We start from the raw sequence: 288,358 nt of genomic DNA, 5'->3' as shown, positions 1-288,358 counted from the left end.
TGGGTATCAAACCTAAGCCATCACTACTCAACATATACCTACTTTAGTAAAGTATGGCTACTGTTGCATTAATCTGGTAGTTTAATGGTTTTGAAACCCAAGGTCACACAGGCTGAGAGTTACAGAGCTGGGGCTGGGACCACAGTCTTTCCCATCCCTTTGTTCATCACACTCATGTACCTTGTGCCCAGTAGTCAACAGAACATGATGAGGATCTGTGGGTCTCTCAAAATGGACTCCACCGCCACCGCCATCGCCACCACCAAGAGCACTTTAAACCAATTTTCACTCTATAGACTTGACCTCAACTGAAACTACTCTGTAAAAGTATAGGTTAAGGATACTAACTGAAGCATGGCATGGGATGGCACAAGACCAAAAGCAACAACAGTGCCCATCCATTCAGAACTCTGTAATAAGGTCAAGGGCACCCACACAGTGGTGTCTATGCAACACTTAAACAAATGAGAAAGAGCATATGTGTTGAGATGCTTCTCCCAAGTCCTACAGCTAGAGGAAGAAGAAAGTGCAGGAACCATAGCTCTGCACAGATCTGGAACCCGGCAGCAGCATTGCCCCCGGTGTCATGGAACTAAGGAAGGAACTAAGTTTGCTATATTTATCTGTTTTGATTGTTTGAATCTCTAACCTAGATGATTTCCAACTTAAAAAAAATAGAAAAAGGTTGCTTTATGCAGCCCTAAAATAATACATGTTTGAGTACAATTTTCATTAAATAAATGTTATTTTTTTTAATATTTTAGGAAGTCATCAAACTAGCAAATATTCACAGACTAGTGGAGAGTGATTAAACTCATTCTAAAAGGTCCTCCCTAGAAAGCGGAACAGGCAACAACAAAGCAATTCTGAAGTCTGATGGAATCGGAGAGCCAGTCCAGGTCCATCACTAATCACCATTGTGGGCTTCCAGTCTGTGTCTTCATCCATGCAACAGAGTAAGAGTATCTATTTTGCAGGTTGGAGTATTTATCAAATGAGATCTAAAAACAATAAACAACACATAGTAAGCATTCAGTGATAGGGCTTTTGGAGTTGTTAGTGTCAAAGCCAGGGCCCTGGGAACCAAACAGTTAAAGAGTTAAGTGATAGAAGAAAACCAAGGAAGGAAGGGGATAGATTCACTGTGGACACATTGGGAAGAGTAAGTATGCAGGTCCAGGGAGCCTCCCAAGTTTGTCTTTGGCGTACTGGACCCAGGCTTTGGTATACATGAGGGTAAGATCAAGCTAAGCAGTCCTGGCCAAGGTGTGGTCCAGCCTGTCACTGTCTAGACTCCAGTCTTGCCTCAAGGTGGCCTGACAAGCTGTCAGGATGATATGAAACCTTTCAAGGAGACAAGTTTCTCCTATGGCTGGCACAGGGCTTCTTCAATCTTTTCCTTCTCCCAGCACCGGATTCCTGAGGACAGTTGTTTCAATTGTCTGGTAGCCAAAGGGAGGGGCACAAATTGTCTCCTTAGAGGATCTCCCCTCCTGCCAGGAGGGTGACAGGTGAGTACAGAGCTAAGGTGAGTGAGAGCTAAGTAGATAGAGAAATAAGATGCCACTGAAAGGTTAAGTCTGTCACTCTCCATTTTTCCCTCCTCTCTTCCCTTTATCAAGGGAATAGACTAGATCTGTTGACAACACACCCTAGCAACAACAGGGCCACCAAGCTTTGCACTCACTTGGGTCGAGGATTTCCTAAGCTGGCGACCTAAGGAAAGTTTAAACAGTCTAGGTCTTTAAAAAATGATTGTAGGTTCAGGAAACATCACAGAAGTAGGAACAAAAAGACTGTATGAGCCAGAGAACCAGGAGAACCGCCATGAGATCCTGTCTCTGGAAATGGCAGGGATGCCCAACAATGTGGCTGCCCAAATAAGACCTGAACAAGTGCTACAAGCAGTCATGATGCTAATGTGGAAGGTGGAATCTTATGGGGCTCCATCCCTAGTCAAAGAGCTACAGGCAACTCAGAAATGCAGAGAGCAGGAGAAGTAATGCTCCTCAGAGATCAGCTACTGAATCGATTATCCAATGCCAACTGGTCAACCGTGAAACTATATACATACAAGTAACACAAAATGAATGAAGCAGGTAGTACTTATATATTTAGGCATATATATATAAATATATATATATATATATGAATTTAAGAGAGATTGAGGGGGTATGTAGGAGGGGTTGATGGGAGAAAATAAAAAACTGATGTAATGATGTGATTATATTTGTAATGAAAAAACCAGCTGTGACATCATAATAGCGAGCATGGATTATGGGAGATGATAACAAAACAACAACAGTCTCTGCCCTCAGTAAGCAAAGGAATGAACCTTTGTGCTCCTTGTCCAGAGTTCCTATGCCATGGAATGATGCGGTTGGCATTGCCTTTACTCTGCCTAACTCTCCTCCTCATTCTCGCATCTCACTCCCTCTTGCTTTCTCTTAATAGTTATCTGATTCAAGCTATCACCCCTAGCAAGATCATTCAACCTAAACTTCAACTCTGTTTCCACGGGTCAGGCCAGGGCTGGTAGGTAACACACGTGGAGTGGTTAGCACAGCCGTTGCTACCAAGGTATTTCTCTAATTCCTTACCCTGATTTGAATCTACCACATGTAAAGAAAGCAAAGATCTAGAGAGTCAGGCAAAGTTTAAGCTTTTTTATTATTATTATTAAAAAAGTTGTTGTGGCGTTCAAATTAACACAGTCCTCTGAGAGCTTCCCTCTGCATGTGGAGACACGACCCTTTGTAAAGCTGCATTAAAAAATAGAACTGGCAATGGTGTTGACTCCTGTTTGAGCTTGCCAGAAAGGTTGGAAATGAGCATGCTTCTTCCTGCCTCTCTTGGCTACGTTCCCTGTTAGAAGCTGGTAGAGACAGAATCCTTCTCTTCCTCAACTTTCCCTTGAGCTGTAAGTATGTGGAGTAAGGGGTGGGGTGTCAGAAAAGCACACTCCCACCTCCCAACCCCCCACTCCCCCACCTTTCACAATCAAGGAGGTGATGATGTAGAAATATCATGTGCTGGCAGTAAACTCTGGGAGCTCCTGATCAGGTTCCCATGGTGTTGTTTAATCCTTAATCATCCCCCTTGGCATACGTCCCATTGCTACTGCTTGCATAAAGTTGGAAGTGGCTAATTGCTTCAATCTGTATTTGCTGTATGGCCGTGCTTAATGCAAACCTCACTGGGACTCCCTATAGGACCATGTTGACCTAATATTCTATTTTATCTGCTTCCAAGAAGTCTCTTCTATATTTCCTCATAATTCTAAAATCTTCCTAGTCCCAAATGGACAGTCAACAACAAGGGATACATTTAAATATGTCTGCAGAGAAACTCCACGTTAGTTACCATATCTCTTAATGGGCTTATCAGTGGGGTTATTGTCATGAGCAGGATTCTGTGGAATTCTATGGGTTCTATGGAGACTGCTTTAACCATTGGTTCTCCCTGAACACTATTCTAACAACAGAGTGCAATGATTATTCTTTGAAGCTTTCATACCAAGAAATAAAGTGCCAGATCATTTTAGCTAATTTAAATTAAAACGTGAGGGCTCTTGGGATTGAAAACATATCACTCAGCTGTGGGCTTTCACAGAAGAAAAGTGCACTGTACTCTTCAAGAATTAAAGGACAAACACCATTTCCTCAAAAGCAAAAACACTGGAAACACCAGATACAAACACAAAGAAGTACCCTGAGATACCCTCAAGAAGCCTTGCTTGCCCTAACATTTTTGACTCTAGTGTTGATGGTGAGACCATTCATGAAAACAGTTCCCAAAACGCCAGTGTCCTCAGGAAGAAAAAATGAAATCAGTATTGCTTGGCCCCTACAGTCCAGTGATAAAAATCATAGCCAAAATCAACTTGGGGAGGAAAAGGTTTATTACATAAACAGGTTACAGCCCATCATCAAGAGAGTTCAAGCAGGAACCCAGAGACAGGAACTGAAGCAGAAACCAGGGAGGAGTAGGGCTTACTGGCTCTTCTCCACAACTTGCTCAGCCTGCTTTCTTATATATTTTGCCCAAATAGTACCATACTATAACCTTGTACAACTTGATTTTTTAAACATCAGTTTATGGTATTTGAGACTGATTCTGTCTAGCCCCTTTGGTAAGCATTGCTCTGACTGTTGTAGCAGTTCATCTACCAATTCTGCCATAAATGAAAACTTGGCATTAATCACAGTTCCTTGCTATTAAAACAATGCTGGAACCTGGGGAGATGCCACTGTTTGTAAAATGCTTGGCATTTGACTATAAGAACCTGAGTTCAGATCCTCATAACCCACATAAAAGCTAGGCTTAATGGCATGCTCTGTAAATCCAGAGATTTGGAGGTTGAGGAAGAGAGCTGAATTCATGAGCCTCACTAGCCAGCTAATTGAGCCAAATTAATGAGCCCTTGGTTCAGTGAGAAATACTATTTTAAGACCTATGATGGAGAGAGACAGAGGAAGACCCCTGGTAGCTGTCTCTGGCCTACACACACACACACACACACACACACACACACACACACAGACGTGTGTGTGTGTGTCTGACGTACACACGCATGCACACACATGCAGACATACATGAATGCAAAAATATACCACACACGTATGTTTTAGGATGCTGAGGTGAATCAGTGCAGTACCCACTTCTGCACACCTAAAAGAATTTCTCTGAAGCAAAAGCTCAGGGGTAAGACTTGCTGAGTCAAATGTCCTATGCTTTCTAATTTTACAAACCATTGCCAAATGGCTCTTCAAAATGGCTTGTCAATTATCCACCCACCACACTGCATTAGTGTTCCAGCCCTCCAGATCCCCATCAATCTTTGGCACTGTCAGACTTTTCAGTTTTGCCAGTCACCTCAGTGTGAAATGGCACGTTGTCACTTTAATTTGTGTGCCCTTAATGACTTGTGAGACTGATGGAACACTGTCAGATGATTTTAGCTGTTTTTTTTTTCCTATTAATTCCCTGTTGATATTTTCTGCTATTTCTGGTGTATTTATTGCTTTTTCTCATCATTCATATCTATCTGTGTAATACATTTCCCCCCAAACAGATTAAGCATTGCTAATGAAGAATGATAGTCTGCTCATTCATTAAATTAATACTCATCTTTCATTCATTAAATTAGCATCCATTGACGTCCTTATATTCGCCAGACATTGTAGAAGCAGTGGCCATATAAGGCAAGGGCTCCAGTGATGTCATTATATAAGTCTTTAGTTTTTCCACCACTTAAGTTAATAATTTCTAATGATAAATTTTAATAATGTTAGCACCTAAGGAGATTTGGTGAACAAATAAACTGCAAGCACAATTCTGAGAGACCAAGAGTTGTCTCAGACCGCCTCTGTGGGAAAGTCCTATAGCTGAGACTGTCTATATTCAAGAACAACAAGAGGGAGAGTGAATATAAGCAGCTAGCACACATGAGGAACCCATGCTCTAACATTACAAAGGCTTCCTCAATAGGAGACATGTTCTAAGACAGAAAGGTGGATGCTGATCCCCAAGTGATCAAAAAATATAGCCATATTGACACCTGGCAGCCTGTTGTACAGAATTACGTCAATAATTGCCCTAGTTTCAACCTCTCCCACCACCACCCCCCCCCCGCTTCTCAAATATTAAAAATGAAAGGTGTCTTTCTACATACACTTTCTAAAAATCCCTCATAATTATGTGTAAGATATGTGTGAAAATATTTGTGAGAACTTCCCATCTCTGCATCCGATGCTTTTTACATTAAATATATCTATACTTGTTCATCAAATGTCATGCCTAAGTCCTCTTTCCCATGCCTGCAGTTAGCCTCTCATTTCCTTCATAGCATTTACCTTACATAACCCTTCACACAGTGACAGAATGGGCTCCGGCTGATGACTGAATAGGTTGCACCATAACGCTCAGGGGTGAAAATGAAGAAATCTTTGTTTCCTGTCCCAATTCCTCTGTACAGAACAAAAGTACTGCTCTGAAGACACTCTTACCACTGTACATCTGATTTGGAAGCCTGATGGTTCTCCAATGGTAAGAGTCAGGCCATTGAAAGCAGAAAGAGACCTTCAGGTCCTCCCCACTCATCTACATCAGAATGTTGATGTTAGGCAGTATGAGTCACAGACAGCCGTCTTTTGCTCTCTGAGTATCTGCCTGATAGGTACATCCCAGGGGGGTAAACACTGTGACACTGTGACACTGTGCTAAAGCTAGAGCCTTAGCACGCTGTGTGAAGGTCTCGACTTGCCAGGACCAAGTGATTATTATTAGAAAGAGGAGCCTTGTGCACACAGAGATCTAAGACAGTGTGACACATATGTGTAGGAGCCAGAATCTGTAACAGAGAGGCCCAGGATAGTGCTCTGAGCTCTGGCTTTTATGCCTCAGTGGATGGCAATGACCGAAAGATCCAGGGGATGAGACAAAGGATCATAGAATGGGACAGAAGCCTTTAGAGGAAAGAGCTAAGATGGTGATACAAACGTGTGAGTCACTTGAAAATGGGCTAGAAATGAGGAGAGAGTGCCTGGGGCATCTTTGCAGAAAAGCTAACGTTTCGTGTGGAAAGGATGCCCTAACAAGAATGTGGGAAAGAGCAGGTTGAGGAAGAAGAGACCAGAGCAGAGAGGAGGTAAAGGGGCCGAACTGACCGCCAAGAGGACACACCAGCAGCAGCCAAAGAGGGGAGGCTCTTGGCTCTCCTACAAGATAACTGGGAAGCTTTAGAGAGAAGGGACTTAGGCTGTTCCCAGAGGAATGGGTGGAGGGGGCTACTCCAACACGGAGAGGAGGGGACAGGCAGCTGGAAACAGGGGATCAGCACTATCCAAAAACTAAAATTAAACAATGTCTCGGGGGTCAGGGAACGACATATGTCAAAACTGAGATTTTCTACACAGTAACCTGCTGAAAGGGGACATGGGAGAGGAAGCTCCGGCCAGAAGGGCCCTGAATGTTTGGCAAAGAACCTGGCTTTTCCTCTCCAACAGAAGAGTCATCTGTGGTTTCTGAGCCTAAGACTGGCTGTATAAAGCCAAGAGAGAGGTTTAGTAGCTATGGGAGAGGCCATCGTTCCCAGTAACTAGGTGGGGATGCTTCAGAAAAGCACTCAAGCTGCTATTCAGCAGCGAGGGACAAAAACACACAGAGCAGGCAGCTGTGTTACACCATCCGTGGAACTCCTGGGTGGGAAATCCTCTGAGGCGGGCGCCGCGCAGAGCTGTGAGCATCACAGTGAAAGCATCCGAGAGGAAGGGCTGGAAAACAGAAAGCAGAGCTCCCCAAGCAAAAAGCAGGCGAGCACACTTGACTCCTGCAGTTTCTTCTTGGTCTATTGCTCAGGCTGAGCCTTACCAGTCAAGAGGGGAGAAGCCAAACCATGTTTACTCTGCCCGCAAGGCCCGGGTTCATCACCTTGGGGGCATGAAGCCTGCTCAGACACCAGGAGACATTGCCTTCTCTAGGCATCTGCCCCAGGGATTCACAGCTGTAGCTTTTAGAAAGCTGTGACCCTGACTCCTCTTTCTCGCCACCTTCTGACTCTGGCAGAGAAGTAGAAGCAAGACAAAGAAGTGTGGGAGACCTTTTCAGAGATTTCGCTTAACAGGGATGTCAGTGGGGACTGGAGACATTCTGAGCACTCATAGCAGACAAAAAGATGAGAAGAGACATCATGGAGCTGACTCTTCTCTGTATACTTCTTTCCTCTCCCAAGTGACAATAATGGCAACAGTCCCTCTGTCATTTATTAGCCAACACAGTACTCACCCAATGGATAGCCCAGACCTGTCCCTATTTCTGCAATGCAAGCCTTCCGTCTAGTGGCAAAGATAAGACCTAAGTGAACAACCACTTAGGCTTTGTAATTGCATTGAGTTTTCAGTATGAAGCACAGCAGCAGGGATAAACACAGGCTCGTCCATATAGACAATCAGAGGACATCGATCCCTAAAGAATTATAAAGCTGTAGGGTGGCTTAAAAAGTCATCCAGGAAGGGCAGGGGTCACCAGGGATGTTCTTGGGGAGCAAACCACCCACGATAGCCATAGAAAAAGACTTGGGTCTTTGTTCTAAAATCAGTGGGCAGCCACAGAGCACTTCAAAGCAAGGAGTAGCTGGTGAGACCAGATGCTCTTTGAACAGCTAAACAAGCAGTATTGCTGTGAGTGTTGTCTACCAGTGAGAAGCACTTCCTCATCCTCCCATCCCTGGGGTTTGTCCATGACCTTGGCTCAGTAGTTTTCCTCGGGTCAATGGATCACTCGGCTGCTGCCAAAGGAGGAGAAAGAAGCAACCGGCAGATGTTCCCTGGAACGGTGGCCAACAGAACGCTGCTCTCAGGCGGCTGGCATGCATTTAGAAACATGGGAGTCAGATAAGGGCATCTTGGAACCGTTTGGAGGTTATTCCAGCCTACTTAAGAAAGATATGCATATCGGGGAGTGCCCAACATACTCTGTGCAGTGGAAAAAGCCAGGGAGGAAAAGCAAGAGAAATGGGGTCCAGTGCCCTGGGATCTCAGTGTGTTTACATCTCGAAGGTATGTATGCATGCACACATTTGCATGGAAGAGAAGCCCGAAAGCCAATGCAATGAAACTACTAACATCTTCTTTTTAGTTTTCTTCTTGCCTTAGTGAGTTTTCAAAAGGTTTCCCATGGCAGTTGGTGAGTTGAAAGGAAGATGGCCTCTGTTGTGGTCCTAAATGGCTGGCCCCAGATGAGTCTGTTCCTCTGAGTCTTTACATTATCAAACACCCTTGTTCAGCATAGGCACAGCCTGGTGAGATCTGAGCAGGAAGATTCAACTCTTGTGACTGTTTTCTCTTGAATAACAGTTGTGTTTCTTAGGGTCCCAAACTCTAGCAGAAGAGGGACCTGAGAAAGGGCCCCTTCAATCTCATCAATGCATTGCCAATTATTGAGTGGCTCCCTCTGACTGGCCTGGGCCTCACAATCAGAGAGCCAGGTTCCCAGAAGCAGAATGAACTTTTGAGGTCCTTTAAACCTAAGGCTTATATATTTTGTAATCTAATGAGAAAGCTAATCTTCTATGCATAGCTAATCTTCTAATGAGTTTCTGTTGCCATAGTCCATTGGATCTGAAGGTCAGGGTGGAGCTTGAAGGCTAATCAAAGCAGTCATCTATGATCTATAACTCCTGGCCTGTGCAGCTGCCTTGGCACTTAGGATTTCCTCTACCTGTGGCATAGGAAAATTCAGAAGCATTTCTCGATATATTGGTGAGAACTCTTCCACAAAGATATAGATGGTAAAACTGGTATAAGCCCAGAAGGTATTCAAGTAACAGAAAAATCTAAGGCAGAACTTGGCCTCACCATCCTGGCCTGAGTCACATGCCCACCCCTGAATAGTGACTACCCTGGAGAGGATAGGAGGCATAAATTAGCAAGGTCTCAGGCAGTTACAAGCCCTTGAAGTCTGTCTGCGGAAGGAAGTAACCTCCCCCAAAAGCTCAGATTAAAGGAAGATTAGGAATGGCTCCCCAAGAGGCACTGAGATGTTATTACCATGGATAAAGAGTGGGCGCCCACCTGGCACAGACAGCAGACACCCATGAAGCCAAGGGCTTACTTAGGGTCACTAATTCATCTGCTTCTAGCCGTGTCCTAGAGGCATCCTGGGATATGAAACTGTGGGCCTCTGGGAGCAATTGGAAGAGACTACTGTCCTCCTGGGGTCTGTTTTCCACGGAGCTCCCAAAGCAAAGTGCTCTAGCTAAAATGCAAATCTAGCCACAGCTCAGATTAGGAAGTCATCATCACAGCCAGATGCATTTCCCACAGCCTGCCACTCCCATAGCCTGAAGGATCAAATGCAAGGCCCTGAGTGGAGTGCAAGGCCCTGTGCCTGCTTTTGCAACTCTCTCACTGGCAGCACATTCTTCCTAGCAACTCAAGAGTTCCCAAGCAAGATGGAGCTCCCACTCAGGCACACACCAGGGTGCCTGCACTCTTTCCTCAGGCTTTTCCCTAGTACAGCCCTAGCTTTTGCTCATGCATATTTTATTTGTCTGTCTGTCTGTCTGTCTGTCTTTAGACAAGGTCTCACTATGTAGCTCTGGCTTTCCTGGAACTCACTGTGTAGACCAGACTGGCCTATATTCACAGAAATCCACCCGTGTCTGGGATTAAGGGCTTGTGCCACCACTCTGGGCTTCATGCAGAATTTATGCTGATATTTTCTTTACAACTTGGTCTGACATCATCTCCAAGAAACTCCCTCCTGAGCCAGGACCTTCTCTGGGCACCATAATGCCCTAAACACTTATCTGTATTTACACTTAAATATCCCAATTGCTGTTGTGTGAGTACAGTTCCACAGAACAATCACAGTAAGAATTGCTTCTTAATTACATGCGCTGTCCCAGGTGCCAGCACGTCTTCTTACTGAAGGATTATTGAACTAAACATTTTTGGACTCAGTGTTCATATATATAGAACGAGGCCACTGAACTACTGTAGCTAAGACACTCCTAGTTCTCAAAGGCCATAGAAAGAACCGTCTTCTCATTAGACAGCAACGTCAGAAGAGAATGAAACATAAAGAAAGTCAATTTTAAGTTGGAGGGCAGAGCCTAAATTCAAACTAAGTCCCCAAGGAAGGGATGATACGGTGGCCAAAGGAACAGACCATAAATGGCATGTCTAGAATGGAGTGGGTTAGTAACGTGTCAAAACAAACAAGGTGACGAAAATAGGTCTATTTTATCTCTCGGGGTAAAATAACCACAAGGGGCACCTGAGCTATTGCAGACTCCATGCCCAGCATGCACTGGCCAAAAAGATTGAGAGCTCTATGGTGACGTCATGTCCCTCCAGGCCATGAACACCATGAATATCAGTCAGGGGATCTCACTCAGATAAACCTTATCGTGGGCTTCCTTGGATTCTTGTGCTGTTCTTCTCACCTCTGGAAGGGAGGAGATGTCTATGGCCAATTGAAAACAGGCTCCTAAGGTAGCCCTTCCCCCTTCCCAGGCAACCTGGCTTCTCCATTTGGGGGAAAAAAGTACATGTCAGGCACTTAAGGAGGAAAGAATGTAAATTAATTTTTTTATGAAAAATCACTTATTTTAGGACAAAGTCTAATTAAGAGCTTTCAAAATCCATTTGTATCAAATAAAATTAATTCTCTGTGCACTATCTAGTTGACTTCCTGAGGCTTCAGGGAGAGCTTGTTTTCAAAGGCATTAAGTCGTCCTTTGTGTTCCTGGGTCTTGTTTTTGTTTTTCTGTTTTTTAAACTCCACAGAGTTTGTGCCAAAAGACGTATTTTGCCTCCTGAGTGGAGTTTGCTAATACAGATGTCCTTTGCTTCATTTAATACACTCATTTAACCTCAGCCCAGATGATGGCTGCCTGTCGTCCTCTAACTCAGGCATCCTGACAATTTCATGTTGAAAATTAAAGTAATAGTCTTTCTGAGCCTGAATTGATTCTGCCCAGGTCTTGTTTCAGAAATCATAACAAAGAGAAACCATGGCCTGGGAGGCCTTGGGTTTCACAGATCCCTGCATTACTGGCTGGGAGCCATGGTGTGAAATTGGAGCATTTTCCCCCCTTCTTCGTCTCTCACATGGAGGAGCAGTCACTTGAACTCTGTCACTGGCTCCTGCGACTTTGTTGTTGCTGTTGAAAAGAAAGCAGTTCAGGGACTGGTAATTAAATCACCTGCTTATTACCCACCGAGGCCCCACCGAGGCCCATAGAGTTCACTCCGAACCAGAAACCTTCTTACCCATGGCTCTGAGAGGCAGAGTCGAGGAAACCAAGGGTCTGCTCTTAAGGTTGACATGAACTCTCATAGAAGGCAAATCAAGCAAAATAGAGGAGCAAAGAGCCCATCTGCTGTAACTCAGCCCCTGTCTTCACAAGTCAGTTCTATTTGGTCCCATGTAGCCATGTGTGAGCCCAGATGCTCCAAATAGCTTCTCAATCCTCCTCTGTGTCTCTCTTTTCTTCTCCATGATGTAGCACAAAGTAATTGGCCCAGTGAGCTGGACAGGATAGGCAAGCATATGGGAGGAACAAAGTCCATATCCTTAGCCCCTCCAACAAACCGTGTCAGCAAGTTCATTGCTTATTGGCTAGATGACATTAGAAAGAGGGTGTCCCAGGAGCTAATGCACAGGCCTCTATTCTAATTAGAGAGATTCAGCCCTAAAGTTAGGCATCTGGTTTTACAATGCTATGTCGTTCTTGATATTTTCTAGCCTTGTAATACTGGACCAAAGCATCGGATCCAGGATTAAGATTTGGGAGGACCATGTTTTGTGAACCAAGACTTCCACTATGCAGTTCCATGGTTGATAAGGGCCATGTGGGTTTCAGTCTTCAAGCATATATATTTTTCTTCAAAGTCTCTTCCAATTCCAACTTTCCAGACTCTTTGATCTCCCTTGAATGTCTTCTCATATCCCAGGACTCTGTGATTAATTCTTTTAAATACTTCTCAAAAGAAAGCTAAAACTGCATTAGATGGACTTTTTTTTCCTCTTTGATAACATATGTTTCCACTACAGCATCCATAGGACATACATGATGGTATTACCAGACTCTGACAACTACAATGTTCCCACTTGGGAGAACACAGGGTTGCCCACCCCAATGGTTTGCTCTGGAAGCACCAGACTGAACATGACCTTTCTCTAGTCTTACTCTGACTTGTATGTTCCTCTTCCTGGGCAAATTTATACTAGGAGAGGAGGGCAGGGCTTCGCCACCCAAAGAAAAAATAATATCTCCAACCTCATCCCTCTAGCTACCCTAGAGACCTTAATTAAGGTAAACCCTAGGCCCAAGCTGTCCACTAAAATAGCTACTAACCCATGTAGCTCTCTCACAGTGGGTTTGTGGGTAATGCATACTAAAGTACAGCTTTCAAAGGCAGCAGGAAAAGAAATCATGGACTCCATATTCAAAGGATAATGTAGTGGATATATCTGGTTATATAAAACACATCATTGAAACTAGTTTCCTTGTCCCGTTTTAGCCTACCAGCAACTATAAAATGACATATAGTACATACTGAGACCAAAGACACAGAGGTCTCTCCCACTACCAGTTGGTGGCAGCCACTAGGAAGCATTCTATCACCATAGCTGCACTCGCCATGAGAACCAGGATCAATAAGAACATTTTACCAGGCCTGAGGAGTGAGGCCTTCTCTGGATTGACTTTAAATGGTGACATTTCCTTGCACTAGGCAGGGAAGGGAGGCCCAACACCCAAAAAGGATAAAAGTGTTTCTCAAAGCCAAGTTACATAATTTCTTTCTTCTCCTTCTCCTTCTTCTTCTTTTTTTTTTTTTTAAAGTTTGACAAATTCACACTGATTTCAGCACCAGGAACTCTGCCAGTTTGGCAGTTCTATTCTGAGTTTTCTCTCTGATCTGAGGTACAAAGTTCCTGGACTGTGTGAGTTTTCCTTCCTGCTACAGGACTTCTGACCTGCTTGGAAAGGTTACAGTCAAGAACTTAAAAACCAATGCAGTGATATTGCAGGATAACGTAGGAGAAAGTTTTTGCAAGAGAAAACCAAACAGACCCAAAACAGTCCAGCCAGCATTTACACGAACTGACAATAAATAAATAAATAAATAAATAAATAAATAAATAAATAAATAAATAAATAAATGCAAGCTTCCTTTTGAAAACTTCCTCCTAGGAGACAAGGTTCCACTCAGACACAAATTCCAAGGCCCTCTCTGCTCTATCTTATCAGGTGACCCAGCTTCCACCTCTGCAGCCTCCTGCTGCCTCTCCTCCTACTGTTCACCCTTGTACACTATGTAAATCTCCCTGGCTCAGCAGAAACCTGTTTCTCTCCCTGAGACCTACTTAAATGCCAGGCCCTTGAACAGGCTTCTGACGCATATGTGAATGGCTGGCTATGCTTCAGGGTTACCTGCAACTGTCTGTGCTCCTTTGGGTGGAGCTACAGAATCCCTGACCCATCTCAGGTAGGGGATGAGTGTGTGAATCAGCCAGGGGGTGAGCAAAGGAGTGTTTTGTCACTACTATGTCTGAATACACTGCAACTATTTTAACAACCAAATCAAACCACTTTTCATTCCCTAAAGATAAAAAATTAGTCTTTACTTTTGAACTTTGAACATGTACAAAGGACTTAAGCCCTCTGAAGACAGAGATATGTTTATCTGTGTTTACTTAGCTTATTTTCTAGCAAGTGCTCAGGAGACAAGGTATGGAGTAATCTGATGGTGTCAGAGACCGATAAACCATCTTGCATTTGCGATCAATTAGTTCCTTAAACACATTACTTTTATATTCTGTTATGTAGACTCTTGCTACAAATAGCATACAGTTTTAGTTTTGAAGGTTGATAAATGTATTTATGTAACTGTCGTGGTTTGAATATGCTTGGCCCATGGGAAGTGATACTATTAGGAGGTGTGGCCCTGTTGAAGTAGGTGTGGCCTTTTTGGAGGAAGTGTGTCACTTTGGGGGTGGGCATTGAGACCCTTCTTCTAGCTGCCTGGAAGCCAGTCTTCTCCTGTTTGCCTTCAGAACAAGATATAGAATCCTCAGCTCCTCCAGAGCCATGCCTGCCTGGATGCTGCCATCCTTTCCGCCATGATGATAATGGACTGGACGGTAGAACAACTAAATGTTGTCCTTGATGAGTTGCCTTGATCATGGTGTCTCTTCTCAGCAGCTGAAACCCTAACTAAGACAATATGGAATAAAAGAGTGGAATCAACTACCCAGATGGCGTTGGGGAGCATGACGGAGAATTTCTGTGTAACCCAGAACAACCTTCTCAGGTAGCTTCTGACCATAGTGGGCTGGTCCCTCCCACACTAATACATAGTCAAGAAAGTGCACTACAGACTCTGCCCACAGGCCAATCTGATGGAGGCAATCCCTTAGTTAATGTCCCCTCTTCTTACGATCCTTGCTTGTGTCAAGTTGACAAAAAACTAACCAGTACAAGAAGTATGACCTAAACAACATTTGGTGACAAGGAATAACACTTTTATATGAAATAGAAAATGGCACATTATCAAAATAGTCCCCTAATCAGGCAGTGGAGAGGACAGTTCACTGTTGGTAAGTGTATTGTCTTTCGTAAAGAAGGATTGATGGAATATGTCATGACAACACTGATTTCTACCCACACCATTCTTGAATATAAAATTCAGAGATGTTTTATGTAAAAACCCGGAATGAATGATGGAAATAGCTTTCACTCCAGAACCAAGCACAATCAAAAACCAAGCATAGAAGTGCATGTTTTTGCAAGGAGACCACACTGGCAGATTCTCCAAAACATCTATTCCTTAAGAACATACACAGGCAGGAAGGGGAGAAGCAGTGCTTGAGACCCTGAGGTGCGACTAATTTCCTGACTCTTCAGTGGGTCCACAGGGTAACAAAAGGTACTGCCATGTTTATGGGTTTCTGAGCTATTTGGGTCCTTCTAGCATACTTTCAGTCCAAAATTTTGAAAGAAAAACTGTCTCACAGAATGGAAATTTGTGCCCTTAAAGGGACTTGGAGCCAGCGTTGTGACTACTTAAAATACTTGTTTTGCAAAAAACAGCATATTTCCCCCAAATTAACAAAATCCTTGCTAGTGTTGCTCTAAAGTAAGAAAAAGGGGGAGACAAATCCATTCTTACTAAGGAGGCATCACTAAACCTGAAGACATCTTCAATTCAATCATAGAGAATGAAAAATTGAAAAGAACTTTTATTTTTTGCATTTCCCCTTTTCCATAGAAAACATTTCTTTTCCTATCACTATCACCACCGTCAATGCATATTTAGCAAAAGTTGCGGATGCTTCAGAGAAAATAGTAAAAGTATGTTTGTTTACCTTAGCATCCAGCCAGACTTTACTCGTTAACAGCTTGACTGTGGGCAGGTTAGTTAACCTCTCTGAGAACGGGCACAACAGTGCTATCTCCCAGCTTCATATAGAGTTCATGTGAAGCTCAGATAGGACAGTGGCTTAGTTAGCTTTCTATTGCTGTGATACATGCATGACCATAACTAACTTGGGGAGAAAAGGACAGGGCAGGAACTCAAAGCAGGAACCTACAGACAGGAACTAAAGCAAAGATCATTATGGAATGCTGCTTACTGTCTTGCTTGTCATGGCTTACTCATTCTGCTTTCTTATAAAACCCAGAACCACCTGCCCAAGAGTGGTGCCACCCATGAAAGGATGGCCCTGACCACATACATCTATTGTTATTCAAGAATATACCCCACAGACTTGACTTCTGAGAGGTTTTCTCAAGTGAAGTTCCCTCTTCCCAGATGATCCTGGCTTCTATTAAACTGACAAAGAAACAATACAGAACAGACAATGTGTGCAAAGTAAGTGCAAAGCTAGTATTTGACTTTTTATTGTCATTGTCACTGTCAGCATCGTCATCACAAAAATAAATACTTTATATGGTTAGTCATTTGAAGTGGAACCAACATGTTTGTTTACTTTTCTTTTGAAGGGAAAACTCCATCCTGTTTAGCAAAATAAAGAACTAAATAAGCTAGCAGAGGGGTTGAAGAGGAAGAGGTGGAGGAGAATGAGTTGAAGGAGGAGGAGGGGGGAGGAGAAGGGGGAGGAGGAGGAGGAGGGAGGAGGAGGGGGGAGGCAGAGGGGGGAGGAGGAGGGGGGAGGAGAAGGGGGGAGGAGAAGGAGGAGGGGGGAGGAGGGGGGAGGAGAAGAGGGGGAGGAGGGGGGAGGAGGAGGGAGGAGGAGGGGGGAGGAGGAGGAGGAGGAAGGAGGAGGGGGAGGAGGGGGGAGGAGGAGGAGGAGGAGGAGGAGGAGGAGGGAGGAGGAGGGGGGAGGAGAAGGAGGAGGGGGAAGTCATCAGAAACAACCAGATGCAATGGATTCACACTGGTAGTGAGTTTGCTCTTCTCTAAGCCTTAACCTTGAAAGAGCCTATCTTACTAACATTTCCTTTTCTTTTCAAATTTTACTTGTATCAATCTACTCAAATTCCTTCAATTACAATGCATTTAATGTGTTCTAAGAGTTAGGTTTAATGCTATCTAACCAGTGAGCTTAGTTAAATAAATGAGTTTTCTGAGTTTAGGAAGTAGGAGAAAGATGGAAGGACAGAGGAACACCATGATGCAAGAGAGAGAGGGAGGGAGGGAGGGAGGGAGGGAGGGAGGGAGGGAGAGAGGGAAGGAGGGAGGGAGGGAGGGAGGGAGGGAGGGAGGGAGGGAGGGAGGAAAGAGAGGAAAAGGAAAGAAGAAAGAGGAGAGTAGGGAGGGAAAGAGGGAGAGGTGGATGGAGGGAGGCACGGAGGGAGGAAAGGGGCAAGGGGAATTTCTTCCACAGATGTACTTCTAAAGAGATTGTTACTAGAAAACAGGTTTCCTGTGGAACAACCTTTGCCAGCAGAAGATGAACCAGGCCTCCCTGCTAAGCCCATCTGGAACAGGTGCAATGACTGACAGCCCAGGCCCTGTTAACTTAGTCCTTTGTTCTCTAGGATTTCTCAGAACCTCAACACAGTATGAGGGAGCTTCAAATAACCCTGAGCACAGAGCCCAGACAGAAAGCCTAGTTATCCAACTCTACAATGTCACTTTTAAGCTTGGTTTGGCCCAGTTTACCCTTGGAAAGGGGTTTGGGGTTATAAAAGAGGTCCTTCTGCACTGCTCTCTCCCCACAGTTAAGTTTATGTATGTTTGTCTTAAGTGCACATGAAGGAATGAGTCTTAAGTTCTAGTAGGATTTTTTTAATAGTTCAGCCATTCCATGTTAGATTGCCAAGACTCTATTGTATAGAAATAATCAATATGCAATTGCAAAATGCTACTCCAGTGATACTGACACGGAAGAGGATGTTAAATACAGAGCTTCAGCCCTATCCCAGATGCCCGAGCTCAGAATTCTGGAGTGGAGGTTGTGAGAAGAGTCCCACATACTAAGACGCCAGTTGACAGTAAAGTGAAGCCATATTTTGACTCTTGCCTAGATGACTTTGATGAGACTCTGTCTCTGTCTCCAAGAACTCTAAATGGGAAGGGGCATGGTAGACAGAGGAAGAGGCAAGGGGTGCTATAGGCACCTCCCATGATTTCCTTACTCTTCACATCCCCAAGGTTGACGCCGGCACATGTGCAAATGGGCCAGCAAACATTTGTTGAATACCTGGCCAATGTGCTCAGTGACCAGAACAAGGCAGAAGAGTCATGTGCTAACACACTCAACATGCTTTGCTGTAATGTGTGTTTTATGGTACCATTAAGGGAGTACAGTAGGGGCACGAGGGGGTGAAAGGAAGGCTCTGACTCTTCTGGGAGAGAGTGGGGCAGCACAGAGGACTGCACATAAGAAGGAACCCAGAACTACTTCTTGATACAGAAAGTTGAGGAAGGACTGTTCAAAGGTAGTGAAATTCTTGGAAATTTTTGATGTCTTTTCAAAATGACTAAAAGCTCCTGGAATCTTGACATTTTCAAGTATAAAATGGGAATAATCGGTTTCCAGCTGAGAGGATATGGCTTCATATTCTGGAAGCAGAAACCACAGTAGTGCATAAATCTTGGTTTCTCTTTTTTAATAGTTATTTCATTTTGATGTATATGTATGTATATGTATGTCCACCACATATGTGCAGGAATCTGTGGGGGCCAGAAAAGGGCAGTGGATCCCCTGGAACTGAACTTACAGGTGGTTGTTAAGTCACCTTGTGGGCACTACAAATCACATCCCGGAGAGCAAGAAGCTTCCTTAACCATTGAGCCACCTCCCAAGCTCCTAGATCTTAGCTTCTAAAGATAATTCTCAAATGAAAAAGACCGGGGCTCCTAGGAGAAACAGGTGTTCCTAGGACTGAGGTAATGAATACTCAAGATGAGTCTGTCAAAGGCATACCAAAGTCAGTGTTAATAGCTTCCTGTGGCCAAAATTCTAATAGTTTCAATTAAGTAGTATAAAATTATATTCCAAGCTATGAAATAGCTTCCATAAGTCCATACATCTCTAAATAATGAGATAATCAAGAGCAAGGAAGACAATGCTCCCATGCAGAATTGTAAATAATTATTGTGAATATATATATTTTCCACATTCCTTAAGTATGGGCTATACCTAGGGACTTTCAAAGACAAATAGGTCATGGTAGCTACAGGTAAGTCAACCAATGATCTTCACTAGAATCATCAGTGAGGATCCATGTTGGTAGTACTGATGGCAGCTGAGTGGTGAGAAAGAAACCTCTCTGTGGTCTTCATGAAATATATGACCTCAGTATGAGCATGAGGAAAACAGTAGAAAAATTCTGAGATGGTCTACAAAAGGCCTTGCCAATTCTCAAAATCGTGAAAGAAGCAGAGGTCTGAGAACTATCATGGTAAAGCGATATCCCCGTAGACAGGACAGCTAAATAGAATAAGAGTTTCAAGATAAACTGGAACAGAAAAGGAAAAAAGGAAAATAAACAAGAAAATCTAGATAATAATGTATGAGCTTCAACTGATGTTAGGTATTCACATTGGACCATTAATATATCAAATGTACCAAATTAATGTAAATATTGATATCATATCAATATTGTTTATACTTATTAATATTATTGATATATGATGATATTGTAACAGGAGACTAGGTATAGAATGCTTGAAATTCTTACTGTCTTTCAGCTCTAATGTATTAGAATGCTTAATGTAAACATTCTAAACTAGATGTTTATGTTTTAAATGATCATACCTGCTTCACTGCCTTTTGTGGCTGCCATTAGTGATGTGTGTAAATGTACTTTCTAAACTATGATGTGTACCTCAAACATGTAGGAGTTTAAGGGCTGTCTTAATTTAGGGAAAGGAGACTGTGCTTGGTAGATACGTGCTTGCTTGCTTGCTTGCTTAGCATGCACAGAGTACTTCCTAGCACTGGTGAAACTGAGTACCAAGGAGACCACCTGTAATGCTTTGGAGGCAACATCAGGTGAAGCGGAAGTTAAGATCATGCTCAGCTATCTAGACAGTTTGAGGCCAGCCTGGGATAAATGAGACTGAATCAAAAAAACCAAAAATAATTATTTTTATATACTTGCTAAAGTTTTGTTTATTTTTAATTATGTATATATGGGTGTGTGTGGGTGTGTGCGTGTGTGTGTGTGCGTGTGCACAGGTGCTCAAGCGTGTGTGCATATGTCCACAGAGTACCAAAGAGGGTGTCATATCCCCTGTTTATGAGCCATTCAAGGTGTATGTTGTGACCTGAACCTGTGACCTCTGCGAGAACAGTAGCTTAGCTAAGGTGAGAACACCTTAGCTGATGAGACAGCTCTCTGGACCTAAACATTTTTATTTAAGTAATTTTTCATCTCTAATTTTTTAATTTTCTACATTGTATTTAAATATTTGAATCGTCCTTCGTATGACGATGAGTATGTATCAGCTGTAACCTGACAGTGGTGTGACCTCACAACTTTACTAGGATTTTGGATTCGATTCTGAAGATACTGAGCATTAAAGTTGCTCAGCAGAAGATCAGTGTGATTAGAGCTGAGATCTAGGCTGGAGGCTGGGATCATAGCAGCCAAGGGAATTGATGCTAAGACAGGGCAGAGGAGAGAAGAAAAATCAAAGGACAAACCTTGAGTCCCTCCTCACAAGGATGAATTCTCTCCTTGTTATCCAAATCAGGAGCTTGCAACTTAGACTCTCTAACGATAATGTCAGCTTGATATCATTTTAATATTTTATATGTATGTATTTATTTGGCATAAGGATAGGAACATACAGGTGCATGTGCCACAGGGCATATATGGTCAATAGTTGGGTCCTGGGCATCAAACGGAAGTCATTGGGCTTGGCAGCAATCACTTTTACCTGCTGAGGTGTCTCCCTGGTCTCCATCTTAATGCTTTCAAGAGCAAGTCATTGATTGAATAAGCATGCATAAAGCTTTCAAGCTTATTAAATATCTCACAAATGCATAAACCACATAGAGCCCCTTGGTTATTCCATGTATCTATTTGATTTTGAGGTTTTATCCATGTCATAGCAACATAACACAAGTTAGTGAGTGTTAATTGCCTCAGTTTCCCTTTCTATATCATGGGCATCTAGTGGGTCTCTTTGACATTCCTCAAGAAAATTATCAAATAGTGAAATACATACATTTATCCTGATATTCATCCTTATATTTATATATCTACCCCCATGAGAAGCACTAGATTATTACTAACCTGTCCATTTGGGTGTCTTTCTCCAGCAACCTCCCTCTTGAAGCTCATACATAAAGGCACATTCTCTGGTCTCTGCCTACTTTACCCCAATACACAGTACATATGCAGCAAGCATTAGGCATTCTTAACATCATTGCTGTGTCAGCTTTTCCAAATTGGCAGCCCAAATGGATTGGGGCTACTCAATGTCAGCTGCCCTGCAAGACCACCATTTGGAAAGCTCTCCAACAGTCTGCCAACGTTAATTATAGTGCACTCCAGAGAACCCACTTTTTATATCACATTATCTCAAATAAACCCTCAAATTTCTTTCATAAAGTCTATCTAGCTGGCTCCTACATGGCATTGACAGACAAACTGACAGTAATTTGATGCTGGGAATATGACTTGGAGTTTTACTGTGCCTTGTTACTTTCTTCAAGGCAGCCTTAGTTACTTTTCCACTACTGTGATAAAATGCCATGGCCACATAGAAGAAAGCATCTGTGTAGGGCTCATGATTCCAGGTAAGCGTCCCTCACCATCTTGGTGGGAAAGTGTGGCAGCGAGCATCAGTCATGGCGGCAGCAGGAACAGTGGAGAGCTCACACCTTGAACCATAAGCAGGAAACAGAGAAAGAGAGACAGACAGACACACAGAGAGAGACAGAGAGACAAAGATATAGAGACAGAGATTAAGAGACAGAGAGGCTGAGAGAACTAGAATTGGTATGAGTCGTTTAAAACCTCAAAGTCCACTCCGAGTGACTCACTTTCTCCAGAAAGGACATACCTCCTAATCCTCCCCAAACAGCCACCAACTTGGGACCAACAATTTAAAGGTCCCGACTATGGGAGACATTTCACTGAAACAATCACAGAAGCTGTAGTCAGTTGAAGGCAAACCCCTGTCCTAGACCTCCTCATGGGGATTGGGCTCCAGCTAGACTTCACTAGAAGCTGGTCGCAACAATTACTTCATGAGACCTCCGAAAGCATTATCTCTCCCATGAGGTTCTCCACTTCCCCATGGAGCTCATCTGGGTAGCCCTGACTACATCAGCCACTTCTAACAGCCGTGTGTGTTTTTACAACAGCTGAAGCTATTTTCTTCCCTACTCCACCATGCCAGGAATCTATCTGTAGACTTTTGAAGACAAGAACCATCCAATAATGAGTGATTTCACTGTTCTATTTTTGGCACCTAGAAGATTTTTTTTTTAGGTCACTGCCACAGGGAAGTTCTCAAAACTGTCCAAGTTGGGAAGTGCCAGCCGTAGACAATCATACATTATTTTTTCCTTCTAGAGCAAAGGGATTCACCAGTAGGAACCAGGCTCTCTTTCCTACAAAATGGGATGTAGGGTGTGTGCCCCAGATTTCTCAAGAAGAACTTAAGAAGACAAATGTGAAAACTGCCATGTGATGGTCCATCTCCACATGCCGCCGCCCCCCGCACCCCAGCCCACATACCCCCTACCCTTTCTTCAACTAGACTATCCCCGTGTTAGTCCCTGAAATCAGGCTTCTCCCTCAGATCTGCCTTCTTTTTCTTCATGCTCAGTCTGAAATGACACAAGCTTCCTAGAAATCCTTCCGGACTTTCATCCACCATGGGCTGGCATTCCTACCCTCTGCTGCTGCACGACCTCCCTGTCTAGAACCGGCTCCTACTACGCATGTGCAGTGACTCAAACTTTCTGGGTTCTTTGTTCACACTATTCCCTGTTTGGCTATTGCTTCTCCTGATCTGCACCAAGATGCCTACCAGTCTCTGCCTAGAATTGAGAACCTTGAGTATACATTTTATGCTGTGCTGAATCGTCCTGTATCTCTCCTAGGACACGTGAAGTCTTCTCTGTCTTTAGTCCTACAGCCATCCAACATTGTTTTCTGTTTCCTAGAAGCTGTACCTAACTATGCTTTTAGCCAGGTACTGTCGTCAATCCATGATTAATCAGGTGCAGTGTAACAGAGGCTAAGAGCACAGATCCCAGAAACAGGTTGCCCAGGGTTGTACGTCTAATGGGGAACTTCCTCTATTTGAAGTAGAGCAAGTTCCTCGTGTCTTCATCTGTGTATCTATGAATTGCCAATAACGAAACCTGAGATTTTCAAAACTTAAATGTCTGTCACTAAATGAAAGAAGATTACATACTATAAGATTTCAGCCATATGCCATGGTGAGGAAAGATGAACTATGGAGAGAGTCAAAACACCATCACTTTCTAGAGACTAGGACAGGGCAATAAAGATATTCTGCCCGACACTGTAGAGGTATACAAGTCATTATTCACGCTTTCAAGAACATACAATGTGTCAAGAGTGTATCCTAGAGTAAATTGCAGACTTTGGGTACTTATGACATTTCAATGTATGCAATTTACCACTCTGGCAACAGAAGTTGATAATGGAAGACACTAGACCCAAGAATACATAAAATATAGCTATGCTTTCCTGCCAAATGTGCTGTGAAATTCAAACTACTTTTTAAAAAAATGAATTGTAATAAATGAAACACCCAGTGTGATGATTTTAAATTTTGCATATAAGATCTTTGATAGCCTTTCATTCAAAAATCTACATGCTAACTCTCCTCCCTTAGAGCAGGAGATGTACTCGGTCTTCCTTCTGACCGCCTTCTGGTCTACAGAATGTCACAGACGTGACACTATCAATTCCTGCCTCCCTTTTCTTTTGAGTCACTCACTCACTCATCATTGGCTGTGCTTGAGAGAACAAACAGCACCATGCAGAGGCCCCTGGAGAAGAAAGTGAGCTATTCAGAAGCTAAAGAATGCAGATTAAATGAGATATTTGTATGCAGTTCTAAGATAGGTGAGCAATAATGAAGTCATAGCTATTGTTGTTTTGAAATATTTTAAACATTCAGAAAAGCTGAGATTATAGTATAGCAAATACCCATAACCTTGACATTTATCTCTACCAATAATACATTAACATATATACCCCATATTGTCAAGTTTACAGTATTTATTTAGTGGGTGTTCACATGAGTGCCTGTGCATACACATGTGTGTAAGTGTGGGCACATGCCAGCTTGCAAGAGTCAGTTCTTTCCTTCTACTATGTTGGTCCCCAGGATCAAACTCAGGTTTTAAGGCTTGGCAGCAAGCACATTTACCTTTACCATCTCACCAACTCTCTACTTTTTAGAGATTTTAGAAACAAGATGTTACAGAGAGTTAAAGCCCTATGTACCCTTCCCACATCCCACACTATGTCTTCATAGCAGCAGATAAAGTCCTAGATTTTGATCTACATTTTTAAATTGTTAGTTTACATTCTAAAATTTTATTTAAGTGGTATAATTCAGTCAATAATTCTTTTTGAGTTGCATTTTTTTCCATCACCGGCATCTATCTGTAGATATCTATTGATATCTATCGAGGTTGGAATGGATAATTTGAGCTAGCTCATATCCACTATTATGTCAAATTCACATTATAGAAATATTTGTTAATTTTTCATCCCACTTCTGGGAGGCGTTCATATGGAATTCAAGGTCAGAGACACAAGATAACTCAAAGGTCTGTGCACAGAAGAAAGTAAATAGCAGAACGGACAAGATTAGGCTAAAGTCCCACTGAAGATACAAGGTGCCAAGACTTTAAAAGAGATTGCAGTCGCCCAAGTGCCCAGTTAGTGTAAGCTGCTGTGTTCTTTCCATTTGCTTTCTTCAGACTCCTTTGTGCAAAGACATCTAATGCATGGGATGCTTCTAGGGTGCCTCACTGCCCAGAAAGACACCCTCTGACTAAGCTTTTATCAATCTCGTTACACTTCTTGATATATCATGATTAGCTTAGGGAAGAACATGAGATCAAAGCTCAGCCAATCAGAATCTAGTCATTTTCCCCACATGGAAAGTAATGTAAGTTGAGAGTCTGCAGAAAAATATCCCTCCTGTCCTGTAAGGAGGGTCTGGCTCCAACTGAGAGAGTGAGGCCAGCACAGGAGGAGCTGCAGTGACAAGTGGATAAGAAAGAAGCAAAAGAAAGGTGGAGAGAGTGCATCATTTGATCTCTCACTTAAACCACTGCTTCCAATGAGTTTTCATCTTGAACCAGTTTGGCTTGCTTTTCTGTAACTTGCAACAGTCTTACGTTAAGCTCATCCTCTTTCACAGTTGGCTACGACTGCACCCCAGAATCCCAAGTGAGTGTGTAATTGAAAATGATCACTTAACTCAGCAAAACCTTAAAAAATGCCTCTAACCTTAAACTTAATGCCTTTAGGGACCAAGGTTTGCTGTGCTCGAATCTCTAATATGCCACTTCCTTGCTTGAGGACACCATACCCTAACCTGTCACCCATGCTTCCAATAAATAGCATGGTTTTATATGTCAGGTTGATGCTATATTGCAACAAGAGTATTGAAGACATGGTGGGAATAGGAGTTTTCTAGGTATTTAGTATGGGGTAGTATATCAATTCCCAATAGTCAGCCATTAATAATAAAATAGTATACATTCTAGTTCCCAGAGAAAAAACTGAAAAATGAATAGGGAAAGTAAATGAATAATTTAAAAATATTTGATTAGGCCAACAGGAAATAGGAAAGAATAGAGGAAGACAGAGAGACGCGGGAAAATGAATGACAAGGTAATAATAGATTTACTCTCAGTCTTCTCAATAATTATGCTAAAACCAAATAGGTGGGGCACTGAAAAGGCAATGACTTTTCAAAGCAGCTATAAATGAAGCTGTCTGTGGTCTGCAACATGTGTGCTTTACTCATAAAATAGTGTTAAAGGCACAATAGTTAGAAAAAACCTACCGTCTAAGTCATGTACATAAGGAAGCCAGCATGGCTGCACTCACATCAGACATGATCCCACAGAGCGCACTATCAGGGAGGAGGTTGAGCCTTTCTCCCTTTCTCCCAGAGCACACAGGAAGTTTAGGTATGTGTCAACTTAAAAGGAGTTCAAAACCAAGGAAGAAAAGCTTCTAGAAGTAAAGGAAGAATTGGGCAAATTTATAATTAGGGTTGGAAATCTTAAGCTCCCTCTCAGGAATTGATAGAGCACGTAGGCAAACAGACAGCAATGGTTAGAACAAATCATTATATAGAATATTCAAACACTATTAATCACCTTGACTTACACAATATTTACAGACCCTGTGAACCACTGCAGAGATAACATTCTTTTCAAGTGTGTGTGGCGGGGGCGTAACACCAAGATACCCTCAGCTTCAAAATAAGTCCCAGTGCATTTCAAACGATTGAAACCATTCATCGCGGATTCCCCGGCTACAGTGAAATCGAATTAGAGCTCACTAGCCAACAATAACTGGAAGATCCCAGAGTATTTAGAACTAAGCAATGCATTTTTAAATAACACACGGAGTGAGAAAGACATTATAAAGGAAATTAGGAAACATTCCAAAGATGGTGAAAATGTAACTAAAGCAGTGGAGAATAGAATTCATGAGTTTAAATGTTTACATTAGCATTAAAAAGCTTAAAAATGAACAATCTGTTTCTACCTTAAGAGCCATAATGAGGGTCTGGGGAGGTGGATCAGGGTTAATCCTGAGATTCCCAAGAGAAAAATCAGTTTCCCGATTTTGAGCCAAATCTGAAGCAAGCTTCAATTAAGTACTTACCAGAAATATGGGCTCTGGTCAGGTCCAACCCTGAGTTTCCAGCAAGTGGTAATGCATGTTGTAGGGACTTTTAAAGGACAGAACTGTAAGGGCTGGAGAGATGGCTCAGTGGTTAAGAGCACTGACTGCTCTTCCAGAGGTCCTGAGTTCAAATCCCAGCACCCACATGGTGGCTCACAACCATCTGATATGAGATCTGATGCCCTCTTCTGGTGTGTCTGAAGACAGCTATGGTGTATTCATATATAATAAATAAATAAATCTTTAAAAAAAAAAAGCACAGAACCATAAAGCCACCATATTTCCTCTGTGACATTGTTATTTTCCAAGAACTACAACTCCCAGCATTCCAGGAAGTTACCTGGTTTGGGGGCAAGTGGGGCTTACTGATTCACTTTGACTCTAACATCCATCAGTGGTGAGAAGTATGAAGAAACATGAGGAAGACTCAGAGACATGAAAACCTGAATTCTATGCCCAGAGCCCACATAAAATTTAGGAGTGGTGGAGTGATTGTAATTCTCGTTTAGGGCAGGAGGGAATAGATGAATCAACGGAAATCACTGGCCAGCCAAAATAGCTTAGTTGACAAGCTTTGAGCCAATGAGAACCGTGTCTCAATAAATGAGGTGGGCAGCCTCTGATGATAGCTCTGGCCTCCACGAGCACACATGTTCTTGCACATGCGCACCGTATACTTCCAAGTACCATGAGGTATGATGTCATAAGCTTGTAATCCTAGCAGGAAGAGCTCAAGGCCAGAGGGAGCTACATAGCAAGACTTTGTCTCCAAAGGCAGAGCAAAATAGAATCAACAAAACCTTTTAAAAAATCAGCAAACCAGAAGGTAAATAAATAGATTTAAAAAATGTTATGCTAATATTCTGAGTCCTCAGGAAACAGAGACAAGATCAGGAGTTCAAATCCAGTCTTGGCTTTAATAAAGGAACACAAAGCTAGCCTGGGCTGCCCAAAATCCTATCTCAAAGTCAAACAGCAAGCAAGTTATTAAAGGAAGCCAAAATGAGATGAGTAAGATTCAATGATATGCGTGACAGCATGCTAGTGCCTGTAAGGAAATCAGAGTACAACTTAAGGGAGTTAGTTCTCTACCTGTGGGGTTAGAAGTCAGGTCATCTGGCTTGGTGGCAAATGCCTTTATCTTCTGAGCCATCCTCCACCCTCTTGAGGTTATCTTCTAGACAGATGACATACAGCCATGCAATCATCATTGCCAACTACAACACAGAATAATTCCTCTCAGAACTCCTGCAGAGTTCTCTTGTAGCTCGCAAAAGGAAATAGCATCTTGGTTAATGTGGCCCTGATCTGGTGCTTTCAGGATTCATTAAAAAAACAAAAAAAACAAACAAAAAAAAAACAGGATTCTGTTATATGGTGTGCTAGTGTTTTGTTGTTTGTTGACGTTTTTCTTTTGGTCAACTTGACACAAACTAGAGTCACCTGACAAGAAAAAGTGTTGATTGAGGAATTGCTTCTCTCTGCGTGGCCTATGAACACAGCCAAGGGATATTTTCTTAATTAATGATTGAAATGAGTAGGCCCAGCCTGTTGTGGGTAGTGTCACCCTATGCAGGTAGTTCTGGGCTACCTAAGAAAGCAATCTAATCAAATGATGGGGAGCAAGAGGATAAAGTGATATTCCTCCATGACTGCTGCTTCTGCCCCTGCCTTTGAGTTCCTGCCTTTGGCTTCCCTCTATGACAGACTGGAATCTGTAAGTGAAATGAACCCTTACCTCCAACTAGTTGAACTAGGTCAGTGTTTTATCACACTAGTAGAGAAGCAAACTGGGGCGATAGATGTCCAACATTTATTCATCCGGTCACTAGCTGGCAAACACTAGTCTTATGACCTTATGAGAAATATGCTATGAACATTTTCATACAGGCTTTCATTTCAGTACCTCATTCATTTCTATTGCCTTGTCTTGTCTAAAATGTCTTTAAAACCTTGAACAAAGTAACTCTATTATTTCTCAATATAATGGTCTGTCAAAAATGTTGTCTTACATGGATAAATATTTTATTATGTTAATGACAAATAAGTTATATTTTTAAGTTAGACATGGTTACATAAGGCCATTTTTACACAAATGCACAAATATACCTTGAATATATTCTCCCACAGTACTCTGGAAAAAGACATATGTATATATATGTCTCTGTTTCCTGAGGAGAAAACAAATATTTATTGAAGTGACTTATAGACTCTGGTCTGGTTAATCCAACAGTGGCTGTCTCTTAATGGAAAGGCCCAAATCTAGTAATCATTCAGTCCACAAGGCTGGTGTCTCCGCTGGTCTTCAGTCTACATTGAAGTCCTGAAGAAGTAGGTCCAAATACCAGAAAAGCATGTCTCAGCTACAGGATAGATGAACTTGACAGTAAGAGTGAGGACTATCAGGCAAAAAAGCAAAAGTTTTCCTTTTCCATGTCCTTTTATGTGGGCTGCCACCAGATAGTGTGGCCCAGATTTAGGGTGAATCTCCCACCTCAAATGATCCATTCAAGAAATTCCTCACAAGCATGCCCAGCCGTTTGGGTTTTAGTTGATTCCAGATGCAGTCAAGTTGACAACCAAGGTTGGCATCACACAGGCATTCACATCCTGGACCTGTTCTGATTTTCTTTTGGCTTAAGTACCCAGGAATGGTATTGTTAGATTGCACAGTAAGTCTATATTAAGCTTTATAAGAGGTGGACACTCTTCCAAAACGGGGGAGACAATTTGCATCCCCATCAGTGATATCCCCCAGTCCCAGCTGAGATTAGTCCTTGCTACTATTTGAAATTGTCAGTTCATAAAACTGTCATGGTAGTATGTAATTGCATCTTATGGGGTTTTTGTATTTCCTAATGAATACTGATGTTGAGTTTTTCAAATTGTCATATTTATCAAAACAAAGGGCTTATTTTTTGAAAATCTTAACAAAACTGATAAAAGATTAGAAAGACCATCAAATAAGAAAGGGTATATAAATCACCAATATCAAGGATGAAAGATAATATAGCATTATATTAAAATGAAAATGAGAAAATACACAACTCTGTGCCAATGATAACTGATGTCTTGTATTAACTGGACAAATTCTTCTAAAATGTAGCTTATACAAACTGACATGGGGAAATAGAAAGTGAGGAAGTAATCTAGGTAGGGTAACTCAAGCCTGTGGGCCAGCATTTGAGAGGTAGAGGCAAGAGGATCAGGAGTCCAAGGTCATCCTTGACTACATAGGGAGTTTGGGTCTGACCTGTGCTGTCTGAGATGTAACTTCCTGAAGGAAATGTGATTACAAGTCTAGAAAAGCAAGTCATCTGGGAAGGAAAAATTCTTACAGGTAGATTTCTGGGATAAAGAGGTATGTACTGGCGATCAGAACAGTCGAGTTGGAGGTTACCCATTTTTATATCCCCAAGCAGGTAAATGGGAGTGTCTGTTTCCCAACAGCCTAACCATGGAATTGGTTATGGGGCACTTTTGTTTTTCCCAGGACAATATGAAAAAAAAAGACAACTCAGTGTAGCTCTTCCTCAGTGAAGCTGAGACTCATGTTTCCATGTGGTTGACTGCCCTCTCATGCCCACTTCTGTTGAGCTTTCGATCCTTTTCTTATCAGCATCAGTCATCCTCACACACCAGAGAAGTAAACACGTTCTAATAGGAATCAATGACTAGGATGCTTTCTGGAGTGTTGTTTATACTTATCTCTTTGCTGTGCTAAGTTGCTGGAAGTTTTAGATTTTATTATTCTTTCATGCACTCTAGATTTTGAGGCATTTCTGTTTTGTTGTTTTTATTGCTTGTTTTTGTTTTGAGTTGGATACAAAACTGTACGCTAGATCACATTTCAAAGAGATGGACCATTTCCACTCAAAATCTGAACTCTTAGGAGTACTGAGAGACAGGTTGTCGATCTGAATTGAGCCCGATTTAACTGACACATTTTGAATGCTTGGGAAAGCTCTGGACCCCATCTCAAAAGATAATTAGCCAGTCTCTCCTGAGAGCTACTCCCTGTACCATGGACACTGGGGACCTGAACTCAGGTCTGCTGGGTTGTGTGGCAAGCTATACTGAATGAGTCATTTCCCTGCTCTGTCCCTTTTATTTTCTAGTCAAAATAATATTTATAATCTGATAGTTGCCCAGAGTATTTCTTAGCTTTCTGTTATAATGCCACCACCCACCCCGCGGATTGTTCAAGAAGTTCAAATGAGACTATGCCTTATTTTAAGAAGCACAGACAGACAGATCCACCCACAGCCCTGCTCAGTGAAGATAGTAGGTAGACGGTATGGGGGACGGAGAGTATGACTCTTTTTAGCACTCAAAATAATTGACATGGATTGAGACGCGAAGAGACAGACTTTTGTCCTTTTGGTGTAACTGGGGTATATATATATATATATACCAGTCGGAAAGCCCAGTGTGACATCATCATGTGATCCCAAGTTCCACCTTTTTCTATATGTAAGAAGGACAATAATGTGGCAATAGCCAGAAAACCCTCCAGAGAATTCAAGAATTGGGCACATTGTCTGGGGCTCCCATCCTGGCTCCCGTCCAGAAGAAATTTGATACTAACAACAGAAAAAGAAATAATGTAAAAGTCATACAAGCCTGGAGTGAAAGTTGGCTGATGCAATCTTCCCTCTCTTGTAAGTGAAAAGGAGAAAAGAAGGCCGGCAGTAGCAGGAGTCAAAAGGGTTCTGAGGTCTTAAAGTATGTTTAGATGAAAGCATCAGGATGGTCTGTGCTGCCCCGAGCACACTCTCCCTGGTCCGCTCACTGGTCCTGCCCATTTGGTGCACACGCTCCACACTGAATGAACCCTCCAACCTGCCTTACCCTCTCCCACTCTTCAGCATCCCCATCTCACTGACACAGGACCTTGTCACAGTCCCCCAGACTGTGCTCCCCACGATCCCATCCTACACATGCCTTCCAACAGGCATCTGTGGGATTGTGAGCTGTGTCCCGTCCCTTCTCCTGTGCAGGGCTCTAAGCTCCACAAGGCAGAGAGTGTCTCTCTTATTCCTTACTGCGCATGTTCCTACCTGCTGAAGCTTAGGGAGTGATTCTGGGATGACTTCATTGGAAGAGGCCTCGTCTCTACTGAGGGCACATGCTTGAGGAAAAGATTAAAGCACGGGCCTGAATGAAGAAAGAGTAGATTGTCATTGCTGAGTCCTAAGAGACACTGTAAGTCTTCGAGTAAAACTGATGCTCAACTAAGTCCAAAACTCAAAGCAGGAACACTTATCTTCTTCCCAATGGGTATCTTGGGATGCTTGGGGACAAAAATGGTAAATTCTTCGTTATCCATATGTATTCCCACAACCAAGAGCAAAGAGAAGTCTGGATGACGTGGCATATAAGTAGAATTGTCTTAAAGCAGATAGAGCTCAAAGTCTTGGAAGGGAACCTCTAAAGTAAAGGTTTGCATTAACCTCATTTAGTATTTCTTACAGTTTATAAGAATTTGTTTACATCTTGTCCATACCCATCTATTTGACCCTAACTTCACAGCCTGCAAAACATAACTGTCTCGTTTCAGTTCGATCTAAAAACAGAAGAACCCTGGGCAATATTTTATTGTGATACTACAATTATTTTTAAATGCTCATTTTTTTCATTTATGATGCTATATATTCTTTTCTCACTGGAAGTGGGAGAAGTGCTTTTGAAAGAACACCATATTCAAATAATGAAGTAAGGCCTGTCTCTTGCTTCAGTGACTCTACAACTTGTATATGTGATTTAGACATCTTGCCTGTTCAAAGGCCTAGTTCTTATACTTTTGTAGTATAAATAAATTATACACACACATGCACACACACACACACACACACACACACACACACACACGAAGAAGAGTTTCTATATTGTAATGACAGAGTATAGCATTTCATGGGCCAAGTAATTCTTTCTTGAGGACAGTCCTGTCCATGGGAGGGTGTGAGCAGCATCCTCCATTCCTCCCACCCCACCCTGTCTCTACTCACCACAGTCAATAGCAGCCACCCAACCCATTTATAACCACACAGAAAATGAGACCAGGCATTATCAAATATCTCTGATGCCCATGGATTTAGAAGAAGGTGAAAGGCAATAGCCAATCGCTTTCCCTCACAGCTTCAGGAAAGGCACCCCTCAGCAAAGTAAAGCTTGTCATCTTCTTGGTCACTTCTTGGTCCACTTACCTGTGTGGTATCAGTACACCCTTGTGGATGGATAGAGAGAAACCATGAGGTACTGGTGATAACATGGGACAGAAACTGTCTTTCTGAAGTTCCCACAGGATCCCTTCCCACACAGAGGAGTGTACAATGAGCCAGAAGTCTGATCATCAGGCTGTCCCTCTTACCACTGTGACCCATCATGGCTCTAAAGTTTCTCAACCACATAGTAGGGATATAATACTTGACTTTTAGGTTAATGATTAATTGGAAAAAATAAATCAAAACTTTGTTTCTCATACATGACACAATCAAGCCACTTTTTGATGTGTTGCTTTTTTCCTGATGAAATGGATTTGTCCTTAAAGAAGGGAAGAAAAGCATAATGGAGCACATTTGAAGGGTTTGTCTTTAAATTCTAACCAGCCAGAGCTTAAAGCAATTTTCTCCACTTACCAGCCATGAAGTGGATGTGACAAAGGAGCACATAACCCCTGTGTTCTGGTTTCTTCATCAATAAAATAAGAGAAATAGGGAATTGTGAGAATTCAATTACAGAATATATGCAAGGCACTTGTACAGAGCACAGCCTGGGCTTAGTATCTATAATCATCTGTTGCTGCTGTTACCATTGTTACTCAATAGAGAAAACTCCATGTACTGTGAGGCAACTGAAAGAGACGTCAGAGCCTTTAATGTCTCTAACCCTATCTTTAATAGAATTGCTACTTCTATTGCTTTGTTCAGAGACAACAGAAGCATGGACAAGTGTTTTAAAATATTGCCCTTTTATCCAAACCTCGGTGGCAAGGGTTCTGCTGCATTCATACCCATAGTCAAAGCACCCAGCACAAGGCATTGCTAACCGGGATGGTCAATCCCGTGCTTGATGGGCAGAATGACTGAGAATCACAATGGAGCAGCTCTAGACTCTGCAGGAAGGAGCAGAGGGAACCTGAATCAGGCACAGTGACAGAGCTCAGAGAGCCCACAAAACCGCTGCAAAGATCCAAGAAAGACTCATGAGAAACAGGCCCAGAAAACTCTACCCATCTTTTTGGTCCTTCATAATTTTTCCATATTTATAGAGCAATTAATTAACTCTCAGCTTTAAGAAAACCAACATTGTAAGAATGATAGTAAAATGGCAGCTGACACAGTTTAGTTTGGGAGAGGTGGAAGGAGCCAACAGGAAATGTGGAAAATAGAATGCCACCATCAATGCCACATCAATCCAGGGTGACTACAGTGAGACACATTCTGCAAAGTGCTGTGAGACTCCCAACTCAGTTGGAGGAGAAATGGCTTCCTTTCTTTGTTTTGATTTTATGGCAAGTCTTGTTATGAATCCAGGGCTGGCCTCAAAATCACTATCATCATGCCTCAGCCTCCCCAGTGATGAGACTGAAGCACATGCCTCCTTCATTGGTTTGAGAACTTATTTCTGCCTGTGAGATACTCAGAAGCAATGGAGGATGGCAGATTGTCACAAAGAGGATGAACTGGGTAAAGAACAGTCCCAGGAGCCTCAGATATCAGATTCCCTAGGTCTCTGAGGACCTGTCTATTTAGGTATATGACAGTGTAGATGGCATCATCATACAACTAGGCAATGATCACCATAACTACTCGACAAAGAAGGTATAATGGGTTGAGGGGTGGAACAGCCAGAGAAGTTCCTGCTTTGCAAGCACAAGTACCTGATTTCTATCCCCAGAACTCACATAAAAGGTGACGCATGTGAGGGGGTTTGTTACCCCGTCTCTGGAGAAGATGAGAAATGTAGATCCCACTAGCCTACTTGGCAAACTCTAGGCAGTGAGGTATGCTCGCTTTCTCTCTCTCTCTCTCTCTCTCTCTCTCTCTCTCTCTCTCTCTCTCTCGCTCTCTCTCTCTTTCTCTCTCTCTTTTTCTCTCTCTCTCCATCCATCCACCCCCCACCCATCCATCATCCATCCATCCATCCATCTATCCTATCTATCTATCTATCTATCTGTGTGTGTATGTGTGAATTGTCTGTCTTTTTCTCTCTCACACACACACAAACATAATGTCTCTCTCTCATACACACACACACACACACACACACACACACACACTATCTCTCTCTGTATGTGTCTTTGTTTCTCTCATACAAATACACTCTTTCTCGATGTCTCTTCATGTGTTTCTCTCTCTCTCTCTCTCTCTCTCACACACACACACACAAACATACACACACACAGAGAGAGAGAGAGAGACAGAGAGAGAGACAGACAGAGAGAGAGACTTTTTTCAAAATCTCAACTGAAGTCTTCAGATTGAGAAAACCTAGCTTTCATGTTCCTTCAGCACCAGAAGATAGATTGCCCCTCCCAGGTTATTCCAAGTGTTTTGTTACTGCAAGAAGAAGCAAAGGGACTGACATCATTCTGCATCAGTCAAGGCCTAACCCTTCAGAGAGCATCTCTAAAGGACTTGTTAACTATCTGGAAGTGCTTCTAGCCTCTAGGTATCTATCGTCTTGTCTGGCCTTTGGAACCATTGTGTGTGATCCAAGAGTGGTCCAAATTACAGTACATTCAACTTTTCTTCCTTTAATTTACTGTTAGAGAGAGACTGAAGAATCTGGAAAATTCAGAGAAAGAGATGGAATAAATGTAAGACTGAAGGGAAAAGCCAAAGGAGCTAAAGGAAGATTGAAAAAGGAAATCTTTAAAAATTTGGAGAACGTTAGCGTCATTAACAATAAATGTAAAACAAAATTCCTAAGTGTGTGTTATTTACTTCTCCAGTGGACAATAGCTGAGGAATTTTTAATAAAAGGCCTGGAACATTTTACACACATGGATATGCATGGTTTTGTGGCTTTTATCATATGGATTTCGGAGTTTTCTATTTCCCTCTTGGCATACTTATAAAAACAAGTATAAATTGTACTCTCTTTTAATAATCTTCATGGTACAGTATTACATAATAGATTCAATTCTTTGTTTCCCACCCTATACTTATTTACCACAGAATACCATTGCCTTTATATTAGTCTTCCCTCCGGAGGGAAAGCAGGTCTAAAATACAAAGCTAGCCCTTTCTGCAGACATCCTGTAATTAGCTGGGCTTTTCATCCCTTCATGGTGCGATCCCTCTGCAGAAACATTAAAGTTTTCTTTTTTCCACAGTATTTTTGCCAAATGTTTCCACCAAAAAACTGTGAAGTTTTTCATGCACTTCTGGCACAGATGACTTCATCCGTAATGACGGTTAAACACCCCTCCCCCTTAATTAAGCTGGTTAATTCCCCGCCAGCTTCTTCATGAGGAGCACCTATTGTCTTTATGTCCACTCAGTCATATGTGGCCTCAGGAAGATTCATGTTTTGTTTCTCTTCACACTCACTACATATCTTCTACCTAATAAACTCGAAATAAATGCAGTAAATGCCTCAGCAGAGAAAACTCAGTCACAGCCAGAGTCACATGGAGCATTCTTGCTATGTCTCCATTTTATTTGTTTTACACTTATGTATGATTCAGGGATTATTCTATGGCTCAATGTTGACCACGTAATGATCAATTTTGATAAGCACAAGCAGCCAAGCATTTGCCTTTATATTTTGGAATCCCAGTGTTTGAGATTTGCTGCAAAGTATTTTCATGGTTTATTTAAAAAAAAAAGATTTTCTTTTAAAATCTCACATAACTTTCTGTCCGCCCAGATTTTGTATGCCTAAGAATTAAAACAAAAGAAAAACTGAGAGGAAAGAATTTGCCTTAACCTTATCTATGGCCAAACAGCTGAGAACAACACCCCCCCCATACACACACATACACACAAACACAAACACAAACAACACATATCAATTCTGGCTCCTTCATCTATTGGTTACAGATGATCCTCCATTCTTGTGAAAACTCAAGACAACACCAGAACTTGAGTCAAGGTAGATAGCTCAGTGGGTAAAGCATTTTCTGCACAATCATAAGAACCTAGTTCATATCCCTAGAACTCATTAAAAAAGCAGATTTAGCAATGCACATTTCTATTTCTCTAGTGCTATGGGAAGGGGTTAAGACTGACAGATCCCTGGGGATTGGTGGCCATGCAGTATATCCAAAACAGGAAGCTTCAGATAGAATGAGTTTCTGTCTCAAAAAATAGGTGGAAGGGCTGGGAAGACAGTCACGTATGTGTGGTAGTTTGAATGAGAACAGCCCTCCATAGGCTCATATGTTTGAATATTTGAGTCCAACTTGGTGGAACTGTTTGGGAAGGATTAAGAGGTGTGGTCTTGTTGGAGGAGGTGTGTCAGTGGGATGGACTTTGAGGTTTCAAAAGACTCATGTCATTCCCAGTGTACTTTCTGCCTTCTACTTGTGAATCAAGATATGAACTCTTAGCTGTTCCAGCAGATATCCTTTGTTCTGCCATCATTGACCCTAACTCTCTGAAACTGTAAACCAAATAAACACTAAGTTGCCTTAGTCATGGTGTTTTGCCAGAGCAATAGAAAACACCTAGTTTGGTAGGCAAGAATTCAAGGGCAATGGCATGACTTCAAATTCCCTACATAAGAAAGTTGGGTGTGGCCATGCTCACCTGTAACCCTACTGCTGTAAAGAGTGGAGATGTAAAGAATGATAGAGCATGACACCCTATTTCTTCTTCTGATCACCACATTCTCAAGGCATGTGTATGCACATGAACACTAAACTAACTAGTCTTATGTCAACTTGACACAAGCTAAAGTTATCAGAGAGGAGGGAACTTTAATTGAGAAAAGGCCTCTATAAGATTGGGCTGTAGGCAAGCCTATAGGGCATTTTCTTAATTAACTATTAATGGGGGGAGGGTCCAAGTCATTGTGAGTGACCACCTAGGTTGGTGGTCCTAGGTTCTATAAGAAAGCAGGATGAACAAGCCATGATAAGAAAGCCAGTAAAAAGCATCCCTCCATGGCCTCTGCATCAGCTCCTGCCTCAGGGTTCCTACTCTCCTTGAGTTCCTGACTTCCTGTGATGGTGAACTGTAATGTGAAAATATAAGCTAAATAAACCCTTTCCTCCCCAGCTTGCTTTGGTCATAGTATTTCATCACATTAGCAATCGTAACTATGCCATACATATACACAACAACTCTAATAACGAGAGTATTCCATGTAAATCTGCAATTAATAATTTGAAGTAATTGAGGAAGATGTTCCAACATCAACCTCATCTCTAATGCATGCACATGGGCAAACATGTATACTTACTTATACATATACATATGCATCATATACATATACATCATACACACACACATATATATACACACATACACATGCACATACACACACACACACAACAGTAACAATAACAATCACATTTTATTGGTAACAGGCTAGAAGTCACTGACAGTGACAATGAGGCCTCTGTATGCTTCCACCAAGTTGCCAGATAATGCTCTTTCTCCAACTAGTTCATTGGGTTGGACTGGCTTAATAAATGTGGAGTATAAAGTGGGTGTGAATTCCCACCATAAGCATGGCATTATTACCAGACATGAGTTTAAATCTTAACTTTACCTCTTATATCTTAACTTTACCTGTTATAAACTATGATCCTGGGCAAGTTACTAGATTTCTCTAAACCTTAATTTGCTCAATTTAAAAACAGGACCATCTCATTAGTTATGAGAATGAGGAGCTAGGACCAGGAGTGTGTATAGCGTTTGACTTGACCAATAGCAGCTGTATCACTCACTTCTCCTATTGCTGTGACAAAACACCTCACAGAAGCAATTTAAGAAGGGAAGGGTTTATGTTGACTGACAGTTCAAAAGGAAAAAGATCCATCATGGCTGGGAAGGCACAGTGGCAGGAGTGTGAATCTACCGTTCACAGGAAGTCCTGAGGAAGGAGTGAGCAGCAAATGCTCATGCCCAGCTTACTTTCCCCTCTTCTTGCAGTCCAGATGGCAGCCCGCTGAATGGTGCCTCTGCATTTAGAGTGGCTCTGTACTACAATTAACTTGATCTACAGACATGCCCAGAGCTTGTTTCTGTGTTGGTTCTAGCTCCTGTCAAGTTGACAAGCTAGCACCACAGCAGCCTTACATAGGACAAAATGTGTTACGTCTGGTGAAAACCACCAGACTTAGTGACCACCTGACTTGGGGGATCAGGGGCACATGGAAGTGACATGTCACAGATGAGGCTTCAAACTTAAGTTACTAGACACATCTACTGCTCTCCAATATCCTTCTGACCTCCTCTTCCTAAACACCAGAGATACTACATTTCCTACCCAACATCAGAGAGATTGACACAAAGGTGAAACTCAGGAGACCCTAGGCAGAAGTACAAGAAGCCATTTGTCCTTAAAAAAATCACCCAGTAGTTAGAGGTTCTGTTGAGTACTAGAGTGCTTATCTAGTACACAAGTCCTGGGCTCAAACCCCACTATCAGGGGGCAAAGACATATCACCCCAGGGACAACCCTACAACTCTAGGACACACAGGGTGAAAGCCCCATAGCATTTGATATTCTGAGAATAAACTTATTTTGGCTCACCCTGATCTCAACCTCAAGTGAGGCCATGTGACAAGGTCTGTCTGGTGAGCTCCAGCTATCAGGAAACAGCAGAGCCAGGACTTTATCTCTGTGCTCGAGATCTCTGCTACAGAAATCAAGGCACCTGGATGGGAGGGATCGGTGCACTGTGAGACTGGGATCTCTTCAAATCTTCCTGGATATATCATATGATTAAGGCAGAGAAATATGTTGTATAGACACTGACTGCCTCTATACAATCACCTAACCTGCTCCCTCTCATCGCTGTTGCTATTGCTGTTCTAGTATTATACACATCAAAATCAATCACTACCTCTCTGTTGACCCAGCAGGGCTGATGTAAAAGCTGAGCGGCAACCTGATTGGTTCTGAGTGGGAGCTTGCTCCCTGAAGCTTTGTGCAGATAGAGATTATCTTCCTGTCCCTAGAGCCTAGTCCACTGTCTGGATATATACTATGGGTATTTAATGGATTTTGTGGATTAAGCACAAGTGTCTGGTCTACAAGTTATAAGAATTTTTCTGCAAAGTAAGAACTATAAGGCAACATAGAGCCAAGAAAAAATAGCTTCTCTTTTCTCCTGTGTCTGTCTGAATCTCTCAGTCTTTCAGTGCCTACATCAGCTGGGTTGTCATGGTTACCTCTCATCATCTTTGGAATATTATTAGATGCTGACCCACATTGTATCAAAACTGTACATAGACCTTGATGTGTGTTTGTCTCCCCTACCATTCCAACTGTTGTTCTCTTTTCTGGCCTGCCACCTTCATCATTCTACTGTATTTAAATTTATAAAAGACTTAACAGCATCACTATTCACCAGAGTGAACTCATTCTGCATTGTACTAACTCAGTGGGACTTCAAAGGAACTGAACTCAAACTGAGAATAAGTTAGAAAGTTCTTTTCTCAATGCACATGAGATTATAATTTTTTTAAAGACCAATATCTCGCCATATAGACTAAACTGATTTCAAATTCACAGAGATCAACCTGCCCGTACCTCCTGAGCCCTGGGTTTAAAGATGTGCACCACCACGCCTGGCTACACTTTAACTATGTGGGTATGGGTAGTGTGCAGGCTTGGCCTCTGCATTCTGAAAACTTCCTCCACTCTGCTCAGCTTTCATTATGATCTTCATTAGTCTGGAGAGTGATTGCTCTCACCCTGTTAGATTTTCTGCTAGAAGCTCAGCAGAACCCTATGAAAGAGGTCTTGTGATCAGATCTCTTTTACAGATAAGAGCAGAGAGATGCAGTTCAGAGGGATGCAGAAGTTATGCAAGGACACTCAGGTTAAAAACCTAAGCTAAGACGCAGCCCAGCTTCAGCTTGACTGTAAATCCTGTGTGCTTCCTTTCCTGTGGTGTCATGAGGGAGAGGTGGGGGTAATCTCAAAGGCAGCCCAATCTCTTCCAGTTGCAAAGAAGACGCTCAAATAAAGGCAGTGTTGTGTTACCAGTGGTCTGAGCAGTTCAGGACGTGGGAGAAAAAGAGGAAAGTTGGTAAGACAGTCTGACGAAATCTGGATTGCATAAAGCCTTTACTCTGAAAAAATACCTCCCAAGACAGACAGGAAGAATGAGCCCAAGTGTTCTACAGCACGAGATTGTGACTATAGGTTAAAGAAGTCTGCTAATACACTAATCATCCCGATCACATTGAAGGATTAAACAATCATGTCAAACGTCATAGAGATGTGCAATCATCATCTCTCAGTTTCCAAGGGAGAGAGTTTTAAAACAATCCCCAGTTTCTTTACAGCCTAGAAATTTCAGATAACTGAAATACATTTTAGTATTACAGAATACACTACTTGGCAAGATGGCTTACTGAGAAAAATGTGATTTGTTTTTTTGTTGTTGTTGTTTTGTTTTGTTTTGTTTTTTTTTTTTGGAGCTGGGGACCGAACCCAGGACCTTGTGCTTGCTAGGCAAGCGCTCTACCACTGAGCCAAATCCCCAACCCCGAGAAAAATGTTTTAAAAGTCATTTTTAAATGTGCATGATAAGACTAGAAGTTAAAGAAAAGGACATGTAATTTTTCAGGCTAGTTTGAAGCATCATACTTTGCTATAAATAATAAATTTTCATTCAAAAATTCCCTTTTGAGTCCTTTTTATCCCAGCACTTGGCACATCTCAAGTTCAAAGCCATCCTGGGCTACATTATAAGACCCTGTTTCCTACAGGGATGGGAGGAGAGAGAGAGAAGGAAGGAGGAAGTGGAAAGGCAGAAGATTGTTGAGCTTAAGAACCTTTGTTGGCCATGTCCCCCCTCTGTTATGAATTACCTAAGCACACTTTTGTAGATCTCCTAGCAAAGTATGTTATGTATATGTGTGTATACATACATACATACATACATACATACATACATACATACATACAGCATTTGAAATGGTATTCTGCAAGTTATGCAATGTTGAATTTTTAAAAATTTCATTGGTTATCAATATTTCCCAATTTAGAGAGATAGTTTCGATATTCTAATAATTGGAAGGAATTCGGACGTCATAACTTGTTTCACAAATTCATTTCATGCAGTGAGAAGGCAAGGAACTCATGAGGCAATCTGCAGAAAACTTGCTCTTTGATTCTGGCCGTCATTAAGTAATAGCCATGTGCTGATTTGGCTGCTTTCCATGCAAGGCCTAAAAGCACCGTATCAGTGCTCACATCAGGTTGCAATGCCCGACTGGTCAGAATGGTGTTAATGCCAGCCCATAAAACTACTCCCTGTTGAAATGTCAAGTGACTTACTGCTGAATGGAAGAACAGGAGAAGAAAGAAAGCTGGAAAGGACATAGGAGAAGGGAGGAAGCAATAGGGGTAGGGGAGGGATTTGTAAGGATGGGCTGGAAGAGGGCAACCATGATCAGCATGTAAAGGGAACAACAAAAATAAATTATTGGAAGAAAACTTATGATGAGAAAAGAAAAGGAAAGAATAAAATTTTAAAAAGGGAAAAAGCCAAAAAGAAAAAGAAAGATGTGGGTAAATGCATGGTTAAAATAAAAGAAGAAGAAAAAAACCAACAACTAGGTATCATAAAAGATAATTTCTAAATAAATGAAGACCATTAACAGATGAACAGGTCACACACACTCAGCGGAGTGTTACTTAGCCATTACAAGAACGAAACTGTGGCATTACAGGAAAATGGTTAGAACCAGAGATGTTGTCACATGAAAAAGGCTATATTCAAAGGGTCAAACCCTTCATGTCTTCTTTCTTTTTTTTTTTTTTTTTTTTTTGGTTCTTTTTTTCGGAGCTGGGGACCGAACCCAGGGCCTTGCGCTTCCTAGGTAAGCGCTCTACCACTGAGCTAAATCCCCAGCCCTCATGTCTTCTTTCATATGCAGAATCTATATGTAAACACAAATATTCATAAGGACATGAATGTATAAGGAGAATTATATGTGCTAGCAGTGGCTTCCTATGGAAATAAAGCAAGCGATCGATAGTAATTTATAACAGGAAACACATCCCAAAGGAAGTTAGGGTAACTTCAGCACAGGCCAACATCCTCAGCAGTTCTGATGGCATTTCCATGATACTGTTTACCTGGCCTGCCTGGGCCACAGAGGCAAAGGAGATGGCAGGTCTTCACAGACGACCGTTCCCATCACTGAGTGGTGTAAGGATGTGTTTGAGAAAGAAAGCCAGTGTGAGTTATCTAAAGGCAAAAGGGAGATTCTCCAAACCTGGAAACCATGATGCTTCTGCCAATGAACACCCTGAGCACAGCAAAGTCCATTTTGCCTGGTTTAATGTGCTCCTTCAGCCAGGAGGGAGGACTAAGCCTGGGCTCAGATTTCCTCTCAGCACCTTGATTCCACAATATCCTATAACAAGTAAAAAGCTTCTTGGCCCTAATTTACTGGTTATTTCTTATTTTCTATTTTTCTTTGGCAGTGGGGGCCTGGCTTCATTCTGTTCCTTTGTCCTGGATGACAGGACATCAGCATTATCAGCTCAGAGGTTTCGAATTAGTGCCAATGAGGCCAGAGCAAGTGGGCTCATCCATTCCTTCAATTCTACTCATTGAGCTACCCACAAGTCTGAACTGTTTTGGGTGTCGTATATACAATGACATGGATAAAAAGACCCTGCCCTTGAGGGTTTGGGCTCTAGCAGGAGTGGAGGGCAGAGAGAAAGGAGGTAAAATAACGTTGATAAAGCATTAACCTTTCAGGTATCGGTAAGTTCTGTGAAGAGAAGGAGGAGTAAGGGAGCACGAGTGCACAGGGCTAGAGGAGGAACCTTGCAGTGGGGTGGACAGGAATGTTATGTAGGACAGTGTCTGTGATGACACTGGGCTTGAGCAAAGATGTGGAGGTGATTGTAAGAGATAAAGTGATGGCTGAGAGAGTGTGAGGGCAAAGGGCCTGGGGACAGACTAGGCACAGACACAGAGTAAAGGGAGGAGGAGGGGGAAAGGGGAGAGGAAGGGGAGAGGAAAGGAAGAGGAGGGGGAAGGAAGGGGAGGGGAGGGGAGGAAAGGGGAGGGGAGGGGAGGAGGGAAGATGGGGAGAGGAAAGGGGTCCAGACCTTGTAGGGCCAGGTGAGCAGACATGAGGACTTTGGCTCTAAGTGAGAAGTACAAAGCCTTCTTTTACCCCAGGGTGAGTTTCAGGTCATCTCACTGACCACAGAGTGGAGCAGAGCACTTTCAAGGGTGTGGGTGGGAGCATGGCTGACACTGAAGAGTGTGTCAGTGGCCTAGGAAAGAGGCGATGATGATTGGCTGAGGTAATAGTAACAAAGGGGATGTGTCATAGTTCTGGATGTCATCCTGAAGTGGGAGATGACAGGATTCACTAATGTGTGAGATAAGAGCAACAGAGAAGAATCGGGGCAATCCTAAGTCTTATGGTCAAACAGTTGGAAGGATGCAGGGAGGATCCAGCATCTGACTTCCTGAAGTGAACTGGAGAAAGGCAGCATGAGAAACACAGCTGCATGTGTGTTAGAAGTGGAGATGAGCAAGTGGGGTAGCCTGAGTTGCCTGCTGGGATCTAGGAAGTGAAGAGTGTACAGTTGGGTACATGACTTTAAAGTTCAGAAGTGACAGTCAGGTTACTGATACGTATGTCAGATTTTGGTGTAGATATTGTATCTAAAAGCTATAGTTGGGGTGTTTACGGAAAAATGAAGTATCCCAAGGGTTAAGGGGCTCCCACACAGACACATGGGAGAGATAAGGGCCTAGAAAAGGAAACCTATAAGCCATAGCTACTTCTGGGATTCTAAACGTGACAGTCCTGGACCACCATAGCAGCATCTCTCCAGGAGACCGAAAAATGTAACTTATCTGACCTTGTTCCAGCCACACTGATGTGGAGGTCCAGGATGAGCCCTGTAGTGTTCTTTTGAACAAACTTGTTTTGTGATGCTGAAACAAGACGAAGTCTGAGACCCACTGGGCTTATGAGGCAGGAGACAGGCAAAGCATAAGAGAAGCCAGGGAAGCAGTGTTCTTAGGGGACTCAATCCACACTCTTCCTGTGGTGAGCAGGCTGGGGTGAGGCACATGAGCTTCCCCTTGGCTGAATATCCCATGGTGTTAACCAACCCAATGGAGGTTCTGCTAAAACCAGCTTGGATTGAAGATAAAGAGTGATGACTGGGTGACTTGTTTGTTTGTTTGTTTGTTTGTTTGTTTGTTTGTTTGTTTTGAGGCAAGGTCTTACTATTTAGTCTTGGATGGCCTGGAAGTCTCTATATAGACCAGGTTGACCTTGAACTCACAGGAATCTACCTGTCTCTTCTTCTTCAGTGCTAGGATTAAAGATGTGCACCACCACGTCTGGCCACTAAGGCCAGTTTTTAAGAGATTCAAAAACTAATGTAAGTAGAGCAATCTGAAACTATAAATATAATAAATATAATTGGTCTTGTCACAGACTTTATTCTAAAGTAAGTCTGATCATCTTCATTCTGTCCTACATGTAAATAAACCACCAATGTTCATTACCAACTTCTCTACCTTTAGCTACCCCAGGCCAGCTGTATTTACAGGCCAATGTGTCAGTCTAACTTCTCTGCAGGAGTGTGGGCAGCCCAGACTGAGTTTAGGGCTGCAGTCACAGGTAAATTTTTGTTGCAATTATTTCCTCGTCCTTTGCAATAGTTCTCAGGACTTCACATAGCTTCTGACAGGGCATATGGAAACCCTGTTGTTACCTTTAAACCTGTAGAGAACCATAGATCTCTACAGGAAAGGAATGAGGGGACTGACAGATGAATATGAGAAAGATAAAGATGAGTGGAGTCTAGAGTTGGGGGAAGGGCAAGCAAGTGAGAGGAAGAATGAAAAAAGATATGAAATGGCCAAACAATAAATAATTATGTTGGGTTAGACAGTGAAAAATAAATGTAAGGACACAGTTACTGGACAGGGTAGAAGAACATGATGGATCTGAGGAGATTAATCAGGCCTCCTGGAACTGTCAAGGAAAGAGATTCATTGAGATGGAGACTGTGGTGTTCACCCCCTGGTGATGACTAATAGAAGCTAAGGTCGTAGTTCACACTAATTCTTTTTAAGGAAAAGAATGTCAACAGGAAAACACATAACACAAAAGGCTACGAAGAAAACTCAAGTTCAGTAGGCACAGATTCAGGGAAGAGTTAAGCTACTTTGGAGCATGAAGAGGGAGGACGGCTGTCTAAACGGACTGTTCTGCTGAGTGAGGAGAGACACGCACAGGACAATGACTTTCGATGTTTATCACTTTAAGACCAGTAGTGCTTATATAACTTCATTCCATCTCCCCCTGCTGTAGCTCTTAAGAACACATCTAATAGAAAGTGGAAAATGAGGCAATTGAAAAGAGCCAAAAGCAAAGAGGAAATAGAGCAAGAGAATAAAGCCAGAGGCAGAATTAATATATACCTTCCATATACTGCCCTGATTAGGGGGAAAAATTCAAGGTCAAGTAGACAGTCTGTAATCACTAGAAAGAACCTGTTAATTGGCCTCTCATCTTTCCATCCAGCTGGCACAAAAAAAACAAAAGTGACCACTGCTAAAAGCCTAGTTTCTAGAAACTAACCCAGAATATTTTTTTGGATGTTTACATTAAAGTCTAAAGAAACTCGGTTCAGCAGAGCCTCCTGATATGGGCAAGAACTTGGCCAATATTCTGTCAGCAAACTTAATGAGTGTTTTCTTACTCAGAATCTTCTGTTCTTATGAACTTGCAAACAGCCTCCGTTTCTCAAGCAACAATCCCCACTTGATCCAGATAACTTTTTATTTCATAGCAAACTCTTGAAAACAATTGCACATGTAGCAGAAAATGATCCTAGCCATCATAGAAACAATTTGACACAGCAGTTACTCTGTTTCCACCAGTTACTGCAGCAACCAGTTTCTGTGGACTTCCCATAGAGGTTTTATGTAAAGTATTTTTAACAGCTCTGCCATTTTATCAGGCTAGAGAATGATCTAGAAACCAGTCTATTTGAGGGACTGTACTGAATTTAGAATTTAGTGTAACTGGATAGACTGGGTGAGACCCTTCTGATGGGGCCTTAAGGTCAAGAGCACTGGCTCAGCTCTGAGTGCCCAAGCCATTGCACACTGCTGTGTTGTCATGGCTTTTCTGCAAAGCCACTGTTACTCTGACCATTTTGGCCAGGTAATGCATCACTCACTGTTTAACTATTACAGATGTGCTTAAGATGACACACCTGTTCACAGTCTAAATGGCGGCAGGGGCCCTGAAATAACTTGGGCCTTACATCAGAGGCAACAAAAGGCACACTAATATTTTCTTCATTTTCAAATTAACAAGTTAAATTGTCCACCCTTGTATAGATTCTCTTCAGGCAAATGAGGAAGTACCAGTTAAAGGTAGTGTGTAAAATCAAAACTAAAATTTTATGGGCACCTGCTTGATGACCGAGAATTATAATCAATGATAAAACTGTCTAAAGTCATTTTCATTTCCTTCCACCAAGTGGGCAGAGCTGTGCAGTTTGCTCTAACCAACCCCCTCCCTCTCCCTCTCCCTCTCCCTTCCCCTCTCCCTCTCCCTCTCCCGCCCTGTGTGTGTGTGTGTGTGTGTGTGTGTGTGTGTGTGTGTGTGTGTTTCCCACCCCCTCTCTCTCCTTTTTGGTTCCTTCTTGCTCTTTTTAGGGCCTGCACAGACCCATGGGTAGCCGCTGATCACTTTCACTTCTGCTGAGGAAATTACAGCATGCTTCTCTAAACGGTAGAGCGAAAGAGAAAACAGATGCCCTGATACCAAATGGTCAGACTTTGGAAGGTTAACAGTATTCTCAGGACCAGTAGGACCTAAAATATCCCTGATTCTGAAGAGCACTGAGGTGTCAGTGGAGGGTGAAACAGAAGACTAAGACAAGAAGAAGGGAGGTGGGTGAAGGTCTGTGCGTTATCTACTGATCCCTCTTGAGCATGATGCAGCACCTGACTCCAGCCCTCTCGTGATGGTTTCTATTTGGGTCTGACTCGGGGACTATCTGCTGAATCAGTATCTCTGAGCAAAACCAAGAAATTCACCCCCAAAGAGGAGTCACTGTATTAGTCAGGGTCTCGGAATAAAGTTAGACCCAAGAAACAGAGTCCTCTGGTCAGAAGTGGTCTCTCGTGTGAAATTCTCTGCTTTGTACTCAAAGGAAAGAAGGCGCCAGTGGGAGCTTGCTCGTCAAACGTAGTATGAATCTAGCTTCTTCTAGAAAAAGCGGCCTGCGTCACATCGAAGCCTGATTTGGTTCTTTGCCCTGAGAGCGGTTAGGCCAGTGGAGGGGCTGGCTTCCGTGACAACTGGTGCAGGGACAGGTGCAGTGTGGGTCCCACAGATATGAACTCTGATAAACAGTGCATGAGCGCCTACTCTGTGCAAGAAAGGAGAAGAGAGCTGCCCAGCTCCCACCCTCCTGGGGTTCCCATCGCAGCCTGATCATCTGCGGCCTTCTTGGCCAGGAAGAAGTTTCAGATCCCACTTCGTGGAAGTGTCTGGGATGAAGGTAAGCAGAACTTTGAGTCCCATTCTACAGCCGGGCGATGTGGGTCCCAGTGAAGTTAACTGAAGGTCACACAGAGGTCAGAACATCTGAAAAAAAAATCACAAGAGTTTTGATGTGCGCTGAACAGTTTGAACTGAAAGGCGGAGAAGACTCTGTGTGTGTGTGTGTGTGTGTGTGTGTGTGTGTGTGTGTGTGTGTGTGTTCGCTTATCTAAAAAGAAATGTGCTACTCTGAGTATCTCAGTTTCATATATTCAGCAAGTATGTGGTGAGTGTTACTGTAGGCAATGAAACAGCAAACAAAATAAGGAGTGGTGGTGGTGATGGTAGTGGTGGTGATGATGATGATGATGGTGGTGGTAGTGGTGGTGGTGGTGATGATGATGGTGGTGGTGGTGGTGGTGATGATGATGATGGTGGTGGTGGTGGTGGTGGTGATGATGATGGTGGTGGTGGTGGTGGTGGTGGTGGTGATGATGATGATGGTGGTGGTGGTGGTGGTGGTGGTGATGATGATGGTGGTGGTGGTGGTGGTGGTGGTGATGATGATGGTGGTGGTGGTGGTGGTGGTGGTGGTGATGATGATGATGGTGGTGGTGGTGGTGGTGGTGGTGATGATGATGGTGGTGGTGGTGGTGGTGGTGATGATGATGGTGGTGGTGGTGGTGGTGGTGGTGGTGATGATGATGATGGTGGTGGTGGTGGTGGTGGTGATGATGGTGGTGGTGGTGGTGGTGGTGGTGGTGGTGATGATGATGATGGTGGTGGTGGTGGTGGTGGTGATGATGATGATGATGATGATGGTGGTGGTGGTGGTGGTGGTGATGATGGTGGTGGTGGTGGTGGTGGTGGTGGTGATGATGATGATGGTGGTGGTGGTGGTGGTGGTGATGATGATGGTGGTGGTGGTGGTGGTGGTGGTGGTGGTGGTGGTGGTGTGTGTGTGTGTGTGTGTGTGTGTGTGTGGTGTGACGTGCTAGGTGGAAAGTACCCTGAACAAAACCAAAACATAGCAAAGGACTAGAAAGGAATAGGGGTACATTGTGTAGGGAGGCAACTGTTAAGCAGAGCCTTGAATAAAGATGCAAACTACATGTTTGTCTAGGGACCCCCAAAGAACATCAAGGGCCAGGCTGTGAGGTAGGCAGGGGCGAGGAAAGTTTGAAGAACAGCATCTCAGGTACTGAAGCAGAGAAGCAGGGCAGAGATGAGACACAGGGACCAAGAGACAGCTGGGAGAGGGACGGCCCTAGCTGTGGCACCAGGAGAGGGGGGGCATCACTGATGGTTTTATGTTCAGTGCCACTGGGGTCTCATGGGATCTCTCTGGCCGGAGGCAAGGCTAAGTGTACCCAGATAAGCACGCAAGCAAAAGAGCTGTCTAGCTGAGGTTGGCATCTGAAGGATTGATGGTGGGAGGCTGTTTTATTTTGTTTCAACTTGTTCTAAAGTTTGTTTCTGTTATCCCTTTCTCCCTTCATGGCATTGGAAAATGGTGAAAAAAATTAGTAGTCATACATGGCGAAATGTAATCTCAAAGTAGTAGACCACTTTTTTTCATGTCAGTTCAAACCACCTTCCTGCTATCTGAGAAGAAACTTCCTAGTCATGAGCTGTTTAACATGAGGCTGAAAAGCAGTACGCAGTCAAATACATGCACGCTCTAAAATGTGTTTGTGTAGTTGAATTAGCTCATAGAAATTATAGTTGACTGGATTGTATTGATCCCCCCTTTCTAGAACTAGGGATGAAGAGAGGCAAACAGAGTTTTCGATCAGATCATTTAGCTGATCTTTAAGTCCACAATTGCATATTTATTATCCCAGGACACTAGTCCTGTTATAGGCAAAGGCCCTGTCTTCCTCAGGCTTGGCTTTATATAGCCTATGCAAGATAAAATAATGTTTATATTTCCTCCTTGTTCACCAGCCACTGCCTAAGAGACAGGCACATGAGGATTTCCCATCTTCCATGTGTCTGCTATGTCAGCGGTGATGGGTCTCCTCTGCCTCCCTCCAAAAGATGTGTTGAATGAGACTATGAGCTGGAGGCCAAATGACTTGAGGCTTATTAATGGCGTGAGTCATTTGTGCTGCCTTTGACATATATTTATAACAGATTCCAGGAAGCTCCCTTGTCTCCCCTCAGTGGCCTTTCACAATTAGCCTTCCTACTAAAGCATAGTGAACCCAAGTCCTCCTCCTCCGACAGAAACTGAATCCAGCTACTGTCAGTTGTTGGTCATCTGTAGTGAATTTGGTATCACATGTCTGCAACCCTAGCTCACATGGGAGAAAGGAAAGACTCACTATGCACAAGAGGCCATAGCCAAGTGATGGTCCGTGAAGAGGATCCCCAGAGCAGGTGCCTCCATACATGGCGGTGTTTCTTGACTCTAAGAAAAAGGAAGTCCTTTCAGGACAGCCCCTCAGAATTGTTATAGACAGTACTCACAGAGGTGAAATGACTTAAAGAAAAGCATTGAGCCCATGGAGCATCATATGCTTTTAAGAAACTTTGGCCAGAGTTGTTTAAATAATCTCTTCCAAAACACCTCACAGTTCACCAGTTACGTGTGTTCCTGCTTCACCTCAGCCTTTAACAAATTCTTTTCCCTTAAGTATTTCTGGAAATGCCCAGGGGTGCTCAACATGTGGCTGGAAATAATTCCTACGAGTCCTCAACAAAGCAGGAATCCATGGGTCCAGGCTCATGTGCTTCCTCTAAGACAGCACTCAGGACTAGAAGGCTGTCCCGTTATTGTTGTCACCACAGTTGCTGCTGCCAGGAAGTCCTGCAGGACCCAAGCTGATGAATTCAGAATGCCTGCTGAATGTCTGCGTTAGAGTTCTCATCACCTCCCTGATAAGCAGAGTGAGACAGAGCATGGTGCTGCCCTTGGGAGGCAGGCGAGCTCAATCTCAGGTGCCCTGGCGGCTCACAGCAGACCTCCCTCAAACAGTCTCCTTGCTATTCATGGACTGTGGCCAGACTCCAGTGTCCTTCTCTGCTCTGCTTGTGTTTGCTGCTTCCATTCCCACCTCAGGGACAACTAATCTAACTATGACTCAAAGCTAAGTGTCATTCCTGGAAGCCACTCTGAGCACCCCACTGAAAAGCTATGTGAACCCCAGTGCCACTATCTCATATGACCTATCAGTCTTCCAGATCATACACACCCTTTCTCAAGGCTGCAGACTCAACCCTTTCTCAGGTGCTCCCAGCATAGCTGGGTCCAGAGAAGCTCTAGTCTCAGCCTGGAGGTCGTCACCCTGCTGTTGGCTGATGTCAGCCTTGCTTTCTTACTGGAATTGCACTGCCGATTTGTATCCATGGTGTGCTCCTTTCCATCAGTCCTCCATTTAGGAGCACCCAAGTTTTTCCTACAGTGATTTACAATGTGTCAGCGAAGAGGATGTCAGTCTTTCTCCGGAGAGTCCTAAGCCCTATTGGGCCTGTCTTTCTTTCTCTGTGTCTCTGTGTCTCTGCCTCGCTCTCTCTCTGTCTCTCTCTGTCTCTCTGTCTCTCTCTCTCTCCCCCACACACAAATAAATGATAATATATTAATAAATAAATAAAATAAAATTTTAAATTATGTCAAAAGCAGGGACATCTTATTAGTAGTTGGATATAAAGGCTCAGCACCCAACCAAAGTAGGCCCTTGCTGAAGATGTCGACTCCAAAGTACAGTATACAATACCTTGTCCTAAGAGCATGTGCTGTGCTGGCGGCCATTATCCCACAGACCAGGCCCTTGAATACCATATGTGTGAGTGACAAAGTAAGACCTTCTCAAACAGAGAGGGGGGGAAGGGAGGGGAAGAAGGAAGGAGGTAGAGAAGAAGAAGGAGGGAGCTAAAGTGATATTGGAGAAGATGAAAAAGTAAGGACAAATGTAGGTGAAAATAACAATCCACCATCATCCTCCCACCTAGAGTTGAAATTTTGTGTTTTCTGTAAATTTATTTACTATAACTTAACACAGAATAGAAAACAGAACATAATATAAAAGTATAAAAATCACAGACATACCTAAAAGAAAATTGGCTCCATTTTGTGTGTGTGTGTGTATGTGTACATACACACTAATATGCAAACTTATAATTTTTGTGAGCATTTGTAAGATCATGATTTGTGACGGTAATGATCCACTTAAGGATAAGAGAGACTTAACTGCCCTTTAGTGGGACAATAGTGAGTTTGTCTCCAATGTTTTTTATTATTATTATTATTAGTAGTAGTAGTAGTAGTAGTAGTAGTAGTAGTAGTAGTAGTAATAGTAGTAGTAGTAGTAGTAGTAGTAGTAGTAGTAGTAGTAGTAGTATACTTCTTCCCTTAAGACATATTCTTGATAGAATGTCTTTCTTAGAGAATGGCTGTATGTGATTGACAGATATGATACATGTGCAGTCTAGGTCATCCACTATATTGTGTGCTCTGATATAACACTCAGGAGGTTCAAGAATCATGGATGCTCCATTACAAAGAAGTTGTATAAGGTTCCATTCCACCTCTGTTTGCACTAGGAAGAGTGGAGAGACACAACCTCTGATAGTCTTCTACCTCACAAATGCTTCCATAACACTGGAAAATTGCTTAACTTTTCCTGCCTCAATTTACTCATCTGGAAAACAAGGATTCTCTCACCTATTTAGTAAACTGTAAACTTATACCCAAGGATGAGGCATTAGCTTAACCCTATGGTGGAGATACATTACTAAGGCAAATTAGTCGGTGCTATGTTGTCAGAGCTGCTGCTTAACCCTAGAACCATCCTCATTATTCATGACTACACATCTTGAACAAATTAGCTCACGTCTCTTTTCCTTAGTTTTCTCATCTGTAATGTAGATGACAAGGGCTTCCCTCCTCAACAAGCATTAGATAGGACAGCGTGAGTAGCGTGTGCCAGCTGCAATTATTACCATTCCTTGTGATTAAGAAGCAGATTGGATACAACATCAAATGGTTGACAGTCATGGGTTTTCCATTGCATGTTCTCTAAGAACTGTGGTAGGAGAATGTCTGCAGCATGTAGGTGGAGGGGTAATCAAAAATACAAAAGTCGCCTTAGCCAAAATGCTAAATCAAAGTAGTGAAGTCGGTGTTTTGCAAAATGTGTGCCCCAAGGTCACAAGCCCTGCAGGAGTGTGTTCCAAGCATCTTTGGTGGTCATGGGAGTACGATAGTCAGGATGGTTAGGGAATTGAGGGTTTCAGTGCAACACACACACACGCACGCACGCACGCACGCACGCACACACACACACACACACACACACACCACCACCACCACCACCACCACCACCACCACCACCACCACCACCTTTTATTTTACAGCAAAAATTCTTAGCTAATGAACAAAGCCATTCCTTCTTCTTAGACCCTCCACCAGACCTCATTTCCTGGGTTTCATTAAATGTTACCATGTGCTCACACTGTGAGGCATATGGTTTCTGTCTGTATGGCCTAGCTCTACCACTCCAGTGTGAAAGCAGTCACCTGAGATCCATAAACCAATGAGTGTGCTATGTCCCAATAAAACTTGAAAAACCTTGGCTATGGTTTGCCAACTCCTGGGTGAGAGCACAGTAAGCCAAGGGTTGCACAGTGATGCTGAAAGACAGACAGGAGCCAATCAGGAGGCATCATGGCATCAGAGCACCACTTCAGTTTTACCCCCAGAGCTGGAAGAAGTCTGGAAAGCATTTTATTTAGAAAGGGGGATGACTCAATGTCGAAAACTCAGCTCTGGAGATCTGACCTGCAACTTTCACTCACCACGTGGCCACTTATTGTCCCTTCCTGTGTGGAATCCCCTCCTAAAGTTCATGAGATACCAGCCTGAAAGGCCTTGACAAGGTGACATTTGTCACTTTGATGAACTAGCCATGGCTGAGGCTATCATCCACAGTGGACTAGGAACCCCAATCTGTGGACATATTCTCCTTGTTCTCCGCCAAATTCAAGTGGCTATACCCTAGGTTAAAAGCCCAACTTACTAATTCTCTCTTTAATTTATTTTATAATTAGTTGGTGGGGCTTTATTATGATACTTAATAAATAGATAGATATAAATGTATATCACTGTACTTTGCTCAAATAATTTTCTATGACAAACACAGATGCCAAATGGGAGTTATCTATTTTCTCATCTACAGCATAAAATCCTTAGAGAAACACTAAAAGCAACCATGGTGGCTAATGTTTATTATTATTTATAGCACCCAGCACAGTATAAATCTATGTCATTTCTTTGTTTAAACCTTTAAACAAGCCTATTAAGTCAAAACTATAGCTAATTCCTGTTCATAATTAAAGAAAGAGACTATATAACATCAGAACACAAAGCTACTGAGTGGTTGAAATAAGAGCTGAATGCATATGGTATAAATCAGAGTCTAGCATTTATCCAGTATAGCATAGCATCTTATAAGAAAAAGTTCAAGCACATGGGACATAAGGAGAAGGCAGGTGGATCCCTTTCTGATGTCTTGAGGACATAGCCTGATACATCCATTTCTATGAATGGTATGCCTGCAAATCATTGGCTCATAGCATCCTTTAGTTATAATGCTAACCAGTGCCATATTGACTACAACTATCACTAGTACAAGCATTCTCCGACAGCTGGGTGTGTAGCTCTGTGCTAGAGGAGATGCTCAGCCAGTGTGCACAAGGCACTGCATAGGAGCAAAAAGGGGAAGCCCCCAATTCTACAATCTCCCATCTGGTGCTGAAAAGGCCACTAGAATCATGCAGTATGTGGTCATTTATGTTTGGTTTTATCCACTTAGAACAGTGGTTCTCAACCTTCCTAGTGCTGTGACCCTTTAATACATACAGTTCCTCCTGTGTGGTGACCCCCCGAACCATAAAATTATTTTTATAGATACTTTGTAACTGTAATTTGGCTATGGTTATGAATTCTATGGTAAATATGTGATATGCAGGACATCTGATATGTGACAGGTAGAAGGATAGTTCGACCCCTAAAGTGGTTGTGACCCACAGGTTGACCGCTAACTTAGAACAATGCATTAAAGACTTGTCTCTGTGTTCCCTGGTCAGCACATCATTCCTTTTTGTGCATCTAGAACATCTTGCTACATGGACCACATTGGTTTTCTCATTCATCACCTGACAGACATTTAAGCTGTAACCACTTGACTAATAGGAATAATGTCATTGGGAACATTCAAATATAATTTTTTTTTAGAAATGTCTAACTTTACTCAAGAGATTTCCTTTTTATATTTTTCTTCGATTTTTTTGAAAATTGGATACGTGAGTACTGTAGGTACATCATTTCCACCCTTCCCTCTCTCCCTACCTACTCTTTCTGACATTTCCCACTCTCACTCAAGTTCATGACTTCTTTAATTATTATCACATATGTGCATAATCATGCACGCATACACCCTATGCTTGCTAGTCTTATGTCAGCTTGACACAAGCTAGAATTATCTGAAAGCAGGGAACCTCAATTAAGAAAATGCCTCCCTAAGATCCAGCTATGAGGCATTTAAATTAGTGATTGATGAGAGAGGGACCAGCCCATTGTGGGTCGTGCCATCACTGGAAAAGCAGGCTGGGCAAGCCATGGAGAGCAAGCTAGCAAGCAGCAACCCTCCATGGCCTCTGCATCAGTCCCTGCCTCCAGGTTCCTGCCCTGCTTGAGTTCCTGTCCTGACTTCCTTTAATGATGAACAGTGATGTGGAAGCCAAATAAACCCTTTCTTCCCCAATTTACTTTTGGCCATGGCATTCTATCCCAGCAATAGAAGCAATAAGGCACATACATACAATTTTTTGTTGAGTTCATTTAGTGTTGTTTGTATGTTTGTGTGTTTAAGGCTGATCACTTATGATTAGATAACCCATCAGTGGTCTTGTTCCTGGAGAAGATTAATTATCCCTCTCAAAACAACCAATGATTACATGTAGCTCTTCATCTAGAGGTGGGAGCATGAGAGAGTTCTGCCATCCATCCTGGCAGGTCAGTTAGTATTTGTCATTGTGAAGATCTTGTTTGAGCAACCATATTGTTGAGATTTTAAGGATGTAGCTTTCCTGTCCTGTATGAAAGATGGTACCTCACAGAAGGTGTCCTGATCCCCTTGGATTTTATAACCTTTTAACCTCCCTCTTCTATGGTATTCCCTGAGGCTTCAGTGTAGGGGCTTTGTTATAGATGTAGCAATGGGTTATGTTATAGATGTAGCAATGGGTTATGTTATAGATGCACCAAGTGGTATGTTGTAGATGTACCAAGTGGGTATGTTACAGATGTACCAATGGGGTATGTTATAGATGTAACAACTGGGTATTTTATAGATGCACCAATTGGGATAGGCGCCCCATGATCAGTTGTTCTTTGTAATTTGACCAGGTTTAGATTTCTGTAATGCAAAAGGAGGTTTTCTGATGAGTGGTGAAAGCTACACTTACTTGTGTATATAAAAGTACATATTCGGAATGCAGTTAAAGATTACAACAGCTTAAGAAAGAGGCAGTGGTAGATCATCCTCTAGGGTCTAGGACCCCACCAGCTATGGGTAAGTAGTTGGCAGGTTTATAATACCAGACATGAATTCCCTCCCACTAAGCAGGCATTGAGTCCAATTTATATGTTGGTTACTCCAACATATAAATGCCACTATCGTTCCCTTGGGGACATCTGGCCATTGCTTTGGTTGGTTGGCTTTACATCTAGGTAGAACTATTCATTTTTTCTCCTCTTGGAAGCTTGCATGGCACCTTCTGATTCCATGAGAGGGAGCCTTCAAGGAAGAGACTTCCGGGCCAGATGTAGACCCACTCCTCCAAGTCCTGTTTATGAACTATATGTGTTTTAGTAGTAAGGCTTTACCTTCTAATTCTGGAAGGCCACAAAGGGCAATGGCACTAACCCATATTGTTTGGAAGTTTCGCAAAATCCTCTTGAGATCATATAGTAACTCTATGTTTAAGTTTTTGAGGGAGATGTTACATGGGTTCCATAAGACTGAGCCACTTTGGAGCTCTCTTATCACTGTGGGAGAGTTATATTTCTCCATATCCTCACCAACATATTATATTCCTTTTCTAAAATTATGCCTAGTGGATATACAGTAATTTCTCTTGTATTCACCGATAATGAGGTTATACATCATTTAACATTTATATGTTTATTAGTCATTCGTTTCCCTTAGGGAACTCTATGCTGGGCACTCGGTGTCCTTTTACTATTGAGTAACAACAGTCAGATCTAAGCTATAGCAGATACATGGTTTGCAATAGTTCCCTCATTCTGATAGCCAACATTTTATTTTTCTTCCTGATAGCTTTTGAAGTAGAAAAGATCTTTAATTTTGATGAAATTTAGTTTGGCTATTTCCTCGTTTGCCTGTGCTTTGGTATCAGCTCTAATCATTATATGATCCGTGATCAAGAGATTTGCCCATATACGTTTTCTCCTACAGATTTTATAACTTCACCTGATCACTTAAGTCTGCAATCCACTTGGAGTTTACTTTTGAATATTCTATTTTCCGCATGTTTGTTCAATTATCCTAGCACTGTTTGTTGAAAAAGATTGTATGTTTTAGCCTTTTTGTCAAAAATCAGTTGAGGCAAGACATATGTTTCTGGACTCTTAATTCTGTTCTATCATCTAAATGCCTTTCTTAGGCTACACTATTTTGATCTGTGTAGCTTTGTAGTAATTTTTAAAGTGGGTAAGGGTGAGTTCTCCCAATTTTTCTCTTCAAATATTATTTTATTGTTTTGGTTTAATAAAATATGAAGCCAATAAGTCAAAAATGAAGCTGTGACTTGATTAAAGAAGGCAATGTTAGGAAGACACGGGGACCTCTGCTCGGTGTGTAGTGATTTATTTTGTGGAATGGGATGTCTTCCTCTCGTTCTCGCTCTGAAAGCCAAAGTAGCTTTTCTTTCAGAGTCATCTTACATGTGAGGATGGGAACAAGAGACAGTTTTAATACTTGGTCACACACCTAGTGAATCGCTTGTGCAGCCTGATCTCTCCTGCATGTTCTTAGTAAATCACACTCCCTCAGGTAAAGATTCCCGGACTCTGCCCTTAGGCAGGAAGTTTGAGGTGGAGCTTGGATAGCTGCACTTTAAACCAACTCTCAGGTGAGTTGAATGAAAGTCAGTGTTTAAGGGATGGCTATGAAAAGTAATATAAAAGTTAGAGCAAAGCAGGGAAGAGGGAAGGCCTTGGGATAGTGACATGCTTGGAGAGAAATGACAGAGACATGAAGAGAAGACTGTACTGGTAAAGGGGAGAGGGAAGAAAAGCACAAGGTATTGGCAGATAACAAGAGACAGGACTGACTGGCCATCAGTGACCACTTCAGCTCCCTACCATGTCTTCTCTGGTGACACTAGCAACCATGTCACCTGCCCTGCAGAAACATGAACTTGTTCCTAGCTCATATCCCTCCTACAGTTTAGGAAAGGTTGGGAATCCTATGAGCATGTCCGTGACCCCTCAAAGCAAACAACCAAGAGTCAAGACTGACCATTGACAGTGTTCTGTGTCAGGACTCATACTAATCCCATCTTCATACAACTCCAGGTATATAAAAGATATGTGCAGGCCAAACATGCGTGGACATGAAATCATAAAGAAAATTTCAATTTTCTGTATATACACAGTTTTGGAATTTATCAAAGTAAGCATATTAGCACTCTAATGAGATGAGTGAGCTTGTTTCTACATAAATAATTCAACCTTAGCTGAATATTTGATACTATCGGCTATAGAGCATCTTCAATTTTCAGAGCTGATCAATATTCAAATTTATAATATAATCATCAGTGCTGGTTGAACCACTGTGCATAAACATATAACACAAAGATTGTTTAGCACCACTTCAGAAATTGTTGGAAATCCTGTCCCAACCCCAAGCTGAAACTCCCTAGATACTATCTGTGAAATTCGAGCAATTAGTGCAAACAGCAAGCTTTAAAACCAAATATACAGAATACGACCCAAAATTAGACCAACTGAATCTTTACATGCTGAAATATCATGTTAGGGAAATATTAAAAGTCTCTGCTCTAATTGGATGATTATGTTCATATAAGAAGATAAAACTTGGATAATAAAGACAACCCAATGTATAATGCACCATAGTCTCAAATCTTTAGCCAGGATGTTTGAGGTAGCATTGTTGGACTTATGTGTGGTGTGTTTAGAAGCAAGGCTTTGGTGACGTCATGAGACACAGTGTAGGCAGGTGCCAGCATGTTGCATGTTGCATGGATGATGCAAACTTGATTTTGAGGTTTTGGTCTCCAGAAATCTTTCACTGTTGCTGAATTTTCATGGCCTCCCATTCAGTCACCGGACTGAGATACACACTTTGGAAAGCTCAGTTGTAAGCACTCGACAGTGGGGAACTGACTGGATCCCGACTGCACACATCTGAGACAGGCACTCTGTTTTCCCCTTCTGACCAGTAAAGAGACTGGAGGCACTCAAACCATTGAGAAAGTTGTAAAGGTCACAGAGCAACAAGTTAACAGAAGCAGACTCAAACTGGGGTAGTCTCATCCCAGCACCAGCTGCTTAACCACTATGCTGTTTCTAGAAGAAAGAAAAGAAGCAAAAATGGAGATGAGACTTATTAATTCTACAACTTAGCTAATTCTCATTAAGAGAGACAAACACAGGCATGGTGAGTTGCACTGACAGAGCTCTGGCAGAAGAGTTAGGAAAACTTTAGGAGCTCAAAGTAAGCTGGCTCCTACCTACCCAAAGCTGGCCATTTACATCTCTGTGGTGAAGGAAAGTAGCCACTGTCAAAGTTTCTCTCCTTCCAAAGGAAAACTCAGCTCAAACAATGGGCAAGTGAATGTCTCTGGGGGTGAATATTGTTAAAATCATCATATATGGGGGAGAGTAGTTCATTGATAGAGCACTGACTTAGCATGCACAAGGTGCTGAGTTCAATTCCAGCACTATACATACATTTTATTCTGTTATCCATATGTTAAAAATAATAATGATTTTTCTTAGGGTGGAGAGATGGCTCAGTGGATAAAAGTCCATGCCTTTGGACCATGAGAACCTAAATTTGAGCAGGAAATGGCCACATGCCCCTGTAATCCAGCACTGTGTGCAACAGAGGCAAGAGAATCATTGAGGCTTCCTAAACAGTGTCTTAGCTCCAGGTTCAGAGAGATTCTGTCTCAAAGGAGTGAAGTCGATAGTGGCAAAGTAGGAAATGTGGCCTCTGCAGGCATTTGCACAGGTGCACACACACACATACACACACACATACACACACATATACACATACACACACATATATACATACACACACATATACACATACATACACACATACACACACATACACACACACATAAACACACATACACACACACATACACACACATACATACACACATACACACACATACACACACATACACACACATACACACACACATACACACACACATACACACATACACACACACATACACACACACACACACACACACACACACACACACTTCCACTCTTTTGACAAGACCATTTGAATAACTGTACCAAAAACTAGAAAACCTTCTTTTCCAAAGGAGATGGTAAAGTGGATAAAACGCCCAAAGGAAATGCTTTTGCAGGTAAATGAGGACATTCTTAATGGTTCTTGTTTCTTGATGATTGTTGGAAAATAAGAGCTGAATGGGTTATTTCCGGGGTAGGACTCGACCTCAGTACTGGCTGGCATTTGGATAATTCTTTGCTGTAATGGACTACCCTGTCCACTATGGGACACTCAGCAGCATCCCTGCTGTATTAGCCACTTTTTTTTTTTGTCTATTTGATGAAATTTCATGACAGACTACAAGCAACTTGGAAAAGAAAGTGATTATGTTAGGCCACACTTAGTAACTGAGGGAAGTCAGGGCAGGAACTCAAGGCAGGACCTTGGAGGCAGGAAGCAAAGCAGAGGCCACGAAGGAGTGCTGCATACTAACTTGGTCCTCCTGTTTTCCTGTTTTCCTCTGCTTGCTCATACAACCCAAGGTCCCCTCCCTGGGATTGGCACTATTCACAGTGTCCCCCCACCCCCCACCCCCACACATACCAGTCACTAGCTAAGAAAATGTTCCACAGGTTTGCCAGTAGGTTAATCTTGTTAAGGTATTTTCTCAATTGTGGTTCCCTCTTCTCCAATAACTCTAGCTCTGTCAAACTGGGACAGGGGAACATACAAGTGGCAAGCACATTTCTGCTGAGTCACCTTTCACTTTTCTGCTGAGTCACCTTTCACTTTTCTGCTGAGTCATCCATGCTTCTCTGCTGAATCATCTTGCTGGCCATCTTTTTTCTTTCTATTTTCTTTTTAACTCATACTGCTTCAAGTCCTTTGGGGTCATTAAAAATGTTTTTAGGGACTCATGAAATAGTTCTGTCATTAAGAGTTCTTGCAGAAGATTCAGACTCAGTTACTGGAATCCACGTGGCCACTCTGAACTGCCAGTAACTTCAGTTCCAGGGAATCTAACACTATTTTTTCTGTGAGTACTTGCACAAACACAGTGCACAGAGATACAAGCAAGTACACACACACACACACACACACACACACACACACACACACACACACACTCTCTTTAAATACAACAAAGTATGTTACCAAGATATAAGCAAACTGGTTATACTACTATTGTTACTTTAACAAGTTATTGCTGAGTGTCCTGTTAACATCAACGTACATAATCTCATTGATGGGTCACGACAGCCTAAAAGAGAGTCGGAACCTATGCATATTATAACTGATGAGGAAGCTGAGGTAACTAGGTCAAGGTCATACCCAGAGAAATATGGGGAACCTGGTTCCCTCTAGGTTTACTCTCATCCGAGCCAGCTCTGTGGGAAATATTCTACCTCTCTACATGAACTTTCCTATCTTTAGCTTCAGACTGTAGGTTTCCCCTCTCCATCCATCGAGGAATGGTCATCAGTATTATCCTCTGTCTTCCCCCTCCCACCGGAGGTTACTATCACAGCTGTCTCCTTGTGACTCTGACCATTGTGTTCTGAGATGGTCTCAAGGATAGAGATGTGCTTTACTTACCTTTATCTTCAGTGCCTTCATGGAGGCAAATGGTAGGAAGTCATGGGATATTGACCAAAGCTCGGCAGCCAGAGGTAGGAAAAGAAATCATTACTGTTGGTTCTCTGTATCACTGAGTTCTGAATCAGTGGACTCAACTAAACATGCACCAAGGAAAATAATGGTGTCTAGAAGCTTGGGGGATTGTTCAGTTGTAAAGTGCTTGCTTCCTTGTGCTCAGGAAGCACTGGTTTAATCCTTTATAACCCATGTCAAAGAGCTGGGCATGGAGCACGAGAGAGGAAACCAGCCCCGATGAATCAGCCAGTTTCATGTTCAATGGAAAACCCTTTCTTAAAAAAATAAGGAAGACACTCAATGTTGACTTTTAGACTCCACACACATGTGCACATGTACACATACACACAAACACACACACATACACACATGTATACCCACATACCTGTACATACTTGTAAACTCATATACACATATACAAGAAAAAAAAAGTACCAAACACCCATATTGTTTTGTTGTTATTCCCTAAGCAGTATTTTATAACAATCACACAGTATTCCTATTGAGTTTCATAGTAGTATGTTACAGAAAGGACTTGAACATTTGGGGATCCACAGAAAGCCCATCTCCTATGGAGGCAGGAGGGCAACCGTACATCTAGATGGGTTAAGGGCAATGAGGAGGGAAAGTCCAGAGACCTAAGTGGAAGAGAAAGGCCAACCATCATAGGGAGGAAGTATGACTTAGGATCATGCAGTTGAAAGGAGAGGCAGAAGCAGCACAGGGCCCTGTCTGCATATCCAGTGCAGTGTCCACATCACTGTACAAACTTGGACCTTGCAGTTAAAACTTTTGAGGGCACTGATAAACATGAACAAGTGAATTTGTGTAGATTAACATGTCACCAATAACTTCATACTAGGTAAACATTGATGTCTGAATATATATCACTATGTATTATGTGTAAACCATTTGATGAGGAATTAGAAAGGATTTCTTGTTGTTGTTCATTTTGGGCCACTAGCAAGTCAGTGAACTATAGACACATTATATCATTCTCTGTGCTTTTATTTCTTTTAGTTGTAGCATTTTAACCAACTTGTAATTTTTTAATTATCTGTTGTTATTTGATCATGCTCAGGTGGACGGTGAAATCTATAGTCCTTGTAGGTTTCCTAATGATCAAACAGCACAGAGATGCAACGTGTGTAGCTTATAGATGCACAAGACTCTATGGTTGTGATAGGCCTGGGAAATCCTATAGGGAAAATTAAACTTCCTAGTCAGTGTCTGGCTTTCTTCTACAGAATTCTCAGCAGCAGGTAGTCAGTAGCTTCACTTCACAGCCCATGATATGCAAAGGGCAGGCTTAGTGTGAAGGAAGCTGATGTCATGTACATGGTGCTGGTCATCCTACATTTTGTAGGATTAACAGTGGCTTTACTGTACATTGCTCAGTGCCAACAACTACTAGAGGCTTTGTAAGGAATATCTTATTTATTCTGTTACAAGTATCTTTTAAGGCAAATACTCTTGCTACACATATTTCTCAGATAAGGAAACAAAAGACTCGAAGAAGTTAAATGATTTGTCAAGGATACATATCTATTGGGATGCGTAGTCTGGAGTCTTCAGATTGAATTGGAGCTGTTCATAAGCGAATGAATGATTATAACTACCTTATCACCCATTCCATATGCTTCTGTTAGAGATATAAGGAAATGTAAAGTTTATGTAAATAAAATATGACTGGTGTTTGCATAGCGATTGCAGATAGAATTAAACTGTGATATTGATTTTCATATCAGTGGAGATTTCAGGCTCTGGTTTGAAGTAAACAAATGCCACTATTTTATTATGTAAGTCCAGTAGATTAAATCTACAGATAAAGTGTAAGTTAATGTATCATCAAGTCTTCTGTAAACGAAGCAATAAAACATAGTCCTGGAATGGCACATACAGAAGAATAATACTTAAGGCTTTTACACTGAAGTTAAAGAACCTTTTGGCATGGATTATAACGGTTTTGTTTCTCCTTTTTTATTTGAAACATGCCCCTAATAGAGGAATGTTTCCTATATGATTTCTTTGAGTTTCACTTTGAGGCAAATGTAGCCAGAATCAGAAACTTAACTTCAGAATGAAAGCTCCCCATTTGTACATGTTCTAAATAAAGGAGTTTACCCATCTCACCCAATTAATCATTAAGAAGAAACTCTATATAGCCTGAGGTCATCTTAGATGCCCAGTAACCTTGGCCTGCCTCTCTGCTCCAGTGGGAGTGGAATGCTTGTGTTCTACCCCATTGGGTTCTGCAAACAGCACTTGTTTAGAGGTAAAAATTTAGACCTATCCCCAAATGACTGGGAAAAAACAAAAGTTTCATAAAGGAAGAAAACAAGAAGAAAAAAGATGAAGGTAAAGGGGAGAGAGAAAAGGAGGAAACTTATGATTCTTACTTATTGAAGTATGTGACACTCACTCATGTCAAAGATATCTGGACTCGGATATAGATATTCAAACTAGATAATGAGGTTCATGTCTGTCTTCCAGATTTCATTTCATTTTCTTCTCACTCTTTTTCTGTTTATTTCAAGGGTGACTCTAAGTGGTAGACTCCAGATGTTCCAAGCTTGCATCCTATCTTTTGTTTTAATTTTGTTTCAGTTCTTTTTAAAGATAAATTTCTAAGCAGTCCCAGAAGGCCTAAAATAAAGGTTGATTTGCCTCCTACTCTGTACCCATCTCTACACTAATGTCCTGAGAAGCTGAGTCTGTCCTACGCACATGTGAAAGATGGTTCTAGTACCTCAAACACATGAACTGAAGTTACAATGCTTTACAATGAAGATTTTGGATCAGATGCCCTACGTGGAAAGTTGATACTTAGCAGGAAAGCAGCACCATCCTATCCTGTGGCAATGGTGGCCTCCAGGTTAAGGTTTGCTCAGCAGAGCCATTATGCTCTTCTTCTTCTTCTTCTTTTTTTTTTTTTTTGGTTCTTTTTTTCGAAGCTGGGGACCGAACCCAGGGCCTTGCGCTTCCTAGGCAAGCGCTCTACCACTGAGCTAAATCCCCAACCCCCATTATGCTCTTCTTAAATGAACCCTTGTGGGTTTTTTTTTTTAAACAAATTCAGTAATCTAATTTTCTGGAACTTATTTTTAATCTAAGGATGGATTTAGCAAAGTCTTGACTAAAGCAGACACAGGTAGAGCTTGTGTCCATAGCTCTATTAATTAGATTTTTTCAGAACTATCCAAAGGACAATTTGAGTAACAACAACAACAACAACAACAACAACTACAACTACAACAACAACTCCAACTACAAAGCTGGACTGGACAAGCTTTGCCATAAGTGTGGCACATTGGGTACTTAGTCAGGACCTGAGCCACATACTAGGTATTTACTACAAAAGTACTTGCATAATGATGTAGAAGTATAAATACAAGGACATTCATCTCAGTGTGGATTGCAACAGTGAAACTTGAAAATAATTTACATATGCAGTAATAATGCATTGTAATATACTATGCCACAGTTGCCTAAAAATGTTGACATAAAACCCCAAGACATTTAATAAAGTTAAAAAAATGTATGCAATAAAACCTCACTTTTCTTTAAAGGAAAAACAGATTAATCAGGTAAACATTCTTGCTAGGCAAAACTGGTGAACTGAGTTCAATACCCCTAGTATACCCATATAAATATGGGAGAGAACCACTTCACAGAGTTGTATACACACAGAGAGACACACACACACACATGCACACACAGACACACAGACACACACACACACGCCTATCATGGCACATATGCCTACACTTACACACATTATACATACATATATACACAATAATATTTTTTAGTTACTACAAAACTATGGCAGTGCATATGTATGAACTCATGACCAGACAAAAGGCTTACGGAAGTATTAACTACACACTAATTACATCTGTAAATTGGGACTAGAGAAGGAACAAATTCAGGGATTCTCTTCTACATATCTGGGCTCTTATAATATGTCTGTTTCACTTACCAGCATCTATTGCTTTATTTTTTTTAATACAGAAATGGCATCTAAAGTGACAGCTCATCCTTCTAAGGTAACACGAAGGTAATCACTTTGTTTAGGGCGCCCATCATCTGCATTCTAGAAATCTTTTGACAGTTGTTACGTTCATAACTCACACCATCATCCCCACTCTCCAGTTCCTCCACAGAGCAAGTCTAGCAAGAGCTGACAAGAGAAAAGATGTTGCACATCATTTGTAATAAAAAATACCAACTTATAAAGCAGATATGGATCTACTAATATAGCAGCCAGAAAGGAAGAGCTATTCAGTCACCTAGCTTATCTCCTCACACATATAATATGTTCTCCTACCATTTCCAGAGAGTATTTGAGCCTTTTCATAATAAAGATAATTTATGTACGTAAATGAGTGACAGATAGATAGATAGATAGATAGATAGATAGATAGATAGATAGACAGACACACTGACAGATAGATAGATAGATAGATAGATAGATAGATAGATAGATAGATAGATAGACAGACACACTGATAGATAGATAGATAGATAGATAGATAGATAGATAGATAGATAGATAGATAGATAGATAGATAGATGGATGATGGATGGACAAACTGACAGACAGACAGATAGACAGATAGATAATCTACAGATACATGTTATATAAATAATCTTGTAGGAGGAATATAACTGAGTCCCTACCCACTGATCACAGGAGGCTCTTGGTCTGATGAACAGAAATACGTGTGATGAATTCACACTGAGAGGTAAAATAGAAAAGGAAAATTAGGGCCAAAGAAAGAAGAATAAAAATATGCTGGACATCATTCAATAACTATTTGCTGATGATAATTATAGGGATGGAGAACCCATCAAGCCTATGGAGCTAAAATTAATCAGCAAGTATTCACCGACTGCCTCCTGCTTCTATTACTGGTTCTGGCTTCCTGCCTGTCTAGTGCCAAGGCTGGAGACATTTGCATGACATTCAACTTATCAAGACAGAAGGAGCAGAACGGGCCAGCTGAGGCTCACAGTAGCCGTCTGCAACCCTCATGTTTGTTGAATTTGTCAATCAAGACAAATTCTTTTCGTAGAAGACTATAAAGCTAGTTTAAAACACCACTATATGACTTGGGAAAAGACCAGTTAAATGGAAGTACTATTCTCTAAAAGCAATAGTTCATTTGTTGACTATCTGAAATTTCAAAATACAAATGAACATCTGAGTTCTATTAAAGTCAGGATGAAACTAATAGCACTTGTAACCACCTTACTTAATTTTTAGGGTTTTATTTCCATTTTGGCAAACATTTCAGGTAAAATGTTGAGTGTGGCATTTATGTCACTGTTTCATGTTGATAAATAACTGTGGCTGCAAAGATGAATACCTGTTGCTTCCTGCATGCCGAGCGTCCGTCCTTTTATCCCTATTTTTTTAAAGTCCCAATAATTATGAGACATCTGTTTCCCTGACTGTCTCCATCTCGCTCTTTCCTGTCTTCTTTCTTCCTCCCTCCCACTAACCCCTCAGGCACTGCTACCTGACAGGTTTGCCATGCAGACTATACATGCTGTCTATCCCTTGGTCATGGTCATTGGTCCAACAAAACAATCAAGTGTCTTTTCAGGAAGAGGACAAGGGAGATCCTTGCCAGAGAGGAGAACGCTTTGCTGCTATAGGACATGCTAGTATAGGTGTCATTGTCTACCAGGTAGAGGAAACCCTTCCTAAGAATAAAACTACAATAGGAAAATAAAGCTAAGTGATAGAATTCAGTCCTTTTCACATGATGTAAGCTCTTGGCTCACATCTAACCATGCTTGAAAATGAACTTTATATAAACCATACATATAACTCTTGCTTAAATAGTTACATGCCATATATATATATATATATATATATATATATATATATATATATGAAAATGTCCTTATTGAATACTATACTGCCAATCTTCTATCATGAGTGTCTCTTTTTGAGAAACAGCCAAGCCATTTGAATGAAATCCATCACTCAAATCAGTGATGTCTGTAGGCAACCCTACTTGACCTCCATTTCTGTGTTCACACCAACTCTCCTCCCTCTGACACTCAGGTGACTTCTTGCATATCATAGTGCCAGTGCCAGTGTATCTACTGGCATGTTCCTATAAATCCATACTGCAGGATAACAACTTGTCAATCTCTCCTGCTCCATTACCTCTAAAATATTGATTATATTATAATCTTTTAAATCAATGAGTATTTACATATTTTGGTTTTGTAGACATAATAATTGAACCCATAACCATTTTTGTGTCCCTGCAGCCTTAACATTTAATATTTGTTACTTTGTTGAAGGAATGAATACAAGCATGACTGGAAGAGAAAATTAGCTGAGAAAACCCCTTTTTTCTATTAGATTAGTTGGAAAAAATTTAATTATGCATTGTTGAAGACTAAGCCTTGATCTTATATGTGATAGAAAAGTGCTCTATCACTACATTACTCCCATGGTCTGGTCTCCTTCTACTAATATTCTGTGATTCATTGAAGCCTCCTTTAAAGTGTCCGATTATCAGAAAACTGAAGTAAACAAATTAACATATCCAAAGGGAATCTTCAAAGTGCCAGCCCTTGCTGATAAATGACTGAAACTCTTTCTGAGGTCCTTATAGTCTTAAGGTAGTTGAGTGAGAAGTCAGCTCTTTTGTGAAACATTTATATGTCTTAAAATACCACACAGTTAATAAATTTTCTCATGTATGCTAAAATGAAAACAAACAACTTATAATACAGAATATAGTTTAGTTATAATGAACAAACTAGGGAGCATCATGGCAGCCCACCAGAAGTTTGCTGAGAACTGTAAGGTACACTAACCATGTGGCTTATGCTGGGGTCAGTCTATTTGCTTGCCTTGTATCATAGCTAAGACAAACTGGGAATAACTACAAGCCATTTAAAGATGCAGCACTCTCCCTGTATTCCATGGAGATTTTACAGTTAAAATAGGCCATGCTAGACCACAGATATGAAACAGGATGAAGGCATGGGGTGAATTAATAACTCCTCAATATATGCAGAAATCCATGGATTTCCAGAGGAAAAAGAAAATCTCTAAGTACATGAATCCCAGTTTTGACACACTGAGCTTCCCCTTCCTACCCATATGTTGAGACAATTTGACAACTAAGAAACAAATCTTTTGCTTTGTGCTTCCAATGTTTCTACCCTGTTTCATGCCTCCCTTGGACTTCTTTTCTATGCCCTCTATTCTATGCCCTCCTTGGACTTTGACAGACAACACCCATCACATCCCCCAGCACAAACTGTTCCTCTGGTGTCTTTTCTTTTTCTTTTATTAAAACAACTAGATTTTTATACAACATATTGTGATTACAGTTTCCCCTCCCCCCAACTCCTCTGAGTCCCTCCCCACCTTCATTCCCATCATTCCCATCCAGATGTTTCTTTTATAGTGACTAGTTCGCCCTCTGCTCATCTTCCAAAGGCATTCCTATCTTAGCCACTCCAGTCTGTTTTTCATTGCCATTTAGGTGAGAGAGGGGAATATGTTTTTATAAACTCATTGATATAAAGGACACGTGTCACACAATTTATAGCGCATAAGGTACAAAATTTTCTTTAGTAGGAACTTCTGTGTGGCTGATTGTCAAAGAATGATTTCAATAATCTTTCCCTTGCTTGTGTTGATGGCCAGCCTCTGGTTTAATACAACATCTTCAGTAGAGTCAGTCTACAAATGAACATTTCATTAATATTCAGTGCAGCAAAAATAAACAGATACTGTTAAACTTCTTTTTTTTCTCTTCTTTTTTTTGATATTTTTTCTCCATCTTTATTAGCTTGGGTATTTCTTATTTACATTTCAATTGTTATTTCTTTTCCTGGTTTCCAGGCCAACATCCCCCTAACCTCTCCCCCTCCCCCTCTATATGGGTGTTCCCCTCCTCATCCTCCCCTCACTACCGCCCTCCCCACAACAATCATGTTCACTGGGGGTTCAGTCTTGGCAGGACCAAGGTCTTCCCCTTCCACTGGTGCTTTTACTAGGATATTCATTGTTTTCGTGCTAGTGAATGTGCAACAGTGAAGCAACAAAAACGTGTATTAAGGTTAAAACCCTCCATGATATGGAGCAGAGAGTGGTTTTTAAGTACTGGAAAATAATTATTCATAAAATTACATATTTTGTAATTTCGTCTTTATTATCAAAATACCCTCTAGCACTGACATCAATAAAACGAAGATCTGGTTTTTAGTTTTCCCAATTTTTATGGTACAAAAAACTTCACCATTGTTGATTTCAAACTACCAAAACAACACTTTTGAATGCAGAGGCTGCGAGTTCCTATGCTAAAACACACCAGAAGATGCCCATCATACTACAAACATATTAAATAATAGTGAAATAATCAGAAAGTAATCCTCTCCTGAGCATTTAACATTGCTCATGTTTAGCTGTAAGTTTATAAATTATTTTTAATAATGAGGATGATTAGTAACTAACAAAATCTTTGAAAAGTTAACAAGCAGCCTTTATGAGTTTGTATAACTAGCCCTAACACAAGTTGATACCACTTTGCCTAAAACTCTATTGCCCTGTGCACTGGATATCACATGACACAAATAAAGAGGGGTAAAGATAATTGGTTCTTTTGTTGCGACTTACTGATGATGCAAAATTTATATATGCCTCTCTTGTTTTCTGAATAATTCTTGAAGTTTGAAGTCTCCTTTTCAACCCTACTTCCTGTGAGATGCATGGGTAGATATTACCTCCTGCTACAAACTGAAAGGTTAAAGGACTGACGGAAGCCCATTCAGCTGTGTACACTGTGTTCGGTTTCAAATGCAGAACTTAGGCTGAAAATTAAGCAGGAGGATGGAAAAAAATCTAATATTGATACTATTTTATAAATGTAGCAAATAGCCTTTGTACCACTTTCGAATGTGATATGAAGAACTTACAGATTCTGCTGCCACTTAGAAGCTCTCCTCTGCCTGTGCATGTGTTAAAGTGCCCTCTTACATGTGTCTTTTTTAACACCCATGCATAAATATAGTTTAAAACGCTTTAATAAACCTCAGCTTTGCTTTTAAAAAGTGAAGAGGGTATAAACCTGTCCTCCAATTTAGCCTTAAATAAAACAAATACACGTATTAACTAAAGAGGAGGTGTAAGATCTAAAGTGGAAGCAACCCCTTTCAAAACTGAGCTGAGCAGTGCCACCCACAAACAGGGCAGAATGACACACTGTCTACTAAAGGAGCAGGGGACAGAGGAGATTAAATCAGAAAAGGAAGAAAGCTAATGACATAATGGCCAGCCACAAATGCCACAAATGGCAAACAATGTACGTAATAATCGTTGCAGTTATTCTGTGTGCTCGCTCTGATGTCTCCAAACACTGAAAACATTAGGCCTCTGCTTATGGCAACATGTATCTAATTTGTCAGCTGATGTCTTACCACCTCTTTAATTCCTTATTGTTTCAACTAAGTTCTGCTAACATGGAGGACATGGATTTAACCAGGACAACCACAAACACTTAATATACAGGAACAGAAACTTGTATTTTAAGTTCTTTATGATGAAAGCAAAAAAAAAAATTTTTTTTTTAGAAAAAGGAAAGATACAGCTTTTTCATGCATTATTTTCAAATTTCCATGTTAATTCTAACTAGGAAAAGAAGCATATACCAGTGCAGAACCAATTCAGACTAACAGTTTGATTATTTGTGTGAATTTTTTTATAACAAACCTGTCTCTTGTAAATGGAAATATTAAAGGACACAGAAATGGAACCTTCTAGTTTATCTGGTTTTCCCTGGGACGGCTTATCTGGAAAACCTAAGGAAAGTGTTTCCCAAAGTCACAATGTTACAGAGTCATTTATTAGCTATGATGAACTCAGGAAGTTCTGACATCCAACAAGAAAAGCTGTATCGAATTACCATATAGTTAATCTTTTCAAAACTATTCATTAACAAGTAAATTTATTTGGCTCCAATCTGCATTTACCATAGAGTTAAGGGAATGGGTACAACAACAACAATAACAACAACAATAACAACAAAAACAATGCAAGCTGAGACATGAAAAGGTATCATAACTATACGAAAATAAATTTCAAAGAAGTGTTGCCGTGTAAGAGAATTTATATGGCAGCCAAGAGCACAGGTGGGCCTGGAATTGCTATGTGGAGTCTTTCCTTAAATGAGATCTTTTCCCACAAAAGTCACATAAATTCATCCCAATAAATTCAAGTTATTTAGTCTTCATGCAACACTTAGCACTGGTATCCAGACCGTGGTGCACATAGAGCCAAGGTTACTCCATACATTTCTCCTGCTACCAGCTTAGCTATCTAGTCTCTTGTGCTTTCCCCTGAAATGTGTTTTCACGTTCAGGATGGAACATGAGTATGAAAAGAAGTCACTCTTCTACACAGTCTGAATGGAAGGATGCCATAAGCAATTTCAGTCAAGTAGTGTGCATGGGAGTTACTTCGAAAGACGAAGGAATCCCAAGCAAATAGAAATATAGTTCACTCTATAAGTGCCTTTTATATCTTTCTCTACTTTTTTAAGAACCAGAGAAAATTGAAATTAAAACAACTAATAGTCTTTAATGATAATTGAGTGCATAATATGCCTCATGAATTAATACATTTCATATATAGGAACTTGCTTAATCTTTGTAATTTAAGTTGCTATTATTTTATGCCCATTTTACAAGTGGTCATAACTAAGGTATAGTGAGTTAGAGAGCTTGCTCAAGATTACAGACCCTATATAGAGACTAGCATTAGTCCCAATACACTGTGCGAATACCCCACACAGGAAAAATGAAATGGTACTCATAAAAATGTTAGACCTTCACCCTAAGGTGAAGCAACTAAAGGTTTAATGATGGATTTTAGGTTTCAGAAGATAAATAGTTTGCACATTGCCCATTTTGATGATTCTCTTGTTTTCAATATTCAGTAGATAACCTCATTAACGTTAAACACGAGGCTAATTACAACTTCTAGAAGGTTTTGTCTTCTGTAAAGGACAGACAGAAGATGATGGACTTAACAGCAAAACTGGACTTGTCTCATTGTAATAGGGAGCCACTGTACATGCTGGGTCAGGATCTTTCTATGATTTGATTGATGTTTTTGAGGGGATCACTTGACACTGTTGTTTGTATTATTTCACTGAGAATGGAGATAATGGAACAGATGAGCAAAAATTAAAATCTCAACACATCAAGTGCTTTATAAAGGCTTTCTTTGTTTCCCCCTCCTATCTTTCTTCCTTTATTGCTTCTGCTTCTGTTTCTTCCTCTTCCTTTTCTATTTCCTCCACTCTCTCCCTCCCCATGTGTGTGTGTGTGTGTGTGTGTGTGTGTGTGTGTGTGTGTGTGTGTGTGTGTGTGTGTGTATCAGGTGCATATATTTGTAGGATCACATGGAGGCCAGAGGAAGACTTAGGGTGTCCTGCTCTATCATTATCTTATACCATTAACAGGGTCTTTCATTCTATCTTGAGTTTAGCAAGAGACCAGCAAGCCCCAGTGATGTTTCCTGTCTCTGTGCAAGGGGGTGGAGTGGGGGTGAATACAAGCACCTGATGCCATAACATGATGTTTATGTGGGTTCTGTTTGAGCAGAGAGCGTTTTTACTTTCTGAGCAATCTCTGCAGTCCAAATGCTATACAGATGTAAATGGTGATTTGGTTGCAACTCAGGTTTATTAATATTTTGTTTGTCTTAGGGCCTAATAGTTGATACATATTCATCAGTTCACTCAATTAACACCCACAGAACATCAATTATGCATTGGATAAAAATTGCTGAATAGGAAGGCCGAGTCTCTGTCTTTCAGGCTTATGTTCTTGTAAGGAGGGAGAATATAACAAATGTGCACACAACAAATGAACTACCACTGTAACATGTTACCAAATTGTGCGGGACATTGTAAAAATACAATGTGTTCTAGCTGCTATGGGTAAAGTCTGCTTGGAAATTAAAATCCACGAGCATAAGCATAAAGATCTTGAGCAATGTTCATAAACTTTTTATTAAGTCACTTAGCCAAGTCAACCCCAACTAATACCATGCCCAATATATGTTGATTAACTAACTCAGCATTATTATCATAATTCTGTAAAATATTACTTTACACCTGCTATCTATGAGCCTCTGTTCCAGCAGCATAACATAATGAAAAAGGTAGATCATACTTTTGTTGGATAAAGTTTGAATATATCAGTTTTATTCCTACCTCCTCTTATGAGATAATAAAATACATTTTCTCTGAAGTAGGGATTTATCCTGTCTTACACCATGTAGTAATACTACCTTCCTAGGGCTGTTGATGAGTAAGCCCCTTGTTAATGAGTTAAGGGTAATGTATGAAAATACTGAATAGTGTCTGGTAGACATACATGCTTAATCGTTATCAACTGTAACAAGAATTGTGTCATCAGAATTTTAAATTTCACCTGTGTACAATGAACATTTCTTTTTAAAAAAAAACTATTTAATTTCTTCAAAGTTCATCACTTAAATTCCATGAGTGCTCAAGTCTTTCAAGAATTGGTAATGCTCCTTCATGTAAACTATATGATCAATGAAGAAAATCTCTTTTAATGTAAACGAATTCCATCCTTAATACTGAGCAGCTATGTGACATTGAATCAAGCTCTGTAAGCTTCAGTTTCTCATATTGACAGATCAAGTAGGGCTAACATGTTGGACAGTTTTACGTCAACTTGACACAAGTTAAGATAGTTTAAGAGGAGGAAACCTCAGTTAAGGAAAATGCCTCCATATAATTGGGCTATAGGCAAGCCTATCAGACATTTTCTTAATTACTGATTGATAGGGAGGGCCAAGTCCATTGTGGATGGTGCTATCCCTAAGCTGGTAAGCTTGGGGTCTACAAGAAAGAAGGAAGAGCAAGCCAGTAAGCAACATTTCTTAATGGCTTCTATATTAGCTCCTGCCTTCAGGTTCCTGCCTTTTGAAATTCTGTCCTTATTACATTTGATAGTGAACTGTTCATATGGAATTGTGAATGAAATAAACCCTTTCTTCCCCATGTTGCTTTTGGTTATGGTGTTTCATCACAGCAATAGTAACTGTAACTAAGACAACTAGTAACATAGCTCATTGGCCTGTGAGCACTTTCCTAGCAGGTGGGATCCCCAGCCCTTCCCTAGAAGTATAATAAAATATCTTTTTTTTCAACATTTCCAGCAAACTGGGAAGAAGATTCAATGGATGTTAAGCAAATTATTTTCGTAATGAATTTTCTTGCTGTGTAGATATGATTATTGAAAGTTTAAGTGTATTTTTTTAATAAATATGATGAATTAAAGCATTAGATGTTTTTCTATTGAACTAAAGGACTAAGGCATAGTTAGGTCACTAAAGAGAAACAACAGGAAAAAAATTTTTTGTTTAAAATATTTGGAATGGAAATTTAAAACTTAAAATGAAGTATTCTTCTACATTAAGAATTATTGGGCATGCAAAAAAAGGGAAAGGAAAAACATTAAGTGGGAATTCTTGTATAGAATTATATATTATAATAATAATAAAATTATTATTTTATTTTTATTAAAAAATAAAAGAACACCTACTATTTACAATTCAAACAAGCAAGAAAAAATGAAATAGATTCTTTCCATGAGTAACTCAGCTATTTATGTCTATGGTATGAAAGTATACAAAAGAATGATATATATGCACAATTCTTAGTTCTTTTTAAGAAGTGATCATCAAGGATAAGTATGAGTTTTATTGTAGGATTGAGTACCCCACACACAAACAGAAGAATCTGTTAGATGTCGGGGGATCAACTTCACAAGATCTTTCTTTCATCCCAGTTCTTGAGCCACAGAAGGTGGGAAAATTAGTCAACAAGGAAAGCAGAGTCATAGGTCTAAGTTCGCAGTGTCCACTATGAGTCCGGTTGACTCTCTTCTCCACTAAAAAGGTTTATTTTTTGTTTGTTTGTTTTCTTTTCTTTTTTTCAACACCAAGTGGCTCAAGGGCTCTTCATGATCCCTCTCTTGAGGAGGAGGTCTACACTAGTATAGGTTTTCCTTCTTGAGGTATCAAGCTTCTATTCCTTTGCCAAGATGGCTGCCCTGGATCCCATGGAGGTAGCGACCGTGCGGCATCTCTGCCCAAGGAGCCCGCTTACAGTCACGTTCTCCCCGTGCAAAGCGGACGATACATTGGGCAGCCTTTAAGCTTTTCATCCAAGAAAGAACGACTCGGGTTTGACGCCAAAGAGCACCTTTGCCAAGATGGTGACCGTGCGGCGTCACTGCTCTTTACCAAGATGGCGGCGAGGGACTTCCGGCACGCGCTTCCCCAATCAGGGATCTCCAAGAGGTCAGGCAGAGGAGACCGCCCTTGGAGTCGAAGTGCGGCGCGAGCCGCTTCTGCCGCCCGCCGCGGGAGGGCATGAGGTGGAGTCATGGCCACCTCCGCTCTAATCAGAAGTGCCAAGCGCTGGCACCTGTGGGGGAGCAAAAGTTACTTCCTTGCACCCCAAAGCAACACCGTAACACCTTTCCCGGAGTCCCCCAAATCCTAGCCTATGGCATGAGGTAGAGGGGCACGGTCCCGGCGTCGCCCCAGCCTGCCTAACACAGAGGACACCCGAGGGGCAGGTACTGCGCGGCCGCACAGTCACCCTACGCCCCTTTCCTGTCCTAGGGGGACCGGCCATGTGTTTCTCTTGGAGACCCGGGGACTCGTATTGGGCACAGCTGGACGGAGCTAAAAGCTGACGTTTTAAAGATGCATGTTTTTGTTTTATTTGGAGGGACAGAGGGGTCCCTGGAACCCAGAAAGCTGAGCAAGGCACCGAGCCTGGAGCAGCAAATGTCAAGATTCGGGGGAGGGGCCTCCGCGGGGAGCTTGGATGCTGGCCCCGAAGGGGGTGGAAGGAGAGGTCAGGAGTTTGGGTAAGAGGAGGGCGGACTTCAGCAGCAACTTACTATTCGGTCTGCAACTTGCTTCTAGGCCTGCACACACCCCCTCCCGCCCCGCAAGGCTTCCTTAATCACAATTTTTTTTTTAAGTGCAAAGAAACCCAGCTCTCTGAGAGGGTTTTGCATTCGGCATGCAACTTCCTCCGAGTGTGAGCGCGCTGGCAGGCGGGGAGGGAGCGGTGGGGGTTGAACTTGGCAGGCGGCGCCTCCTGCTGCCGCCGCCGCCGCCGCCTCTCAGACTCGGGGAAGAGGGTGGGGGACGATCGGGGCGCGGGGGAGGGTGGGTTCTGCTTTGCAACTTCTCCCGGTTGCGAGCGAGCGCGCGCGCGGCGGCGGCGGCGGCGGCTGCAGACGGGGCCGCCCAGACGCTGCGGGGGTGGGGGACCTGGCGGCACGCGAGTCCCCCCCCGGGCTCACAGTATGTATGCGCTGACCCTCTCCTCTGCGCTCCCCTCCCCAGGCCTCCCCAGAGGGCGTGTCTGCAGTCCTGCCCCGAGAGCAAGCGGCCAGGGCTCTGCGGCACCGTTTCCGTGCCATCCTGTAGCCCCTCTGCTAGTGTGACACACTTCGCGCAACTCCGCAGTTGGCGGGCGCGGACCACCCCTGCGGCTCTGCCGGCTGGCTGTCACCCTCGGGGGCTCTGGCTGCCGACCCACGGGGCGGGCTCCCGAGCGGTTCCAAGCCTCGGAGCTGGGCGGGGGCGGGAGGGAGCCTGGGAGAAGAGAAACTAAAGAAACTCGGTTTCCCTCCCAGGCCAGGTCGGCACCCGCTGCCGCACTTTTTCTCGTTCCTTGGGTGGGGAAAGGCGAAGCCGCGCGCGCCCCAGCGAGGCGATGCCCTGAGCCGCGGGCTTGCAGGCGCCGTCGGGGCCGGGCTGGCGGGTACCGCGCGCTGGGAGAAAAGAGGGCGAGGGCCACGGGCGCCCTTGCAGTTGCCGACAGTCGCCAACAGGTTGCACCGTTCCCCGCGGCCGCCGCGCGGCCCCTCGGGCGGGGAGCGGCCGGGGGTGGAGTGGGAGCGCGTGTGTGCGAGTGTGTGCGCGCCGTGGCGCCGCCTCCGCCCGCCCCTCGCTCGGTCCCGCTCGCCTGCCGCGGCCGGGCGGCCCTTTCGCGTGTCCGCGCTCCCCCCCCTCCCCTCCGCCTCCTCCATTTTGCGAGCTCGAGTCAGTGCCTGGAGCCCGAGTCGCCGCCCGCCCGTCGGGGACGGATTCTAAGTGGGTGGAACAAGACGCCGCAGCCGGGCGGCGCGGCGCCGGGACGGGGGACGCGCGCGGGAGACGGGAGCGGCGCGGGGGCCCGGCTTGTCAGCCGGGAACGGGTGACTTTCAGCGCTAGGGGCTCTCCCCTCCCCCATGGAGAAGAGGGGGCGACTGTTGACTTCCTTCTCCGTGACACGCGCGCCTCCCGCGTCCGCACGCCGACTTGTTTATCTGGCTGCGGTGGGAGCCGCGAGCGGGCGAGCGCGCGGGTGCTGAGGTGAGCGGGGGCTGGGCGAGCGGGCGAGCGGGCGCCCGCGCTGAGGTGAGCCGGACTGGGCGCGCTCCCCTAGGGGCTCGGCAGCCGGGGCGGCCGGACTTGGCAAACTTTTGCCAGCCCGGGGTTGGGGGTGGAGGCTGGCGAGGGCAGGGTGACGGTGACGAAAGGGCCTTGGCGGTGACAGCGCTGGCGCTTCCTCTCCCCGCACCGCCATCCCTGGCCCAGCGCGCTGCCCCGCCGTGGAGCCTCGGGCGCCCGGGCGGGAGTCTGGCGTCCTTTTTGGTTTTGCTTTTGCCGCAAGCCCTCGGGTCTTCGCTGTCCTCGGAGCCGCCGAGACACCCGCTTTTCCCGGGGGGCAAGGTAGAGCGCCGTCTGGGACCGGCGGGCTCAGGGCGCGCGGCTCCGGGCTGCGGGCTTGTAGGGTGGATTGGGGCTCACAGCCTGCAGCCCAGACTTCGCCCGCCCGGCCTTATCTGCTAGAAGTGGGCGTGCCGCAGAGAACTCAACAGGTCTGGACACATTTCTCCCTTCACCTCCCACCTTTCTCCCTCCTTCTCCCCCAACCCCACCCCCGACAACTTGGGCGCTAGCTTTGGGGCATGATTTCGCGCCTGACTTTTCTGAGTGGTCCCCTTTTAGAAAGAGACCCTCCCTAGCCGCAGTTTTTGATGCAGCGATTTTTTTTTTTTTTTTTTGACAAGTGCTACTTTGACATTTGAGGTTGCAGCCTCGGTAATTGCAGCCTTACCACTTAAGACCCTGGGCAAGGTTCGTGTGACTAATGTCACAGGGTTATTTACAGTTTTAACTGGGGGATAAATGTCGCTTAAGGGAGCATCTTGTTTTATGAAGTGTTACGGTTTCGGGCTGGAAGGGGCAGTTGTCAAAAAAGCAGGTCTGAAAATTCTTTAAGGTCTATTAGATATCTTACATTTAGAGATCCTTATCAAAGGCATAGGACCGACCGGGGTTCTGAGAGAGAAGCCCTTTACAGGGAAGAATCCTAGGGTAGGTTCCACCCCTCTCCACCTTCCCTGAATTTCCCTTTCAGAGAAGGTGGTCATACTTAATGTCTTGGTACAGGAAAAGTTTACCATTGTATTGGGGATCCCAAATATATTTGTCATAGTCTTTGCCAGCCCCTCAAAACATTTTGATTATTACTAACATACTAGCAATCTGGAGGAATACAGTAAAGGTTTAAAACTACAGAGAGTATTTTTTCTGAGCGTTTTCTTGAATGGGGTTTATTTGAGTTTATATGTGATTTGACTGTCCAGTTTTTCTGTTTTCCCGGTATTTACATCTTTGGAAAGAAAAATCTTAAACTTATAGATAAAATATTTTATACTGAGTATATCAAACAATTTTTAAAAAAGAATACAATTCCATAAATCTTGGTGTTAGGAATTTTAATAAGCTTTGCTCTATTACACTATTTAAATAGGTTAAAATTATAGTGAAGAAGCCAGTACAAATTCTACTCTGTTTTTAAAGATATACATTTTAGGCTGTATATAATATCTATAATTTCTTATCTCCAAAATTTGAAGGTAGGTGATACTAGACAGGCATATTTATTTGAAAATAGAGTTTCAAAGTAAGAGCCTTTCCCTAGCTCTACAAGATAAGCAGCTCAGCACTGCTTTTTTTTTCAAAAATAAAAATGTGCATAATTCTTGGAGGAACCTTGAAAGGTTTAGAAGTGCTGGGATCGGCACAGGTGAAATTGTCAATCATAAAATGTGTAAACATTTATATTGTAGCATTTATCAAACGGTTTATGTATTGGTTTCCAGAAAGGCAATCACTCAATCGAAAGGGGCTGGAAATGTAAGGATCATGCCTTTAAAAAAAAAAAGTTAAATACTTTGACATCAACTTGAACCTTTACAATAATTGCGTATGACAAATTACAATCCCCATGGTTACCAAATGTGTATGTTTAGCGAGTGACAGGATAAACAGTCAAATTCAGTTGGTTCAATGTAACTTTGTTGTCTCTGTGCAAATGAGCTGCCTTGCAGATGGGAAACGGGGGTGGGGGTATAGCTTTATTTTAAAAGATAGGAACTATTTTTCTGATAATGGAGACTTTGATTTGGGAGTTACCTAAAGGGTTTATTTAATGGGCAGTCTTACTAATCGGATCAGAAATAATGTTTTTATAGCTTATTATGTCTTTTTTTTTTCTTTTGTAGTTAATATTTGCCAATGGACTCCAAAGAATCCTTAGCTCCCCCTGGTAGAGACGAAGTCCCTGGCAGTTTGCTTGGCCAGGGGAGGGGGAGCGTAATGGACTTTTATAAAAGCCTGAGGGGAGGAGCTACAGTCAAGGTTTCTGCATCTTCGCCCTCAGTGGCTGCTGCTTCTCAGGCAGATTCCAAGCAGCAGAGGATTCTCCTTGATTTCTCGAAAGGCTCCACAAGCAATGTGCAGCAGCGACAGCAGCAGCAGCAGCAGCAGCAGCAGCAGCAGCAGCAGCAGCAGCAGCAGCAGCCAGACTTATCCAAAGCCGTTTCACTGTCCATGGGGCTGTATATGGGAGAGACAGAAACAAAAGTGATGGGGAATGACTTGGGCTACCCACAGCAGGGCCAACTTGGCCTTTCCTCTGGGGAAACAGACTTTCGGCTTCTGGAAGAAAGCATTGCAAACCTCAATAGGTCGACCAGCGTTCCAGAGAACCCCAAGAGTTCAACGTCTGCAACTGGGTGTGCTACCCCGACAGAGAAGGAGTTTCCCAAAACTCACTCGGATGCATCTTCAGAACAGCAAAATCGAAAAAGCCAGACCGGCACCAACGGAGGCAGTGTGAAATTGTATCCCACAGACCAAAGCACCTTTGACCTCTTGAAGGATTTGGAGTTTTCCGCTGGGTCCCCAGGTAAAGACACAAACGAGAGTCCCTGGAGATCAGACCTGTTGATAGATGAAAACTTGCTTTCTCCTTTGGCGGGAGAAGATGATCCATTCCTTCTCGAAGGGGACACGAATGAGGATTGTAAGCCTCTTATTTTACCGGACACTAAACCTAAAATTAAGGATACTGGAGATACAATCTTATCAAGTCCCAGCAGTGTGGCACTGCCCCAAGTGAAAACAGAAAAAGATGATTTCATTGAACTTTGCACCCCCGGGGTAATTAAGCAAGAGAAACTGGGCCCAGTTTATTGTCAGGCAAGCTTTTCTGGGACAAATATAATTGGTAATAAAATGTCTGCCATTTCTGTTCATGGTGTGAGTACCTCTGGAGGACAGATGTACCACTATGACATGAATACAGCATCCCTTTCTCAGCAGCAGGATCAGAAGCCTGTTTTTAATGTCATTCCACCAATTCCTGTTGGTTCTGAAAACTGGAATAGGTGCCAAGGCTCCGGAGAGGACAGCCTGACTTCCTTGGGGGCTCTGAACTTCCCAGGCCGGTCAGTGTTTTCTAATGGGTACTCAAGGTAAGTCAGCGCTTTTCTGTTTCATAAGGATGGTGAATTTAAGGTAGTTTGGTAAACTTTAGAATTCTTTTATCAGTGTACGTTTTCTAGAGATTGTATCCTTTTGCAAATAACTCAGTACAAATGGTCTTTTGAATGCGTACTCGTTAGAACATCAAAAGGACTCATCACAGCATAAGCACTTTAGGTGTTTGGTTAAATAGTAACCGTCTCTCATTGGTCATATTAAAGGTTTTACTGAAAACTAGGTCAGAATTGCTCACTAACAAGTATCTGTAAAAGTCACATTCATCTACACGTATCTTAAGTAAAACTAATATGAAATCAAGAAAACAAGACATCTAGTCATGTAATACGTTTATTGTGCATATTAATTTAGCTGTATTAGATTATATTATTACAAGAAAATGCTTGAAGTGTCACCTTTCAATTAGAGGGTTAGGAGCTGGAAGTAGTAATTCGTGAGTATTTGATCTGAACTTTCTGTGTTTGGAAACTATTACAGCAACGCAGGGCATAGGGACCTAGACCACAGCATTGGAGTAGCCTAAAGCAGACAGTTGTGTCTGCTCCTAAGCTTCTGTAAGGAGGGAGCTGGTGCACAAAGCTTAGGTCCTTCCCTGTACTCTCATGTTCAAGTCATATAAATGCTGATTTGTATATGTATTTTAGGTGTGAAAAAAAAGAAAACGAGGATTGTAGTGATAGGAGACAGATTAATCACTAGGGTTTTTGTTTTGTTTTTGTAGAAAACAGAGTCCTTTCCTTGCACGTAATCCCGTCAACTTTTTCCTATTACTGGTGCTCATTGTCCCTATTAACTAGTCATTTGAGAAGATTTTACTTAAAATTCGTAAGAAATGTTTTCAGTGCAATTTCTCACTGCATCCTTATAACTCTTTAAAATTCTTTTTTCTGAAGGTTATCCAGACACTGGCATACTGAAAGTTATCTCTTTCCTCTAAATGTAAAGAAACTTATTGGGAAAATTAGATTTAGGCTATTTTCTATTTTTTGAAATAGCTTTATCTTATCAAGAGGAAGGAAAAGTCACCTTTTCTCTTATGTACTCTAAGAGATGGAAAGTTAATGTTTATACTACCTATTAGTAGTGATTACGAATCTATTACTCAATAATTAGTTGTCCCTTTTTGGGGGGGTAAGCTCTTGCAGCATTTTAACTTTCTGAATTAGGGGTTTAAAATACTCCCAGTAAGGAAATTTAAATAGTTTCTTATTGCATACACGGTGTTTTCCAAATGTTAATATGCAGTCTGTGTTTTAAAATTTCAATCTTAAACTTTTGACAGTAGATTTCATGTGGTTGACTTTCATAAAAGAATAATTATAATTGACTTGATTATCTGCAGAGAGCTGTTAAATTGATTTATAAACATGTGATTACAAAAGGAAAAAATAATACATTTAGAAAATTTCTTACCCTGAAAACTGTTGTAAAACTTCACTTCTAATTATAAGAAAAAAATAGTGGAAACCAAACATAATTTGCATGCACCGTGAATTTTCATTAAGACATAAAATCTGGGCTATGAACAATGAGTCTTACCCTGAGATCATTAAATAATTTTAATGCTTTAACTTTTACACTTAATGACATATAAAATGTTCATGTTCTTGGGCCTCTCTGCCCTTATCAGAGATAGGCAAGGCTGTGACGATGTGCCACTTCAGAGATTCTTTCATGTCCAGGAAGTGATTAATTTATACTGACATATGATTTGGATTTTAATCACTAGTGTGTCTTCGCCAGGCAGAATACCTTAACGGGGACGATGGGCGGTGCTTGGAAGTTTTACACTTAGCACTGAGAACCGCCATTACCCAGAACAAAGCTTCACCCAAATAAATTGAGACAATGTTTCCTTTCTGACCATTATTGAATTCTTCTATTGTTTCCAAGCTGCAGCCCTGGCAGAACTAAAATTGGTTGCTCTCTATATAAGATGCACAGTAGTTGCCAAACATTAGCTATGATCAGTGACCCTGAGTCATCAGCCACTAAGTCAACATGCTGAGGCCACAGCTTGATTGAATACTCTCTGACTTCAGACAGAGAACTAGGAACATCCCTTGGAATTTTTAAAGAAGGCATCTGTTTTCATTTGGATTCTTAAATAACTAATATTTTCTCTCTAGAATTTTAATAAAAACCACTTCATATTATATTTGAGAGAGAAGACAATTTCTACAGATATGCCAGTATACCATGACATTAGGTTAACATATTAAGTTGTAAAGTTAAGAATATCGTGATTAAGAATTTTGTTTTGTTTTTAAGGTTTAGATTCATTGGTGGTAAAACAAGGTAATGGTTATTGATTCTCAGATCCAGTCTTAGTAAAATGAACTTCCAAGTCTATCGGTACAAATTAAAATTCAATGAGTTAACATAAACCTAATTGAAGCAGACACACGTCTATGTAATTTGATTTTCTTCCACTGTATTTCACCTCTGCATTAATAGTGTACATTGCAGAAAATAAGCAGGAAGAACTGAAGGGTTTTCGGTGGAATTTGAGCTTTTAGGGATACTGTTGAAATTTTGTTTGAAAGGTGAGGCGATTAGAGAAAAGGACTAATGCAAGATGGATTTGTAAACTCCGTCTCCGTGGTGGGCAGGGCTTTGGTGATTGGTGTTTAGTGAAGATATTAATGGAGTCACTTTGGACATCTCTCATTACTGGTCAGATCTGTGTCAAGTTTTATACAAGTAATGAGATTGAAAAATTATAGGAAGTTGGGCTGAGTGAAACACATTTTGCCCCTCTCTCAATTTGCTTATTAACCACAGGCTAGATGTTTTCTGAGTGTAAAGGGAAGAGTGAAACTAACCTTTTACTTTGAGAGGTACTTGTTTAATGTCTTACCTTGTTCCTTGCCTTCTAAAGATTCTGACAGTGGGTGGTCCAGTGGTGTTTTGAGCTTACTGTTTCTTGATATCCACTTATATAAAATGATTTCTGAATGTGATTTGCTTGTGAGCATACACTTATTTTCCTATATATTGTTACCTTTATGGTAGAATCACTTCCTCTTTTTAAAGATCAGTACGACTGATTTTAAGAGAAATGTAAGCTATTGTGTACTCAGGTGTGTCACATTAGTGTTGGAATGACTAATACAATGTAATAAGCCTTCAGTCAGCTCTTAATGGAATTCTTGTAGTGCTTCTTTGGCTAATCCTTGTGTATTTTTAATTAACTATTTAACTTGTATTCATAATGTTATTTTGTTTTTTCTATTTCTGCCTATAAATTTTTCTTGCCTATTTTCCATGTATTACTGAATGTTTATGAATTTTGTGACCTGTTCTGAAACATACTTTGTTCAAATGAGGATGAAGCACAGTTACAGTAGATGGAAGAATAGGAAGGGAAAGCTCACTTCAGAGGCCTCTGAGATTTTTCTGAGGAGAGAGAGTGTATTAAGTGGTATTTTTTCCATGAGTGCCAGTGTGAAAGGCTAAGCATTAAATTCTTGGTGAGTTATGTAAGCCTCGGTGCACTCTAGCCTGGTTATACTAGGAAGCCTTCATTTAGATTTTGGTTAGGTCTACAGCACAATTCTTCAGATACATTTCTCTCTTTAATAGTTGCACATATTTAGTTGTTATGAGGTGTGGACTCTGCTGTATGGGGAGACTAAACAGCCTTAACCGTTCATGCTGAGTAGTGTTTGCTCCTCTGCAGCCATCTTGGGAATATTTTTGTCTAAAGTAATTGTTTAATACAGTATGGCTGGTTGCCAAATGAATACGTATTTGTTTTTGTAGTTGTGAGGTGTGCAGACAATAACTTGGTGAATTCCATTGCATAAAGAATGTTTAAGGAACGTGTTGGTGGAGTAAGCTACAAGCAGAAAAAAAAAAAAAAAAAAAAGCAAACCCTCACTCCTTGGTCTTTACAGAAGACACCAATTATTTCAGTCTGCAGCTTCATCCAGCCATCTGCTCTCATTTCTCCTGCCTTGGCTTTGTATGTGTCAAGTTCTCCTAAGGGGAACTTACATTTTAAAACAAATCCCTAAAGTGTTTCTTTTGGATCCTGTGATGACTCCTGTATTTGGGTGCAACCTTTCATGATTACATTTTTTTTATACATTACAAGGGTAAATGAAGCTGGTGGATTCAACCCCTACCCGGTGGGGGAGGGGCAATGAGAGAAGCAACAGAGGCTTGTAATAGAGGGAGAAACATAATTTCAAGGACAATTTCAAAAAATCATTTGGATCAACTGTTGCTCTTCAACTGTTAAAAGCTGTGTGCACTATGAGGAACGTTGGCAATGATGCTTTCCTGTGAGGTGCTAAGAGTGGCAAAGAAACAAACGTTTCTGGTTATGATGTTTCTTGTGATATTTTATCACCAAAATAAAGTCAAGATTGATGCCAAGATTAATTTCGTATTTTCTCCATTTTAAGTGGTTATTGAAGAAAATGTGATGATTTGAACTTAGTTAAAATAATCATGGTGCCTTATGTTGCTACAACCAACTATTTCATAGGTGAGAGTGTACTTTTACATGTAAACATGCCTTATGCTGCCATAGCCACTTCCTACTTCATAGTGCACTTTACTTTTAAACATTTCTTTATAAACGATCAACCGACTGTGGAGCACAACCCTTTCCGTGCGTCACATGCTTTTCTGTTAGTATGTTGAATAATAGGCAAATGACAGCGTAAACAATTAGATTCTGTAAGTACTAGATAGCCACTTAAACGATTTATATTGCAATAGAATCCTTAAAACCAGTTATTTTAAATGAAAGGGTGTTGTCCTTTAAGTTACTCTCTGAGCCAATTTAAATATTAATATCCTACTTTGGCTGAGCTATGTGCTTAAACATACTTATTTAGAGTAACCCAGCTATTAATTTTAAGTACTTCAGAATACTTTTCTCAACTTAGCAAGCTTCAGCAAGATTTATAGTGTCTGTAAGACAATATATTTAATAAGGTAGCTATATATATATATATGTATGTATATATATATAGTGTGTGTGTGCTCGCGTGTGTGTGTAGAGGAGAAAGGTTGGATTACATGACTTACACGTTTATACATTATTTTCCCTTGAATTTTTATTTTTGTTAGTAATTTGAGTTAATAAATATGTACTATTTGGAACTTACAAAGTTAAAGCTTATTATATTTACTTTTAAAATAATGAACTAGCCTTTATTCTAGTTTATTTCATAAGTTTCCACAATAATATTTAGTCATGGCTATTATGAAAGTATATTTGATAGCCAAATTTTGAAAGCTATTGTGAAATGATATCCACTTTAGTACATGATTTATTATTTTATGTTGGGGCAATGTAGTGACTTATGACCTTATGATTGTCACATGAACTTTAATGCTTTTCGGGTTTGCTATGGACACTTTCCTGTTGTCATATTTTTATGTTTGGTTTTATAATTGTGATTTCAACCTTCCTTAATATTAATTTGTAAAATTGGGTTCCTTTCCCCCTACATCTCTTCTGAACAATTTGATTTGGATATTCAATAACTGTAATAATAGACAAACAAAACAACCTGCGTTCTAAGGCTAAACTAAACCAATCTATGATTTTGGTTAACAGTGTGTTTTGACTTTCTTTATGTCAAAATTTATTAAAACAGCATTGGGTCTGTGTGTTTATGTAAAAATTTGCAATTCTCTTATTGATTTGATAGGTCATGATATACTAAAGACTGCTTCTTGACATTTTCTTTGAATAGTATCAAGTACAAGACAAAAAATGAACTTAGAGTTGAACTTTTATTATATAGGGCTTAAAATTATATTCTTGATAACACATAAAATGGGAATGATGTGGTAGTTGGACCCAAGAAGTGGGCCCTTGAGTTCTCAAAGCTTGTTCTATGTGTTAAGAAATCTTCTATTCCCATCCCCATACCACTTTCGAATGAGAAATGGAGATCATGGCAGTATTTAGGAAAGACCACACACTTGCCAGCCACTGTGCAGCCTGCTGGGACCGCCCTATTGGCAGCTATTTGAACCTTAGCATCCAGGGCTCTTCCAGGGTCTAAAACATAAGTAATTGACAGAATACTGACCAAGCGGGTACTTCATAACAGTCACTGATTCTTTCTTTCCTAGTTTAGTAGGCTTTCTGGTGATTGAACACTAATTACTTGACAGCACATGCTACATACACTATGCTACATACACTCTGTTACATACACCATGCTAAGTTCATGCTATACACTTCTCGTACATTCATCTCATATGTCTTAATTCTTTGACATTCTTTATTCTACTTGTTACATTAAGTTTCTGAGTCTGTCAGGGTTCGTGTAGGACAAAAGCAGCTGTTACCTGAATTTTACAAGTGGGAAATTTTAAGACATTTAAAGAAAAAAATTAGGAAACAGTAATGCTGATCTGAGAGGAATTAGTTATTATTTGATGTGTTAGAAATCCTTCAACAATCTTTAACACTAATTGTCCAACAGTGAGAGAGAGAGAGAGAGATGACCAAGCCTCTGCTAATATGTGTCTGTAGTCACTTACCGGTTCCTGTAAGTTTCATTTAGAGTACCCAGCACTACTACTGGATAGAATATGTAGGTGCCAGGCTATCAAGGGTTCAGTAGGTTCAGGGCTTCTGTGCAAACCTGGTGACCTAGGTTTGACGGCAGAGCCCACATCACCATGGAAAATGAGAATGTGTTCCATAAAATCCTCCTCTGACTTTCACATGTATGTTGTGCCAAGCCCCATAGCATGTACATATACATATACATACCCAATAAAAATGATAATACCTAAAAATGTAAAAGAATTTGTAGATGCGAGTTTACTTTGAAAATTAAAAAACCATTATTAAAATGCAAGGTGGCTGTTTTAAAGCCCTGGCAGCTCGGTTCAGCTAAAAGCAGGGTAACTCTCACTTGCTAATAATAGTTCAAGTGTCTGCACCTCTAGTGTGGGTATTGCCTCCTCAGAAAAAGCACTGGAGGCTTTTTCAGTGCCTACTGTGTGTAGCTCCCCAAAGGGTTGCGAATCCATTTTATTTAGACTGCTATCTTTTTAAAACCCAGATAATTATCTTAATATTACATTTTTTCAAGTTTTTTTTTTTTTGTCTTTTTATAGGGGAGTACCTCTACCAGTAACCCTTTTCCAAGAATTTTGTTACATATTAGATATACCATCTAAATTTAGTAGCTATAGTGATAAACCACGTTGCTGATAAATGCGAGGCTATCCCCTTTCTATTTTTATTGTCTGATATTCTTAGGTAACCATGCATGCAAAGATAGTTTGTTATTAAGCTTTCAATTTTTAAGAGTCATAAATACTAACACTTTTTCTAGGTGCATAAGTCTGGAGGATTATGTAACTTGCTTAAAGACATTTACTAAATTTTTCTTTGTTCGTTAAAAAAGCTGCAGTAAGGGCTAGTGAGAAGGCTTAGCAGTTAAGGGGACTTGACTGTCTTGCAGGGGGGTCAAGTTCTCTTCCCAGCACCTACATCATTAGCTCACAACTGCATCTGCGTCTGGTTTCAGTGATCTCACACCTCTGGTGTGATCTTTAGGCAACTTCACAGCTGTGTACCGACCTGTATGTATGTATGTATGTAGGTATGTAGGTATGTATGTATGTATGTATGTATATACATATATACACATACAAATGCATGTATATACATTCATGTCTGTGTGTGTTTTCATTGTATTGTCAAGTATGGAAAATGGCAGTTTAAATAGATAAATAGATTATTGTAAAACCTGATTTTGCAAATAGAAACATTGAAAAAGTTTAATTAGAACATTATATGAAACATCTCATCTGAATCCCAGCTGGGTTTATGAAGGACAAAATTTGAGAGTAGAATAGTTTTTAAAAATATTTTCCCCAAAATAGGAAAATCAAGAGTAAATGTTTGATTTCTGAGTCTCCCACATTGAGAGGCTATGTTGTTGCTGCTTTTCTTTTGAAGCCATCTTGAGACACCTTGTAAACCATAAAGAAAAATGACCGTATTAAACTGTAGTACTACACTATATTCTTAACCAGAGAATGTTATTTCTTCATTTGATCACTTACGTGTAAACCAGTCTTGGGTTATAATATTTATTTCTGTTGAGGATTATTTATGAGTTCGGCTAGGGTGTTCCCTTCTCCTCCTCTTCCTTGTCCCCCTTGCCGTCTTCCTCTATAAAACAGGCTATTGTGTAGTGCAGGCTCACCCCAAGCTTGTCTTAGCCTCCACATGCCAGGCCCATGCGTTCCTTCACAGCAGAGGGTGGTTTGAATATGCTTCGCTTCCCTACCCTCAAGCAGGTGGTGCTCCATGGTTAAGTCCTGGTTTGTGCTTTCTTTTAAGTTATAAAGGAATTTAAGTAAACAGCTTACATACTTCTTATTTTAGTATCGTGCAGAAAAAGTAAAGACTACTTACTTCTAAGACTGATTTTTTTTTCTCTCTCTTGTGTTTATTTTATGTTCAAGAAAGAAGGCCTATCTTTGGCTTCAACTTGAAAGGAATTTGGTGACTACAGATATGGAGTAAATACAGTGTGAATTCCTACAATAATTTTCAAAGTATTTGAGGCCCTTATTCCAGCTTCTCCATGTCCTAGAGAATTAACCATTTGTCACTGTAGCCAACAGGTCAAGTACACTAAAGTTATTTATACTAATAAAATAGTCTTGAGTTATAGGTTCAGTGTGAAATTCAAATATTTTCTACTTTTAGTCCTCAAAATATACTAAGGAAACTTAGCTTCTACTGACAGCCATTTAGGAACTACACAACAACAATTTTCATCTCAAGTCCTACATGCTTTATTTTTCTGTTTATTGTTGACAGCCTTTGAAATCATGACACATGCTGTAGCAGTCAGGTAGAATGTCTTTTGTGTAAACATTGTGGTAGAACTGAAATTCTTTTGACAGAGCTTCTTTCTTGAGAATAGTCTAGGAACTTTTTTTTATATCTGTATTTAAAACAAGCTAGTTTCTTAAATATTTGTTATTCTTCCCCAGAATATGTCAGATTTCAGTGGCTAAGAAATAGGGACAAAGAGCCATCATGATATGACAGTATTAAAGTCTCTGGGCACTAGAGCTTAATATAATCTAAGGAGAAATGTTATTGAGGAAGAGGGGAATATGCATAGTAACTCCAAGGCTTAACTTACTGGTAACGAATGACCATTTGATCAGTAGCGTCATTAGACAGAGAGAGCCACAGTGCTCTAATAATACCAGACATATTCAAAGAAAAAATAAGGAAGCCAGAAGGCAAGGTTAGAAAGCCATGAAAATAAAAGAAAATGAAAAATTTAAATTTCTGTCTGGTGACTGGCTAAGTTTGGTTTCTGTATGCCTTAGCTTCTGTATGGGCACAGGGACATCCCTAAGAAGCCTAGTGATGTCATTATGTTTGTAAAAGGAGGAGCTGCAAAGATATGCTAGGAAGCAGTTCTGAGAAGGGTGGGTGGGAGGGTACTAGAGCATCACAGACAGAGGTCTTCCATTGCACTGCACGGGCAAATGCCTGCTGAGCTGGGGCCCAAGTGAGCGAACCCCTGTAAAGAAGACAGTGATCAGAGCCTGCTGGAGAACAGAGTGGACAATGTTCACACCTCTTCCTCTTTCCTCCCAGTTTGCTTTTTTAAGTGTTTGCCTGAAGAAGGCGTGTTCCCTTGCTGGAGATGGAGTACCTGATTGTAGGGATAAATCAGCTATTGGCAGTGAGAAGGGGTGAGAGGCATGGTAGGAAGAGGATGAAAAGTGAAAACTGATCCATTTGTTAAGAATGAGCCAAGTATAGACTGAAGTCATGGTGAAATAAAGTAGTATGTATGACTGTACTTGTTACCCTAACACTGTGCATTCAAGGCAGTTCCCTGGCCTGAGACTCATTTTCTCAACACCAATGTGGGGATGTCTCCATATTCTCTAAGAGGAATATGGTTGTCATTCTAGGTCCCCTAGCACAGGGTCTAAGCCTGGAGAACTTTTATCTGAAATATTTTCCCCAAATATCTATGTATTCCCTGCCCTTCTTTAGGTCACAGGTAAATGTCTCTTGCGTAAGAGAGACCTCTGTCTCAGTCTCCAACTGCACACGTTTCACGCCTTGTTTCTTCCCCTCTGATGTATTTAGGAACCTTGTGTCCTGTCCATTACAGGTTTGCTCCACTCCCAACTCCCAGCACCCAAAGAGTAGGACACAGATGCTGCATACACAAAGGAGCAAACAGCATAGAAATCAGGAAGAAAGCCCAGACGTTAGTCTAAAAATCCAGCCTTAACAGAGCAGTTGATGCAAATACACACAACATATGAAACATAAATGGTTTCTTGTTATCTGCTTTTAAATTCACTCTAAAGCTTTAAATAGGATTGATTCTTGTCGTTTCTTAACAAATTAAAATTAGGGCAATCAGAGCTAGTAAATGTCATATCTGAGGATGTTTGGTTTGGTTTGTTTGCTCCACTATATTATCTGCTCCAGAACTTCACATTTAAAAATTTCATAAGTGTATACCATACACCTAAATCATACCTGACCCCACCTCATCTCTGCTACTCTGGCTCCCTCCCCCAGCGTATCCCCCAAGTCCTCTGCTTTGCAAAGCAGCCCAGGATGTCCATGAAGAGATTCCCATATGTACATGGCTGTGGGGTTTAGGTGTCCTGTTGAGAACAGATTATCAGCAGATAAGCCGAATGCACTCATTTATACTGACTTACCTAGAAAGGTAGGCAAGAAATAGTAGCGGGAGGCTGTTGTTTCAGATAGATAGTTTGTAACACTCAACAGTCTAGAAGAGGAGTGTGGCCCATTTTCTCTCAATTACAAAATTGTCTTTCTTCCACTTATAGATGTTTGGAGTTTGATTTATTGTACAATAGTATCATTGACCTAAAAGGTTAGTAGAAGGATCTGTCTTCTAAGTATTTCAGAAAACTATCTAATTTGGCAAAGACAAACGATAATAGTAATAATAATAGTAGTAGTAGTAATAATAATAATAATAATAATAATAATAATAATAATAATAATGCTGCCAAGCCACAGAGGGCTTACTATTGAAAGAAAAATTGATGAGATCTTTCAAGAGTGAGCTTCTCTAGTGTTGAAGGAACCATTGAGGATAGACCATGGAGGACAGGGCTTTTGAGGGCATCCAGAAGTCAGTCACAAACAACTCGGTGAATATCTGGAGAATTAAGAGACAAGGATCTTAAAATGGGACGAGGAGAAAGTATTTTTTGCCATTGTAGGCTCCAGTAAATACCCTTTCTAAATCTTCCCTGAAGATCAAAGATTAGATTCCAAAACTGGATTACTGTCAAGAGTTCAGTGCAACTAAAATCTTAACAGTTGTATACAACTAATGTTGTTTTCAACGTGGGCCATGCTGGCACTAAATAAACTCTTGATTTTCCTGTCTCAATCTCTATTCCTTGTGCTGGGACTTCAGGTGTATGCCACCACACCAAGTTCCAAGTGAAGTTTTCACACGGAATCAAGTGTCACTTGGCGTTTCTTCTTTTCTTTGTAATTAAAAACATATACATTATGATTACAAATTGATATCTTGCCATAAGTCCCAGAGTTGATTGTAGAATACCAATGTGCCATCTGATACATTGCTGTGGCAGCCCGGGCTCTGTCTCTGCTTCGGACGTTCTCTAACCATTTAGATCAGTCTAATGAAGCAGTCTGTGCCTTCCTCCCCTTGTACTGCTCGGCCACAGCAATCCATTCTCACATTCTGTAGTCATGTTGCCTTTATAGATGCCAGGAGACGTGGGGGAAATCAGAAGCCCCTACTGGGGTTCTTAGGCTCGTTAATAAAATAATTATAGAATGGACTCAAAGTCAAGGATGATTTTATTGAGTTTAAAAGAACCTAGGCAGACAAACTATAAATGTCTGCAGCGTCCTAGAGGAGGAGAATGGAGAAGGGAAAGCCGTGCCATTGGAGTCAGCATGGAGAGCAGACACAGGGTGGGAAGGAGATGATGCCTAGGGAACAGAAGAAGAGAAGAAGTTACCCTTTGTAGTGACTTCATAGGCAGACTCAGGAAATTGCATGCCATATAAACAACTGTGCCAGGGGTGGGATTTCATTAATGAAAAAAGTAATGTCTCCTGTCTCTTTGACATAGTAAGATAGGCCTCCCCTCCTGTGTAGGCTGGCAGCCAGGAGATTCTCTAGGTCTTATTGGAATGTTAGGGATCCACTAGGACAAAGATTGTATTCTCTTGGCTAGATGGCTTCTTTCCTCATAGGCCTCCATTGCTACTCTAGCTGTAACTGCTGACCACACACTTTTGTTTGGCTTTTCACCTGGCTCAGTGATTAGTGCATAGTACGTGCCCAGTACATGTGTCTTCACATACTGTTTCCTTATATACATGTATGTGGGCATGTATGTGTGAGTCTGCTGTTTCTGTTCCACATGTGCTTTGTTTTGGTTTTTGGTGGTGGTTGTTTTCTGGGTTCAAGTGATCTTTCTCTGCTTTAGTTTGCTGAGTAGCTGGGACTACAGATGTGTGCCTCCCAAACTGGATCTGTGTAGGTGGGGGGGCAGGGCAGCACCTGTGTGCCTGTATCTGACCACTCTTTTTAATAACATCCAGTCTAAGGGGCCAGGAATATTTTCACTGTAGCACCTTAGCATGTAAAATACCCAATGTAGATTAGTTGTTTGAACAAGATCCACAGTAAGGAGGAAGAAAATAGCATGAATTTTGCCTTAAATATACTTGATTCCTCTTAGGAAAAATTGGAATTCTAAGACTCGCTAGCAACGGGACAACAAAGAGTACCCACATGGAACGCTTCCTGTTTGTGGGGCACCATTCTCATAGTTGTAAAATTGAATGCATGTCTGCTATGGATGTTAATTTAAAGTTCTTGTAGGAAACAGATTTTAGAAGGTATCTAGTTTCAGTGGAGACTATGAACCATTTTGCTGGGTGTTTACTAGCCTGAGAGGGGTAGCCTGACAGAGTAACTGCTTGTGGGCAAACAAACCTCATGGACCCCTCTCTTTGCATTTAGGAGACAATAGATGGTGATTTGCATGTTGGTGAGTAAAGGTTCTTCATCAGTACATATGTCACCAAGGAGTGGTCTATTACTGTTGTGGTAGAACGTGTGGTAGAAACATGGAATTCCAAGATGGAGCTAGGCTTGGTGTCTCATCATTTCATAGGAGAAAACCTAGACCTGGCACAATTAGTATCATATTGTAGGTCAGACTTTCTTGGCTTGAATCTATTAAAATCTATGTGACCTTGGTTAACTTTATAGTCTATAAACCCGTTTCTTCACTTTTGATATGGACACAAGGAGACACTGCTGGAGAATCATGCAGTACAGTCTGGCACTTACACAGCACCCATGAAACATTAGCACTTATTCTTAGTGATGTTGCTTCAGACTAGAGAGTCTCTCGTGACTTAACTGCTCATAAGTGAGTCTTAGTGACAATTCCTAAGATGTGTTCATTATGACTTTAAATTTAACAGTATTATACTTAAGTAATGGAGGCCTTAACTTCTGGTAGTGTTTTCAGATGTGTATTTTGACTTAAATATGAAGGAGAACTAAAAGAAAAAAATGTACTCGTGATAGATGTTAAAAGGAGTGCTTCCTGGGATCTCTCTCTATTTTACCCCTTCCATTTTCCCACTCAACCACGAGTTGTGGAGAGTCACTCACAACTACTTGCCCTTCTTATAACTTGAAAGAAGGTGAATCAGGATCACAGTCTGAAGAAGATAAGCCTCTCTCCTAGCTTCACACATTCTTAAGAGTATTCAAAATAAGTTCACTTCATGCTGTGGGATCTCTTCATAGCTTTCAGTTTCTTCTGAAGAGAATAATTCTTTTAAAATCATATAGCACAGCCTTATTAAAAGACTTCCTATGCTTCGATATAAGTTAAATCCCACAGTTAAAAAAGACTTGGTTTACTGGGGGATTGGCGATTAAGGACCTGAGTTTTGACTCTCAGAAACTACATAGTGGTACACGCGCATGTGAACGCACCCACACACACACCCAAACACAAACAAAACTTTTACTTTCTTCATGTAGGTTTTCTAATATGTAACAGTTCATGCTATTGACTAAATTTATTATATATATTGAAACATTTGTGATATTCTATGTTTCAGCCTTAATTCCATTACGTCAAAGATTTGTCAAACATTTCTTTTAGTGTCAAGGTTTTCTAGTTTTGGAGACTTTCAGAGGCAACCTTTGTTTACCCGGTTGCTCAAAGCAAACTTGTCTGATAACTTGTATAAGCTGCTATCTGCCGTGTGTGAAATCAGCTAAAAATGTAGTGGCTTTCACATAACACTCATTTATTATTCTTTATGGATACCCAGGCTAGCTGGTCAGTTCCAATTCTAGCCAAGCTCAACTGACCTCAGCTCAGTTCAGTCAGTATCTTTATGGTCTGTGGTTTGATATGCTTTAGCAATAAATGGCAACTGCCAGCCTACTTGCCTGAGCTTTTCCTAACTAGAATTCCCAAAGAGCCTGAAAAAGCATGTAAGAATGAGTTTGAGATTTTGACAACTCATTGCCAGCCACATTCTGTTGGTTGGTTGGTTGGTTGGTTGGTTGGTTGGTTGGTTGGTTGGTTGGTTTAAGGGAAACCTGGGCAAATGGATTCAGGAGCTGGAAGAACTGTCTGTCGGAAGATGCTGCAAAGAGGCATGCCAGTAAGAAGCGGGGCTCTAGAACTGTTTTATTCCCCCTTCCAAGTGAGATTCAAGCTTCCTTGATTGGGTTTTCCTTCTTGTTTAGCACCAACAACGGGAGTAAGGGGCTATCCCAAAATCTATTGTCTGTGTGGGGGATATGTTCTTCTGGCTGGGCTGCCTTGTCCGGCCTCAGTGGGAGAGGAACCACCTAGCCTCGAAGAGAGTTGAAGTGCCAGGGTTGGGGGATACCCAGGGAACCCCCACCTTCTCAGAGGAGAAAGAACATGGGAAATGGGGAAAAGCCTGTGTGTGTGGAATGGGGCAGTGAGGAGGATGCAAAGTGAATAAGTAAAAAAATATTAAATTGAAAAAGAAGGGGGGCATTTTGTTATTTTGTTTGGTTTCATTTTTTCTCAATTTGTTACAATAGTTACAGGATTTGGTTGCATTAAGGGAAATCTCCTCTAGTTTATGAGATTCTAATTGTTTACACTGTTTTCCCGATGCAAAAAGCAAGTCATTGAAAGGGCTTCAAAGTTAGAGACTGATGGAAGTTGAGGTTGCAGCTTTATCATGGTTCAGGCAACTTGTCCCACTTGGTATGTGTGATGGTTGCCTTTCTATGTCAAAAGAATCCATTTTCCTCCAGTCTTAACCAGACATAGATCAAAGGGATCTGAATAACTCCTGCAGTGATAGTACAGTGTTTCTGAATACATTGGTGTTTGTCATATGCTGACCTCAAACTGATCTCAAACTCATCCTCCTGCCTCAGCTTCCCAAATTCTGGGATCACAGGTATGTGCCATGGTGTGTGTGTGTGTGTGTGTGTGTGTGTGTGTGTGTGTGTGTGTGTGTGTATGTATCTTTATGTGTACATGTTTTGGGTGGTGCAGGAGTGTATACACACAAGTTTCCTTTTACTCTTTCACATCTTCATATGGTTTTAAATTTATGAAAACTTTAAAATTGACAAGTATCATCAGAAGCATTGATCATAAATTTATCCTACTGTTTGTTAAGTTAAACTATATCACCTGATTAATTTGTTAAACAGGGAATAAAGAATTACGCAAGCCAACTTTAAGGCAAGTGAGATAATTTGGTGTCATCCTGGAGTGTGGTAATGTGATGTGCTGGAACCAGTTGTTTACTTGGCGTTGACATAGTGTTGCTGACACCTATGACTTGTAACATTCTACCCTAAGTTATGAGATACTTGAAACCAGGTAGAATATTGAAGGTCCAGGATGCTTAGGAAAAGCAGTAGAAGATGGTCCAATATGACTTGAAGATTCAAGTCTTAGGTCCAAGTACAGCTGTGTCTCTTTTTTGACTTCCACTGCTTTGTAATCACTTGGCTTCATTTATTTCTGTAAAATTCTCTGGTCAACCTGAGGCCGAGGAAAATAATGTTTTAAAAAAATTAATGCTTAGTTATGATCCTGAAAAGGTAGTGTTGTAGTCCTTACCTTAGAATACTGTGCCAAAGTGAAAAGCCTCTCCTAGTTGAATATAGATTAGTTACTGAAACTGATGGACTTCCTTAAAAACATGTTCTGTTGTACTAGATCTAATAGTTTTTAAATTTTTATGATATATAATAACACACAAGGGGGAAAGTACCTCTAAATTATAGGTATTGTTTCAAAAATAATAAGCAACATCTATTGGAGTCTATTATAACTTACTTCATTACCTCTATTTAAGTGGTTTTAACTTGATGTATGGAATCATGTTAGGTGATTGTTGTTGATTGATTGGTTATATCCTTGTCATTGAGGCCCAATCTTACATAAAACTCACAGTGATCCTCTTGCTCCAGCCTCCTGAATGATAAGATTACTGGCATGCACTGTCTCTCACTGTCACAACCTAGTAGTTTTGTTTGCTTTTTTTAAACATTATGTTCCTAAGATACATTCATGTAAACAGAAACATATTTATACAGATTTTTTTTTTATTGAATATACCTGTCTGTTCTCAGTGGACACTTGGTTACCAGAGGTTTTGTTTGGTTTGGGTTTTTTGGTATGTTATTTTGAACAATGTTGCTATGAAAGTGTCTGATGTCTACTGAGTTTTTATCTAAAAATGGAATACATAGGCCCTAAGGTAAGCAGAGCAGTCGCCCGAGCCAGACACTGCGAAGCTGCCCTCTAGCAGAGCGTGGGCTGCAGAACCACCATGTCGTACTTAACCATTTGTCTTCCCCTTGTGGTAGTACCAGAGGTATGACATACTCATGTTTCCGTCCCCATGTTACAATTTAAATAGCACTTTTAAAAGTTTACAAATAAGGCTGGGCCATTCCCTTCCTCCACCTTTTTCTCCCTCATTCTACTTTAGTGAAGAAATTGAGATTAGACTTTCAGATAAACATTGTTGCAAAGTGCCTACTTGGTGGGACAAACATTGCTGGGAGGCCGGGAGGAAGGAAGGAAAACAGATTCTAGAACTTTTATTTCACTGAATAAAACCTAGTGTGTCAGAAAGTGTGCTTGGAACAGGATGAGAGCAAGCAACTTTGGGATGGTTGCACAGAAACACTTGTCCGATTTCTATAGCTAAGATTTATAAGAAAGGTTAGGAGTTTGTGTCAAGCACACTGGTGACCAACCATGCTAAAACATGGGGAGCCCCTCCAAAGGATTTTAAACTCTACAATTTAGTCCTAAATGAAAATAAAGGAACAGAAGTGGGAAAAAGAGATGGAGTCAGCAGGCTGGGGAAAGCAGTGTTTGCTTTGGCAGCAGTGGCAAAGGTACATGCTTAGGTTTAAGCTGCAGGAATTCCTGCCATCGGCAGGGCACTCACTGTTCACCATTCCATGATAACTGACCGGTCTCCTTATACTGGACCATGGGCAGAGGGAAGAAGGCAAATCACGTGCTTTCTGCTTCCCTACCAGCTCTTCTGCTGTTAAGATAACTTTGTAAAATTGTCCTGAGATGATGAAAAAGCACACTCGCTTTTGTCTGTCTGTCTGCCTTTTGATTAACCTGTTTTCTAGTTCTATCCATTTTTCTACAAATGACATGGTTGTATTTTTCTTATACCTAAATAATGCTCCATTATGGAGATACACCATACACTGTATCCTTTTATTCACTTGTCTACTGTGAACACCTAGGCTGATCCCACAGATCTGCTGTTCTGAGTTGTACAACACTAGACTGAAGTACGAAAGCACCTCTTCTTCCACCTACAGGCTTGATACTCTCTATGTAAACACCAGGAGTGGTATGGTTTGATCATGTAGTCGTTTTACCTTAGGGGAACAGCATCCTGTCTTACTGATTTGCACTCAGACCTACTGTATGAGGATGCCCCTTTCTCCATGTGCTTTTGAGTTAATGGCCTTTCTGAATCTCAGTGTGCTTTTAATTTTGATTTTTCTGCTAGGTAAATATATTGAGCGTTTATTTTTGTAATGTTGAAGCCGTTTGTACTGAGGAGGGGTGATTGTTGAGGTGATTATTTCTGGCTAGCTATTACTTTGTTCTTTTGATATTAAGTTTTTCTGAGATCTTCATATAGTCTGAATATTAATCCTTTGTCATACAAATGGTTGGCAAAGATTTTTCTCTCATGCTGTGAATGCTCTCTACTAAGTTAATTGTTTCTGAGGCTGGGTGTAGCCTTTTGAAGTTTTATAATCTAATTCTTCAATTCTTTTGTTTCCTGTGCGACTGGAGTCCTATTCAGGACTCACTGCAGTGGAACTCTTGAAGTATTTCCCTATCTGTGCTTCCAGTAGTTTCAAAATTTGGAGGCTTACATTGAGGTATTTAATCTATTTTGAGTTGATTTTTTTTTATAAAAGGTGTACAATAAAGTATAGTTGTAGTCGTCTTCCTGCCAGTGCCCTTATCCAGTTTCCCTTGCACTGCTTAATAGAGAATCTTTTCTCCTAAGTCTGGTTTTAGCACTTTGCTAGGAATCCATTGGCTGGAGCAACTTGGGTTTATTCCTGGGTCCTCTGTTCTATTCCTTTTGTCTATGGCTTGTTTTTGTACCAGTGCTATGTTGTTCTTGTTACTATGGCCTGTGTAATTTATTTTGAAATTAGCTCTGTGACGTCCGTATCATTTCATATATTGATTAATGGTCAATACTGCTCTGGCAGACCTGTGTGGGGATACACACATCTAAAATCCCAACACTCAGAAGAAGCCTATTAAAACTTTGAGGCCAGCTTGGTTGTAAAGGTATATTTTTACCTTCTCAGTTAGGTTTATTCTGAATTTCATTCGCTTATTTTCTTCCTCCTCCTTCCTTCTTTCCCCTTCCTTCCTTCCTTTCTTTCTGTGTCAGCTGTCCCTCATTCTGTCAACTATATCAAATTTCTTCCTCAGCAAATTCATTATTGATATATAGGAAAAGTACTGGTTTTTATTTCCTGTTGCTTTGCTGGATTTGTGTATCAGTTGCAAGAGCCTCTCTAAGAGGCTTTGCCTCTCCTTTGAGGCCTCCAGGTACATAAGCAGGGCGGCTGAACTTCCTTCTTATGAATATCCGTGTTTCTTCTATAGCCCAAAGAGCCCGGCTGACATTTCAAGTACTACACCGAATGAAAGTGATCAGACTGACACCCTTGTCTTATTCCTAGTTTTAGGGGAAATTTTTTCTGTATTTCCCCATTCAGCAAGATGTTGGCTATGGGTTTGTCATACATAGTCTTCAATATTTCTGACCTATGATTTCCTGTGTCATATTTATTTAGTTATCTACTGTAAAGGGTGCTGAATTCATCAGAGGGCTTTCTGCATCTGTCAATGGTTAGACACATTTTTCTTCATTATATTTATGTCCTGTATTATATTTATTTGTGTGTGTTAAATAATCCTTACATTCCTGGGATGAAACCAAATCGATCATGGTATTTGATCATTTCAATGTGCTATTGAATTCACTTTGCAAGTATTTTATTTAAGGTTTTTGCAGGCGGTTCAGAAAGAGTACAGTGTGTAGGGTTTTGTTCTACCTTCTCAGTTTGGTGAGAGTAACATTACTTCATAGAATGAGGGTTGAAAAGAGTTAGTGGTCTCATTTATGGAATCATTTCTGGTAAATCTTAGCAGAAACTCCAAGGAGGCTTGAGCTTTTCTTTCTTTGGTGATTTTACTCTGTTCTCATTGTTTATTGTTGTTCTATTTAGATTTTTCTATCTTCTTGGCTCTATTTTATTAGATCATACGTATCAAGAAAATTGATCATTTCTTTAAGATTTCTCAATTTATTTGCATATACTTTTCTAAAACATTTTTAATAACACTGGTATTTGTTGTTATTTTTTCATTGTTGTCTCTATGTTTTTAAGTGTCTTTCAGTGAAGTTGGCTCAAGGATTGCTAAGGATTGTCTTTTTGAGGAAGGTGGGGGTTTGGAGCTCTAAATCGTTTTTCTAGATTAAATGTATTGTTCTAAAAAGTATGTGTGTGTGTGCGCACGCGCGTGTGTGCGCGAGCACATATGCATGTAACTATGTATATGTGAGTGCTGTGCCTCAGATTCTCCTAGAGCTAGAGTTAAAGGCAGTTGTGAGCTGTCCAGCATGGGTGCTGGATATCAAACTCAGGTCCTCTGCAAGAATACTGTGCATTCTTCACCACTGAACCGCGTCTCCAGTCCTGAGACTCAGTCTTTGTTTCGTTTTTGCTTTGGACTAGTCTCTTAGGTGCCATTTCTTGTATTAATGCACTCATCTTACTTTTTCCCCTTTTTATTGATTTTGAGTTGTTTGTCCATATTTTGGAAGACTTGGTGATGTGTTATTAAATTATTTGTCATATCTGTATCCTTAATGTATGACATATGTAGCTATACACTTTCCTTGGTGCCATTCCTATAATGCCCCACGCGGCATTCTGGAATGGTACATTTCCGGTATTCCAGCACTTTCCTCTTTTGTCTCCAGTGCCTTACTGTTTGATCTACCATGTTTGCCATTTGCTCTTCTCCTTTAGTCTGAGACAGGGAGTCTCAGCAAAGCTGAAGGAACTCAGTTCATCTAAGCGGGCTGCCCACTGAGCTCACCCTGCTTCACCAGGGTCGTGGGGTTACTGGTATCCATGTGCTACTATGAAAAACTGCAAACTGTTCTGGGAAGGAGGGGTCTCAGTTGGGTGCTCGTTTTTCTACACCAGGCATTTACCCACGCATTCCTGGTGTTCCTTATGGGAAACAGTGATGTTCTCCTTTCATTTCAAGTTGAAGGGATCTCTCTAGTACTTGTTGAAGGGCAGATCTGTAAGTAGTAAATCGTAGTACCTGACTTAGAATATTCTCATTTCCCCTTTAGTTTTCAAGTGTAGCATTGCTGGGTATAGAGGTCTTTGACATTTAATTCTTTCCATACTTCAAATATTTTCCCCAGCTGTTCTCTCTGAGGCTCTGCTGCTCGGAAACTCTATGTGATGATTTACCTTCTCTTGCCTTCAGGATTCTCTGGGCATAGATTTCATAGTTTAATTATGCTGTGCCTAAGTGTGGATCTTTTAAAATCTAACGTATTTGCAGTTCAGTGGGGAAGTCTGAGTGTCTCTCGCTCCATGTGGAGTTGTTCTGTCCATGTTGCATCTTCAGATACTCACATAACCTCTCTTCATGATGCCTCAGTTATATGTCTGTAGTCAGAAGTGATAAGACCTTTTATTTTTTATTGTTGTTAAAAATGAGAAATTTTAATATGGATTGATCCCTGAACTAAAACCCAGATTTAAATTTTTTGAGTGCTAACATGATAGTTTTGGACTTTGGAGTACTTTAGATTTCATGTTTCTGTTTTAGAGGTTTTGAGCCAGCATAGCTGTATCCATGTTTCCCAGTGTAGAAAAACTGAAATCTGAAATGCTTCTGGACCCAGGAAACTCAATAATGGTCATTGTGCTTGTACTGTAGTAATGGCAGTTGGCAGTGGGCATGCTCTCCTCCCTCCCTGACATTAGCTGTTGATAAACACTACAGTGTTTAGTGTCTGTTCTCAGTGCCTCTATAAAGCTTTTATTCATATACATTGTAAGTATCCTGCCTTCTGCCTCTCTTCTTCCCTCCCTCCCTCCCTCCCTCCTCTCTCTCCTTCCCTTCCCCTCCCTTTCTCTCTCCCCCTCCCTCTTCCTCCATCCCTCCACCCCCTCTATTTTTTACTTGATGATCACCGAATAGTTGTACAGAAATTTTGTTGAATGCCTAGGAGCAAAATAGTTTCCAGTCTCTCAGGGGTCCTGTGTCACAGAAATCAACACTTTCTGCTTTACACCACTTTGAGGGCTTTGGGTTCTCAAAACCAATCGGGATCCATCTGGATCCACAGCTGAGACCCTCTCCAGCCTTCCTAGCTGTGTTCACATCTCTACTCATGCTTACTGCCTTCTAGATCTCTAGGATGATGGCCTTCCTTTTTAAAGCCACACTCCACCTTTTTCCCCAAGGGTTTTAGATAGTTTATTTACTCTTTGCTGCAGCTGCAACTGTTACCTCAGGGTACACAAACTAAGACACTTCAATAGATGTCTTCAATAGCTCTCCTATCCAAGTATAGCACTTTACACCAAGCCAGTTTTATGAGAAGCAAACTAAAGATAGTCCTTTTGAGGGGATCTTCCATAGAACTACCAGATAGATCAAAACAAATAATTTTAATTCTTTGTGACTGAAGCCCTCTACTGCCCTTCAATATCAGTAAAACGTGGGGTATTTTAATAGCTACTGCTGAACTTAGAGGATGGGACCACAAACTTACTGATTCTTAAAAGGAATCAGGATCCAGTGGGAGGGTTCAGCAGGTAGAGATGCTGGCCCCTGGACTGACAATGACCTGAATTCCATTTTCAGATTATGAGTGGAGGTGGAGGGTGTGGACATAGTTCATGGGTCGTCTTCTGACACATTTTCCTATTATCCCAGCGAAAAGATGGAGGATTCTCTTTAATTCTGCTAATCTTTTTCCCCCAGATGCAAGGAAATATTTTTATTGGATTTTTTAAATTTACATTTCAAATGTTACCCCCCTTTCCCCTACCCAACCACCTACCCCTTCCTGCCTCCCCACCCTGACATTCCCCTACACTGGAGGGGTCCAGCCTTGGTAGGATCAGGGCTTCTCCTCCCTTTGGTGCCCAACAAGGCCATCCTCTGCTACATATGCAGCTGGAACCACGGGTCTGTCCATGTGTACTCTTTGGATGGTGGTTTAGTCCCTAGGAGCTCTGGTTGGTTGGGATTGTTGTTCTTATAGGGTTGCAAGCCCCTTCAGCTCCCTCAGTCCTTTCTCTAACTCCTCCAATGGGGACCCTGTTCTCATTTCAATGATTGACTGCTAGCATTTGTCTCTGTATTTATCATGCTCTGGCTGAGCCTCTGGCACTTCTTGGCATCAGCAATATTGTCTGGGTTGGTGGCTGTATGTATATGTGCTGGATCCCCAGGTGGGCAGGCTCTGAGTGGCCATTCCTTCAGTCTCTGCTCCATACTTTGTCTCCATATCTCCTCCTATGAATATTTTTGTTCCCCCTTTTAAGAAGGACTGAAGCACCCACACTTTGGTCATTCTTCTTGAGTTTCATGTGGTCTGTGGATTGTGTCTTGGGTAATCTGAACTTTTGGGCTAATATCCACATACCATATGTGGGCTTTTTTGTGATTGGGTTACCTCACTTAGAATGATACTTTCTAGTTCCAACCATTTACCTATGAATTTCATGAAGTCATTGTTTTTGAGAGCTGAATAGTACTCCATTGTGTAGATGTACCACATTTTCTATATTCTTCCTCAGTTGAAGGACAACTGGGTTCTTTCCAGCTTCTGGCTATTATAAATAAGGCTGCTATGAACATAGTGGAGCATATGCCCTTGTTATATATTGAAGCATCATTTGGGTATATGCCCCAGGAGTGGTATAGATGAGTCCTCAGATAGTACAATGTCCAATTTTCTGAGGACCCTCCAGACTGATTTCTAGAGTGGTTGTACTAGTTTTCTGCTAATCTTTTTAACAATTGCTTTTTCACCCTGCCTTGTCTGCAACTTAAAATCACTTACAAGACTTTCCTCACCAAACTGCATGTTTAAAAGAAGTCAAAAACAAAATACAACGTCTGCTTGCTCCCACCATAGATTGAGAAAAGAACAGTGAGCAGTGACCATGTCATGGCCTGAGTGCTATGCTGTTTGAAATTCTTCTTTGTCGAACAGTTTATCCATTCTTTTACAATTGTACCTCACTCCAGTGCTCAGGATACTGGCAGGGTACAGCTACATTCTTTGCCAGAAGGTAACATGAATGATCTATACCCCACTTCCCCAGAGTCCATGTTCCCCTCTGAAGCCTAAGGGACCTCTGCTATTCATCTCTCTGACCTTCCAAACAAATGATCCTGCAAGCTCCCTTTATAGCATTCCAGGGCCTTTCCCGACTACAGATCCAAACTCATCCACACTTACCTCATGAACAGTTAGTTCCACGTGATCAGGATTGTCATTGGTTTGATTTTTTTTTTTTAATTTTTTTTTTCAGAGCTGGGGACCGAACCCAGGGCCTTGCGCTTGCTAGGCAAGTGCTCTACCACTGAGCTAAATCCCCAACCCCCAGGATTGTCATAATAGTGCCATTTCTTGGTACCAGTTTACTCTATTAATTTTTCTAGTTATTGTACCCAAAAATACCTGACAAAGGTAACTTAAAGATGGAAAGATCCGTCATGGCATGGAATGTATAGTGGTCAGAGCATGGTGTAGCTGGCCAGTGTCCAGAGAGAAGGGAGAGATGAGTGTTAGGGCTCAGTTCAGATTCTCCATATTAAACTGGGAACCCTACCCATGGGAGGATACTGACATTCAGCCTTCCCCCCTCACTTAAACTTCTGGAAATGCCCTCTCACACATGCCCCAGAAGTAGGCTCTGAGGTGATTTTTAAATGCAGTTAAATAGGCATAAAGAAGATTAACAACCAGTACAATGGCAGTTTCTGGACGTTTCTTATAGTAGCTGACACATCATTTTAATAGCATTGCTATCATTTTCTGTGGTGATATCTGAGTAGTTACTCTGTAGCATTTTCCAGACTGCTCTGAAGACATATAGGAACTATAGCTCAGAAAGTCTTGAGAAAATACCTTATGTTGGGAAGGTTCTTGTTGTTGTTTTAAGGAATATTTAAAATGTAAAGTACTGCGACCAAGGACAAGATGAAGAGGTTCTGTGTAGGCACAGTAGCACAGGTTACTCCCGGTGACTGGGGAGGCTGAAATAAGAGGGTCAGAGGCCTGGGGGCTACAGTACAGCCTGAGCAACGGAGAGGCAGTGTTGTTCTAAAAGGCAAGAGTTTCTGTATTTTCAGTGAAGGGTGAAAATCTGTGAAATGTAGAAATATATCATTGAATATTAGTATTTCTAAACAAAGTATAAGGAGGAATTTTGTACATCTATGCTATACCTAAGACTTTGAGAAAAGGAACATTCTCCACCAATCACAAATGATTGTAAGAATGTATTGTGTTTAGGAGTAGAGAATTTTGTTGGGACTAACTCAAGATTCTTCATTTTCTAGAAAATAAGTTGTAGAAAGCTTCCAGAAATGTATCTTTTATTCCGTTTCCTTTTGTGACTCTTCTAGTCAGTGGAGTCAGACTGTGGTTTAACTGAAGCAAGAGCTGCCCCCTATGCTGCCTTCATGGTGATATTCTCCTCTTCACTGAGGAAATTAGATTAGTCCTGCAGTCAACAAAGAAAAAATCTGTACTTAGGAAAATAGATCTAAAGCATTTCTGAGTTTAAAGTACAATATTCTGTCCAGCAAAGTGTCCATCCAGAATTGCCTTTCAACCTGTTCATCGTACTCCACCCCTGTCCCTGTGTAGGTCACGCTGCTTCATTTTCACACTGCTGGGTTTTATGGTTCACTAGCGTTCCGGATGAACATTTTCATGTCCCCCACAGCAGTGGCTTTCAGAATGTAGACCAATGGCCACAGCCCATGAGTTTCTGTTATCTCACTTACAGATACTGCTCACTGCTGGTTAGCTGTGAAGAGTCCCTGAGGAGGTACCAGAGAACTTTCAAACATGAATAGGTGCTCAGCTTCCACTAAGTATTTTAGGGACCATTTTGACATCTAGGTGATTAAAAATACTTCTTACTCTATTAGGCAACAAAAATTTTAATTTTAATTTAGTGAACTGGTCAACAAAGGAAGCTGAAAGTTTGAGACTTATGTCTGGCTATGTAGCTTGAAACAGGAAGCTCACAAATTTAAAACCTGCCTGGGCTATAGAGAAAATTCAGGGACAGCCTGGGCTACTGTCTCTTAAAAAAAATTAAAGCATTAAGGGCTTAACTAGTAGTAGAATGCTTACTTAGCACGGATAAGGCAATTAGTTTAATCCTGAGAACCAAAAAAAGAAGTTGGAGGCTATCATGTTTATTCAAAATAATATTTATTGTGTGTGTTTGAAGTTTATAACACAGTGTTAACTACTCATAAGAAATAAAATGGCTACTATATTCCATCTTATATAACATTGTATGTCACAATGGCAATAAAATCTGCATTAAACAAAAATCTAATAAATAGAATCGATACAGACTTCACATACATAAAATCTTAACTTGTTCATTCTAGTGTTATTTTGCATCCTTTGACCACCTCTCCATTGCCCTTACTCACTTGTATATAGTTGAAACCTCTTTCTTTTCATCATGCCATCCTGTAAAAATTTAATTTCTGCATCTGCTTATTTTATTTAGCACAATGTCTTCTTGGTCCACCCATGATGTAGTCATCAACAGCCTCTGTTTTTGTGTGGCTGATGGTGGTCTGGGTGTGTATAGTAGATTTTCTTTATCCATTTATCAGTTGATGGGCACTTGGGGATGTTTTCAGATCTTGTCTGTGTGATGCTGGGAACATGGCAGTGCAGACATCTTCACAAGGGGTTAATTCCATCACCCAGCAATTATTGCTGGATTTTACAGAAGTTCTATTTATAACATTAGGAACCTCCATACTGTTTCCACATGGCTATGCCAGTCTACAGCCTGACCCGCTAAGAGGTCCTTTTCTCTGCTTGGCAACCAATAATTGACAATCTCTTATTTATAGCAGCAATCCTTGGGTGTGAGGTAATATCTCTTAGTCTGTTTTGTCTTATTCCTTTTCTGTCTTTTCTCTTCTCCCAACCACCCCAATTTCGAGACTAGATCTCACCCCATATACCTGGCTGATTTAAACTCTGCAGTCCTTCTTGTTTTATTTGTTCTGCAATTGAATTGTCAAAATTTTCCTTTAAGATGATAATTACATTTCTCCCTTCTCCACTGTCCTTCGAATTCATGGCCTTTTCTTTCTTTGGTTGCTATTGCACACACATCTGTGCATACACATATTTTTCCTAAATGTAATCTGTTCAGTGGCACTGTACAAGCATCTGTGTGTTTTTCCCTAAGAAGACCACTGCTACCATTCCCACTGACCTTTCTCAGTTGCAGATACTTCTTTGTGTAGGGTGAGACCTCCTGGTCTTTTCTCTGTCCACTTCAGCTTGTCCACTGGTACAGTCTTTGTTTAGCTCATGTTCAGGCAGTCATGTTGGAAAAACTTTGTGGGTGTGGTTTCTGACAATACTAGGAGACACAATCTCATAGCAACCCTCTGATCCCCTGGCTCATACAATTCTGTAGCCCCCTCTTCCACAATGTTCCCTGAGCCTTAGGTGCAGGAGTGTTTTGTCGATGTATCCCTTCGGACTAGGCTGCATAATTCTGCATTTTTAATTGGTTGTGGTTTTCTGCAGTGGTTTCTGTCTGTTGCAGAGAGAAGTGTCTTTGATTAGGGATAAAGACAACACTTACCTTTGAGTAAAAGGACAAATACTTTGTTAGGGACTATGATGGTTTGGATTTTATAACTTATGTCGTCATCATTATGTGACTTGTAAATATGTTTTACTACTCTGTGGGCTGTTCTTTCCCTCTGTATTATGTATAAACTTAAGTTTAATGGGGTTACATTTATATACTTTGCTTCTGTAATATGAATATTGGATGGTATGTTCAAGCAGTAACTACAAAGACCGATATCAAGGACTTCTTCCTCTATATTCTTTATGAGTTTATGGCTTCTGATCATAAGACTTTTGTCCTATTTTGTCTTTTATGTATCATGTAAAGATACATCTAAAATTCTTTTTCCCCCACATGTGGAAAGAGGTGTCCCCAGGTCTTGTTTATATGTTTTGTTGCTGTTGTCAAAAGTTCATTCCCTCTAGGCTGGCCATTCTGTTTTGTCAGTGTGCTTCTGTTTTTCTCTCAGTGCTGAGTTGTTTTAACTGTGTCTGTGCAATGCAGTATTCAGCCAGAGAGCTTCTGACTTCATTTCTTTGTATTGATTTCTCTGTATGAAATTTGGGGTTATTGTCTTCTTCTATGGCTACCACAATTGGAATTTTGATCAACTGCCCTAGATCTGTATTGATTACACCCATCCATGAGCATACTCAGCCTTTGTATTCTCTCTTCCATTTCTGTCCTCAATGCTTGAGAGTTTCCAGTGTATACATTTTAACTTCGTTGGTTAAATTTATTCCTGTAAATATCATTTTGCTTTGTTTTTTATCAGGCTGTTGCTGTAGTTTAAAAGGTGGTGTAGATTTTTGTTTGCTTAAAAAAAAAAGCAAGTTTCAGCACTTACTTTATATAGTGTTATAGCACTCACCTGTAAGGTAGACGGTACTATCCTCTTCTGACCCGTCTACTGATGGAACTATCAGGAGTCTCACTAGATAGGATTAGGGGCATGGGGGCAGGAATCTCTGATAAAGAAAATTTGTATAGTGCAAGTTTTTTTTTTTTAATGTCTATTAAAAGAGTCAGCAAGGGATGGAGAGGTGGTTCTGTGGTTAAGAGCACTGGATGCTCTTCAAGAAGGTTCAATTTCCAGCACTCACATGGCAGCTCACAACCATCTAATTCTAGTTCCATTGGTTCTGACATACTCTTCTGGCCTTTGTGGGTACCAGGCACACACACAAACATACAAGCAAGACATCCATATACATAAAATAAATTTTTAAAAAAGGTTTTAAATGTCAGCAAAAATGTTTGAGAGGATTAATGAAAAGACAGGACAAAATGTAAATGTGTAAACATTTCTTCCCCTGAGGTGATAAATGGGACACTAGTGCTGCTAACAAGAGATACAGACCCACCTCTCAGTATGGCACACAAACACAAGCACCCTAAATGGAGACAGCTCAGCTGTTTGCAGAGGACAGCACTGTTCATTTTGCTTGGTCAGATGTTTGGTCAACACAGCATCTGCTGGTTTCTGTTACAGTCTTGAGGTTTTTAGTCAGCCATTAACCAAGGTTTCAGAGCCAGTTTTGATTCTGGAGCCTTAACTGTCAACAGAAGCTGGGGACCCAGAGAAGATGGGAGGGCCTGAGAATGCCTTAGAGACTAATGGCTGCTCCACTACTTAAGAGAGGGTTACAGTATAACAGGATTGTGAAATGATGCGTTTTTCCAGTGAAGATAACTAAGATATCAGCAGAGCATTTTCTGCTCTGTTGAGTGTTAGGAATGCTATTTTCGAGGTGGTATTCTGCAGAACTATAAAAGGAAAAGTGTGGGTGGTGAGAGGAGAATGGGGGCACGGCATCCCCGTTTGTAGTTTAGGAGATGGGGTTAAGTTGCCTTTAGATAATTCAGTTAAATTTGAGGATTATAGAACTCTTGTCATATTGTTTAGAAATTTGTACTTATTGAATAAAATACGTATCTTTCTAATATATCCAATTTTAGCTTTTCATGCTGTGATTCTCAATTTTATAGAAAGTATAGTCTTTCATTCAGCTACCAAAGTGATTTTTTTTATTGTGTAAAATTGAAAAGTAGAAGCTAAAAGTGTATGTAAAGAAGTGGAATTACTGCTATAATTATTATATTTACTGAGTCAAATTTCAATTTCCTTTGTGCAAATTCAAGTATGTAACGTTTGTGTCAACAAACCTCTTCTCTTTCCTGTAGCAAATACACTAATAATATCTTATAGATAGAAAGCATTCAGCTCATTTAATGAATAATAGATGTGTCTGTAGTCCTTTGGATCTGAGTAAGCACCTCTGCTGTTGGAGTAGTATTTTTAATTTAATTGTTTAATGTGTCTGGATATTTTGCTTGCATTTGTGCCTGTGCACCACTTACATGCTTGGGACCCGAGGAGGCCAGAAGAGAGCCTGCATCCTCTAGAACTAGAGTCCTAGACAGTTGAGAGCTGTTACATGGGTGCTAGGAATCAACCCAAATCCTCTGGAAGAGAACCCAGTGCTCCTCACCACTGAGCTACCCCTCCAGTCCTGCCATGGAAGTCTTTTTTCCATCTTGTTTATAAATTATAGCACTTTTAGGGTCATAAATGTTATACCTACTCAATTACTGTTAGAAACTGATCAAATTTAAATTTTACACAACGGTGACAATTTAGAAATAACCCATGAGTTGTGGGTTACAGTTGATCCCAGCACTTTAGGTGTGTATTTATTTTTAAGCTTTTGAAATGGGTCAGGGATCTATTTCAGTGGTAGAGTTCAGACTTGCCTAGCATGTACAGCTTTGGAGTCCATCCTGGGGTCAGGAGTGGCAAGGGAAACAGAAAATGAAGGAGAGAGCAAAGGGGTGGGGGGGCAAGGGAGGATGAAAATTTAGCCTAAATGTGATAATTAGCTATAAGCTTTTTCAGAAAACAACTATTTGGAAAATAGTTTACTATAGTTTAGTAAGAAGCAATCTACATTCGCATGTGATCTCTATTTGAAAGAAACAAATGAGTAAAAAGAACACAAAAGTAAAAGCAGAAAAAGCAACACCAATCCAAGTACTGCAGAGCCTGAACCACTGAAGAGAATCAGGGCAGGCCGGGCAGGCAGGGCAGCCTAGACACCAGCTAGTTCTGAGGGGCTCAAAAATTAAAACTCAACAGCCTTGTGTCGCTGGTAGAGTAATTTGCTTTGCCATTTGAATTTGGTTTTAAATGTAACTGCTTATGTATGACAACATAGATATCATGGAATGGTTTGTTTATAGTAGAGTAAGAAGTATATAAGTTCCTAAAATCTACTGGAAATTTAACTAGGAAAAAGTAAGTATGGAAGAAGCTGGAAAAGGTTAATGCTGCAGAGTAGTGCTCTCAGCCTGTTTTCCATGAGGAGGCTGTGGGTGCCTCAGCTTAGAAGCGGCTTCCTTTTCCTGTTTTACAAAACACGATTATGGTGTCATCATTTCTGTTGTTCCTCACCTTGTCACTGCATACATATGGCTTGAAATCATTTTGATTGCTAATATTTGGGTGGAATGTTCATATTTGTTGACTTGATCCTCGGATTAAACTGTGAAATATCTGAGACATAACCTCGTGCTCTCACTCATGTTAGCATTCACTAACTATGGAAACAGTTGTATTTTAAAGTTGTTCGTATACTATAGTAGATATAGGGTTTTTATTACATTAACCCCTGAGTTAAACTAGACAGTGATGGATGAAAAAGGGTCTACAAGGGCTTAACACCAATCACTGTAGCTCCTGGGCATAGACCCAAGGCACTCAGTTGTCTTTCTTACCTACTTCTTTTTTGATACTTTCTTTTTCTGTTTTCTACATATGCTGCTCTTCCATTTCTAACTGTTGTGTTTATGATAAGTGCTATTAAGAACAATTTCAATTAAATTATTTAAAGTTAAAATCTATTTTAAGGTAGATGTGGTCGTTAAAAATTATAGTTAAATTTTATTTAAAATGTAGAAAACATAACCATTCTACTGTTGAGCTCATTTTAAGATTGTTTATTGGGATCATTTTTAAATGCTGGGTTATAAAAGTGGATTCGAAGATTTTGGGAGTTTTCAGAATGATACCTGCAAAGTTTAATAAAGCTCTTTTCTCTGTTAGTCTTTTTGGAAAGCACTCAGACTGCCCTGTAAGTATTCATTCTCCATGATGATTGGTAGGCAGGGAGTAAACAGCCTACTGTAAATGGGCCCCATGCCAGCTGGCTCCAGGCACTGTCAAGCTTGTGACTTACAGTCAGGGTTAGGAAAATGCTTTTTAACTTGTTCATTTCCGTTTCTTTTAAATGTGGGAGGGAAGGCACCACTGCACTCATTTAGTAAATACCATACAAGATCTTGTAAAGCTTACACAGTATTTAGGAATGTCTCAGCAGTTATCAGGAATATCACTAAATCTGAAGTCCTCTAACAGGAAAGGGCAGTTTTTAGCTCTACTTAACCTTCTCCTTGTTGGATGTACTTGGGTCATACTCTAGAGCCTCTCTGACCTGTTTCAATATGTTCAGTTTCCTGCCTAGTAGTACTTTGGGGAGAAAGTGTATGATATTTAAGAAATGAGGACTTTTTCATTTTGTTTGGTGCTAAACAGCTAATTTGAAATAATTGTTTTCATATCTAAAATATGAAAAAAAATGTTTTTTTTTCCGAAGACACATCATAACCAAAGCTTAGTTTAGAGCTGATAAACCACTTTAACTAACTAACTAGCTGAGTATCACTCCCATGATATCAAAATGGAAGCGAGGATTCTGGACAGATTTTTTGTTCTTGTCAAAAAAACTAGTCAAAAGGTAATGCTCTTCCTAAATATTCTGTCAATTATTTTACAACTCGGGAAACATTATGCTTAAGAGAAGCATCATATAACCACATTACTGACTCAAAGTTTTCTAAGGTTGCTGTAGATATTTACCTACAGGAATAGGAAGTAAGATTATGTACATTTACTTGTAAAATGGAGACTGGAACTTTTCAACATTGAAATTTCCAAATATATGAAACCTGAAATCTATTAAAGCACTTTGTTTTTACAGTAGGATTTTAAGCATTATGTAATAAAGTAATTTATATTACAGCTCTTTACTTTTAAATACTTTGTTCCGTGCAGTAAAAATATAAAAGGCCAGGTTGGATTATTAGAAGCAATTAAAGCACCATGTGTTAGTGTGCTTTTCAGTGATTCCAAACTAATACAGCTTCTAGATGCACATGAAGTATACTAGGTTTTAGATGATTGTTTTTTTTCTGTTCAGTATTAAAATATGAAAACAATTTTTAGAGGATATAGTTTCTTCTAGTGAGCTGTTCATTTCTGCTTTCTGAACTAATATTTGCAAGCTTTCTTCGGTGGTAAAACTCTGATTTGATTTCCCCTTGGGAGGGCAGTAGAAATTATGAAATATAGGTCAAAATTTGGATTATCAGTTGTCATTTCATATGCTAATATATTTATTAAAATTATAATAGCTGTTGATGTAAATGACTCTAAGAAACTGGTTGACAATGTAAGGATATAAATTAAGGTACTGAGCATGAGTGATTTAAACTAATTCTGACAGACACCAACTAGACATTATCTGGTAGTCTGTGCCCAAGTACGCAGCATATAAAGTACATGTTTTGTCACCTCTAAGTGTGTGAAAGACCATGGTGAGTGCAAAGTGAATCCCACAGCTAGTCACCAATTCAGAATTCCTCATTAGAGACAGGACTGCCCAAAGCAGAGTCTGGGAGACTGGATCCCAGAAAGCCATCAAAATGTTCTGAGACTAAGATCTGAAACTAAGATCTCTGATATCAATGGTCTGTACTGTTTATTTTGTGGCTTTAAAGAACATTTTGATAAAAACAAAGAAACATTAGAAGTTAAAATTTCTAAAATATGAATGGACGTAACTTTTCTCTAATTGAGAACATGATAGATTCTAATTAGGAAAGAACAAATCTTTTGGCATTGTTTTATAAACCAATAAAATACATTTGGGATAGCTAATTCTTGTTTCATAAAGATCTGAGGGCACTATAATCAGTCTTGGCAAGATAGTTTGTCTTCATAGTTGATGTAAGTGCAGGGTCATCTTTCCAGGACTGATCCTAGGGTTCCACTGCAGCTATCTGACATACAGAGTAATTCAGTACCAAGACACAGAGGAGGGGGACAAGGAGCATCTTTGCTATGTGTACTGTCATTGTTGCTTGATACGAAGTTTATATAACATACACATGATTATGCAAAATACTGAAAAGTACCAGCAAACAGTAACAAAGCTAAAGTCATATAATATGTTATATGATTATATAACATAATCTTCTTTGCCTGTGACCTTTACCGCCTCTCAGATTTGTTAGAGGCCTCTGATCTGTCTGGTGTTAAACTGTCTTGTGTATGACAGTTGTATAGCTGGGAAGTCATGGGACTAGCTAGTTCAGTGTAGTATGTTAGCCCACTAGCTTCCAATTACGAAGCACCACACACTTACAAGATGGTTATTTCTTTAAAAAAAAAAAAGTATGTGTGCCTTTTCTCCTCTCTCTCTTGTCATTGTACTCAACTGAGAATTCAGAACCAGTGGTATAGTAGGATAGAAATGTTTTCTTTAAAAGATTATTATTATGAAATCCATTATTAAAGTTTTAAAACACCTCCCCCTTTGTTAGCCACGTGTTTCACAGCACAACAAGGAATATATTTTATGACAGATTTTCTGTTAGATGTTGTTTATCTAGTGTTAGACTGAATAAAGACCTGAGTAATGAAGAATAAATTACATCTTGCCTCTTTAAATGTGGTTAATTTTTTAAAGCTGTTATTTAGAGGTAGATTTTTGAATTGCAGGCCATATGAATGGACTCGAAGATTAAGACAAGTAATGGGGTAAGGTTGAATATCATGTAGAGGGGTTGGATTTTACCGATATTGTTAGACCTTAGGAACCATGTTAAATCATCTAACAGAACTGAGGGCAGTGGGTACTGTTAGTGTTACTAATCGCAATGGTCTGGTCATGTCTGCATGTGTGAATAATACGGCTCAGAATAAAGAGCACACTGAAGTTGAGAGGGATGGTGTACACATTATAAACGCAGCGACGAACAATTAGACTTTTGAGCTAGATTGTTTTGCCCCATGCTATGCCTTAAAAATACTACTCTAGATATAGGACAAACTGTATGTTTACAGGAATGTGACAGTGCTTTTATAAAGAGACCGTACAGCAAGGTAACTGTTAAGAGTGACTGCAAAACTGGCAGAGATCTGCTAGGAATAAGGAGAGGACGGGCTGGAGCGGCCACCAAGGAAATGGGAAGCAGTCTTGGAAGACCTTAGGGGCAGTGGTTGGAGGACAATTGGCTTCTCTCTCTACTCATCAACATTGGCTTTTCTGAAACTACTAGTCATCCTCTTGTTTCTAAATTCAGTGAACACTCTCTGGTGACCTACTATGCAGAAGCCCCATGCTACATATCAGTGTCCTGTTTATAAAGATTTCTAAGGTTTTGTGGTACAAATTTTGGGTCTCCTCTCTGTTAGTTCCTCTGCTTGTCAGTGTTTGCAGAGCTCTCTCCTAGTCCCTCTTGTCATTTCATTCCTCTTCCTAACGAATGCCATCAGTTGTTTCAGAAGCAAGGACACCTTTATGTAGTGTCTTCTCAGTTCAAATCTCGTCTCTTACCTCCTGGCCTATATGTATAACTACCTATTGCTGTCTTACCTTACAGACAGGCCTCTCCGACTCAGCATGTCCAAATGCATGTCTACTCAGGGTGTGTTATAGTTCTCCATCCAGTACCTGAGCAGGTGCATTACAGCTTCTTAGACCCCGTCCTGAAGTGAAATCTGGACAATCCTCAAGTTTCTTTTTCTCCTCCCTGCCTATAGTCTTTAAGATATGAATAATTCCTTCATGAAGTGTGTGCCTGCATGCATTGGGGGTGGGGGGATCAAACCCAAAGCCGTATAAAGGAGCGGAGCACTCTCTCCAGCTGAGATACATTCAGCTCCTTCATTACTACTGCTGTCTCGGTTGATCCTGCCTTAAGGCAGGCTACAGTGCTTTTTAAGTGGATTACTGAAGCATTTTGACTGACATCTTCTCTTCTTCAGTGCACTCCCTATTCTGTACATATAGCTTTCATGCATACCGCTAAGATCAGGTCACTACTGTTTACTGTCCTTACTGCCCGCCCTCAGGTTAGTTAGACACTTTTATGTGGCTTATAAGATATTGTCATAGTTAGGTTTGTGTTGCTGAAATAAAGACCTTGATCAAAAGCAACCTGGGGAGGAAACAGTTTATGTCACCTTAAGGTTGTACTCTGTAATAATGAAGGGAAGTCAGGCCAGGAGCTCAAGGCAGGCACCTAGAGGCAGGAACTTGTGCAGAAGCCATGGAAGCTGCTGCTGCTGGGCTGTTCCCTCACATTGCTTTCTTAAATTGCCCAAGACCACCTGACTCAGGGGTGGCAGCACACATAGTGTGCTAGGTAGGCCCTTTCACATCAAATCCTGCAGGCAGTCTGATGGAGGCATGTCCCAATTGAGGTTCCTTCTTCCCAGGTAACTCTCTTTGTATTAAATTGAAAAGAAAAAGAAAAATAGCATGTGGGAATAGGGGGAGGGGGACACTATGGAAAAATCAAAACAGGACAGGTGTCATGATTTGGTAAGCATTTTATTGGACACTTTTTCTTTTATTTTTCTCCTCTTCCTCTTCCTCCTCCTTCTTCCTCTCTCTCTCCCTCTCTCTCTCTCTCCCTCCCTCTCCCCCTCCCACTCCCCCTCCTCCCTCCTTCTTTTTCCTGTATTTGAGTTTACCATAGCTCTCTGGGCTTTATAGACTCTAGGTCACACAAGCAACCTCACGTAAAGGTTCCATCTCATGGAGTCAAATCAGGCATCGGTTAGTTACTTACTGCCACAAGGTGTGTGCCACCATTGTCCTAGCATATTAGATACATATGCTATACACTTTTCATTCTTCCCCGCTGCAGCGCTTTTCTGTAACACCAGTCTTTAGACTTAGCACTCGTCCTGCCACCTTCTCCCCTTTCCACTCCTTCTTCATTCTAAAATATCAATCATCTCTGATGCCCTTATCTGCACCATCACAGCACCAGGCACTTCACCTATCCTAGCGTTTTTCTCACTATTTTACAACTAAAGAGAAAACGTAGTGTAAGAGGCCTTTTTCCTCCCAGCTCCAATTGCACAGAAAGTAGGAATTTGCATAATATGTCACTAAGGGAGGAGATGCATGGGGGTTCTATTTTCTATCACCCATCCAATGAACATTCAGGGGAGGTACTTATTGCTATATAAAGTCTTTCTGTATAAATAAAACAATTTTAAATTGTCAGCAGAAGAAATTCTTTTTCCTACACGAATAGACCAAAGAAATAGAAGAAATTTTTCTTTCTTATTTGTTTGCGGATTAGAGCTGGGACTCAGGGCTGTCTACATACTAGGCAAGTACTTTAACCACTAGGCTATAGCCCGAGCCCCAGTCAAAGTATTTGATATTTCATTGAAGCTATTACTATTTTAACAAAAAGGACATTTTTACAAAATCTCTGTTGAATGAAGAGCCAGTTAAATAAATAAATGAACACATGAACATGTTCTTGGAAAGATGGGAGAAAACTTTTAGCAAAGTTTTCTTTTCAAGGTAAATGTGCTACCTTCTTTAAAAAGAAATAAAATTTGAGGTAAAACTCACAAAGGAAGAGCTAGGAGATGGCTCAGTGGTAAGACTGTTGTTACAAGCAAGAGAACTTGAGTCTAGATCCAGCCGCTTGTGGTCCTGCAAGCACATGTAACCCTAATGTGATAGAACAGCACACTTGATATTTAGTCCTTTAGTCTCAGCACATGCATGGACCTGCATCCCCTCCCCCATCCCCATCCCGTCCTTGACCCGCAACAAAGTCAAATCTCTGTGTTTGTTAGGTGTCTATTGTTCTGGTAAGACAGTCACTAAAACCAACTTGGTAGGGAAGGTATATTCCACCTTACACTCCAGTCCATCTCTGAGGGAGGGCAGGGCAGGGCAGCAACCTGGAGGCAGGGGTCATGGGTGGCTTCTACGCACATTCTTGTCCCTCTTGGTTTACTCAGCCTGTATTTTTATAGAACCCAGGAGCCCCAGAGGTGGCACTACCCACAGTGAGCTGGGCCCTCCCTTAGCAGTCATCCATCAAGAAATGCTCTACAGTGCTGCCCACAAGCCAGCCAGCCAGTCTTTTTTTTTTTTTTTTGTTGTTGTTGTTCTTCTTTTAGGAGCTGGGGACCGAACCCAGGACCTTGCGCTTCCTAGGCAAGCGCTAAATCCCCAACCCCAAGCCAGCCAGTCTTAACTGAGGTTTCCTTTCCCCAAAAGACACAGTCCAAGTTGGGCTGATCTAAAGCTAGCAGTATAGCCTCTCACTTCACTAATGTTCTTATAATTTTGCACAGTCACCCTAGATAGTGTTTATTTGTCCGCACTCACATTTATAAGATGTCTACCTGCAAATGAAGGAGTCATTCCACCTACATATTTTATTTATTAAGCTCTTTAACTTCAGTCTATTTGTGTAGTATTTTTGTGCTGATTCCTCATGGAACTGCAACTAAGTTTGTATCAGCAGTTGACAGGCTAGAGTCTCAGATCCATCCGGCTCTTAAATTACCATGAACTAAGGATGATTGTGTTTAAGGATTATAAAATACAACAAGAAAGGAATGGCATAGGCTCTAAAACCTTTTCCTGCGTAGTCCTTTGCTGACAGATGTGGATTGATTGAGATCTATACCATCTTTTAAGTAGGTGTTTAACATTATTTCACATTAACTATGTAGTTGACTTTCATTATCCATGGTAATTAAATTCTAAATGTGGTACTAAGTATACAAGAAAGACATTTATAGTATGAGAGCCTAATAAAGGCAGGTGATAAGTCTTTTTTCTCTTTGGAATGTGCTTTTTCAGTGAAGTTAAATTTTTTATCACTGTGTGCTTATCTGCAGATGGTCAGGATGACATTGCATTTTGGGTATTACAAATAAATTCTAACATATAAGCAAACTTGAGAATATGAAGTCAAGGTATAATTAAAATAAATTGTAATCACTGTATAATGTCTAAAAGTAAAATTGCCACCTGTTAAGAACTTGTCCTCTATTTTCCCATTTTTCCTTTCTTTCCTGTTTTGTTGTTGTTGTTGTTGTTGTTGTTGTTGTTGTTGTTGTTGTTTTTCTGAGACAGTGTCCTATGTACCTTATACACTAACTTGAAACTCACTGATAGCCGGGGTTCAACTTGTATTCCTGATGCCTGTAGACACTCAACTACCTGGCTTCAACCTGACCCTGCTTTATAATAAGTGAGTGGTATAGTTTATACTTTCAGTGGGCACTTATCTTAAAATTATTACAGCTCTAAAGTATGCTAGCAGAGAGTCTGGCTGATGCATGAGGAAAAGTCAACAGATAATCTGGCAGCTAGGCACTGTACTGTACACATATAATCCCAGGATTCAAGAGGCTGAAACAGGAGACACTTTGAGAGTTCAAAGCTTGCCTGGGCCAGTGAGAGACTATCTCAAAGACACCATTAAAGGAAATGTTGTTAACTGAAATGGTTAAGAAACCTTGAAAGACCAGGCTTGAGGTGAATAATAAAGAACCACATGTTTAATCACTCTCATGTTACCCATGGTAGAGCATGAGGCAGAGTCAACAATGGGGAAGAATTCAAAAAGCCTCACCTGGGGTTGGGGATTTAGCTCAGTGGTAGAGTGCTTGCCTAGCAAGCACAAGGCCCTGGGTTCGGTCCTCAGCTCCGGGGGAAAAAAAAAAAGCCTCACCTGGGTATGTGCTTAAAAGGCTCTTCTGGAAAGACAAACAGGACAGTGGGACATACTGCTAACTGAAGGACTTTATTTTCTACCTTAAAAAGAGTTTGAGAGATTACATACAAGCCACATGTTAGCTCTATCAAACATATACTGTTACCTACCTAAATTCAGTAATGTCTTTCCACAGTCATGATTTGTAGTCTTTGACGTTTAGCCTAAAATTTTTTTGTACTTCTAATATTTTTATTGGACTTTATCCCCTTTCCCAGTTTCCCCTCCATAAATCCCCTATCCCATCCCCCTTCCCCTACTTCTATTAGGGTGTTCCCCCACCTACTCCTTCCTGCCTCCCCACCCGGATATTCCCTTACACTGGGGGATCTAGCCTTGGCAGGACCAAGGGCCACACCTCCCACTGAAGCCCAACTACATATGCAGCTAGAGCCATGAGTCTGTTTATGTGTACTCTTTGGATAGTGGTTTAGTCTCTGGGAGCTCTGGTAGGGTGGTATTGTTGTTCTTTTGGGGTTGCAAATCCCTTCAGCTCCTTCAATCCTTTCTCTAACTCCTCCAATGGGAACCCTCATTCTTAGTTCAATGTTGGCTGTGAGCATTTGCCTCTGTATTTGTCAGGCTCTGGCAGAGCCTCTCAGGAGACAGCTATATCAGGCTCCTGTCAGCAAGCACTTCTTGGCATCAGAAATATTGTCTAGGTTTGGTGGCTCTGTGTCTGTCTGTCTGTCTGTCTGTCTGTCTCTCTCTCTCTCTCTCTCTCTCTCTCTCTCTCTCTCTGTGTGTGTGTGTATGTGTGTATGTGTGTATGTGTGTATGTATGGGATGGATCCCCAGGTGGGCAATCTCTGGATGGCCTTTCCTTCAGACTCTGCTCCAAACTTTTCTCTGCATTTCCTCCTGTGAGTATTTTTGTTCCCCCTTCTAAGAAGGTCTGAAGCATCCGCACTTTGGTCATCCTCCTTCTTGAGCTTCATGTGGTCTGTGGATTGTATCTTGAGTAATCCAAACTTTTGGGCTAATATTCACTTATCAGTGAGTGCATACCATATATATTTTATGTGTGATTGGGTTACCTCACTCAGGATATTTTCTAATTCCATCCATTTGCCTACGAATTTCATGACATCACTGTACTACATTCATGCTAAAAGTCCTGGAAAGATCAGGAATTCAAGGCCCCGTGAAGCCATACACAGCAAACTAGTAGCAACATCAAACTAAATGGAGAGAAACTTGAAGCAATCCCACCAAAATCAGGGACTAGACAAGGCTGCCCACTCTCTCCCTACTTATTCAATATAGTTCTTGAAGTCCTAGCCAGAGCAATCAGACAACAACAGGTCAAAGGGATAAAAATTGGAAAGGAAGAAGTCAGAATATCACAATTTGCAGATGATATGATAGCATATTTAAGTGGTCCCAAAAGATCCACCAGAGAACTACTAAACCTGATAAACACCTTCAGCAAAGTGGCTGGGTATAAAATTAACTCAAACAAATCAGTAGCCTTCCTCTACTCAAAGGATAAATAGACTGAGAAAAAAATTAGGGAAATGATACCCTTCACGTCACAAATAACATAAAATACCTTGGTATGACTCTAACCAAGCGAAAGATCCGTATGACAAGGACTTCAAGCCACTGAAGAAAGAAATTGAAGAAGACCTCAGAAGATGGAAAGACCTCCCATGCTCATAGATTGACAGGATTAATATTATAAAAATGTCTGTCTTGCTAAAAGCAATCTACAGATTCAGTGCAATCCCCATAAAAATTCCAACTCAATTCTTCAAAGAGTTAGAAAGAACAATTTGCAAATTCATTTGGAATAACAAAAAACTGAGGATAGTGAAAACTATTCTCAACAATAAAAGAACTTTTGGGGGAATCATCCTTCCTGACCTCAAGCTATATTACAGAGCAGTAGTGATAAAAAACTGTATGATATTGGTACAGAGACAGGCAGGTAGATCAATGGAATAGAATTGAAGATCCAGAAATGAACCCACATGCCTCTGTCATTTGATCTTTGACAAAGGAGCTAAAATCATCCAGTGGAAAAAAGAACATTTTCAACAAATGGTGCTGGTTCAACTGGAGATCTGCATGTAGAAGAATGCAAATTGATTCATTCTTATCACCCTGTACAAAGCTCAAGTCTAAGTGGATCAAGGACCTTCACGTAAAACCAGATACACTCAAACTAATAGAAGAAAAAATAGGGAAGAGCCTCGAACACATGGGCACTGGGGAAATTTTTCTGAACAAAAATCTTAGGCTTATGCTCTAAGATCAAGAATTGATGAACAGGGCTTCATAAAACTGCAAAGCTTCTGTAAGGCAAAGGACACTCACATTAGGACAAAACAGCAACCAGCAGATTGGGAAAAGATCTTTACTAATCCTACATCTGATAGAGGGCTAATATCCAAAATATACAAAGAACACAAGAAGATAGATTCCAGAGAATCAAATAACCCTATTAAAAATGGGGTACAGAGCTAAACAAATAATTCTCAGCTGAGGAAGATCAAATGGCTGAGAAGCACCTAAAGAAATAAATGTTCAACATCCTTAGTCATCATGGAAATGCAAATCAAAACAACCCTCACACCAGTCAGAAGGGCTAAGATCAAAAACTCAGGTGACAACAGATGCTGGCGAGGATGTGGAGAAATAGGAACACTACTCCATTGCTGGTGAGATTACAAGCTGGTACAACTACTCTAGAAATCAGTCTAGAGGTTCCTCAGAAGATTGGACATAGTACTACCTGAGGAACCAGATATACCACTCCTGGGCATATACCCAAAAGATGCCCCAACAAATAACAAGGACACGTGCTCCACTATGTTCATAGTAGCCTTATTTATAATAGCCAGAAGCTGGAAAGAACCCAGATGTCCCTCAACAGAGGAATGGATAAGAAAATGTGGTACATTTAACCTAAATTTCTAAATGGGAATGTAATTAGGGAGAACAGGTTTTTGACGCTGTTCCCTGAGTCCCAAAGGATGGAATGCCAGCAGTTATGTTGGTATTTGTTTGTACAATAAAATTAATTTCCAGAAGAGTCACTGTGTATCCGCTAATAGATACTAGAAAGGACACAGCATAATGGTATTTAAAAGTAAAAAACAAAAAACAAAAAACAAAAAACTATTAGCCCTTTGTCACTCTTTAAAATAATTATCAGAATTGGGGCTTCAAACTTGGGGCACTTTGTTAAGGTGTGGGTTTGCAGGTGCAAATGTTATGTGTTTTTAAAATAGAAGTAAGGAGGAGATGTGACATCACTGCTAGTTTCAGTTCTTTCAAATCTTCAGGGTGAGACTGTATAGAAGGGAGTCCTCTGTTCTCAGCCTCCCTTGCTCAAGATGGTAGCCCATGCAGCTGGCAGCTCATCATTTGATCACCTTAGGATCCCTTAATGCTATAGGGCATCCTGCTTTGCTGACCAGAACTCATGCTAACCATGGAGTAAAAAGGGGGATGAGATAGTTAAACAATTAATCACCACATGCAAAGGTGAATGCACCAAGTAGACAAATGTAACAGAGATACAAGGAATAATGAATGAAATAGCAGACTGTAATACTACTGAAAGATATCTACAGATTTGATGCAATCAATCTCATAAAACCTCAGTGACTGTTTCCATACCTAGGGTAAAAGCAATTGCAAGCAACATGAAAGCACCACAGTCCCCAAATACACAAAGAAATCTTAAAAGGAAAAGAGGACAGACTGAGGTACAAGAAAATATCTCACTCAAATTATACACAGGGCAAAAGTCACAAAACTATCAGTATACTGGTATAAAAATAAAAACTTGTAGACCACTGAACCAGAATAGAGTACCCAGAAATAAACTGATAGTAACATAGCTAGCTTAGTCTTATTGTCCACATGGGGCCACAACATACACTGAAAGAAAATAGTCTTACAAATTAGTAGGAAAACTTTACCTCTACATGAAAAAGACTGAAACTTGATTTTACCTCTCACCCTGTGCAAATTCAAAATGGATCCAAAACTGAATGGAAACTGTGGGCCTGCTATAAGGAAGCACAGAGGGAGACCCTAGAAGATAGATGCACTGGCAAGGACTCGCTCAGCCTGCTTACCCAGGACCACCTGCCAGTGTGGAACACAGGCCACAGTGAGCTAGGGAGCTGAGGCCTTTCACTTCAATCAAGAAACACCCCATAGGCTTGCCCACAGCCCAACTTGGTGGAAGTATTTTTCTCAGTTGAAATACCCTCTTCCCAAATGATTCAGGCTAGTATCAAGTTGATAAAAAGCTAGCCAGCGGGGTTGGAGATTTAGCTCAGTGGTAGAGTGCTTGCCTAGGAAGTGCAAGGCCCTGGGTTCGGTCCCCAGCTCCGAAAAAAAAGAACCAAAAAAAAAAAAAAAAAAAAAGCTAGCCAGCACATCCAAGAAGTAATAGCAAAAACTAGCCACTGCTTGAAGTTAGAAGGCAGACTAGGAAAGAAATCAATTCTTCAGCATGAAGAGGCAGCCTACAGAATAGGAGGAAGTTTTCACCAGCTATTCACCAGAGATTACAGTACAGAACATAGGAAGAATTTTAAGGGTTTACAATCAGGAAATAATATGTGGAAAGTGAATTGCAGTGCAAGTGGCCAGTGAATCCATGAAAAAGAACCAGTCAACATCTATAGACATATGAGGGAAAGGCAATATACTTCAGACTACCATCAAGAAGACAAGCATTACTTTATCTTAGTGGTGCCTGCTAGGTTGGCTGTGACAAGATGAAGCTGAGTATCTCTCTCCCAGCACTGGCTGTCAGAAATTCATTGAAGTAAGTAGATGATGAATGTGACAAGCTTCATACTTTCTATGAGAAGCACGTGGCCACAGAAAAGGGTTCTGAGGGGTGGGAATGACAAAACAGATTTTCCTGTAAATCAAGGCATCCTGACCCAGAGCATGGTGTGCCTGTTGTTGATAAGGAACACGTTTTTTCCAGGTTGGTTGGTTGGTTGGTTGGTTGGTTGGTTAGTTAGTTAGTTAGTTAGTTAGTCAGTCAGTTAGTTTCCATCCTGATCACTGCCCCCATCCCATCCCTCCTCACAAAGTTCCTCCTCCCCTTCTCCCCTGAGAGGGTGGAGAGCACCCCTGGGTATCCCCCTACCTTGTCAATATCAAGTCTCTTGCAGCAGGGCCAAGTGCATTCTCTCCTACTGAGGGCAGACAAGGCAGCCCAGTTAGGTTGGCAGGTTCCACAGACAGCCAACACCTTTAGGGACAGCCCCTGCTCCAGTTGTTAGGGGCCCACATGAAGATCAAGCTGTAAATCTGCTACATGCTTTGGGAAGTCTAGGTCCAGCCCGTGTATGCTGAGTAAGAAATACTCTTGTTACAGGCCAAGAAGAACTGGAGAAAGGAAACACGAATGCACTGTAGATACTGACAGAGTGTTCTCAAATTGGTTGTTTATAAATAAAAAAAAAAAGGAAGGGAAGAAGGGAGGGAGATGGGGAAGGAAAGAAAGAGAAAAAGAGAAAGGAAGGAAGAAAGAAAAAAGGAAAAAAGAAGAGAAGGATATTCCTGGACTAACAGATTCTATTATGACTCAGTGGTCCCAAAAGAACTAGCAGGACCTGAAAGATTTTCTTTAGAGGGCTAAAGAAAGTGATTGATGTTCATCAGTTTGCAGAGAGCCCATAAGCAAAGGGTAAGAAGCCCAGGACCAAAGCACCCAAGAACTACTGTCCTGTCATTCCACGCATCCTGTAGCACAAGTGTGGAGGAAACAATGCACTAATGAAACTGAAGGAGAGCATATGCTAAACCTCTAGCCACGAGAGTGCAGGAAACCAAAGAGCAGCAGGAACAGGTAATAGCCAGAGGCACAGGCTGTCCTCACCTACAGCTTCTACTCCTTAGTCTGAGCCCACCCCAAAATCAGTCTTCATTTTAAACGATTGGACCTTGAAAGAAGTAAAATTCAGCAACACAGCTACTATGTGCCTTGCAGTCACGGATGGAGTTCCCCCTTAGCATCCATGTTAAACAAAAGGTAAGTGTTGTGACCTGTGCCCATGATCCCTCGGGGCTGCAGAGGTAGGTGCTGGAGAGCTCTGGTACTACCGCCTGGTCATGCAGTTTAGCCAGTTGGTGAGTCTGAAATCCACTGAGAGACCTGTCCCAAAAACGACGCGCTGAGGAGTGATTGAGGAAGATGCCCAACTCAGTGTGTGTGTATCTGTTTGTCTACACAGTGTTCCCACAGCAAATGGTGGCAGGGACAGCAGATGGGTATCCCTGTATATTGTTATATTTCAGCAGCCTGAGATGCAGTAGCATTTTGCTAACTTTTTGAGAATTTCATACAGTGTATTTTGATTGCTCCACTCACTCCTCCCTCTAAGTCCTCCAAGATTCACCCCTCTCAATTAGGTTAACACTACAGAATCAACATGGAAATTCTTAACTAAACAAAACACTAAAACAGAACTGCTGTGTGATCCAACTAGAGCACTCTTCAGTGCATACTCACAGGAATCATTCACTGTACTATAAAAGTGCCTTCAAGCCCACGTTTATTTTAGCACTAAATAGTCAAGTCACAGAATCACCCATCAGTGGAAAGAAAAAGAATATGTAGTATATACATTCTATGAATATGCAGAGCCACTAAAAAATAAAATTGTTAAGCAAAATAAATCAGACGTAGAAAGACATGTCATGATGAAACCCATTATTTTGTGCTATTAATACACATCAAGTAAAATTTCTATAGAACATCTTAAAATCTGCAATTTGAAAAATGTTACAAATTATATCCCCTTTTGTAACATGAGATTTTGAACTTTATACTATTTACCTTGGTAAAACAATTCAAATAGACCATAATTATTATAAAATATTTTTATATCTTTGAACATGTATTTATATTTTAAGTAATATCATACTTTGAGGGAGGAAACTGTTCCTTATAAAGAACTTCACTCTCTAGGTTGCTATTCATACCTATATTGTAAGTCAATAGAAACTAATCACATTCAAAGGCACCTCTTAATGCTGCTGTAGAAATACTAGAAATCTGTTTTCAACAGTCGGGTAACATGTTCCTGGAAGCAATCTGGCTTGATTATCTGAGTCTAAATGTTTTCTGATCACGAAGAAAAATGTCATTGCTAATATTACTCTGAACACTGAATGATTGCAGGATTTCTAATTTTCACAAATAGTTTTTCCTTTGAGTGTTGGGAATTTCACATCTTAGCATTTTGGTTTTGCTAGTAAACTCTTGATTATTTAATATTATTATTTACTTACTCACTTAACATCCTGCTCACTGCCCCCTCCTAGTCATCATCTCCCACAACCCTTCACCCAACCACCCAACCACCCTTCTCCTCTAAGTGTGTGCCTCCCCTCTGCCTTCCCCCGCTTCCTCCCCACCCCTAGTATCCCTCACCCTGGCACCTCAAGTCTAGGCACATTCTTTCCCACAACACAGCCCAGCTAGAAGAACACATCCCACATAAAGGCAACAACTTGGGACAGCCCCTGCTCCAGTTGTTCAGGACCCACATGAAGATCAAGCTGCACATCTGCTACATGTGTGCAGGGACCTAGGTCCAGCCTGTGTATGTTCTTTGGTTGGTGGTTCAGTCTCTGGGAGCCCCAAGGTTAGTTATTCTGTTGGTCTTCCTGTGGAGTTCCTATCTCCTTCTGGGCCCTCAATCCTTCCTCCTATTCTTCCACAAGAGTCCCCAGGCTCCATCCACTGTTTAACTATAGATGTCTACATCTGTCTGAGTCAGCTGCTAGGTGGATCCTCTCAGAGGACAGCCATGCTAGGGTCCTGTGTGCAAGCATAATAGAGCATCATTAATCATGTTATGGATTGGTGCTTGCCCATGGGATGGTCTCAAGTTGGGCGAGTTATTGGTTGGCCATTCCCTCAGTCTCTGCTCCCTCCCCTATGCCTGCACTTCTTGCACACAGGATACATTCTGGGTTAAAAGTTTTGTGGGTGGGTTGGTGTCCCTATGGCTCCACTGGGGTTCCTGCATGGCTACAGGAGGTGACCTCTTCAGGTTTCGTAGCTCCAATGCTGTGGGTCACAGCTAAGGTCATCCCTATTGATTCTTGGGCACCTCCCTTATCCCAGGTCTCTGTCTAGTTCTGGTGATGTGCTCTAAACTTCCCACTCCCAGTAGTTGCAGATTTCTATTCATTCTGATGAACCCTCTGGCCCTCTCTCCTGTCACTCCCCATACCTGATCCCCCACCCACTTTCTATCCAGTTCCCTCACTCCATCTATCCCTTATGACTATTTTCTTCCACCTTCTAAGTGAAATTCAAGCATCCTTGCATAGGCCTTCCTTATGTTTAGTTTCTTTGGGTCGGAGGAGTGTAGCATGGTCAGCCTGTACTTTATAGCCAATATCCACGTATAAGTGAGTGCATACTACGCATGCCCCTTTGCGACTGGCTTACATCAGTCAGAATTATATTGTCAAGTTCTGTCCATTTGCCTGAGGTTCCATCTTCCACCCATCAGAATGACTAAGATCAAAAACTCAAGAGACAGCACATGCTGGCATGAATGTGGAGCAAGGGGAGTGCTCCTTCATTGATGGTGGGAGTGCAGACTTTCACAACCATTCTGGAAATCAATTTGGCAGTTTCTCAGAAAACTAGGAATAGTTCTAACTCAAGACCTAGCCATACCACTCCTGGGCATATACCCAAAAGATGCTCCACCGTCCCTTAAAGACACATGCTCAGCTATGTTCATAGCAGCTTTATTCATAATAGCCAGAAACTGGAAACAACCTAGATGTCCTTCAACTGAAGACTGGATAAAGAAAATGGGTACATCTACATAATGGAATACTTTTCAGGTGTTAAAAACAAAGATATCGTGAATTTTGCAGGCAAATGGATGGAACTTGAGAATATCATCCTGTTGACATTTTAAAACGATTTCATTTTAGCCTGGTGTGAGGTGTATGCCTTTAATCCCAGCACTTAGGAGGCAGAGGCAGTTATATCTCTGAGTTTGAGGCCAGCTTTTTCTCCTGTACATAGGGAAAGACCCTGTCACCCTCCCTTGCCCCCCTTTCCGCCACCCACACACACCCCACGACTGGGATTGGACATTTGGCTTTTCCTCTCTTAATCCAGAGAATGTCCATATTTAGAAAACTTGGATTTTCTGCATTTATAGATTGTGCTAGTGTTCAATTCAATTATTAGGACCCTTTCTTTCATAGTGTATGTAACTTACCATGTCCTTGTGTCTTCTATAATGAACTGCAGATGCTTCATAAAAACAGACTCTTGGTCTTCCTGGTTACACTACAGTCCTAAGCTCACAGCCTGTTTCCTGACTTCTGATTCAGAGCTTGATCTGTTTTCCTTGTACCTTTGCTCTGGACTTTCTGATTCAGTCCTAAACAATTTGAGGGATCTTTTCATTGTTAGTGTTTTGGTAATGTACTGTCATAAAACCTATACTTGCTATGTCCAACTTCTCTTCAAATATGACTGCCATATATGTCCATGGTAACCTTTATATCCATATGACAGCAACATGGAGATGGCCAGTAGAAGGCAACAAACTCCTGGGTCATAGGTATCTTATCAGGAGCTACCAAGTTGTGCCTTGATCCCTGCAACTAATCTTGACTTTGTCCTCAAAGTGGCAATATTAATGTAGCCCATTCTCAGAGATGGTATGAGAACCAGATAGTGAAGTCAGAGATGCAGGGAGCATCTATACCCTGCCAGCACACCAGGTTAGAGATGCAGGGAGCATCTATACCCGGCCAGCACACCAGGTTAGAGATGCAGGGAGCATCTATACCCTGCCAGCACACCAGGTTAGAGTTGCTGTCAATGAATTATCAGGTCTGTTGAGGTAACTAAAAGGAAAATAATTAAAGATTCTCAAGGCATAGTATATTTCTGCCTACCTGATATCTTTGTTGTTCCTGCTGTTTTGAGCGTGTCTATACTTTTGAACATGGCATCAGTGCGAACACTTATGACTCAACCATTGCACCATCCTAGACAAACATCAGCTGGATGTGTGCCAGGATACGTGATAAAATACAGTTCCCCTGCTTCTTCATTTTCTCTGCTATGCAGGTCTGCTGAAGTTCAGGCCATAGCACTATATTTCAGTTGATTTCATAATAAACATTTGCTCTATTCCTTTATTGTAAACTAAATAATTCTATATTCTGCAACAATTTAGTTTTGTCTTCCCTAACAATTCTACTTTTTGAATAATATTCAAGAATACTTTATAGCATGTTAATATTGAATGATGGTATCTTAATTTCAACTCTTTGGTTAGAAATATACAGTACGGGATACATATGATATTAGAACAATCTGAAGTTGTACTACAAACCTTACCTCTTTAAAAGGGAGGTATTTGTGACCCTTGTATATAGACATCTCTTAAAAAGACTAGTGGTGAATGTTACTTTTATATTATTATTGGCATTCCTCTTTAAAAGTCCTCAGTTGTAACTTTGTAAGTTAAAGAACATTTCTAATTATTGGGTTAACAGAGTCAACTAAGTCTTAGGTAAAGCAAAGTTGAGATTAAGTTAACTTCCTTTAGCATTGCATCATCCTCTTGCTCATTGTTTGAAGATGTAACTTGCTTAATACATCCCGAATCTTTGCCTTCAGCAAAGAGTACAACTTGAACTTCCTATGATGTGGGCCTCCACTGTTGCTGCTTGTATTTTCATAGAAAAAGCCCTGACTTTCCTGACTGCACAGAGTGGGGTAAGGGGGAGGGGGTGGTATGGATGGGTGAGGTGACAAAAGGAGAGCTTCCGGTTTTGCAACAGAGATCAAAGAAAAAGAAATACCCATCTGGGAGAATAGAAAACATGTAGGAAAAAGAAACTTCCCTCAAACTATCATTTTTATGTTTAGACATAAGAACAGCAGTCATCAAATAATAATAGTGTGCTGCTTTTTAAAGAAACCTTCAGAGACTGCAACTGAGACCTTGGAAATTGCAAGGCAGTGACACAATTGAAATCTCAATAGAACAAGTGAAACAGAAAAATAAGATGACCCAGAAATAAAACAAATAGGAAAGAATATAGGAAACTAAGACCAGTTTAAGAATTCAAAAGAGGGGCTGGGGATTTAGCTCAGTGGTAGAGCGCTTACGTAGGAAGCGCAAGGCCCTGGGTTCGGTCCCCAGCTCCGAAAAAAAGAACCAAAAAAAAAAAAAAAAAAAGAATTCAAAAGAGAAAATGCAAATAGAAGGACATAGAACAATAGAAGGAACAGGGGAAGTCATCAAAACTAGGTAGGAGGGATAACAGAGATCTTCTGCTTATTTATTTTCAATTTTTAAAATTAGGCAAAGTGCAGCATGGTGGTGACATGCCTTTAATCTCAGTTCTTGGGAGGCAGACAGGACTCAGAGTTCCAGGCCAACCAAGGCAAAACAATGATACCCTGTCTCAGATAAATAAATACCCAAAACAAAACAAAATACTACTACTAATAAAAGATAGCAACCAAAACATATTCGTATATAAGAATAGTTAAGAAGCTTGCAGTTTTGGGATGCCCAGCTAGAGCAAGAAACAACACATTACCTACCAATGCACTGGAGGACTCCAGAGCGACTATGTAAGACGACACTACACTCTGCTCTTCCTCTGTAAAAATAACCACTACCCTGACAAATGTGATATTTGTATGTGGATTTCATGTAGATAGCTTCATGTGAAGTCTTATGGATATAATGTCATTTTATGCTTTCTTGTCTCAACACTGCAGACTATGGTGGTTGTTCCTGTAAGGTAGAACTTTATCCTCAGAGGTAGAACATGTAGATGCTTAGACATCCCACAATTGTGAGCATCTGCCTCGTTTCCAGTTTTTTGAGTCTACAGTGAAAAACGCTGCCCCCAGCATCCTTACATGTTCTGTGATGCATGGCTTCTTTGTGGCTACTTGTCCATTGATGGAGGTGCCGGATCACCAGACTTTGCAAGATAATGTCAAACTGTCTTCCAAACTAAATGTACCTTTAAGTCTCCTTCTTTCATACTGTTTCTTTTTGACCAAGGTGCTGGGTGTACAGTGGACTTTCAGCGTGGCTTAAATTTGACAGTTCATAATCATAATGAAGTTGAATAAGTTTTTCCCCTTGTTCATTAGATATTTAGAGTCCCTGTTTTATAAGTGTTTATTTATGTGTTGTGTTGTTTGGGTTTGTTTGGGATAGGAAAAAAAGTGTCCAATTTTCAAGTGAGTTTTCTATTCTTTTATTTGAAATTCATATTTGACCAAACCCAAATATTTCTGTGTGGTTGGAGTGCTGCTTTCTTTCCCTTAGACATAGCCTACTTATTTTCATCTGTTCACAGGTCCCTTTTGGGGTAAATATACATATTTTACTGGACATTTTAATTTTTCATGTAAGAGTCGGACCTCTTTTCAAATAAAAGTTGTAACCCAGCCTACCATTTCTCTAAATAGAAGCCTGTAAATGTTCTAGCCAAACTCTTGATCAATCTTTCTGATGTTGATAATTAGGTTTCTTCCTAGCTATTCCTACTATGTAAAAACATGCCAGAAGTCTACTTTCCACCCTATTTTTGCTTATAGCTTCTCATCTTTGAAATCATAAACCTCAAAGAATAAAAATAAATGGCATAGCTCTTCCAAGAACCTAGTAAAATGGGAGTAGGGTTAACGTGGGCTCACTTTTAGTTAGAGTAGTATCTAGCTGGTCATTTTACTTTAAAGATTCCTGCACTTCAAATGATGACATAGCTAACAAATACTGGTATTACGTGTTCTATATCGGTACCAAGAGCTCTAGGCATTAGAGATTCATCATTAGACTTAAAATATTTTTAAATTTAAGATGAAACTTTATAGACATATCCTTAATGGACTAAATTCTAAGTAACCTGATTCTTTACAAGAGATGGCAATTTCTACCAACTAAATACTCAACAGACTCTTATTGTGGGAAGCAAATGTGAGCAAAGGCCTGTAAATGCTCACGCTTTGCCTGCTTTTCTGGGATCACAAGATAGGCTGCTTAATACTGCATGCTGTTTCCAAATGTAGGGTATGGTAGCATGTATATATAATTCCTGCTCTCAGAAGGCAGAGGCAGGAAAATATTGAGTAAGTTCAAGGTGTACATAGGACTGGACTACTTAGAAGACCCTATATTAAAGAAGCAAGAAAAAATATCATTATAGTACATAATGAAAATCCTAAGCTGATTCATTGGATTTCCTTACCTTCTTAGAAATTTAACTTCAGCAAATTAAAATTAAATATGACAAGTAGCTGGTGAGTGATTAAATTGTAGCTGAATCCCTTAACATCATATCTGAGAGTGAGGTGCTTATCTTTAGCATTGATGAGGCCCTGAATTTTATTCCCAGATGGTAGTGCATGCCTGCAACCCTAGCACTTGGGAGGGAGGCAAACCAATCAAACTTAGATCCTTGGCTACCTAGGGAATTCAATGCCAGTGTGGGTTAGACAGCCTAAAAAAATAAGATTATTATAGGTAGAAGTTTTCTCAATATGTTAACTAAGCAAATAAACACTGCCCCATGTAAAAAAGAAGAGAATGAGGTACATAGCAATGCCTCTAGTTTCGTATGAAACAAGTATATACAAATTTGTAAAGATACAAATGATGTTGTCATAGTTAGGGTTTTACTGCTATGAACAGATACCGTGACCAAGGCAATACTTTAAGGATAACATTGAATCGGGGCTGGCTTAGTTCAGAGGTTTAGTCTGTTGTCATCAAGGCAGGAGCATGGCAGCATTCAGGAAGACATGGTGAAGGCAGACCTGAGAGTTATACATCTTCATCCAAAGTCTACTAGTGAAGACTGACTTCCAGGCAGCCGGAGTGAGGGTCTTATTGCCCATACCCACAGCGACACTCCATGTTACTCTTGGAGTAGATTTTGGATTAGGTACAAAGAAACAAGGAAAAATGGTTTAAGGCTTTCTGTAATCATTGATGAGGATGATAGTTATATAGAGTTTATTCTACTTTTTCTTCCTAACTGGATGAAAATTGCAATTGCTTTAACATGTACAACTCTATAGTATATGATACCATTTATTATTAGCAAGAAGAAAAGCAAATTATCCTATTCAAACTGTAATCCTGTAACCCAGCTGATTTCAACTTCCCACTGCAGTCCGTGTGGAGCCATTGCTTCCTCTCCTGAGAGTTTCCTCAAGTCACTGTTCCCATTCTTTTTGGCTTCAGGGTTTGTTTCCATTTCAGCAATTACAGTAACTTTTGCCCCCACTGGGCTCCATTCTTGAGCACTCTGAGGAAAACCAACATTCAAACAAGGATGGTGCTCAGCAGGACTCCTGCCCTCATCCATGTTCATAGAGCAGGGGCAGGCAGGCTCCCTCCTAGTGCTAATTAGGGGCCCTTTCCTAACTACCCTAACTACCCCACCCTAACTGTAAAATAGTTTCACTTCATCACTCTCCGAGTCCTCAGTTGTAAAAGTTCAGATGTTACAATATAAAGTCCATGATTCTGTAGTCAAGACTGGCCTCAAATTCAGTTTGACCTGCCTCAGCCTTCCAAACACTGGTGTTACATCCGTATGCCACCAAGTCTGCTTTTGTCTATGATTCTTATTGAAAATCTTACAAACAAAAGCCAAGGTAATAGACTGTTACCCGAATGATCTTGGTAAAGCCTAGCCCCTGCAGGAATGTCCACAGTCCATCCAGGGTTTAATATTACCAGTTTTCAATATTAAAGATATGCTGGAGAATCACTTACCAACAATAAAACATTTACTGTCAGGTTATTAATGATTTAAGCTCAAATTAATGACTTGTCCTTCATACAGCAACTTATTTTTTTTAGCAAGTGGTTTTGTATTCTGTCTTAAACTACAAATAAAATTTTGGGAACAGCCATTGTTTTGGGGGGGGTTCTCCCATTATCTCCACCCCCAAGAAAACCTCTGCAATATTATTACAGCATAATACAGCACTTTTTACATGAATACATTTGCTGTGCAATTACAAAGAAACAACTACATAGCTTGACAAGAAAAAGTGGGCTGTAATTCAAAAGTTTACTGAGTTGTTTTGATAAACTCAAAAACACTTTCTCTGTAGAAAACAGTAAAAACGATAACATTTCCCAGTAATTTAAGACAGAATAGATGAAGTGTGTGTGTGTGTGTGTGTGTGTGTGTGTGTGTGAGAGAGAGAGAGAGAGAGAGAGAGAGAGAGAGAGAGAGAGAGATAAAATTTAAGAATCCTGAAGAAACTTATCTTCATTGTTCGAAGAGCCAGAGCCACGTTTTACTTAGTTATATAAATGAAGTCCCTGTTACCCTTCCTCCTTACTGTCATATCTATGGCAGACTGTTTTCCTGAGGTTACTCCATGATCCACAAAGGGTTTTAACTTTGCTTGCTATGGCATTGGTTTATTGTTATTAAACCATATTATTTCTAATTTCACATTGTGACTTTAAGTGATGACAAACATTACTTTGGATTTTTTAATAGTAGAACACACTTTCAGAGAGTCCCAGGTTCGAGAGCTTCTGTTGACAAAAGTAGCTTCTCTGCAGTGTACGTCCAGTCGCTGTGTTTCCTGTGTGCCGACCCCTCACGTACGAACACAGTCTGAGAAGGCATCCTCGTGCCTAGTATTTACATCCTTACACTTCTCAGTGTAAGGATACTTAAAATATTTAAATATTTCTATGAAGTAAAACTTTGAGCTTTTTGTTTCAGACAATCTAGTATTACATTTACTTTTTAAAATTAGAGTATTTTACATGCATGTATGTGTGTGTACTGTGTGCATACTGGTGCCATGGAGGTCAGAAGAGGGTGCCAGATCACATTAGAACTGGAGTTACAGTTGGCTGTAAAACACCATTGTGGGTGAAGGAAACTGAACCTGGGTCTTCTGCAAGAGCATTCAGTGGTCTTAATCCCTGAGCCAACTCTCCAGTGCCTGGGTTTACTCTTAAATATTCAAAGTAGCTTAGAGGCGGCAGGGGGAAGAAAAGTTAAAAGCAAGTTGAATTAATGTTACTTGATTATAGACTCTTCTCACAGTTGAAACTGCCAGACAGCACATTCCCATCGCGTTACCAGGCACAGCGCCTTCTCAGAAACGCATCCGTGCCCAGGGAACTTTTACAGTCAGAAAAATTTCTCTAAAACAAAAAGCATACACACCTATATTTAAGTTTTTCCTCTTCCTATGTTGTTTCTAAAATGGTAGTGAATTCAGTTTTAGAAGAAACACAAGTTACTGTCATAGGAATATTCTAATTTGAACTATAGTAATTTACACTTTTATTACTCTGAAACAAAAACAAAACTTGTTTTCTATTTTCAAATTTGCAAAAGTAAAAACCACATGGTAGCTTATACTGTTTATCTTCTAAATTACTGAGAATATATGTGGGTAAATCAGAGTACATGTATATAACATACAGCATGTATATGCTGTGATATTAGCCTCTGTAAATTTTGATATTTATATACCATACCACAAGGACTTTAGCAGAATACTAAAAGTGCTCTATTTTTGAGCCAGAAACTATCTCCGTGGCTGTCACTTCACCTTCACTTTTTGTGAAGCAGGAGATTCCTACCCTGCAGTTATTACCGTATTATACATAGTCTCCATTACTCTACAGTAGTTAGCTAAAAGTTCACACATATTCCTTGTTACTCTGCTGTAGTTAGCCAAAGGTTTGTAGTAGGTATGTGCTAAGAGTGAAACAGCAGTCAACTTGGAATCTTGAATTCAAATTCAAATCTTCCCTCCTACTAGTGATTTATGTATAGAACATTCTGGGACTGGCGATCTTTAAAAACATCCCTTTATTTTAGTCACCACACTATAAACCCTGTAAATGTGACATCTTCTCCCAGGTTGCTTCATGGATCACAGAATCTGTGTATCAAGTGCTTAGCACAAAATGTTTAAATAAATGCTGTTTCCTTATAATTGAATTGAATATATAAATTACAGTACTTCGATGCCATTTAAACTGAATAATGAGAAATACTTGGTTTTATCAATGTGTTCAACATCAGTTAACAAGTTAACATAACATATTGTTTTTCTAATAGTAGGTGTGTCTTCCATTTCTAGATCTGCAGTGTGATTAGACCCTTCCCTTCCTGCTCAGGCTATATAATACATACTACCTTCATTTTACTGAAACTATTTAGGATCTGTTCTAGTTTACAAAATGACTTCCCTCTAGCTGTCCATGTCCAACTACAAACCTTAGTGGAGCAAAATATTTTATTTACATATGGACTCTGAAAAACTCTGGAGCCCAGTACATGAGTCTAACATATAGTATACTTCAAAGCTCCTCCAAGAGCCGGTATGGTGTTGAGTGCATAAGACATGTCTCTGCTTCTGTGCCTTTGATATGTAGGCTCTGATTACAGTATTTTAATGACTCACATGAGTTTTCAAATAAAAATGTTAAAACAAGTGTACTGAATTGATTCACTATAAGAAGAATCTAAGGAGTATGTAAGCACCACGAGATGCTTTTGTATCTTTAAGTTACAAATACTTTTTAAGGTAATTTGTTCTCGATTCACAGAAGGGGAGGATGCATTAAAACTGAATTTTCATATTTACTTCAGTATATCTCTTTGGTGCCCACATAATCTTAAAATCTTCATCAACCTTAAAGGCTACTACCCTCCAACCCCTACTAGGCAACTGTCAGACATACCTGAATTCAGCTGAATTTTATGATACAACTTTGATTTTAAAAATATAGCTCAATTTCTTTATTCTCAATCTGTAAATTAGACTTAGAACTATTTATGTAAGTTCCTAGTTGTAGAGCTTGGCATATAGAGTTATAATCTTTAATTTGTAACATGGTTATTATTGGACACTTCGTTTAGTTTTTGCTTATAACCTATTGAAAATCTTTTCAGCCTTTAAATAGCTTTTCCATCCATTCTAAAGGCTCCTTGTTTACTTCTTGATCTAGTAGTGGGAATAATGTCTTTCCTCTTTATTAAATATGTATATTGTTTCTATGAATATATATTCTGATCAGAAGAGACTCATTGGCACAACAGAAACTAGAACCGCATGCTAATATGAGAATTAAACTTTAGCCTTTGATGAGATAAAGAATATTGTCTCAGAGCTGAAGCCTGTTCAGAGGGATTTTCCCTTTCATTTGTGCTACATATAGACATAGTATTCTGGGTTTGTTGTTATTGTTGTTGTTCTTAGAAAATACCTTTGGAAATTTTGAAGCTGTGCTAATTGTGTAGCCTGAGCTTATTAGTTTGTAGAATATTTGGAAATTTAACACAGCTGTAAGAAAACTCTTTGCCTTTAAAATGCTAGAAGTAAGCTCAGCGAATTTTCTGCTTTGACTTTGTGTTGCTGAGAAAGATCATGATTCTGTCAGCTTACTGTAGGAGTGCTGGGTCAGGTGTTAACTTAGTGTAAGAAAGACCACACAGCTGTGTAGGGAGCAGGAAGAAAGGGTCTGACTTTGCTAATTGTCTAACTTAATGTAACATAATGTTGGTAACAGTGTCCATATCATAAGATTATATGTCATTCTACTTAGTCCTTTTAGTAAAGACTTCTGGGCAGTACTTAGTTGCAGGGTTACCTCTATATTGGATATAATCTTATAAACACCTATCATATTAAGTACTTAAAATTCTTTCCAAGGTCAGATGGGATATTTTATTTAGTACATTTATACATTTTTATCTTTATCAGAACCACCTGCAAGAGGCCCACTGTGGGACGAGGTGCAAACCATGACCCTGTGCCTTTTCAAAGGAGTTACCAATAGAAAGAACACATGTACACATCGAAAGGCACCAAGGCCGCTGTATACAATGTTACATGCCAGTGTTGGAGTCCCAAAATCTTATAGTTCAGAAATGCCACAGTAGATGCATCAGGATAGGGGAACAGGTCTTAACAAAGACTCCCAGGAGAAACGTGGTGCATACCAGGCACTTCGTAAATATTTATACAACACAGGTTCTCTAAAATGACACACCAAATGGTTTATGTTTATAGAAAGACACATGATTGGAAAAATGAAAGGGGCCAGACTGAGAGCCATATTGTGCTTATACTGCACACATTGGAGAAGTCCCTAGACTTTTAATTAGGACAGGAATGTCTGTCGACCGTGATGGGTTGGTTGGAATGAGAAGAGAAAAAGCTAAGGATGGGGCAGCTTAGGATAAATCACTGTGGTTGTGAAAGGTGAATGTATGTACAGTGGTCATAGGACAAGAAAGAGAAAATTGGCATAATATATAAGGATAAAAATAGAACTTGGGCTATGAGACTATGTCTCCAAAACAAACAAAATAGTAATAGGTAATGTATGAGAAATGGCCAAAATGGCAAACTCTTTGCTTGTATGTGTAGGCTACTAAGCATAGTAAATGGATTCAAATCTCTCTTTAAGAATCAACTAGGAAAGTTGAATGTGATGGTATATACATGTCATCCAGGAAGGATCTGGAATAAGATTGAAAGTTCACAGCCTGCCTTGGCCAAAAAGTGTTAGTTGCCGGATAACTGTGCTTGGTTTCACAGGCATGTAGACTGTTAGCTGTTTAAGATTATTTTGCAGATTAAAAATAGTGAAACCAAGTTACCACCCTGTTTCAAGTGCACCTCAAAGATGTGAGGGTATATATTTAAAACCAGTAAGGACTGACCATTGCCTCCATCAGAGTCCTTCCTTCTGTGAAGATGGCGTGCTCGTAATTCTGTACGAAATCTCCTAGAGTTCAGGTACTAGCAAATCATTTATTATCCTGTGTGTTCCTCAGAGTAAGGAAACATCAAACACAAGTAAAAGGACATCTTCTTTCTAGAGATAACCATGCAATAAAAACACTCATTCACTCTCCTTATCAATCTTCCTTCATCACACAGCATTGCTCCTCCTCAAAACTATGTTTCTTAACAAAAACTGAGTTGACAGAACTGAGAACACAGCATGAGAAAGAGCATGCATGAAATTTACAAGATTTATAATATTTCTCCTCTATACAAGATGACACAGTTGTTAAGAGATAAATTACTTAGCATAAGATCTAAGCTCAGGTTCATGAGGAAGAAATACATTATTTTTTCCTTTGAAGTAGATTAGACTTTAGCTGATCATTTATTCTCAAATATGAATATATAAATGACCCCAAAGTCATTTACAGATTATAGTTTATTCTTTCCCATCGAAACCCACTCAGAAAAGGTAGCCTGCTTATATGGAGCATCTGAGCAGAAGACTTTGATTTTTACGGTCAAGCAGATTACGCTCAGAGAACCGACATGAGCCACGGCATGGGAGAGTTCAGGGAGTCCACCTTTCCTGTCCTTCCTGAAAGTCCTCATGCCTGTGTTTGTTGATCTAGCTTCTGACTTACATGAGTGTAAATGATGCACAGTGTGAAGTTAAGCCCTTCATTTGTTTTAGTATTTTATTCCTGTTAATAACATTTGACATTAAAAATGGAGATCTAAACAGCTTGTTTGATAAATGAACATAATCACAGATGTTTTCATTCCACAGTAACCTAACACTTCTTAGCTTAAACTGAAAGATGCATGGAGAAAATTCGATCTCATTCCACCTTTATTCCTAGATACAAATCATGTGATTTGTATCTACTCCTAATCAGATAGCTTTCTGATCCATGGAGCCAGTAAGAAATTAAGTATGTTTCAAAGGAAACGCTGGTTTTTTTTTCACTCTTACCTAATCAGAATCTTAGAGGAAGATTCTTTATATACACCAAAAACTGAAACCTTTCTCCATAAATGCAAAGCAAAAAGAGTAATAACCAGTCTTCTTTGCATTGCTGAAATAAGGCAAAATAGGCTCTACTAAAACTATAGCACAGAAATGTGGTGAAAGTCTTCCTTTTGAGTACTTTTATATTTGGTTTGAAAGCTAATAGATAGCTTATTATTAAACAAATCATTAATCTTTTAGCTAAAGCAAAAATAAACAGAGAGTCAGAAAATATAGTCACCTGCTGTGTGCAGCTGAGTGTTTACATTTTCCCTAATGAACAGATAAGAAAAGTACAGGTGACGTTAATGTGTAAAATCCACCTTTTACTGCTAGCCCTAGAGGGGAAAATTAAATTACTGACTCCAGCTAGTTCTATCGTTGATAACCAGGCCTGTATAGTCTCTGGCTTCTACTCCATTTTGAACCTCTCTTTGTCTGCACTCAAAACTACAGTCGCAGCCTCAATAGAGCAACTGTTTCTTTTAAAATGTTTTAATAGTTGCTTTTGCAAATTTCTTATATGACTACTATATAATATTATCCTTCTTTCCAACTCCACCATGTCAGTCCCTGCCCCAATTCCCTCTCAAATTCATGACCTCGTTTTCTTCAGTTATTAGTGGTGTGTGTGTGTGTGTGTGTGTGTGTGTGTGTGTGTGTGTGTGTGTGTGTGTAAAATATAACCTGCTGAGTGCATTACCGTTGCTCAGATGTATGCTTTGTGGGAATGGCTACTTGGCATTTGATACCCAGTTAGAGGGTACATACCATCACTAACAAAGACTGATTCTCTCTTTCAGCAGCCATAGCTGTAGCATTTCATCTAGGATGGGACCCCGTGAGATAGCCTCCCTCCCTAGTGGCATATCAACGGGTCTTGCCATCACTCCTGTCTTAGTTAGGCAACCACACCCTTGAGATTTCATGGGTGCAGCTTTCCCGTCCATATAGAAGGTATAATCTCAGAGCTAATCCTGTCGTCTGGCTCTCAGAAATTTCCTGTTCTCTCTTCCTAGATTCTCTCTGAATCTTAGTTGGAGGGATTGTGTTCTAGCTTTATCACTCCAGAATGGACACCACACACTTTAAAAATGTTTATGGCTCTTGTCCAATTTTATGTATTTATTCATATTAGTTTATGTGCTAGAAGCTTTGGCTAAGTTTCATGGATCTCACCTCTGCTGACACCTAAACTAGGCCAGTCTAGTCGGGGGTTGTCTTGTGCACCAGAGGGTGTTTACCACATCTTGGGCCTATTATCCCTTGCAAAAGTAGCTTTCTCCCCATTTGTGAGGAATTAAGAACATCTTCAGACATTACCAGATGTCCCCTAGGAACAAAATTTTCTCCTATTGAGAACTATAGCCGTGTAACATTTGTACAAAACTGACAAGCCTATGAGAATACCTACTCCATTAGTGGTTGTTAAAATTAACCCAGTGATGGCAACTGTATTCCCAAGGTTTTCTTATAGTAATTAATACTTGTTTTCTGAAGTGGATTCTTGCACTGCATTGAAAAATTATTGATTAAATTCACCTAAATTGAAGGCTTACTCAATCACAACACTTGGGTTTATAAAAGGTTAACATCTTATCCTGTTCAGAAAAGCTTCAAGTTTGAGTACACAATAACATTTCCTTTTGCTAAGTTCATTAATTAATATCCCATTTCGAAACAGGACAATTGGGAATTCCTAGATACACTCTATTGCCTTATCACCACCCCATGTCCTCCACAACAGCAGTTCCAAGTGTACTCTAAAGACCCTGAGAGTCTTCATCCACATCAGAATGTTCTCGTGATGATACTTGCACTGATGAACTTAACATAGAGCAGTCTTTGTATTCACTGTCACCTCATAGTTAAAGGGTGTCAAGTTCACTGAGCATCCTTGAGAAGCCAAAAAACTGTTCTGTAAATATCAGCCCATGTACCTTTAACATGTGACAAAATAGAAAGAGACATGAATACTTGCATGGTTAGCACTTGGTAGTGGTCATAAGAAATAAAGGTGAAATATGCAGTTACTACAACTAATTTCTTCCATAGCTTTTCATGAAAGATGTCTGTTATTTTCCTTGGAAAACTAGTCATTTTGTTTGACCCTAACCCTCCTTAGAAATACCATAGCAAATGACACTTGCAGCTGTATTCATCAATTTCTTATAAAAATGGTCAGTAGAGCCCAGCCAGTTCCCTTTTGTGTAACAAAACCCAGTTTTCCCCACATTGATGTCTCTGGCACACAACCTCGCACGCAGCCTCCCACATACTGAGTTCTTATTCAGGGAGTCTAGATGGCTCCCTGAAGCCTGATTCTTCTCTCATTTAGTCTTAACTCTGTTTGCATCTACACAGATCACACTTCAGTGGCCTGACCATATTTTTTATATATCCTAATTTCTATGTGATAATTTGGGGCAACTACTGTCCTAGTTTTTAGACTTAAGTTTTATTTTCCTTAAAATAATGAACGTGTATGGTTCAATTCCTTGCTGCAGGTAAAGACCATGTACTAGACTTCTAAACATATCCTAGGTGATACTTCTCAGCTCACTGACGACGGTCTAAAGCTCAACATAGTAGACAGTTCCCAAAAGCTATACAGCCTGTCAGGTGGGACTGGCCAGACCTGAAACAAATTCTCCCTGGCCAGCCACGTGCCACTGTTTACATGACCTCATCTAGGGATGGTGACATCTTATCACAAGGTTGTTTAGAGGATAAATGAAATTTGCTTCATGGAAGTGTTCTGAAACCATGATGTGCCTACCAGAAATACTGTTTAAAATTCAAATATATACATATATCTTATATACGCAAGTATTATATTTAAAACAGGTAAAGGAAACATTATAGAATCTTTAAACAATGTGTTCATTTCCCATAAACTAAATATACAAGCAACTTGCTGGTCCCTAAAAATAGATGTCAGATGAGAAGAGATTGGCTGACTGGGAATAGGAGCGTCGACAGAACAGAAGCTCAGGAGGTTTTGCTCCCCTAGAACATTGCTACTTTCTGTGCTCACCCCAGGACCATCCTACTTCAATGTAGAACTCTGACCCAAAGCAGTAAGCTTTGTCTTTCGAGCCTGCATTAACCAGAGGCTGGGCCCAGCCTCAGCAGTCATGTCCGGAGATTCTCTTCTATTAAAGGCTCTCATTTTGCACTCAGCCCACTGGCCCAAACCTAGCAAGGAATCGATATCTTGTGATATGGAAACAAGCAGAAAGTCTATTGACAGTGCTCAGAGAACAATGTGAAACCCTAGACCTATTCCCAGAACTAGACAGTGGGAGTGCTGCCCTATTGACTAAGCCACTGGATAAACAGACAGTTGGCAACATGCAGGAAGATTCATTTGAGGATTAAATTTAGGGCGAACCTTGGGTTTAATGACTTACTTAATAGCATTATAACACATTTTTGTTTGTTTCTGTCTTTCTTGAGACAGGGTCTCACAGGGTTTCCCAGAACTGGCAGACTAGACTGGGCTCAATTTTGTAGCAACCTTTCTGCTTCACCCTCCTAAATGTTAGGATTCAAGGGATACATAACAACTCCCAGCTACAGTTAGTGTTTTTAATGCTAAAGAAGCAATTGAAAAACAGTTTTTGTTATATTTAACTAAAGAAAGAAAGTGTTTTAGTAGTGAATATATTAACCCTTTTTGTGCATTTGAGATTTAGTTCTGTGCTAGGCTGAAATAAAAGCGTGCCTAAAGGATGAAGAGACAGGCTACATCCCATCTAGCCTACTCCTGAGTACCATTTCTCAGGGACTGAAGTGAGCACAGTTCGTAGGAAGACAGTGTTGATGTGTGTGAAGTTTCTTGTATAATGATAAGCAAGACAATTTAACATGAGGAGTTCCACACCTGAAGAGTCTGTACTGTCTGCAGTTTTTAAAGTCTGATGAGAGGACAGAACAAGACAAGGAATAGGCAGTGTAACCTGAAGCAAAAGGCTAGAGATTATTTTTAGCAATATATATGCTTCTTTTCCGGAGTGAGGATGTGTGACAAGAGCTCCTTAGGACAATTCACCATTGAAAATCATTATCACTTAATACAAAATGTAATAGTTAATTTGTCATCTACCTTCATTGCTTCAGGTAAAAGATAAATAGCCATTTATTTATTCTTTCAAATTCTCTGACGATGTAAAGGCTTTCAATAAGAAATGTAAACTAATAACACTACCTTGCTCATTCCTGTGATGGTAAGAAGTTTGCAGAATGGAAAGTGAGCTCTGGTCGGAGCAACAGACTCATAGTTTTCATTGTTTGCCTCAGGGTATTTTGATTGAGAAGGGGGTGGAGAGGTAGTTGTTCTCAAAATAGAAAACTAGAGTTTTTTTTTTCCAACATACATGGTAATGTTTCTGGAACAATCATTTCTAAGTCATAAGAAACTACCATTTCAGGTAGGATCAAACTCTAAGCTGGTATGTAATTTTTTTCTGTAGTAGAGAGCATGGATAGAATAATAATGAGATTAATGCCAGAATTAAAATTAAAAGGAAAAGAAGATTGATGGTCTAAGCAATTAAAGGGTTAGAAGGAATTTGGGGATATGGTAGAGATATCCTTTCTTGGGCTTTATGATAATTATGGGTCTAATCCATCATTTTAATCTTGCCAATTACACACTTAGCATGCATTATTTTCTAAGTAAACCACAACATCATTCTGTTTAGAAGTCAGAGAACTAATTGGCTCTGGCACGTCATACTTTATTTACTGCCGTGCATCTATATTTCATATGCATGGGAGTATGCAGGTGTGTAGAGACCAGAGCAGTGCACAGGGTATCTTCTATCACTCTCCACCTTTGCCTTGAGACAGGCATTGGATGGGAACCTTACTGTTTTAGTTAGGCTGGCTGGCTGTGAGCCCATCATATCCACCTGGCTCTCTCCCCCAATGCTGGGATTATGGCATGCACAGTTATGGCCTGCTTTTTAAGAAGGTGGTAAGGACTTGAACTCAGGTCCTCATGTCTACTGGGCAAATGATCTTAACCACTGTACCATTTCACCAGTTTAATGCATTTCATATTTCATATAGAAAAATAGTATGTTTCAGTATATGGAGATAGGGTATTTTGGTGCTTGTTAGCACTTAAAAGACAGAATTCAGTGTGAACATGCAGCTTGAAATGAGAAGGGAAAAGAAATACATTCTAACATTCCTTTCATAATCATGACAACCGTAACACCATTTATCCTTCTCCTACAGCCCTGGAATGAGACCAGATGTAAGCTCTCCTCCATCCAGCTCGTCAGCAGCCACGGGACCACCTCCCAAGCTCTGCCTGGTGTGCTCCGATGAAGCTTCAGGATGTCATTACGGGGTGCTGACATGTGGAAGCTGCAAAGTATTCTTTAAAAGAGCAGTGGAAGGTAGTGTGTGTTTTGAAGAGTTTTATTTTTGTTTCTATTTTTCATAGTAAATTTTTAACTGTTCATTGTATACAGAGTCCACTAATGATAGCCATCAATTCAGGGACAAGCATAGTGGCCCTTAAGTACTCCACTGGGAAGAGACAGGAGTAAGGAGAAGAAGTAGAATAAGTTGATAAGTTCAGTCTGAGAAAGAAAAAAGAAATGTGCCGTGTAGACTGGCAGTATGCTAAGTCTGGGCAGGCTGGGAATGGTGGGTTTTCATTCCCCATAAGCAAGTTAGTTTCAAAGCTACCAGCTATACCAGTCTGACAAAATCGGTGACCATGGGAAGGAACAATAAGGGAGGAACAGCGTCTTTCTTTACTTTTCTCCTGTTAGATAAATAATAGGTCATGTTAAGTACCACAATAACTGAGGTCCAATCTACTAAAGTAAAGGCCAACTTAATAATCACAAGTACAGAGATCATCATATGGAATCTGGAAGTATGGCATTGCAAAGAAGGCGACTGCACTGTAAGGATGATACAGGGTGGTCATGTATTGGTGAGTTCACACTCCAGAGCAACGGGCTAACATTAGAGATATTCTTTATACCCCACCCAAAAGCATCACAACAGAATTAAACCAAAAATTAAAGCTATATTTATCTTTCAGTATAACACCATTCACAGCCCACTGTGAACTCTTTCCCTTATTTTTATGTAAAAGTAAGTATTAGCTACACTAGAGTTAAATGTTTATCATGTAATTATTTCAGAAAAGCATGGTGGCTAGATCACATTAGTAAGAAAACCTTTAAATGTGTAAGATGTTAGTGAGTAAGTCACTTGGCTGTTTCCTCTTTTATTTGAGTTTCAGCATTCTCAAAGGCATTTTCCAGCTCTAAAATTCTGCAAACCCTTGGTACTGTAATTCAAAGAAAAATTCTATCTAGACTGCAAAATCTATAGCATGGTTTGTAGCATTTCATTTTTAAAGGATAGGTATGTTATTTATTTAACATGAGCTTTTTAACACATACTAGATAGTATACTTAAGCCTTATATTGTCAATATAAATACCCAAACATAAATCATAATTAAGTTTTACATGTTTGTAATATAAGACAAATCTATTTTTTAATCCAAGATCCTGGGAGTTCTCCAGGTCCTTATGCCCTGCCAATCTTTTTGTCTTGCATTCATTTTGCTCACAAGTATTGACTTTGTTTGCCATATGTGAAGTACATACATAAAAAAATCAATTAGGGACCTGTGAACACTTAGATCCTGTTAGGATTTGTGTCTGCCAGACTAGCAAACAGGTTCAGAAAGCTGAAGTGGCAAAACTGGGATTCCAGCAAAGTGGCCTCCAAGTAAGGTCGTATTCTCAACAAGACCCTCAAAGACGCATCTGATAAGCCCTTGATGCCTGCGAGATTGTAATGCAGGTAGATGCTGAAATAAAAGGACTCATAAGAGGTTTAACTATTAGCTACCATACACTGAGTAGTGCTGGTGTGTTGAACACAGTATCATCTGCATAATTACTTCTAAGCTTGGCAAAATTCCCAACAGTTGATAAGAGAACAAACTCCAAAAAGTTAATGTTTCCAAGATCAGTTTCTTGGCATGCCACTGTACCACTGCTACTAAGAACAACTCTAGAAGGTTAAGCTGATAGAATTAGTTTATAGTTAATCCTCAGACACTTTCAGTACAGATTGTAGTCTGCGTCTTCTGCATACCCTGTGTTGTGTTTCCCACTTTGTTCTATGCAATATTTTATTGGTCATAGAAGCCAGTGTTGGTGTGATTTTGGAAGGGATTATACTACACTGTATTAGGAGACAGATATCACTGGGGTATCGTGTAGGCTAGCTACTACCCTATCATAAATGGCAAGCCACTGTCAAGTGCTAAAAGTAGATTTAGCCAAAAGTACCAATAAACAGTGTTAAAGAGGCTTCAGGTTATCTGAAGGCTCTTTCCTTGCCATTGAGAAGTTGGAAAGGAAATTTATCAGGTGGCAGAAAGCAAAGGGATTGCAGAAGTCTGTCTTTAAAGGACGGTTGAAGAGTTACTTTTGTAATAGTAGCACGTGGTCATTCTCTGTGAGATAACACAGATCCAATCCCGTCTTGTTCTAAGGAAGGAACTGACTAGTGGATCATTCTGTTATAATAACCTGAGCCTATACTAGGATTCTCAGTTATAGTACACACTGGATAAAGAAATCAATATCAGCATAGCACACTTAGTCCAATCTTTTTAGTTAGAAATAAATAGAACACTGAAGTTTTCTACTCTAGAAGTAATTTTTCCAGCAACACTGAGATAGGGAAACTCTGTAAGACAGTAGATGTAGGGTTTTCTGAGGGGGTAAAACTTCAGTGCTTTACTGTGGATACAATCTGTTGTTACTTCTTTTGCTGCACGATGGGATTTTAAAAATTTATTTAGTCTTATTTTATATGTATAAATGTTTAAATGTATAAATGTGAATACCATGTGTGTGCCTGGTACCTGCAGAGGCCAGAAGGCATCTAATTCCCTTGAATTGGAGTTGTAGACACTAGCTACCTGCCGCCCTGTGGGTGCTAGGAACTGAACCCAGGTCCTCTGCAAGAACAGCAAGTGCTCCTAACTGCTGAGCCATCTCCCTGACCTCATATAATAGGGTTTTATTGAGCTAGTTCCTCTATTTTGTGTTTAAGAAAATAGGAGGCTTACAAATCACAGAAAGGATTTGAAAGAGCTAGCAGACATATTAGGCATGGGAAAGTAACCCTGAAATAAAGCCATTATATAACTATATAGCTAATATATAACTAAACTATTAGTCAACGTCGTAACTTATCCTCACGAAAGATTAAACTAATACAGCTAACTTTGTACTCCAAACACATATTTAAACAACATCATGATGTAATATATCAGAAAAAAACTAATTTTTTTTATCAAAGTCTTAGATTGCCCTAAGCAATAAAGAAAAAAATAGTCTCTTCTTAGAAATCAGGTCTACATATGTTCCACCTGGTGAACTGATCATTACAATTATTTCTCATTTCTTTGAATATGATTTATTCTTGAGAAATGTCTGACATTACTCAGTGTCTTGCCATCTCATTTAATACAAGTAACACAGACTGGTAATTATTGGTGTACTGTGTAGACAGTCAGTCTTGTGTAGGAAACTTCTATTCCTAACTTCTAACTCTACCCTATAATAAATGGCAGCCACTGTCAAGTGTTAAAAGTGGACTTATCCAGCCCCAGTCAAATAGATCCTTCAGTTGTTTTCATCATTTAATACTCGGATTAAAGAAGACAGTGCAGCATGTGGGAGATGAAAACACTTTTCTGCCTTTTCCCCTTTAACACTCTCAGAATGTTTTGCCGAGAGACCTAGAGTTTATGGTATGTTCTTCAATGCTGGGTACCAGAGAACGTCGAAGCTAGCACTGATGACATCAGTATTTGAGGCTGAAGGTGACACCAAGCATCCTCACATTCTAAAAGCATATGAAATAATTATCTTTCTTTGTTAGTTTGCCAAGTTTGCGCTTTAAGTAATCCGTTGCTGGAAGTTGGTTCATTTAAGATTGGGAAGAACTCATTTTACATACCCATGATAATGTTGAATGATGAATTAAAAGTCATTTTGTTCCTTAGGGATTCCCAAAAAATTGTAAGCCTGCTTGTGTTTAGTCATGTCAGCAATAGATCAGAATTCATAATAAAAAACAATGATTACAAACACCATCTATAACTGTTAAAGAACCATATAAAGCAGTTTTTAAAGTACTGACCTTTGGCACAGGGCATTTAATAGCATACAATTCTGTCTCTTGATCTTAGAGTATTATGACTTGAACATATCTATATATGAAGTACAGAAGTAAGGTTTGTTTTAATTGACTTTTAAATTCATTGAACAGAACAAGTCCTCTCAACATGGTAATTCATGTAGAAAAGCACACTGTTGACTTCTTGTGTCTTGATGATAGTCTGCTTAACACAAAACCAGAAAGAGGATAGGCTTTTCATTAAAAATGTCCTTACAGGTCTGTGGAATTTTAACAATGCCCTTTACTCTCTTGTAGGACAGCACAATTACCTTTGTGCTGGAAGAAACGATTGCATCATTGATAAAATTCGAAGGAAAAACTGCCCAGCATGCCGCTATCGGAAATGTCTTCAGGCTGGAATGAACCTTGAAGGTAATGGAACCTTAAAGGAGCTACCTACCTATCACATGAGAACTGACCACTTTACTTTTTATAAGAGCAAGCAAACGTAATCGTAATGAACTCTAATTAAATTAGCAAAATGTTATATTAAAATAGAATGTTTTGTTAGTTCATCCACTTTTGTTATATACATTGAATTCAGGACAGCCAGGGTGTATATTAAGTAAAGAGATTACATAATATTGAAAATTACGTAACTTGGAGCAATTTTGTTTTCATCCTTCTTACTCCTTTTTTAAAACTCAAAACCATTTCCTAGGATTGGAAAGGACTGTACGTGAGAGCTAGTTCATGCTCCTCTCATTTTCCTGCACTTCAAAAACACCACACCTTTTACTTGAAAACATATGTTTTATTACAACTCTGCCAACAACATTGGATGGGTTGTTTTATGGTTTAAGTATAAAAGAAAACTAAAAACTACTTGTAAGTTATAATTTGAAATTCCTGATTATATAAAAAGTTATATAATTAACACTTATTTAAAAACTTGCCTCTGGAAAAGTCAGGATTTGCTGTAGTTGAAGTAGCAAGCTCTCTGAAAGGAGCATTCTTAGTAACTTGCAAGGTTAGTATTTACTGTTACTGTGTTATAGCATTTAGCAAATACTCACCAAGCATAAAGAGAATATAAATTTAGTGCCTGAGTCTGAGCAGCTTACTTTTTGTTTATGCTACAAGGTCAGTCACAAAATAGTACACATGCCACAAAAGAAATATTACTACAGGATCAAGAGGGTAGGTGATCGTGTCTGTCCTGAAAGTCAGAGAAGTCATCCTAGACCAAGTAGCACTGAATTGTCAATACAGACCCTGAGGAGGAATTAGATGACCAGTAATGAGAGAGGCATGGTCATATTTGTATTTTATAAATAATAGTCTTTGGGATAGACAAATGGATTAGTGGCAGAGGATCCAAGTTCACTTCCCAGCACCCACATTTGACAACTCACGACTGCCAGTAACTTAGTTCCAGGGGATCTGATGTCTTTTGACCTCTGTAGATACCTACAGTCATGTACTCAGACTCCCACACAGAGAAAAACATTCACATGATTAAAAATAAACATCTTATATTGAGGAACTAAGGAATTGAGAAGAGCAATAATTTGGATAAAAGATGCTGATCTTGAGAGAATGGTATTCATCTCATTCTCTTGATAGGAGTGTTGTTACTAAATATAAAGAGTTCAAATCCCCAGACCGCTCCCAGAGCTGTAAGTCCATCCAGATTGACAGCTCAGTCCCACAGGGGACATCTGTGTCACACCTCCTCCTCTCAAGGCTTATGGAAGAGAGGGTGGGAAGACAGAGCCGGAGGCACTGGATGACGACAAGGGATGTGTTTTCCAGACAGAGCAGGAAAGCTGTGCATAGAAGCTCACAGCACTTGTGTGCAAGCCTGAGCCAGACAGAATCTCAGAATGGGACAGGGAATGCCCCAAAGTCCCACTCCCTAGCTGGTTCCCTGCTGAGTGTGGCCCCTGCTAAGTCACCCATCCGAGTGGAAGGAAAGCCACACATCAAGAACACATGGGCAGCACGATTCTATGTCACAGTGGTAAAGTGGGAAGCGGGTGTGGGTCTAGGAGGAGTTAAACACAGAAGTAAGTGTGTTCAAGACACACTGTAGAAAATTCTCAAAGAGCTAAGAAAAACTGAGAATAAATGGCAACACAGTGTAGCACTTAGGAGGCAGGGGGCTCAGAAGTTTAAGGTGAACAGTAAACTACTGGATCACTGTTAGAGTAAACAAATCATGTGAGTGAATTCCTATAGACCTTTCCCTTCCAGAAACAAAATTTCTCTTCCATGCCATGCTATCAAATGACAAATAGAAGAATCCTGGGATTGGAGGCTCAGTGGGTAATACCGGGTGGTGGGCAGGCATGAATGACCCAGGTTTACCCCACTACCCACATCAGAAGCCAGGTACAGATATGTCCAGGCTTATTAACCACAGCATTCTGAAGGATAAGGTGGGACAAGAGTGTTTCTAGGGCTTACTGGCTACTAGCCTAACTTCAAGTCCAACGAAGGAGCCTGCCTCAAAAGGAATAAAGTGGAGCGTGATAGACTTGGATATCCAACTTCTTCCCCTGGCCTTGAGCAAAGCACAGGTGTATGCATACACACGTGTACGTACACCACATTCACAATGTGTGCACACATTCATGGAGACATGCCAAATTTTTAAATAGTTTACTTCTTTCGATAATAGTTTCAGAAATGAAAGACCTTTATAATTGGAAAGTTTGGGCTACAGAGTTAATTCAGTGCATTTATTTTCCTTTTTTCAATATCCACAGCTCGAAAAACAAAGAAAAAAATCAAAGGGATTCAGCAAGCCACTGCAGGAGTCTCACAAGACACTTCGGAAAATCCTAACAAAACAATAGTTCCTGCAGCATTACCACAGCTCACCCCTACCTTGGTGTCACTGCTGGAGGTGATTGAACCCGAGGTGTTGTATGCAGGATATGATAGCTCTGTTCCAGATTCAGCATGGAGAATTATGACCACACTCAACATGTTAGGTGGGCGTCAAGTGATTGCAGCAGTGAAATGGGCAAAGGCGATACCAGGTAGGACATGAAGGACAACAGAGCTTCGGCAGAAAGCTGTGTTTTCTTCACCAAAAGCACTCTGAGCTGGGTGTGGTGTATGACTGGTTTGCTTACCATACACAATCCTTGGGGTCAATCTGCAGCACCCTCCAAAATAAAGCTGCTCTAAGACTCTATCTGTCATCCTGATTGATCTCACAGCAAATCTTGTTTCTCTTACTCACAAGAACAAGAGAGAGATCCAAAGGAAACTGTGGGTGCCATTCCCTGACTTTCAGGTTACACATAGTATTTCATTTTACATAAGATCTTGCAATATCCAAACTAAAATCCCATCCACGGCAACGCCTGGAAGACAGCATTCAGGAATTCTACTTATTTTCATTTAGATTGTTTTTGAAGTTGATAAACAGCAGATTTGCTGACTTTGTCAAAATTTCCTAACACAAAATTATTTTAGTTTTTCATTAAACAAAATGCCATGTATTGACTTTAAACTTTCTTCTAATTTTAAAGGTATTTTTAAACAAAAGTTCTTTGTTGGAACTTCAGTATACCAAAGGTCAAGGATAAGCCTCAGTCCTAACTTTACAGATAGGAAAGTGACTGGCAAGCTTATGGCTACACACACCTATGTGGCCATCACCCCACCTTTTTAGCATGAATGATAAACTTTTAAAAATCTTCAGGAACTTTTAAAAATCTAAACCCATTAAGAAATATCCTACGCAAAGACTCTTGGCTTTCTCTTTTCCTATACTACTTGATGTACACTTAAATAGACAAAGTTGACCAAAAATAGCTGTTCATAAGTTTTATTAAACCATTAAAGAGTTTTGAGTGCCCAGGTGTTGATCTGATCAATGGCTATCTATTAATGATCACACCCAAACAAGGCCAACTGGGTAACTAGAGTGTTCCTCATACCTTTATTTCCAATCTAGGCTTCAGAAACTTACACCTGGATGACCAAATGACCCTGCTACAGTACTCATGGATGTTTCTCATGGCATTTGCCCTGGGTTGGAGATCATACAGACAATCAAGTGGAAACCTGCTCTGCTTTGCTCCTGATCTGATTATTAATGAGTAAGTTACATGTGAATCGGGTGTCCTGTATCCACTCGTATGGTATTTTAAGCAGCTGATGTTTTCCCCATGGGCTATCACAATAATGTGGGTGGATATCTGTGAGTTCCAGGATAGCCTGAGCTATGTGCTGAGTTCAGGGTAGCCAGAGCTACATAATAGAAGACCTTGTTTAAACTAGCAACCAAAACCAAACCAACAAACCAAAAACCCCTTTATACCTTAAGCATCTCTGGAGTCTGAGATTAAAAACAATTATCTTATTGTACTGTTATTTTAATTATATACCCCTAATCTAGAAAACAAAATTAGTCTAATAAAAATTCATGTGGGGTCCACAGGAACAATGAGGATGGCCCCTCTGAGTGGGTTTGAGTTGGTATAGACAGGCAAGGCTAACACATCTGCTCCTTAGAAAGGCTGTGAGAATTACACTGGGGATGTATTGCTGTTGTAGAGTGCTTGTTTAGCATGTATGATACCTCCCGTGATCCCCAGCACGACGTAACCAGGTGTGATGTGCACACCTGGACTCTGCACTGAGAAGGTGGATATCGGAAGATTAGAAGTTCATGATTATCCTTAGCTACATAGCAAGTTTGAAGCCAGCCTGGGTCACATGACATCATGTCTAGAAAAAGAAAGGAATGAATATGAAGAATATAGTATTATGATTTTTTTTTAAATTGAAGAACTATCACAGCTCACAGTTCACAAGTCTGCTGTCGTCTCATTATGTAAGCCTATGCTCGCACTTAGAACTGCTGTCCTGGTTCACCCCTGGTTCATGCAGCTGTTTTGCTCACAGGTTTTCTACTTCGATTATTAGTGTCTTTGTGTTGACTGATGCTTTCCTCCTTAGCACTGTCCTGATCAACTGCATTGGCTGCCCAGTGCTTCCTCACTTCCTTTCTGTTTATTCCTTTTAAATGTTCTCTGTCGATACTTAAGCTGGTCATTCTTCAAACATAATCTCTTGGCTCACAGAGACTAAATACATCCTCTTTTCCATTTAGCCCTGGTTTTTCTTATTTTCTGTTTTATACCAACAGCCTTTGTTCCAGTAGCTTATCCACTCCTAGAATGATATGTCACATACAGAGTCCAAGGGATATTTTTGGAATAATAGACATTATCCTTTATTGTACGGAGATTCTTGAGAGGCAGAGACAGGCAGATCTCTGTGAGTTCGAGGCCAGCCTAGTCTACAGAGCTAGTTCCTGGGCAGACAGGGCTACATATTGAAACCCTGTTTCAAAACCAAGGGGTGGGGTGGGGTGGGGTGGGGTGGAAACCAAAAGCCTCATTAACATAACACTAGTTCAATTACACTTCATGTAAGTAACAATGACCATCTGAGATGTGCCCTGAATGACAATTGGTTATGTTTAGAGAAAGGGAAGCTGAGAGCACTTGGGATGCCCTAAAGAGGTTGTCTGAAAATATAGCAAGCATCCTTCTTTAAATGTGCAGGAGTTACAGAAATGCTTCTATTTGAGCTAAAGGTTAAGTAGAAGAGGCTAAAGTAATGACACAATTAAGTTCCTTTTCTCTAAGTGTTTTAATGGGGACCAGATGATATGGCCCCAGGTATTTTTAAGAAGAGATTCTTTAGCCTAGAATGCAGTTTGGGGACAGATCTCAGAGGATAGGTAGGAAAGCAGTAGAGAAAATTCCTAACTGGAGCAGCGAACCATCCCAGCTAGAGTATACAGCGTCTCTCCGCTGGAGGGGCCTACGCTGTTCTGCCGACATATTTTAAGTGGTATTTACATACTTATCAAGAGCCAAGCACTGTTATACAAATGCAGAATAAAATGGTAGGCAAAATAGACGAGGTCTCTTAAACATCTGATGGGGACTCAAATAAAAGACCACAATTATTTCATAAACCATGATAAAATAGTATGGTAGCCTTGGGGTGGAGATGATGGGGGTTTTAGAACCCAGAAATCTTGAGTAGTAATCATTCATTGTACAAAACAAACAAACAAAACTGTGAAAATGTAGAGCATTCAAGAGAGAAGAAACAAGTGTGAAGAACTGAAGCAAGCTTAGCACAGGTGAGGGATCCAAAGAAGGCCTTCGTGACTGTGGTAATGTTGAGAGGAATGAATAAGGGCAAAACAAAATCACGGCATCTGTGAAATAGACTTTAGATTTGTTCTAAGAAGTAACCAACATGGATTAGAGGTAAATAATAGTGAATACCGTTCTTAGACTTGGGAGAGGGAAGGCAAGCACTCTGCCAACTAAGCTCCGCCCTCACTCAGTCAGAATATAGAGAGGATCCTGCTCTTCAGTTGCTCACACGCTAACATGTGGAGACCACTGAGGGGCTAACACAGAGATCCTGGGGCTCCCAGCCAGTGTAGCCTAAGCTCCAGGTGCAGTAAGGAACGATGTCAGCAGACAAGAGGAAGGCCGAGAAGAGCGCTAAAACTGGCCCTAGCACAACTTTCCCACATCACTGTCTTTAGGGTGAGATGCTATTGACAGGGAGGGGCTTCTGTAAATGGTAAGATCAGAAACTGTGTTGTAGATCTGACTATATTCAAATGTCAAGTGTTGATTTAAATGAGTAACTAGTACATCTAAATGCTAAGGGAAATAAAATAGTATCTGCTGTATATGGAGTAAACTAGTGGTGTCCCTGCTTAAACATCAGCTAAACAAAGGCCACACACTACACATGCTAACATGGATAAGGGAAACTCTAAAAGGCCTTAACCCTACACAAAGAACCATAGACAGCTAGGAAATGCTGGCGACAGGAGAAATGGTTTTCCCCAGGGGATTATACATCAGTTGATTATCCCGTACCACTGGTCATCCCTGGAAACATATAAGTAACATGCATACTGAGCAGGTTGCACTTATGTATTTAGGAATATATATGAATATAATGCATGCACATAACGACAATTAATGCACAAAGAGGCCATCAATTTGAAGGAAAGCAAAAAGGGGATGTGGAAAGGTTTAGAGAGAGGAAAGGGAAGGGGGAAATGGTGTAACTGTAATCTAAGAAAATGAAATAATTTTAAAAGGAATAAGCAGACTAAAAGATTTGTAGGAATAACTATTCCCTAAAAGTACACTGTTACTCCATAAAAGTACACTGTTGGGATTCCAGAATTAGATAGCTTACTGAGTTCTAAGTATACTAAAGGATTCACAATTTTGTTGTTTCAGAACAACAAAAACCTAGTGTCTCCTGTAAAAGGTTATTATTGAATTGTCTCTCTTTGTTTGCCAAAATTCAGGTCTTATAATAGGTTATTGGTAACAGCAGTAGATATGTTTGCAGCCATGAGTTCATAGATGTAAAAACCAATCCAAAATTCAGCTATTAGCACTGTTTCTTTCTAACTCATATCTGTATTTGTGTCTCCCAGGCAGAGAATGTCTCTACCCTGCATGTATGACCAATGTAAACACATGCTGTTTGTCTCCTCTGAATTACAAAGATTGCAGGTATCCTATGAAGAGTATCTCTGTATGAAAACCTTACTGCTTCTCTCCTCAGGTTGGTGGATCACCTACTCATTCTTAAGATTCATATCTAAATATGGCAAATACCTGTGAAAGTTGTAAAACTATTGTTTGTAGACCTATCATAATAATTACACCAATTCCATTGTGATGTCTTAATAAGATGATTTTCAGAAAAAAGGGAGAGTGTGTGTGTGTGTGTGTGTGTGTGTGTGTGTGTGTGTGTGTGTGTGTATTAAGTGTTGTCAATATTAGTAAGATAAATGGGTACTATAGATCTAGTATGGGTTCTGCCCAGGGATCTCTGGTGATGAGGCTCCATACAGAGTCTTCCTTCCTTCTACCCATCTGTCTTTGGTAGATCACAATATAAAATGGAGGGAGAATGCTGACAGTAATGAGTCAGTCTCTCTGCTGTAGATTATTTGTAGATAAATAGTAAAAACTACCGTGTGTGGGGAATAACTGAGAGAATAGCCAACTGTCTGTCAGAACAACCACATGTTTAAACATGACCAACTTTAGATTTTAGCAAGACTGCTTCATAATAAAAGTAGAAAAGTTAAAAACTTGGAGTTTGTTTATATTAGCTAAGTAATAAAAGGAAAGTCATACCTGATATTCTTTTAAAATATATAAAGAGCTCTTCAAGTCAGCAATTAAAACAATCTGTTTTTAAGGACTGGGAATATGCAGACTTGACTTACTAAAGAAGATAGAATAAAGGCAGTAAGCTGTCATATACCATAAGGACCTATCTAGAATGAACCAATCCAGAGTAGTGAGTACACCAAATACTGGTTGAGGACCTGGAGCACAGGAATTCTTCTTCACTGCTAGAAGAATAGCAAAGTGAAATGACCATTTCAGAAGACAGTTTGGTAGTTTCCTATAAAGGCAAACCTAGTCTCACCATCTGATGTAGCAACTGCTTGATCAGTACACAGAGGAAATGAAAACTTATGCCATGTGGATATTTATAGCCAAGCAGTTTGTATCTGGCTAAACTTAGACGCAATGAGATATCATCCAGAAGGCAAATCAATAAACTGATATATCCAAATGATGGTATTATTCAACACTGAAAAGAAATGGGCTGTTGTACCAAGAAAAAATATCATTGAACCTTAAACATATCCTATTAAAAGAAAGAAACTAATTTCTTAAAAAGAATCTCATCAACTCCAAGAAACTAATGGTGCCTGATGAGGACTGGTTTAAAAGGAAAGTTCAACATGCCTGGTAATCCAGCCTTTCTTCAGAAATTTTACAGGAACTTGGGGTGACTCTTATTTTTATGTTGGTTAGAAAGGGGGATACAGCATAGTGTACATGTAGTGTTTCCACAGCAAAAGTAAGGCCTGCCCTATGAGAAAGACTGCCTCATCAAGACCTTATCTGACATGGAGAAAAGGCAAATAAAGGATTCTCGACCCTTATAATAGCCCTCCTGACTCACAGGAAGGAAAAGGGGGAATGGGTTTCTAGGAAGCATTCAGGTGCAATAAAACTGAAATGTAATCACAAGAGAAAGCATGTAATTGGGGGCTTGCTTACAGTTCCAGAGGGAGCTTAGCTTAGCCTATTACCGTGATTGATGCAGGCAAGCACAGTGCTAGAAAGGTAGCTGAGAGCTACACTCTGATCTGCAAGCAGAGAGAGAAAGAGAGTAAGTGACATTGGGCCTGTTGTAGACTTTGAGACCTCAAAGCTTATCCCACAGTGACACACTTCCTCCAACAGGACCACACCTATTCAAATAAGAACACACCTCCTAGTCCTTCTAATCCTTTCATAGCTCCCCTCCCTGGTGACTAAGCCTTTGGGGACCATTCTTATTCAAACCACCACAGTGCCCATAACTAACATTAAACACAATTTGCTAAGGACCCTACAGGAAAAATACAGACTACATGAGAATTCTGAATGAAGATTCACAGACAGCTAAGGAATTTCCTCTAAGGGAGCACTAGAAATAGCAGATGCTGAAATGGTAACGCAGAATGCTCCTAGCAGGCATACCGTTAAGTTGTCGTGCAACCAAGAAAGAGTGAACATAGAGCAACAGAAACGTTCTAGACTCAAATAAAAAGAGGAAAAAGAATAACAAGGTGTGATGAGACTGTAATATTTTAAGTAATCAGAGTTCAGAAATTTCTAAGATTAGTTATATATACCAAAAATGTGGTTCCAGGAAGTTCAGGGATAATCAAGCAAAGAAAAACAAAAAAAAAAAATCTTCATTTTGACATATCCTCTTCAAATTTAGAAAACCAAATACAAAGGGTAAAACATCTTGAGTTATGATTTTAAAACAATAACCAACCTTCTATAACCTATACCAGACTTCTTATCAGAAATCAAGCAAGTAAGAATGTAAAGTAGTTACAATGTTGGAAAGAAAGACAAGTAAAAAAAACCACCAGTCTTAGACAATAGACCAACAGAATTACCCATGAAGAAGGTGGGGCCAGGCACAGTAGCAGACTGTGGAATACTGGTACTCCAGAGGCTAAGGACTGAAAGTCAAGCCAGCCGTGGCTACCTGTCAGGACTGTCCCAAGAAATTGAGTAAAATAAAAACCTCAAATAAATTTGTCTTTCAAAAAGGAATTCATGGTCACCTTTATATCCATCTTATATGAGCTGTTTTAAAGAAGAGAGGAAAATATGTCAGAATTATGTGCCACATAAGAAGAGATTATAATACAAAAAGGACACCTAGAGTAAAATGTCTCTTAATGTTACATAACTGTTACAGTAATAATAACAGGTACCAGGGGATCTGGAGAGATGGCTCAGCCACTCCAGCACCCACATGACAGCTCAGATCTGTCTATAACTCCAGTCCCAGGGGTCTGCTGCCTACCTCTGACTTCTGTGGTACATACATGTGCATAAACATACATCAGGGAAAACCTCTCTCTCTCTCTCTCTCTCTCTCTCTCTCTCTCTCTCTCTCTCTCTCTCTTTCTCCCGCCCACGCACACACACACATACACACACATTTTTATTTATTTTTAAATTAATGAATAACCACAAACTAGGTGGTGAAATACATGGATATATACAGTAAATGACAGTATTGTAGTACTTGCATTAGGAGGGACATTTGGATGCACTCTGACATTGACTGCCCGTTAGGTAGCTCTAGAGTATTTTGGAAGGAGAATAGGTTAGTTGTAAATGTATGATACAGCAGTCACTTAGGAGTTCTAACAACAGTTGTGGGCATTTAATGAAAACTGAAAGCTGATGTGACAGTTTCCAGTGAGCCTCAGGCCACATTCTAGTGGTTGAAAGTCATAGGCAAGATAACTCAACTTTCCCAAACCTAAAAAGCACACATCCGTCCTCCCAGGTAGCAGGCTTTTGTCCCATACCCTTGGTGACATGTTTGGTCAAAACAGAAGTACATCTTAGAGCAGGCCAAGCAATGGGTGGAGCTCCTTATCCCTCCTCAGGGTAAAGTTTTATGCAAAGAGGAAAAACTGCTAAATGTGAGCAAAGGCAATCCTCAGAAACAAGAAAGCAAAATGAATTCCTGGTGCCAAACTACTAGTGGGGGCAGGGGTCACCGTCAGTCAGCTGAACTGTGTTCATGGACGGCATGTCTGCTAAAGAATGAAACACTGAAGACAGGGCAAAGGTGGACACGAAAGGAATGAAAACAGCATTTCCCTTGGGAGGACACAGTAAGTTCAGTGTATTGCAAAAAGAAAGAAGGAAAGGAAAAGAAAAGAAAGCCTGGAAGGAGATTGGCGGGCTTAATTCCCTGGTGACCTTGCCAGAGATGGGTGGCACCGATACAAGTTAGGGAAAGCCTGCTGAACTGAAGGAAAAGGACAAGAAGAGAGTGCCTACAGGGACAAGGGGACAGGCTCAGTGTAGAGGAGAGCTGGGGAGGTGGTTAATAATGAAGTGGACCTAGTTCAGTGGTTCCCTTCAAAGAAAGAGACTCAAATCAAAGGCTGTATAGACTTTGCCTTAAACTGTGCAGCCCTTTGCTTTGTAATAGTTGTCACAGACCTTTAGACACCCTTTCCTGGAGGGACTGACCCCACCTGGTACAGTACAAAGGGTGTAAAAGGAAAGAGTCTTTAAAGCGGGCTCTCATTGGTGTACATCACAAATTAGCTATACACAAGATGACACTGTGCATCCTCAGGGGTCATGACCAGCTCCCATTATAAGATGGGAGACAGTTGGCTTTCCCATGGTTAGGAACCCCAATTCTCAGTTATCCTGTACCTTAGCTATGGTCCCACAGTCCTTTGAAACTGCATGGATTTTAGAGTGTATTGAAAGTACACTGGTGAGCTATGCATGAAATGTGATCTTAGTGCAGGACAAGTCACAGAAAGGAAGAATTTAACTGACTTCATATTACCTCTTAGTTCCTAAGGAAGGTCTGAAGAGCCAAGAGTTATTTGATGAGATTCGAATGACTTATATCAAAGAGCTAGGAAAAGCCATCGTCAAAAGGGAAGGGAACTCCAGTCAGAACTGGCAACGGTTTTACCAACTGACAAAGCTTCTGGACTCCATGCATGAGGTAAGTACCAGACATAAAGCCAGATCAACAGCGAAAAAGAAAACTCGGTTGTGGGCAGTGCCACATGCCTTTAACCAGACACAGTAGAGCAGTGGGTGTCTGTGCGCTTGAGGCTAAGATAGTCTAGTCTGCCTTCAGAATGCCTGTCAGTCAGAGGTACTGAAAGAACCTCTCAAAAGCCCAAAGACAAAGAAAGAGGCAGAAACATGGGAATTTTGTAGGTCCTAAGGTTAGTTTTAATTAGTATATATAATGTATATAATTATATACCAATCAGTCATCCCTTCCCTCAGTTTATATATTAGATTATTCAAGATAAATAATTTTGTACACATTCTCTTGTCTTATTAGTCTAGTCGTTTGCATACAAATTCCTCTGTTAGTACAGAGTTTAATATTCCCTGCTGTACATGAATAAGCTATCCAATTACACTGGTTTCTCCTTCCTATATATCAGCACTCCTGTAGGCTGGCCTTTCACTCACAATCGCCCTTGATCCTGCTGCCTCAGTTTCCCAAATGCTGGATCACAGGCATGCCGGGCTTTCATTCTGCGTGCAGGTGAAGACATTTAAAAAGCCTTTTGTTCTTAGGTGCTTATTTTATTTAAATTATTTTTCTTATGAGGAATTCCAACGAAGATTGGTATATTTTTATCAAAATTTTATGAAGGCCAATAAAGCATGAATACAGGATCTATAACAGGTCATCTGTGTATGTATTATGAGTTCAGTTTATAGTGTTTTTGTGGGATTCCTGAGTATGTGAACCAGTAGGTCCCTGAATCTTGTTCCTTCTCTTGGGTTCTTCTGTTTGTCTATCTTGTCCAACAATATAATGGTTTTTATTTTATTTTGTTATGTTTCATTTTATTATTACAATACTCTTAGAAGCTTTGATCTTTTTAATGAGAGAAGAGGTTAAGAGAAACTGGGAGGAGTTAGAAGGAGGGGATGCCATAATCGGGATATATCATATGAGAAAAGAATTTATTTCCAGTAAAAGAAAATAATATGTCAAGACTTGGTGGGGAGCCAAGAGGTCCGCAGTTACGCCTTGAGCCCCACCGTCGCCTGTCTTCTCTTGCAGGTGGTTGAGAATCTCCTTACCTACTGCTTCCAGACATTTTTGGATAAGACCATGAGTATTGAATTCCCAGAGATGTTAGCTGAAATCATCACTAATCAGATACCAAAATATTCAAATGGAAATATCAAAAAGCTTCTGTTTCATCAAAAATGACTGCCTTACTAAGAAAGGTTGCCTTAAAGAAAGTTGAATTTATAGCTTTTACTGTACAAACTTATCAATTTGTCTTGTAGATGTTTTGTTGTTCTTTTTGTTTCTGTCTTGTTTTGTTTTAAACACGCACTACATGTGGTTTATAGAGGGCCAAGACTTGGCGACAGAAGCAGTTGAGTCAACACTCTGAAGTGATAGCACAGCAGACAGTGAAGTGTATTGGTTGGTGTATCACAGAAACTAACAGTTACGTGGAGGCATGGCCACTGTCAGAGAGGGACCGCACCTAAACCACCAGTGCCCAAAGTCCATGTGATCAACTTTCTGCTCAGACTTTCAGTTGGCTGGGTAAAACTTTCTAGACTTTCTGTTGGTGTATTTTTCCCATGTATAGTTAGGATAGCATTTTGATTTATGCATGGAAACCTGAAAAAAGTTTACAAGTGTATATCAGAAAAGGGAAGTTGTGCCTTTTATAGCTATTACTGTCTGGTTTTAACAATTTCCTTTATATTCAGTGAACTATGCTTGCTCGTTTCTCTTCAATAATTTTTGTATTCCAGTTATTGTACAGCTGTTTAAGATGGGCAGCTGCTTCACAGCTTTCCTAGACGCTAACATTAATTTCCGTGTGAAAATGGGTCGGTGCTTCTACCCTGATGGCACCAGCTATCAGAAGACCACAGAAATTGACTCAGATCTCCAGTATTCTTGTTAAAAAGCTCTTACTCTGTATATATCTGCTTCCATGGAGAATTACATAGGCTGTGCAGATTAACCGTCCTAACTGGTGTAGAGCACCTAGTCCAGTGACCTTCTGGGTAAACCGTGGATGATGGTTACAGAAGACTGGTGGGAAAACAGTAACTACCAAAAGGCCCCTTTCCACCTAATGCACCATCTCTTCAATGGGGAGATAGCAACCAAGTTTGTAAATCAGCTCTTTCAGGACCTTCTGGAGTGGTTTGCATAACATTTTAAAATGTATTATTCCAGATAGCCAGCTCTGATAAAGCCGAGAGATTGTTTAATCAGACCAAGTAACTTCTCTCATTAAACTTTACCCCCAACTAAATCGCTAATACAGCAAGAATGGCTAGACACCCATTTTCACATCTCACCCGCACCGATTGGTCTAGCTCTCCTGGTGGTCCAGGAGAATCAGCTACTGATTTTTGTTACTTAGAACTGAATGTCAGGCATCCGTGTTTGTCCAACTACACATCCCTACATGTGCCATAGAATTTAACACAAGTCCTGTGAACTTCTTCACACTGAGAATTATCATTTTAAACAAAACAGAAGCTGTAGTAGCCCTTTCTGTGTGCACCTTACCAACTTTCTGTGACTCAAAGCTTAACACACTTACTAAGCCACAAGAAATCTGATTTCTACTTAAGGTGGCCAAATTATTTGTGTAATAGAAAAACTGAAAATCTAATATTAAAAATATGAAACTTCTAATATATTTTTATATTTAGTTATAGTTTCAGATATATATCATATTGGTATTCACTGATCTTGGGAAGGGAAGGGCTACTGCAGCTTTACATGCAATTTATTAACTGACTGTAAAATAGCTGTATAGTGTAAAATAAGAATGACTTTTAGCGAGATTGCTTTATCATGACATGTTATATATTTTTCGTAGGGGTCAAAGAAATGTTGATGGATATGATAGCCTATATGATTTATAGTGTGTAAAAGCATCCAAACAGGCCTCAGCGCTCTTGGAAATTAAAACACCTTTGTTCTAAGCTAGGGAAGGGAGCTGGAGACTGGCCCTGTGTGCACTGGAGGTTCTGAGGCTTGGACCCAAGAGACCACAGGGGATCTAATTCCCCACCTCCCATTCTAACCATCCTCATCCACCCATGACCCTGTCAGTGCAGGTTTGGTTATTAAATCCCCCGTTGCACTAACATAAACAGGACAGAAGGGTGGCGCTCACGTCGTTCTAGGCGCCGTCAGTAGCAGGGTTATTTTCCCATGCAGCCTCCCCACAGGTTAGCAGAGGGAGGCTTTGGAAGTTTGGCGATGGCGTGCATAGAGGCACCAGCAACATGTAAACCTAAAGAGCCCATAGGAAGCCAGGAATACACTAATCCTCCCCACCCTTCAACAGTCCATTTCCAAGTAAGATGAGGACATGCTTATGTTTTCTTTGAATGCTTTTTGAATGTTGTTATTTTCAGTATTTTGCAGAAATTATTTAATAAAAAAGTATAATCATTTGCTTTTTGAATTCTCTCTAAAAGGGATTGTTCAGTTTGTAATGGTTTAAATTGGTCTCAAAGTACTTTAAGATAATTGTAACCCAGCTGGATGTGAAATTTATGGTGCCTAAGAAATACCACTTGAATATTATCAATGACAGTGTTAAGTTTTAAAATGAGCTTCTCAAAAATAGATTATTGTACATTTATGGAATGTTATATGGTTAAACCCAAAAAAGCACATCACACATAAATCTGCTTTCAGTCCCAACCAGCTTGGCTTTCAAAAATAGAGCTCCAAAAACGAAAAAGGAGAAGAAAAAGATATATATGCGTTGTTATTAACAGAAGGCAACAGACATTCATAAAACTACTACCGGAAGCTTTCCTTGAAGCGTATAAAGAGCCATGCTCCTTTAGTATGTGGGGAAGAAGAGAGCTGTCATAGTTTTGAGTACAGTGAGAAGATGCGGTACTGTCTCCGTGTGTGGCTTCATACCGTTCCTAACTATTTAGGTTTATAATAACTTCAGTGAGACTTGGTGACATGCCTGTATGACTCATGACCGATCTTGAAAGATATCTTTAATTACTGGTAGGACAAAAAGGGACACTCTGGTTATTTTAGGCCTTGGCTTGGGATACTGTATATGCAGAAGAAAGGAGACAGGAAACTTGGGGAAGGGAAGGGAACCTAGGAAGCACTGCCTTCTGTAAGGAAAGACACACCAATAAGTGAGACTACCCCAAAGGGACAAGGCCACACAGTGTGGGGTCTAAGGATGAGTCAGGGTGAGCTCTGGTGGGCATGGAGAAGCCAGCAACTCCAGTGCTACAGAGCAGGGCAGGGCAGGGATGGGACAAGATGGGACGAGGATTCCCGCTGGATCCCAGTCCCAGTAGTTTGCTCCCTCTTATTTACCATGAGGCAGTATGACCATGGGATGAACCATGGTAGTATTGATCTGTCAGCACTCAAGGATCATGGTAGCCTTCAGGAGCTTGAGATTCCGGTTGGTCACCCCAACGGTAAGCTGGAGTTGAATGTGTTTCTTATGTGCCTGGTTTCAGTGTTAGAAGGTGAAACAGAGTGTACAGAAGACACTGCAAACCGCTTCAGATGGAAGTCTTCTCATTCCCAGACTATTTTCAGTCAGCCTGCTCTATCAGGACTGGTGACCAGGTCGTCAGGACAGGGTCGGCTTCTGTCTAGAATATGCCTGAAAGGATTTTATTTTCTGATAAATGGCTGTATGAAAATACCCTCCTCAATAACCTGCTTAACTACATAGAGATTTCAGTGTGTCAATATTCTATTTTGTATATTAAACAAAGGCTATATAATGGGGACAAATCTATATTATACTGTGTATGGCATTATTAAGAAGCTTTTTCATTATTTTTTATCACAGTAATTTTTAAATGTGTAAAAAATTAAAAACCAGTGACTCCTGTTTAAAAATAAAAGTTGTAGTTTTTTATTCATGCTGAATAACCTGTAGTTTAAAAATCTGTCTTTCTACCTACACAGTGAAATGTCAGACTGTAAAATTTTGTGTGGAAATGTTTAACTTTTATTTTTCATTTAAATTTGCTGTTCTGGTATTACCAAACCACACATTTGTACTGAATTGGCAGTAAATGTTAGTCAGCCATTTACAGCAATGCCAAATATGGATAAACATCATAATAAAAATATCTGCTTTTTCATCATGTGCCTCCCAACATGCTTTCATAGAACTCGTGCAGGACAACCACTCGTGGTTGTTTTCTCCTCATTCCACTCACAGCAGTGTTCCCACTTTAGGAAATGTCAGGTGCCGAGGTGGGCGTATAAATGCCAGTGTGTGCAGGGAGATGACGTTTATTCACAAGGAGCTTGCCCTGATGCCAGCAGCCCTAAAAGTCTTCTCGCCGTCCCCAGTGGCCGAATGCTCATGATTCCCCAGGGTACTGAGCACAGGAGAAACTGATGCCTGTAACTGCCTCAAATGTAACAGTCTGTATCCCAAAGATGGCATTATTTGTAAACACAGCAAAATTAATAGCTTAATTTAAAATCACAGTGCCCTTAGAAAGACAAGTAAGTAAACACAGCAGATACATAATACAAAAGATAAAGGCGTGAGAAGTAGTAACCACGTATCTATACACTCTTTAATAGCTTCTAAACAGTAGCTTTCTGGATCTTTCCACAGCATAGTGCTGCTACCACCATGAAAAAAGCCATTCTAACTTAAAAAGTGAATTTGCCTCACCTCATGTACTCCAACTACGGCTGCATGCCTGTTGTATAAGTGTAAGGAAGTGGCAATACTTAGGTACCTAAGACTATGAGATTGGGATGTCGGATCCACCCTCCCCAGTGTCTTAATTACAACAGATGCGCCAGCTGGGGTCCAGTGCGCTACAGTTTGTATGTGGTTTGCAGAGCCCAGAAGAGAACACCAGTGCTCTAGTGCTCTCTGCCTTACTCTCGAGACAAGGTCTGTCACCGAATCGAACTCGCTAGTTCAGTTAGACCAACTAGCTAGTGAGCTCCAGGATGTGCCTGTCTGCTCCACAGGGCTGGGCTCACAGGCAGGTGTGGCCATGTCCAGTATGATTAAGTGGATTCTGGGTATTCAAATTCAGATATCCAAGCTTGAGGAGCAAGAGTTCTCACTGAGCCATACGGTTCATCCATACCTATTCTCGCTGTGTACCATGTACCCTCAAGTATAAACCTGTTTATGTAAAGTGCCTAGTTAATCTTCACTCAATGAATAAATAAAATGAAGACACGGATGCTAGTAACTCAATTACTAAAATTACACTGGAAACCTGAGAGCTGAAGCCATTCAGTTACCAGGTATCGGATAGCAAGTCTCTGGCAGCCTCTTAGACAACTGATTTTTCTGCTGTCTACTACTTCACCGAGCACTTACTAGGTGCCAGATACCATGGTTTTTAATATATTATCTCATTTAATCTTTAGAGCCCTCAAAGTAGTATTCTTATCCTCACATATGTGAGGACGGTGTGTGGGGCTTGAAAACCTGAGTTGTCTTCCGAGGCTTACAAAGCTTGGAACTGGCTGAGTGGACGTGACACTGGGCATCTAGCTCAGGGGTTCGCATTCTCCACTTCCAGGGAAAGAGGAGTGGGGAACTTCTGAGTGCAGCCAGCTGAGCCTTGTGAGTCCTTGTCCTCTGACACGACCTCGCTTCATCCCATTTGCTACGACAGCAGTTTTTTAAATTATTCATTTGGGGATTATAGTGGTAGCCTTTCCCCCTTCCCTTCCCTTCCCTTCCTCCCTCAAACCTTCCTTGGTCCTCTTCAAACTCACGCCTCTTTTTCTCATTCACATTGTTCGTTTGTGTGTGTGTCAGGGCGGGGCCTATCTTCCTTAACCAAGTAAGCACCACCCACTCAGTTTAGACAAATGACGTGTGGATGTTTTCAGGGCTAACCATGTTGGGACGCCTGGGGAGACTGAGGGTGAAAAACTAACTCCAGAGAGTATAGAACTCTTCGGTTTTTCAGATACAAGGAATCTGTGTCACTTAGCAGCGCTCACAGCAAACCAACTAACCTCCAGGCAAAAGAAGGTAAAAGTGAGGCTGAGGAGAAAAGATGTTACCAAATGAAAACTCTGATGCAAGTCAAATCTGATCCTACTGTAACAACAGCACAACAAAATGTAGCCAAACCTTGGATATAAAAAACAAAGTAAAAACCACCTGAGGGGCTGAAAATACAGAGCCATTCTGCATCAGCTGAATGGTCTAGAGACTTTGCTCATCTTCTGAGGGGCTCCCAACAGCTTTTTTTTTTCCCCAACAGCTTTTATACCATCTCTCTGTTAAAACTTGTAAATTAATTATTTTTTTAAAAGTCTCTTGTCTATAGGACGTATCAAGCTTCCTGTTTCTTAGTTAAAATGAGATATACTTGAGTAAAGGAAACACTTAACTCTGTTTCTAGAACTCAATGAAGGAGTTCATCTAGACCCTATCAGATGCCTAGACAAGTTCTCCATTCTACCCGGCCCATTGGAGCAAGGGGGATTTACTCTGTTCATCCCATGTGTGCTCACTGGGAAGAGTAACTGTTGGAAGCTCCAGCCAATGGGACTGTCCCGGCAGCTTTTAAATGGCAGTGTCAGAAACAGAACCTTGCACAACTACAAAGGGAATCAAAAGTTCAAGTTTTAAGTTAACTGTGTTTCCTTCCCTTCTTTTATTGGGAAACGGTTTTCTTTCTCAGATTCCTCCTCAGCTTTTTGTGAGTTCATAACAAATATACACATGCCACAAGTAGCAGGAACAGTGACAAAGATGAACACACACAGCCACTAGTGCCCACCACTATGTCCTGCTGCCTGCCACTTATCACCCTAGACATGATTTTTATATTACATCATTTTGGGGGAGAGGCGGCTGTGCACTTATGGAAGTCTGGAGGACAGTGTGTGGGAGCTGATTCTCTGCTGCCACCATGTAGGTCCCAGGGATCAAACTCCAGTCGTCAGGTTTGGCAGCAAGTGCCTTTGTTGAGCCATCATACTGGTCCTGATTTTTGCTTTTAATTTGTTTCTGTTGCTCAATCCGTCCCAGACACCTGCTCCTAGATGTAAATACAGAAGAACTAAACTCGGCACTCAGACAGCGCACGTGCACACACATGTCCACAGCAGCACTGCAAGGACAGCAGCACTGCTAACGACAGCAGCACTGCAAGGACAGCAGCACTGCTAACGACAGCAGCACTGCTAACGACAGCCGAGGTAAACAAGGCTTTGATTATTTAGTACTCACTGATGATACCCACGAGGCTCTGATGGAAATACAAACGTAGGACATGGAAAACCCCAAGGTTGATAAGATTGCAAGGATTAACGAAAAACTTCATTTGAACGGGGAGGACAGTGTTCATAAAAATCAGAGGTTCACATGAGAACATGCCACAAATAGCTTCTGATCAATTTAGTGACCTGTCAGGTTGGCAAGCACGTAGCTGGTCCAACTCAAAGACCAACAAAGCATCACTAAAAAAATCCATGAATACAGTCCTGCCCTCAAGGAATTCAATATGAAGGCCAAATGACTCCCCATGTCCATGTCTGTTTGTCTATTCCAATAAGAACACTTGACCATTCAATGACCTACATGTGAATGTGCATAGTAGCAAAACAGCCAAAGTGAATGCCTTTCGGTTGATGAACAGAAAAACATATAATAGAATTATATATATGGCTATTAAAAGTAAAATACAGATGCAGTCCATAAATACACAGGAGCTCAAGAGCATGCTAAAATAATGTAGACACATAACGTAGTTTTTCTTAGGTGCCCAGAAAAGGCAAATCTGTACCACCAGACAGCTCAGCAATGGTTGCCTATGGTTAGGCATAGCATCAGGACCCAACGTATGTGAGTTGGTGAAGCTTTTAGAGGTGGCGGAGTGTTCTAAAACGTATTATGGTGATGACAGCATAGCTTGGTGAATTCAATATAATCCAAAACTGTACTTGATCAGAAACTACAGAAAACTGGGCTAAGATCCCTATGAGCACAGACGGCAAAGGGTCTAAACAAAGCTTGGCAGTACAACCTAACTTTAAAGGAGGAGGATACCATCACCAGTAGGCTAACCCACAAATGTCGTGTTATATCAACATTGAAAGCCGTCAGGACTGGCAAGATGGCTCAGGAGATAATGGTGCTTGGCACTAACCTTGACCACCTGAGTGAATCAATTCCAGCAAGCTCTCCTCTGAGCTCCACACATGCTCACAACGTCATGCACATACACACATACACAAAGAAAATAAATGTGGAAGAAAGTAATCCACGGTGGTATAAAACTAAAAGAAAAAACAATGTGGTGAAACAGATATCAAACACGTCATGAAATGCCAGATCTCCTGACTTTGTCAAAGGCGTTCAGTGAATATAAAGCCCTCAGCCTTCTGACAGGCATCGACCAAAAAGTGTGTCAGCGTCATGCTCCATGGAAAAAGAAACGCTTTCTCTTAAGGTCAGTAACAAATACACACATCTACTTTTACTACTTCCATTCAAATGTCATAGGAGGGCTTCAGACTCTTTAGTAAGATAAGAAAGAGGAAACATCTAAATCACAAAGGAAAGACAAAGTTATTTATCTGTATAATCACGATATCTTAAATGATTCTATTCAATTTCACACGGTTGAGGAGATCTGCCATCTGATCTCCTACTCTGTTCTTAGGTAGATATCCAAAAGAACTAAAAACATCTGCCCAAATCAGCATGAGTTCTCGCCTTGACCAAAGACCCTGCTTACCATAGCGTTTCCTACTGGAGTGACAGGAATGTCTTGAACTCAGGACGAATGGCTCTTAGGTAGCACTGTGTTAGGCCACGTTGTCTGGTTTTGAGTAGTTCACTTTGTTATATAACTTACAGCTCGATGAACATTAGGGTTTTTTTTTTAATTACCAGAGTAATAACAGTTAAGGAGAGCTACAGGATCCAATGGGCCAACAAACCAACTTTCCTACAATTGCAAAAGCAAGTCATTCCAACAGAGACCATCTGGTCTGCAAAGTCAAAAATATTACCATCTTCACTGACTCTTAGAGCATCAGGTCAATATAAAAAGTAAGTTTGCATCTATGCTATGACGTATAACCGAGGTGGAAAGTACTGCCAATAACTAAGTAAAATTATCCTTAATTGACAAATTACTCCTCTAAACAGGCTAGAGAGCTCAGACTGAACTGACAGAAACATAATCAACCGATATTTGACAAAGGAACAAAAGCTACACAGAAAGAAAATCATCAACAAATGATGCTGGGAATAATGGGGCACTGCATGTAAAAGGTGAATCTAAATGCAAATGTAGCATCCTTAACACACAAACTAAATGTGAACTAGAAATCACAAATTTCTAAAAGACACAGAATAGTCTACATGATATGATACCAAAGGCATTATTCATGAAAGAAAGAATAAGCTGGACTTGATTAACATTTAACGTTTCTCCTATGCGAGAGACAATATGAAAAGACAAGCCGTATACTGAGGAAAAATCCCTGGGAGAGACATTTCCTCATTGAGCGTATAAAGGTTCCTGAAACCCAGAAGACAGACAGCCAGTGTAAAAGTTGACCAAGGACCCTGACCAGCACCTGAGAAGAAAGAAAGGAGATGAAAAATGTTCTTGTCACAGATTATCTAGGAAATTAAAATTTGAAGCAAAATGAGATAGCGCTCCATATTGTTAGAATGGCCCAAATCCACACCAACTGCACCACCAAACGCTGGAGAGGGTGGGGCATCTCGAACTCTTGTTTGTTGCCAATCAAAAGCTATGTATGGCATGACAGAAGATGGATCTTCTTTGAAATCCAAGGTACTCTTACTATTTTAGCAATGAGTGGGTCTATTTAGACAGGAGTTTAAAATATGTACACACAAGAATGTCTCTTATAGCAACTTTGCTTATAATCACCAATACGTGGGAGCATTAATAAGGCTTCCCATGAGTGAGTAATAACCCAAACCTGAACATCCAAATGGCTATCGACCATGAAAAGGCACAGAAGAGCCTTAAGTATACATCACAAAGGAGGCTGATCTGTATGATCCCCAACTCAGGACAGCAGAATACAAAGAACAGCAGATATACAGGGCAGTAAAATGTCTCCACGTGTCATGGTAGACATATGCTCTATTTGTCCAAATATACAGCACCAAGATAGATCCTAACATAACCTACAAACTAAAAGCAATGGTGTCCACATAGGGGCCTCTACTATAATACATAAATCTTTAAGAAGGAGGGGTGTTGATTCTAGGGGGTGAAGGGAATATACTGTGAACAGTTCCTACAGTAGCTTTCTCACAGTTTTATATCAATCTGAAATTATAACGTTGGGCTGACTTGGTCATACATGCCTTTAATCCTAGTACTAGGGAGTCAGAAACAGGCAGACCTCTGTGAGTTCCAGGTCAGCCAGGCCTATACACCAAGACCCTGGTTCAAACAAAACAAAACAAAACAAAATGAAAATAAAAACAAACAAGAAAAAGCAATATCAAGGTTGGAGATTGATCACTCAGTCATCAAAGTGCTTCCCACATAAGCAGAAGAACCTGAGACAAGTGAGATGTGGTGACAGAGATTTAAATCCTAACACTGGAGAGGCAGAGACAGGAGGAAAACTGATGCTCATTGGTCATCCAGCCTAACCTCATCACTGAGCCCAAAGTCACAGGAAATAAGGACGATGGTGACTTCAGAGAAGCATGCAAGGTTGACCTCTGGTCTCTACATTATGTTCATTTCCACACACATACACACTACACACACACACACACACACACACACACACACATACACACACACATACACACTACACACACACACATACACATATACACACACACATACACACTACACACACATATACACATATACACAGACACACATTCGCACACACACATTACACACACAAAGACACACACACAAAGACACACACAGACACACACATGTACACACACACAGACACACACACACATATACACAGACACACATTCGCACACACACATTACACACACAAAGACACACACACACACAGACACACACAGACACACAGACACACATGCACACATACACACTATACACACACACATACAAACACACACACACAATCTCTCTAATGAGAAGTACCAAGATGGTTCCCAAAGGCACAAAGTTTGACAGAACAAAACTTCATCAAAGAATTCAAGTTTACAGAAAGCCAGAAGAAACAACTCAATGAACTTAAAGAGAATAAACCTGGCAGCACCCAGGAAAACACAAGCATAGGTGAATGAAAGGGCAAAGACAATCAGTCAGTCCTGGAAAACTTTGAAAAGACAGACGCTTAAAGTGAGGGTGGAGTTGAGAAACTCCACAACACAACTATAAAACTCAAAGGGGAAAAGTTCTTATAAGTAGATTGGTTAAGCAGAAGATAGAATATCATGACTCAAAGATAAAGTAGGTGAATCAGGCCATACAAGCAAAAATGAAATTAAAGCACACAGGAGGGGCTGGGGAGATGGTTGAGAGGCCAGGAGCACTGGGTCCTCTTGCAGACGATGCAGGTTCCATTCCTACCACCCATGTTGCTGCTCACATCCTGGAACCAATAGTTCCAAAGCTTCTGACAAACCTCTTCAGGCTTCTAAGCACACACATCATATATAGACATGCATTAGGCAACCACTCATACACCTAATATAAAAGTAAGCGCACACACACACACACACACACACACACACACATGCAGGAACTATGGGACACCATGAAGAGATCAAATCTCTTCATTATAAGCACAGATGAAGGAGAACCATCCCAAGTCAATGTCATAGGCCAGATCGTCAACACTGGAGAATTAAACCTCTTCAAATCAAGGAAACACATGCATGCAAGAAACACACAGAATCTTGGAACTACAGAAGTTGTCAACTAGCCAAAGCAATCTTCAGCAAAACAAAACACAAAGCTGGAGGGGTTACCATTCCAGATCTTAAGACATATATATGACAGCCACAGTAATAACACAATATGACACGAGAGCAAAACCAGACATGTAGAGCGATGGCACAAAGCAGAAACCCAAACATGTTAACTACAGCAATTTGATGACTGACAAAGATGTCAACACCCTACACTAGAGAAAAGATGGTATCTCTAACAGATGCTGTTGAGAATCTTAGATGTCCATAGGTAGAAGATAGAGATTAGACGTTCATCTACCGCTTTGCAGCAAACTCATTCCAAATAGATCAAAGACCTCAATGCAAAAACTGCCACAAGGAAACAGGCAGAACCCTACAAGTTACAGGTATAAGTAGGAACTTTCTTAATAAGACTCTATCGTTCTAGGAATTAAAGCCAAAAATTGATAAGTAGAACCTCAAACTAAAAGCCTTTTATACAGATAAGAAAACTATCAGCTAAGAGAAGAGGGAGCCCAAAGTGAGGCAGAAGCTTTGCCAGATTAACAGCTTACAGAAGACTAATATTCAGAATATATAAAACTAAAATAAACAAACCCAAGAGCCATGGAAACATGCTTTGGGGCCTGAGGGATGGTTCAGCCACTAAAGGCACTGCAGCTCTTCCTGATGACTCAGGTCCCATTCCCAGCACCCACGTGGCTTCTCATAGTCTTCTGTATCTACATTTCAGGGGGATTAGGAACCGTCTTCTAGCTTCATCAGGCACTGTATGTGCATGGTGTACAGATATGCGCACACACACACACACACACACACACACACACATACCATCATACTCAGAAAATAAAATAACTTTTTATGGTTCTGAACAAAGAATTTTCAAAAGAAGAAATAAAAATTGCTAGGAAATAACTCCAAGAATACTCATTATCTTTCTGAATTAGGGAAATGAAAACGAACACAGCACTGACCTCTCATCTTAGCCCGTGCAGAATGCAAAGGTCAACAAAACAACTGACAGCACAGGCTGGAGAGGACGTGGGAAGAGGAACTCACTCATGGTTGGTAGGGCTGCAAACTGGCCCCGATACTGTGAAAACCTGCATGGAAAACCCTCAAAATCTAAACGTTAACCTACCATGAGACCCAGCTGTCCCGCCCCTCAGAATGTGCCCTAAGGGCACAGCACCCTACTCCACAGAGACTGGCTCAACCATGAGCTAAGAAAAGGAAAAACCTGAATGTCCTTCAACTGATAAATGGATGGTGAAAACATGAAACCTATGTTTATCTCTGTGCATACACGACAACTGCTATCAACTGAAAAAAAATGCAATCTGCAGGTAAATGAATTTGAACTAGAAAATACTACACTGGATGAGGTTACACTGATCCCGAAAAACACGGACTTCACGTGCTCTCCTATCTGTGGTTCCTGGCTTCACGTCTCTAGAGGTGTGCACAGAGCCTGGGATAACTGCGGAAGCCAGGAAAGTAAAAAGGCGTCATGAAGAGGTGTGGGGAGAGTGCTGGAGAGAGCAGTAGGATACAGGTGATATGGAGAAGAAAATAAGAAAACTGGGGGTGGGTTATTGAAGAGAGGGAGGTCAGAGAGAGAAAGGGAAAATTAACATAGAAGTTGTCTGAAAATGCCAGAAGGAATAATATTTCTGTTTACCTAAAATTACATATAACACATCTGTGTATGTGAATACACACACCTATTTTAGAGTCGTACTCCCGGGGCTGATACTGAGATACAGACTATTTAACAAAGACCCCACTATAAGACATGAGAACCCCCCTTTCAGGTTGTTAGTCAGGGTTGCCCAAGAGATTCACAAAATGCTATAGGCTATTGTCACTGCCTGTGCTTGCCTCCCAAAGGTTGAAGGTAAGTCCCTCTTACTGAAGACACCATGTATTTTGGACACAGGATTCAGAGGGTTCAAGCTGGGTCAGATGTGAGTGCCTCCACCATGAGAACTGACTTTCATGTTACTAGAGGGTGCCATTCAAACATCCGAGGGAGAAAATCAACCAAGAGTTCTACACAGCTATGACACCTATGCACCACAACCACCAGCAGGGTACACGCACCTAAGGATGCAATCGTGGCTCTCATATCTTGATGGTGACCAAGAGCTACCTGAATGGACTGAAGGCTGCTCAACAGGAAGGAACTCTTATGCCTGGGACGGGAAGCCTAGTCAACTATTACATGAAGAAATCTCAAACTCCAGAGGAAAACCATTAAAAGATGGTTATTAGTCACCAGGAAAACACAGGCTACATTAAATGATAAACCGTTCCCTCTATACTAAATGTAAAAGGCTGACAATACCAGGTGCTGGGATGTTTAGGACCCTGATTCACCACTGATAGGAACGCACAACATGGGTTTCTTTATGACATCACTATACTTTGCTCAAATTTGCTTTTTGTGACGACTGCTCTTGGTTGTCAACTTGACTACTTCTGGAATTAACTAAAACCCAAGCAGCTGGGTACACCTAGGAGGGATTTTTCTTGATAGAATCAGGCAGACCCACCCTAAACTAGGATCTTTTGAGGTGGAAAAATTTGTCTTAAATCTGGACCACACCTTCTGATAACAGCCTGTATAAAGGACAACGAAGAAGGAAGCTTTTTCTCTTTACCTGTTTGTCCTCACTCTCCCTGAAAGTCCACTCCTTCACTGGCATTAGAGCCTACTTCAGAATTCCAGCCTACACTAAAGACAAACTGTGACAACCAGCCTGGTGCACTGAACAACTCCTAGATTCTTTGACTTTCCATTGGGAGACAGTCATTGTTCAAACACTTGAACTATAACCTATAAGATACACACACACACACACACACACACACACACACACACATATATATATATATATATATATACATACATATATACATATATATATATGTATGTATATATTTGTTCTTGTTATCAGTTATGTTCCTCTGGAGAACCCTAACCAATACACCCTCCAGGAGAGAATGCCTACTCCTCCTCCCACCTCCTGTTGCCTCCCTCCCTCCACTCAAATGGTCTTCTATATCAAAATACAAATGTGTACATACATATATATGTATTTCAATACAGAGTCCACATAAAAGAGAGAACATAAGCTAATTTGCCTTCCCCTATTATCCCCTCTTTTCCTTTCATCCCTTTGAACTCCTTTTCTCCTCACATAAGGACCCTTCTACCTCCATGTGCACACATATTTTCATATCTATATTATATATTTTATACATTCAGTATGGTAGTTTCTCAAAAGTATACATATATACTATACATATGCTTTAGATAAACACAAAGGAAAGTATTATATATCCATGCATCCATGGTAGCTTGCATGTGCATACTCATTTCAGCATCATTGCTTAACGACAAAAACTGCACTTAGCAGCAGCAGCAGCAGCACCCAGCAGCAATGAAAGGATGAATTGTGGCATATTCTTAGTAATAAGAATAAATGCACAGGGGGTATAAGCTTAAACATGGGCGAACCTGGAAAGCCAAGTGTCAGAAGTCAGACCCAATTTCGTACAGCCCAGGCCAGTCCACAGTAACTGAAATTAGACCTGTGGTTGCCACGGGTGGAGGGCAAAGGAAGCAATCTGATTGTGTTTATCGTTTACACTGTGTGACTGTGACGAGATATCCCACTGTCCACTTCAATATGTAGAATGTCGTCAGTTATAGCTCAGTAAGTGGAGGATGATTTTGTATTTTAGGCCAAAACTATGTCGATTAGTGTGTGATTAAAAACCACAACTTGCCCTACGTCCTCCCGCTGTAAAACTAGAATCCAGGAAACTATTACCACTCTACTGTCTACACCTGGCTACGGAAGATCATCAGGAGTCTTTTTAAGATTTCTCAAGCCTCAGTCTTAAGCACTAGTTATGGAACCTTATGTCGCCTGGGCTTGGGAACTTGCATCTATAAAACAGGACTGTTCACGGTAGCTGTCTTCGGGAACTGTCACAAGGAAGAGATGGGTTTATGTGTGTGATAAACATCCGGTGTCCAATGAGGCAAACCCTCCCTGGGCTACCAAACTCTGAGCATGCTCAGGATGCTCAAGGCTCGCCAGGGCCCTGAGCAGCCACAAATGCTGGAAATCCCACAGAAACTATACTTAAAAAATGAGAAGCTTCACCTCAGGTTATGACAGCAGCAGAAGGCAGGACTCTATGCCTGACCCTCTCCTTCCCTTGCAGGCCAAGGCTTCAAGCTGGTGCCTCCTCCTCAGGCGGAAAAATGGTCTCACCAAGATGGCACCAAGTGAGGGGCGGCTCCTTCCCAGAAGGCCTTGCGCGCCTTCTCATTGCCTAAACTGGATTGCAGCAGCAGCTGCTGCTTGCCCTCAGCTAATTGGTAGCTAATTCTGGCGGACTTTTCCTCTCGGCTCAAATCACAGCCTCTTAGAGGTAGAAGGGAGGCTTTCCGCAGTGTCTGCCACAAAGCACTCAGTAAATATTTGCTGAGGGCGGGATGGAGCCATGTGTGGCTGGGCCTATGATGTACTGGAAACCATGCCCATGTAGAAAGATTTTTCTTTTTCTTTCTAAGGCAGGCAACGGGATGGACGAAGGGTTGCTTTTGATGAGCTCTGTATAATTAAGCACTGAATAGTCTGAGTTTATTCCCAAGTAACTTTTGGATTGCTTTCTGCAATTAACCATAGGCCGCCGCTAACACTGCCAGGTGAGAGGGTGTGAGTCAGACTAGGTGGCTCGCATGCTTGCAGTGGAGGCAGGGGGATTCCGAATGAAACGCTTCTGGGCCCAAGAGCTTTCAAACGCTAGCTCTACTGTTTACTAGTATGCAATCTTAGGCAGGTTGCCTAGCCACTCCAGGTTTCTGCCAAATGGGGAAAAACAGTTCCTACTTTATAGCGTTCAGCACCTAGAGTGTTTCATAAATCTCAACCAATATACTCACTCATAATAAATCCATCCCGAGTCAGCTTAGCTTCCTGTAAACTGTACATGACTTCTCTCTGACTCATACAACACAATAGAAGGAATGACAGCCATTAAAATTAGTCCTTGTATGAGCTGAGAGGTTCTGGGTGGGCAAGCCACTCTCAGATAAAGGCTTCCCATCTTTGGAGCTGGTCCGGTTCTACAACAATGCTACCATAAACTCCTTGAATTTGCTAACACTCTCCAACTTCTATATGGCAAGTTGTCGCTGGATCTCTGTTTAAAAGCTATATATTTCATCAAGAGAAATGAAACCATTTGCCCTCACAATGGCTTTAGCATGAAATATTCATAGCAGCTTTGCTCCTAGTAATAAAAACATAGCAAACAGCCAAGTGCTCATAAGCAGCACATTACAGTTTATTCATAAAGTGAAATGCTGGGTGATTAACCAGAGTGAAATATAGTATGTGAGTCCCCAAAATGCAGTGTGAAACAAGCGAGACACAAAGGGCACGTGTACTTACCATGCTCGATGAGACAAACTAATCTGCGTTTGCACAGAGTAGATCTGTGGTTACTTGGGGCCAGGGCTTGGGGCAGGGGTTGATGGGTAGAGGAGAGGGGGTTTTGAGGCACACTCTATCTGTGGATGTGATAAGCTGCAAGCATGGGTCTTCGTCAAAGCTCATTAAACTGTTTTAATGAAGGTGAGTACAAGATATGACGTGCAAACTGTGACGTCTTAAAACCATTAATGAATGTCTGTAACCAATGTCTTTACATAAAGGAAATCATCCCGGAAAGTCTCAAGAGGGTGTGCGAGGGTCCTCAATGCTCGGAAAGGCCTGGAGAATAGATCATTGATTTATTTGGGAAGGAAATCCCACCTGTGCGCCGCAGGGTCCCCTCGTGTCTGATTTCTTGTCCCTGCATATTACAGACTTCCCTAGCCAATGTCAAAGGCCTTATCCACAAAAGATTAATTCGCAACAAACAAGCAATCATTAACTAAACTACGGTAACTTTTGATATAAGATCATGCAACAACTAAAAGTATATTTACAAAGAGCTTAGAATGATAGCTATTTTTCAAGGTTTTTTTTTTTTTAAGTAAAGGAGCAGCCCTGGCTCATGATTTTTTTTAAGTATTTATCTATGAAAATAGATGAAAAAGTTAGCCTATCTGTGGAACTAAAAGTCAGGCTAGCACAGGTGTGGTGGCACATGCTTCTAATCCCATCCCTGAGAGGCAGGTGGATTTCTGTGAGTTTGAGCCCCACCTGGTTTACATGACAAGCTCCAAGTTGGCCAGAGTGACACTGTGTGACCCTGTTGCAAACAAACAAACAGCCAAGATGGCAGCTTGCTTCAGGGAGGTAAAGTGACTGGAAGGATGTGGGAATTTCCAAGCCTTGATGACATTCGACTTCTTTTGTTTTATTTTGTTCTGAAAACAGTGAGATAAACCATCAGCTTGTGTGGTAACCAACAAAGACACAGACTGTGCTAGAACAGAAATCCAAGTGGGCTGGGAATTTCTGCCCTTAGCCCTTTGCAGCCCACTGAATGTGAGTTTAATGGTGGATCTCACCAGTCTCTGCTTCAGCGCCCAGGGAGTCCACCACATCCGTGCATGCACTATGACTGCTCTTTGGTCTGTCACAGAGGCTGGGCCTCTCCCAGACACAGCTAAAAGAGCGGGAATGTCAGCCAATGCTTGTTGTCCTAGCACGGGACCAGGCCTCCAGAAAGAGTTGTGTGATTGAGCAAAGCAGTTTCACACAGGGTCCTCCTAGCAGCGATGGCTTCACAGGTGTCTAAGATCTAGACCAGCCTCTCCTTACTCCCTAATTTAGATGACCGGGAAAATACAATGCCCACCCCACCCCGAAATACTTTCCCCCTTAGTCACCTTGGTTGGCTCTGAAATAAACAAGAGAATCCTTACTGTCTGCCCCGTACCCTCTGCTTGGTCTTTCTGGGCTGCAAACAAGTGAGTCGAGAGGGGGATGGAGAGGGGGAGTGAGCAGGGGCTCTGTTCTCTGCTGAACTGTGTAGCCTGAGATGCCACTTCCAGGCAAGGACCAGGCTTGTCAGTTACAGCCCTTTGCCCCTCCTGGCCTCAGCCATCAGTTAGCAATGATCAGATCAGCCCTCACACCACGCCAGAGTGAAATGAAGGCCAGCGATCTTGTGCCTCCCTGTCCCCACTATCACCAGCAGGGTCTCCAAGTAGCCCTGGATAGCCTTGAACTCAAAGTCTTCCTCCTTCAGTCTCCAGGGTCTTGGAACGAAGCAGATTCTAAGGCAAGGTACAGGCCAGGGAGAGACCTCATCTCCAGTAAAAGGAACGAAACCTGAGTGTCCTCTGGACTCTTCACATATTCACAGATGACAACAAAAATGATCAGGGCGTAAGAAATGTCGGCCTCAAACCACAAAAGTCCTCCTGATGGTCGGTTTTTGGCCTGGCTGGAGCAGAAGCCAGCAGGGCTCTCTCGCTGGGTGGGAGGACGCAGCATAGGAAGAGCTGCAGTCAACCTGTCTGCTTTTTGCGTTTTCTTTAAACGATGAGGTAGAGCGAAGGTATTTGGATCCCTCCCAGAGAGGAGACAGAGGAGCTGGTGCAGTCGGGGAACGTTCCTTTACTCACCTGAAGAATCTTCCAAAGTCTTCCTCAAGTTCCCGTGTCAGGCTGTGCCTCCCCTTGCTCAGAGGCCCTTTCTCCTTCCTGGTGAAGTCTGCAGTGGTGAGTGTGAGGAACGGCTTTTGTCCTACGTCCCTAGTCCAGACAGGGTAACCGGGGGAAAGGCTACCCCTGAAGTGGCGCTCTTTCTGGGGAGGTTTCTGTGGGATACAGAGTAACATTGGAGCAGCCTCTGGCCAGCACACTTAGCATCCCACAGGCATCCCCTTCACAGCTCTCACGGCTCTTGTTTTTCATAAGTTCCGTATTAGTGCATATTCAAATTATCCCCACCATAACTGGCTCATTTACAGGAGTGTGTGTGTTCAAAGAGCTGGGGGAGGGTCTGTTGGAATCCCCACTCTCGGCCTAATAGATGCTCGTGCGTTCCTGAGGATGACTGCATGCTCTGCTATCCCTCATCACACACGCCCAGGTCACTTCCCCACTGTGCCTTGCCTTCTCGAGTAACCAAAGGTTGGACTTCGGATTCCCCTGCCACAGATGCTCACCTGCTGAGAATTGGTGAGATTAGGGCTAGAAAGAGTCAGAAGCAAGAAGCAAGTTACTGACGACCCAGCCGTTAGGCTCTAACAGCAAGGACGTTCTCAGGAGTTTGCGCATCTTCCGCTGGCAGTTGTCTTGAACATGTCTTGTTGCCCTCTGACTAGGTGCCTTGCTGCCCTCTGACTAGGTGCCTTGCTGCCCTCTGTGGACTTCAGAGGTGTTAGAGACATTGGTAGTCTCAGAGTCCTTGCAAGCCAAACAAAGCTCTTGCCAAGCTGAATGGGTATTCCCATAGGGAACGCATCTGGGAGAATTCATAATGGCAATTGTGTCTGCACTAGGCTCTCTCACTGGCAGGCTGTGGCTCTTCTCCTACCTAACCTTTCTACAGGCCAGTGTTGTCCTGGCCCCTAGCCTCAGATATGAGGAAGGTTCTAGATTCTCTAAACGCAGATCCAGTGTAGATTTAGAGATGAGGACAGTCTTCAGTCAACAGACACAGGCTGCTCTTTGTGGTCTAGACAAAGAAGACCATTTAAAGAGAATTTCATGACCATCTAAACCAAAACACTCTTGCACAGACATGTGCGCAGGGGAGAAAGTCAAAGAAAAGCACAGATGAAGGCCAAGGTGATATTTCTACAAGTCACAGGCCACCACCAAAGTCTGACAGCAAAGGACAGAAGTGAGTGGACAGACCAGAAGAGAGCCTTTGCCAAGGAACAAGCAATTTGTCTTAAAGTAAGCTGTGGAAGTTCTCCCTGGAAAGTTCCAGGACATGGATGAAAACATCCATAGGGAAAGAGGGAAAGGCCTTAATTGTCAGCACTAGAGACCTGTTAATAATGACACTCCATAGTGACCAGTTGCAGTTCAGTGAAGGCTTTAGAAAGGACTGGGCAGACTCTGTACTAATACAGGAGATGACTAACATACAGGGGCAGCCTGGGGAGCCCTCCACAGAGGAGAGGGTAAAGACGGCTTAGGAGTGCACAGATACATGCACACACAATACACATATGTCTATACACAAACGGAGACACATGCAGACACACACACACAGACATGCACACATAAATCCATAAATTCAGACATATAAATATGCAGGCATACATACATACATGCAGACACACACACATACACATACACACACACACACACACACACACACACACACTCACACACACACATGGAATCTTACTCACAAAGGACCATAAAATCCTGTCACCTGGAGCAAATGACTAGAACTAGAAAAGGCTTGGTATCTGAAATAGGCCAGACCTGAGAAGACCATGCTTCTTCACTTCTGTGAGAGACTTAACAAGTTGGTCTGACCTTAGGACAGTGATGGCTAGAGATGGGGTACAGGACCTGGGAATAGGGGGTGTCTGGGCACGATGTACACTGTAAGCATGGATGACAACATTACAGCAAACTGCACTGGGATGTGTAACTAATTTGTGTGACTAGAAAAGGGCCTTCCAGTGAAAGGCGGGAGGCAGAATAGTGTTGAGCCAGGACTAGTAAAATCTTGCAGAGACACAAAGCCTTGCATTTTATGGGTTGGATCGTGTCAACCCCAAATCCAAATGTCCAAGTGTCACCTGGAGACAGAGTCTTTACAGAGTAACTGGGTTCAAATGTAGGTGTTACATTTGAGTCCTAAAGTAGGGTCCTTGCAAAGAGGAAAATTTAGACTCAGACATGCACACAGGGAGAGTCAAAGACAAGCAAAAGTAAGGTCAAAGTGATGTTTCTACAAGTCACAGGCCACCACCAAAATCTGACAGCAAAAGACAGAAGCGAGCAGACAGACTGGAAGAAAGTCTCCAGCCATACACATATGCAGGCATACACACATACATGCAAACACACACCCAAATACACACACACACACACACACACACACACACACACACACACACACACACACACATACACGTCTCCAAAGACAGGGGACAGTAATTTTCCATTATTTAAGCCTATTCCGATACCAAACCTAGAAAACTAATTTTTTGCCCTCTCTTTCTCACAAGTGAGAGAGCTGAGATGGGAAAGGACTTCTCCCTAGACTGCGTGCTCCTGTTTATACCGTAAGTTTCATTCCCTGTGAGTGTACTTCCTATCCCTCATGCTCTCGAGTCAGGTAACCAACTGTCTGAGAATACAAACGTAGCCATCTTGAGACTACAGCCCTCAGCCTGGAATCAGTCCTACTTCCCACTCTGAGCTCAGCTTAGGAATAGCTGTTCCTTTCTTGGTCCAAGTCCGAGTCGTAAGGTCGAGTTGCTGCCATGCTGGGGTCTGCACTGGGCTCACCCTCCAACCAGGGTGTCTGCAAGTGCAGGAGGCTCTGTAACCTTATAGAGCTGGTTTGAGAGTAGAGGAGAGTAGATAAGTACCGTTCATCTCCATGTAGCAGGACACCCCACTATTACTGAGCTCCGCTACTGTCTGAGTCGGCAGGTGGCTTGACTCATACACCATAGGATGACTCATTGCGTGCGAAGAAGCCCTTTTTCCTTTCTGGAGTAAACGGGCAGATGGATAGCCACTGTGTGACTCACAGGGCCTGGGGCCCAAATGGCTGTGCAGATGGAGAAAAAATGAGTCCCGTGCAGGAGGTGCCTACCTCATCAGAATGAGGGACCTGCCCCCTGCGTGTGCTGCACCTGGCAGACGCTAGAATTCCCAGAGCCACTGAAACCCCTGCAGCAAAAGAGGCCTGGGGACTCGGCGTGGTGGTGGCTGCCACCAGGACCTTGGCCGCCTTTCAAAGTAGAAATGATCAGAAACTTGGAACGAAACTCAGCTCGGAAGAAATTAGAACGAAGGCTTCTGAGTGCCAGGGTCAGTCTAACCCAGGCTCTAAATATCACACAAAGATGACCAGGCGTGGGAATGGCCACCTCAGGGATCAAAGCTATTGACGGTATTCAGGGACTCCTCTCTCAGATATAAGAGCATCGGAAACCTCCAGCAGTTAACCCTTCCCCTGCTTCCCCAGGCCCGCAAATTCAGAATACACTTCCTTTTTTTGCAAAAAAGATGTCACTCAGAGATCAGCTAAGAATATAAGTAATCAGGAAGACACTAAGAGAAAAGATTTCATGTTCAGAGCAAGGCGCCTTGACTCCACCTACCGCTGTATCAGCCTTCTAGTCCACAGACAGACAAATAAAAGAATAGTTTGGGTCATACCAAGAGTTTGTGCTGCCCCATAGTTCTGCAGGCACTTGATATGCAGGTCATGTGACCATCCTGTCTAGAATACACACCCTATTCTTTCTTGGGGTACAGGAGCCCATGAGGAAAACTCCCTGGACGTGGAAAACTGTATGAGCTTCCAGGGTAAAAGGATAAACAGTAATCTGAAAACTAACAGGCATTTATAATAAACAACGCGCTAGAAACCCGTGCTGGGAGCACTGGAGATGGAGGCTCCTGAAAGTGCCAACCTTCAGTTTGGATCTGAGGGTAAGTAGGACTTTTTCCAGGTGAAATTTGGGGAAAGAAAGCCCTTACAAAGGGAAGCCATTACTCAGAAGCTAGTAAGAAAGAAGCAAGAAGCAGTTAGGGCCCCTTCGAGAAGACCCGGTTGCTTGGCTGGATGGAAGTTCAGGGCAGGAGAAAGCCAGGGGAACAGCTGGATGCACACAGCGGTATAAGACTCTGCCCGCATCACAAGAGAGCCGAGGTACATTTTGCCATGATGGGAGATTGTTATAACACAGAGAAAGGGCTAAGAGGCATAAACTGGAGGAAGGGAGACTAGTTTGGAGCCACTGGGAATTCAGTGAGGGATGCCAAGGCCCCAACAGTCAACATGTGAGGTCTGAAGAGGAGGGTAAGACCCGCATCAGTGTGGGTTCTCAGTGGGTAGGACCTGCTAACTGAAGGGCCAGATGGTGTACAGGGAGCAGGCTTCAGGGTTTCTGACTTGGCCAGCAAAGAAGATGGGAGGAGGGGTCAGCTATCACTGTGGACATGTTGTTTTCGTGAAGAGATCATCAAGGGTCATCTAACTAGAGATGTCCAACAGGCTGGCAGAAATGAGGGCGTGGAACTTGAGAGAGGACTTGGAAGGCATATTTTTCCTCTGACACATTTTTGTTCAGCTTCCATTCCTGAGGTTTGGCTCAGGCCACTGTGGACTGGTGGGGGAAGTACTGCTCAGATCCTGGGTGTGTTTACACAGCCACAGCAGCAAAGCCACTGCCTTCCCAGTTCCCACGTAGGGAGCAGAATTTGTGTAGACTCGAGGGTCCCTGGCAAGATGTCAAATTGAAAGCACAGGTCTGGACTGGCACTGAAGCTCTGCCTCCAGCTGCAAATCCTCCAGGTGAGCTTCCCAGGCGGGGAAGCTGGGCTCCTGTAGGACTGCAGACGCTCCGGAGTTCCCTGAGTTCAGATAGCAAGTTATGGTAACCTAAGGGGGGAGAGGAAAACAGGGGGCAGACTTTGTCCCTGAGATCCCCGAAGGTTTTAGTGCCAGGAGAAAAATGGAACTCTCAAAGTAATTAGTAGAGTGTGTTGTTAGATGGCGGGCTGGCCGAGACAGCAAAAGGAGGATGCCAGGAGGGCCACTAAATAGCCTATGGAATTGTTCTGACTCAGGGTCATTTCAGGATGCTATCACAGGGGAACCACTCAAGGATGCATGCCCATCAAATCTGTCGCTTGCAGGATCTTGTCAACTGCACCATCTGTCTGAGCTGAATTCCATAGAACAGTTCTTATGCCCATTTTGTAGATGAGAAAAATAGAGGGCAGAGAGATCAAATGGCTCTCCCCAAATCAGTAGTGATTCTGGGATTTGGAAGTGGTTGGGCTGATTCCGGAGCCTGTCTTCTTAACCACAAAGTGACAGACTTCACCACAAGGCACACAGCACATGGCCGATGTATTCACAGGGCACTTTGTGCTGCTAAAAGCACTCTCTTAGGCTTCAAATCGACAGAGACAGAGAGCCAAGATTAAACCCTTAGCCTGGAATGACTTCTTACAGTCATCTTTGGGGCTAGAAGCTAGACCAAGTGTCTGGTGCACTGCTAAATGGCATCTCAAGAGCTGGGCGCACTGCACCAGGCTACACAGTCCATCCTGGCCCCTCCCAGAACCAAGGGAAGAACCACTCAAGAGGAATGATGGTAGGGGTGCAGACTCACACTTTATGCTAGAAAACCTAAAAGTTAAAAGCGAGTCCCCATGTTGGCTTTCTGGCCATTTCTCTTTTGGCCTTTTGAATAGTCCATGTCAATACTTGGCACTATTGATAGAATAGCACACATTATGGGCTGTTAGGCCTGTGCTGCCTATTTCTCTATGTGTGATATTAGGCTTCCGAAAAAGGCAATAAACCAGAATAATTCCTGGCCCCAGATATATTCAATGTTAGTACCTGATTACATTTGCTCAATGTTTAAAAGATTTCTTTTATTTTTAAGTATATGTGTCTGGGTGGGAGTACACAGGTGTCTCCTGAGGCCAGAGGCATAGTGTTGAAGTCACAGGCTGTTGTGAGCTGCTAGGCATGCCGAGTCCTCTGTAAGAGCAATAAAAGCTCTCAGCCACTGACCAGTCTCTTCAACCCCTTTCTGTTTAGTGCTTTGTTACTGAAGACTTGTTGGGTGGATGTCTTTTGCCATGACATATATTCTCTAAGTGTCTGCCTAACAGTTCTGCCTTCTCAGAGCAGAGTACAAGTCTCTCCCTCACAGGATGAGCAAATACACAATGTGGTCCTCCACCCTCTCACCCTCACTCAGATTTTTACCAGCTGTCTCTATGATTTCCTTCCTAGCCATGAGCTCAGGGTTACATCTCCTTTTCATGTCCCGAGGCACTGGGATCCTTCTGAAATCAGACATCATTTTTCAGAAGTGAACAAGTCAGTTTAATTTGCTAAATACCTCTACACTGATTTGTCTTCATTGGGTTTGATTCAGATTACACATTTTTTGGAAGGTTTTTTTTTAAGTCCCACTCATGTCTCCTAGGAGGGACACACTACTGGTTTGTCCCATGAAAGTAAAGTGCCTTAGGTTCAGTGAGACCCTCATGGTGGATGGAGAGAAGGGACTCACAAAAGCTGTCCAATGATTCGCACTTGTACATGCACAGAGGAAAAATAAATGTCAAAGTTAGGCTTAGCCTCAGGGTGCAGTGTACAGACACAGTCCTAGGTATTTGGAGGATCGAGGCAGGAGGATCTCTTGAGCCCAGGCATACAGGCAAACCTGCAGATCACAATTCACACAATAGCTTCCACTACAAACTTACTACTTTATCCATTGAGCTAGAAAGGTATTCTGTGAAGAGATACTTTGAGATTATGCAAATATATGATGTGAATCATCCTTTGATGGTTCCTGATTCACTCAATCGCTTCTAGCATTATGGGTGGGCACAGCGGCACCCTGCCTTCTGCACATACAGCTGCCTTCAACTGCTGAATGGGAGGGAAAAAGCGTCCTTGCATATCGCCCTTATTAAGACTCGGAAATATTTATTTAGTTAGCTCAAACTTTTTCTTACAATGTATGATGATCACCGGTTCCAGATGCTTACCAAGTGCTTTTGGTAAACCATTTCATTTAATTCTCGAAAAAATTCTGGCCTTTCTGATCACGACCATCCTTGCTTTGCAGACAAAAGGCAAGAAGCTCATCAAGATTAATGTTTACAAAAGTTAACTGGTTGACTCCATACTTTTTATGTCACATGCCTGACTCTGTGTATGTGTGTGTTTGTGTGTGTGGGGGTGTATGTATGACTGTAAGACTGTGAACATGAGTGTGAGCATGAGTGTGAGCATGAGTGTGAGCATGAGTGTGAGCATGAGTGTGTGTGCATGGCTGTGTGTACTTGAGGATGCATATGTGAGGCTGTTCCTAATCCTCCTGACCTCGCTATAATTAGGAATTCCCTTCCCACCTCCATGACTGTAAAACGGCGGTTCAGGCAGTTCAGAGGTTAGACAGGAAAGCTTTGTTGAGAAGCTGAGGGGCTTACCACAATCCCCCATTATTTTCCACCGGAATAGCCCTTCCTTTTGTAGATGCAGTATGTGAACAACTGGGCTTTGTTGCTTAGCTGAGTCCATTTGGGAGAGGTGACAGCAGGGTAGGGGACTTTCTTATGTCTATGTCTGTGATGGTTTCAGCTTTGATCAAAAGCTGCCTGGACTCCAGTCAGTTGCAAAAATGAGAGCTGTGGCCATGCAGATCCTGCCGGAGCCCTTGCGTACTTCATCCACATTATGGCAATTGAGTTACTGGAAAGTCAATTTCTTTCAGTGGGTAAATCCATTTCATCGTGCCGAGGAAACTCTGGGGAGGTCTTTCATCACATGGTTAACCTCTGATTTATCATCCAGGTAAATGTGGCTTTTTCCATTCTCTCCATCCTGTGTTAATCACTGCAAAAGAAACTTCTCACTCATACATCTGTGAACCACAGAAACGTTCTAATAATATCCTAAAACAAATTAGAAGATCTCAATATTTAATTGAAGGAAAACACGTGTGTTAACACACCAATCATGTCTGGCTTTGACACCCCCCCACACACACATATACACACACACAAACACATACACATATACACACACACATACACACACACAAACACACACACATATACACACACATACACACACATATACACACACAAACATACACACACACAAACATACACATGCACATACACACACACTATGCACATACATACACACACATACAAACATACACACACATATGCATATACACACACACAAACATACACATACATACACACACATAGGCACACACACAGGCACACACACACACACACACACACACACTGCCTCCAAGTGACTTTAGAGTTACTTTTGAGGAGTCTTATACTCGCCTCAGAGGCCTGCTGAAAGCACAGAATCTCACCGCATCCTACACTCACAAAATCTAAGTCCTTTGGTTTTAAAGAGGACCTGGGAATGCCAAGGCTTCCTACAGTGCAGTGTGTGCTTGGGCCTCTGACAAGCCTGGCTTCACTGGACACTGGATCATGCTGGCTTTCCATCATCCTCCTTCCTCCTACCCGCAGCAGTCACCAAGGAAAAAATGGTTCCCCCACCCCACCCCGGAGAAGCCCTGAATGGTCACCACTGATAGTTGCACTGGCCTTAGGGAAGTTTCCATCTGGCTGGGCTCCCAGATGACTCCCTGCTGTGGAGAGAACCCATTCTGCTCCATGTTCCAATGAACAGGATCTGCACGACGTTCCTTGTAACTCTGACAAAGTTCTAAGAAACTTCCTTGGGGGAGGGGTAATAAACCCCTTATTCTAGGTCATGTTAAGCCTGATGCTAATAAACACAAGCCAGCTGTTGATGCCTTGCTGGGAAGAGGGCAATTCTTTATCTCCATAATAAGTCAGTTGTGGAGTTCTGCACTACTCTATATGAGGTTTCTGTAGCTTCTTTCTGGTTCTATGAGTTCCCTCCATCCTTCCACCCCTCCATCCCTTCTGCCCTCTTGGATTAAAACCATCTAGACTATAGACCAAGCAAGTTCAAGTACCACCGATCTGGTCAGCACTCTGCAGTTCAACAAGCAACTCCAAGATTCCTGCACATCTACCAACTGGTTGTAGAGAGCCAACCCCAACTGGTTGATGAGCTGGCCCCAGTGGGTTCCAAGAATAAGTTTCATCAGCTTTGTTTGGGGCCTGAGCAGGGATGGGTAGAGCTGGCTCTGCAGTTAGGACAGATAGCCAGCTAGACAGACTTCTGTGGAATGGCATTCCCGTCCCTCCTCTCTACATATTCCCCAGGGATCCTGGAACCAGGACTGTGGTGGGCTTGAGATTTCCCAGAGTGCTCAACTGCCTAGGTTTGTCTGTCCTAGGAAGCCATTCTAGGCATCACCAAAGGAAACATCTTAAGACAGCAGAGAGAGAAGACAACAGCAATGGTTACTGCTTGTCCAATGCCAGTATGTGCGGTGTGTGTGTGCATGTGTGTGTGTGTGTGTGTATACATATGTGTTGAAGGAGCAATCTGCAATGTTAACAATGAAAAGAAAGTAGTTGTTTGTGGGAGGCTGTGGGCTCAGTTTGTGTGCATTTCTAAGCCTATCTCCCCACTGCTGCTTGGAAAACTGTTCACTCAAGTGGATGCCCCGCCCTGGATGTCTGAATCCAGCCCAAAAAAATCCAAAAGGCTTCACAACCCTGTGTTGCCATGTGATCTTGGGCCAATCATCCAGCTACCCAGAAGCTCTCTGCTGCCAGTTGAGACCCATCCAGGTTCTAGGGAGGACCCTTCTGGTCTTAAGGAACAAGTCACTCAAATTCACATGTTATGTAGACATGTTAATTTTCAGTTCAGAATGATCATTTGTGATTTTAGATCCTAAGCTCAACACACCACTGGTCCCTCTAGGGGACTGCAATGTAGGTCAGGACTTTTCTCTCTTCCCATGGTTCTGTCCTTTGTCTTTACAAAGCCTCCTGCTTAGCACACAAGACTCGTGTCTTCAGGTACCTTACATGACATGGCTGTCAGCCCTGGCTCCGTCCCAGGAGCTCTCTGTCCTTTGTCCCCATTTTGAAGGGCGGCTTCCATCTTCCAGGAGCCAAAGTCTGGCTGGCCCCATGCCCTCTGTGTAGGCTAAACCCTGTGGCTTTCAGAACACTGGCATTGTGTCAGTCTTCAGCACAGATGTCTGTTCATGTCCAGTCCTTTTGATCACGGCCAGGGAATCAAGTGGAGAAACACAGGATGGTGGAGGGTAGCACGGTCCTTCAAGGAGCAATGGGCAGGACTCAAATAGTCCAGATGCTCCTAACTCAGGTTGGCCAAGCCCAGTCATGGCCATAAACAAAATAACAGTGATCTAGATACCCCCAACTCTTTCGGGGAACTCCATACTGCAACACCCAAGTCTGAAGACACAGAACTTTATGTAACTAACACATTAGTGCTACCTCACTCATCAACACGACCTCCGATGGTAAACACTTTTATATCCACTTTAAAGACAAGGAAGCTGATACAAACATGCCTGATGGTCCCATAGTTGGGGAACAGCTACGCTCTGTGGTGGCAAGGCCAGTGTCCTGTCCTCGTCACAGGAGAGCTGTGGACATCACCACGGTATTTTACCTAAATATTTGGCTGCAAGGGGACGAAGTTGTAGCAAATGTGTGAAGAAAATGAGAATTTACTAGCCGATGTACTGATAAGGCTGGGGACAGTCATCCCAGGGATGACAAGTGCTCTTCTTGCTTCTCACAGCTTCATGCACAGGCTGTCTGGTCTACGGGCAGGCTCCCCATCAAAAGGCCAAGATGACTGCCAAGCGTCCTGCTGATTCAGATTACTCAGATGAAGTCTCCCATTACTGCTGATCTTCAACCCCCATTTGATTCTCCTCATGCTTCGTTAGCCTCCTGCCCATTCCTAAATCAACCAGGTAGGTCTGATGATCTCAGAGGCTTGACCAGACACATGGTGACTGACCGTGGATCCAGGGTTGATCTTGTGAAGGTATTCTTGGTTGTCAACATGACAGCATCTGAAATTAATTATAATCCAAAAATGGAGGACACTCCAAAGACAACTTTTTTTTCCTTAAGTTGAAGCAGGAAGAGTCACTTCTGATCTGGATCTTGAGATAGGAGGACACATGCCCTTTAATCGGGAGCTTGAGATGGAAAGATACCTTTAAGGCATAGCAGAAAGCTGCACTTCTGCTGGCAACCTACGAAAGGACATGGGAGTAGGAGGCTTGCTCTTTACCTGCTCACCCTTGCCTCGGTAGCAAGTCCAACCCTTCACTGGCATTAGAGCCCACCTCTTCAGGACTCCAGGGTCTCCTGAAGACCAGCTGAGACATCCACTCTCCTGGACTGAGTCACCACAGAGTTCTGTGACTTTCAATTTCTAGAAAGCCGTTGTTAGATTACTTGGTTCATAGTCTGTAAGTCATTCTAATAAGTGCTCCTATTTATGAATATGTGTGTGTAATATATATTATATATATGGAGAGAGAGGGAGAGAGATTCATTGCATAAATTCCATAACTCTAGAGAACTTTGACTAATATAGATGACAGCTTATGCCACCCATGGGCCCCAAGGGCAGGAGGGAGGGACTTCCCCAAAGGAAAACAGATGCTTCAAGCTGAAGAAAGGTTAAGGTGACAAAGCTGGCAGGCAGTGGCCACTGATACTCTCCTGCAGTGGGACATATGAAGGGCACTTGGGCCCAGTTTAACCTCAGGAACACAAGTGTGAGATAGCAGCACCCAGCACTTGGACACCAAAGCCACACTGAAGCTATGTCCACTTCACTCCACGTGAAGGAGTGACATGCTAAAGAGTGATGACTCTGGAGCGATCTTACTCCCTCCTGAGAGACATCCAGAGCATGTCCAATACAGAGCAGCAAACCACCGAACTGAGACTAGGACCCCTTTGGGGGAATTAGAGGAAGGATTGAAGGAACTGAAGGAGCTTGCAACCCCATAAGAACAACAATGCCAACCAACCAGAGCTTCCAGGGACTAAACGACTACCCAAAGACTATACATGGACTGACCCTGGGCTCCAGCTGCATATGTAGCAGAGAATAGCCTTGTTGGGGCACCAGTGGAAGGGAAAGCCCTTGGTCCTGCCAAGGCTGGACCCCCAGTGCAGGGGAATGTCTGGGGGTGGGGGAGGAAGGTGAAGGGGGGAACACCCGTATGGGGGAGGGGGTGGGGATTTGGGTTTATGGACAGGAAACCAGGAAAGGGAATACCATTTGAAATGTAAGTAAAGAAATATATCTAATAAAAAAATTAAAAAATAAAAGTTGGGGCCTCGAATGCCACACCAAAGAGCTAGGATTCTGCTTTCTCATGCCCCTTCCCTCCTCCACAGAGCTTCTGAAGTTTGCACCTCTTCCCTTCTCCTTCCTATTGTCTCCTTTCAAGTCCCCTCCCCCTTTCCTCTTTCTTGTTCTCTTCCCCAACTTCCTCACATAGCGAGCTTCTCTCTCTCTCTCTCTCTCTCTCTCTCTCTCACACACACACACACACCTATACACACACACAGATACCACACACAAACACACATTTTCAAACACACACACAGACAACATACACACAGAAATGTACACACTCACAACGCTCTGTCAAACACACATACACACACAGAGAGATACCACACACAAACATACAGAGAGAGAGAGAGAGAGAGAGAGAGAGAGAGAGAGAGAGAGAGAGAATCACTAAGTAGGCTCCTAGGTGGACCAGGAGTGTCCTCCTGACCTGTAGGCCTTCCTGTCAAGGCTGGAATTTTCACTTTTATCTGGTAGCCTTAATACTGTGAGCACATCACAGACACAGCATCACAGCAGGGCCTCCCAGGGAGGCAAAGCAGATCCACCCACCCATGTCCCTCTAGAGGCCCAGCTATACCACTCCACCCAAGGAAAGGTGAAAGTCTGAACTGGGCGTCTGGTGTTTCTCAAGCCTGTGTTCATGGGGCTGTTGAGCAGGTCTGGGTGTGGACTCGGGGTGTGCTCAGCTCTATGGGCACCCAATTCCATCTCACGGTTAGATTTACTGCCATTCCTGCTTAGAGCTGCCCTGGGGATCCTTTGTGAGAGCTCTGGGGTGAAGCCAGCTCAACACTAAGGCATCACTGTAGGGCCAGTCAGTCAGTGACAGGGTGAATCAGCGGGGGCTGGGAGAGTCTTCTCGTAGAGGACTCTGACAGACATAATTCCTCCCTGTCCTTAGAAGATGTAGTCATGGCTTCTTCTGGCTCAGAAAGGAGAGCAAATGTCAGTACTATAAAAATGAGCTTCGCTGGCTATACGGAGGCAGGCATTGGGCTTTTCTTTGTGTGAGTCAATTCCAGCATTGCTCAAGCCAGGACAGTGTTTGTCCACTTTATATCACAACATACACAGGTTTCTGTTTGCTATCTGAGGCAACTTTTCTAACTGACGCACTCTCCAGTCTCAACAACCAGTCCACATAAAGGAAGGGGCCTCATCCTGGCCTCCAGATAAGGGCTGGGGTAGGAAGAAGTGACACAGAGAAGCTTCTGGAACATGGGTTACAGCCCTTACTCTGCTCCACAGGTTCTATGCTGTCCCATTGTTCCAGGTCAGCGCTGTGGTACTGTAGACCCTGGGTTTATTCCTGAAGCAATCAAACACTCAATCTGATACCAGGCCAGAATACACGGCCACCACCAGAGAGGCTGGGTTGATGCCAAGCCATACAAACCTTGGGACTGGAGGGTAAGGGGCGTGTGTTTTTCTGAAGAAAAGTGAGGTACTCTTACCAGTAGAAAGGGTGCTGGCTGTCAGCAGATAAGAGAACAGCTATCCTCTCAGGGTGGGGGGATGAAGGGCCTTGCCCAGTGTGACAGTTGTGGATGGTGTGAACAGTGGGGTTAGCTGGGGTTAGGTCTACCTTGTTACTTATTAACTCTGTGACTTTGAACAAAGTTGCCTAATCTGGTATTTGTCTTCCTCATGGGCATAATGGAATAACAGCAGGTACCTGGTTCACAGGGTTGGTTTGAGAATTAAATAAGAGGGTGCAGGGGGAAGAGTCAGTGTGAGGCCTAACAAGTCCTAGCAGCTCTGTCACACAGACCTGCTCTGTCCTTTGCCATCCTCTTGAACACCTCAGGTTGGCCCCACACCTGAAGTCAGTCCCAGACTTGAGGTCAGTCCTACTCCTGAGGTAGGCCCCATCCCTGAGGTAGGCCCCACATATCAGATGGGCCTCTCAGGGACTGATAAGCTTTTCACTTTAGGAGTGGAGCCAGTACAAATGGGGTGTTCTCTGTGGCCTGGGACCTCAGCTGTCATCTACTTTGGGGTCCCTTCCCCCTTCACTAGTTCTGACTTTTAGGCTCAAGAAGGAGTTTAAATAGCACAAAATGATCTTTCATGGACACAAGATGATCGGGCTGGAAATACTTCTCGAGGTTCTCGCACAAGAAGACACAAGTCTGTGGGGCTTCCCTGGCCTGAAGTTATGCCCTCAACAGCTGGGGGAAAAAGAAAATGTTTTCAGAATAAAAAATTTTCACAGGCCATATTTCCAGTCAGGCAAACATGGGTGGGCCTCTGTGGGGGCTACTTGCGCAGTGCAGTCTCCAAGGTGCTGGGCCTGCCAAGCTCCAGCTGAAGTCCCGGACTGACCTGAGAACCTAGAGTATGTGCAGAAAGCCCAACAACTGCCGAGCAGACAGCCCGAGATCAGTGAAGCAAAGGTTTCAAGAGGAAAGACGGTTGTCACTCCAACTCACCCAGCTCTCATTCTGTCTCTGCAGAACCAGAGCTGAGCATCCCCAGAGGCTGTGCTCTTGAGAAGCTCTCTGCTCAGAAGACCAAGAGGGGGCTATTGACATCACTCAAGAGAGAGTCAAAGCCCAAACAGGGAAGGACAGCCCTTTACCAAACTTAGAAATGGTCCTGTGTGGGACATACACGCACTGAAACATAGCTGTGTATGAAGGGATTCCTAAAAAAGTTTTTGGAGACCATATGGATTGTAGAAGTAGATAAATTTATGCTGGGCTTATAGGTTTGCCTCATTCCTAGCTTGTGTGACTGCCATGAACAGTTTTATTACCTATTAGGCAGGGCAATTACACTGCTTCATGTGTCTTGAAGATCTGGGGAGGAGAAATAGCGACATGCTGAATACTCCCAGTGAGAAAGAAAGAATATTGTCAACTGAGACTAAAACAGGAACGTAAGCACTGAGGTGAGAATGGCTGAGGGGGAACTATTTGCAACCTGAAGAAAGCCCTGTCCCCCCATGGTCCAGTCATGAGGTTACCACAGTTCCTGACCCTATACCTTCGTGTTTTGGTCACCCTGCCTCTCCACTTGGGTGGACTTGGAACTCTTCCCCAGGGACCTAAGTGGCTCGTGTTCTCCAGCTATCAAGGTCCAGCTTAAAGGTCAGCTCTTCCAGACTTTGCCTGGCTCTTACTTCTGGCTCTTATAGCAAGGATCTACATTAGTCGTGAGGTCTGAGTGCAAGTGCCAAGAGGCTAGAGGCGTGCTCCTTTCTTGGCATTAGCAGGTCCTGGCATGTGAACTGGTCAAGAGGAAACTACTCCGTGGAAGCATAAAAATTAAGAGTTCTGCAAAAAAGGGTGGAAACCAGTTAATTGTTCACCATACAAAGAGCCAGAATGGAAATGGGCTACAGCTGCACCATGGGAAACTTCAGTCAGACACAAAGAATTATTCCCTTAGTGAGAGTGATAGATACCAGACCGGATCCCATGAGACAGGGTGGAATTTCCGTGATGGGTCCTTAGGAAGGAGTTTAGGGTGATTCTGTGACTTGTCAAAGGGGCCTCCAGCTTAGCACGAGTCATCAGTGACCCAGATGACAGTAAAGGGGTTTTTGACTCTTAGTCATTGTGTTATAGCCAGATGGGACGTTGAGCGCTAGTCAAGAGCACCAGCTGGGGAAGCTGCATGGCCGAGTGGAGGGCTTGTTCCTACAGGCTTTACTCTGAGCCTGTGAGAAAATGAGGCCTTTTGTCAAGGGTCACTTAACCTGTACATTCGAGTTAATGAATACAGAAGAGACATTTGGCCATAGTGCTAGACCACATTTGGACTTTAGGGTGGGCATTAAGACCTGGTCGAATATGAGCTGATGTCTCCAGAAAGAACCCCATGGGGGGCTGGAGAGATGGCTCAGTGGTTAAGAACACCGACTGCATTTCCAGAGGTCCTGAGTTCAAATCCCAGCAACCACATGGTGGCTCACAACCATCTGTAATGAGATCTGATGCCCTCTTCTGGTGTGTCTGAAGACGGTGACAGTGTAGTTAAATATAATAAATAAATAAATCTTAAAAAAAAAAAAAGAACCCCATGAATTCAAATACAATATTATAGCCAGCTGAACTACACTAGTGGCTATGGCCAGACTCCGGGTGTCAAAAAACAAAACAAAACAAAACAAAACAAAACAAAACCCTGGCTAGTTATGTAGTATGACAACCAACCAACCACTGTGAAATATGTTTTTGATCATTTCAGTGGAAAACCATCATGGTTCTGGTCCCCAAATGTCTAACGTTGGCTAAGTAACCTAGATTGGTACTCTGGTTACCTTGGTATGTCCATCCCTTGCCTTAGATCAGCTGTCCCTGGGCCAAGAGCCTCACCTATCTGAGCAGTTACTGCCATGCTTAGAGCTTCTCTGATTTGCTGAGAAAGCCGGAGTCAGCCAGCAATGACTAGCTCAGTATAGTTAATTAGTTGCAGCTTAACCTAGTGTTATTAAAAGCATTGAGAGATGTGTGGTGTTTGAGTGAAGTCCTAGGAAGTCCTGAGGAAGGAAGAAAGACAGGCATAAATTCTCAGGAGCCAGTGCTTAATTTGGACCTGAGAAAATATTTTTTCACTCCCATAACAGTCACCTAATTTCAGTTGTCAATCAAGTCTGTTTCTACTTATGGTGCTCTTGCAACCAACTGACTGACCAACCAAGCAGGCTGCCAGAACCACCATGAGCACATCAGCAAAGCACTGGACAGAACACCATTCAAGATCCGCTCCAGGTGGTGGATAAAAGTAAACTGAAATTAAAATCTTTCACATTTTGAAGACACAAAAGACTGGGAAGCCTGTGGGAAAGGACAAGGTCAAATATGACAGGAACAGACTCACATAGTTCATTCTCTTGGCAATAGTATCAAACACACATGGGCTTGGTCTGGTTAGTTCTTGTTAACTTGACACAAAGGACATTCACTTGGGAGGAAGGAAGTTCAGTTGAGGCATTGGCTTTGTCATACTAACCTGTGCACAAATCTGTGAGCCAACTTCTTAATTTTTAATTAATATAGGAGTATCTAGCCCACTGTGGTCGGTGTCATCCCTGGGCAGTGGGCCTGAGCTGTATATACAGCTAAGAAAGCTAAAGAGAGCTAGTAGCATTTCTCCATGATCTTTACTTCTGTACCTGTTTGACTGGGTCCCTGCCCTGGCTTCCCTCAATGGCATTGTGATGGGAGCATGAACATCAAGTAGCCCCCCTCACCCCCACACGCAAGTTGCCTTTGAACTCAGAAAGCCTCATCTCAGAACCAAACATGTCACACGTGTAGTCTTCAAGGGCTGTTTCTAGAGGACCTGCAGGCTCAGTGAGAACAACAGGTGTGGGACATCTGTGCTGCTCCCAGAACTCATCCAAGGCCGAGCTTGGCAAAGGAGGATAATGTAGACTGCTCACCTGTGACCTACACATTCAAATAACTTCCTCCTTAAATCCAGGCTCCAAAGGAGCATTCTCATCTCTTTCTTCTCCTCGCTCTGTCTGGGTCACCTTCCTGCAGAGGCATCCATGAGTCATTGGAACTTGAGCCAGAGCTAGAGGCTCACTGTAAACCCAAGTCCCAAGCCATAACTCCTGGAAGGCTTGAGAAAGAAGTGCACACAGTGGTACAGTCATCCTGCTGTGTTCTGCTTCGAGTTCTAGAAAAGGGTTAACTGATTCAAAGATCGAATTTTGGGGGACTCAAGCCTATTATATGTTCTTGGAAATAAAATCACTAGTCTTGTGTAGGATGTGATCATCTTGTCCTGAGAAGCTGATTCAAGTATTTTGACTTCTTGGTAAGTGGAACACACAGCCACTCCCAGATCATTAAAAAAAAACAAAAAACAAACAAAAAAACCCCACCGTAGTTGGCAATCATAACTGTAAGGGCCTAGACGTGTAGCCTTTGATTGGTGTATAAATTAAAATAATGTTGAGTCAAAACTAACCAGAAACCCAAGGAACAAACACACCATCAAATGGAAAAGTATTTAATTCAAAATCATACTTCCACTCACTTTATAGAGATTGCCACAGACACGAACCAAACATAAAAAGCCAGGTTTCAGAGGTGCCTGACAGAAATTGTATTTTCTTTATCGATACACACAATGGCACAGAAACACGGTTTTTAAAGCCTGAACATAGCAAAAGTGGTTTCTTTTTCCTCTAATAACAAGAAAATGTCCTATCCTAGCTGCAGGTTACTTTTTTAATTACAGAATTTGATTCTATGTACCAGTCAATAGTCAATACTGAAATTTACAACAGTGCGTTTTTATGATTTCTCAAAAGAAAATATTAAAGTGCCATTTATAAGTACTTTACTGACTTGATATCACACAGCACTTTACAGTATACTCAATGGTAGCCTAAAAGATGAATTAAACATGCAAATAGTTTCTTTCCCAAAATATGGACTAAATGTCTTTTAGAGTGCATTTGAACACTAACCTAGCATTAGCTACTGGGAATTTATGGGTTTGCGTTTTTAACATGACTTGTAATAAGTCACCAAGGAACGCAGCTGTGGATAACTATGTTATAAACATGTTATAACATGTTATAAACATGAACAGAGGCTTCGGATGACGTCTCGTTTGTAGCTTTGATCATTTGCTGGGAACTAGTCTCTAGTTCTTCTGACACGCTCCCTCCAAAGGCTGTAAAACCTTTACAAATGCCAGCTTGTGTGTCTACACCCGAGGCTGCACCTTTACACATGTATGTGCTACACACAAACACATACACACGACACATGCACACACACATTGTAGAATCACCAGACACCAAGCTGATTCCGGCATCTTGAACCCCAATAATGCCTTTTGTTGGTTTTATTCAGAAGCCTGTGAGCATGGTGGCTGTGATGGCAGAGAGAGTACGTCAGCCTGGCTGAAGCTACTCCAGGTCTCTCGGGCACTGTCCAGTTCTCTGATCCCCACTGACTACACTAATGAGAATTTTGACAGGATGGTCCTTGGCTCTCCCTCTGTGGGTTAAGCCTATGCTCAGCTCTCACTCTCTAGTACATTTTACCATGCAGAGCAGTTTCATTTTATAATGTCCTACAGACTTGTGGAAGATTATTTGTTGTGTATTTTTCTTTCTGGGATGGTTTTTCCTCCCAGGTAAGAGCAGTATCTTAGCCTTCCTTAAAGATCCGCGGTTCCTGAGTGTGGTTACCTTTTCCTTCCTGATCCTGGTGTTTTTATTATATCTATGCTTTCCTTCCAGGAGTAGGGGGAGGCTCCAAGTGACATCTGGAATCTCCATCTTCTGTGGGAAGCTCTTTAAGTTAGACAAGTGCTGTGAGCGACAAAAGGAAGAAAGCCAATTATGGCTTGGTGGAGTCTTGTCTCAGGTATGTTGGAGGAATGTGCAAGGTTCACAGCTCTCTGCTGTTGTCATTTTGATGCTATGTTCACAGACAGCCACTAGATCAGCATGGCTGCAGAAATATTTCAGCACAAAAGGCATTTTTCCAACACTACTATGGGGTGTGAGGGGCACCTGACTGATTAAAGAAGGGCTGTTGGGGCGGGGCTGTTAACCTAAGTGATCACTGTCAAGTTTGCCAGAGGTGGCAGACCACTCCCTTCCCAGACACCCAGAACATTCCTACAAAAGTCAGGTAGCTAAACAGACACTTGGCTCCCTTGTTTATCAGAACAGTGGATGCTAGGGCAAATGTGGGATGCCAGGGAGGTCACTGGTGCACCCCCAGAGCTCCATGGCTATGAAGCTAGGTAAACAGCCTTGTCTCAGGAAGCAGTGACAGCCGGCCAAGAACAGATGATCGCACCATCTTTAGTCCACTACCATGCCTCAACAATGCATGCTTCCGGAAGTTCTATGACTGAGAAACAGCTTTTGGTGTGACTGCTACTGTCTTCAGGAGGGAGAAGCAGTTGAGAAGGATTTCCCTCAAGGATCTAGGCACGGTACACTCATGTCTGGTGGAGTTGTGGGTAAGGGACTGTAACTCCCAAGCAGTGAACATGGCTCTGACCCACCAGTGCCTGGTTCTCATTTCCTCTCAGTGTCGTAATGAAAAAAAAAAAAAAAAAAAAGCACCCACAAGACTTTGCAGAATGGCTTTGGAAATACTACAAACCGGCTCTAATCCCAGAGACTCTGACTGGGTCACCCACTAAGTGGAGGCCAGCCGCACACATTTATTTTGAAAAAGTGTTGAGCAAGTCCACCTTACTAGCTTGGGGGCAGAGATGTGAGAGCAGCAAACTTCTCGTTTCATGGCACAGCATGGTTCAGTTACGGAACTGCGTTTCAGAGAGTGAGCCCAACCATCTCAATGCTCCAAAATTCAAACCACAGCGAACCCATCCCAGGGCCTCACAAGAGAAACTCAAAGCTCCTGGGAAATCTTTGGGACCTGGTCAATGGACTTCCATTCTGACATCAACTCATTCCTCACCATCTACCCCAGCTTCCCTCATTCACAGGGAGCTGAGGGGTCCAGAGAGGGCACATTTCACTTTAATCTTCGAGTTCCTTCCCACTTGGCTCATATTAATCTCTCCAGTTCTTTTACCTGAGGAGGAGGAAGGAGGCCTAGCTGAACAAAAGGAAACAGAGCAACCATCTGTCAGAGGCCACACATGGCCTCAGGGACACTGGAAGGAGGTCAGCCTAAGAGAGTAGCTTCAAACCAGGGCCAACTCAGGAGAGAAGGAATGTGTGTCTGAGCAGTCAGGCTGGGCCCTGACTTCAAGAATACTACATTTATTATGGGGCAGGTGACAATTTAAACCATCAGATGTTTTAAAAGTATCATGCTGGGCTCTATCAATTTGGCAGGAGCCCCACTACTTGAGTGTGCAGGCCCTGCGGGCCCCATTGCCCAACCTTTTCTCAAGCTCACAGGGACTGGGCCTGGAACCCGAGTCTACTTCCTCCCTTCCTTTAGTCTCCAACCCTCCTCCCGCCCTCATACCTGGCTGGGTCCTGTCCTGTCCTTGTCTCTCAAGTGCTAAGACCACAGCAGGGGCCTCACACCCAGCAATGGGCAGTTTGCAATTCTGTTTGCAAGTTCCAGTCTCCCTTGCTCCTGGCTGGGTTCTTGGTTGGCAACAGTACAATCCCAAGTTGGAAAACTCAATACTGAATCCTAACAATGAACTCTTAACATTATAGCCACTCTAGAAACTTTAACAGTGCAGTCTGCATCCCTCTTGGGGATTCTTTTTGAGTTTGTGGCTGCTGGGAATCTGGAGGGGGAAGGGAAGTAAGTGCAGGAACATGTCTACAGGAAGAGAGTGAAGTTCACCACTGACCGAGAACCATAGCAGCTGACTTTCTTGTTTTGTTCTTAGAGCTGATAGACACATTTACAAACTAATTTGGTCATATATAGATATATATGAAAATGTATCACCTTAGGAGAATCCTGGGGTACCAAGAAATACACCTGAGAAGAACAAACACACAAACAGAAACAAACATATCAACCCTTTCCCCACCTTTTTAAATCCTGAGTGTCACGTTACTATTGGGTGGGAGTTCTTTGAAAATCCGTTGCCTGAATATGCTTTTTTGAACTCCGCAGCCCCAAATCACATGTAGGCAAAGACAACTGAATACAACCAACTTCTCAGGCTCCCCAATGGGAACCGTGAGGAAACATTCTTTCACTGGGCCAGAGTGGGCACATGACCTTGACTCTTTAACCCGGCCTCTCTTGCAGCCTTTTAAACACTTGTTCAGCCATCGAAATACTAAATGCATGGAGCAACTAGCTTAAAGAATATCAAATATAAAACTTTACCATATAATATTTCAAATCATTCTATTTACAAGTTTATCTTTTTTAAAAAAAAAAGCAGAAGGTACAGTAATTCAACACAATTCAAGTTTTTCTTTTCTTCATTAAAGAACCCTAAGGGAATTCCAGGAGCCAGAGACACTGCCTGGGTGCAACATCGCCATCAGAGGGGCTCCTGGAGAGTGTGACAGCTTGTCAGAGTCCCTCTAGCAAGGGCATTAGAGTACGAAGATGCCATGATTGTGTTCTTTTGAGGTCATGTGATGCTCATCCAGGTGCAAGACAGTTAAGACCCGCCCTTTTAACCAGAATTCCCTCTCTTAGAAGGTACTCAGCCTAGCCTCCAAGCCTCCACTTCTGGTGTCCTACGGACTCTTAACGTTCTGTCCTAGTTAATGATTCCCTATTTTTTTCTGGGTGGCAGTGATATACATGTCCTTTTAAAATCAGGCTACAGGTTTGGCCCAAGAATCACCTCTAAAATCTACAGGACCTCAGTAACAAAAGACTCTAGGGAGCTGTCTGCCCCAGATAGTCCACCCTAATGGCCTAATCCTCTGCTTCAGATTGTTGGAAGACCATTCAAACAAAACAAAACAAAACAAAACAAAACAAAACAAAACAAAACAAAAAACAAAACCAAAAACAAAAAGCAAAACAGAAACCAAAAACCACCAGAGCTGGGAGAGGGGGTGTTATACAAAGAGGAGTATTATTTTTGGCTTAGTTTTAGAGTAGGTTGGGTTGCTATGGTTACTAGGTGATGGCAGTGATGGAAGCCTTCAGCAGCAGAGAACGTGAGGGGTGTGTGTTTTCTTTGCACGAAGGACTGGACTGAAATCTGCTGATTACAGGCCAACAGCTGCTCAAGAGGTGCTGAGTGCCTGGATCACATATAAACAGTGTGGTGACCCCTTCATCCTGTGCACTTGCAGACAGGCCCAGCTGCCTGCAGCACCCTGTCTCTGGGAGAAGGAAGGAGAGAAATTGTCTGCTACAGCAGAAGAGCAGCAGCAGTAGAGGCAGCCTGCACCTTGTCTCTTCGCCCTGCCTCATGCAACTCAGCAGTGCTGTACTCTTTTAGCACTATTCTCCCCTGCTTCCTCTTCCCAGAAGGCTGGGGGTTTGGATGACTGTTGAGATGAAATCAGGGCTCTCTATTTAGGGCACTCAGGAGAAGACAGCTTCTCGAGCCTTCCTCTGGGTTATCAAAATCAAATGGCCTCCTCTGTTGATTGACGTACAGTTCTCGCAGCATCGCTGTGCTGTAAGCTGAGATGATTGCGGAGAAGGGTGGCACACGTTCCCAGATGCATTCGTTTTTTGGCAGGAAACAACAGTCAGGCTCCCTGCTTCCTCAGTGGCAATGAAAAGTGGCCCACAACACCAGAAGCAGTGTTGTCATGGAGACCACGTAAAGCTCAGCAGCTCCACTGGGGCTGGAGGTTAGAGGAACTCCACGTAGTTCTCTGGGATGAGGCCAGTCTTTCCATTCAGAGTCCCCTCCAACCAGCCAGGCTCCTGAGACGGGTGAACTGTACGGGAAGAGAGAGAAGAGATGAGGTCACGGGCAGCCCGGGGGTGGATGTGCTGTGCACTGGAAGATGTAGGAGGTAAGTCTGGGGAATGCAATTCCAGGCCTGGTTTGAAAGAGAGGTCCTTAACCTTTTGTGAGAGGAAACCCTTCTGGTAAAAGTTATTCCGGACTCTTTCTACAACAAAAAGGGAAACATTCAGACATTCACATGTACACGCCCTTTCAGGGGTGTTATGAACTTTCTGAACTTCCTGTTTTATACTGTATGTAGCAGATTTACATTTCTTTAAGTTAGAGATTAACAGTTGGGATGTTCTCCATTCATCCATCTGTCTGTCTGTCCATCCGTCTACCCACCCATCTACCCATCCATGCATTCGTGTATCATGCATCCCTATACACATACATGCATGTACACATCGACTCAGCCCGCTCACTTTCCACTCTGTACCACATGGCGTGTCCTAGGGAGATGAAGAACTAGTCTTTACTGGTTATCTACTTTGTGTGTTTGTTCGTTTTTGTTTTTCACTTTTTTTTTAAGACAGTGTCTCAATCTGATTTGGACTCACAGCAACGATCCTGCTTCGATATTCCAACCCTGGGGTTAGCAGCCTGAGCCACCATGTGCAGCCTGACCTACCTGCTCTGTGTCGCCAAGCCCACCTCTCATGTCCTCACGACCCACTCTCCATGCCGCACACTCCGAATGCTTCCCTTCTGTTCCACCCACGGCCACCCTTACTTTTCTACACTAGAGCTTTTCCTATAAACAAGTCAAAAGGCCATCTGCTTCCTCTACTGTAACTTTCAAAGCTCCCATCCTTTTGATTTTTTTTCAACAACACAGAATATAGATCTATTTCTGTTATGTCACAATCCCTCTCTAGGGGAAATGTGGAGTGAAGAGATGGAGCGATCTGGCTGAGTCTGTCAGAATACCATCATGGTCAGGCATGGGGATGGGATTGGAACCTCGGTGACGAGTGTGTCTGGGGGGTGGGGGTTCCTGCTCGTGAAACAGCTGTATGAGCACAGGTCATTTTGGGGTGGGGCAGGGTACTTGCTCTAAAGGGATTAGGAAAACTCCAATTATCTGAGATTGTGTGGACAGAATGGATTTCCCCCTGTTCCTTTCCTGGGCTAATTAAGCGATTTCCTGAGCTTGTTTTAGAAATGCACTTCCGCCCCAGCACTACTGTAGAATTCTAGTTTCACTTTGTAGGGAAAGAAGAACAGAAACCGATTATAGCCAACGGGGAGGGAACAAAATCACCGGCTCCAAGGCTTCTAGAAGAGCTAAAGTATGTAGAGGCATTTCCACACCTCCTTAGGGGAAGACATGGTCCGACACCTATTAGCTGGCCTTCAAAACCTTGCAGAACTTCCTCCTATCAGTCCTGAAGAATGAAACCTTAGTAGATGATAGATACCTCAGGCCTGCAGGGAGTACAGAGAAGTCTGTAGAACTTAGGGCTGACTCGGCTTCTCCAAGTAGGGTAGGGCTTTCTAGGCCACTTAAAATGAAGAAACACCGAGTGGACTTGCTGTTCGCCTGGCTCACAGCTGAGGCTGTCTAGACCCCTTTCAGTCTGTACCTCTGCAGGGTGGCAGGATCGGTTCTGTGGTTTCTGGTGTGGACTAATGCATTGTTAACTCCCAGTGCAGTCAGTAAGGCACTCCCTGCATAGATCACAGCCAAGAGGCTGGGGTGGTGATACCAGCAGGGAAAACCCTGGCTCTATACGTCTGAGAGCTGAGTTCAGTGTCTTAGAAACCATGTCAAAAGCCAGCGGGGGCAGGGTGCATCTGCTGTCCCAGCACTTGGAGGTAGAGACGGAGGACCCCAGCCAGCCAGTCTGGGCAAAGGCTTGGTACCTACACTCACCAAAGCTTTCAGTAAACCTTAGATGTTTGTTCAGAACCAAAAATAAACAAAATAAACCAATTCACTCAAAAAATGAGTTAGAAAGAAAAAGTCTGAACAACATAAAGACAACCGAGACAGCTCTGGAGCACGGCGTTAGGTGGATGTGTCTCCCTTCTCCCACAGCTGTTCAAATAGCACAGGTACTAAGGTGGTTAGCTATGAACCTGAGTGGAATTTTCAGACTATGGGAAGCCTCAGAAGAAACCAGGAAGGCCTAGAGATGTGCCACCCAGGCTTCAGGGAGTGAAGCAGTCTTTCTAAGGGTCTTTAAGCCAGGGTTTCTTAAGGCCTAGCGCTGGACACTGCACCAGCTCTATCTGTGCGCTCATGGAATCTGTGGGTTCCTTGGCCTGAGGCACCTGCACTTCCACTGTTTGCAGAAGTAAAAAGCTATGACTTCTGTGTGTCAAATGCCTTGTACTAAAGGTGTCAGAGAGGAATGAAATGTTGAGCTCTCATCAGCTGGTGGAGGATGTCCCACTGTAATCGGTTCCCTGACCTTATACAGGGCTCAAGTGAAGCCCCAGCTCTTCCATAAATAGTATTATGGACTGCTTCTACCTGCTCCTCCTGCCACCTGATTCTGGGAAATTCACAGCATACCCCACATAGTGTTCATCGGTCCTGTCCATACGCACTGAAGTGACAAAGCTTTGCTTTGCTATCTGACTTCTTGGCAACTCTTAGGCTCAACAACCTTCAGTAACTCCCCTACCCACTAAGGCACGGCCCAACTCTTTAAAGGCTGAGAAACATGGAAGCCACATGATCACAATTTCAGACAAATTAATTTGAATACAGTCATGTGTAAAACCAGATTCTGAACCCAGAGACAAACCATTCCTCTGCTCTATGCTGCTCCAGTTCAGCTGGAGAAGGTGGTGCTATGAAGTGGTTGGACACACACTAAACAGCAGAAACTTTGCTAACAGGCACTCCATCTGTATGTGTTTCAGAGTGAAAATAAAGCCAATTCTGCTAGTATCCTCATTTTCAGATGAAAAACTGAGGCTCCAAAAGGTTAAGCAGCCAGTCAAAAGATTACAGAGCTGGGGGGTACACAAGAGTCCCAGGACATCTGACCTGTACCTGCAGTCTGAATTGTGCTTACGCCTGCCTCGGTACTCTGGCTGGTGAAGCACTCAGTAAGTGGTGGGCAGGCTGACCCACACCGGTGTCCAATGTGCTACATACACACGGTGCGTTACTAGGAGCTGCCTGGGTGACAGTCTAGCCCAGTGAGCATATCATATGAGCCGAGACTGACTTGGGCCCAACTTCTCTCTCTGCTAAAGCCTTGAGTACAACACAGGTTCCTGTACAGGCATAACCTGGTACAGCACAGGTGCCCTGTTCACTGTGGACAATGAGTGAGTGTGTGACTAAGATCTCTAATGGCTGACTACCCCAGGGAAGACACCTCCACTGGGGAAGTTAAGGAACATGTGTGATTAGCAGGCATCTACTTATTACATAAATGTCTTACAAGCGGCTATCAGGGCCCAGACACTGTGCTGTGTTCTCATACATGTCCCCTTAGGGTAGTGACAGATTATCAATAAATGTAGTGAAAGGGAGGAGGGAGAGAAAGAGAGAGAGAGAAAGGAGAGGGAAGGGGAAAAATTGGGTAGAGGGAAGGAACTCAGAAAGTTACAACCCAAAGGTTCTCATGGTATCAGCCAGGAGTGCTTAGAGCAGATATAAGGCCCTAAGACACAGAAAGCGAGATATGCCCTCAGAACAGTGGTCTGTAAGCTCCGTATAAAGAGCCACAGTGTATGGCCAAGTATAGAAAACGTAAAAACAAAACCGTGGGTGGCTGTGCGCCAATAAAACCTTAATTACAGAAGCGGCAGTTGACTGGAAGTTTGTGGAGATGTGCTCTGAAGCTGTGCTGTGTGAAGGGAGATGTGTGCACACACATGTGCAAGTGTGTGTAGAAGCCACAGTTCAGTATTGGCGCCTTCCACGGTCTTCCTCCATCTTATTTCCTGAGACAGTGTCTCCCATCAAACCCGGAGCCCATGAATTCGGTTAGAGAAGATGCTAACAAGCAGCCGCCTGTCTCTGTCTCCCCAGCACTGATTACAGATCCTCTACCACATTTGCTCTGGCCCAGGGTGCTAGGCCCGAGGACCCACAGGACAACTGGGTTACACATACTGATCTGTCTCCCAGACTCTCATCTCAAAACTTGAAAAGAGTATCCCAGGAATCCAATTTTGGCTACCACCATGTGATTTTTCTGGGTACCGCTGATCATATTGCTTCCAGATGAATGATATTCCTGAGAACACAAATTACTTCTCTTTCCAGTTACCGTCTAAGGTGCTGCTGGAGCGGGCAGTTTCCTGGTAGATTGGCAAGAGCTGACACTGGAAATATTTCCCAGTATTACATATCTATCCCCTGCTACACAGAGGCCAGGAGCTGACTAAGCACCACTCCAGAGTCAAAGTTTGGGCCCTGAAATCCCAAGGCAGAGAGATTAATGTTATGAAACCTTGGACTTTCACCTCCACACCCTTTCCTTTCCTTCCTTATCCCACACAGAAAGCACACACATGACAGCGGCATACGTGTTCAAAACCTGTCAGTAGGAACCTTAAATGCGACAGCTGCAGAGAAAATCCAGGCTACTGACAAAGGCTTTACCTCAGCTCTCCAGAGTCAATATAGGAGCAACAGAAAATGGTCATTTTACCTACTGTCATTATTTCCTTCTAGGATGACTGATTTCTCCAACAGAGTGAAAAGAAATTTTTCCTCTACAATAGGACCCAGTGAAATATCACCAGGCAAAGCAGTCTAGAAAGTGGATTAGCATCTGTCCAGGGCCAGGGATATAGCTCAAAGGACAATCACGCAGTGCAAACCTGATGACCTGTGTTTGAACCCCAGCACCTCTATTAAAGCCAGTGGTGTGCCAGGTAAGGTGGGAGGCAGGGAGAACTGGCTGGAGGCCAGACTGGAGTCTGGAGCACACAGCAGAAACAAGAGAGATGCTGTGTCACAAAAAGGTGGAAGGAACTGACTCCAGACATGTTGTTCTATGACCTCCACGTGTGTATCATGGCATGAGCATGTCCACAGTCACATGCATGCACACAATGGCAGCATAAGAGAACTGTGCAGGGTTCCTGGAGATCGCAGGAGCCTGTGGGAAGGGAACCACTCTTACTATGTGTGTCTTTACAGGGTTTGTGGTGGTTCCCTGGTGGCGTCAGGAGTGGCAGCAGGAGGTGGCAGTGGTTCTCCAGAACCGCTGAGCAGAGCACCCCACTGGGAAGTAAAAATCATGGTGGTGCTTGCCTGACTTCTTGTTGTTCTGAAAGGAAACTTAAAAATGAAAGGAGGGGAATGCAAAGGGGTACAAGCTCCTTGTAAAAATAGCCTGGCATTTCCTCAAACAGTAAATATGGAGTTACCATGCGATCCAGCAATCCCAGGAGAACTCGTTTTTAAAACACTCAAACATGAATGTCAACAGAATATCATTTTTAACAGCGGAAAAAAGAAAGAGCCATCCAGATACCCCAGCAGCTACCTGTGGATGTTCAGGTAAAAGGTGGTGCAGCCACACAATGAGATACTACTTGGCCATAAAAAGAAATAAAGTGCAGATACATGTTACAACATGGATTAATGGGAAAAAACATCATGTAAAAAAAAAGAAAATTCTGTTTCAAAGACCACAAATTATATAATTGTATTTGTATGAAATGCCCAAAGCCTAAAACAGGCCAATATTTGGAGACAGAATATAGGTTAGGTAGTTCCCTTGGGCTGTATAGAGAAAGTTTAGGGGGAAACTAGCATGATTGCACATGTGTGTGTATGTGTGGGGTGTGTGTGTGTATGTATGTGTGTATACGTGTGTACACGTGTGAGTGTGCGTGTGTGTTATCCTGGAATTAAAGAATGGCGAGAGTCGAATAACTCTGAATATACCGCTCACCCGTGACAGGGGTACAGCTGCTCCAGCAGTGATGCCCACTCTGATTTGTCTGCTGGGGAACCTGCACCATGTACTGGTGGTGCACAGCTGCTCTGTGCAGGGCACACTGACCATGACATGGTTCGGCACAGTCTTCAGCTGACCTGTTAGACATGTCAGTCTGCTAGACTTGCAAGCATCAGCTGCTGGCAGGAGAGGTGGCTGCACCAGCCATTTCATATGCTCTGATTATTAAAGCTCCAAGAAGAAAGTCAACAGAGCCAATACTTTAGGACAGTATTCTGGACTTGGGGAAGCATCGAGGTGGACCTTAGGCTAATCAGGACACATACAGTTGTCCCAATTGCTGGTGGCCCAGGAGGCCCAGGCTGGGGATCTATCTGCGCCATGTACTGTGTTTCCCACTCTGTCTACTCATGCCTGACTAATAGGTGGGCAGAATACAGGGTGTGGGATACACCTGGTGCCAGGAACTCTAGATTGGATGGCCCACTCCAACAATATAAACAGTACCTATGGCTAGCTGATAGACAGTCAAGCTGAGACCGTGTTAGTCAAAGGGTAAAGCTGTCCTTGCTTACAGATCATAGTGCCACAGTCTTTTTCTAAAACAGACATAAGATCCTGACAATAAATGAGGAAACATGCTGAATGTCTCCTATGCGTTAAGTGACATTTTATACACACTGTATATTAGCTTGATGTCCTTCCATCATGCCCTGTAAGGTATTAGCTTCTGGGATAGAGAAGAGAAATAGGTCACTGTGAAGTGATGCCATTGCTTTAGGTCACATCAGAGCAAATGGTCAGGCTGGGACAGGTACTGTGGCCTGGCTCTAGGGTTCAGGCTCTCCTGTGCTGTGTTGGCACCTCGACCGCCTCCACCTCTGCTGGTTTTCAGTCATATAGGAGAGGCAGGTCTCAGGCCAGGCAGGGCTGCCCAGCCAGATTGGCATGCCCTTTGTCTTCACCCCACATGAAGGCAAGGAGTAGCCAGAGCAAATGTCCGGGTTCTGGAAGCAGGCAAAGCTGCTTTCTTGGCTTCCTTTGAAGCCAATAGAACTTACTGCTTGTAACCCTGAAGAGCTTCACCCATGGAAAACAGCTGTCACACAAACTTGCTGTTTGCGCAGGAATGCAGATTTTCCTCTTAGGTAAAAATTGTGCCAAGCTATGGCTTCACTTCTTACTACAAAGACAGAAAGCACACAGAATAATGGTGTACCAAGCAGGTCCTGACTCCAGGTTTATGGAGTGTCACAATACGTACTTACACCAGGATGCCAGGACAGGCCACTGCTACAGTGCAGGTGACGTCACGTTGAGGCGTCTGCTTTGTGCTCTCAAGGTTAAGGGAGGATGAACAGGAGGGGGATCACTGCCCACATTGCTGTCTGGGGAGTGGGCCTTGCCTGCCAAAGACAATGGGGGCCCAGATCCCAAAGGGAAAACAGGACAGCACAGTGCACTTAACCTCCTCTGGTGCCTCTGCCCAACTGCCACCATCCTATGCTCCAGTCTCTGGACTTTGACTCTGTCTAGCCCACAAATGCTAATCACCAAGGCCAGGTACAGTGTCACTCAGAGTTGGAAACAACTCAATGACTAGATTCTATATGGGTCTACCCAAGGGAATACTCCAGAAGTCTGATTTTGAGAAGAGATTCCCATGCCCCCAGGTAGGAACTTCATCCATCTGCTTCCCCTCCATTTTTGTGAGGGGGCAGGAAACTCACCATTATCGAAGACGGTGCCTGCCGTGAAGGAGAGTTCCGAGTCGTGCTCAGCTTTGCAGGCGTACAAAGCCTTTGCCTTCCGGAACGGTGTGCTGTGAGTGGGAAGGCAAGTTTATTCAACATTGTTTGCAACCCCAGAAAGCCACAGATAGTTCATGTTTCTTCTTTCCTTTCCCCGTAAGCCACCTAGTCCTCTCTCCTGGGAAGATCCCGGACAAGGCAGCCAGATGGCAAAACAGGAGGCGGGCAAGTCAGAAAGGCCACAGGAGAAAATTGAGGAGGAATCAGGAAAAGGCCATACGCTTTAAGAAGCCACAATTCTCCAAGGTCACCTTGTTCCCCAGAGAAACTTTACCTGGGAATTGTAACAGCCGGGCCTGGGAGGACAGAGTGCTTTCAAGTAGGAAGAGACCAAGGGCTCTGCAGAATTGACCAACAGTTGCTCTTGGAGGCTGACAGTGCCCTGTGAATCCAGGAGAAACTCTAGCAGAGCCACGTTTCAGCCAGGGGCAGGGGTGGCCATGAGTTCCCACAAATGTTCTCCATGGCTAAATGGGACAACATTCTAGAGCTGGAACTCTTCAGCCACAAGGGTAGCAAGGACAGAGGAGGTGTATGAGGTGGCGTGTGAGCTCACATGTGCACCAGTGTGGTAGTTTACAGAGGACAGGGAAGAAGGAAGGGACGGACGGAGGCTGAGCTTGTGCTCTGTCTTAGGACCTCTTTGTCAATGGGTATTTGGCAGTGCTCTCTCCATGCTCCCACAATGGCCTTAAGGATATTTACTTGTCCTATGGACTTGCAGATGGGACCATAAGTAATAGAACTGAAACTGAGCTATCTGTACATCACTTTCCATGCAGCCAGAGTTGAGGCTGGCACATTTCTGTGGGGAAAGGGCCAATCTTTGAGCTCTGGAAGGCATGTGGTCTCTGTCGTAACTACTGCATGCCACGCTGCTGCACACAGCGGCCAGGGACAACATGGAAACAAACCAGTGAGGATTTGTTCCAGTAAAAAGTTATCTACCAGAAAACAGGGGCAAAGTTTGGCCACCACAGGCCGTCATGTGATGTCACTTGTGAGAGCAGGGTAAATTTACTCTCTTCTGTCAAGTTTGACTTTGGCACCTGACTATTCTCAGTAGTCTGTAGACTTTTCATGGGTCAGAATGACATCTAACTGTCAGAAGGCTAGTCTTTATTTGCCACAAGTGACTTTCTCCAAGTCATCTGGAATTCAGAAGCACAATTTTTAAAAAAGCCAGGCACACATGCTTAAGAAACAAGTCAAAAGATGTATGTCATTTAATTTCTCTTCACTTGACAATCTGAGAGGCTGGTGGAGCTGGTGACACACCAGTTCCCAGTGTGCACTGGTTTCTAATGGCTGAGGAGGGGCGTGGTCTCGGATGAGGCAGAGCATCCTGGATCTTCTGAAACACTATTGCTTAGGGATGCCAAGTTCAGGCTCTCTTTGGCAAGGGTGAAGCATGGGTGATGGAAATCTAGAATGGGGCCATTCCTTCTAGTCCTGGGTCCATGAAAATTGAAAGATAGACAATTGAGAGAGTCTGTTATACAGTAGGGTGAGCAAATTGGTGGTTATCTAGAATGTGTGCCAGGAAAAGATCAGTTTACTGCTGTTCTCTCTGGTTTTCTTGTAGCCAAGGGATGGTGGTGGGAAAAGCAGAACTGGGAAGAGGGAGGATAATGTAGGGACACCAGGGATGAGGAGAGAAGCCTTTAGCTTTCATCAATTCCAGCTGGAAAACAGCTCTTCTCATCTCATCTCATTAAACAATAAGCCTGCAATGTTGGCTAGCAAGGGCCTAGCACTCAGTGTGTAGCCTTTGGGGTCGGACAGAAGTATACTCCTCTCCCTGCCTCCTGCCCTGACTACAGGGTGGAAACAGCCAGAAGGCTGTGAAAGGCACTAAAACAGCCAAGCATGTGGAGACTTGCTTGCATGGTATGCAGGGTAAAAGGGGAATACAGGCCATGGGAGCCAATGGAGGCCATGCTGAGACGGGCTGCCTTCTGAGGTCAGGGTGCCACAGGTGGGCACAGTTTGAAGAGACTAGGGAAGGCAAGGTTTCTCTGGGTAGGGCTCTCCTAGAGGTTACTTAGTAAACTCGTTAAATAAAGGAAACAGAACAGAATAGAAGCCACCCAGGAAACTGGTAAGTGGAAAGTGCAGAGGCCATGGTCTCTATCGTCCACAATTATTATTTGAAGGGATTACCATTCCACCAATATTAAAAATTTACAATTTAGTAATGAAATACTAAGAAAACAGTATATTAAAAGTAAGGATGAAGGTGAGGAGAGTCTGTTTTTCTGTAACAGCTAACGATCTATGAGAAGATCCTCTCCCGACTACCTAACAATGTACAGAAAACAGAGGGACTCAGAGAGGGAAGCATAAGGGGTCTGTTTATGCATGCATGCATGTGTGCACACACATGTACACACACACACACACACACACACACACACACACACACACACACACACACACGCTCTGTAGTGCTGGGGAATCAAGCCTTGGGCAATGTGGATATCCTAGGCAAGCACTAATCTGCATGTCTAGCCTTAGAGGACATGCTTTTAAAGGGAGTTGTCTCCATTCCCAGAAGTATGCTCACCAGAGAAAGGATACCTAGTCAGATCTGAATTTCATGCAAGTAATATTTTAAGTGTATTTCCATAAGATATCCATATACTAAAAAGTGCATTTTTTATGTATGCCCAATCAGAATTGAACTGAGTAGGTTATATGTTTATTTGCTTTGCATATCTGGCAACTCTTATTGGGGAAGCTATGCCTTGTTAAAAGTCTGTCATGGCTGTCAGTCTAGTACCCGACAGCTCCCTCTCAAAGTCTCTAAGTCCTACCCCAAAGGAAGATCATGGGGCTAAAGGTTTGGGTTTGGACACTCTGGCTCTGAATGAAGGCAGTGTTGTGGGTTGTTTGGACGTAGCTCCCATCGCAGCATTCTTCAGCTCTGGGCTGGGCCTTCAAGGGCATGAACAACTCTGGAACCTTCTGCTGGTGCTGGTTCACTTTTAATTTTTGCCTCTGAGCATGGAACGAGGCCAGGAAAACACTCAGAGGAATTTCCCTCAAATGCCCTTGCAAGCTTGCAGAATGACAACCCACTCTATGGTGCATGCTACTGGAGGAGGGGCCAACTTGCAGTGGCTTGATCATTAAGGCAGTTCCCGGGGCCCAAGTACAAATTAGGGGTCTGATGTGGGGGCTTCTTGGGAAGGGGAAGAACAGGGAGAAAAAGTGAGGGGAATGTTAAAGGGGACCTCCTCCAGGGCCCCAGTTCTTCTGTGCTGAAAAGGTACCTCTACTTCTGAGCTTGAAACAAGAAGCTCAAAGTAGCTTGAATGGAGAGGAAGCCATTCCCATGGGTTTCCAGGACCCCTAATTAGGCCTCATCCAGAGTCTGTTGTTAAAAGCCTTGTCAAAGGAGGGTAATTTGAAATTTTATGTTCTTTCAGTCAATTTGGGGAAAGGCAACACTAGACCTGAACAATGGGTGTACGCCCCCACCTCTTGGCTAGACACTGTAACAGCAATTAGGGTCTGTAACCAGTCTCTGGTCTCCCATTGGGCTATCTTTCTAGCAGGGTCCTGATCTCTGCTTATCTTAGCATAAGCGGCAATTTGGTGACACCCAATTTCAAACCCTACTGTGGCTTGCCTATTTCAAAATGACAGATTCCTGAAGGATTGTGGGACAGCATCATGATGGTGGTCTTCTAACAGAGGCCAGAGGAGGCAGTACTGAGCAGTCATTTACTTGCTTCTAGGCCAGCCCCATTCCTCTAATGCCCAAGGCTACTTAATAAGTGAGTGCACCATTGTAGTTGTTCTGCTCTAGGTCCTCATGGGTCAGCGAGTGACCTAACTGTAATAATCCACATGGTTTCTGGTGGCTAGGAAGTAAGCGTCTCCATGCTCAGTAGTGGGCAAATGCCTGAAGTGTTAGGAAAACAGTACCTAATCTTTACTTTCTTTATGAGGTGAACGTAGTGCAGAGCAGTCAGTCTCTCCCATCGTCCAAGACTAACCTATGTAGAAAGTCATGTCTCACCCAACAGAGCTGGGGGCTAGGATGGCCCAGAACCTTAACTGGGGCTGCACAGGACTTTAGAGTAGAAATGCTGGGCAGATGGCCAGGACACCTCACTCTGCCATGGCTCTCAGTTAATGAAATGACAGTTAAAGACCATTTGCTTGTCTTCTAGTTCTCACATGAGGACAGAACAGCACAATAGATGTGGAGATGCTCATAGGACAATAAGTCATGTGCTTGGAGACACAGACAGCACAGCTTTTCTAAACAGTGAGTGTCAGCTTTATAGATTAGGTGAGCCTGTTGGGGGCATTCACTCCTATGGAGAAAAGGTGGGATGTGGAATTCTGACCAAGGGTGCTCACGATGCTTCTACCTGGACTCTTGCACTTGGCCTGTTGAAGTCAGAGGCCTTGTTTGCAAGATGCCCAGCAGAGAAGTCTGCAGGGTCCTTGTTCCCCACTTTTCCTGAATTTGAAGAGCTTCTTTTCTACAAAGAACTCAAGACAAACCTGTGCCACTTCACTGTAGAGCTCTGTGAGGCGGGGCTGCAGCAAGGCCCTCTGGGAGAAGAACTAGGTCAAGCTACTCCTACACAAGGTGGTGCCTATTCCCATGAGCGCTCAGGGTTCATGGCCTATAGGCACAGGAGTGCACTGGGAGGCCAGAAGACTCCTGGAGTACATGGGGGTTAGGGAGGTAGAAGCCCCGAGTAATTCGAAGAGTAAACATTTCCCATCTTCGACTTGTATTCTGGGTTATACTTGTCTCTGTGGATCTGGTCTCAGTGGCTAGCTGTCAGTGCTCAGGGTTATTGGCCCAACCCACAAGCAAATTGTGCCAGATACTACATGATAAAGATGTGACAAGGAAAGGCCACTTGATATCTCAACATTGCTCCCTAGAATATTATCTTCCACCAAAACAGGGAGAGCCCGAATGATTCGGAAAACCATTCAAAATAAGTGCTAGTTTTGGAGATCCCTGTTCCTGGCAGCAAGGGTTAATTCAGAAAAGTGGGTAAAGGTTGGTGTTTTTTAAATGCCATGCAAGGCCATGCGTATTGTGCCTCTTGGCTTCGTTTCTTGGGATGGGATCGCAGGAGAGCAGAGGAGACCCCCAATGTCCCTGACCAGTGCTGCATACACAGGGACAGGTCAGTCATCATCCGTGGTTTTACCTGGAGTCTTCATGGACCACTTCTTCTGGCCTGTCAAAAAGCAAGTGCAGGTTTGGATGGCAGGGAACAAAGTTGACGAGGAGGCTGAACACTGCATGAAGAGAGGACCAAGCCAATGAGAGAACAACGGCAGCAACAGAAAACCAAACAAACCCTGCCACAGACCTGATGGGGGATGAGTCGCTGGACGTGGATGAGGTGGGCATAGGGCTGGATGGCGCCGAGAACATGGGCCATGATGGCGAGAGGGGTGAAGTTGGGCTTGGATTCGGGGGGCTGCAAGACATAACAACCAGAAAACTCATCAGCACATAGGGAAGCCACGATGGGAGCATGGGCGGTTCATGGGAAGGCCAAATGACAGGGCGCTACAGCGGAACACAGGAGCATCGAAGTCCAGAGGCATGCCGTCAAGTCTCCGTGCTCCAGGTCAGTCCTCTGCATTTTCCAAGGGATTCATTTTCCCTGAGGTTGTGATGCACAGACAAGCCTCTCCAGCCTGTCTCACTTTCCAGGTGACCTGAGGGTCCCCACTATCTACTTACCCCTGGCCACTGGTGGACATGCGTTGGACCTACCTACATGAATCGGTTTCCACGTGTTTTGCTGCCTGCTTTGGAGTACACTGACCTCACTCTCAGCCAGCCTTTAGCTTTCACTGTTGTGCACTTTTAAAGTTATGCCTCAGCAGGAAGGAATATTTTTCTGGGCCACAAAGGCCATTGAGACAGAAGACAATTTGCTGTCTACATTTTAACTGCACGGGCTGTGCGCCATTGCAGACCACGCCAGGGGACGGCGGGACGGGTGCGCCCCTCAGAGACAGCACCTACGGTTGTGAGCAGCTCCCTGGAGGGGCACAGCCCAGGTCTGTGCTTTCTCTCGTGCTCAAAGGATAACCCCAACCAAAGGGTGACTTTAAAAACAAAACCTCAAATTGTCCATTTTATAATGTGACCGAAGGGGTGGAGAGGAAGGGTTGAAGTTATTCACCATAATCTATCTGGCTTATAGATTTTAGTTAGCCATGTTGGCCATCTGACTTATTTCTGCAAATTATACAAACACCTTAGCATCTAGGTAAAAATCACAGCATGTCTCAGAAAGTGCAAACACTGATGGCTGAGAAGATGGGAAGTCATCTAACTACCCACAGTTCCCAAACCTTAAGCTGCTGGACTGTTTAAATCTCTTTATAGAGGTGTGAGGACAGGAGAATGCGTGTGTGTGTGTGTGTATGTGTGTGTGTGTGTGCGCGTGCGCGTGTGTGTGTGGTGTGTGTGTGCATGTATAAAATGCTGTGGCATGAAGACACGTGTCTGCATTCAGAGAAAACTGTGTGAAGTTCATAACCTTCAATGAATCCGATTAAACATTTTATTAAGCGTCAGCATGAGTACTGTACGATGACTCCTGTGAGCACGGACGTACTGTTCCTTCACTGTATCTGGACTGTCTATGCCATCCCTGCAGGTATTGGAGAGATAACTAGTAACTACACTAGTGGCACTCTCTAAGCTACTCAACCAGCTCACCGACAGGCACTGCTGGAATTCCCAGTGCACAGATGTGAAGCCCTGGTCTACGGGCGTGAGGCTTGCCAGCCTCTATGTGACAGGGCAAAGATTCACCAATGCTGTGGCCCAAAGCCGGGCTCTCATTGCCAGTGTTCTGTCTCTGAGAGCACTGCTCTGCTAGCCCCCCTCCCCCAAAAGCTGCTTAAGAGAGCATTAGTGATTCTCTTAATCGCTGATTTATGAGTTCCCTTCAGATGTCTATGACATTTGCAAGGGAGAATGGGAATACAGTAGCTGATTTGGTAAGACACAACACAGTAAATTCCAATAGACTCCATGGTCCTGTGTGCAGGTTTCTGTCTGCTAGACTCACCTAGCAGATGGGATTCATACAAGGGAAGAAATAAAATTCAAGAGTAGATCCTTTTAACATTTCTTCAATCCATCAAGGGCTCACTGAGAAGCACCCATAATGAACAAAGCAGTAGGAAGTCCTGGAGCTTAGAGCGTATTTGATAAGATGCAACAGGTGACAAGGAAAACAGCAATAGGGACAGTAAGAATCGATCGCTGGTGGAGGCAGGTGACTCTTGCTGTGAGCATCTTACTCCTGGGGACTCTCGCTTCCCTAACAGCTGTCCCTCACCAGTGCTGTGCAGCCTTCCTCAGGACGGTGCCTACAACCAAGGCCAGACTTTCTCAGGCCTCTGTCTGTCCCACTTCATAATGTGCCAGTCAGGAAGGCCTGAAAAGGACTCCTGGATCATGGCCAAAACCAGAAAACTAAGTGGTACCAGGGGAGGGTCAAAGGAACAACTTGGGCTCAGAGGCCTGGTCTAATCTGTTCCTGTGGTAATACCACAGAACAATTCAAAAGGATTTACAAAATAGTTTAAAATTCCTTCTTTATTGAGGAAATGCCCGTAGCCTCCTAGCTCATCTGCACGGGAAGCATAGTCTGCGAATACAATATGGCTTCGGAGTGTTGTTCTGTACCCTCAGACAGCTCAGCAGTTCCTGGCCAGGAAAACATGGCTGAAATTATCTGTGGTGGGGGTTGGGGGTAGAATGCAGGGCAATTGTAACTTCTGTAAGAAAGAAGTGTCTTTTCACGTCTCTTGTCAACTGCCACAATATTAACCGCTCTCTTTAATGTCTAAAAGCATTTTATTAGCTTGTTTTAGTCATAGCAATAACATTTATTTGCTATGAAGTGACCAGAATTTAAAATCTATTACCACTGTGCTGGCGTTCATATAGTAATCATGCGCACACACACACTGTACAGTTCTTTTTATGATCTTTTCAACTACTAAAGCAATTATGCTTTTCAGTTTATACTTCAGAGGCAAGTCATAGATGTCCCTGTCAATAGCACCAGCACGCATTTTGATATGCTGAAGAGTGCTTACAACAACAGAAGGGTTGTACACATAGAAGTGATCCTCCAAGAGACACTGAGACATTCTCCTTTAGTTTTGATGGAATTCATACAGCATATAAGGAGGGACTTAAAATGAGCAGAGATGGTGATGGTGGTGATGATGATGATGGTGGTGGTGATGATAATGGCAATGATGGTAGCCCATATGTGTATAACCATCAGTTTCCTCTTTACTACAGCAACAACTGGCTATAGGTTATTTATTAAAATGACAAGAATTAACAACAAACAAACAAATAAAAACAAGTCTCTCACACTGTTACAATCCCAAACAAATCAGGCTGACAGAAAATGGTCAATTTCACCTTCGGCCCTAAAACCTCCAATAAGAAATTCTGGATTCTTTTCCCACTAATAAAGCCAAACATAACAAACAATAGAGGTTAGAATGGGAGGAAATAACTTTCTAACTAGAGTTTTAGCAGATGACCCCTATAAAGGCTTCTTACAGCCCTCAGCCCAGCTGGGTAGTTCCCAGTTGAGTATCCCAGCACATTCTTCACGCTAAATACTCCTGGAGTCCTGCCAAGCCTTCATAGGCCCAACTGTGGCAGTAACGGCTTTGACTTCAGTGGGGAAGGAATATTTGCCGGGCTGGTTTGCATTCATTTGGAAGGCTTGCATCGGCTATAGTGTGCTGGCCCATGGTGCCCTCAGGAGCAGCTCTCTGCCTAGGCTGTTCCTGTGACATCCAACACAGTGAAAGAGTTACAGTTTAGGCAGAAGATAAGCGGAAGGCTTGGCAGCGTGTGAGCTTGTGGCGGATAGTTCAAGTACAGTGTGGTAATGTCATCAGCTTGACACGCTGTGTGGTGAGTCACTTGAAGGATGGAGTCTGTGGTGTACCCGCCACAGCTTGTACTTGCCAAGCTGGGGAAAGCATTACCTGGGCAGGTTCCCAGGAGAGACAGCAGACCCTTTACATCGTCAGTCAGGGCTTGTGTGAGGGGAAGGGTGCTCTGACTGCAGACATAAGCTCACCGGTAAGAACAAAGTTTATCTTGGACGAGGGATGTAGGCCATAGCGTGTTTTATCTACAACATGCAAGGCCCTGGGTTCAATCACAGTATGGGAGACAGAGAGGCAAGAAAGCTTACCCTTCCAAATTCTTATAACCAGATTATGATTTTGTATAAACATGGAAACACACTTTAAAAAGAACAGTGGTGAAGTTACATATAATTTACAGAACTGATCATCACTTTACATCTTAGCCAATGCCTTCTGACTTTTTGGGATCAGCATAATATTATATACATGGCTATTAGGTCATTGTGTTGACGTTGTTGTTACTCAATATAAGGATTTCCATTGTCATTTAATAGGCTCTGGGGCATCTTCAGTGGCTACAGGGCATTGTGCTGTACGGTGTACCCAATTTATGTAGTCATTCTGTGTGCACATCAGGTCGCTAATCCCCTGTCAGCTGGTATAAATAGCGCAGCCATCACATCCTTATAGAGGATCGCTGCCGGTGTGTCACGGATTGTTTCCTTAGCATAAATTCCTGGAAGTAACATTAGTGGGTAAAAGGTTAGGGATCTTTTTTAAGGGTCATGCTATATCCTGCCAAATAGCTTTTCAAAAGAGATCTGGTGAGCGCATTCCAGCAGCACTGAGCACTGTCCTGTCGAGAAGACAGCTCGCTTCGGTTTAAGGTTGGCTTAGATTCCCCAGCCCTTTCCTCGTATGCCCAATGATGTACAAATGAGTGTGATCTCCTCTCAGTGCTCTGATTCTACTTGGAAGCAGTATTAATCTCTCTAAATTATATTAGCATTATGCTAAGAAGTCAGGAAAGCACTCGGACAGACGCACAGCCACACCTACGGGCACTGAATACCTAGGTGAGGGTGGGGCGGAGTCAAGAGAAACGGGAGGAGTGAGTATTCAGCTAGCCCAGAAGAAGACTAAATAGAAGGAAAGAAGAGAGGATAAAGGCTTCTGAGCCAGCATCGCACTGTGGAGACACTTGCATTTATTCCTCAGTCAGACGTGGCCCATGATCTGAAGGTTAGAGTTCAGGCCCAGGCTAGGGCAGACCTGCAGGGATTGATACTGAAGCCATTATGGCCAGTCTCATGGTCTCATCTCTCTGGTCTTTATCCTCTTCCCCAGTAAGGAGATGGAAAACCAAAAGCATCCTGGGTAATACAATTCCAGATCAGTGAGTGCCTGTTTCCTGGAAAACACCCCTTTATGGTTTGCCTTAGGATATCAAGCTAAGAGCAGGGCAGCCACGTCAGCTGGCCGAACAGTGAAAGGAGCGCTGGTCATCAGGATGACAAGAGTGGGTCTGAGCAAATGATACAGAAATAAAAGATTCCACCATGGTGTGCGTACTCAGCATTTCACATCAGACACTGTGTACACGCCGACCTTCAGGAACTTGCAGAGTGTGGTTTGAATGTAATGAGTAGAAAAAAAAAGGGCTCATTTGTCTCTGAACCTCATTCCGTGTTCTTTCTTGACTTACAAGTGTGTCTCTGTATTTACACAGATCATTTCTCTTCACCCTTTATCTTTATATTCCTTTAAATCCTGATAACTACAGAATGATTCCTTCTTTTAATGATGCTAGCTTAACAGTCATGGGCAGATGCTTTCAGAAAACACCTTCCCAATAATTTGCATTAAAATATTCAACTAATCCACAGCAGTTTTTCTGATTTCTGGCTTCAAAATTGTCTGAAAGATAAGTTTCAGATCAACTTTAAACTCCGAAGGTGTGGGTGGATGACAGGTAACCCCAGGCTTGAAAGCAAACTAACAATCTTAGCAGAGGTGTCTACTGTCCTAACAGCTCACTCAGTGAACAGTGAATCTCCTCCAGACATGAGTCAGAGAGAGGAGCTATCACTCTGGAATGAGATGCCTGGACAAGAGCCCTAGTTCAACCCCTCACTGCGAAGAAAGCCCTCGATGGAAGGAGGCAGGGGCTGGGCCCGGCACTTCAGTTGTGCAGGTGGTAAGCTCGGTCTTTCCTGGTTTTAATCATACACTCAGGTACATCCAAAATGGCCCCTAAAATTAAATATATTTGTTCTCTTTCAACCAAAGAAAGCTCACGGGTTATACTCTATTTGTAGGATGTCCTAGGCATTTCTCTTTGGGAGGAGGCACTGTGAGCATTTAGCACCGGATATTACAAAGTATCTGGATGTTTACTAAGAAGTCCCAATGCCTCCTTAGTAAGCATTGCTTATTAAGCATATAAGCATATGCTTATATTGATATCTTAAGCTGATATAGGAAAACTGCCACTGTCCATCTAATGAATACTTTTACCTACAAAACGAAATTCATGAAATGGAAAGAAAAGACAGTGGCTTTGGGCTGATGCTTCTGTTCTACCGTAAGTTACAGCAATTGTTCTGATGTCAGGGAGGTATAAACTTGGTTCTTAAAAAAATTTTTTTCTGCAAGCATGGGGTAAGAATGATATAAATGATATAAATATAGCACCCATAGATTAGATCCTCTAATAAGATAAAAATGTAAGGTGTCCTTCTATAAATAGTACTGGAATAACTAGACCTCTCACCTCACACCATACAAATCAAATCATTTCCAGGTAGACCATAGACCTTAATACCAAGGCAAACAATTAAAGGCCACAGAAGATAAATCCAGGGTTGGGTTTATCCAATGGTGTACTATAAGGGAAAATACAGGTAGCCTTGACTCTATTAAAACATTAACTTTGAACCAGGTATGGCGCCATGTACCTACAATCCCACTGCTTGGGAGGCTGAGGCAGGAGGATTGTGAGTAGAGGCCAGACTGGGCTACATAATGAGTTCAAGGCTAGTAAGACCCTGTCTTAAAACAAAACAAAAATAAACACAATCCAACTCCCCAATAAAACCCAAACAAGTGTGCTTTCGTTAAAAGACAGCATTAAAAGAAAGGAGAAAGCTCTCTGACACGTAAACAAATGTGCAACTCCTTACTGGTTTCTTGAACTGCTACTACGAATAAGACATGCGGAGCGGAGACTTTAAAAGGGAAAGCCAAAGAAAAAGGGTTGAGCTTTTCTGTAAGCCAGGAAGAATACATGAAAGCCACAAGCCTGTGCACCTATAAAATGACTAGAAGGTGGGCTTCAAATACAGAGACGGCTGGTGTTTCTCATGTGGAACATCCCCCAAACCATTGAATTCTATTGACCAGGAGATAGAAACATGGCTACAGCCATTCTGAGCAACGTGAAGATGCTGTCTACAGTCCAGCAGCTACATTTCCAGGATGTCCCCTTGAGCACTGTGCATGCGTGTCCTGATAGACAGACAGAAATAGTATGGCTCAGGTGTAAAGTGCCTGGCAGCACAAGGACCTCACAGGTTCCCTGCCCAGAAGAAGCCGGGCGAGGTGTTCACTAGAACTAACAGGGCTGGTGAGGCAGACAGGTGGATCCCTAGGCAGAGCCAGCAGGCCTAACCTATCTGGAGTGCTCCAGGCCATGAGCCCCATGCATGCTGTCTAATCCCGAGATGCCACACCTGGAGCTGTCCCTGCCACCATTGTCCAGAGTATACAGCGCCTTTAATTTGGAAGAGTAAAGCCTGGAACCCTCAAATTTCAGGAAAAGAAGATGGGAAATACTTTTAGTGCTTCACTACACCAGCTCACTTTATCACAACAGAGGTGAATGAGCCACGTGTACAGGGGTGGCCCTTTAAACTGTAGAGCAAAAGAGACTCAGCCAGAAAACATTTCCAATAAAATACTACTTTTATGGGAACATGCTATCATCATCATTCCCAGACTCCTGATTACCAAACTCTTCCCTTTACCTCTAACAATGAAGAAACAAACAACTGGGTGCTGTAAGGGCAGTGGAGCATCTGCACAGGAGTGAAAACTGTGGTGACATGTGACTGTGCTCCGGCAGGGCGGGGCTCAGCCTCTGTGCTGCAGCTTATACATGGTAAGTGTCCTTCTGAGATCTGTGTGGGCCCATCTGTGTAGTGCTTAAACCTCTTATTTATTCTTATTTTATGTGTGTGAGTGTTTGGGCTGCACATATGTATGCATGTGTACCACATGTGTGCCTAGTATCAAGGGGGGGTGATTAGAAGAGGGGTTGGGGGTCTCTGGAACTGGAATGATGGATGGTTGTGAGCCATCGTGGGAGCTGGGGACGGAACCTGGGTCCTCTGCAAGAGCAAGCAGATGCTCTTAACCACTGAGCCATTGCTCTAGCACACCCCACCCCCCCCCGTATTCCTTATTGACAATGTCACAGTTTTAAATGCCCCCACCCTTCAGCATATCACTGAAGTGCTTTCTGCCGTCCTTAAGAATAAGGACGTCCCACCAGAGAACATATGTTCAAAGTAGCTTCATTCAGGAAAGACGCAAACCTGTGGGGCACTGAGTATGTCAATCAACAATATACTAAAGAAGGCTCTGACACAGAAATACATGTAAAATGTGGCTTGTTTCAACTAACTGATGAAAATGTTGTGACAAGGACATTGTCACAGGATCCTTAACTTGGATTTTCCTGAGCATCAAAGACTGGGTACTGACCAGTTTGGTGACTTTACAGGGTGTAACAACTGCTTTCAGGAGGTAAAAATATTAGTCTAACTAATTACTGCAAACATCAATTTGTGCTCACCATTTTGGAGAGAGGTCAGATGGTGACAGAGAGAAGGCAAGAGACTGAGACAATGGCAGTGCTGGACTTCTAGCCTTCGTAGTGATTGTGTGGGTATTTGATGAATGATAATTAGTAAGTCACTTTCTTCTATCTTATGCACCCTTTTCACTATGAAATATATTTTAAAGCTAGCTTAAAGCACAGACAGTGGGACATACTAGTCACATTCTCCAGGGGTGCTGAAGTTAAAGGCAGCTTGTAGTGTGTGTGTGTGTGTGTGTGTGTGTGTGTGTGTGTGTGTGTGTGTGTGTGTGTATCTTTATGGTTTAAGTAGTTTTAGGTTTATAATAGAATTGAGCAGAGGGTACAAAGTTCGCTTGTCCAGAGACAAACATTGTCTTTGCACTTTTAAATATTTTTCTGTACTGTCTACCATCTGAACTGCTCACTGTACTCTAGAATGTTCGAGAAGGATAAAGGTTAGCTTAGATTTTGTGTCACCAATCCATGCCCTGGGTGCTTTTCCACATGGCAGCTCCCAACTGATGCTGTTCTCCACCTTTTCAGTCAGGTGCCATCAAGACTCTTCTTGCAACCTTCTGTGCACCCAAACTGACCTCCCTACTCTGCCTGTCTCACTGGCAGTTTGTGCAGACTATTTTAGGCATTTTTTTTCTTTAGTGAAGCTATTAAATCGTCCACAGCCTTTTTTCTTTCTGGTGCATGTTGAAGTCAGGGAGGATATCTCTGATGTCACATTCTGAGTAGGCTGGACAATATGTTACAGACACAGCGAGAGGCCAGACCATCTGGCCTACTTTGCTATACAGCCTCCTCTCAGGGAAGGTTTCTTGTTTGCACTACTCAGAGGTGAACAGAGGGAATTTTTAATAAAAGTCAAAATGGTGACTAGCAGAAACAAAAGAGTATCTAAAATTAGCAGTTGTGGTCTCGGATTTTTCAGCCTTACAATAACCCCTTAAAGATAAAATAAGGAGCCTAAAGTAATATCACACTCAGAACCTCCAGCAACAGAAAAGGGGTTTTGCTAATGACACTGGTTAGAGGGGTTAAATACTTAGAGCCTTACCAAGGTCCAGATACCACAAAAGGCTTATGAGGCAGAGAGATAAGGAGAGGTGAGTTCTGATGCAAAGGCCTACACTCTCCACCTCCCTTCCAAGTGAATGGCTGACTCCCCTTGAGTTCTGCTGTCTACTCAGTAGTCTGAGCAACGTGGAGAACTGTTGTGCTCTGATTTCAAGCTGCTCGCACGTCCTCTCTATTCTATCCTCAGCTTCTGGCCCTGCTCCTTCAGAGTGCACACCAGTAAAACTCCTGTCTCCTCCTTGCTTTTCATGAGGTCTCCTGATAGAGAGCAGGGGTGCGGGGACAGTGGCCTTTACTGTGATCTTTCTGCACCATATTTTTAGTTCTGAGGACTTCCTGACTTGACTGTAAAAACAAATTTGAATGATTTTCCTGCAAAGTTACCTTTCACTGGGGGAAATAAAAGGAATGTTAACATTTGTGAATAAGGGGTTGGGGACTTAGCTCAGTGGTAGAGCACTTGCCTAGTAAGCACAAGGCCCTGGGTTCGGGCCTCAGCTCTGGAAAAAAAAAAAAACAGAAAAAAAAATCTGTGAATAAAAACAAATGGAAGGAATAGGATTTTCATATTCTCTTCCAGTTCTTATTCTTCAAACATGGGGTTTTCAATGAAGTAGATACAGCAAGACAGTAATAATTATGATGTCACAAATTAGCATTTCTGTTTCTGCTAAATTTGAGGTGGATGTGAATCAACTCTGGACCATGTATTTGTTACTAAGCAAAAATTAACACAGAAAACAAAACCAATTTATTTTTAACTGGTTCTTTCAGAATTTTGTGCAGCGTTTTGATAATGTTTATCCCCTCTCCAGACACTTCTCCCCATCTTTGTGCACGCCCCCTCCCCTATGAGGTGCACTTGGTTAACTTAGAAGAAGCATTTTAGTGATAATTTTAAAACATAAATTTTTGCCATGTATCTCTTTTTTGAAGCACTTCAATGCTTCCTTGCTGCTCATGGGACAATGACTAAGACATTCTCAAAGGAATGGCCAGTCTTGCTTCTGACTCATCTGACAGCGTCCTACAGGTACACAGACCTTCTAAACACACTGCTTCTAAAGGTGGACACTTCCCACTGTTTATTGAATGTAATAAACCCCTGCCCCTGGCGAGTTGCATGTGGAGGTTTAGTTTCTCGCTGCAGAGCAGCTTCCCCAGCTCCCTCCACCTGGAGAGGTCTTACCTCCCCCCAGCTCCCTCCACCTGGAGAGGTTCTTACCCCCCAGCTCCCTCCACCTGGAGAGGTCTTACATTGCCAGCAAATAAAGTTCTAAAAGGAGAGGGATGAGAAACAATCATAAAATAGTGATTCGATTCCTGGATCCAATTGTACCTAAGGTTAGCTATGTCCCAAGACTTCTTCAAATGCACTCTTAGAACTTTCATCCCAACCCTCCAACCTACACAGGTTTCCCTTACTTGAAGGCCTCTCATGGTGAGGACCCAAACCCCTTTCCTTACTCCTCTCTTGTGTGCTTTTCGCCCTCTACCATGCTACCGGGGATTGAACTCAGGGCCTCATGCATGCTGGGTGGGCACTCTTATCTTGAGCTATAGCCCCAACCCCTTTAAGCACCTGCATATATGCATCCATGGCGTGTGTGTGTGTGTGTGTGTGTGTGTGTGTGTGTGTGTGTGTGTGTGTATGTTACAGAGTCTTGTCATATATAGTCTGAGCTGGCCTCGTGGCTTTGAATGTAAGAGTCTTGAACTCCTAAATACTAGTATTACAGCTACCCAATTCTTCCTCCATCCCTTCTTACTTTTTCCCTCCCGCTTTTTTGAGACATATCTCAAGTAGCCTAGGTTGGCCTGGAACTTGACATATAGCTGAGAATATGCACAGATTTCTTATTCTCCAAACTGAACTCCCTATATACATACACTCAAACATGAGACTTCCAGGCATGAGCCACCACACTAGCCTTCCCAAACCATGGTCACTGAATGACCATGAAGTAAATAGTTTAGATGTCAGACCAATAAGCAAACTTGAGGATGTTATGTAGCTATCCTGTATGGCCATTTAAAATATTAACTGCTTTTTCCCTAATCTCTTAAGCCACAAGTAGAGTAAACAGGCAGAAACTGTAGCCCCACCCTATCTGGATCTGGCCCAGGAATCTGAGATTGCCAACCCTGTTGTCACAGCAGCTGTAGTTGACGTGTGCCTTGGGCACACTTGAAGCTCCCCACTCCTTGTTCCTGCGGGTGCACAAGCCTCGGCCTCTAATGTTCCTGTGCTTGTGCCTATCCAGTTATTCAAAGCATGCTTCAAATGCCATCTCCTCCCTGACGCTTCTTTGATATCACCAGGAGTCAAGGAGCTGCACCTTCCTCCTCGTACGCCTTGAGGACTGTATTTCTCTCCTGGCTTTGACTCTACCTTGTGCTGTCACTATTATTTCCTCTTTGAACTTCTTCTTATGCACTACTGTAAGTTTCTTTGAACTGGTGATATCCAAAAGCTAGGTTAAAATGAAAAACTCCACACCTTTGCAAAACATTTTAGGAAAGGAAATATGTGTCCACCAGGGACCAAGGGCCAAAACACTGGCAGCCAGGGAAGCTTGACATTCCAAAATCAGAATTATGTGAGGTCAAAGGGAACTGCTCTTTGTGGTTGGCCAAAACAGCTCTGCAGCTAATCACTTGCTCACCAGCCAGGGTGACTGTGCTTAAGACAAAAGAGATATGCTGTGTGGGGAGTTTCCCACATTCTTCTTTTCTTTTCTTTCCTTTTCTTTTAATTTTCTTCTGGTAGATAGAGAGAGAAAATGTTGGGTGGATTTGTGCACTTTGGTATTCAGTCCCAGTCACCACTGGCTTCCCTCTTCCAATTGGATAACACACAGGGCTGTCCCAAGCTGTGCACATATGCCCAGTACCATGACTCAGACTTGGCTGATCTCACAGGTATGCTTTAAATCTGTAACATTTCTAAATTCTTTAAATTGATCTCCCTAATAAAACATACATCTCTAGCCCTTTCTAAATAATAAAATATCATTATTATTAAAGAAAAAAAAGTTCAGGGGTTGGGGATTTAGCTCAGTGGTAGAGCACTTGCCTAGCAAGCTCATGGCCCTGGGTTCGGTCCCCAGCTCCGAAACAAAAAAGAAAGGAAAAAGAAAAAAAAAAAAAAGAAAAGTTCATCTTCTATGTCCCATTTACAATTAGCTGGGCTCTCTCAGGGACATCCTGCTCACACTTGAGAAATTTCTTAGACACCAAACCCACTTTTTTTTTAACCTTTGTAAGAGTGTAATATACATTTTTAGAAAGTCTATTTAATGTTTTGAAGGACTAAATAATCAATGTATTAAAACACTCTTATCCATCCAGATGCTCACATTTGTGTTTTTCTAAAATCTTAATTTTGTTATCATTTGTTTGAATGGTATACCGAGAAACAACTATTCACTGTCACAGAGTATTCAGTGCTCCTAGGAGAGCTCAAAACAGAAGTTCTGTTGGTAACTTAGATGCCTTGAAATTCTTCAGTTTTCAGTGTACAACCTTGAGAGCACGGAGGAGGTGTGCAACTCATCCTAGAAAGGTTCTTTCTGTCATTCCCTGTCAGGCTCCCCCAGCCATCCACAGACACAGATCTGCCGTGCCTGGGCAGTTCACAAACCGAGTGTATCTCGTATGGTCTTTCGTGAGCTGTTAACTTCACAGCATATTTGTGAACTTTGCTCCTGTTGGAGCATGTGTGCTAGTCAATTCATCCTTACTGCTGAGTCATACTGCACTGTACGCACACCTACCGTCTGCTTATGGATTTGTAAGATTTCTGTACAGACTGAACACAAGTTATTTATCAGTGATGATATCTGCAAATATGATTTTCTATTTGCATTGTCTTTTAATTTTTTCTTAAGCGTCTTTTGAAAGGCCAAGCTTATTTTTTTAATTGATTTTTTACAGATTCTTTGTTTCACATCATGCACCCAAAACTCATCTTCCTGTCCCTTCCTATTCCCTTCTGCCCTGGCAACCTAGCCCCCCAAAAGAAGATAAAAATCAAAAATCTAAAAAGTAAACAAAAACAAACCAAAACCCCCAAACAAATAAAAAACCCACAAAGTGCAGAAAATATCTTGTTGTGGAAGCTGTAATATGTGACAGTGTGTCACACACTATACCCTTTTGTCTACACATCTTTACTAGCACATGTTAATTGCAATGAGCTGTTGGTCTGGTTCAAGTCCTCCGCTCCAGCTACTCTGGATCCTCACCAGGACTCCTCTTGGTGATCCAGTGGCTGAAAATGCCAGACTGCTGGTATTATTCACTAGGTTTTTCTCCTGCAGATGGTTCTAAGAAATCTTTATCTAAAGAATGCATTTCCTCTCATATTTCCTTCTAGAAGTTTCCTGGAAGTGTCTTAATTCACCTCCATGTTTGAAGAACAGGGTGCAGGGCCTCCTCTAGTGTTCCTGGCACCAGGTTCTGGACCCCTGAGCAAACTGGAAGCCCCTTCCCCTACAGCATTTTTCTACTGTGCATTTTCACCCACAATCTACTGAACACTTCTTGTTTTATTTAGGAAGCATGTGTTGGAAGACTTGAAAAATATATTTTGGGTTGTTTTAGAGGATATTCCCTTTAAAAACCTCGGAATCAGGTCCAGTGGGACCATCTGTTAAAAGAAAAAGGAGAAGGCAGTTGTCTGCCTGCTGGAGCTGCACTCTCGTCGGTGACAGTGCGATCACCTCCTTGGTGAAGGAGTTGACCATTACAGCAGGTCCCCAATGCAGCACTGCCTGTATTCAGAAGACTTCTTGATCCTAAGCCCAAGGTTCTTCTCCTGTGCCTCTAAGGTACAGTAAAACTCCAGCCACTGAGAGCCTGGTGAGTGAACTGTGCTTTAGCCCTGTTTACTTCCTAATACTATACATTCACCCAGCATTCCTAGGTGATTTTATAAAGCAGGAACTGGCAGGTCTCAGGAACCCAGTAGAGAAGATGCCCGGGCTGCCTCTACCCTCAGTCCACTCATGTTCAAGTACAGTAAACATAAAAGTAGGAAAGAGGAAGAAAAAAATACCAGTTTGTACACTTTTTGTAACTATCCTTGTAGAATTCCTGCTTCATGTGTTTTCTGAAGTGTTGACTATAAAATGACTGTGGAAGAAATGAACTTATAAATAAGTTAACAGAAACAACACAAGCATATTGGAGGTCCTTGCTCCAAGAATATTTTGATTATTGTGATTGTAAAGGCTTAGCGACTATCACATGTGATATGAATATTAAAATAATGGACTTTAAGCAAATAAACAAAAGTAAAAAGAATTCACTTTACATGGCATTAAAAGATAAGAAAAGAAATTAGTCAGAGCAGTGTAGAAGCAGGTGCCTGAGTGGGAAGGCGGATGGAGTGGTATGAAGTCCGTGGATAGCAGCTTCTTAGGGGAAATGCCTGAGCTGACATTTTAAACCCAACCATGGAGCACTCTTTAGTGTCTGCTATCTGGGATTAAAACTCACCCAACCTCCACTTTCTCCCCTTGCAATCTTTTTAAGAATAGCTTTGCTCTACGACACTGATGGACGGTGTTTAATGGACAAAGTCTTATTTTGATAGAAAGCACAATCAGGTAGAGATCAGTAGGAAAGGGCCGGCTGCAGCAGAGTTATCAGCAGTGGCTAGTAACAGCTAAACAGACCTGCTTCCTGGCAAAGCTGAAATGCCGTTCTGTCTGGGGAACAAATGCTTGCCTCTTCAATGATGTTTCTATATGTTCTTAAAGGGAGCTGTGCTTCTTTCTTTGGGGGAAAAGTTACCTAAGACCCAAGCAACCAGCCACAGTGCCTGGGGGTCCTTCGTTTGTATTGCTGCACCTCGTTCACGAGGGGTCGGGGATCCGAAGCATGGTCAGACATCACAGGGGCCTTCCCTATCTTAGGCCACTGTTCTACACCAAATGCTTCTGAAGTCCATTCACATTTTTCAGCAGGCTTATGGCAGTTTGTGCACAAAGGCGTCCATTCTGGTCCAGTTAGAAGTTACCAGTCCGTATTTTCATCCACTTGAAACATAGGTGACAAGTTTTCTATGGTGCCGATCTCTCTGTACATCTACAAGCCCTTTCTTATTGCCTCCCTCCCAATTTACCAGGACAAAATGGTACTCTGGTTGTCCTAGAGCTCCCTGTCACTCCCCTGGGCTGCTGTGCAAATGGAAGGGGCTTGGGAGAATCTTCCAAGGAAGAGAAGAGTATCAGAAACTATAGCGTCAGCAAATTATACAAATGAAAGACAAGAAAATGTCCCTTCCAAAATCTTAGGCTAGCAAGCAGCTGAACAAGGCCAGCAGGGTTGTGGCACACGAAATCTATACTGACCATGCTATCCTTTCCTTGTACCATGGGTTTGGATGAGCAGTCAGAGACTGCTGGGTTCCTACTGTGTCCAAGTCAGTTTGAACCTTGAATCTTATTCCTTTAAAAACCGACATTCATTATTTTCAGTGACATCACAGTAAAGTGACTATGGTTGTTACTGCTCTTTAAGCTTCACTGTTCCTCACGGACGACCAGAAGAACAAGGCCAGAAAGTCAGTCAACAAAGACAAAGACCTAGTAAACAAGTCTCCAGGCAAGGCCCAGAAATGGTCCCAAGGTAGCAGACTCCTCAAGCTAGCATTGTTTAACAAAGCTGTGCTGGGGGTTGGGGATTTAGCTTAGTGGTAAAGCGCTTGCCTAGGAAGCACAAGGCCCTGGGTTCTGTCCCCAGCTCCGGAAAAAAAAAAAAAAAAGAACCAAAACAAAACAAAACAAAAACCAAAAAACAAAGCTGTGCTGGACAAACTCTGTAGAGGAACTCCCAACCACAGCTCATTACTCTAGCTATCACCCCCACACCCCCAATGCACCCCCAGAAACTGAAGATTTGAGGTGCCTTGACCAGGGCAGCCTTTTAGGAGCTACTAAGTAAAGGACTTATCAAGTTGGTTTCAAATCACAAAGCCCTGGTAATTTACATGAGAAACACAAAGGGCAGAGATGCCCCAGCTGCTGGCAAAGATACACAAACAGGCTCAATCGCGCATTTAGAAAACAGAACTATATTTTTAAAAAAAGAAAGAAAACTTGTTTGAATAAACTTTTACTGCTTTTGGCTCTAAAATCATATGTTAAGCTTTTTATCCATGGAATTAATCAACTTTCAATACTGATCTGCCATTCAGTGAGAAGACTAAAGGAGTCTGGGCTGGAGTAGGTTGAGACCCTGTCCTGTGAAATACGGTACCTCCACATTCCCTTCCAGGGTTTAAGGTTACCAAGGCTGTAGCCTCATGGCAGTTGGAAAAGGAGAATCAGGGTCAAGAGCAAACCAGGTCTCTGTTGAGACAAGACAGGACGCGGACACAAAGCCCAGCGGCTTTCTAAAACATCAGCTATCCCTGGCAGGAGAGCGCACTGCTCACATGCTGCCTCTAGGCTGGGCACAACTCCTTGCCGCTGGCTTGGTCCAATCACTTTGTGCAGGCTGCCTTGGTTCTCCAGTGGGGTTAGGGAGTCTGAACCATTTCCTAAGGTACACACAGTGGCAGTGCCAGGCCTGAGCGTTTGGTTTTCCCCTCCCTGCACTCTGGGAGGCACTTATAGGGCTGATGACTCTATATGCCACGTTAACAAGTCTAGTGGCCAAGAGGAACCTGCCTGACACAAGTACAGTAGACTTGGAGGGGTCTGTTTGATGGACCCAGAATCTGCTGAAGCTGTGACAATGCTAGTTTCCTGATTTCACAAACACGCATTACACAGAAAAGCCTTTGGAAACCTCTCAGTAGTTTGATGGGCTGTCTGTTTCCACAGAATACCTGCTATACCTGATGGAAAGACTGCTAAACAAAAAGAGTATTTTAAGAATAATGAATCAACAGTCGGCATGAGAGTTTGGGACCAGGCGCCCTCCAGTAGTTCTGAACACTGGTTCTACTACCTTGTTCCCATATCACCCGGGAAGATTTACTTAGCTTCTGTGAGTCTTATTCTCTTCTCTTGCAAAACGGGGATCATTAATAATGCCTACACCCTGGGGACTGGTGAGAAATAAGTAGATGGTACACACAAATGTGCTTAATCCGTTAAGGCTTGGCGCATACTAAGTGTTTACTAGTCGGCAGCTGTTGTGAGTAGGATATGCTTGGCTAATGCTGTAAGGAGAGGATTCTGTTTCGGAATGGAAATTAGGCTAAAGGACGCAGTACTTGATAGCTGTGCATCTGTAATGCCTAAGGCATTGAGATAAACAGAACACACATGGATACCATGCCTTTAACTTTGTGGAGAGGGAGGCCAGGTAATGTGTATTTATAAATAGCTCCCGCATGGATAGAGGACTCTGAAGCCCTGGATTCCCTAGTGAGAGGGAGGCTCATTTGTGGAAGCCCAGCCTCTTTTCCCATAGTCCAGGAGGTGGTACCTGCTTTCCTACTGGCTCCTTTACTTCCTTCCACTGGTGTCACCAGACGCCTTGATGAGCTTCCTGAGAAGCACTGGACCCTATTCCCATTGAGGATGACGGGGACCAGGATCCCCACAAACGCCAAGATCCACTGATACTCAAGCATAAACACCGAAGCATGTGCACATGATCCCTAAAGTAATATAAATGCTATCTGGAAAGCCGTTTTCCCCTCTAAATAACATAGCAGTAAAGGTCTGCATGTGTTTGGCACAGATGCAATTTTATTTTAGGGATACAATTAGTTTTCAATTTGTCATGCGTTAAGTATATCCTACAAGTGTTCATGCGTTGAAACTTAATCTCTACTGTGTGGTACTGAGGGGTGGAAACATGGTCTGACTGGGGCGTGTAAAGGTGAGGTCTTTGGAAAGAGGCAGGATTGGGTAAGGCCATCAGATAGGATTTCCATGAATACCCAGAACTTTAAAGGGAGAGGGAGAAAGACTATGGCATACACTCTCTGCCCCTTACTATACCACCCAGCAGGACCACCCAGCAAGAAAATTACCACCAGGTATGACTTTTTTACCACATGTCATCTAAACTTTCTTTCATCCATTGATCTATCAATCCATTCATCCATCCATCTATCCATCCACCCACTCACCCATCCATCCATATATCTATCCATGCATCCATTGTTGTGTGTATGTGTTCACAAAAGCCTGTAATCTCAAGTGTGGAGGTAAGAGGACAACTCAATGGAGTCAGTTCTTTCCTTCTCTCTTTACCTGGGTCTTGGGGATTGAACTCAGGTCCCCAGGCTATCACATTATGCTTTTCCTTAGTTTTGCCTCATGGCTGCCAATGGGCTAAATGCTGGTTCTTTAGTAGGGTCACTCCTTTGGGGAAGGCAACCCTGGAGAACATTTAGGGAGAAATTTGCTACAGTGGGTTCAAAGTGGAAGGGGCAGGCTGTGCTCCTGGAGACGTGTGGATGCCTTTACCTCTTTGCTTATAGCCTTGTAACTCTGTTTCACTCCCTTCCCTCGCCAGGAAAAAAAAATGTTGGGAAAAAAGAGCTGGGGACAATGCTTGGCACACAGAAAGCATCTCTGACATAAAGGCAGGAATCCTTAATGAATTTGATAATGGAAGGCATTTAAGGACGGGAATCAATACCCTTAGTATCCATATATTCCTACCTAGTTTTCCAAAAGCACAGCTAAGGAGGAAGGGCCTGGGGGTTCTATCGGTTCAAACAGCACATGCACACGCATTTATGTGAAATACAGAGAAGAAGCTCATTGTTGCTAATTCTAGCTACAGACAAAATCCAAGCTTAAAGTACAAAATCAAGAAATAACAATAATCAGAACCCAAATCAAACTAGACATCAAAATGCCCACCTGTCAACACACTGGTGCCAATTTTAGATTATTTTATATGCATAATCATGCTTGTATGTTTTGCATCTGTTATTATGTTTTCCCCACCATATCAAGTTTACTATAAAATATCTCATGCCAATAAGCAACCCTCAGCACTGTACTGTCTAACAGCTGTGTTGTAATTCTTGACCACGTGAAAACAACCGATCTGTCCCCACTGAGGGACACTTACATTATTGCCCCTTGCTATTACGAATAATGAAATCCTATTTACCTTTGTGGAGATCTCTGATTATCTCCATATGACAGAAAGCAGAAAAGCGAGGGCTAAGTCACAGCAAAGCCTGTGGCTTTCACTAATGTTGCCTACATACACTGCTCCCAAAACAGGTTTCACTGACCTACAATCTTGCCTACAGTGGGGCAACTTGGCCCCATCCCTGTTAGTTCCTCCTCCCTCTTTCCTATTTCATGAGTTTATGGATTCTGATGCTCTTACCAAAGAAACCCATCGTGACAGTTAAGAGAAAAATTAACAGATCTAGTCCAGGGCTGCAGCAGTCCTCCAAAGTGAATCTGAGTTCTCAGAAAGAACCTCTTGGGATTTCTGTAGTGCTGGATACAAGGCTAGTACTGAGTGGTAGTGAGTACCAGCTCTCAACTGAGAATGACCGGCTTCCTCCAGTGCATACAAAGTCAGCAACCTGTACTTGAACACTGAACTGAGGCGAGAGAATGGATAAGATCAGACACTGTCCAGTCACATTCTAGGTACACATGCACACACTCCCTCTGCCCATCCAGCAGCGAGGCTGGATTCCTGTGGGAAGTAAAACATCCTTCATAACCACCACAGAACCAACCAGTGAAGGAGTTCTTTCCTTGATGGTTTTCTTTTAAAGGGGACACAAAGGAGAGAGAAATGGCTTGGGTTGGAGGCCTGGATTGCTGCAATGGCTACTTCAGCTGATGATAAAGAGGAGAGGAGAGCTGGCCTCTTAGACTTGGCAAATCTCTCCTGTTCGGTCAGTGTTGTCTCTGTATGTGACAGATGGATCTGATCCAAGGCATTTGCTGAAATGGATAATGTAATGTTCACACTGCCAGCATGGACTCACGTGTGCTGCTCCTCTTTAACCCCTTTCCCTCTGGGAAACTTCCAGAATCTCAATACCTTACCATCTTACTAGAGAGTGCTTCTCTAGCCACAGACGAGGAGAGTTTCAAACCATGAGTCTACCATAAACAAATAAGGGGAAACAGAAGGATCTACCTTAAAAACTTCACGGAGAGACCTGTGAGGTGGCCAGAGGGAAAAACACTGGCTATCAAGCCTGAACACCTGAGCTATATCCTGAGGACACACATGGTGGAAGAGAATAAAAACTCATGAAAGTTGTCCTCTGACCTCCACTTACACGCCTGTGTGCCCTGCCCCACATGAGCATGCACATGCCCACACATCATAAATAATAAAAGTAGAAATATTTTAAAAATGTAATAGTCCTACTATTATCTACCTCCCTCCCATCCCGCCTGAGAGGCTACTGGAACGTTGTGAGGAGCAGGAATACTGCCATGAGGTATTTACTGACCTACCGTAGACAATGAAGACTTAGTATTGGAAGCCATTTCCCTGTACACCTTCACCTGAACTAGTGACAGGGAGGAGTGGCCTCCAAGGGGAGCCTGAGGGAATTTCCACCGGGGAGAACAACAGCTGCCTTCTGGGTAACTCACAGTACTCGTGGGCAGGGAAGAACTTGAGAAATGAGTTTCCTAGAGTTAATTCAGTCAACAAGCTGCTCCCCAGCAGACTATGGATTGGGGGAGAGTTTTGCTACTTCTCAAGACAGAGCAGAGTCCTATGGTATAACATGAAAACACAGGACTTTGTATACTTCCAGAACAGGCACTGAGATGCCTTAACAATGTAGCTAGCAGTAGTAGCATTCTCTGAAGGTCCTTGTAAGGTGGACCACAGCCTAGTCTGTCATCATTCACATCCCCACAGCAGGTTCAGCATGCAGGTCACTTCACAGTGAAGTGAGCCCATCATTTATGAACTTGCAGTCACAGAAAACCTTCTAGTATACTTTACACTGGGGCTGTGCCAGTCCACCGCCTCCTCCTCTTCCTCCTCTTCCCCTCCTCCTCGACTCTGTGAATAAATCATCCATGTTTATGTATTTTTGAAAGGCTATATTGCCTATTGCCATCAGGAAAGTCTTCCAATTCCCCTACTGGCTTTACCTAGGGAAGGGAAGGCCTCTTTTTTTTTTTTTTTTTTTTTTGTTTGTTTTGTTTTGTTTTGTCGCTTCAAATTGCACAAGTCATAAGAAGACAGAACGTCTGTTGCCAGAATTCTGGGTTCAAACAGTGAACAAAAACAGCCAGTCATGGTGCTGGAAAGACTCCGAGCAATTGGTACCATCACTTTCCAAAGAACCTATGCTATACAACAGCGTTTGGAGACCTGAACAACTGAAGACAACTTACTCTGAAAGTAACAATCTAACCATGACCTTATGTTAAGAACAGAATGGATAAGAACACAGTGACTCCACAAGCATGACACAGAGCGGCCACCCTGTATGGAACAAGATATTTGTCTTCTTAGGTAGGAAAGGGCGGGAATTTCACTGTGAGTATATGAAACATCGAACAATTTCCTAGACCAATTGCATGAAACGAGTCTTGAACACTCTCTGTGTATGACAGGCTTTGGAATTCTTAGCTTACCAGCAGATCCAATTTTATTATTTTTTAATGGTTCCACTTAACCATCTACTGAAGTTATCAGAGGCATGCCTTACCCTAGATGCCAGGGCTCCTATAATACCCAAGGCAGGGAGCTTTCTCTGATAAGCTCTCAGAATGGTAAGGTCAGATGATGAATTGCAGGGCAGGAAGGTGCTCTGAAGAAACAATGTATCAGATAGTAATAGGTGGGGGTCAGGATGTGCAGGGTACGCTGCACAACATGGACTGGGAAGACCCTTTTGCAGCAGCAAAGGCCCAGAGGCAAGGATGGACTTGGTTTGTAGATAGACACATACCACAGGAGCCTGACAAGCAAAGGAGGTGGCCATGGCAGGTCAAGCAAGGTAAGCTGGGCTGATGGGACAGGCCTTGAGGAAGAATTAGATTTCAATCTATGCGCAGACAGATGGCAGTAGGGAGTGCTGCACAATTTCCTGAATCTAGGACATTGCTAGAAATGCAAAGTGTTTAAGAATTTAAAAGTAAAAAAACAAATATTTTATAGTTACAAACAGAGCCATCTCCTAAGTAGGGACTCAGACACCCCCTCTTCACAGAACGGTCTAGAAATCTCTTCAGGTGTCTTATATGTTTAGTGATTCTTGCAGCAAACAAACATTTTTATCTTATGTCCAGGCACTGTGATTAGCACTGAGAAGATACATACAAAATAGGACATGGGATGCTCACAGAGGCTTGGAGACGAATAGCTAGGCACCCCACTGTCTCACATGCTCTGCCATAGATGGATGCTCCCCATGTAGGAGAGAGCACCAAAGGAGAAGGGGAGAGAGAGAGAGAGAGAGAGAGAGAGAGAGAGAGAGAGAGAGAGATCTCATGAAAGGCTTTCTACAGAAGTGATGTTTCAGGACACCGTGTTCTCAGGTAGTGAGAGGAAACGGGGCAAGGCTGAGGAAGTGAAACAAGGTAGTGGGGCCAAGGAAAGTTTGAACAAAAGCTCCAGTGTCAATCAGGAGCAGATCCCTAAGGCACCTTAAAGACTATAAGGTTCACTGAGTTTATCAAATCGCTGGAGGCCAACAGAGATGCCAATGCTGGAGAATAACGTGTTCAAATTCACATGTTAGAACAATACCACAGTGGCCAAACAGAATGGGCAGTCAGGAAGACCACCAATGAGCTTGGGAAAGACTGGCAGCAGCAGAAATGGTGTCAAGTGGGCTGGTATGACAGAGGCAGAATTGACAGCTCTTGAACACTGACACTATGCAGAGTACAGAAGTCGGGCGGGTTTCCAGGCATCGGGTGGAGAGAGCTAGACTTCATGGAAACAACACAGGGCAAGGAATAGATGTGGGTGTAGAGGAAGGGGGGTCTTCATGATGACAGTGGATGGGAGGGGCTCAAAGGCAGGCAGATATGGATCTAGGGAGCAAGCAGTACAAATGTCCTGGCATACTGCTGACAAGTGGAACCACAGAAAATGGTGAGCTCAGCCCAGAGAAAATCTTAAACCAGACCTCTAAACTGGGCAGAGCAGCACACACTTGCAAGGCTGGCAGTAGAGAGGCGGGGAGGCAGGAGAATTGTGAGCCTGGGTTATGTAGAGAGAGCCAGACTGAAACACATGTACACATAAACGGCTAAACCCCAAGAAATAACTTTTAAGGGCAAAGGAACCCTGAAAGGAGACAGTGAGGCAGAATAACTAATAACTAATAACAACAACAACAACAACAACAAGAGAAGGTGGTGCTAACAAACAAGCAATGAGAGAGCACCAGAGAGTGAATGGTGCCGTTTTGGTGGAAATCAAGTAAAGGACTGAGGTAGTCTTTTGAATTTTAACAGTGGGGTCATGGTGATCTCAGTGAAGGGAACTGTCACTGAATGAGTATGTAGAGACAAGTCATAGACTAAGCTAGAAGACAGATAGGTAAGGGAGATACCCATATTTATTCTCAAAAAAGGGATAAAAACATATTTAGTTCAGGACTTTCCTCTGATGATACACTAAGGCTGGATTTTCTAACTATTGGAAATAAGACCAGATTTTTTTTTTTAAAAAAAAAGGGAACTGAAAAGAATTTTTTGAAGTAAATTACATCAAGTAAAAAATAAAAAAAAAAAAAAAGAGACACCACCAGAACCTGAAGGAAACAGACCGGATAAACAGTTCTCTGCACCCAAATCCCGTGGGAGGGAGAGCTGAACCTTCAGAGAGGCAGACAAGCCTGGAAAACCAGAAGAGACTGCTCTCTGCACACACATCACGGACGCCAGAGGAAAAAGCCAAAGACCATCTGGAACCCTGGTGCACTGAAGCTCCCGGAAGGGGCGGCACAGGTCTTCATGGTTGCTGCCGCTGCAGAGAGCCCATGAGCAGCACCCCACGAGCGAACTTGAGCCTCGGGACCACAGGTAAGACCAACTTTTCTGCTGCAAGAAAGCTGCCTGGTGAACTCAAGACACAGGCCCACAGGAACAGCTGAAGACCTGTAGAGAGGAAAAACTACACGCCGGAAAGCAGAACACTCTGTCCCCATAACTGACTGAAAGAGAGGAAAACAGGTCTACAGCACTCCTGACACACAGGCTTATAGGACAGTCTAGCCACTGTCAGAAATAGCAGAACAAAGTAACACTAGAGATAATCTGATGGCGAGAGGCAAGCGCAGGAACCCAAGCAACAGAAACCAAGACTACATGGCACCATCGGAGCCCAATTTTCCCATCAAAACAAACATGGAATATCCAAACACACCAGAAAAGCAAGATCTAGTTTCAAAATCATTTTTGATCATGATGCTGGAGGACTTCAAGAAAGACGTGAAGAACTCCCTTAGAGAACAAGTAGAAGCCTACAGAGAGGAATCGCAAAAATGCCTGAAAGAATTCCAGGAAAACATAAATAAACAAGTAGAAGCCCATAGAGAGGAGACACAAAAATCCCTGAAAGAATTCCAGGAAAACACAATCAAACAGTTGAAGGAATTAAAAATGGAAATAGAAGCAATCAAGAAAGAACACATGGAAACAACCCTGGATATAGAAAACCAAAAGAAGAGACAAGGAGCTGTAGATACAAGCTTCACCAACAGAATACAAGAGATGGAAGAGAGAATCTCAGGAGCAGAAGATTCCATAGAAATCATTGACTCAACTGTCAAAGATAATGTAAAGCGGAAAAAGCTACTGGTCCAAAACATACAGGAAATCCAGGACTCAATGAGAAGATCAAACCCAAGGATAATAGGTATAGAAGAGAGTGAAGACTCCCAGCTCAAAGGACCAGTAAATATCTTCAACAAAATCATAGAAGAAAACTTCCCTAACCTAAAAAAAGAGATACCCATAGACATACAAGAAGCCTACAGAACTCCAAATAGATTGGACCAGAAAAGAAACACCTCCCGTCACATAATTGTCAAAACACCAAACGCACAAAATAAAGAAAGAATATTAAAAGCAGTAAGGGAAAAAGGTCAAGTAACATATAAAGGGAGACCTATCAGAATCACACCAGACTTCTCGCCAGAAACTATGAAGGCCAGAAGATCCTGGACTGATGTCATACAGACCCTAAGAGAACACAAATGCCAGCCCAGGTTACTGTATCCAGCAAAACTCTCAATTAACATAGATGGAGAAACCAAGATATTCCATGACAAAACCAAATTTACACAATATCTTTCTACAAATCCAGCACTACAAAGGATAATAAATGGTAAAGCCCAACATAAGGAGGCAAGCTATACCCTAGAAGAAGCAAGAAACTAATCGTCTTGGCAACAAAACAAAGAGAATGAAAGCACACAAACATAACCTCACATCCAAATATGAATATAACGGGAAGCAATAATCACTATTCCTTAATATCTCTCAATATCAATGGCCTCAACTCCCCAATAAAAAGACATAGATTAACAAACTGGATACGCAACGAGGACCCTGCATTCTGCTGCCTACAGGAAACACACCTCAGAGACAAAGACAGACACTACCTCAGAGTGAAAGGCTGGAAAACAACTTTCCAAGCAAATGGTCAGAAGAAGCAAGCTGGAGTAGCCATTCTAATATCAAATAAAATCAATTTCCAACTAAAAGTCATCAAAAAAGATAAGGAAGGACACTTCATATTCATCAAAGGAAAAATCCACCAAGATGAACTCTCAATCCTAAATATCTATGCCCCAAATACAAGGGCACCTACATACATAAAAGAAACCTTACTAAAGCTCAAAACACACATTGCACTTCACACAATAATAGTGGGAGATTTCAACACCCCACTCTCATCAATGGACAGATCATGGAAACAGAAATTAAACAGTGATGTCGACAGACTAAGAGAAGTCATGAGCCAAATGGACTTAACGGATATTTATAGAACATTCTATCCTAAAGCAAAAGGATATACCTTCTTCTCAGCTCCTCATGGTACTTTCTCCAAAATTGACCATATAATTGGTCAAAAAACGGGCCTCAACAGGTACAGAAAGATAGAAATAATCCCATGCGTGCTATCAGACCACCACGGCCTAAAACTGGTCTTCAATAACAATAAGGGAAGAATGCCCACATATACGTGGAAATTGAACAATGCTCTACTCAATGATAACCTGGTCAAGGAAGAAATAAAGAAAGAAATTAAAAACTTTTTAGAATTTAATGAAAATGAAGATACAACATACCCAAACTTATGGGACACAATGAAAGCTGTGCTAAGAGGAAAACTCATAGCGCTGAGTGCCTGCAGAAAGAAACAGGAAAGAGCATATGTCACCTGCTTGACAACACACCTAAAAGCTCTAGAACAAAAAGCAGCAAATACACCCAGGAGGAGTAGAAGACAGGAAATAATCAAACTCAGAGCTGAAATCAACCAAGTAGAAACAAAAAGGACCATAGAAAGAATCAACAGAACCAAAAGTTGGTTCTTTGAGAAAATCAACAAGATAGATAAACCCTTAGCCAGACTAACGAGAGGACACAGAGAGTGCGTCCAAATTAACAAAATCAGAAATGAAAAGGGAGACATAACAACAGATTCAGAGGAAATTCAAAAAATCATCAGATCTTACTATAAAAACCTATATTCAACAAAACTTGAAAATCTTCAGGAAATGGACAATTTCCTAGACAGATACCAGGTATCGAAGTTAAATCAGGAACAGATAAACCAGTTAAACAACCCCATAACTCCTAAGGAAATAGAAGCAGTCATTAAAGGTCTCCCAACCAAAAAGAGCCCAGGTCCAGACGGGTTTAGTGCAGAATTCTATCAAACCTTCATAGAAGACCTCATACCAATATTATCCAAACTATTCCACAAAATTGAAACAGATGGAGCACTACCGAATTCCTTCTACGAAGCCACAATTACTCTTATACCTAAACCACACAAAGACACAACAAAGAAAGAGAACTTCAGACCAATTTCCCTTATGAATATCGACGCAAAAATACTCAATAAAATTCTGGCAAACCGAATCCAAGAGCACATCAAAACAATCATCCACCATGATCAAGTAGGCTTCATCCCAGGCATGCAGGGATGGTTTAATATAAGGAAAACCATCAACGTGATCCATTATATAAACAAACTGAAAGAAGAGAACCACATGATCATTTCATTAGATGCTGAGAAAGCATTTGACAAAATTCAACACCCCTTCATGATAAAAGTCCTGGAAAGAATAGGAATTCAAGGCCCATACCTAAACATAGTAAAAGCCATATACAGCAAACCAGTTGCTAACATTAAACTAAATGGAGAGAAACTTGAAGCAATCCCACTAAAATCAGGGACTAGACAAGGCTGCCCACTCTCTCCCTACTTATTCAATATAGTTCTTGAAGTTCTAGCCAGAGCAATCAGACAACAAAAGGAGGTCAAGGGGATACAGATCGGAAAAGAAGAAGTCAAAATATCACTATTTGCAGATGACGTGATAGTATATTTAAGTGATCCCAAAAGTTCCACCAGAGAACTACTAAAGCTGATAAACAACTTCAGCAAAGTGGCTGGGTATAAAATTAACTCAAATAAATCAGTTGCCTTCCTCTATACAAAAGAGAAACAAGCCGAGAAAGAAATTAGAGAAACGACACCCTTCATAATAGACCCAAATAATATAAAGTACCTCGGTGTGACTTTAACCAAGCAAGTAAAAGATCTGTACAATAAGAACTTCAAGACACTGAGGAAAGAAATTGAAGAAGACCTCAGAAGATGGAAAGATCTCCCATGCTCATGGATTGGCAGGATTAATATAGTAAAAATGGCCATTTTACCAAAAGCAATCTACAGATTCAATGCAATCCCCATCAAAATACCAATCCAATTCTTCAAAGAGTTAGACAGAACAATTTGCAAATTCATCTGGAATAACAAAAAACCCAGGATAGCTAAAGCTATCCTCAACAATAAAAGGACTTCAGGGGGAATCACTATCCCTGAACTCAAGCAGTATTACAGAGCAATAGTGATAAAAACTGCATGGTATTGGTACAGAGACAGACAGACCAATGGAATAGAATTGAAGACCCAGAAATGAACCCACACACCTATGGTCACTTGATTTTTGACAAAGGAGCCAAAACCATCCAATGGAAAAAAGATAGCATTTTCAGCAAATGGTGCTGGTTCAACTGGAGGGCAACATGTAGAAGAATGCAGATCGATCCATGCTCATCACCCTGTACAAAGCTTAAGTCCAAGTGGATCAAGGACCTCCACATCAAACCAGACACACTCAAACTAATAGAAGAAAAACTAGGGAAGCATCTGGAACACATGGGCACTGGAAAAAATTTCCTGAACAAAACACCAATGGCTTATGCTCTAAGATCAAGAATCGACAAATGGGATCTCATAAAACTGCAAAGCTTCTGTAAGGCAAAGGACACGGTGGTTAGGACAAAACGGCAACCAACAGATTGGGAAAAGATCTTTACCAATCCTACAACAGATAGAGGCCTTATATCCAAAATATACAAAGAACTCAAGAAGTTAGACCGCAGGGAGACAAATAACCCTATTAAAAAATGGGGTTCAGAGCTAAACAAAGAATTCACAGCTGAGGAATGCCGAAAGGCTGAGAAACACCTAAAGAAATGTTCAACATCTTTAGTCATAAGGGAAATGCAAATCAAAACAACCCTGAGATTTCACCTCACACCAGTGAGAATGGCTAAGATCAAAAACTCAGGTGACAGCAGATGCTGGCGAGGATGTGGAGAAAGAGGAACACTCCTCCATTGTTGGTGGGATTGCAGACTGGTAAAACCATTCTGGAAATCAGTCTGGAGGTTCCTCAGAAAATTGGACATTGAACTGCCTGAGGATCCAGCTATACCTCTCTTGGGCATATACCCAAAAGATGCCTCAACATATAAAAGAGACACGTGCTCCACTATGTTCATCGCAGCCTTATTTATAATAGCCAGAAAATGGAAAGAACCCAGATGCCCTTCAACAGAGGAATGGATACAGAAAATGTGGTACATCTACACAATGGAATATTACTCAGCTATCAAAAACAACGAGTTTATGAAATTCGTAGGCAAATGGTTGGAACTGGAAAATATCATCCTGAGTGAGCTAACCCAATCACAGAAAGACATACATGGTATGCACTCATTGATAAGTGGCTTTTAGCCCAAATGCTTGAATTACCCTAGATCCCTAGAACAAACGAAACTCAAGACGGATGATCAAAATGTGAATGCTTCACTCCTTCTTTAAATGAGGAAAAAGAATACCCTTGGCAGGGAAGGGAGAGGCAAAGATTAAAACAGAGACTGAAGGAACACCCATTCGGAGCCTGCCCCACATGTGGCCCATACATATACAGCCACCCAATTAGACAAGATGGATGAAGCAAAGAAGTGCAGACCGACAGGAGCCGGATGTAGATCTCTCCTGAGAGACACAGCCAGAATACAGCAAATACAGAGGCGAATGCCAGCAGCAAACCACTGAACTGAGAATAGGTCCCCCGTTGAAGGAATCAGAGAAAGAACTGGAAGAGCTTGAAGGGGCTCGAGACCCCAAAAGTACAACAATGTCAAGCAACCAGAGCTTCCAGGGACTAAGCCAGTACCTAAATACTATACATGGACTGACCCTGGACTCTGACCCCATAGGTAGCAATGAATATCCTAGTAAGAGCACCAGTGGAAGGGGAAGCCCTGGGTCCTGCTAAGACTGAACCCCCAGTGAACTAGACTATGGGGGGAGGGCGGCAATGGGGGGAGGGTTGGGAGGGGAACACCCATAAGGAAGGGGAATGTTTGCCCGGAAACCGGGAAAGGGAATAACACTTGAAATGTATATAAGAAATACTTAAGTTAATAAAAAAAAAAAAAAAAACTACATGGTGTTGGTCCGGAGACAGATAGGTTGACCTATGGAATAAAACTGAAGTCTGAGAATTAAAAAAAAAAAAAACAAAAAAACAAACAAACAAAAAAAAACAATGTTCAGGAAACTTCCTGTATTGGTTAAAGCAGTCCCTCAACAGCTCTGAGTTAAAATCCTAACTCCTCCCTGTGAGCCGAGTCTCAGGTCTTAGAACGTGACTCGGGGGTCCTAGGATAGCACTCAGGAGTGGCCTCCATGTAGCTGACTAGAAGCCCACAGGAACGAAAAGCATATGGCCCAGGTGGCCCTGGGTAGCTCCCGGGAGCTGCCATGGTCACTGTTTTCATCTCAGACTTACAACCTCTCTCCTTCTTCCACCTAGTAACTCATCCGCATGCCCTAATGCCAGGCAGGCACCACAGCCGGAGAGAAGGAAGAGCCGTCCTAGTCCTGGGAAGTTTAAAGTCAAGTGAGGATATGAGGTACCTAAACGGTTAGCACCAACCACTTAGTCCTACATGGATTTCCAGGTCTGCCACTTATACGCCGAGTGGCCTGTGCCAGACAGATGGCCCTCCCGAGCCTTTCCACCTAAGGGAAGACGCCAGCAACAGCCTCCCTCCCATGGATAACTCAGTACGCATGAACCCTCCTGCTCAGGCTCTGAAATAGACAGAACGTTTGGGATAATGAAGCAGCTGTTGTTTAGTGACAAAAACATTAAAAAAAAAATCATCCTGCCCCTTGTGATGGAGCTGAAGAGCACATCGAATTCAGCCAAGGGAAAGGAAATTGATGATAGACCCCCAAGCGCACTCCGGGGGGGGGGGGTGTCTTGGAGGGATTAAGGCTGGGCTAGTTCAGAGAGAAGAACCTCAGATGGGCCTGTAGTCTCCTGCATTTCCATCCTCACACGACGAATACAATGTTGCTTTTCCTGGTGCCAACTCAGCAGAAAGAGCACCTGCAATTGGAAGGTCCAGATTCAAGCAGAGACTTGCAGGCCAAGACTGTGCAACATGTAACTGGCCAGCCAGGGCCTCCCAGTCCTCCAAGACGAAAGACAGATGCTCAGTGCTCCTAGCTCATTCGACCTATTTCCATGAAGCACTGCAAGCAGCACTGTCAAACGCAGGAAAACAACGGTGTACATGAAATGTTCATGTGCTACTCCAGCAATCACGACGAGACAGGTGACTGGAATACAGCACAGCCAGTGCTATGACCGAGGTATATGACAAAATTAGGCAGACTGATCTCCACAAAGGAGTTATGGAAACTGGAAAGCGCCTTAATAGGTTTTGTGGCATTATTACTATTCTTGACAATGGAGCCAGTCAGATCCCAAGTCTTTTGGCAATTTCCCCAACTTTTGACCTGCTTCTTAATGGAATCTAACCTCCAAGGGAAGCGTGGGTCAGTCAATACATCTTTTGAGCCATAGCCATGCTGCAGTAGGCCATCCCATCCTCGCCAGGCTCTCTGTGGTCTGTAACGAACCACAGCATGGCCTGCTAGCACTGGGGAGGGGGTCCCACAAACATTTCATGGATCTAAAGCCTACCGGTACATGACGTAGTCATGAACACATTCTCCATTCGACAAATAGTATAAAAAATGGGAGGCCTATAGTACAGAGACAGACAGGAATGGTCCCTGGTCTGAAAAAGATCAATTTAGGAAAAAAGAGATCAGGGAAATTAATGCGATTAATAACATATTAATTAATTAATGCATAGCTGTACATGTTGAGCGACCATGTGCTTTATCACCAAAAAGGAGCAGTCAAATGGTGAGCGAGGAAACTTACGCCAGGTCAACACACCTAACAGGCAACCCAAACATATGCCCCTAGATGGAGCGCCAATAGCCAATGACTTCTCAAGTAATGACAGAGAATTAATGGTAGGTCCAACACTGCTCACTTTACAGGCCACTCGCTTCCTTGCTTTCCATGAAATTAGTTAATAGCTTCTTTCAATATGCGATTTTCTCTGCATACTGGATCCCAACTGCTGCCTAATACCCTGCTACTTAGCTTTATGCTGAACTCTAATATAAAGGATCCCTTCCCCAGGCTCCAAAATGAATCATCTCTCCGAGTGGTGTTTAATGTTAACATTTAAAGGCTTTCTCTTAAGCTACCTTGCAGCTGAGCTAGGGAACTTCCGGTTTTAAGCCCAGCTCTTTATACACAGTGGTGAAAAGGACTTCTTAAAGACTCTGAATATGGGCATGTCATTAACAGAAGATAAACTGGAGGAGGGCACAAAATCCTTTCAGCAACATTCGACATTCATATCAGTGTTTGGGACTCAGTCCCAGGCCTCAGGTGCTTGTCTGCTGGGTGTGGAGGGATCTCCCAGGTGAAAGCAAAGGACCGCTGGCAGGATTCCTACCTCTCCAAAAGGAGTCTCGGACCACAAGGATGAAACCGGCTTGGCTGGGGAGACTGCACAGCCTCCTGGCAGAGCTTAGGTGATGAGACGTCAGGGGCAAGTGCTCTGGCTTGTCTGTGGCTTAGCGGAAGCAGCAAACAGAAAGGTCATTGTGTCTCCTTGTCACAAACTGCACTATGAATAAGGGAATTTAAAAATGTTGAAAAATAGTCAGAACTGGTTAAACAATATCCTTAGGTGCTCTCGAACCTAGAACAAGAATCGCAATGACACCGAGTATTGATTTTGCCAACAAAGCAAACAGGCAATTCTCCCATAGACCAACAGTGCCCAACAGTGGAACACGGCAGCCAGAGGCAGAGCTTCACTAGGCAGAGATGGGTATTGGTCAGCGGATCCTTTCCGTTTTGGTGTTCATTGTTCTTCAAGAGAAGAAATGTCTCATTTTTCAGCCTTTTCTAGCAAACATGAAAAATCTGACAAGAAACAAAACTTTTTTTAAAAGAACAATTCTGGAAGTATTATTACTGGTAAAAGAAAAATATCAAGTGCTACACTGAGGTACAGTAGACCCCCCTTGCCAAGACTATAAGCACACGGTGCAACACCATCCTCGGATGCCACATTCTGTAACTGGAGCCACCCCTGCATTTGACTTACACTTCCTAATCCTATCTGCTTAGAAATTCTGCCCACTGCAAGTTTGGGCAGATATGGATTAATATCTAAAATTTTTTATTGGTAAAAACAGTGCTACAATTAGCCATTTGTGAGCCACCAATAAATAAAACTGGGCCCTGAGGTCATCTCACCTGTCTTGAAGAGAAGACAGAAAAGAACTTCTGGGCTCTTTTTCTACACAGGGAAGGGGGCCTTCGAGGAGCTGGGGCAACAGATGCATTCCGAGCACACTGGATTCTGTCTGGGATCCTTCCTGCCACTCCCTACGAAATCTGAAATGTAGTTAAATCACAGGGTTGGACTTAAGCTTGCTTATCTCTGATAATGGATTTGGACGCATATCAGAGAGGCTGCCCTGTGTACTTATCAGTCTCTGACGGGTATGTATGAGGCTGAGGAATGCAAGGTGGGACTTTATTGCTCGCTTGTTGAGGAACTCAGAGTTTGTCTAACAGTAAATATTTGGACGAGAGCTCCAATTACTTCTGATCCCAGGTAATCCTATATTGCTACAGGGTTGCCTGGTGATAAACCACAGATTCGAAATACTCTTATGAGGGATAAGTGACAACTATGAAACAGCAGTACATACCTGGAAATATAAAGATATTTGAGTACCTTTGGACTTTTTAAAGGCGGTATGTAGTTTTCTATTTAATTTTTATATTACGCTATTACTCTGGACGGCTGTGATATCAGTCAATGAAATTTCTAAACAGTATAAAAGTCTAGGTAGGAAAGACAACTCTCCCTTCCTAGGGATGATTCCACAAAAGTGATGACTCCCATCAGTTTCCTCTGTTCCTTCTATGGATACTGTGTGGACATGCAGGCTTGTGTTGTCAGGTGACCTCATATGCTCCCCTCTTGAAGACAAATGGCTGTGAGTTGGGTACACAGTTCTTTACCTTGACAGCCCCACCTTAGCAGCAGTACCTCGAGACTGGTTTGCTTTCCGGACTCTGCTCTATGCCACCAGAAGTTATGCCTTTGCGTTGTGTGACTGCGCACTTAGAATGCTGTTGTGGGGGTTAGTAATGAATGTGTGCTCAGATTGCCGTGGTACAGACATGAAGCCACCACCAGGCCCTTACAAATGAGTATGCACTCAGAATGTGGTGGTAGAGATGTGTCCCCATCAAGTCAATGAGCCCCCATCAATGAATACGCTAAGTTGCTCTCCACTCATTGCTTTTTCCTGGGACAGAGTCTCAGAACTAGTTAAAGGAGAGGCAGGACAAACACGGATATTGTGCCCTACCCACTTGTCAGCCAGTCTCAGTCTCTCTGTCAAAATATTATTCAGAGTTTACTTGCATGATGGGGCTGCTAGACTTCCTGTCATTCTGCCCAGGATAGCAAAACCCCAGAACTGCTTCCTCAGCTTCGCCATGACTAGATTCCTCAGGTGAGCAGCCTGGCAGCCACTCCCTGACCCTGCACCCAAATCCTCTGCAAAGAGCTAATATCTGAGGTTACAGAACCTCATGCGGTACCCAAGACTCCAAGGCATGACTCAGAACTCAAATCCATCGGGACTCACAGGCTTTGGATAAAACTATCCCCAACAGTGAGATGGCAAAAGCCCTCTGCAGCTAGACTGTTTGGTTTCTGGGCACCACACCTGCCTTCATAGGATTTCGATTCCTGCCTGTCTGTGAAGTGAGGCAAACAGTGCTTACCTCAGAAGAAGGCCAGCAGTATTTTGGTCATGTAGAGACCAACTGTGACTTTAGTTACTCTAGTAATGGCTCAAGACAGCAGTAACCATTATTAGTCCATTCAGGTGGTACATGCTTATATCTTAATTACTTTTCTATCACTGTGATAAGACACCATGCCCAAGTTATACAGAAGTTAGAGAACTTACAGAAGAACTTATTTGGGGCATACAGTTTGGGAGGATGTATCCATGACCATCATGGTGTGAATACAGCTGCAGGCAAGCAGGCATGATGCTGGAGAAGTAGCTTAGAACTTATATCCTGAACCATAAGCAAGAGGCCGATAGCTAACTGGGTGTGGGGGTGGACTATTTGAAGCCTGCCCCCAGTGATACATCTCTGTCAGCATGGCTGCAGTCACTGATCCTTCCCAAACAGTTCTACCAAGGGAGCCAAACATAAGCCTATGGGCCCATTCTCATTAAAACCACTACAGGAAGCTACACACAAAGGATTAAAAGTTTGAAGCCCATCTTAGGTCCATATTAAATTCAACTTAGTGAAAATTTGTGGCAGAATTAAGATAGAAAAATGGGTTGGGAGATGTAACTCATTTGTATAGCACCTGCCTAGTAATTTCAAGGTTCAGTCTTTAGTGCTGAAGAAGAAAAAAGTTGACCATTATTAATAAAGCCACCTTGGGGATGGGAACAACTTGGTCTACCTACATATAAAACTGCTATGAATTCTAATCTGGCGTGACTGTCCAGTTTCTTGACTCTGCTTCCTGTACTCCACATTTTGTGAACATCCTATAGGATGAAGAAATACCTCGTACCCAATAATTCTGTCTCCTTACCAATGTTTCTGCATTTCTAGTCTGCCACAGCATCCCTTCATACAGGCACGATCTCTCTAAGATACAGCCATAGAGAAACTGAACATCCTTCCTCTGGAGTTTCTTTGCATCCTGAGCCCATCTCCTTGCAGAATTTTCTTGTTTCCCTAAAGAAGTTTGGGTGCAAGTCTCCATAGGCACTGAATACTAAGCTCTCATCATGTAAATAAGGATTCTGGTTTGGCAAATTTCCTTAATAAAAGATTCAGTCTCTAGTATGTCTCTGGCATCCTATCTCAGTCAATAACATGGTGTCTGCACTTGAGGTAGCTATCACTGCCTTAATACTCAGCTTAGAACCAGCGATTGCATAGCCCCTCTCAAAAGCAAGGCTGGGCAACTATAGGGGCTCTTGTAAGAGGGATCTGCCCTGCACCTGTACACATAGGCAAGAAGCAACATGCTTCCACCTAGACAGTACTTAACATCACACCCCACTGACAGTCAGAACCTAAGGAGAAACGACTCCATGTGGAGAACCTTGGTCTGTTGTCTGTACTAACCGCTATCAAGACACTGCCTGCTTTGCCATTCACAAACACTCAGTGCCTGTGCAGACTCGCACCCAGACTTCTTTGGCAAACAAGAAAATTCTGCAGGTAGATGGGCTCAGGACTCAAAGGGTTCCAGAGGAAGGATGTTGTTTCCCCATGGCCGTATCTTAGAGAGGTCGTGCTTGTGTAAGGGGGAGGCTGGCCCTCCGATAACCAGCTGATAAGGAGTAGACTGTTCTGTTTTCTTTGAGCAGATAATTGAATAGTACATCCCATCACATGCCCCAGCACCTTCCTTTCATGCTAGCTAAGTGGCTCAGACAGATTTACACTGAATTTCTCTTCTCTCTCAGCCTGTTTATTTTCACTTTAAAAATAAAATCTAAACTTACTGAGTTGTATATATCTTTTAAAAAGTAACAAATCCCATGCTCCTGGATGCTGTTGTTGTTATCAGCAGTGCTCAGAAAGTAGTTGTCACCAGATACCTGGCACATGTTACCCAACTGCACTCCAGTGACACGCACACATATAGAACTTGTTAGCACACAAAGACTTGAAATAGCAAACAAATGCCCATACTTAGAAGAGGTTTGCAAATCTTCAAAGTACTGCCCCAGTTTCTGCTGGCAAAAGATGAGCGTGAATGTGATGGGCAGAGTTTGAAATATATCTGATGCCCATGCCATAAGCCATCCCTGGTCAAGAATTCTGAACTTGGTTCAGCCCCGAGGGTACAGGGATACCTGAACCAAGAACTAAAAGGAAAGGGAGCAAAATGAACTTCAATTCCCAATTCCCAAGCCTACCATAAAATGGGAATGTGATGAGTGGGCCCCAGTATAGTCTACACTAGAGACAAGGGCTGTGCCCACATGCACCCCATTACTGCCTTCTTAGTGGGAAAGGAAGCTGTGGCAACCAGATGGTCAGCTCTTTGGAGAAAGGTTTCATTTATTTTTATGGAAGAGATAGAGAAATGCGAGAGAAGTCTCCTGTAAAACACAGTTTGTGAGCTGGGGAGGTAGTCAGTCAGCGGAGCACTTTCCACACAAGTGTGGCCATTTGAACCAGATGCCCATCAAGGCAAGGGCATGGTGACGTGTGCTTGTAAGTCCAGCTGTGGAATAAGTGGAGACAGGCAGATCCCTGGGGCTCACCCAGTGAGCTTCTGGCCAGTGGGAGACCTTGTCTAGGACACCAGGTGGTTGGTGTCTTAACACATGACACCTGAGGGTGATCTCTGTTCCCTTCCTCCACGAGCACATGCACACACCTGTGTGCTCATTCATGAGCGGTGGTGGGATGAGAACTGGTTTGTCTGAGAGCACAGAATAAACTGTGGAGGGGAGATGGGCAAGCATGTGTGAGCGCTGGGATGTATTCATTGTCAAGCTTTGGAGACAGAGCGCTGTTCAGTGTATTCCTCTCTCTCCCCTCCATGGGACAGAGGAAACAGTGGAGGCTCTGCACAGTCAGGGCTGCACTGAGCTGCCTGCCAAATCTCAAGATCTGGGGCCACACATGTGGTGAAGAGGGACACTTGCCGGAGACTTGGTAGGTAGAGTTACACAGGCCTGGCTTCAAGTTCTCTCTCTGCCACCCAGATCTGTGGTGTTGGACAATGCATTTTGTCCCCCTTAAATGCAGTCTTCCCATCAGCAAATGTGACTACTCGTGGCAGGTGTGCACTTCACAGGGCTGAGGATCCTGGTGTACATAACACTTGTACACTCCTGCTTGGCAATAGTCAGGATGGTTGGATGGTCAGTAAACATACACCACTCTCTCTCTCCTCCTTAGATGCCTCATTTCCTCCTTTATAGTCTTTGTCCTTTGTTGTTGCTTAGTTCAGCTATTTCCTGCCTCCCCCATCCTTTTCTCTTGAACTGGAGCTGGTTGGCTTGTTCTTAGGTACACGTCTGCTGCTCACCGTCCTCCATGTTCTTGCTGGCTCCCTAAATGTCTTCATTGTCTGAATCTGACAGATACCAGAAAATGGAGGATTGAGGAAAGTGAGCATGTCTGGGCTGCTTTGGAGCCTTTCTTTACATACCCAAGTTCAGCTGTCATGACCCAAACCATCTCATCATAGTGATCAAGGTGCTGGCTGAGAGGTGCTGGCGTAAGGCAGTGGGAATTTATACCTATAAACTCACTAAGACCTTCACTAAGGGAAGGATAGAGATAGTGGACCCAGACAGCCTCAACAGCCCAGGTTCTGATCCCAGCGTGTACTCTCTCATGGTATTTACTTCCTTATATGTAAACGAATATTAAAGTAATACTTCACGGCTTATGATGATTAAGTAAGTACATGCAAAGTGCCCGACATACTGGTGCTTAGGGAATGTGTATTTATAGTCTTCAGCGTCCTCTCTATGGAGACTTGCTTTCAACCCCAGAGAGAAAAATCTGCTCTCTGAGCTCTGAGCTAGGCACCAACCACAAAGCTGGAATTTCCCAGCAGCTCAATGTGATCCTGACAGGAGAGTCAGTTCTTATTCAGACTCAGACGTTTCAGACGATGTCACCACACTTTGTAGATGTTTGTGTAGCTCATAAGCTGGCATTTGGCTGTCCTGGTGTTTCTGGCAGACCTCCAGAAGATTCCACAGCTCGTCTGCCTGTCTCTCAGTTCCCAGAGCTGCTCAGCCCAATGACACACTGCTCCTACATGTCCATGGTTCTTACTAAACAGAAGGGCCAGTCCGCTTCCGAATCTTTTCCTCTATTAATCAAATCCAAGGTGACAATCCTGTCATTAGGACTAATAATGGTCTGACTAGGAACACTCATTTTCCATGGATTCTGTCTAATAATCTGTGATAGGTACAAGTAATAAAATCCCATTCCCTGACACTTGTTCTTTAAATGATCAACTGATTCCAAGGCTAAAGATGACACTGCCTTAATTTATAAAACATAGTCTTGCAGGATCAAACTGGAAATATATTATGCAACAACCATCTGGACTCAAAAAAAGGGGGGGGGCATTTTTCAGAGAATGTGCAAGGGACACTGAGGAACTGCAAAAGGGAGCCACAGATTTTTACCAGGATTATAAAGGCAACATGCCTTTCACTAAATAGGTGTAAGAAGGGCCTGCATGGTCTGTTGCTGTCTCCCATCTCCATTCTCACAGCCCATAGGCCTGGGGCCTGGCATGATATCCCTCTCCATCCTGCCTGGCCTAGGGTGAATGGGCAACTCAAATCTAGAACAAAAGAGCACCTTACTCCTGATGAGAGACACGCGTGTGTAAAGTACATACAATTAGGTCCACGTGGTTCTTCACACATAGGAATGAGAGCCTCTATCTTTTCTTCTGGACTTAGACTGAAGTGGAAGTTCAGCTGGTAGTGATCATCTTGGAGTCAGAGGGCGGAAAATATTTAAGAGGAGAGTAAACTAGAGAAAAGCTGAGCAAAGACGGTGGTCGCTGGTTCCCAAACGCAACACCTGAGCCTGCCTGTGCCAGACTGAAATAGAAGCATTCCTGGGCTCAGAACTAGGTCCCATTTTAGTCTAAGTTACTGAATTAGGTGTGCTTTTGACTGCACTAGAAATCCTGGCTGGCAAGTTTACCCAGGCTAGCACAAAAGGTCTGTAACACCTGGCTGGATTTAAAAATATGCCACATTCGGCAGGTCTTCAGAAACCCGTGAGGACCCAGGAAGGTCTCAGACAGAGAGAAAGCCGGGGACTAGGCTGTGGTTTCAGCAGCCCATGGCACTTTGTGACTATGTCAGCTCTAGCTGAATGTCTGGAATACACTCTCCATGGTTCATTTACAGTTTCAGAAAGAGAATGGGTGTTACCAACTGAAATGAAAATAAAACCCAGTGCACTTCTGCAGGTTTATCCCAGTAACTGAAGGCTAAACATAGGCATTCTGTCTACGGAGTAAAAATAAGCAGGACTTTTCTGTAAAGCTATTTATACTCTCCCCTTGGTGATGCCATGATGAATCCAGCTTGCTCCAGTTGCCTCAGAACTGTGCGGGTCTGAGACAGCCTGATCCCAAGGAAAGCGGTCCTTGGGGGAAAGTTTTAGTTATCAGAACCACTCCAACGTGCTTAGTTTAGGGTGGCAACATGGAATAAAAGGAGCAAGACAACTTCTTCTCAGACTTGATGAGCTCTTTATGATATAAATCTCAAAGCACAGGGAATTCGGGCCTTTGGTGTTTTGGATGAGAAATGTCTTCCACAGACTTGGTCACCAGTGGGTGGCACTGATTGAGGAGGGGAGTACAGCATAGATGGAGGAAGTACGCCCCTGGGGGTAGGCTTTGAGATGATGTAGGCTAGCCCTATTTCTAGCCCTCCCCCCTTTGTGATTGTAGTAAAAGATGTGGTTTCTCAGCTTCCTGCCCCTGCCGCCGTGCCTGTTGCATGCATGTTTGCCTGCTATGGACTCTTCTCCCCCGGTATGTAAGCCACAATAAACTTCTTCTGTATGTCACTTTTGGTCATGATTTTATCACAGAAATGTTAACTAATACAAGGAGTGTATCCCAGGACCTTATGTGACACTTAGAGACGGAAACAGGCTTTCTGTGGGAGAAAATATGGGCTGAAAAAAATAAAATGCTTCCAGATGGTTAGACCTATTTGACTGTGAAGCAAAAACTGTGATGAAAATAGGGAACATCTCTGGCAAGTCAATTACATAAGATAAATTGAGAGAAGATGTTCTGTGAGCATCCAGGTAGCATGAATCCTGGGGTGGGAAGACTGCATTACTAGGCTCTCCCAGACTTAGTGTCTAAGGAAGTAAAGGTCATCTTGACAGGAGAAACAAAGCAATTGCAAGACTCCATACACGTGACACATGCTCCAAGTCAGCTGGGAGAAGCTCTGTGTGCATGCCCATGTGAACAGCACACCTCCTAACTTCCAATTGCTGCCCCATTTCTGAAGCTAATCCATCTTTCAAGATACAAGATCAAGTACAAATTAGATCATAAAGTCTTCTTTGGCCACCTTAACTCACAGTCCCGTGTGAATCTAGACCTTCCCACTGACTTGTTTCTACCTATTTTATATTTCTGTTATCTGCTACTGTTACGGTTCCCTCCCTGCCAAACACATCTTAACAGAAAAGCACACACAATGGTACCTGATGATTAGCATTAATTATAAATATGACAAGATCTAGGCTCCTCAAAGACATAAACCTCTGAATATGTCTTTGAGGGATGGTCTAGATTACATTAACTGAGTGGGTGGCACTGTTCATCTGCTGGGGCTCTGGACTATGTAAAAAGAGGAAAGCTGGCTGAAGGCCAGCATTCATCTCTCTCTCTTCTTTCTATCAGCTCATGCAATGTCACCATAGTGAGGACAGTAACTAATAAGCTCTGTATTTTCTTCCAGACAACTGCAGTATGACAAGTTAATAAAAATTTTGGTTATCCAGTACTTATGAAAATATGTTTATACTATATAGTAGCTTATTAAACATGTAACAGTATTACACACAAACAACACATCTCTTGCTTCAGAACTCTACTGTGGAATAGAAAGCTAATGATCATTTGAGCCATTGGAAACCAGTCCTTGAGAGACTTGTGAACAGGGTTGCCACATACCTTGAATTTCTAAAAACAAAACAAACAAAAAAAGAAAACACATTATCTTCAAAGCCAAGCACTGGCACTGTAAAATGAAATGTGCCTGAATGCACTTACATATTGAATGACTGAAAGAAAAAAGAATTAAGTCTGTGCTGGGCCAACCCTTAGTTGTAGGCACTTGCTGAACATATGTGAGGCCCTGGGTTTGATCTCTGGCATCATACATGTTTTAAAAGATCAAATATACAAAAGATAAAGAAAATCAAACTAAAGCGACAGTGACACTTTGAAAACCTTCTGGAGAGACAGGAGGCAGATCCAGGGAAACCCGAAGGCCAGACAGCTTGATCTACTCGGCAAGCTCTAAGCCAATCAGAGCTCTTGAACAAAAGGAGGAAGGTGCTCAAGGACTGGCCAACCCAGTTGTTCTTTGGCTTCCATGTATGTGTTTGCACACACACACACACACACACACACACATTCATGAATGTACATGTCTGTACCTCTCTCCCTCTCCCCCTAATAAGCCAAGGAGGGCTCAAGAAACTCTTCTCTCCTACTTAAGCCCCTACCATCTCCTGCCTTTTGCTCTTGGTACACTGGAATGACATCAATGGTCCTAGGCAGTAGGGACTGTGGCTGTTCACCATGCTAGAAGGCAAGATAGTTACTGCTGCCCTGGTTTTAAAAAGATAACAACATGGGAGTACTATGTCTGATTTTGCTTAGTCTCGTGTCTGTTGAGGTTTCCCACTTACCACTCTAGATCATAAAGAACTGTTGTATAAAATTTACTTCAATGAAGAACAAGATTCTCCATCATGTAACTCACAAATAGAATTTAATTGCTGAAGTATCACTACTCCTAAAACCAAAGGAAATCTTAGGAATAAGATGTAACAAACGCTTTTCTGATGTCCAAAGCACAACACATCAAATGCAATGTATCAGTGAGGAGGAGTAGAGGCAGTCACACAGTTGTAGTCAAAGGAGCTTCTGGGTGAAGGGGCCCATGGCACTCTACCTGGACTCCGTATCACTACTGATTTTTATAGCATTTTAGAAGTTCTTCTGAAGCTTGATTCATTAACAATAACCCCTCTGCTCTACAAGGGCAGCAACTCCTTGTGTGAGTGAGACTTGCAGAACCCTGAATGATGGAAAAGCCCAGAGCTGTGTGAGAATGAAGTGCTGGTAACCTAAGCCTTAGATTGGCTTCAGACAGCACTGACCAGCTTAGTACCCTAGGTCTCCTCAGATCCCAGGCAAGTAAACTGACAATTCTCCTGCCTCAATGCTGCTGGTCAATAGAGTGACCACAAACCAGTGGCTTGGCTCAGCAGAAAGCTGAGTTTAAGTGACCAGATTCTTTCTCGGGAAGCACAGACAGGAAGCTTTGGGTGGAAGTCTAAGGGGAGTAAAGCTATGGGATAGCACTGTGGCCATGTAGGGGCCAACAACGTAAGTTCTGAGAAAGTAGAGCTGGGCAGAAAGAGAATGGATGCAACAGAATGGGATAGGGAGCAGTGACAAGGGCCAAGCATCAGCATCTCAATGCCAAGAGGACTGACATACCAAGTAACCTCTGGTCCCTTCCTTCCTTCTACTGGGCCTACCTCCTGGGGTTAGACTCAGACACATGGCTCTTTCCTGCACTGAGCTACCTAACTATACCCCTTGACTGTGACCTACAGAGAGTTAGCCAACAGGACTCAAGATGTGAATCAAATGTGGATGTCCTGGCTACACAGAGAGCTTAACTATGTGTCTCCAGATGTCTAACTCATAGTGGTCTAGTCTATTGGTGGAAGCTGCATATGATCTTAGGAAATGGCCTTTTGACCATTCACCTTTGACCCCGTGTCAGGAATTAGGACTCGGTATTTCAGTGACACCTCCAAAGACAACTCAATGACTTTTCTACTGTTACAAGAGTAACCGTGACCATAATATTGTCAAGTAACCTTAACTGAGCATGCGTGTGCTAGAAACTGTGCTGAGGACTTTCACATGCTACTTTATTTAAAACTTACAACAACCATAGGAAGCAGATGCTATCATCATTTCTACTGAAGAGATGAGACCAAGTAACCTGCCCCTTTCAAAACAAGTGGTGAACAACAAAGCCCAGAGCTCACGCTCTCAACACTGTGAAAGACTGGGTAGCAAGGAGCCACTTTTTCCTCTCTCTCTCTCTCTCTCTCTCTCTCTCTCTCTCTCTCTCTCTCTCCCCGCACCACCGTGTGTGTGTGTGTGTGTGTGTGTGTGTGTGTGTGTGTGTCTGTGTCTGTGTCTGTGTATGTGTATGAGAGAGTGTGAGTGTGTGTGTGTGAGACCTCAGGATGACCAGAGGTCAACCTCAGTATCACCTTAGGATCGTTTTCATTTTGTTTCTTGAGAGAAAGGCTCTCACTGCAACCCAGAGCACTCTGAATAGGCTAAGCTGTCTGGCCAGCAAGCCCCAGTGATTCGCCTGCATTACCTTATCAGCACTGGGGTTATAAGCCACTCAGTTGGGTTTTTATATGGGTCCTGGGTGTTGAATGAAGTCCTCCCCAGGCTTGTGTGGCAAACACTTGACCAACTAACTTATCCTCCCAGCCCCAGTGAATCTTTTTTTTTTTTTAACTGCAGATTTCAGGAGATGACCTGGAAGAAGGCTCGCTTCAAATAACACATATATGAAATCCCATAAAGTTTGCTTTTAGGTATTTCTGTTCCTCCCAAATTCCTTGCTGACAAACAACAGCTGAGTCCCCTTTGCATCTCTCCTCCACCGTATCACCCAATATCTTAACTCCTATGCTCTCGGGGGTCCTGGTTAGAGCCCCAGCTTTGTACAGACCCTTTCAGGCTTGTGTTTGCTGGGCGGAGCCAGGTCAGCCCTACAGTGACACACACATAGAATAGCAATCTTCATAGAGAAGTAAGTGAAGCTGTCTCCTTAGGTAGCAAAACACAGGGCAGCTTAAATGATCAGAGACGTGTTTTTTTTTTTTTTTTTTTTTTTACTTATTACTTTTCCTTATTTACTTCAAACTGTTTCTACATGACTTCAGAGTGAAACATAAGACAACACACAAACAAGAGTGAGTCTGCATGAATTCACGCCCACTGCTCTCCTGTCTGAAGTCCAATACACGGATTACATATTCAGACCCTAGGTGAGGGTCTTAGGTTTCTCTGAATGTTTTTGCACATAGCGATCTAATCCTTCAGGAGGTGTGCCAAGTTTGGTGGTTTATACTGTGAGCTTGCTTGTATAAGGCAAAGCAAAAAAACATGGAGTAAGGTAGGAAGCTGGCTACTGCAACAGGAGCATGCAGGTCACGGCCAGTCAAGTCTGCTCTGGCTCAGTGCTGACTGTGTTTGAAGGAGCGACTCAGTGCTGGTTTTATTAAGCCTCCCTTTGTGTTGCCCCTGGAATTGGTACACAGCTGAAATTCCTAGAAGCAGAAGAAGAACCTGGAAAAGTCAACCAGGTCTGCAAAGCAAAACAGCAAGTAGAGTTAGTTTCATTGTAACAGTGCACTGGGTAGTTGCTGTGGGCATGGGATCTAGTGGATTTGTGCTGAAACTCAAGGCAGGACACTAAAACAGACTTGCGAAGAAGAGGGAATTTAATTGGGAATTTTTTGCTTATGGACAAAAAATGAGAAAGAGGCCCTAGCCTCACAAAGAGAGATTTGGTTACTGAATGCCATATAGGACTGAGACTCCGTGTACTGGCATAATGTATAACTTGCCAAGCATTCCCTTCCACAGGACGTCAGAAAGCAGCGCCATGGCCTGGAGTAGATATCAGCGGGACACGATGCTCGGTGTAGGGCATTATGTAGAAAAATGTTAGAGATTCTTGGCACTACAGCTATGAACAGACTGCTCCTTGGAAGTAAGAAAACAGTGTAAGTGTCTAAGTATAACCTGTGGGAAAGTTGGGAGGAAGAAGAAGTTTTAAATATGTCCTCTATTCAAATGACAGGTTCCAGCTTCCTAATTTTTTTGATATTTTTCTTTCTACATCATTTTTGAATGTACTAAAAAAATAAGTTTGAGGGTATCAGGAAATGGAGACCATTAGAAATCCAATGCCTGGTCTCTTGTCAGCCTGAGCTGGACAATGAGTTCATTCTGAGAGGTAGGAAGCCTCTTGGTGAATGGGCTAAGAAAGTTGGGTGGGTCATAAATTAGAACTCTTCTCCCAAGCTGGACCAAGGCACACAAGGAAAAGTACAAACAGAAAGGTGTAGGGGAGATAGCTAGAGACCCTTCACACATGAGGTACAGTTGTGAAGATACCTCATTCAACGTGAAAGACCTCTGGCAAATGATGAGGCAATGTGCAGTCAGGTTTGTGTCTGATCTCTACATTGAAGTAAAAAAAAAAAAATGGAGCAAATAGTGTAAGCCCGAAACAGTGACCTTAGCAGCAGGGTCTGAGTAAATGTCTAACCTCCTGGGAAATGACCATGTGTCAGACCTGGCAGATTCTATACTCATGAGTGTTCTACCAGGCAGCAAGAGATCACCAACAAACACCCTTGCTCCTTCCTCCCAGGGGAAATCAAGATGAAAATAAGTATTCTACAGAAATATAAACACAAAAGGAAAGCAAGTGAAACCTGTGTGTGTGGAAGAGGTCAATGGGAGGGGTAGAGGGAGAGAAAGGGAGAAATTCATGTGTGCACACACACGTCCAGGAGACATTGTCTGTGATGATCTTGTCGGCCACATCAGTCACCAGCATGTGGATCCCACTGTTAATGGGTCTTCAGGATGTCCAGGGTTCTTCCTGGATTCCTGCCCGTGTTTTCACTGTGACAACTGAATACTGTGAACACTGCCTTGGGATACCCAAGACCATATCTCTTCTAATTTCACTTTTACATATGGGTCAAAGAAGACTGGAAGAGAGGATATATGCAAATGAGGGACTGCTCTCCTCCAGAGGCAGCGTCACATGGGGCTCCTGCCATGGAGTCTGTAGTGTGAGGCACCACTTCCGAATGCTACAGGATGCAGGCTTCCTCAGAGATGGTGGAGCTCACTGGCTCCTCTGAAGCGGTGCTTCTCCTGCCTCAGCTTTGGCCAACTTTAAAGCCTGGTCCTTCAAGCCAAAGTAGATGGTTACTTGTCAAGTTCACTCTGCATTCTAGGCCGCAAGGTCCACCCACTCAAACCTTCTCAACCTGTGAATTCATTGCTGAACAAAACATCACGAACAGGACTTTCCAATTTGCTCACTACCTAGGTTGCTTTCCTTTCTATGTCAGTGCCTTAGTCACGAAAGAAACAAAACAGAAATCATTTAGTGAGTAATCACAGACCGTACCGCCTCTCTCTTCTTACAAGGGAAGTTGAAAGGATGCAAACCTCACTGAAATATCCTCTTCCCATTAACACTAAGCAGGTGATCTCACTGTGCTGAAGGCAGCGGATGGTGATGAATGCAGGTTATGTGAGCAGAGTGTCTGAGGTTACCAGGGCAACCGCTGACTATTATTGAGTAACTCTAAGGTGTCTCCATAAAGGTCAGGAGTGGAGGCTTTTTCTCCATTATATATTCAACTTCAAAATGGAGTTTTTAGAGGAAATTGGGTAGATACAGATGGGGAAAGACAGATCACATGAAAGCACTATATATAGCTCAAGATAATTGAATGTGAGGGACTTTGTGAGTAGCTGCCATGGTGAAATATACCTTCTACTTTTCTAAGTTACAGCTTCTTAGTTTGAGCATGCACTCTGGAAAAGCCTTGCAACAGGGTATAACTGAGTCCACTCCACGTAAATGCCAGAGAAGGCACTCAGTTTCCTCCCTAACAGATTTCCTGTGCTGTTCCAAGCCACTGCTTGCCAACCTGGAGCCCTAGAAGGAAGTCACAAGGCCCTTGGAAGACTGGATCAATAGGCTGTATTTCATTTGTAACAACGCCCTTCTCGTCCAAACCATTTGTCTTAGCTCATAGAGTTTAAAGGTTGAAAACAGAGCTATTTCTTATCATTATGTACCTCAAAGCTTTATAAACATGAATACAAGGTGATATCAAAACTCAGTTTATCCATTTCTGACTGAGCTTTTGACCAAAAACAGCACATGTAAAAAATAGACTTGTTCCCCATGGGTGTTGGAATGAAAAAGTTGTTCTTTCCACCGTAAACTCTCAGCCCATCTGCTTCCTTCTGAGACAACCAGACAGATCCGTTCCCCTGTATCTTCCCAGAAAAACTTTAGACATGTACACATGCCTGTTTACGTCTGTACCTGTGGGTTCTTGCCTAAGTAGTATTACATAATGTATGTAAATTGTTTTCAAATCTAGCTGTATATAAAAATCACGTAAGACCCACCCACATCAGGTAACAGACAACTAACTGTGGTGTGGGGCCAGACTGTCCATGTTGGTTACCCATTCATCTAAGGATTCTACGATGCTGCTGCTAGAAGGATGGCTTATAAGCCACAGACATCTTGTTCTGGGCCTCTTCCTCACTGAGTGTACCTCTGCAGGCTGTTGGGTACCAGCACACAACAAGCACTGACTCCTTGTCCTTCACCGGATGCCTTTCCACCCCTTGGTGCACCAGCATCTTTCTTCGCTGGGCACTCCTGCTGTTTGTACAACCATGCTGATGGTGTAAGCCACCACTCCAGATACCTTCTCCACTCTGCTGTCTTCTCTGGGAGCAGCCAGCGTGAATCTCGGCAGTTGAGTTTCTGCACTCTGGCCGCTCAGGTTTACCAGTAAGGTTCTCTGGAAGACTATCAAGAAAGGAAGTGTAGGGCCCAAGCATGTACTAGTTCCTTGAAGTCGGTTTCTTTTAGCTGTGTCCCTTGCCATAGGTCTCCGGCTTATCAACTTTCCTCACTTCTGGGATACTACATACTACATACCTATCTGTCTCATGGAAGTAACAAACAAAGACAAAAGAAATGAAAAGAGGGACCCTAGGCCTGCTTAAGTTGGTCGTCAGTACCAGCGTCCTGCTGCCCATCCTGTCCCCGCAGCCACAGGGTGGTGACTGGTTAGTGGTCACTATGTTGTGTACTATCTAATGTGACTCTTCTGCAGTAACGCCATGATAAAGAACCTGTCCTTGAATTACACTGCTTAAATATACCGATGTCTCTTCCCTTGGACAGACACCTCTACCTTTCCGAATCTGTGGATGGCATCATCCCTTTTCCCTGAAGACATGACTTGTACACAGGGCAAGTAGAAGCAAAAGGCTAGTACTTAGTGCAACCATTTTATCCCTCTTCCAAACATTTTTAACAATATCCAGGAAGCCACGAGCTGCCTTCAATTGATAAAGAATATTTGTGGTACCACAGGGGCAGTGTCTGTAAGAAGCACACTGCTTCCCTGTGAGGGGAGCTGGGAGACGCTGGAAGAGAAGCTAACTACTTAATGACTACAGTTGCACATTTTAGAATGATTTTTCTTTACAAATTGTTTTGCTTTTTGCCATAATGGCAGTTAAATTAACACAGAGTCAGAAGCTGCAGAGGAATTCCTGAGGCTAAATTATTCCCTGGTGAAGACTTGAGACTGCAATTAGTTTCTAACCTAATTAGTGTAGTTCCAGTTGGCTCTACCCAGAGAAACAACATGGTAGGTGGCTTGACAAGGCTCCTCTGGGGAAACACGTACATCTGTTGGCTGACTTTGTGCAAACACCTTTAAGCCTATCTTGTAAAGGCATGTATCTATGGATTCCATTGTACCTTATTATTTACATCTAACCTAGCACCAGATATTCCATTTCACTTTTAAAGTTGTCTCAGCATTTTTAATCTGGGCTTCTTTGTGTCATATCAGAGTGAGAATGAACTCAAGAGTGCAGAGCCTGCACCTGTCACTACTGAGCAAATCAATGCTTGAAAATTGTTGGCAAAGGTAAAAGGTGAGGTTAAAAAAAGTCGTGTGTCAGCCTGGCAGGGGTGGATGTCTACAACCCCAGGCTTGGGAAGTGGAAACAGGAGGATGGAGATATTCACAGCTATAGATACAGAATTTAATGTCAGCCTGGGCAACATGAGATCCTGCCTCAAAAAATCAAAATAACAAAATCAAGAACTCATGTATTGCTTGTCAACATGGACATGTTCTGATAAATATATCATTAAGTGATACCATTTGGCAGTATGCAATGTCACTAGGTAATATAATCTGGGACCGTCAGACTGCCACAGATGCTACCCCTTTGGCTCACTGTCTATGAATTATACCAGCAACGGATATTTATTGACTGCTTACTTTGAACCATGGATTTTATTGTTATGATAGACTTGTCCCTTATCTACCTTGAATATAGGTATTCTTTTTGTTTGTTTGAGGCAAGTACTTTCTATACAGGTCTGGCTGCCCTTGTACTCCCAAAGATCCATCTGCCTCTGCTTCTCCACTGATGGGATTAAAGGTGTGTGCCACCATGCCTGGCTGGGGGAAGGCATTCTCCGTTATCATTCACAGACAAAGCTCAGGTCAGAAAGGGCAAATAACACGCCCAGCTCTGCAGTCAGAAAATGGCAGAGCCAAGGATAGAACTCTCAGTAGAGACAGAAGCTGCTTGGCCCCTCCATTCTCCACCCTTTCCTGCAGTTTGGAAAACACTGGCTCTCAGAGTTTCTGTTCATGATCACAGTGGGTTAGCCTTTTTAGAATTGCACACTGTGAGAACTGTCCTGTCAACACCAGCATCCTGTCATGTCCTGTCGCACACAGTGAATGATCAGTGAAAGAACTGGATACACTCAGATTCATCTGCGCTCTCTATGATCGAGAAGCGTGCATGTGAGACTGGCTGGCTGGACGTCCTTGGGGAGACAGAAAATGCTGCATTTGCTGACCAAATAGAGGTCCTCTGAAAGCAGTTCAGCCCTTTCTTTACCACTAAGGAGTACTGACTTTAGCCAGGGCACAGGGCCTTTCAAAGTCCATTGTTGTCAACCCTGCACAGGCAATGCGCCAATGTAGGGCTGATTCAGGCTTAGCACCAAGAGCTTTGCAATGAGCTAAACCATGATTTTATTTTCATGGAAGTCCAGTCGCCTCGTGCCTTCTGTCACTGCACTTGGTAAATCTCAGAGTTTAGCAAGGTCAGAGTTACCTCTGAGATTTGGAAAAGCAGAGATTGCAGGGTACCTGCAGTAGAGAGGTCTGGGTAGGTAGGTGCCTGTGAGGTTGCGCTTCGGCAGAGAGCTAAGACTGTTCCAGGAGACCCGTGTAACTGAGACCAAAGAAGCCTCTGGAAGATCCCACAGAGCTTCCTACCCCCTTAACACAGGGAAGGGGCGGAAACAACATCCTGGGACTGATACTGTGTCTAAGGAAGCATCTGCCTCCTAGATTCACTGAATTTCTTTTTAAAAAGAACTTTAATGTAATTTAGTCTACCCAATGTAGACTGAATCTACTTAAGACATCCCCATCATATATATGTATATGATGGGGAAATTTTATTCCAAATTAACCCTAAGTGAGAAAAAAAGGCACTATAGAACTCCTTCAAAATCCCCTCAGGGGTACAGAAGTGCTGAGAACCAGAACAATCCCTTTCCCCAGATTCTGAACACCCACGCACCCACAAAATAGAGTGCCAGAAGGCATCTGAGGACAGCTAACTCAGAAAAACCCATCCATTCAGACTCTTAATTACAAACCCGGAAGCGGGAAGCATGCGCTGTTCTGTCAAGGCAAATTTGGGAAATTATTTTAGATGACTGAATCAGATTAGTAAGTCTACAGAAAAGACTCAGATACTTTATGTATTTTCGTTTGTAACGGGGAAAAGAAAAGAATACGTGTGAGGTGAAGCGTTTCTCATTGCGATTCTCATATTCCTGGAAACCAGGGATGTGGTGGGCACCCTCCCAGTGCCCACCAGCCCCTCCCACACTCCCCTGCTGAAGGATCCAAATGCTGCTGACTGCCCTGGTACAAGGCAAAGTAGTGCTGCTGGGTCACCAAACGCAATGGCTGCCGTGAGCAGTTTTTATGTCGTAGAAATGACGACCAGCTGATAACCTAAAATATTTACCCAATAAAATTCAGATGGGTCCAACTAGGCAGGAAGGCACACCCTAAACAGGGAAAGCTCAGCAGGATTTCCAGTTAGGGAGTGAGACCTTGTGTAGGAAAATGGAAAAAGGAGACAGGAGAAAAGATGATTTGGAAAAACAGTAGGCTGCACCGGTAATATTCTCTAGCCATGTCAAAACAATACGGCCATTCACTCAAGGGGTTGCAGCCTTTGCTGTCCTAGGAGCTCACAGGGGCTGAGGGAAGTTTTAGATATGTCCCAGATAGAACAGGGATGAGGTGGGATTCACCAGGAAAAGGCTGCTCTGTGTGCAACCTATTCCCTGAGACACTTTCTGCCTGCACACAGGCAAGTAGCAGGATCTTCAATCTCACAGTGAGAGCTTTCTCTATAGAAGGCCAGTGCACATTCCTCTCTCCAAAGTCCACAATCCAAAATGCGCTAACAACACCACTTTGGGAAAAATCACAGTTGTACATTCTGGTGGAACCATCTTGGCATATAACAAGACTGAAGAGAAAGTTCTCTTTAAAAATGCCATTGATGAACACTTGTTGAATGCCAATGATTCATTTTGTGAACCATTTGTTCTCGACTAACAGCAATCGTGCATGTGCTCACTGGGTAGCCCATGGGATTTGGAAGTTTTTATATTTTTTTTTCAGGAATAGGAGTGTCTACCCAAGGTCTTGGGTTAAGGTGTTCAGCCCTCCCTGCAGGACCAGATTCTAAGCAAGGGTTACTGGGGGAAGTTGAGCAAAACAATGAGGGATTTTTTTTTTTTTAACGAAGATAAAATGTGTATACCAGAACTGCAGGAACAGAGAGAACAGGCTGTGTGTGCAGAGGGAGGGAGGGATCCAGAATAACATTAACAGCAACACTGCTCTTAGCAGGAGTGTAGGAATTCGGTATGAAGAGCAATCTCACTATGTTCAGACCACCTTGCTGTCAGGGTGAAGTCACTTTTTTTATTTTGCAGATGTAGAAACTCGAGAGAGAGAGAGAGAGAGAGAGAGAGAGAGAGAGAGAGAGAGTCACTTTTCTCCTGTCCTTCAAACCTGTCTCCTTTACTCTCTGTGGGTTTTCTTCACAGGACTCATTTATTTTTTTCCAGTCTCTATTTTCTGTGGAATGTAAAACTCACAGAATCAGAAACCACCTTGCTTGCTTTTTATTCAGGGGAGGAGTGTACCTCGTGCAGGCTAAGCATGCCCTGCTGCTCCTTTTGTCTCTTCTTGACACTCCCTGCTCCTCTGTAAATGACTGTATTTCACCATTAGGAAAACCTGCCACAGTAGGTATTCAACTGATCCTGGCTGAATGTATGTTGGCCAAATGAATAAAGACTAAGTAAAAGCGAAAGTAAAAGCTATCTCTCCGAGTAAGCCTCCCCCAAATCTCATCAGAGAGCAACAGATCCAAAGGCCTAAAAGCCTGGAGTGCTTCTTAGAAGCCACTCCACCCAGAAGCAGGCTACATACATCCTCTCCTGGGCCAGCTGACCACAGCTTGCTGGCCCTAGTACATGAGGCCAGTTGACTCTGGCAGACAGACTCTGCTAACTAGGTAGCATGTACACATCTTTTAAGTCAATGGAAATAACTAGAAAATGCATATGTGTATGTGTGGTTAAGAGGAAAGAGGAGAAAATTAATCTTACTTGTGAAGTTACTAGCTAGTGAGTTATTTGGGGGGAAGGAAGCCAGACAGCCAGAATGCCTACACCAGGCTCTCCCATTAGTGTAATTGTCCCTGAAGGCCTTTTCAATCCCACCCTTCTCCCTCTGCCTGAGGAGTCTGAGGGAAACATGTGCCTAACAGGCTCTAACTCGGGGCATCGATTTGTGTGGATCACGTTCCTTGGAATTTGCTTGCGGCTCTTTAAAACATCACCGTTTTTGTACAAGCACTGGACAGACACCAGCTCTCTTAGTCATTGTGGAAGGATATAGCTTTATTTTGGGAGCCATCTATAAGATCTACTTGATAATCTGCATTCTTGGATGTGTAGTGGTCCAATTTCTCTACAAGGCCCTAGGATTGGGGGTGAGCATGTTCAGGGATGTGGGCCAATCTATGTTGGTGCCAGATTGAAAACCTAAGTTTCTTACTTTCCATTTCAGGGGTTGAGCCATCCTCCTTGTTATCTTCAACCATTAACCCCAGATTTTATTTTGTCTCTTAATGTCTTGGAATCTCATTATGAGATATTTTCTTTAAAGGATTCTAAAATCTGAGACACAGCACCCTGCCACAAGCTAGAATGTTTCCACATGTCTCTGTCTCGCCATATATCTTAGCTCCACACAGTCCTAGGTGATAAAGACGACAGGCCTTGCATTAGTCAACCACTGCTGTTTATTAACCACTCTCAAACTTAATGTTTTACTACAATGACACACGATTCATCACAAACCCACAAGTAGCTTTGTTGTAGGTCTTGCCTGGACTAATTCATGTGCCTGTATTCAAATGACTGGTGGCCAGAGGTGGGGTTGGATGAGGTACTGTGCTTCTTTCTGAGATGGGCTATCATGCTATCAGCAGTTAGAGCCACTGCTGTACACGACAGCTGGCTCCCAGAAGTATGACACAGAGAGCTACTAGGCATTTTAGCCAGAGATTGGAAGTCATTCTGAGCCAGTTTTACCACATCCTATGGGGCCCCTAGCATAGCCAGATTCCAGACTCTTAGCTCTTAAGAAGGGCAGCCAAGAACCTGGCCCTCTTTTATTCCACCAAAGGCCTACAGTAGAGGGGAAAGAAGTGAGGCAGGTCATCCCCTGTCAGGTTTAATGTGGATTACAGGCAGCCAGTCTTCTTCCTTCTGAAAAGAAGTTGAAAAATTGTACTTTTTAAAAAAGTATAAGCTAATGGATTTTTTATTTTAGAGAGGTATGGGACTTACAGAGAAATCACAAGTGAAGGTATGTGTCCTTTTCTTCCTTACTCCCTATGTTTCTCCAGTTTTTAACGTCTTGATATAGTATCCTTGTTCTGATGGATGAAGAAATACTGATACGGTATTACTAATTCACAGCCCTAGTTTATGTTAGGATTCATCCTTTGTGTTCCATAGGGTGTTTTACTGATTTTAACAAATACCAAGTATCCTGCATCTACCACTAGGGTGCTATATCAAATAGAGTCAGTCTTGAAAGTGTCTTGGCCTAGAGGCCCCCCTTTCCCTGTATCTCTGGCAAGCATGACTCATTATTATCGACTCCATAGTCCTATATTTTTTAGGAAGTCATATGGTTGGTATCATAGGGTTGAAGTCTTTCCAGGTTAGTTTCTTTAGCAGAGCAATGTGTGTTTAAAGTTCCTCTGTGACTTTCTCATAATGCTGTATTTTTTACCTTTATTTCTATATCTTTCTATTTACTGTACTTTTGTGCACGTGCATGCTGGTAAGGACGACTTCCCATCCCAGAGCTGGCTCTCCTTTCCTCTGCTCAGAACTCACATCAGCAGACCTGGGAGTAAGTACTTCATCCGGTCAGCCACTTCCCAGGCTCCAGCTCACACCATTTTATGGTTGAGTGAATGATAGTTCATGGGGCAGCGATGCTACACAATGTGTCCACTAACATCTACTGACAGATCTCCTCCTTGCTTCCAAGCTTTGGCAACCGTTAATCAGGCTGTCAGAGATCCCTGTGGATGTTTCTGTTTGTAAGTTTTCAACTAGATTGGTGAAACACCAAGAAGCCTAACTTTGGCCCTATGGTAAACTATGCTTAATTTCGTAAGAGACGGGAGGTTTCTTCCCAAGTGAACATGTTACTCTGCGTCCTCACTGCTGCCTCTGCTAGCCTCACTGACAGCATTTGTTCTGGGATGTTGGCTGTGCTGACGAGTGCAGTATCTTTGGTTTTCATCTCCCTGTAACATACGATGGAAACATGTTTCCATTTGCTTATTACCTATCTAACTACTCCTCTTTGGGGAGGTATCTTTGCAGATTTCTTACCCATACTTTAGCTGTGTTTGCTGTTTACTTACCCTTGAGTTTTATGAGATCTTTGTGTGTCTTGGATACTGGACCCGAATCAGATACGTGTTTTGCAAATATTTTTTCCTACTCTGTAATTTATTCCTTTGTTCTCTTAGCTTTACTTTTTTTTTTATATATAAGTCTTGGTTTAAAGGAAGTTGGAACAACATTTTCCTTCACATATCCTACCTTTGGTGCTGTATGAGAAAAGTCGTCACTGCAGCCAAGGTCATCTAGGCTCCTCATAACTTTGTGTTTTATATTCAGAACTACAATCCACCTGTAGCTAATGTAGGCGAAGGTAGAAGATTTGTGTCTGGATTAATGTTTTGTTTTTAATGTCCATGTCCAGAATAGCATCTGGATTTTTATTAAAAACCTTTCTTGGCTTTAAAGGTTGGCTAATTGCCTCCCCCAGCCCAGCATATCTCCCTACAGCATACCTGTCAGTAGGCTGTGTCAGTAGGCTGTGCCAGTCTATGTCGGACTTAACAGGACTTCCTTATCCCATGCACCTAGACCTTCCCTAGCACCTACCGAGCTCACCCTTTCTCTCCTCTCATTACTTCCATGTGGTGACCAGATACTCACATCACACTGGTTCTCAAAAGACAAGCTGCAAGTCCCATGCGGCTCTGCCCATGACCTGTCTACCCTTCTTACACTGAGTGGAAACTCAGAAGGGCCAGAATTCTGCTCCTCTGGTTTACCCTAAGTAGCTTTACAGAGGCACAAAATAGGCTCAACAAGATTTGCTGACATTTGCAGACCAGCTAGACTTTGGTGTTACATTATCAACTGCCCTTGGGAGAAACCTGGCTACTGCAGGAAGCTAGGTGAGGAGTGCCCAAGATTGACACACAGCAGCCATGTCCTAGCATGTGCAGACTACTGGCAATGCGAGCTTGGATGTCCAATGTAGCTTTGTGCTCACACCAACAAGAGGCCTCCACATCCTGGGAGAACTAGATATGTCATCTGAGTAACAGATCATGAGTAATAAACATGTTTCTTTCATTATGATTCCTACATGGCCGTGATGATCAACCAGCACGTTATGAAAACCAGGAGGGAAATGAGTAAACTAAAAAGAGCAGGTAGTTTCCTGGTGACTTGATCCTTACATTACACCTAATGAATAGGCAAAGGAATGATAATCTTCCGTCCCCACTCTGGCCACATTTTTGTTTCCATCTGCATCACGTTTCTAAGCAGCTCAAAAAAAAAAAAAAAAAAAAAAAAAGCTGGGAGAAGTGAAGGTGGGTTATGACCCAGTCCAAGCACCACAGCAGAGTGCAGACACACATCTGAGAGCCAATTCACTCAAGAAAAGCAGTGGCCTCCGTTTGTCAGGACTACTTAACTGCCATCTGTGGTCCACCCAGGCAAATTCTAGGCAGGAACAGCTGGGAAGGCAGGGACCGACATGCTTTGGGCTTACCCATGAACCTGCTGCAGAGTTTCTAAGGACCTTGGCATAGCCTACAGGACGAACAAGCCAGGTACCCTGCCTCTGTCTTCCCAACCTCCAGAGCCACAGGAATGAGCCAGTGACTCCCTTAGTCTGGGGACAGCAGTCTTGTGGGAGACAGAGACAGGGTTGCACTCCAGCCTCTTCTAAAGACAAACAGGTACAATTATTCCTGATGTCACCCTCCATTCGCTGGAAAAGCCCTGAATCTATCAGGAAGTCAGTCAGTCAGTCAATCAATCACCCTGGATTTCATGCTAAATGATCCCAATAAATGATAAAAACCAAATCACATACAGATACCCTCAAGATATCCCCAGGCCCCTCCTCCAGCCCAGCTTACAAGACATATCCCCTTTACATTTAGCTGCTAAACTACCTCTCGGAACAGGCTGTACTCAGTGATGACTCAGGGGCTGAAGTTACCACCTGCTAGAAACAAAGATTAAAGACCACTCACTGGCTGCTGTTGGTTGGGAAAATCAGATAGGGTTTCAGCTTTGCTCGTACCACGCAAGAAATAGCTGTGACATATGCGAGGTTCACCGATTAAGGAATGGGGTAAGAGGAAGGGAGAAGTGGTATTATGGGGTGTGAGTGTGAAGAAGGAGCCTAATGGCTGGAGAAGCAGGTGCACAAGAGCTGGGGAAGGCAGACAGCGAGTCCAGCTATGGAGAAGCAGAGGAGACTCTGATATAAACTTGAGAAATTCAAATAATCTATGCTTTGGAGACACTTGTTGGTGAACACCGCACTGTGCATAAACACCAGCAACTAGACTTCCTGGATGCCATGACTTAATCTGCCCACAAGCAAGACCAGCCCTACACTGCTTGGTTTTAGATTTCACCTTGGTCTGTAGTTACGTTTTTATTATGAACACTTTAGAAGTCCATTTCGGAGTTGTTTTTCTCCTTAAGCATTTAATAACCCTAGTTTGTTCTAAAACCAATATTGGGCCCCCTTTTGTGGGTGACAGATATATCTGAGGTGGAGGGGGGACCTTAGGATGCTATCACAGAACACCACGCTGAGGGACAGGGAAAAGGTGCTGCTGTCCTATGTCATCCTGAAGTTGGTGTCTAACCAAGAAATGCAACTGCCTGCAGAGAGCCTGGGGCTCAGGCTCAATCTGTTTTCACTAGAGAAAAGCGAAGTCAACAGCTTCCCGCCTCCTCTACAGCTGCTGGCTGAGCGTCCAGCTGCTCTGGTCAAATCTCACATTCTTTCTGCTAAGACCCTAGCTGACACGATTTATGGGGTGGTCTAAGAAGCATGCTGAGCGATGTGCACTGAAGTCACAAGACAGAACTTTCTGGCCCTGGTTGAATAGTTTCTGGGGAGGAGTGGACAACGATCCCCGATACTTTATCTTGGCCACAAACGTTCGAAGCCCCAGATGGAATGAAAAATGAAATGGCTTTTTCCTTTTATAGTCTCTAGCGAAAGGTCACGGTCACACTAAGGTTTGATAACGACAAGAGACACAGGGCTGCTCCATACCAAGCGCTCTTCTGTGGAAGCGGACACAGAAGCCAGCATTGTCATGGGAAGGAAAACTGAGACAACATGAATGAGCGAGGCAGACTCGGTTACTCGTCTGCTAAGTTCTTTGATGTTGTAACACTGAAGAAAACTGCTTTTCAGGTAGCTAGCACAGGCAACAGCCCCCAGCAAAGCCATCTCAGCAGAACAGCGCTTCACAGATCAAGGCTAAGAAGCAGCATGTTAAGATGTTCCTTTGTGCTGATGACGCTTAAGAAAAAAACCACAATGAATCAGGCAAGTTCCAAGCTCAGGGAGGAGGGGGAAATCATGTTCATGGAACGATAACCCAAAGTCAGGTTGAGCCAGAGAAATTCTGGTAGGACAGATGTTGGGTAGGAGATGGGGGCTATCATACTTACAGTGAATTGGGCCGAGTAGGTTTGACCACATCCAGGCTTGGGTCGCTGAAGTTCATGTTGGGCTGCAGGCTGCTGCTAGAATTAAGGATGCTGTTCGCACTTGAGGAGACTGATTCCAAACTGGAGTTGATGATACTATTCCTTTGCTCCTCTGAAGAGAGAAAAGACAAAAAAGGCCCATATGAATGCTAATAGGATGGGGAGAGGTTGCTCCCACACATACAACAACTTGCAAATATGGAGACTAACTTAAAATATCTGACACTTTGGAAAAGTACAGAGCGGCCAGGCACAGTAGCACATGCCTGTGTTCTTAATATTCACAAGGTAGAGGCAAGAGAATTAGGAGTTCAGTGCCAACTTGGCAAAAACAAACAAGTCAACCATGCAATAAAAAAGGGGATGTAGGAAAGGATACAGTGTAAGAATGGCAGTGTGCGGGGGGGTGAAGGGTAGCTCAGTGAGTAAGAGCATTTGCCATCAAGTTCCAGGCCTTGGGAGCCCACATGGTGAATGGACAGACCATCCTGTGCTGAAGTCACAGACATGCAGTTATACCCTCCCATTCTTCCCATCCCTTCCTTCTTCTCTCCCTCCCTTCCTCTGTCTCTCTCTCTCTCAAATAAATATAAAATGAAACCAAGAAAGAGTGGGAAAGGAAAAGTCAAAGGGGAGCAGGTCACATGGTTTTAAAGCAAAGGTTCTTTCTTGTGCTGAAGGGATGTAACCCACCTTTAGTATAAGCCAGGCTCTTTCTAAGACACTATCATACCACTTCATCTTAACTTGTGCCTTCTTTTGATTCACATTTGATAAGGACACAGAGAGGCCCTCATAGACCCCTTGACACACTTTCTTCTAAAACATTGCTTGACTGCTTAGGTCGTGTCATACCTCCAAGTCTTCAGTGCATCAACACAGAACATCGATCTGGTCATCAATTTCCAGATTAACTTAATGGCCAAACCCTACAAACATCTGTGTACTTCTGGAGTCACACATCTGAGGTTTAACTTCAAAGTAATTCTTCAATAAGCAGAGATATAAGAGTTTCACAATTGTCCACAACTGCAATGCAAAACAATTGAGCCCATAGTCCAAACCACGCATTCATATTTCGAAATTACTATCAACTCAGAAAAGAGGACCCCAGAGTATCTCCAAAAGTTTGACTGACAGGCAGTGAGACCTCAGGTATCCATCCCATGGGATCTCAGATTCTTCTTCAGCTTAAGACGGTTTTATTTTTACTCTGTGTATATGGCTGTTCTGCCTGTACGTGAGTCTGAGCCTCACAGGCACGCTATGGTAGATTCCTCCAATGCCATGTGTGTGCTTGGAATTGAACCCGGGTTCTCTGGGAGAGCAGCCCGTGCTTGTAACCACTGACCAGTTGCTGGAGTCTCAGAGTGTGGGTAAATCTGTGAAATGGGGAGAGTGAAGACTGCCCTGGACAGCTAGCTCGTGTGCTGTCATGAGGATCAACTGGGATCATACGCAGGAATGTGTCTTATAAACACTGGAATACTGCTCGAAGAGAAGAACTTTCTGTCTCTTCTCATCTTAAAAGCCTTGGACACATGGTTTGGACTTGAAAGATGTGAGGGATGATGCAGCTAAACGGCCTGGGTACCCTTTGTGGAGCAGCATGTCACAGACCTGGAATGTCTGTCCCTTCCCTCGTTCTAGACACACTGGAGTAGAAGCAGATGATTTTACTGGAAATTATTTCATTTGCCGAGAAATAAGTGGGTTAATTCTTCTGGAGCCTTCATATATGAGTTAGAGGCATGCTCCATCTCCAAGGGACAGACTGACATGATCATTTACAGAGGAACATTTGAACTCAGGTCTCTTTTAGTCAATGAAGGAGTGAGAACATTAAAATCTGCCATTCTTTGGGGGCTGGAGAGGTGGCTCAGTGGTGAGGGAAGGGGAGGGGCAGAAGGAGGAAAGAAGGGAGAGAAGTGAGGGGGAGGGAAGGAAGGAGTGCAGGAGGTGTACTAACAGGGCTAGTGATTAGGAACTTACTACCAAGAAGGAAAAGAAGTCCTGTGGCATACACAGTGACTACTGAGGAAGCAGATTCCACACCACAGCAGAAGGGGATAAGCCTCACCGCCCCAGGACCACAGAGGAGATGGCTGAGAACTTCTAAGGAGAAAGTTTTCTGATATGCTGACAGTAAGTAGGAAGGTGGACATGAAAGTAAAGATTGTTCCAGAGAAAGGGTCGGGGAGTAAAATCAAAAGCAAACTGGATGTTACAGTGGTTCTGCCAAACTGCACCAAGACAAACTTGAGGGCATTTGGAATAAATTAAGAAATGAAGAGAAAATGACTCAGTCATGTTACTTAAGACAGGAAGCCCCGCCCCTGTGGGCAAATGAGTACCTGATCCTCAGAGTGAAGTAGAAGGGTAGAAGACATCCTCGGGATGAAAGGGTACCACCCTTCACGTAGTGAGCTGGACTTCTGAGTCCACCATGACTCAGGCCAGTTCTGGCTGCCCCATTAGAAGTTAGAAATGGGCCATCTAGCTTCCTGGAGGAAAGGGGGTTACATGCTAGTGGACTTCAAAAGAGAGCAGCCACCAGTTATGAGTCACACTCCCAGGGTTGCTCCTCGGTTGGCTAGAGTTGGTAAGAAGGTTCTCCCTAACAAATCTGTGGTCAGTGATTGCCTCTTTGTGTATCAGTCACCAAAAGCACAGGAACGGGGAAAAGGGTAGATTGACAGTTATAACTATGAATCAGGAATATGCTGGGTACTTTTGTGAAAATATATTTTAAAGCGCTGAGAGCAGATGTAGAATTGGTCCTTAATGACTCAAACTACTCAAGTGTGAGCATAGGCTATCTGGCCATACAGTGTCTACTGAAATGACCTATGAGGTCAGAGGTCACCCACTTTTCTGAAGAATGGCCCCATGCATTCTGCACACCAAAGGCCCATGGATAGCCACACATTAAGCAAGAGAACATAATATGCAATCAACGTTTCTTCTGCTAGAATGGAGAGGGGTAGTTTTGTGGAACTGGATTTTGCAGGTGCTTCAGACAGGGACCTTAAAATCAAAGCATTGGTGACAGTGGGCAGCATTTATGTTTTCTGTACAAATCAGGAGCGGAAAACACAAGTATGCGACCAAATCACAGCGACTAAAAATGGAAAGCCACAGAGTAATTTTGGTGATGTTGTACTTGTTCTGAAGTTGCCATGGAAATGAGGAAGCTAAGCTCCTGCACTCCTCATATTTACTAAGCGACTTTAACTCTCTCTAATGGCAACTCTGTCCAGCACAGGAGGCGGGGTCTGTTTATCACAGAGCCAAACCCAATGCACAGGTCTTGGCAGGCTTGAACTCGCCTGGCCCTCTGAACACAGAGAACTGAAGGGTAAACATGAAACACAGATCCCCGTCTCTTCACAGGACATTTCCCACTCTGCAGCAGCCTGTCAAAATTTGGGCTAACATGCTATTTTTCCACAACATCAAAAAACCAGAGGACCCATGACTCTGCACAGACAAATCTCCCAACCCCACCGTCTCCACACTCACACGTGAGGAGAAAAGGGAGTTATCAGACAGCAGCTCTGCGAAGACTCAGAGTTTTATACAGAGAACAGGGAGGCACAAGCAAAACCCCCCAGAGGCATTCTCGTGCTGTAGCTAGGAGAGAGAGGAACACTCTCCGCTGCCTGTTAGAGTTTTGCAATGAAGTCTGCAATGCATCATCTTGACAAGATGGGATGATAATAGCATGGCAGCTTAATGAATTTTGCAATAAAAATGATGAATGCACAGCAGTTTCTGAATTTGCCATCTCTGGGAAACACCCAAGTACATGGGAAGCTTAGGCCCAAACGCCGTGACCGTGCAGTGCAGACCCCACCCCCCTGATAACAGAGCAGACCACGCTGGAAGAAGAGCCAAGGTGGTCTGATTTCCTGCTCACTCAGTCACGGTCCCTGTGATAAGAATAATAGTATAGACAGTCTGTGCAATACTTTAGATAAACAGTATCTCGCACAGTGACTGATGGAGAAAACAAGGGTTTGATGAGTGAGGAAGGAGTGTGGCCAGCGTACGGATGGTTTGGCTTATGCACCTTCTATGGTGCCCATAGTAACCTTTGCCTTTGCAAAGGAAGACGATGTGAGTAGAGGTGGATTTTGTGGAGAGCGGAGAAGGCACGGTGGCTGGCCTAGGAGTGAACTGACTCACGGGAGTGAGGCGCAGAGGCACAATAGAGAAGCCTGGTCTTGAGCTCCGCACTCCCACGCTGAAGGCTGCAGAGCCTCTGCTTACTGCAGGGCTGGGAACTGAAGGGTTAGAGAAGTGGACTCTTCCCATAGCCGACTTTCAACAGGAAGATCATGCTATGCCTAATGGTCCATTTTCTGCTTTGTCCTCGTAATGATAACACAAAGACGTAAGCCTATAATGTCCTCTGTTCTGTTTAACAACTTAGCTAAAACTCCCCTTATCACTATTTGCCCTCTATGCATCAGTTTTAATGGCAACATCAACTATTTGGTTTGCAGCCACACACAGAAACCACACATAATTAAACAAAGAGCCACATTACGCGTTCTGGAGCCTCTGTGACAACAGGAATCCATGTGGACAAACACGTCATCTGCCAAAGCAAACTCCTGTGTCCAGAGCACTCAGGATCTCCAGAAGCGACCTGAGAAATGGCACAGGCTGCAGCTCTGACTGCTCAGAGGAAGACATTACATAAGCCTCTCAACTGTGTGAATTCCCAGCCATTTTTTGACACAGAAGACACATATGAGAAGTATATACACTACATTCTAAGTCTCTCACTGAGCCTGTCTGGGAGAGGGTCCAGGATGTATTAGCTGAACTAAAAGAATTAATCAGAGCTATAATCCCAGCAGCTAGTTAACATGATCCATATAAAACAATGCCCAAGAATCCATTCCTGTCCCTAATCCATCCCTACCAACCCGAACAACATATGCCAAGGTTTCTAATGTGTTTGTACTTGAGCATTAAGGGAGCTGTTTCCGGAAGCAGGGCAGCCACATTCCCCACGCTGGAGGCCTTTCCTTTGGAATCTGCAGGACCAGAGTGGAACTATACTCCTGTTCAATGGTATGGTGACACTTTAGCCTGGTGATAATTATCATAATCACAGACAACAGTTATTAGGTGCTTACTGTGTTCTAGGCCTCATGTCAAGAACTTTACAGGCACTGGTTCATTTAATTATGGTAATTAGCCTCCAGGACAGCCATTATTAACGATCAGTTTTACAGATGAGAAAATAGAAGTACGGATAGGCAGAGTACTGTCCTCCAGGTGTCGGAACTACTCCCTCTGACTACCGGGCCTCACATGCCAGGCCCTTCACTCCCTTCCAGGGAGCCCAAGGGATAGTCTGGTAATGACAAAGCATCAGCACTCTTGTTGGTCTACCTTGAGTTACTTTAGCAACCAGAGCCTGGATCTTCTGGCCCTAACAGTGCTGGAGAAGATGGAGCATCCACATTGTTACCAAGCTCCGTATAATGTAATGCACACCGATGTCTAAGAACCATTGTGCCAAGAAGCTCATTTCCACATTTTTGTATACTAAAACACTCTCTGTTGTCAGTCTGCAGCCTCCTGGAAGAAATCTGAGGTACTCCAGGCTCGCTCTAGTCCTTCTGGCTCTACTCTCTATAGCTGTCCTGAAAAAGTACAGCTTGGTGTGAGTGCCCTTCGCTCAGACATGCAGTGACCAGTGTGGAGACCTGAGGTTAAACAGTAATCCCCCTTGCTATCCTCCGTCTGATAGCACAGTTAAAAAAACCTCCTTCCATCTGTTCAGAGGCAATCACAAATGAGAGCGCTCTGCCCAGTGTGTTAAAACTGTCACTGAATGCTTACTGCTTTGAGCAGCCCTGGTTGGTGCTAGCTCAGGAGGGAAGGCTGCCACCTGGCTATAGATTGTCAGTTTGCATATTAAAGAACTCACTCAATATGGCTCAACTGCCCCCAAAGTATCCCTGGGAGCTGGCACAGATGGCTTTTACTGGTTCTGGATCTCAGCTAAGCAAGTTTTTCACTTCCACGGCTTAAAAATTAATAAAATGGCATGGCAAAGGGAAGACATCGGGTGACAAACTCTAGCTACCTGCTTAAAGCCTCCATCTCAGTGTGTCTGCCTATAAATTGCAGATTAGTATCTACCTCATAGGATTGCCGATTAGGGAAGAAGAAATAATGACGGGCTTAGAACATCCGTGAGCTATAATTGCTCTCATCATTGTTACTGAGTGAACCTCAGATAGAGTTTGGTCTCAAGGGTTCTTGATTAATTGCATCCACTTATTCTTCCACAGTGGATCCCCAGCTGAATGCGATTTAACATCCAGATTCATGAGAAGGATTGCAAACTCAACAACAGTCGTCCCTAACAAATTGTGTCTCCCAGGCTTTACCCCACACAGTGCAACTGCAAATCTGGGTCATGAGTGATTAATAGTGTAACTTTGAGGAACAGTGACTGGGTACACATTTCTTACTTTGATTTCTTTTTACTGGGTGACCCTGGGTGCATCATTGAATATACATTTTATTTCCCTCCAGCTGGAAAATAGGGCCATTGCCTTTTCCCAGATTGGAACCCTCAATTCCTTCAGTATCTTTCTCAACATTCCCCCTTTCAGAAAATACTGCTTGACTAACAACAGACAACACTGCTAGCTAGAACCTCTCCTTCTCACTACAACATCCAGTGGTTTTCTGATGGCTTGCATGTGCAGGTACAATGGCTTCTCAATCTTACCAGCCCCTTTGTTCTTTTGCAGAGCTTTCATATCAGAGTCTATTCCCATGTCAGCCCTACCCCACTTCTACCATGTACTGCCTAAGCCTTCAGACTGACCCAATTCTCCACCTACATCAGGGCAGTAGAAACTTCCTGGCTCCTCAGCCTGCAGAGGTCACTGTCCTCATCAGTGCAGCTTTATGTGAGGATAAAATTCAAGCTGAAGAAGACTTCACTCATTCAAAAAATGGGTGCCCTAAGTCACGTATGGGTGGCTGGGAGTATGACGAGTCCACCCACGCTGAAGGAAAAACTCCTCCTGGAAAATGAGCTGCATGTCTATGAGCTCCATCTAGTGCTCAGGACACTTCCATGAGTCAGAGGTGAAGACGGAAAGACAGGGCCAGACCTATGAACTCT

The 288,358-nt window shown here is 42.5% G+C and overlaps 2 protein-coding genes and 2 long non-coding RNA genes across 21 annotated transcripts in view; 3 read left to right on the top strand and 1 right to left on the bottom strand.

Moving 5' to 3' along the window:
• The first annotated feature begins 47,717 nt into the window (after nucleotides 1–47,717).
• Nucleotides 47,718–169,443, top strand: Nr3c1 (nuclear receptor subfamily 3, group C, member 1). 15 transcript variants are annotated; one of them, XM_063277088.1, is made up of 9 exons: nucleotides 47,718–48,568; nucleotides 81,394–82,647; nucleotides 148,167–148,330; nucleotides 152,420–152,536; nucleotides 154,876–155,151; nucleotides 156,078–156,222; nucleotides 159,621–159,751; nucleotides 164,115–164,272; nucleotides 165,362–169,440. In XM_063277088.1, exons 2-9 carry the CDS (start codon nucleotides 81,407–81,409, stop codon nucleotides 165,512–165,514), a joined length of 2,385 nt encoding a protein of 794 aa, XP_063133158.1. In that variant the 5' UTR covers nucleotides 47,718–48,568; nucleotides 81,394–81,406; the 3' UTR covers nucleotides 165,515–169,440. The 15 variants fall into 15 exon arrangements, with proteins under 15 accessions (XP_063133158.1, XP_017456332.1, XP_063133156.1 ...); XM_017600843.3 differs by having other exon boundaries at nucleotides 148,167–148,333; XM_063277086.1 differs by lacking the exon at nucleotides 47,718–48,568 and adding an exon at nucleotides 77,452–77,690.
• Nucleotides 169,444–188,631: 19,188 nt separating this feature from the next.
• Nucleotides 188,632–204,847, top strand: LOC100911367 (uncharacterized). Its single transcript, NR_131090.1, has 3 exons — nucleotides 188,632–188,832; nucleotides 195,635–195,812; nucleotides 204,441–204,847. It is a non-coding gene; the product is annotated as an uncharacterized LOC100911367 (long non-coding RNA).
• Arhgap26 (Rho GTPase activating protein 26) overlaps nucleotides 203,179–288,358 on the bottom strand; it is a 786,446-nt gene continuing 701,266 nt past the window's right edge. For 2 of the 4 annotated variants that reach the window (XM_063277362.1, XM_006254663.4), the window contains 3 exons: nucleotides 281,155–281,305; nucleotides 216,150–216,241; nucleotides 203,179–208,523 (listed from right to left, as the gene is read on the bottom strand). In XM_063277362.1, coding sequence (XP_063133432.1) covers nucleotides 208,435–208,523; nucleotides 216,150–216,241; nucleotides 281,155–281,305 — 332 coding nt within the window. In that variant the 3' untranslated portion in view covers nucleotides 203,179–208,434. Of the gene's footprint in view, nucleotides 208,524–216,149; nucleotides 216,242–221,419; nucleotides 221,696–281,154; nucleotides 281,306–288,358 lie in introns of all 4 variants that reach the window. The other 2 variants (XM_006254660.5, NM_001395140.1) reach the window with 2 other exon arrangements.
• LOC134482936 (uncharacterized) lies at nucleotides 208,422–209,436 on the top strand. The gene is made up of 2 exons (XR_010059687.1): nucleotides 208,422–208,601; nucleotides 209,070–209,436. It is a non-coding gene; the product is annotated as an uncharacterized LOC134482936 (long non-coding RNA).

The sequence above is a fragment of the Rattus norvegicus genome, chromosome 18 (assembly GCF_036323735.1).
Source record: "Rattus norvegicus strain BN/NHsdMcwi chromosome 18, GRCr8, whole genome shotgun sequence".
NCBI lineage: Eukaryota > Metazoa > Chordata > Mammalia > Rodentia > Muridae > Rattus > Rattus norvegicus.
This window is presented reverse-complemented; position numbering and strand designations above follow the sequence as displayed.

Coding starts and splice junctions, on each gene's coding strand:
- Nr3c1 (XM_017600843.3), top strand. CDS start 81,407: ATGGACTCCAAAGAATCCTTAGCTCCCCCTGGTAGAGACGAAGTCCCT. Junction 148,334..152,419: donor TAAAAGAGCAGTGGAAGGTA/GTGTGTGTTTTG, acceptor ACTCTCTTGTAG/GACAGCACAATTACCTTTGT. Junction 156,223..159,620: donor CCTGATCTGATTATTAATGA/GTAAGTTACATG, acceptor TGTGTCTCCCAG/GCAGAGAATGTCTCTACCCT.